Source organism: Manis pentadactyla, chromosome 1 (assembly GCF_030020395.1).
Source record: "Manis pentadactyla isolate mManPen7 chromosome 1, mManPen7.hap1, whole genome shotgun sequence".
Taxonomy (NCBI): Eukaryota; Metazoa; Chordata; class Mammalia; order Pholidota; family Manidae; genus Manis; species Manis pentadactyla.
The window spans coordinates 108,033,133-108,321,490 of record NC_080019.1 but is presented as its reverse complement, the minus strand read 5'-3'; the positions used below and the strand labels follow the sequence as shown (position 1 = coordinate 108,321,490).

At 37.9% G+C, this 288,358-nt stretch overlaps 1 protein-coding gene and 1 non-coding gene across 9 annotated transcripts; one reads left to right on the top strand and one right to left on the bottom strand.

Annotated features, from left to right (window-relative positions):
• Positions 1-49,101: 49,101 nt before the first annotated feature.
• TBL1XR1 (TBL1X/Y related 1) lies at positions 49,102-233,283 on the top strand. 8 transcript variants are annotated; one of them, XM_057500102.1, is made up of 18 exons: positions 49,312-49,446; positions 52,254-52,358; positions 140,587-140,654; positions 177,524-177,582; positions 191,996-192,098; positions 202,858-203,003; positions 205,063-205,285; positions 206,006-206,138; positions 206,490-206,631; positions 209,224-209,287; positions 209,375-209,472; positions 210,691-210,751; positions 220,386-220,507; positions 220,659-220,733; positions 224,096-224,223; positions 224,792-224,957; positions 227,600-227,701; positions 228,532-233,283. In XM_057500102.1, the coding sequence occupies exons 5-18, from the start codon at positions 192,041-192,043 to the stop codon at positions 228,556-228,558; spliced, it is 1,545 nt and encodes a 514-aa protein (XP_057356085.1). In that variant the 5' UTR covers positions 49,312-49,446; positions 52,254-52,358; positions 140,587-140,654; positions 177,524-177,582; positions 191,996-192,040; the 3' UTR covers positions 228,559-233,283. The 8 variants fall into 8 exon arrangements, with proteins under 8 accessions (XP_057356095.1, XP_057356090.1, XP_057356085.1 ...); XM_057500088.1 differs by lacking the exon at positions 177,524-177,582; XM_057500096.1 differs by lacking the exons at positions 52,254-52,358; positions 177,524-177,582 and having other exon boundaries at positions 49,373-49,446; positions 140,593-140,654.
• On the bottom strand, positions 108,550-108,656 carry LOC118932921 (U6 spliceosomal RNA). The gene has a single exon (XR_005032951.1). It is a non-coding gene; the product is annotated as a U6 spliceosomal RNA (small nuclear RNA).
• Positions 233,284-288,358: the final 55,075 nt, after the last annotated feature.

Below are 288,358 nucleotides of genomic sequence, written 5' to 3'. Positions count from 1 at the left end.
CACTTTAGATAAGATGGGTGATTTATCCAAAGTACATAGTCATCACAGAGCTGAACTTGAACCCAACTTTTGCCACATATACTTAGCAGTCTTTTTTCCTTGGGTTGAAGGATGAGTAAGAAGGCAAAGGTTACATTCGTTTGTAAACAGATGTTTGTTGATGTACTAGTTGTAGTATCCAAATAGGAAAAACTGACACCTCTAAACCCCTGACAGGCTTTCCCCAGGCGCCTGGCTTGCCACTGGCTACATCTGCTTTTGAATACCCAGCAGACCTTATGCCAGGTCACTCAACAGGACTTCCATTTGATCATAGTTACTTGATACTAAAATAACTCATGAAAGGGAGAAACTCAGGTAATTAACTAGTTGTTATTTTGTCCACACAATGACAAACAACCTTTGGGGCAGATTTTTGTCTTCGAGTTGAGTTGCTATATTCATGGAGATACCACAATATTTCCACTCCAGTTAAATCACAGCCTGCAACAAAGAAGCCAGCAGGCTTTAACAGCAGGAGGCAATATAAAAACACTAGGCTTCAAATGCGGCCTGCTGCCTGGGGCCCCGATGCTCTTTCCCAGCTAGTGATCCCTGCTTGTTGGTGTTGCTTCTGAAGCTAACATCCCAGAGCTCTAAGGACATTAGAAATCATTTAAGTGTGGTAGTTTTCAAACTTTGAAAACATGGTACTGAACACTTTATCGAAATGAAATTTAAATCAAAGCCCAGTGAGCAAAGCAGGTCCACATAGATTACTCTGGTTGACGAGGAGATTGTGATTAGCCTGAGGAGGCCCCTCCCAACAGCGCTCTCAATGTAGGGTCACCCATCATTTTGCCTGTGAGGTAAGAGGCCCTGAGAGCAAAATGACTAACGTAAAGGACAAGGAAGACCACTTACATAGTTCTGCTACTGTCTGAATATCTACAACCCTTATTTCAGCTGAACTTGCATTTCTGCTTGGATTCCAGTCTCCTCCCACATCCCTTCCCCAGTCCATGCACTCACAGCTGCCCTGCACACAGAACCTCTGAGGTCTGACTGTGCCACCCCTGTTTAGACATACTTGCCACATATTTCCCAAATGTGCTTGGATGCTGAATATAATTCTCTCTAGAGTCCAAGGAGAAAGGACTTTAAACCCATGTTAGGGGTCTCCTCAGGGACAAACTGCAGTTGCTAGCCTTGCTTCTGTCTTTTGAGGTCTTTAGAGAGACACCCCTTCACAATCCTCTGCTGTACAGAAAAGTACCCTCTGCCCACAGATTAATCTATATACCATAGAATTTTTCCCAACCACACCCACATTGCCCCCAACACACACACACACACACACACACACATACATACACACAATGACACACGCACATATATCAGGACAAGCAAAGGATAAACAACGACAACAGCACTGTGAGAATATCACCCACTCTGGGGGGCAGGGAACACAAGGAGAGTTTGGGGCAGCCTTCAGGACTCCATATCTTGTCTATTTCAGAGTCACTGGGCACGTGCAAGGTGAGCTATATCTCCATTCTTTCCCTACTCTTGCTTGTCTCTGGGTCACTTTTAAAACATACCCACATGCACAAACACACACACTACTTAACTGAAGACCACCATCATATCTAGCCATTCTTGCAACCAGCAGCAGCCATGTGACCACTGTTTCTGACCAATGGAATAAGAGAAAGTGACGTGCCATTTTCTCAATTTTGCCTTGAAAAGATGAGTATATGCTCCTAGATCTTTATTTCCTTCATCCTGGCTATGAGATGGCTAGAACAAACACAGGCATCTTAAACCCAGAGATGGACTTCTGCATAGAAAGAAAGAAGCATCTACTTTGTTTAAGTCCATGTATTTTGGGTACTACTTGTTACAGAAGCTAGGTGGACCCCTGACAAATACCATGCCCATCCTTATGGATGCCAAGTTCCTCGAAGGAGACATACCCAATGAGAGGCAGATCTGGGCCTTGGCCCCAGTGCTCCAACCCCAGCTTTCCTGGACCATCGTAAAGATGTCTTTGTCAGAACTTGGACACTTTTTATAACAGAGTAGATATATCATATTATCAATGTAACACTTTATTCCATGACCTTTCATAGTTTCCTTGTTTAGAATAGTTACTAATTTTGCTTCTGTTAAGATAATGCTGTCCAATGATGGTCAACATCTCTTCCATCTAACCAAGGAATTTAAAAGCATAACACATTTTCCAGCAGTAATTTGTTTCTTTTTAGTAGGTTCAGCAGGGAATTTACAGTCTGGAAACTTAAAGGCAAAAACTTATAGCTAACAAGAATAAGAGAGGCTTTACAAATAAGTGAAGGAAATGGAGGGGCCAGATAATGAGAGCTACATCCTACTGACCAGCGAATGTCACTCCTGCCCTTCATTCTTCTCCAACAGACCCGCTAAGACCACAGTGAATAAAAATGACCTTATCATTGCCAACAAAAACCCTCAGAGGCAGAAATGCAATTTTAAACTACCATTTCTCATCCTTACCAAGAAGAATAAATCATCATTTGACAACCCTACACTAACTCCTACACTCAAAGAATTGATATTACTAACACTGTTTTTGGATTTGCCTTAATAACTAATAATAGCAAACACATACAGCACTTACTGTGTACCAATACCACCCTACATGATTTTCACATGGTAACTCTTCTAATTCTTACAACTCTGTAAAGTAGGAACAATTGTTTTTCCCATTTTACAGACAAGGGAAACAAAGGGACAAATATATTTTACATGTTTGTTAATAGACTAAGTATATTTTAGTAGGTTTGAAAAATGCCACCTTTTAGGGATTTTTGTTGTTGATGAAATGCTGAATAACAGTTGTTGAAATGAGAACATTCACATTTTCACTCACCATTTTTCCCTCCCCACCTCAAAAATTATATTCTGAAACTAACCTGCTTCCTCAATGGGCAAAAAGAAATTATCCAACTATACTGAGCTTATACCTAAAAGATTATTCTCATCTTGATTACTGTTCTCCCATTCAAGAAAATGGTATTTTCACGCTTTGTAAACGCACATCCCAGTGTTGAGCATTTTCACCATGTTCTTCATCTATTATCACTCCACAGGTTTTTTTTCCCTTAGAACATTTGGTTTACTGCTATGTAAATGTCTACAAGAACTGGAATACTAATATTTATCTTTGTTTCAGAAAAAAAAATGAGTATTTCAATACTTTTCTTTCTAAATCTGCACTTAATGAGAATCAACAGTTAACAAAGAACCCACAAGATGTATATTGGATTTTGATCATTTTAGTTATGAGCCATTTCTTCCAATGGCATTAATTTAGAACTGCCTGTTTTCTTTGAGTAATTCCAAAGATTTCTGTAATTTTTTAGTGTCAAGATATATTACTGTGCTGTACTGCCATAGCTTTACAGTATCCAACTTTACCATGAAATGTTGGTGTGATTTTGTTGTTTTCCAATTCAAAGTTAGAGAGTTCAAATGGCTTTTCTTCTCTAAATAATACTAACATGTGCCCATGCTGTATGTGGCAAAAATTCATAATTTCCCATTTTTACCTTCCTCCATTTGGTACAGCCAAGTAATGGACTAAAAAACAAAACAAACTAAGCTTCTTAACAATATGCCCCTTCAGAGATAAGTGGCCATGTGTTCTGACCAGTGATACATTAAGTGGATATCACTGGGTGATCCTTTTAGGAAACCTCTTTAAAAACAGTATAGACTCAGCTGCCAAGTATTTTCCCTTGTCCTCCCTTGTCTTCCTTCCTGGAGAGCAGATGTGATGTCAGAGTGCTGCAGCGAGCTTGGACTCATGAGGCGACGAGCATCCACTAAGAGTGGCTGAATGCAAGCACAGAAGGAGCCTGGATTATACTGGTAGCAGGGAACCACCATACCAGCCCCATAACTCCAGATAGCACATAATGTGAAAAAAATTAAATTGTTCAAGCTTCTGTTCTTCTGGTGTCTGTTACTCACAGCCAAGGAGAATTTCTAACTTCCAAGTGATCTGATAAACAGTAGCAGAGAATATAAAGGTTTTCAACATCTTGAAGCTTAAAAATTGGGATAGGTCTACAAAGCATGGTTAAACATTCTGTTATACAGCCATTAGGTATTTTCAAATAATATTTGAAATCAAATCATCTGTTGTTGAATCAGATCAATCATTTGAAAATATGATCCAGTTATTAAGAAAGATAAAAATACCAATGCTACTCTTCCATCTCCATTTATTTCAGTAAAATAAATTTGGACATGAAAAAGAAGATAGACAGTACATTTTTTTTTCCTTTGAAGATTGACAGGAAGTACATTGAAAAGTTTGGGGTTTTTTAACATGAAGAAGTCATGTGCTCAAGAATATGCATACATACAATATTGTTCACATAAGCAAATGGACTTTAAGCCTTAACAATGGAAGCAATAGGAACCTCTAAATTTTAGAATTGAAAAAAGTATGAAAAGTATTAAAAACGTTCATATATATATATTTGTATGTGTATAAAACAATAGTGCTAACAGCTACTATTTAAAATGCACAATAATGGACCAAGTTCTGTTGTAGATCTTGGGAGTTGAGTTGGCAGGCCTGTTGACTAACCCCAAAATCTGGGTTTTATTTTTCTAAATCACTAATCAGAGCTTAAATATCCTATGTCTGAAGAAGAGAGGTATTCAGTGGATTCATTGATGTATTACTGAGTTTATTCTTCTCCTGTCCCATATCTCTGAGAAAGTCTCCATTTCCAATGCAAACACAAAGAGATTTGAAGAAGCATTTTATGTGATGAAAAATTCTCTCAATGATAGCTCCTAACCACAACTGTATTAGTTTTCTATTGGTGTATAACAAATTATCACACACTTAGTGATTTACACAAGACCATTTGTCACCTCACACTTTCAGGAGACCCAATGTCCAGTAGGTTATACTGGGTTACCTGCTCAGGGTCTCACAAGGTGAAAAATCAAAGTAGCAGTCAAGACACATTCTCATCTGGAGCTTGGGACCCTCTTCTGAGCTCACTCAAATTGTTGGGAAAATTCGGCTCTATGGGGTATGGGACTGAGGTCCCCATTTTCTTACTGGCTGTCAGTCAGGGGACTTCAGGTTTTAGCCATAAGTGCTCTTTTCTCACAACATGGCAGTTTGCTTGTCTTCAAGACTAGTAGAAAAAATTCTATTGATGCTTTACTTCCTTTAAAGAGCTCACTTGATTAAGTCAGGCCCAGTCAGGATAATCTTCCTTATGATCAACTCAAGGTCAATTAGTAACCTAATCATGGGAGAGATATCCCATCATAATCACTGTTCCCACCAACACTCCAATGGAGGGGATTTTAGAGGCATGTACACCAGGGGACAGAATCTTGGGGCCATCTGCATCCTTCCTACCACAACCATCTAGAGCATTTTGTTACTTGAAGTAGTTACAATGGTTACTTATAATTCACAGTTCTTAACAGAGGGGCAGTGCCTCTATTCTTATCTAATTATCTGGAAATATTGTCAGCACTGTTTTGAAATTAGGTGTTCAACACTTTAGGATAACTCTTCCTTCAAACTAGAATAAATACTGTTCCTCCTCATTCTTTTGTGCATATGCAGAAGGCAGAGTACTTTCAGACCTCCACCCTTATGGGTGGCTCCAGTTTTCTCCTCAAGCCAGCTCTGTCTTTGGTTCTGGAGCTGGCAACAGTAATGGTAATTTCTTATTAGGCTAGCTCTTGAGTATGGCTCTGGACTTCACTTATGGAAAGTTAGCTGTTTTCTCCAACCTTCCTATTGGTCTCCCGAGTTACCTATTTATTAAATCTGTTTCAGCTAAAACTAGCCAGGGTGAATTCTGTTATTTGCAAACAAGAATCTTGACCAATATAGTAATTAATGGCAGATGTGGTCATGGCAACAAGACCTTTCAGGAAATGAGAAAGTGTGGCTGTTTATCTGATGTGGTCCCGTTAAAAGGCAGTGAGATCCAGACCATGGCAGCAGTGGAGAGTGAGTCACTAAATCACTTGGTCATGTGGAATAAGGAGTGAATACTTCTAATTGTTATGAGAACAAAAAGACAGCATGATGGTTAATTTTATGTGTCAGCTTGGCTAGGCCATGGTGCCCAGATATTTGGTCAAGGTATACACCTAAACGTTATATGTATGTGCATACACACTCACACACTTCCTACTGATTCCACTTATCTGGAGAATGCTAATACAAGTGAACTTAAAGTTTGACTATAACCTGTATCAGGTTATGGGGATAGAATTATATATGCCCTAAAAATAATGCCTTATGTGGCCATAGGGTTGTTATAACTGAAAATATAACACAGTGCAATCCTGTTGAATTATATCAGCCAATTTGACAGTCCTATTGCTCCTCTTATGTGAAAATGAAAGTATTACTTAGGGAAGAGGAGTACCACTCCTCAGACGCCCAATAATTAGGCTGGGACACATGGGAGGAGTCTGATGACACACTATAGTCCGGACTCCCCGATTTCACTAAGCCTTCCCATGCCAGCTGAAGCGGCCCTTCCCGAGCTATGTGGTGAGGCTGTTTCTGCCTTTGTTAATTCCATGTAATGGCTGAGACAGAGGCAGTTACTTTGTAAGGGAAATCTTCTCATTCTCCTCCCTGAGGATCCTCATTGCTTACAGGCTTACAATTAGAAATTTCCAGAGGCTATTACAAAGTCAAATGAGGAAGGAGAAAGCTTATACACATGAATGTACACATGCATGCTCACACACAAGTAAGCAGGATTTTGTTAATTTATTAGATCAGTAAAAACCTGGGAAATATATGTGGGAATGGATTTTGAGCATGCTGGTGGTAGATAGAGATTCCAGTGTGGCAGGACAATGCTTCTCATCCCACATGCCTTTTTTGACACTCCTCCAAACAAAAGTTGAGGTTTTTGGTTCCTTCCCTTGAATTTAAGTGTGCTTGTGTCAAAGTTATGTGACTTTGGGGCTGGATCATAAAAAGCAGTAGAATCCACTTGTCTTCCTTTAGCATGTTCACCCTTAGAGTCTAGACGCCATACTTTGTGGAAGCCCAAGCAATATCACAAAGAGGCCACGTGCAGGGCTCCAAGCCTGTGGCCACAGCTGAGGGCCCTGGCAAAGGCTGACATTAATCACAGGCCAGGGGACTAAGCAAGCCTTCACTCAGCTCCCTACCGCACCCCAGCCTTCAAATATTTCCAGCTGAGGCCTCAGACATTGTGGAACAAAGAGAAAACTGTCCCCACTGTACCTTTTCTCAGAATCAAAAAACTTATTTGTGGCACTGATTTGGGGTAGCTTATTACATAGCATTAGTAACTGAGACAGTACTTAGACCAGTGAACATTAATTTAGATTGGTCTGATTTATCAATATGGGTGCACTTATAACAGATTCTGGAGTCAATATGCTAAGTCAAGTAGTTAGATTTTGAGGTTTTGCTCAATTAATTCACTGAAACCTGGATTCCATAGTGTTCATCCCTAAATGAAGATAGAAAAGAAATTGTCTATATTATGAAAAGGAATAAGTACAAAGATTTTGGGATAAATAAGAATATATAAACTATACATATAATTCGTAAACCACTCACACTTGTACAAATATACATACACACAGGCACACAAACCATGGCCCTCAAAAGAGCCCAGAAGAAAATCCTTTCATCACCATTGAAAAATACATGGGTGAGCAAAGAGCCAACACCTTTGAAAAGCGCTATCCCCTGTGGGCAAAGGACACAGCCATGGAAATGGGTCCACTGATAAGCAAATCTTTGGTTGACAGAAGTCTAGTAACCATTCTTAACTTCAAGATACAAGGTGGACATGGTTACGGCAATAAGAAATTGGGCCAGTGCAATAATCACATGGATCACAAGAAAGTGACCTTTGACAGTGCTAAATGATCATGGTATCCCCCTTGCAAAAATATAAGAACCACCCTCTAAGACCTTTTACGATATATAATAAACAAACAAGCAAACAAACCACAACAAAACAAGAAAATCCTGTAATTCTGAAGAACAAAGCCATAAAATGAGCTGGCATGATAAAGGCAAACCCAATGCCAATGCTCACCCCTGAGTCAGTTCACAGACCTGGATGCCTCAGCGAAAGAGGGAGCCCAGAAACCCTTGAGAAAAGACCCTGAGATGACATTCCATGGAAGTGATGTACAAACCTGCCTTCTGCCTTTCCCCAGATCTGAAGCCATTTTCAGGGAGGCTGTACACCATTAGAGAAAGCAAAGCACTTCTGGGGATCACTGAACAATGTCTCTGAGTGACAGTTAAATCAATGGGAGCCTGCTTTTACTGTGACCCACTGGTCAGAAGCTAATGCCAATGGGGTAAGTGGGTTTTGTGAAACTCATCAGTCCTGCAGTGGACCCAGTGCTTCCACAAAACCATTTCGTTGATATTTTCCCAGTTCTCAATAGAGTTTGAATAGAAATACTCAGCAACTGGCAAAATCCCCATATTGGCCCTTGAACCCTAGAATAAAAGCCTAAATTATGGCAGAAATGGCCAAATGCAAGGCCCTAGAGCAATCTTCCCTTCCAAAATGTTAAGTCAAAAACAGTACCAATACCTAGGATAATCATAAACCCTGGTGCTGCCATTACTTAAAAGATGCACAGTGGTGACTGGTATCACCTTATCTAAATTACCTACCTGGCCTTTGCAGAAGAGAGATGGGTTTTGCAGAATGACTTGGATTATTTTATATTTAATTGGTTTGTCACATCATAAGATGCTATCATTTGGTAGAGAAAATCTATCCAGCCCATGAATTATAGCTGGAATGTAGCTATTGATATCACCAATGCCTTTTTCTCTGTCCCAGTAAATAGAGGACACTAGGAGTCATTTGTTTTTACCTGACAGGGACAGATGAACACCTTCACTGGCTTCACTGCCTAAGAGCAATATGAACTCACTGACTGCACCCTAATTTAGTCCACAGAACCTCACAGTGGTCTATAAACTGATGACATTTCATTAATGCAACCCAGTGCACAGGAAGAGTATGTATCCTATATGTGTTCATAAAACACACACATCTCAGAGACAGAATGTATGAAAACTAGAGCAAAATTTCTAGACACCAGTGGTCTCAGACTTCTCAGAATATCTTCTCCAGAATGAGAAAAAAAAAATTGCATTGCACCCCATCACTAAGAAAGAGGAGCAATGCTTGCTCGGTCTTTTTGCATTTTGTAGACAATATAATGACATTTAGATATGGTTCTCCAGATAATTAACAGATCATTTGAAAGTCTTGCAACTGTGAGTGTGGCACAGAGCAATAAAAGATTCCCTAAAAAATCTAGACAACAGTGCATATCCTCAAATTTCAAAGTACAGTATCTTTTTCAGTAAGTAACTGTAACATTCTCATTTTGAGAACCCCTTGGCTTGCTATTGGTAGAGACTGAAGGTTTGAAAGTGGTACACTGTGTGACTATGGAAATTAAGCTGCCCACCATAAACTACATGTTATCTCATCTACTGACCTACAGTCATGTATTCTTTGCAGCAATCTCTCATCCCCAAGAAATCTCTTATATTTGAACAGGCTCAAGTAGGTCCTGGGAAGCCAGGTTGCAAGCAGGTGACTCATACTCTCTGGGCAATCTACTGCTGCCATGCTGTTATTCTCCTAACCACACCTCTATCCTCATTAAGAGGTTATGACCAGGAGACTGAGAAGAAAAATCTTTCCATTTACTGTCGGTTCCACTGGACATGCCAGTACTAACAGGCACCCTATAGGAAGCTCTGTGTGATGGAAAAATGCTTCTGGCCCACACTGCATAGTAGTTCTTCTTCATCCCTGTTAATGCAGTTCAATCACCCAACCTGCAGAAACGACCTGCTACATCATGACAAACCCTGTCAGGGATGACCTATCAGTGTAGGAAAATAAATATCCCCAATGGACAGAACTTCAAATAGTATGTCTCATGATCTATTTATCTGGAAAGGGAGATAAGCTAAAGGTCTACATTGATTTATGGGCAATAGCTGATAATTTCATTGGATAGTCAGGACTTGGGAGGAATAAGATTGGAGGATTGGTAATAAAGAAAATACAGCAAAGCTCAATCTGCACTTTTAGACTATTCTAGAATTTGAGAACATTTGTGTTCTGTGTGAATACACCAAAAAACTGATACTATATAGAAGGTTTTCAATAGATGATTGGATAAGATGACCTGCCGTGTGGATTTGTTAACCTCTTCCCACAGTTACCCAATAGTTACTGAATGGTCTCATGAAAAAAGTGATCATGGTTTCAGACAGAGTTTATGCATGGGCTTAACAAGTTAGATAGAGTCTTCTCCCCAGATGTCTGAGTATTACTTCTGCTGAGTGCCCAGTTTGAAAGCAACAGTGAGCAAAATGAGCCCTGCCATATGGTATCACACCCCCAGAGGAATAACCAGCCACCTGGGGGCAGGTTAATTACCTAAGTCCTCTTCCAACATGGTGAGTGTTAGAATCTATCCTCTCTGAAACCGATACATTCTAGAAATGGATTTGACTATCTTGTCTACCAAGCTACTGCCAACACCACCATCTGTGGACTTAACAGATGCTTCACTGACTGTCACTGTAATTCATATAACATTGCCTCTGAGCAAGGATCTTATTTTACAGCAAAATAATGAGAATTTTAGATTGTTGCATTTAGGCTGGATTAAGATTTCCACCAGCAGCAGTTGGCTTTATAAAGCAGTGAAATCACTTATTTAAGATTTAGTTTGGGTCCCTATTGGGAGATATCTTACAAAGTTGGGATGGAATTTTATAGAATAGAGTGTATGCTATAAAATAGCAACCAACACAGTGTTTTTTAAGCCATGGCCAGAACATATGAGCTTAGAAACCAAGGAGTAAAAACAGGAGTGGTTCTTCTCACTATACCCTTAATGGACCACTAACATAAATCTTACTTCACATCCTTGCCAACTTCAACTGCACTGGCTTCAGGATCTTAGGACTCAAGGAAGGAATACTCCCAACAGTGTCTCAAACCACCTGGCAAAGTAAACATGGGGATTACCATGTTGGCTGTGGGGCTGAGCGTTATTATAAAGGGATAATTCCTGCTGTGCAATGTGAACATAGAATATTTCTTTAACACATGGATTCCTATATGGTGCTCTTTAGTATTTCCATGCCAGTAGTAAATGTTAATGGAAAACTAGAGCAAGATAAAAGTAATATGGAAAGACTAGCTGTTGAAGAAAGTTATACACATTAACTGTGATCATTTGCAGAAAATGTAACTGATTTCTTGTTTTACCCTTGCTTTATTTAATATACAATTTACTTTATAATTTAGTCCACATATTAAAAATATCAAGACAGAATTGAGGAAACATAATCATCACTACATATATTAGACCTAGAAAAGATTATACTAAATGGAGAATCTTAGAGTCTCCTGTCTGGGGAAAGGATGAAGTTTTTTGTTTGTATGAGAGATTGTCACCTTATTAGGTGGGAATGTAATTTTTGTTGCTATTGGTTTGAGTGTAGAAAAAGGTATATAAGTCCAGATAAAGGGTGACATCTGTCTTTCATGACTGCTCAAAATATTATAAATAGTCTTGCTTTTGATTGTTTCCTGTTTTATAAATCTTATTTTCCCCAGGTGGAATTCCAAAAACTAATCCTAGACTCAGATTCTTAGACTCTTAGGCTCTTTTATAAGTAATGCAAGCCATTAGCTGGTTTCCTCCATGTGGGAATCCAAATAGGGTCTGCACAGGGAATAAATTATTGAAGGTGTGAATGGCACCAGAGATAGAGGTAGTGGTGGAGGCTTCCTCTCTAATCCAGAAATATGGTTTGAAGGCAATGGCAGTAGCTGTGGTAGCTTTCTCCTCAAGACAGATCTGTGGAATGTCTCAAAGTATTGTTCCTGGAAGTTTAATCTGTTTATCCAACTCTCCCAATGATCCTGTATAGGGGACCATGTAGTTTATCACTTGAACTAAGACACATTTGGGAATGAAAAGGGACGCTATTAATAATGTCAAGGATAAACTACTGTACTGAACAGATGGGATACATAGTGACTCCAATACTGTGATTTACTTGGTACATTTTGTTTCTTAAATTAGGCAGAAAAGACTATTTTTTACTGAGAACCCTAACCAAAATACCATTGGAATTTTATGATTATAAAATTAGGCAACAATATAAGTGGACCCTGTGTACTATATTGTACCTATAACACAGGAGAGAATATTCTATTCTACATATTTAAAAAGCAAATTCAGATTAATTAAAATTCATACATCAATACCAGTTGACTTAATGCAACCATATGCTTGTTGCCTAAACACCCATAGCTTACACTGATGTTATATGTAGGTAATGAAGTCTAGGGAATAGAAACAAACTATTTTCTAATGATGTTTTTATAAACAGTGACTCACTAACATACAAGTGAGTTGAAGTTATTAAATGTAACATTACTAAGGCAGAATATATACTTTAAGAAATCTTTAAGTTACTATCCATGTTAAAATTATCATCTAATTTCTGTTTAAGTTATTTTATGCTGTAGATATATAGCTATATGCATAAGATTCTATCCTATAAATGTAAGTATTTGTACTTTCATACTATTAACATCAGATAGCCAAGAAGGAATAAATATCAGCCTCATTCTTCACTCCAGTGTCTTCAATCAGTTTTACTGAACAGTTACTGGCACTTTACTTACTAATGCAGCAATTCATATGGGCACTAGTCTAGTAGCTGAGAATAGAACAATGAACAAAACAGATGTGGTTAGAGGACATGAGTCTGAGAGTCTCAAAAGGAAATGCAGTAGTCAAACTATAATACAAATAAATGAATGATAACAAGAAATACATATGATGCTCTGGGACCTAGGTTCTGTGGGAAGTCAGGGAAAATCTTTTCTGAGGAAGTGGTTTTTGAATGGACACCAGAAAATGACAAAACAATATCTAAGTGTGGGAGTTAGTGTGGATGAAGAGGCTGTTCCGGTCAGAGAGAAAAGCATGTTAGAAGGCTGTGAAGCGAAATGGGGCACAGATATCCATTCAAAGCACTGAAGGGAGATCTGTGCAGCTAGCGCTGAGCACAAGGAGAGGGGGACCAGAGGCAGCTGTCACAGCTCCGAGGCCCTGCAGACATAAACCGGAAGGGGCCCCTGCCCACGTCCTCTCCTCCATTCCAGGGAACTGGGTAGGTCAGTAACAACTTTAAGCAGAATACCAGGAACAGAAATCACATTCTGAGAGCATAACCAGTGCAGAAATTCTACCTGAAATTATAAAAAGCAGGGAGAGATGGAAAAGGAAAAAAGTCTTTGTGGGAAAGCCAGAAATTAGGAGTCCAGAGACCTAATCATCAACACCAGAGACAAAGATGACATTTAGGTAAAGATGGCTGACTGAACACAAAGATCTAACCGCCCTTCCTCTCCCAAATTCTTTAACCGACAACAAAAAAAAATTTTTTAAGCGTTCACTTATAAAGGATGATTGTGCTGAAAATCAAAATATTGTACCATCACCTAACCAGAAATTTGAGGAAAAACAAAGTGGGTGGAAAATTGAAGGGAAAGAAGAGCCAATAAAACAAAAACAAATGACAACCCCACCCAGCCTAAAACATAAACAGGAGAAAAGCACTTAAGTGAATTGATATTTTATAAGCAAAAATTGCTTATTATCACAATTACCATTGAAAGAGGCTTTATTTTCACTGTACTCTTTTGTATATTTAAAATGTCATGCATTATGCATGTATTACACTGGGAACAGTTTCAGGAGGCCAGGATCTGCAAGGAGGTTAGAACACCTGGAAAAACAGCCCTGGGCAATTGATCTCCAATTCATCCATTCTTACAGTAAGCACTCGGGAATGCGCGGGGCGGTCACGAGTTAGCCTGCATCTGCTGAGCATTAGAAACATAACCCAAGTCTCCAGAACAGTTGAAAGTGATCAAGGAGTAAAAAACTCTGATCAATGGCAAAAAGACCTCATAAAAACCCTTAAAAGGCCTGTCAACAGGTAGTGCTACAAGTGGCAAGACTCACTGTGGTAGATGACAGCTCGGTAAGTTTTCTGTCCAGCAGGGGATTTGGGGCCTCTTGCCTTGTAGAGCTGTCTGAATATAGCAACTTACACCTTTTCTACTTCTACTTAAGGAAATTGTATTATATACCTGAAACTTTGTTGTCTTCCTGTTAACACAATTGCCTTTATAAAAATTGCACAATTACCTATTTTTTAGAAAACTAGTACATGAAAATTATCCCTGAAAAGCTCTTGAGGAGAGGCCATATTGCATATAATCAAAACATCTCTTAGGCATCCAGCACATTGAAACAGAATAATATTTCTGTGGTTAAATACCTGCAAAAATGCTGGGCTTACACTTAGAAGCCACACTACAAGGGACAAAGCTATGTCTTTAATCATCATTGTCATACTAAATTAGTGAATGCTTTTACTAAAAGAGGTGCATGGGTGCCAGATATGGTGGAAAGAACAGTAGATTTACATCTCCCATCTGGGACTTGCTCATTGTGGAACCAAGCTGCTTGAATCAAATGACAGGCAAAATCGTCTACCCTATTTAAAATTTTGTTTTCCTTTATGCTTTTCCTACAGTGTAACTGAATTCTGGAAAAGAAAGTATGAATATAATATAACTTCACTGTAAGAATAGAGCTATTCCAGATATACTCTAAATTTTAAGGCAACAAAAAGTAAGAAGTAGAGTAGCTTTGGCACAATTTTCAGAGTAAATTCATTAAACTATTATCTTTGTATAAGCCACATGAATTAGTAAACATGGATGGATCACATAGGCATTACAGTTAGCAAAAAGCTAGATTTAAAAGACTACATAGTATATGATTCTATTTATATGAAGTACTAGAACATGGAAAACTAATCTATAGTGATAAATTTCAGTTCAATGGTGATAGAATCCGGACATGAATACTGCCTTTTGAATAAGCCCACCCACCAGCACAGAGAGACCTAGGTGTCATCTTACTTAGGCTACACGCATCTTCCAGAGGACACATCAGCAAGCCACAAGCCCACTTTTCCCCTGAGCCCTCTCCTCAAAGAGCCTGGAATAGCCCTGGCCATAAAAAGCCTCTTGACCTGTTAGAGACCCTCTTTTTCCTTTGTTCTGCTGGCCAGGACAGAGGGGTCCCTCTCAGGTTCAGTAATAAACCTAATTGAACTGTTGAGTTCACATCCCTTATCTTCTTTCAAATGGCTGCCTGATGTAAGGACAGTCGTGCGGGGGTGGGGGGGTGGGGAGGGTACTAATGGTACCAAAGCCCAAGGAGAATTTGAGGTGGTGAAAATGTTCTTTATCTCAACTGTAATAGTATATACTCAATACACACAATATATACATTTGTCAAAACCCACAGAAATACTTAAAATATGGCTATTTTGTTGTATGCACATTATACTTTTATAAAGTTAATTTTTTAAATAACTTTTCTAAGTGCAAAAAAAGTCTCTGAAATTAAAACTTCAATAGGTAGGATAAATGAGGAATAGATTCAGTCAAAGATACAATCAATGAGCTAAAAGGTCAAAAGTAAGTTTTCTTAGCACAAAGGATATGGCATTCTCAAGTATTATAGCATAGTTGGATATTTCAGATAATCAGAAAGTTCTAGCAGTCATCAACAGGAGTTCTATAAAGAGGAAATAGAAAGAATGGGGAATTTTCTAAAGGAAAACACAATTTCCCAGAGCTGAAGAAAGTCAAGGGGCTTCACATTATGAGTCCAACTGGCTGCAGAGAAAACAAGACAAACGGGTGGAAAATTGTAATACCAATACAAAAACTAATGAAATTTCAGCATTCTCAGGGAAAAAAAAAAACTAAAAGCTTTTACACACAAAACATGCTACAAAGAAACAAGGATTGACTAGAATCCAATTTTACATTGACAACACTGATTGTTAGAAGAGAACAGAGCAGTGTCTTTGGTATTCTGAGAAAAAGATAATTTATAGTCTAAAATTTTGAACCAAGTGAGACCAGCATTTACTTAATAGAGTAGAATAAACATATCTTCAGACATACAAGAGCTCAGAAAATTCATCCTCCTGAGATTGTTTTCTGAAATACTTCTGACCTTTCTACTTATTTCCATCTCCATTGGGTTCACTGCTGCTGAGTCTCTCTGCCTCTGGTCTTGCCCCATCCCAAACCTTCTTCACTTTGCAGCTGGGATGATGTTTTTAAAAGGCAAATCTCATGATCTCTTCCTTGGGTAAAACCTTTCACTGAGTTTCTTTTCCACACTCACCTCCAGCCACTCTCTTTTCCCTGCAGCTACTTCTGGTCTCCGAAGGGCCTTTCCTTCCCTCCCACTTCTCTCTGGGCTGTTGTCTCTGAGTCTCTAGAGTGAACACATTGCTTCCTGATTGTTTCTGCTGGGGAGCACACTTCCCCTGGCTCATTCCTCATCTTCCTCCAGGTTATTCTTACTCTTGATGCTCTTTCCTCAAAACTGCTCCATGGTCTCCCACCTCCACCCCTGCCCCTCCAGCAGATGAGCTTTGACTGCTTTGTTACTGGCTCTCCTAACACCTGTACTCTCACTTAAAATCATAGAAAATGTATTACACATCTATAACTATGTATGTGTATAATCATTTGTTAATGTCTTTTTCCCCATTAGACAGTAAGCTCTATAGCTGTAGTCTCATTTTACCTACAGCCCCATGGGTGAGGCTGCTGTCTGTTCCTAAGGTTTGCTCTCTACTTCTCTAGTGACAAGACAGATTTTCCAATCTCCCTTGGCTATGTGGCTAAGTTCTGGCTAATGGGGTGTGAGCACAGCTTGTGGGTTGTGCTCATGAAGGAAACAAGTTTATCTCACTTCCCCATTTCGCCTTCCTGCTTGTTAGTAAGCCGGCATAAATGTCACTGAGGGCAAAGCGTTAGGGAAGGGGATCGCCAAGGTGGAGCAAGTATCCCTGACTCTGAGGGGCCATCTCATACCAGTCCTGAAAAGATATTCTTGGACTGATACATGAAGGAAAAATGAAAAGCTCTCCAGAGGGGATTGCTGGACCCCAACCTCCCTCCTAAACAACGCTAATCCTTCCCCCAAAGAAAGAACTCTAGAACTGCCTCTCGTTTCACTTATGATTTCTCATATGCTTTTTCCTTTCACCCATGGGTAACATATTTTTTATACTCAATGGTCTATTTATGTAATCTTTCAATTTTTTATTATCCAGTTATCTAGACGCCCTCTGTAAGACCTGCTGCTTCAATGTGAATCAATCTTAAATTATAATGGGCAAGGAGGATGCAACTGCAAACTACCTTCTTAGGAGTTATATTAGGAGCCCTAAATGTGTCTTCACCTCAAGGAGAGAGAAGATATCCATGCCAGAACAAGCAAAAATCAACTCAGTATGGAAAGGTTTTACTGTATGTTCAAAGGCATTGGCAGGACGATCTCACACATAGATGTGGCAGTCAGTTGTGTGACTGAAAATATCTGTGGAGAATTGCAGTGGTCTCTTAATTGATCTACCTACTTCTACTATGAGCCCTTCTAATCAGTCTATCAAGCCAATCTTTCTAAAAAGAAAATCTGATCCTGTCACCTTTTCTGCCCAAAAGCCTTCACCGGCTTTCCACTGCTCTCAGGTGGAACATCAAAATCCTCAATGCAGCTCCCAAGCCTCGTTAGGATCCTCTGCCTGCTCCTCTGTCTCATGCCCACCTCTCCCTCACTGTCTGAGTGACAGCTACATTTGCCTTTCTTCAGTTGCCTCCAAAGTACCGGCTCTTCCCCCAGAAGAGCTTTCAGGTAGGTTGTTCCATCTGCTCAAAATAGTCTCCCCCTCTTGCACTTCCCTCTACTTATTTAACTCCTTCAAAAATGTCACATTTTTAGGCAAGCAAGCCTGTGTGAATCTTCAAACTTATTCACGTTCCCTATTCTATACAGTTATACTCATACTTTTTCATAGAATTTAGACAGTTGTAATTAATTAATCTCTTTGTAAGCACATTTGAATCAAGTATATCTCTTTTAATGGCCATAGGCTCATGAAAGCAAGGGCCTGTTTTGTCTCTTTTGCTATTTTGCACACCACTGTATCTCATGGATTATGGGGAATTGATTAAACATTGGTTGAGTAAAATGGATGAATGGGAGATTATCTGTAAGGTTAGGGTATAAGGTAGCCCTGCCCATCTTTCCTATCAGCCTGCTCCTGGGGCCTAGAATTCTCTCCATTGTTTTAATCTAATCTAACATGGATTAAGGGTTTCTGGAATTTGATTGTTGAGCCTGAAATATATGCTTATTAGGCTCTATTTCCATCTGTAACTACCAACTAGGAACAATGTGCAAGAGCAATGCCCCTGTGCAAATGTTAGGCAGGCCGCTACTGTGCACATACTGTTCTGAGGTGCAAACTCAAGTGCGGGAATGGAAAGGACAGGCTTATAGAAGGAGAGTCACGGTGGAGTGCTATTTTTGAGCTCAGATTTCCCAGCCCAGCTCTTAGGTTTTGAACTTGGACCCATTATTTATGAACTATATAACTCATGGGCAGTTTTCTGTCCTCTCTGTGCCTAATTTTCTCCACTGTAAAATGGAGCTAAATATGATTCACCTTGTAGGCTTTTGAGGATTCCATGAGTTGTTATTAGCAAAGTGCATTGGAGAGTTCCTGACAGAGGACAAGGGCTCTATGAGTGTTTGTAATAAAACATGTTACACTGGAGGTGCTATCCCCAGAGAGGTAAAACATATTACTAGTCACAACAATCAAGTATATAAACACATGCAACTCCAGAGGAGATAGATCAGGCCTACCCCCTTCTTCCACCCACAACACTTTGCTTTGGGTTAAGGTATTGTGCCACTTAGGCATTTCTTGTTATACACGGATCCTTCAGGAACTGAAAACAAGGAGATATTTTACCACAGCCAATCTTCTCAGCAAAGTCCAAGTGCAAGGCCTAGGATGACTCATTTAATAAACAGGGGTTGGAGAGAAGTTGTTAATTTAATCTAGCAAATATTTACTGAGAGTGGCAGAGACTAACTAGATGTTCCTGCTACCCAGGCTCCCCTCCTGGGCCCACTGCTCGCCTGCTGTTTCCCAGGCCCACACACCTAGGAAGGGAATGTGAAGAGCTCTTTCCAGCAGATTGGGAGCTGAGTAGAGGGTGGCACTTTCAGGCCACGGTAGTTCAAAAGAGGAGTTCCACTCTCTACCCTTTATCTGAGGATCAGCTGGGGGACTCTGACATCCTGCATGGGCAGAGCACCTCCCCTAATTCCAGTCTATGTTTCTCTTTGTTTTGTGAGTTTAAGTTGGCACATACAAATATGAATGGGGCTTCATTATGGAGAAGCTTGATGAATAACTTTATATTTAAAACTAGCTTTTTTACTGAAGCTATAGATTTATACTAGACTTTTATGTGAGCAAGAAATACTTTTATTTGTGTTAAATCACACAAAGATGTAAAGATTAATAAATCACTGAGACTTGGAAGCTATTTGTTATAGAGGTCAACCTACTCTTACACCCAGCCACTGAGCCAGGCCCTCTGATCAATTTATGTAACTGTTTCAACTGAGGTTTCCATGTCCATTGCAATCTGGACATGCAGTTCAAATCTCATATCCTTGCCTAAGATTGCTGTGATGTCTGTGAATTTGTATTCTTATGATCACCTCTGGCTCTGATCTCTTGGTTCTGTAGAATTAGAATTTACTCATGCCATTTCTTGAGAGCTTCCTTTATTCCCAAAAGCATCAACTAAACATGAAATGCAACCTCTACTCAATTTCCACCTCCCTCCCCCTGCAAATGCCATTCTCACAACACTTTTGTTACTTGGATGACGTCACCGAATATAGGGGCACAGTGAGACAGTGCAGCATTTACCTTATACCTCCAGAGAACTTCAAGGAGAACAGCACTCTTTTCTAAGTCCTTTAACCCTGCTCCACCCAATAAAACTTCAAGAGATTATCCTCAACCTCATTAGAATCTTTTTTTCTTCTTAACCCTCTGCCTTAGACTGCCCCTATTTTGAGAACATCAAATTTTTCTCCCTGTAATACATACTTCAGCAGTTTAATTTAATGAAATCCATTTCTATACCTTGACTCACTTCTAGGCCCATCTTTGCAATTCCAAACCCATTAAGGTCATTTTCAGTGCAAGAGGGCTCCCATGCTTCTGAATCCTTTTCACCAAGATGCAAAAAATACACAATTGCTCCTACAGGAGATTTACAGTCTCATGGAAAAGATAAGACAAATATACAATTATAAATCAGAGTTACTGTCCCATCTCACCAACCAGGCTACTCTTTCACATCCCACAGGATTCTGGGAGAAAGGAGTAAAGCTGGCATGGTTCCTCTCCACTCCATTCACTAACAACAAATCTCTGAGCTTTAGGGGAATTAAAAATTGTTTCCCCTTACAAAAGGGGAAGGACCTTTGGTCTACAGCTCTTTAACTTCATGACAGTCTTCTCTCTCCCCATGCAGAGAGAATTAAAACCTAACTGTCCATTCCAACCCCTCAAATAATAAATTGAGGCTATAAAGACAATTCCAATTCAAGGTTTCTTTTTGTTATGTGAACTTAAATTGGAGCCCTGGAGTTATTTTAATGATACTTCCTTTGCTGACCAGTATTATGAATGGTTTTATATTTAATACTAGCTTTGTTATTGAAGCTATAGATAAATGACTCTCAGTAGTAGTAACCTTTGGAGTTTCAGGTCTGGGATATTACATTTTAAGTAAAGTACAATGCAGAAAACAACTCAGCACCTGAAAAGTCTTCCAGAATAGTATGATTTCATCATATTACTAATTCTGGGCCAGTTTATTGAATCAGATGATATAAATTAGAGTTAGAGTACAGAAGAAAATGCTGTGCAATTATAATCATTTATTAAAAGGCTGATAATAGATAGAAAGCATTAATTCATTTTCATTGTTAAGTACCCACTGAAAATGCCGTCATATCATAGTAGTATGATATAGAGTCTATCATCACAGTATGATCTCTGAATAAAAGGCTCATATTTTTAATAGCATCTCATGGTTAAACATGTCTTAACTGATGAACTGAAATAATAAAGTTTTTTTCCACTTAAGATCATGTAGTTTTAGGCCTTAAAATCCTTGTTTTCTCTTTTGTTCTTTAAACATTAATAGATATAATCCTTATTTTATGATAGTCATAAAGCAAAGTTAAATACCATTACTATTTACTTTTAAAATATAACAGACTCTAAATTTCTTCTCTGACTCATTGGCTTTATTACTTTTACGTGGAAGATGTAAAGATTAATAAAAAACTGAGGTGAGTTACAAATATTTTTTCTGCACTTAAGAATGAAAAATGAAAATACTACACATGATTTCTAAGCCTTCTATCCTAGCTCCATTGAATTAGTATTCAGAAACAGCTCAAACAGATCTTAGATGAACCCTGTGTTCTAAATTATTATTGGTTGACTGACTGTACCTTTGAATCAGTATGTTTTACTCTCCCAGAAACAGCTAAATTTCAATAAACCTTTTATGTTAGCATGCTCCCCATAGAGACAGAGAGTTGGATCTACCAACTGTGTATATATTTTTCTAGCATCTATAAGACTATTTGAAATAAAATGATAGACTTTCAGAACTGCAAGTGACTTTGGACTCTTCAATTATAATCTAAACAGCCCACTTGCCATTTGTCAGATGGCATCTGTTTGAACAGTAAGATTTCAATCAGGCTTCGGAAAAGGATAAAATGTAGTTTTGCAAAACCAACATTTTAATAAATTGAACAATAGATAAGCTAGTAAGTACCCAGAAGTGAGATTATTTTATTTTACTGGTATTGCTTTTTTTTTGTTTTAATGATTCTAGAGCTTTGTTTGTTTAACTAAGTTAACCTCCCTTTGTTTCCCTTGTGTTATTGCACACAAACTACACCACTGCAGGGGACTCAGGAGGCGCAAGGGTCATGAGATGGGGAACAAAAAGGATAAAGGAGCTCCAGCAGGAGAGATGCCTTGAGAAGTGACATGATCTGTAGGATCCCAGCCTGCCGTGCTTTGGAAGTACTCCAGGAGTTTTTGAAAATGTAGATTTCTCAGTCTTCCCAAGAGATCTAAAGTCAATAGTTATAAGTCAAGACCCAGGAATATATATAGATTTCTCAGGTACTTCCGATTACCCATTGACCTGTTGCACCTCATTTTACTCCAGTCCCCAATATTAGAGCATCTGAAAATGGCTTTCACAAAATTGACTAGTAACCCCACTTGAGATTTTAATCTGAGTGCCCATATCTGAGTGCCAATTAATTATCTTAATTGGCAGCCAGAATTGAGATTGGAATGGATCCACAGCCCATGGATTCCCATACCTGTGTTCCTTTGATGTTACTTTGCTTGAGGAAGAAAACGAAGGGACCATGGGCTGAACAAAGAACAAAGAGCCTGGCTGCTCACTCTGCCTTTGATAGTACTGGCATCTAGTCTGTCAAATTTGATCTGGCAATTCTACCAGGATTAATTACAAATGTAGAAAATCAGAAACAACCTCATCAACCAGCAATAGGATATTTGATACATAAATTATAATACATTGCAATGGTATAAGGGAAAACATGTGGCCTTTAACAAAGATGATGCAGATGTATACATTGGACATGGAAATATATTCATAATACATACACATACACAGGAAAAACATCTGAAGGATGTACATCAAAATATTAACAGTGGTCTTCTCAGGGAGTGGTTTTCTCTCTCAGTGACAGTGAAATCATAGAAATTTTTTCAAGCTTGCTAATCATATTTCACATATTTTGACAACTATAACATATTGATTATAAGGAACACATACACACAATATACTCACATACAAATCCAGAGGTTTTATGGTTTGGAGGCAACATGTTATAGTTCAATGATTCTGCTGAACCAAAGTTCAGCTCCACAAGAGTAAAGATAATGAGAAGGTTGCAGGCTTTTTCCTTGACACACTTTTCTGTGGGGCTCTTTGTGCGTGTGTGTGTCCTGTAAAATTGAAATAAAATTATGCACAATGTATATATTTAATTGTGCATTTGTTGAAGGTCTGTATTTATGTGAAGACTCTTCCATAGTTCCTGTCGTATAAATGTTAGTGTTACAATAAATGAGAGTTTCCCTTTCCCTTAGGGATTTGGTTGGCGGTTTAGACAGGGCTAAATAATACAAATGTACAGCCATTTTTATAAGAGTAAAGGAGTGAGATTCTATAATTGACCTAATATTAGATCTACAGTTCCACCAAAGACCTTGCCTTCTTCTGTGTTTATTAATAATTTAGCTATAGTGGTGTACAAAGGAAGTGGTATGTATTTACAGAGAAAATATTGAAACCTCTGTTGAAGATAAGGTTATACAGTCTAGCAATAAAAATGTGTGCATGTGTAATATATTACTATCTTTTCCATGTTGACTGCAACTCTAGTAAGTCAAAGGTGGTTATTCTTCCACAAGACAGGGTTGTGACAGAAAGAGCATTTGCTGATTTCATGATTCTAATCTTGTCTCTGCTACTGACTTGTTCTGTGATCTTGGGTAACAGATAAATATTGAGTTGAGGGTTCAAAATAAATCTGATACCCTTTATAGAAGGCACTCCATTTAAATGTGTTATATATCTGCACAATTGTTAAGTATGTTATACGCAATATGTATCCATAAGCTAAATATACAAAGTTCTTATAATATATTCTTAAGCTAATCATTTCAGAGTCCATAAACTAGACTTAATCACTCTTTTATAGGCCATCTAAAAATAGATTATTATCTTTTGTTAAGTCAGATGCTCTGGAACATTAAATATTAAACATTAAAAATAGAGGGATGACAGCATAAGGTACTCTTCATAATCCTGGCTTCTTAACTGCCTTAGGACTTCTGCTCGTTTTCTAAGGCTGAGTGCACCATGCTGGGGTACAAGCGCAAGCGCTAGGCTGGGGACGTGATTTGGTGATGCTGGCTCCGTGTTTTGAGAGCACAGCTCTGTGCACCCTTAAGGCACCTGGATGTATTCTGGGCCCATGGTTCTAATCGTTAGAGTAACTAATATTTTTTGAGTGCTTATTGTCTGTCAAGCCCTCTGTTAAATGTTTAATGTGCATTAACCCTTTATTCTTAATTTTATTGATGAGGAAATGAGGCACTGAAAGGTTAATTAACTTGCCTAAGGTTAGACAGCTGGTGAGAGGCAGAGCTAGGATTCAAACTTAAGGCATCGGACTCTAGAACCACACCCTTAATGATTTCCCACACAGCCTCCTCTATGAGATTATCGCCAAGCTCCATGAGGAGAGAGGCCAGGTGTCTTGTATATTCTCATTATACTTGCTGGTTCTGGGTATATATTCAATAAATATACCTAAATAATGAATAAATGATATCAGTATTTCTTGAATCAGTTGCAAGATATTTTGCAACTGATTTGTTTCAAGTGACAAGGTACCAAAGTTTCAAACTGCCAACTTTAAGAAAATAAAATAGAGTAGAATCAAGGTTGATTGGGAAATTGTGTCATGTTTTACTCATTTGCTTTTTGATGTCAATAAACAAGGCCAAATACTTCAATGGCTTAAAATATAAGGACTTATTTCTCACTATATGTCCACTGTAGGCTGAGCACGTCAGTAGGGCAACTGTTCTCCATGTAGTTAACCTTAGTACACAGGCTGCTTCCATGTGGCCCTGCCACCCCAGGGCTGGGTGCAGAAAAGAAGCTGCAAGGTCCAGCAGAGCTTTACACCTCAGCCTGAAGTAAATGGCATGCCACTGCCACTCAGAAGCTATTGGCCGAACTAGTTCCACAACCCAGGTAACACATGAGATCTGAGAAGTGCAGTTTTCTGTGTACCCAGGAGAGAATTGGCTATAGGTGAGCCCAAAATCGTCTCCCACAGAAAGAAAGGAATGGGTATTTAGTAGGTCTAGCATTGCTTATAACATTTGAAAGGGCTGTTGAAATGTGTCAGCCTGACCAGTGTTGCCTTGGGGGTAGGGGTAGGAGAAAAGAAGTGGGGAGGTATACTTTGAAAGATGCAGGCAGTGTGTTATCATGTCTCATTTCTGCTCATGTGTTGGAGAACTTGGACACAGTTTGTCATCCACGCATACAGACTAAAGAAAATAAACTCACCATATACAAACAAAACATTTTCAAGGGGCTGAAGAGCTAAGTGTAAAAAGAAAATCTATAAAAGTATTTGCAAACATACAGGAGATTATCATTATTTCCTTAGGCTAGCCCATCTTAAGCAAGAAACAGTATGAAACCTATAGAGGAAAAATACTGATTTTTAACTACATGAAAATTAAAACTTCTTTTTGACAGAAGACATTGCAAACAAAGTTGAAAGAAAATTGAAAGAAAATAGATATATTGGGAGACCATATTTTCATAGCCTGTCCAACAGAAAAAAGAATTAACAATCAAAATACATAAGAAATCCTGAACATAAAAAGACCTCAAAAAGTAATACATAGAAGAAGAAATAGCAAGTGCCAATAAGTTTATGAAAAGATGCTCTACTTCAGTAATGATCAAGAATAAACAAATTAAAATAGCCATGAGATAATTTAACCCATCAGATTGGCAAAAATTTACATGATTAACGAGTCTTAGAAACATTGTCTAGAATTATAACTGCCTGTATAATGGTGGTGAGAAGGTAGATGGTGATACCTTGTGAAGACTTAGGCTATAGTTATTAAAATGCACGTTCCCTTCAGCCCAGCAATTCCACTTCTAGATTTTTCTACAACAGAAATTTGTATGTACACAAAAGTGGTGGGCAAGATGTTCATTAGAGCAGTATACACAGTATGAAAAATTGAAAACAAATGTTCAACAATATTAGATCATGAAATAAACTACAATGCATCTATGCCATAGACAGTTACATGCAGCAGTAAAAAATGAGCAGTGAGATGAAGATAATTAGAAACAACAGGAAAAATAAAAACAAAACTCCATAAGAAAAGGTATGATGTTAATAGTTTTAATGTGGCCATGGTTTTGAGGAATTGGTAGACTAGGTAGGGAGAATTCATATGCCTATTACCAGTGTTGTGACATTGGAATAGAAAAGGAAATACATCACATTGTTTACCTGTGCAGCAAACAATACTTAGTCATAACAATGTAAGTGCTATTTATTACTTCTCATCTTTTAGAATCAACCTACAAAGCATTAAAGACTTAATTAAGGTTATGAAAGATTCAAAAGTTACCAAAGAAAAAATGTTACCAACCATAACAGTGTTAAAATAAAGGAACATTTGCATCATCTGACTGGGGGAGGGGCTGGGAAGCACGATGCTAGCCAGTGTCAGTGTGCTAACATATTTATCTTTCTGAGAAAGGAGAAATACTATGAGGGGGACTGTGCTTGGTCTATGTTGTTTCAAAGTTTTGTAACATGAATGTTCTCATATGTTCTTTGTGTACTTAAACACAAATTTTTTGTTTCAATTTTTTAAGATAAAGAATAAGGGTAATTTTATGAAAGCCCTCAAAGACCTATTTAAATATCTAGAAACATCTGTGATATTTTTATCTAATTATCTGGAAAAATCTTCCTATTTTGCACTTACATAGAGTAAAATCATTCTTGAAATCCAACACATTTAAAAATATTTCCTAGGATATCCATATGAAGAATCCTAAGTATTCCTCGTTAATTGTCCATTCTGATCAATGTACGTTAAGTAACACATATGAAGTCCCTATGATATTAATACCAAATGCGAAAAATAGGGCAGAAACATCCCCCTAAGATGACTTCAAAAGCATCAAATTATCCCATATAATTATCTCTTAAGCCCAATTATATTATTTTCCTTACTGAAATGCCAGCTGTCTTAGGTCATAGATAAAAGTGGTGGCATTAAAAAAAAGAACTGATTTGATAGTCAACACCTACTTATCATCTAACAACACTTTGGTGTCTTCCAAGTTCTTGTGCTATGTTGCTTCTAATCTCAAGTTAAAATGAAGGGGAACGTTGAGGCATGAACATGTGCTAATGAGAGCTCAGAGCTCATTTCTACTCTGACTTACAGTGTGTTCCCTCTGTCTCTTCCCTGGTGAGCAGGATGATGTGGGAACATCCTTACACAAAGCATCAAAGAGCTTCTGCCTCCTAGATTCTGGAGGCTTCTAGACACCCTGCTGACTTCAGTCTTGAGCCGCAGGGGGTGAAATGACAAAGGCTGCCCGTGCCCATCAACAGAGGAAAAAAGTCAACTATGGCTGCTTTCTCTCTTCTGCCTTCCAAGTCTCTCACCAGCACACCTCTCACCAGCACACCTGACTGGGGGAAAGCAAGTTGTATCTGTAACCCTGCTGGCAAGCAAACATGAAAACCTGTTCCCAGGTTTCTAACCCGTGCAAAACAGGGGAGATGTAAGAGAAGAAAAGGGGCCAGAGACTATCTGATCCATTTGTGTATTGCCAAATCAATATGAGTAACCTCTTTGACTAGAAGAAGCATTGAATACGTATTGAGAAGACCCATTACTGATTGGAGAGAGTTGGAGAGGGGGAAAGAAAGGGAAAAAAAGCTAAACTAAAGATGAAATGGGCTAAATGGAGATCTGTGGTCCTTACCCAGGACAGCTGCAGCACGGAGGAAGTCCTTTGGGACCTCGATTGCTCGCTGATGTGATAGATAGGACTTCAATTGAGATTATGAGGCTATGGATTAGGATAAAAGTCTTGGGAACAGAGATAAAAGAGCACATGTGAGAGCCACAGTCCCTGGGTCCAGAAAGAGAGCCTAGTCCCAAGAATATTCTAGTGTCAGTAAGAGCACACCACCCGGCTGAGGTGTGCCTCCCCCCCGCCTCCAAGAGGAGCAGCCCCTCCCACTGTGAGAGCCTACCCACAACAACCTCACGGCCTCCCCGAATCATCCTTACTGAAGAAAGGTTCCTGGTTTGCGTCTGCATTTTCATCTCCTTTTCCAATTTCCTCAGAGTAGTTGCACTACTTATGGAAATGAGGTAGAATGAGCTGTGGAATTCCATCATATCCCCTCTCTCTCCCATTGCTTAAAGAACTTCAAAGCCTTTGTCTCAAATCCAACATTCCTATAACCAACTAAGGGCATGTTCTACTCCAGCCACACTGGAACACAGTTTCCATCAGGCTTGTTCTTACCACCTGTTCATTCATTCACGCACATGTTCTTTAGTCAACAAATATTTATTGAGTAGCTGTTTCAGGCCCTGCTGCAGATATATTTAAAAGTTAAAATAACAACAACAAAAATCCCTGCATCATGAAGCTTACCCTCTAGCTGGGCAAGGCAAACAGGAAGTAAAATACAGAGTATGTTAGAAGACAAGCATAGGGAAGAAAAATAGTGCAATACCCATCTTCATAGAATTCTTTTTTTGTTGCTGCCTTTCCAATCCCAGCCCACTTTTCAAGATCTGAAACAAATTTCCTTTGTACTCTGCCTTGCCTAACCCCTTCTGCCCACACCAACTCATCCTGTTCAATGCCTCTTACTATCTTCTCGTGCCTTTATGTCCTATTCACACACACAGCACTTCCCTTTTCTGCAAAGCATTGTAAGGGTGTGCTTACATATAAACATGGGAGCTTGAGAGTTTTTCTTTTAAATATTCAGTGAGATCACATGACTGCTGTAGCAAAATGATGTTTCATAGGAGTCTACATTGATGTATCTGAAGTAATAAAGTAAAACTTGGGAGAAAAAGATACAGTGATGTATATTGGAAATTGGGGGTTAGGCAATAAAAGGGAGAAGTGGAGTCAAGGCTGGATTGGGACAAATTTACAAGAGATGAAGAGGTGTTTGTAATGAAGCCAGGGAGAAGAGGAGAAGAAAGGGGACAGAAGGAATTTATCTGGAGTCGAACATTTTGAAAGGAATACTTAAGAAAAAGAATATAAAGACATAGAAAGGAAATAGGTGGAGCATCTGAAAGATCAACAATCTGTTAATATAACTCTGCTCATGATAATGTCCTAAGAAGCTGATAGTTATAACCAGATCAAGGCTAATCAGAGATATCCTTTGGACCAATAATCCTCAAATTTGTTTGATAAGAAAAATCCACTGCTGTGGTTTTTTTTTTTTTAATATAAATTCCTGGCTTATTCTGTAGACCAACTGAATTAGATTGTTCTGGAGAAATCCCCAGGAAAGTATACTTCTGTTTAATATGTATTCTAAGTGATTCTTTATATCTGGTAAGTTTAGAAAAAACAGCTTGTCAAAGCCTGTGGTAGTGGGGTATCTACACTACTTTCTGGTTGTCATTAGCTTTGAGAAGAACCGTAAATAACAATGGCCCAGGTCTAGGACAATGCTGGCAAAGCTGGTATGTGGTGGATGATGTTGGCTGGCTCACGAGAGCCATTCTCAGCTCCTTCGCCATTTTCACTTTATAATCTGGAAAAGCAAAATACTGGTTTTCCCAAGGATCTTTGCTGCTACGCATGTCCACATGACACAAAGTGGTTGATCAGATATGAACTGAGGTTTCCTGGGGGCTTCTGGGAGTGTTTTGTTTTCTCAGTATAAAAGACATGACTGGTAAGCACATCACACCTTCTTCCTGTCTAAAATCCAGGTACAGTGCCTCTCTAGTGACATCAGCCATTGTGAAGTTGAAAGGAACTAGTCCAAAGGACAAGTCAGGAAAGACAATGACCCTAATATTGTGGATCTGGATTGCTTGTTATGAAGAGAAGGAGGAGGAGGAAGCAAAGTTGTAGGAGAAGAAGGATAAGACTTCTATTTTTAAAAGCCATTTTTAAAATTGGTTTTATGTTACTTGCAGCTAAAAAAATGTCTACCAAATCAAAGGAAAAGTGGAATAAGCCCAGGCCTGAGATTAGAAAAGATCCTTCCTCTTTAAACATATGTATGTGTGAAAGAATGGGCCCACTTTCTCATTAGGGGTTGGAGGAGAGTGAGAACACAATGACATTGAACCTTAGAATTTGAGTCTGAGGGAAAGTTTTAGAAAGGGAATTAGAAGAGAGAAAGTTGATACTCAATGTAATGCCTGTGCTATCCTATTAATAGGATATTTGCCTTAACGGGATATATGTTGTAACTTCACTTTTCCTCAATAAAATGCAAAATTGGCACAAGCAAGTTCAGTTATCAGGGCATTCTCTGGAGGTCTCAAGGTGCTAAAAGCAAAGCATCTAATAAATTAGTAACTTGTTTTTCTGACAATTTCATCTCTCACAGGGTAAAGGAAATAACCAGATGAGCTGCTACTCTGTATTTAACTCTAACCAAAAACTGAGAAACGAGTTGTAAAATGGATCTTAAGTCTGAGGAGAGAGTGCCCAGGTCACCTTAGATTGTGTGATATCCAATGATATCAAATGTGCTTCCAGACACCAGGAAATAAGATTTTAGGAAGGTGAAGGGAAAGATAAGTCAGCTGCAAAGGCCTAAAACTCAAAAGGAAACATTATTTTGAAAGTCTTTCAAAAATGAAATTTTCAACTCAACATATACTTACTGATCATCAGTAACATGGGATAATCTGTACCAGGAGCCATAATTCTCACTCTCAAGTAACTCATAGTCTGTAGAGGGAGGAAAATGAGACAAGCACTCAGAGGCACAGCTACCATTTATTGAACATCTACTGTGAAAAACAATATGATTAATAATTTACATATATTTAAAATATTTACAAATCCTCTGAAGGTAGTTATTATCCTCAGTTAGCAAAGAAACTAAATGTTTAGATTGGTTAAGTAAATTGCTCAAAGCCATACAGCTCATGAGGAAATGAGCTCCAGCCCCACTTCTTTGCATTTATTGGATCAGCTTGATCCCAGGGGCCTAGCAAGGCAAAGGGAGCTTTGCTTTCTTCTGCTTTCCCCCATGTATATTCAAGAACACCAAGAATTCATTTGCATGGATTTAGCCCCTAAAATTAGCAGCTTTTAACAACTGACTACAAAGGTATAAAATTACTTCCATCTTTGAAACTGGAATATCTGCTAAACTTCTGGTAGGAGAATTCATTCCTTGAATAAAAGACTTACTGTTATCAGTCCTATATTTAAAATCTTTCTCCTGAACTGTCAGGAACTTCAGTAGATCAGCACTTAAAATACAACTGCTTAATGACAGAATCTGTACAAAAGACTTATCTTAGTGTTCTAAGAGAAGTTCTATATTCTTAAAAATAGATCAACTCTTTAACATTGAAAAATAACAGTTGTGCAATGTATTTAGAAACTAAAAATGTTAAGAAGTGGATAAATCATAAGAGTTTTACTTTATTAAATGGTTGGCTAAATAAAATTGAAGATTTGACTGATTACATATCAGTTTTGGCATTATATATGTATTTCAATTTGAATAAAGGAAGCTAAGCATTCACTTTCTTCTCCATAGCAGTTACCCTTGATTGAATTATTGGAAAATTAAATTTACATGCCACATTTATATTTTACTGGTATAAATCCAATTTTCTTATTTTAGTTAAAAATAATAAAGAATAAAGCCAATGAGGTCACTAGACATGAGCGATTTCGTAATTACACAGGTCTTCAGAGGTTCACTGACTTGTTAAGATGCCAGCACCACAAGGCAGTCACAGTGAAAGGACTGCTCTGAATGGAGGAGCCACATAACTGAGCACACCGCTTCCTGTGTGTTCCTGGATGGGGAAAATACCCAATAAACTGAATGTGAAGATTACATTGCAACAGTTTTGGGTGTACATGACACAAGCTTTCCTGAAACTTGGGCAAAAGTTGTCCATGCTTTTCTTTTAGTGGAAAAAATTGATTATCTTTAGAGATAACAAGTGTTGACAAGGATGTGGAGAAAAGGGAACCCCCTGTGCACTGTTGGTGGGAATGTAAATTGGTGCAGCTACTGTGGAAAACAGTATGGAGGTTTCTTAAAAAACTAAAAATAGAATACCATATGACCCAGTAATTGCAGTTCTGGGAATTTACCCAAAGAACACAAAATCACTAATTTGAAAAGAAATATGCACACCTATGTTTATTGTAGCATTATTTATAATAGCTAAGATATGGAAGCAACCCAAGTGTCTATCTGTAGATGAATGGATAAAGACGATGTGGAATATTACTCAGCCATACAAGGAGAATGAAATCTTGCCATTTGTGACAACATGAATGGACCTCGAGGGTATTTTGCTAAGTAAATATATAAGTCAGACAAAGACAAATACCGTATGATTTCACTTATATGTGGAATCTAAACAACAAAAGAGAAATAGACTCATAAACACTGGTGGTTGCCAGGGGAGGAAAGAAGGGGGTTGGGTGAAATAGGTGAAGGGGGAAAAAAATTAATGACACTGTTTGATACCTTCATTTGGATGGTTACATGAGTATATACACATGTAAAAATTCATTGAACTGTGCATAAAGATTTGTGCATTTTATTGTGTATATCTCAATTAAATAATTTAAAAAATGTGAACCAAAATAAATGACAAAAAACAACAGAAATAGACTCATAAACACAAAGAACAGACTGGTGGTTGTCAAGGGGAGGGGAGTGGGGGAATGGGTAAAATAGGTGAGGGGTATAAAGAGGTATAGACTTCCAATTATAAAATTAGTCACAGTGATTAAAGTACAGTATAGGGAATATAGTCAATAACAATGTATTATTTTTGTATATTAACAGATGGTACCCACACTTATCACGATGAGCATTTAGTAACATATATCATTGTCAAATCACTATGTTGTACGCCTGAAACCAATATAACATTATATATCAACTATATTCAATAAAACAAAACTAAAAAGATTATGTTTAGAAGCAAATAATACTGACATATGATCCATTTACATCTCTACATGCAGAGAAATTAGAGGAAATCACAAAGCACATTTAATCAGTTACTTGCTTCATACAGACACATACATATATAGATTATTCCAAAATCCTCATACTACCTATAGGGCTGCCATGTTGTTAGGCAAAGTCTGACATGAGTGGCATGACTGAAGGTTAACACCTAGCCTGCTCCCTCTTGTCCATGCCCTGCACCCTGATCCAATGCTGGCCCCAGAGGAAGAAGATGAATCCAGTTCTAACTGGTCCATCCAGGGGGGTAAAGAAGACCTCTGTGTGCTGGCTAAGGCCCTCAATGGTCCTGCTCTCTTGAAAGAGAAGAAAAAGGAGGTAGCCCAGAAAAAGACTTTCAGATGGGGGCAAGGGAATGAGTATATAAACTCGACTTCAGTTTGGCCCTTCTGAGCTCTGCAATCTGGACAGCACAGACCTGAGGCAGCAGAGTACAGGGCCATGTTGGCAGTGCTTCTCTAGAGGGTGTGGGATAGACCTACTCCTGCACATAAGCATGCACTTCTCAGCCAGAGGACATTTATATGATCCTGCTGGCTCTCAAGGAACATAACCTTATTTGTCTGCTGAAAATCTACCCTCAGATAGACCCCTGGCCAACAATAATCCACAGCTCTGATGGGAAAAACATTCAATAATTTTCTCTCTTCCCACCTCCTTATAATTTTTATTTTTATTAATTTTTTTATCCCTTGACCCTAATTACTCCTTCACCTAGAATCCCAGGGTGTTAGAAAGTGAAGAATCCTTTGAGATCAAACCCAGCAGCCTCTTACTTTCTGCATGACAGAAGTGAGGCCACATTGTGCTTTCTGCCCCACTTAATTCTTCTATTATCTGCTCACTTTTTGCATCATTCACAAGCTTCTGGAAGATATGAGCTAAAAAAATTTGCTCACTGCAAATCTTTATCTGCCTAGTCCCAAACCAAAACTAAGGAGTATGAGAAGTAAAGAAAACAAGAAACCTACATGCTTTGAAAATTTAAAGCACTATTGATGTTCCTGACATTATTTGTATCCCATACAAAACTTTGAAAATAGGGGCTATGTCTTTGAAAGTATTTTATAATGCACATGGACTCTAGCACAGTATCATGAAAGCCTAGGAATTTAATAAATGTTATTGGTTGATGATGAACTGGTCTCTCCCCTGTCCTACTGGCAGTGTCCCACATAATCACTGAAAACAGTTGAGAATCCATCCTGCTATTAAAGGCCTCCAGGGAGCAAGAATCTAAACCTTCTTCTATGACTCACTTCAGTGTCTAATAAGGCTTAACGTCTGCTGGAAGATTCTTCCTGAAAATGTGGCTTTTAGGGGAGTTGCATAGTAAGCACACCCCTAAGGCATCAGAGCCTGTCACTTGAATGACTATGAACTACCCTGGTTGGAGGGGGTTGGGGGGTGATGTCCAGGTGGGTTCTGGTGGGCAAGGTAGTCACATGGGGAAGGAAAAGAGGCATAAATTAGGTTTCTGTCCTGTGCAGGGGAAGTGGCATTGTTCACACTACTTAGGAGAACTGCTCAGTGTTAACAGGATTTGGGATGGTAAAAGTCAGGAAGTTGCAGAGTTGGGGAGGGCTCTATGATGGTAGAAGGCAAGTCTGCCATTACCTACCTAGCTTTTTACATCCCTCCCTGGATCTATCTGTCTATGAGGATGAAATTGCCATTACTGCTCCCCATTACTTTTCCATGGACATCAGTGTTAGTTTCTGTTAATAGAAAAGGAATCTGCATCCCCAGCCATGCTACAAGTGATCTGAATACTTCCTTTGCAGGTGTGTGCACATGTGCACACACTCACATGCAAACAAAAGGTTGCGTACAGAGTGACAGGAGGGGGATGAAGGAAGTTTTGGTAAGAACCCCACAACATCTCAGGCCAAAGCAGACTCAGGCAAGTGATCCAAATCAGGCTGAAAACCAAAGCTGATTCCCAAACACAGAGGACCTGACAATCCCATGAAAACCTTGGAGAGGAGGCAGGAGGGCAGAGTTGGAGGGAGAATAAGGACTGAAAGTGAGGGAGAGCAGGTCGGAGAAAGCAGGCCTGCTGAGATATCTGCCCTGCAAGGAGTGAAACAGGGCTCTGCCCCCAGGAAAGTGTGTTGGCAAGATCCAACTGAGCATATGTTTTAGCCTCATGCTTGGGATGCAGGTCTGAGTTTCCACATGCAGAGCTGGTAGAAGGGCAACAGGAATGCTGTGATCAGAGGGCCTCGGCAGAAGACAGGCAGGTTGGTGGCCTGGTGGCCTTACTGGAGACTTGGGATGAAATGCAACTAGATGGATAGATCTGAGGAGGCATTCAGATCAGGCACAACCAAGACAAGTTTTAAATCCTGTTGTGCCCTGACTGGAGGAGAGAACCAGGCCTGTGCCTGGCTAGAAGCTTGCTATGAGATCAGATAAGACTGGGGCACGCAAGGCCGGTAGAGGGTAATCGATACCTCCGTGACAACCGAGTGGTTAGTTAAGAGCATCTAGGTTTCAGTTTGGGTGAAATATGGTCCACTATGCTTTAGCCAGTCTTTCTCAGAGTCCCCCACAAACAGAGAAGGCAGTTGATTGGAGAAAAGTAGGAAGCAGTGGAATCAAAAACCTAGGATAACACAGGAAGCCCCAAGTGGTATGAAGAGCTTGGAGAGGAAGCGTGGGTGGAAGGGAGTGAGTCATAAACAGTGGTTTGTGAGTCTTCTAAGGACGGCCAGCCCCTTGGAACAGAACAAAGGCTCCACACACTTGTCCAGCCCTATTTCATATTATCCCACACAAGTCATTATATGCACAGTTCTGCAGGAACCTGGTGTTATGTTTCTCAGATCGTAAATGATTCATTTTATGAATGTGGAATTACAGGACCATGGTTAAAAAAACAATCTACACATGTAAGAAAAGAATCTCTAATCTCTAAACTCTTCCTCCTTCCCTCCCTCCCTCATGTGTATGTGTGTGTGTGTGTGTGTGTGTGTGTGTGTATCACTGGGATGTCTGGTCCAGAAGTCAGCAATGTCTTTAAAGCACAAGTTTGAGGAACTTCCTGGTCAAAAATTTGAATTCAAATCCCAAACTGTCCAGAGCCCTAAATACCATTCCTGCTTTTCTTGGCATTTTCCAATTTCTCTGGCACCTATCTGCGAAAAATAATGAAGTACTAGTTACTAAGCCTTTTAGTTATAGCAGGGCCCTTTGGACACTTTTGTTTGTATGTTATTATATACTTGTTTTATGTTAAATCAAGCTGGAGCAGCTCATTTAAGACATTTGCCAAACTCAAACCTGGTCTGTCCATGACAACACTGGGATTTCTATAACACTCTACTAGAACACACATTTCCTCTGTAAGTCAGGGAGATGTATATATATATATGTATGTGTGTGTGTGTGTGTGTGTGTGTGTGTGTGTATTATATATAAAAGCTGAGATATGCACTTGAGAAAACAATGCTTTACCGCATACTGATTCAGGCTTAAGCAATTGCTAGGGTGTGGGTATGGATCTTACTTATCACTAGTATTCTAATCTCACATTTTAAAGATTAGAGAAGAAGAAATCCTTTTCATATTTAGGATGTGTTTTATAATCTTCCTTTTAAAGCATACCTGAGGGTTTTAAAATCTTCCTTTTAAAGCATACCTATGTTACACTTAATGGTAGCACTTGTGTCCATTGTGGGCTGGGGGTGGGAGAGTCTGAGGAGTGTGCCCTAAATGCTCTAAATGCTCTGCCACAGCTCAAGGGGTCTTTAAAATTGCTCTTTTTCTAATATCCATAATATCTCTTTTTATGGTATAAAAACACCCCCCTTGCACACTACCCATGAACGAACTGACCCATCAGAACAATATAACATGTTTATCTACTAGGTTGTTTCTCATGTTTCTGTGAATTTACCAGATTGGACAGTTCAGCATCATGCTCAGGCATTGGTTAATATTGGGTGGGGGGGTCAATTTTGTAAGTAGTAAACTTATAAATAGAATTCTGAAAGACTACAAATGAAAAGTTGATCTGTTCCTGATTTATACAATAATGATAGATCACCTTGAATACTCACTCTGTGCCTCGTACATTAATGAATAAAATAAGCATAATCTTTGCCATCAAGAACTCATGGTCTAGTGGATGAGATAGGCTGTAAATCAAATAATCAGACAAATACACACAAAATGGCCACCAGGATAAGCACTGTGAAGGAGCAGAGATTGTTATGAAAAGACCATATGAATAACAAGGAGATTTGATCTTGTCCCAGGGGTCAAAAAAGTCTTCCCAAGAAAGTGATGCTTGAACTGAGACCTGGAGGAGGAGTGAAAGCATAGGGCTAATTATGGAGCAGGAGGGTATGCATGTTGGCAAGGGGAGAGGAGGGTGTCCCTGACAGGTGCTACCCAACTGCAAAGGCTTTGAGGTGGGAGGGTGCATGTGCTGACCTGGGAAAAGCTTAGTGTGGTTGTGACACCAAGTCCAGGGGCAAAGGGGCACATGCATATGGTGGCCTCAGAGGAATTTGGCCATTAGAGCTTTGTAAGCTACTTTGTGTGAACATTTTGAAGGAAAGCCAGAAAGGAAGCAGGGAGAGTAGTTAGGAAGTTATTGCAGATGAGAGATATTGCTGCTTGGTCTAAGTGCCAAATAAATATATATTAAATTACACACACACACACATATATATATATATATGTTATATATACATATATTTAATAAATTCATAGGATTTAAAGAGCTCTCTGAGATAAAATTTATTTCAAAACTTCCACTTATCATTTATCTAGACTACTCCAAGTAGGTTATAATTTCAAACTTCCACAGAACACGTTCCTAAAATTTATTATGGGGCAATTTGTTCCATGGTTCCTGTATTCTAGTTGGCCCACCTTGGTCAACACAGAACCCTTTTATCAGGAAGACTCACTGGGCTGCCCAGTGAAAGGGCAATGCAATGAGTTCAGGATGTGCTTCCTAGAGTTGCTTTTAAGCAAGGCCTAGGCAGGGCTTGTGGAACAGGTGAAAGTGTTTCCAAGACCTTTTGGCTCCAGCCAGAGGCCCCTGTCAGACCTCGAAGCTTCCCTGATGGGCATTTGCCCCTCCTCTTTCTTATTTTTTTCTTCCCAAACTTCATGTTCCTTTTTAAAAACTTGTCTGTCTTTTGCCGCATATCGATAACCTTCCCTTGTAATCCATTATTAGTAGTCTCTCTCATACATTAATTCATTTAAATATATTGGAAAGTTCTAATCATTACTTGGAAGGCATGGCTTCCTGTCAATTCCTAGGTTTAAAAAAAAAGTGTTTTATAAGTTCCCTCCTCTTCCCCACCTTTCTGCCTTAAACCAGTGCCTTTGTGTTATTTAAGAATAGCTTTAGTGATCAGCGGTTCAAGTTCAAGGTGGGGAGAGAAGACTGTTTTCTGTCTAGCTGTGAGACAGTTCAGGGCAGATGTTAGGACAATGAGCTGTTGCTCTAATAAAATATACACAAAGTTGCCTGTTTTTACAGCTGTTTTTGCATAGCTGAGCTCTTTAAAGGAGACATTATAGCTTAGAGTCAAGTTTATTAAAAGGTACAGTTTCTGCATGCTGAGGGCAGGCTCTCCCCAAAGGCATTGAAGCATTCCATTTTGGGGTGCTGAGAAAGAAAGGTTGCTACTTCATTTTCCCTGAAATAGAGTAATACTGAGTGTCATTGCTTGGCAATATTGTCTTAGGCATCAGTTCCCAAATGGAATGTGGCATGAAACCTAATTCTTGCAGAGTTGCTCATGTGCACAGCTGTGCATGCATAAAAATCCCCAGAGCAAACCTTTAGGTTGCCAAGAAGAGCTCGTCCTGAAGCACCCCAGTGGAACATAGCTCAGATTCCATGAAGCATCACCAGAATCAGAACTTTATGTCCTTTTCCTCAATAAAGTGCCTCTCCAACTTCTGGGGAGTGGGGGTCTAATTCAAGGTAAATGGTCAACATTGGAGAGGAGGGCAGGATCAAACTCAGGTAAAATGGTGAAGTTAACAGATTATTTCTTTAGAGCAGGAGGAGTTGGTAAACTGTAACAGCAGACCAAATCCAACCTCAGTCTGGGGCTGTGAATGGTTTATACATTTTTAAAGGATTGGAGGGGGAAAAAACAACAAAGAAGAATATGACCCACAAGCCTAAAATAATGACTATCTAGCCCTTCACAGTAGGAGTTTGTCCACCCAGCTTCAGACCCCCACCACTGCTCTTTAACTTCTCTGACTTCTCTGTAGAAAGAAGTCAGACCCAGTCTCCCTGTGTATTGACTATTAGAGCTAATCCTACCCAAAGGCAAACCGCTTGACCTGGCTGCCTTTTCCCAGCTGGAGGGGGTGCTGCTGTTCTGCTTTTTCCTCTGCTTCCCCCCCTGCATCCCTTCCCCTGGTTTCTATTTTGTGCTGAAGAATGGAGCTGCCCCTCCTAGGGCTGGGAGTGTAGGTTTCCCTCATTATCCCAAAGTAGTGTTCTAGGAAACCTTTCATAAACAAAATAGCTTAAAGAGAACAAGCTTTACCATTGATTTATATACAAAATTTTGTGAGCATTCCCAGACCCAAAAAATAACCTTTCTAGGCATTTTTGATACTTTAGGATACTCTTGCTAATGGATGCACAAAATACATCAAGATAAGGCACAGATACTCACAGAGCCAGCACAAAGCTGTGATGCTGAAATGCTGAGTGCGGCTCCCAGGGTAGGAGCTTTGACAATGCTCAGGATGTGCATTGCCTCTATACCAGATTGCTGTTTTTTCGGTAAAACTGAAAATCCTCTTCAGATTTTTATTGGCTAGGGAAAACAGGTACTAATGTAGGTCTTTCATAAAAACAAAGTGGCATGATGCAAACTTTTGAAGTGCAGGGGATCCCTGTACCCCCACTCTCAGTGCCTGAGGGCAAGAACTGCTGCCAGCCAGGATCTTCAGGAGACCCAGGATCTCATGTATCCTCTGCAGGAGTGGTGGAGAGGTCTGCTCCTTAAGTTAAGACACCTGTGGTCCTGAGCGAGTCCTCCCAGGACCTCCTAGCTCAGTTCAGGACCCGTAACTCCAGCTGCCAGTCCTTCAGCAATTCCTCAAGGCCAGGCTCAGATATGTTTGCTGTATGGAGCAGTGGTTAAGAGGATGAACTCAATCACCTAGATGAATATCCAACTCTCATTTATTAGCTAAAGAACCTTGGCAAGTCACTTAATCGGCCTGTGATTTGGTTTCCTTATCTGTGCACAGATGATAATAATAGTTCCTCACATCTTATAGCTATGGCAAGGATTCAGTGAGTTAATCTGCATTAAACTGCTTTGAATGAGGCCTAACACATGGTAAGTACTCAGTGAAGTGCTAGCTCTTACTACCATTTGATGTTCTGAGGTTGAGCTGTGTCACGGGCACCAGGTTCCCACTTCCTCAGGCTCTTGCTCAAAGTGATGTCGCCTCTCAAACTCAGGCCACCTCCAGAGGGTGGGCAAGACTCAAACAGGTAAAATGTGTTTAAGAGGCTTCCTATCTCCTTTATTCTTTATACTTTTATTATACAGAAAAATAATGATTAAGAATACCTTGCTTTTGTATGGCAGTTGTGATCTGCTTTCCCAAACATTTAATTAGATACATACAATGGCCCTGAGAAGTAGTAGGCACCCATAAATGTTGACTCAGTAAGAGATGGGCTGTGAGGCTGGGAGTTTGCAGAATGATTTGGTGTGGCTGATCAGCCAGAGGCCATGCAGAACTGGTTGATAAATATTTTGAATATCCACTTTGGAGCAATGTTAATGTAGTCCCTATTTTGTCATTGAGGAAGCTGAGATTCTAAACTGGTTAATGCCTCTTCAAGGATGCAGCAATGTGGGTAGAACTGCATCTGAAAGCCAGCCCTGTGGATGTTATACCTGTCACCAAATATGTATAAAATCAAGTGTGTTTTATTTAATTCTAATACTAACCTGGGTACTGGCATGTACAGCCTTCCCACTTTGTTGCTCTAGGACTATGGCAGTATTAGGAGGCTGTATAAGGGGAAGGAGCCCCTATGCCCTAGAGTTCTCTGCCATCTCTGCAGAGGCCCCTTTCCCCAAAGGACAAGTGGCTTACAAGGCTGTGGGAAGGAAGTGAGTGAGCACAGGGGACTTGCCACAGGACGTAGTTTCTTTTACCCTTTGCCCCTGGGTGAACAGTTTCCCCTGAGGGGAAGGGCGGCAACTGTTCAGCTCTGTCCTGTGGTTGGGTGTGATAAATTAAGGGGAAGGCAATATTAGGAAGCCCATTTGGCTGTATATCTAAGGTTTGATCTTCCAAAAATGAAGAATAAAAGACCACGAAACAAAATAAAACATTTTGCCAAGTACAAACACAATTTGCCAAATGAGTGTTCCACAGAATGCTAGCTTTACCAGATTTTGAAAAGTATGTCTTCTAAAAGGGTTTCAATGGGCTTATAAGATTTTCATAATGCAAGGTTTCCCAGTCCTTAATATGGTAACGAGCACTGCAAATCTCTAGAAGATTTAACATTGAGATTTCCCAAACTTCTTTAAGGTTACAAGATTTTACTTGCCAAAGCACAGGCTATGTGTACATGATGAGTGGAATACAGTTTGAGAAATCTGACTTAAGAAAATGATAGTAGCAAAAAACTAAAAAAAAAAAAAAAGGCTGTAATTTATCTAAGGGCATTTGGGGCATTATCATAAGGTGAAGTCTGCTCACTTTCCAGCAGGTATAACAAAGTTTGTGTGTGTGAATGTGTATGTATGTGTATGATTGCCACAGCCAGCCACAGACATGAAAGCATGCACAGTTAATTCTGTTATTTTTCTAATTCACAATTAATTTGTAGCCCCAACAGAGCAGAAAAAAATGAAAACATGAATAAAATGAAGTAGTATATAGATTGGTTGAATTCAGCTATGTGTGTCAGCAATCTAGCAGTAAAGATACAAATCCAAATCGTTAGGAAGAAGTAGGTGCATCTAGGATCTGCGAACATGAGCTATGACAAGGCCACCCGTTTGAAGGCATGAACTTGGGATTGCCATTGGCTGGCATGAAGGGAGAGGGGGGGGACGGCAGTCAGCATGTTTCATCAGCTATGAAAAATTCTTCCCTGATGGCTGCATGTCCAGCCAGAACCTCTCAGGACAAGCTACTAAGACCACAGGAAACCCATCCCAACTCATCGGGGCAAGTAGAATTGTTTATTTAAAGTGCAAGTTTCTTTTAGCCTCAGGAAAGCAGAAAGTTAAGGGATAAAGTAAACTCATAATGCTGTTGTTTTTAGTTTATATTTAGAAATAATCTGTGCATATTGTATTTGGTATTTTAAACATTTGTAATGTTTAAGATAATTTCACATTTTAGAATGCCTAACAGGTTATCCTTATGATGTCAATTTAAAACATCTACATGAGATCTACAATTGATTTAGACTTGTGATTTCAAGTGAAAAGGTATGAGAATTCTATTAAATCAGTAAACATTTTTGTAATGTTTAAAAAAACTTAAGAGTCATCATATCCTATAAGTAGTTTATCATATTTATGAGCATTACTTAACTACTTGGGATTCTTTTGTTTGTTGAGCAATGGAAGTATTTTTAAAAAGAAGATTGAATACATTAAATGTGTAAGTGCAGTTGAATAATTCAAGGAAATTTAATTAACAGAATTGTAAACATTCCCTTAAAAGGGAGAGTTAGATAATGGAGTTTGAAATTCAAAGCTTAAAGGAAAACTAGATTTTCAAATTTGTAATAAATGAAACTGAATTACTGCATATTGTCTTCTTTGCTCACACAACTTGTCTTCAAGAACAATCCATACCCAAATTGTGGTGGCAGGGGATGTGGTGGTTGGTGAGAGGTATGGAGTGGGACAAAGGTCTTCCTTGTGTAGCCAGTTGATAGACTAATAGTATCAAAGACTGAATTAAATTGATTGATTATAACCACATCTGCATTCAATAAACATTTTTAGAGATTCTGATCTAGGAAACCTGGGTCATATAAATGTGATTAAGATGTGGTTCCTCCCCTAAAGCAGTTTCTGCTTTTTTTTCCACTCTGCATTTCTGTGTTCTCATTCATTGCAGGACTTTACAGCAGACACTTGTATTTTCTTGCCTTAACCTGCTTAGTTTAACTCAATGGGAAAACAGACATTGCACTCAAACAGCCTCGAGTTCAAATCCTTGTTTTTGCCATTTGCAGAATGACCTTAGACAAGGTATTTGGTCTCATTACTTTTGTTTCTTTATGTCTCAAACTGAAATAATATTTTCTACCTCTTTAGGTTGCTGAGAAAATTAACATGAAAGACAACAAACATAAAACAAACATATAGTGCTTGGCAACAAGCTCAATAAATGGTAGCAATACTATCTATGGTTTCCGTCAATGTTTTTGCATGGATACAATGTCACCTTATGTCCCACTATGATATTTAGGCTTCTTTTTAGGCGTTTAGGCTTCTGATCCCATCAAAAGCAGAGGAGCATTGGTAATAAGAAAACACATTTGAGGCAGGAGACAATTGAAAGTAATAGAGCACTCTTGTTTACCTATACTCAGTCTCTAGTCAATAGTATCTAGGCCTGTGATTTCAAATATCATTACTGATGAGTCCCAAAGTTGTATTTCCAGCTCCAATGCCTTTTCTGAACACTAAATTTGTAAATCTAGCTGCCTATTTGACATCTGCATGGGGATGTCTGATAGTCACTGTGGGTAAAATTGCACTATTTCCAGAATCTCTTGCCTGGCCTTAGTGTATCTCCATATCAACAGGTAATTACAAGGGCTAGTGAGAGCTTATCTGGACCAGAGAGGTTGGGTGGAGCTCTTTTCTTCCGCAGAGGGGTGGAGAGAGACGTGGGATGACTGCTTGCAAGAAATAAGAGGTTTCTCCCACTTTATTTCTCCCTTTGACTGATTTTGGTTTCAGAGGTATTTTGCTCCAGGATCTTTCCCCCGGAGTTACAGTCACATTAAACTCCAAAACAAACTTGATTTTTCTGATAAACTTTATCCTCTTTCAGCCTTTCCATCTCAATAAATAGCAACTCCATTTTTCTACTTGTTTGAAATGTTTTCTCATTTTTCTAAAATCTTGGGATTATTTTTGACTCTTCTGTTCTAACATATCTCAAAATATATTTTGATTCTCACGTTTAGAACGCACACAGAGTGTAGCTTCCTTGGCCACTCCTGCCACTATCACCACGCTGCCATCCTCATTGGGATTTCTGCACCGGCCCCTTAGCTAGTTGTCCCTTTCCACTGTTGCACTATGGCAGGTAATCCACTGCATAGTAAAGTCGTCCTTTTAAAACAGAAGTCGGATCAAGTTACCTTGCTGCTCAAAACCTCCCAATGGCTTTCCATCTTATAAGAAGAATAAGGACCTTAAAATCCAGCCCCTGGCTCCCTCTCCTGCCACTCCTTGGCTTACTTCATGCCAGTCAGCTGGCATCATTTTTACTCCTAGAGCACAGTACACTTGCTTTTGCCTCTGTTCTTTTGAACTTGATTGTCCCTCTGCCAGGGATGCTGCTGCTTCTGGTGTTTGCACACTCAGCCCTCCCCCGTTTGCCACACTTCATTTAGTTTTCTGCTTACATGTCACCTTAAGTGAGCAGCCTTCTCTAAACTCCCTATTTAAATAGTATACACCCACAACCCTCTCTCCACCTTATTTTACTTAGGCTTGGTACCTGTCATTTACCTGACTTGATAGCAGCTTGGCGGGGTCATATGCCCAAGTTCTAGCCAATGAAGTAGGAGTGGAAGTCGTTAAATGCAATTGCAGGACCAGTCCTGAAAGAAAAGGCACAAGCCCTCTATTTCTCCTTTTTGGCCCAATGCCTAGAATTTGAATGTGATGGCAGGAGCTAGAAAAGCCATCATAGACCAACACATAGAAGATGTGTGTTGAGGTAGTAGAGTGATCTGGGTCCTTGATATCTTGTCAGTTCTAGAATGCTTACATTTGAATGGCCACATAAGAGAATAAACTTTTTTCTTGTTTACACCATTTTTATATGGCCTTTGTTATAGAAATCAAACTATAGCCTAATAAAGATAAGTTTTTTTGGAAGTCTGTCTGCCTTCCCAACCCCCACGTGACTCTGGACTAGAATGTAAATTCCATGACATAGGGGCTGTGCTAGGTTCACTGTAAACAGCTGCTTGAACAGTGCCTGGCACACTAGGCCTTCAATATGTCTGTTGAATGAATGAAAAGCAAAACCATCCACATAATGCAAGGCCTCCAGTGCTGCCCTGGGGAAGCATGTGGCTGGTCAGTACAAGTTAAGTGATAGGTGCAACAATATGCTCTGTGTGCAGCTGGTTTTCTGTTCTGACTGAATCACAAAGGCAGGGTACAACCTTCCATTTCTATTATCTGAGAGGCATAAATACTTGTGGGATGGTTGTGTGTTGCTTTTGTAATTTAAAGGTAGATCTGAAGGAAAGTTCACTGTTGCAATGAAATTGGGTCACATTCATGGAAAACTGTGACAAGGTTCATACTGATGAGGAAAGGTCACAAGTTGTAGGCTAAGTCCAGGTGGAGAAGTGGCTCTTATGTGCAGAGATCTTGAGATGTGTGGCCAAGATGTGCATCAGTTGGATGGCAAAAGCTGATAGCTGGAAGAACCACAGACAAATAGTTGCACAAACTGAGTCAAAATGAAACCGAAACATATCACTGGGTATCAGCAAGACACTTGGGGGTAAATGCTGTAGACATAAAGCCACTGAGTTCCTGGGTGAGTAAGAATATAAAAAGAGTTACAGTGCCAGGATAATATTTTTGGTGTCAAATATCTTTTTCATGCTATTAAGTTTGTTTTGAATATTTTAGTTACATAGATCAGCAAATATAAACATCTTAAAACATCATGATGACTTTAAAAATACATATAGTAATGAGATCCTGTAGGTCTAGGATAAAACCATCTTAATTTAAAATGTTCTCTTTCCTGAGTGATGGAAGTTGCAAAGGTGTAGGCTATTTTACTATATCACATCCCCTGGATGTATTATTACTGAAATAAATCAAGATATATTTAGTTATTTTATAATACATACGTAACTTCTGGTGACAGTTACTGGTATGAAGAGGTTTCTTTTTGTAATGAGCTTGAAAGTTCAAGAGAACTTTCTTAATTATGTGCCTCTTTGCTTTAAAATGTCTTAGTAACAGTAATTTCTCTTTTCTAGAAACATATTAACATTTATATTCAAAGCATAAGGACAGCTTTGAGATTAGGACAAAGCACTGAAAAGTAACAGTAGTTGCTTCTTTGTCCTTATCTCACTTTTGTGCCTAATTATTACTTGAATTTTGATAGGCCTCTGATCTTGTACACTGAATATACTGGAATCACTAGAGGGTGGGGTACATATATACATGTAACCTTTGTGTGAATGCTCATTTATCTATTTCATGTTGAAGCCACACTGTCATTTCAGATAGGTTCCAATCAAAGTGATCAAAATATGGTCTCATTTAAAACCACTTTGCCGGGAGAATCAAAGCTTCCATTTAGTGTTTTTTTTGTTCAAAGGTACTTCAATTCTTTATTCGGTGAGCATGGCAGGAGTGATGCATTTCACTGGAATTAGTTCATGGCACAGGCCCCCAACTTTGGTGATTTATCATGATATTCAAATGAAGTAATTTAGGTACAGAAAAACTTTATAAACTACAAAGATGTAAACAAAAGCATGGATTCTCATGGTAGTAATAATAACTTCTGTTTTTGAAAGGAGGCAGCTTGGTGTAGGGTATAAGAACTTCAGGCTACCCTGCGGCCTATGAACCTGAGGAAGGGTAGAGGATCCTCCCTTAAAGGGGAAGGGTAGAGGACTCTCCCTTAAAGGGGAAGGGTAGGGTCATTTTGAAGGAGGATACGCTGGGGGCCCCAGGTGTGGAGATGACTCTTTTAAGAGTCAGTGTAGTTGGGAAGTCTTCATTAACTGGCAGAGTAGTTGGATTTTAAAGTAGCTGCTGCCTTAAGACCCATGCATGGTGGCATAATGTGAAACTTCCAAAACAAGCTAGGCCAATAGATTTCCTTCCCTGGGTGGCTTAGATAATGAACCCTAATTGTAATGACATTTTACTTATTGAAGAGAGAATTATGTTTAGTGACATACCTGTGCCATTAATCAAAGCTTAAAAATATGTTTTAAAAAAGGAAGATACTGTACTCTCATCACTTCTGAAATAGTCTTTGCAAAGGTACTGGTTCTGCAGTAAATAAGCCTCAGCTTTAGAATCATACTGAAATGCAAAATTCACTTTCTTTGTGCTTGTTTCCTGTACACTCAGCAAGGTGTTTTGGAAACCTGCAGTTATCGAAATTCCCATCAGGTGACATTGTTTAATCTAACGTCCCCTCTTTCATATATGAAAATACCTTTAAGGACAAACCACTGAGATGCTCTGAAATCTTTTCTGCTGATTGGGAGGGAGTTTCCAATCTCCCTTCCCTCTGCGAGTTTTCCTGCCCCTCCCGCCCCACAACTGGTCAGGAAAGGCCTCTGGCTGCTCGCCGGCTCCACCCCCTCAAACCAGGGCTCACCAGGAGAAAGAGCCTTTGACCTTGGCTGAAAAAGCACCTGTCTAATCACAGCTTATTAGGCCACCCGGAGTCCAGATGTGTAAAAATTACTTTGGATGAACTTTTGTGTTTAAATTTAGGTCTCTGATTCTGAGAAAATATTATTTGCTTTAAAATAATGACTACACCTATTTTCAAATATTGTGATGAAAGTATGCAGACAGAACCCCTCACTTAAAAAGGCTGCAGAAAATGTTACTTTACTTTGAAGACAGCAGTAACTGAATATAACAAAAATGATTATTTCAGGTCAAATCTTAAAAGTTAAAAGTTATCTTTTAGATCTTAGGCTTATTTATACAAAGTTTTAAGAGGACCTCCTAACCCGTTTTCTGAGGGCCTTAAGATACACATTCGATTGAAAAACTGGGAGGCGCCTCTTTTTGAAAAGAATCCGCTACACTCCCTCAATCGTATAGTCACATTGTTACTCATCTAAGTTGTACTTTATAAACTGCCTCGATGTGCTAATGCAAAAACTACCCTAAGTGGATAAACTACTGTCGTTGTTGCCGTAGAGGTATATATTTAGCAAACATCTAGCTATATTATTCTATTTTTGTGTAATGAGTACTGATCAACCAAACCTTTCAAACAGACCCACCAGACGATAAATACCACCATATGTTTAACTCACAGTACATTTGGGCATAAACACTTCAATTACAGCTTTGTGTTTAGTATCAAAACCCTTTTCTTGTGTGCGTGTTTCCTCTACAGATCCCGTGCTCTGGATTATATTTTGAAAATCGCTTATTACAGATAAAGCACCTTTCCAGGTACGCTTCCACGAAGCATATGTATTTATGCACACAAAGGTGTGTGCAGCTCTTCTCACAAAACAAATGTCCATATGATGCCTGCGCCCCACTCCCAGCACAGGCCCACCGTGTGGGTGTGCCTGGAGGGCCGCGCTGCGCAGCCGGGGTGCCCACGGGGACCGCGGGAGAGTACACCCGCCTTTCCACGAAGCCCGGGGCGCGTGGCTCCCCGCCCCAACCGCGCCTCGGGTAGCGCGGCCAACACCCAGGCCCCCCCGCACCGGCCGTGCGCGGGGCTGGGGGCGGGGCGGTTATGGCCCGGCGGCGCCCCGGAGCGCCCGCGGGTCTTTATTTTTAAAGAACAGCGCCGCACAGGTCCAGCCTCAGCGCCTCTGGCGCTGGCGGGCGGGAGCTGGGCCGGCGGAGCACCCCCTACGCCGCCGCCTCCTCCCCCCGTCCGCGGCGCCCCTCCCCCGCCGGCCCCTCCCCCGCGCGCCCGCCCGGCGCAGGCCGCTCCGGTTTGTTTTGCTGCGCGGCCGCCGCTGCCGCTGCCGCCGCCGCCGCGGGCCTCGCGAGCTCATTTGTGCCTGGCTGGTCCCTATTCCTCTCTCCCCAGTGTTGAGTGTCTGAGCCGTTGGCTGCTCTGAACCGTTTGGCTCTTTCCCTTAGTAACAGCTTTTACCTTCTGCCTCAATTCCTCTCCCCGCTCGCGCCCTTCCCCCGCGCGCCGCCTCCCCCCGCCGCCGGCCGCGTGCGCCCCCGCCCCTCCCCCCGCGGCGGGAGCACCTCCGCTCGCCACCTGGGGACCCGCGCCGCGCTCCCCGCCCCCGCCCGACGGCGCCCATCCCCCGCGCCCTCCGCTCGCCGGGGTTATAATTGCCTCTCACCCCCCGGAGGGGTTATTTTGGGGGTGGTTGGAGGCGGCGGCGGCGGCGGCGGCGGCGAGGAGGGGAGTTTCCTTGTGCCTCCATTCCCGGGAGGGGGGAGCGGCGTCGGAGGCCACCGTTTCCAGGTAAGCTCTGGGGGCCGGACCGCGGGGTGGGGGCGGCCGCGGGCCGGGGCGGGGGTAGGGGGGCGCTGGCGGAGGCGGCTGGGGGCGCCGGGCCGCGGGGGGATGGGCGCAAGTGGAACATGCGTTTTTCGACTTGGCCCTTTGGGGAGCTGGGGCTTTGGTGGGGGAGGGGAAGGAAGGGAAGGCATTTAGGGTGTCCCAGCCCCCCTTTTTTCTCTCAGGCTTCTTTGAAATGCTCACGTGCCTGTCCACCCCCTACCCTTTCCTGGTCTCGGGGGATCCTCACCCTTATGTTCCCGAAATTGTGCACCTCGGCCTTCTCCCCCTCTTCCATCCTCCATGCATTTACACCCCTTTTTGTGTGTGTGTATGTGTGTGTATGTTGGGGGAGGCTTTCAGGAAAGAATTTGCAGCAAATTGAATCAAGGAGCCATCATGAGGCCGACTCCTTTATAGCCTATTTTTAGCAGAGAGGGATCTTTGCGGTGCATGGTATTTTGTTAAACCTAGGCAGCAGTGGCGGTGTGCTTCCCTCCGCGGGCGCCTCTCTGGCCCAGGCGCAGACCCCGGCCGGCGTGCTTGGGCTGCGGGCGGCTGTTGGGGCCCCGCGATCCGGGCGGGGGCACTGGTGGGGGAGGGGCGCGCGGTCGCGGGGCCGCAGTCCGAGGCGTGTTTACTTGTAACTTAGTGCCTTTTGTTGTCTTTAAGGAAGTATTTGGTAGAGCCTCTTTGAAGTTGGGTTCAGAAGTGTAGAATTGGCAAAGTTATTGCCAGCTTCCTGGTAAGTTTTGGGTGGCACAGAATCACATTATTTTCTGACATGTAAAGGCCACGTTGTGAGGGTGGTTTCTCGGTAACTTCCTCCTTGCAGCCGATGTCATTTTTCGAACAGAAGCAGATTTTTACTCAAGTGAAGTTATTAATCTTAAATGGCAGCTCGGGAGAAGCCGTGCATGTGTTAACATGTTCAGTATTTTTGGAAGTTCCCAATCTGCTGAAATAGGCATCCGTTTGCAGTGACAACCGAGATTAAATTTAGATTGTGAAAATGGTGAGTTTCATGTAGAATTTGGGTTGTAATGGCTCTTAAAAAAAACTCCTAAAAAAACAAATGCTCCTGCTGTTAGGTTATCTGGTAATAATATCTGAAATAATTTGGTGATTACAAAAGGCAAGTGTTGGAACCTCCTTTAAAAAAACGAGATTTTCTCAGGGTCTGGAGTTAAAACCGTGGACTGTGCAGGCCAGCACCTAGGAGAAGAGTTTTAGTACCTGTGTGGTTTACAGTTGACTTAGGGAAGTTTACTGTTGGCTTTCTTGTTTCAAACACAGACATCATGCTAATCTAAATAAGCTCGTTAATAAAATATAGTGGGTGAAATGATGGGTTATTTTTAGTCTGAATGGTTTACCCTCCCCCCATACAATTAACTAATCATCTTCCTCCCCCTTTTTTTCCTAAAGACTTCTTTATCAGATTGGGTAGTGTAAGGTCCTCCTGGTGTTTTCATCTACTTAGTTAAAACAAATTATAATAAATACACATGGTTACACATGAAGGATCCAGCGAGTGAATTTTTGGCTTTCCCAGAGTGGTTCATTTTCATTTTTGTCAAATACCATCCCCACTACATTGGAGTATTTTAGTAATCCTGACTTCCTGGGACTCTGTTCTCACTATCTTAAGTTTATAGTCTGGGGAAATAGGGCAGCTTTGTCTCCATGAAAACTGTTTGTTGGGTTGTATCATGGGAGTTCATGGCAGCAGGGTTCAGAAATTCTCATTGAGGGTTCTAGAAATAGCATTTACCTGTGGAGGAGGGGAGGCAGAAAGAAAGTATGTCTGAGAGTGGTTAGCATGTGATGTGTGTTTATATTTTCTGCTGTTAAGTGGAGGTTTTCCTGCGTATTTGGAATGTTTTTTTTTTCCAGATCTGCTATAAGCTTCATGTTGTATGTAATCACAACCATTAAATCCGTAAATAATGACTATTTTTTGCCATTTCAGTAGTTAGAACCAGACCTCTAGGGCAAAATACTAAACTGTATGGGGGATGAAAACAATATGTACTTGGAAAAAGTTTTCCTTACTGTTAAGGAACCTAAGGGATTTGTTGATGACTTAAAAACTGTTGCACAGCTCACCATAAGTTTGTAAGACGTTTTTCTTCCAACAAATAGCAGTTTTGGTTACTGAGATGGGAGGTACACGTGGTAAATGGAGTGCCCCTTGTGGAGGTTGTATTTTTGCATTGGTTGCTTCCAAAAAGTGTTAAAACATTTTAATGACTTTTACGTTTGTCTGGGAATCTTTTTGTTACCGTGTTCTTAACATTTATTTAAGGTTTATTATGCTCACCATAACACATGCCTATTAAGAGAAAAAGAAGTAACTTACTGTGTTCTGAGAGCTTTCAAGCTAACATGCAGATAGGGCAGAAGCTTAATATAAATCTAGGGGTTACTGATAAAAAGACGTGATTAATGGACCCTTTCAACATCCTGTTGAATAAATACATCTATAGCAATGAAATGTAAGTACAACCTTGTCAAATGAGTAACTGCTAAAGGAATCCTATAAGTTACTATAGGAATATTACTACAAGGAATTTATTTGACACATTTTGATGAAGTTAGTAGAAGTAATTTGTTGGGTTTATTCAATTCCTGTGTTACTTATATGTAAGGAATTAAGAGGAATGTGAATGGTAGGGGAGAGAGGTTGCACTGTCTGGGACTTTGTATGTTTCTAGTACATAAAATTTGACTACATAAAATTTGACTAATTTCATACATTACGTTTACAGAATAAGTCACTGAAATATAAAAGAAGAAAACAGCTACCATCAAGACATTTATACATCGGGACAGTCAGAAGGGCTAGGATCCTATGGCTGTGTAGTATGGAACTGGTAAGAATATGGTCCAGTTTGGAGGCAGCCATGGTGGTATCTCCTGCTCTGTCACCAACAGAAACTTGAGTTAAATGAAAAAAGCCCTGTGAGAGAGCTGACACTAGAGAGGTTTGTTATTCTCTGCTTCTGGGACTGGCCTCTGTAGAGTACAGTTAATTGCCCTGTTACCAAGAGCCAGAGAGAGGCGAGGGAGGCCGCTTTGGCTGTGCAAAGCTTTCTGTCACTTACACCACCTCAGGGTCGTCCTATGAGGTGGGTGGTACTGGGTTTTTTGTGGCTAATGAAACAGAGGTATAGAGAAGTTAGTTCACTTTTCCAAGGTCACAAAATGATCAAATGATAAACTAGCATTCAGAGGGAGGTCTTTCTTAGCCATGGTCCTTTTTAGATGACTGTGGCCATGCCAGTGCTTTCCAGCTGTTTTGTAAGTCTTGTCCATAGATACCCTTGGAAATACTAGTGTTTGTAATCGTTTACGACTGTATAGTTGGGCATTGCTACTAACTGGGTCAAGTGATTGCACGGCTAAATGAAATTCATAGGACTCAAATTTGTCATTGTGCTTAAACTCTCTAGAACTGTTTAATAAAATATGACCTTGTCAGCTGCTTGTATTTCCTTCCTTAAGATTGACTGTGAAGTAACCTCTCCAACTACTGCTAGCAGAAATAAGAAAATGTAGTTCCGTGCGTACAATTAAGAAGGAAAAGCAAATAATATGCCTAACTATCCTCAGAGTACACTCCTGAAAACTTGTATAGGAAACATCAATTAAGTCTTTTGGTGTAGCATAGTGATTTCACTAGGGATCCTTGAGTTGAACTCCCTGAGTTCAAATCTGGCCCCATCTCTTACAGCTGTGTGACCTGGGGCGTGGGGGTAACTCACTCTGTCTCAGTTTCCTTCTCTGTGTAATAGGGATGCCAGCTTCCAAGAATTGAGATAATTACAAGTGTAAGGTGCTGAGAACACTGCTTAACATAGAGCAGCATGGAAATGTCAGCTGGATTTGAGGTTTCTTTCTTTGTATTACATCTTTATTTGCTTATTTATTTCAGTGGGGGCATAGTGTCATAGAAAGTATTGGCAGTTTTATTTTCTCAGTTCCTGGGCTAAATATTTGAAATAAACTTAGCTCAATTTATTTATTCTTGAAGTTGTGATACAAGGCTTAACTTGAAGAACTAGATTGGATGTTTATTCAATCAGGTTCCATGGTGGGTGTAGGTATGGTGGGATGGTAGTGGTTTTGCATGGCTTTGTTCCTGTTCTGTCACCTGGGCTTGGACTTGAAAAAAAATTTGACACCATTTGAAATGTTTTCCAACTTTTTTTAATTAAAAAGGGCATTTCATTTTTCAAGGCTGTATCTAGCAGTACCTCAGATCTGTTTTTTAGATTGGAGTGATTAAGTAGGTTGTTGTTTTCTCCAGCTTTGACCTTTCATCTGTGTTCTTGTTCCATATTTTCAGCTGCTCTCAAGACAGTTCTGCTTGGAAGTTCTGTTCCTCTGAAATAACTGTGAGCCTTGTCTTATTTTCACTTCCTTTTTTAAGAAAATCATTTTTAATTCAGCAGTAGTGTTAACTACTAATAGAATCTGTGTATCAGTGCTTCACGGGTGCTTTGACAGGTTCTGTGGCAATCTGAGTGGCTGACAACCCTGGTTTTAACAGTGAGGAGAAACCAAGGCTCAGGTAGCAAGGGGTGCTTTAGGCCTAGGGGTCTGACTTGTAGGCTGGTTTTATTGACTGCCTGTCTACTGTCTTCTCAGTGAGTGAAATGAATGAATGAATGAGTGATTGGCTATAGGTCTGGGTTACTGCATTAATTTTCTAGTGGGTTGCTCCTAGCAGCCTTTTTTATCCATTCTATCTTGTGTAACTACTTGACAGTGTAATTTATTTAAAATCATGGTTTCGGTCATGTCCGTTCCCCTGCTGGAGAACCCATAATGGCTTCCCTTTGCTAACTGGATCAAGTACATATGCTTGGGTCTGGCTTTTAAGGCTCCGTTCTACCTGCTCAGCTTTATTTCCCACTCTTCCCAACTGGGATTCTTACCTGCCTATCAAATGCTACAGTTGTACCATATTCATTACTTGCCCTTCTTATAACCTAGTTTCAGCCCCACTTCTTGAAGCTTAATTCTGGCCATCCTGAGGATATTTCTTCTTGGAGATTCCAGTGCATTTAATGAATATCACAGACTCCACAGTTATTCATTGTTTCGTGGGCTCCTGTCATGTTGCCCCAGCTGCATGTTCCATTTCTTGAAGGAAAGGAAGGACCCTTTTCCATATCGTTTTTTAGCAGAATTCTTGATTTTTGTATCTTACCGTCTTCATGTTAAAATGGATTGTTTCTACAAGGGCCCATGTTAAAATAGCAATGACAGTCCTGTTCCACTATTGTTGCCATGTGGCAGAAGCTTCTTTTTTAATTAGGCCTTTAAGGTTTAGGTGTACTCTAGCATTTAACTGTTAATTTGAATTTTAGTGTTGCCAGTTTTGACAAGGAGGAAAAAAGAAGGTAGTCACAACTTGAAGTGAAATGAAAATCGATAGTTTTGTTCACTCAGTCCTGGAATAGTGGCCTCAGTATTGGTGAAAAACCTAGTCTAGTTGGGAATCATGTCATACTAAGTTGACTTTATTTGATTATATTGTAGCAGTTATAATGAAATTTAGGTTTTGGGCTTTTATTTTTTTAATTTCTCAGGTTTTTTTGCTCATTTTCTTGGTAGTGTGCCTAATAAGATAGTGTTTTTAGTTTTCAATATGTGTGGCAACATTCTGACCACATTGGAATCTCATTTGAGCCATTGCTATGGGAGTATTAACATTCAGTACAGAGTGTATCCATTACACTGTGTAAGTGGGTTTAATCTGCTAGGGGCCTGTCATAGTACCACCTCCCTGCAACAGGTTTTTATGGTAAGACTGTGCTGTGTTAATTCTAAAAAACCTGGGTAATTTGTTCTAAAGGCAACTAATTTGGTATTATATCCTTTTGAAAGTTTTAATATTTAGGGTTTTAAAACATAAGCTTTCAGCATGATTTCATTTCATTAAACAAAATGAGTTGGATGTTACCCTGCTTTCTGAGAGCTTAGATTCTTAACTCAGAATTAATACAATCAAATTATAAATGTTATGCTGAAATATCAGCAGTCAAATTTCAGTAAACATAGAGTATCCAGATTAAGGAAAATATTTATGTGAAGCGAATAGTTTGAGGAATGAGTGAGGAAGAATAGGATTGAAAACTTGAAGTAGGGAGTTTGCTACCTGTTTCCTCTAACTATTGAAAGTTTTTAGGAGGTAGAATTTAAAAAAACAGAAGATAACATGGGGAGCAAGGGTCAGAGATGGTCATTCCAGTCTGAATAGAATAATTATATGTATATAATTTTTTATATGTGTATCTTTACATACTTTGGACTCTCAAAACTTTTTTCTTTTTAAAGGAGATGTTTAAAATTTTTTATTCTATTAAAACAAAAACTGAAGAATTCTTACTTTTTAGGAGCTAGGTGTCAGTCTGCTCCTTGGTATCTTCTTTATTTTGTCTGAGATCAAAGGTGGTATTGGTGCTTTCCTTTTCTACTTTTTTTTCCGCTTTTGCGTTTTGTCCTGAAAAGCATGCTGAATGATAGGATGTTGTAATGAAGTAACCAGTAACTCGATTAAGTGGATGTTTGTGTTTTTGGTTTTATTACTACATCTACTTGAATCGTGGATAGCATTTTAACATGGATTCAGTATTAAGTAAAGGAATTTTTACTATTTTTTTTTTTGCAAAGCCATGGTTACATGGGTAAATTGTTTAGCTTCTAGAGATGTGTATTCAGAGGATCAGATGAAATGTTACCTAGAGTTTGTTCATTCAACTAATACTTAAATAGTTTCTATATTAAAATGCTAAGACTCTGTCATTTAATTCTATGTCATTTTTTGTTTGTTGGTGGAAGAACTGTGTAGTGTATTTGCTTAATTTAAATTTAAAGCATTTGAAGACAAAAAATCTATAGCCTAAGAGAAAAAGAGTCAGAAAGCACTTGTCATTAGCATAAGCAAGCGCCTTGCCTGAGAAGTTATAGTAACAGCATATTTTGTTGGTTATATTCAACTGCTAATACAACACAGTTTATGGATTAGGGAGAGGTGTTTTATGTTCTCCCTTGATTTGAATGAGCTAATTGGGTAGAGTGTATACTGATTCTGTTGTTCCATTTCTGTTTTTAGGCTATCAGATGTCATTAACTCACAGTGTAAGGCAATTAGGTCATCTACTTTGTGCTTCTGAAATAAAGTAATGGAAATACTGAATTTCCTTAATATCTCCCCCCTAATCTTCCTGTATAATTGTCCTTTTATGGGATAGAATTTATCATATGTGTGAAGCTATTTGTACTTTAGATGCTATTTGTAGCTGTAGTAATGTATTTTGGTACCTTTTTATATAAAAATGTAATATGCGATATACTTAAAAATTTCCCCCACTAAAATGGTGGGTTTTCTCTAAATCACCATTCTCTGATTTCCTTAGTAATTACCTCTCCCTAATCCATAAGCTGTGAGGGCATAGACTAGGGTTAGGAGTGCAGTCTGTTACTGTATCAGGGAAATGGTTTCCCAACTCTTGTGCAAAAACTGACAGGCCCTCACAGGGATTACTACTTTGACCTTGGACATCCTTATGTCCTGCCAGCAGAGGTCACTAGTTTTAACACCTGGTGAGATGTTTTGTGTGAATTGTTCCTTTACAGATTTGTTGAGATTTCATGTTTTTGACTCTCTTACCAGTATTTATAGTATCTTCTCAGAGAAGAAGTTTAAGTGAAGATACAGATCTTGTATCTTCTTAAGATAAAAGGAAAGGGGGAGAAAAGTAGAAGGGAGGGTACACACACGATGGGATGTGTGTGAATACATGTGTATGCTTGTTTTATTTGTTTAGGATAACTCCAGAAATATATACAAGGGATTAGTAATAATGGTTTTGGGGGTGCGGTTGGGATGAGGAGATCACGAGGTCAGGTGTCGGAGAAACATTTTCATGTATAGACTTTTGAACTGTTTGACTCTTACTATGTTACCATTTCAAAAAATTGATGGTGAAAAATCAAGGTGTCCATTTAAGAATTCTTAATCTATTTCAATTTGGGCAGTCAAAAGAAGATGGATAATTGAATTTCACCCATGCTTTTAGTTCTTAGCTAGAATGGTGTATATTTCTATGAATAGTTATTCAGATCTGTTGGCAAAGCTAAAGGCACTGAGTGTGATTAAAAAGTGTTTGTTCTGTTTCATGATTGTGGGTCATAAGACCAGTGGAAGTGTTTTGTGATAGTGAACTGGTGATTTTAGAGTCCTCTCCAAGGTTGTTAATTCAATGCAAACTTTAAAAGGAGATTTTGGTTGTATAGAAGTACATAGGGGTTGTATGATTTCAAAAGTACTGTTTTGCCAAGGGTTTAGAAATCAGGTGAAAATTGGGGTTCTCAGTAGTTCATTTCAATATTATGAGCTTTGGTATAATGGGATTTGTGGAACTATAGATACTGATATTGAATGAATCTTCCCATGACTTTTGAAGCATGTTTGTGTTACTGTCTCCAGGGAGACAGATACATTAGATTCTGATTCCATTTTTGGCTATGGTTGTTATCACTTATAATTGTTCATTGGCTGTTTAGTGTACCAGTAAAGGGTCTTGCCTTCTAGCTGTGTTCACCACTTTCAACTTAAGCTGAAACAACCTCAGAGAAAAGTAGCACCTATTTTTGTTCATTTACTTCTGCTTTGCTGTGACCTGACATTAGCCTTCCCTGAGAGCAGTGCCTTTCTCTTTGGCAGTAAAAGGACTAGGTAGGGTCTGATCTTTGACAGTAAAACCCTTAGTGTGGTGCAGAGCTCACTCAGCCTCTGGAACCAGGCATAATTGTGTAACCATTCCAGTTGGTTTCCAGTCTGGAAAATGGGAATAAAAAGTAATTAATACTTTCTTCATAGAGGAGTTGGGAAGATTGAAATACAAATGCATATAAAGGAGTTCTCATAGGGCCTGGCACATAGGAAGTACTCAATAAATGCTCGATCCTATTTTGTGCCTTTATTAGCTGCAGCCGCAACAGGTGTAGAGAGGCAGAAAAGTAGACACTCTTTCCGGGAAGTGTTCTGGCTTCCTGTGGCTACTGCAGAGAACGGGGTGGTTAGAATTCCAATTCAGAGGGCTTGCATATGGTATGGTGACTGATTTTTTGTTGCTCCCTCTAAAATGAGAATCTATTGTGGACCTTTGTTATGTTTCCAATACATATGTTTTACAGTGATATGTTATTTGAATCTAGTCACATCTTGAAGATGTTTCAAGAAAATGTTACCTTTCTTTGTTTTCTGGAATGGAATCTACTTTTTCCAGTCTCTGGGAGATCAACCACTGCTCTGGCTCTCCAATGGATTCTATTTGGATTGGTCAGTCATTTCAAATAGGTGTGTCACATTTTGTGCAAACTTTAGCTTGTACTCTTCACTAAGAAATTCATGTGATAAAACACAGGATATTTATATGTGCAAAATACTGAAGTTTTCAGGAAATAATACTTTAATACCCCGTGTACACTCATTTTCTATATTCTTTTATTTAAAAACATGAATTTACAGACCTCTAAACTGATTACTTCACAAGTACTAATGGTTTTATCATTCACTGGATTTTGAAAACACTGGCTGAAAATAGTGTAGAATTCTCAAAGCTTTTTGGATTTAGAATCTGTATGCAAAATTAGAAACTATCATTCTGAATACAGCATAGATAAGTCACATTTTTTGGTGCTGTTTTTAGGTAGTATTTTGAGGCTCTGCAAGGATTCTGAAGTTTTAATGCCTCAGTTTTGTAAGGTACACATTAAAAGTAAGATTCAAACAGGAATTTTGATTGCTAATGTGAGTGAAAGACTTTTTTAAGCGGTAATCTGCAAACATCTGGATTGAGAACCCTGAATACTTGTTGTAAAGAGCAGAATTGTTAACAATGAGTAACCATCATAGTAAGTTTCTTATATTGCATTAGAGAAGAAGTTGGCTATATTGTTTTATACTAGTTAAAAACTAACATTCCATAATTTCGTGCTGGCTCTGCAGATTAAGCTTTTTTTCTATGACAGTTTTAAATTGGTGTCCTGACCTGTGACCACTAGTCATCTATTTGTAGCACAGACCTCTCGTTGATTGAGAGTTATTTGTTGACTCCTGTCTCACTAGACAGGGCCTTCCTTGAGGACTGTTGTGTGAATCTGGTACAATTCCTGGCACAATATTTCAGTGATATTTTAAGACATATTTGTGCTTACAAATAAAAGTTCTAAAATTCATTGACAGATTTAAAGAGTTACCAAGGATAGTACATTTTGAAGATTAATATTTTAACTCTCCTCTGAATGTTTTTAAAACAGGTAAGTTACTATTAAATGGAAAGAACAGATAATTTCTTAGAAGATAGTGATTTTTTTTTACCCTTAGTCTGCAGGAGAGTCCTTTTGTTTAAGTAAGTAACTGTATCCCTGGGCACTCTGCTGCTTGAATGTGGGTATGTTTTCTAATTTGTTGCTTTTCTACTTGGTTTGTTCTCGTTTTTGGGTCATAACCCTTGTGAAGAGCTGGCTGCCTCATCTGGTCTCATTTGCCTTTCTTGCATTTTCTTCCAGATGAGTCATGTGTGTTTTGTTAGTAGACAACAATGGTTGGTTGGTTCTGACAAATCAACATAGAAATGACTTTCTACAAGTGAGAACTGGTAGTAACAGGAAAAGTGGCCCTTTTTTTTTTTAAGATTGTGTGTAATAGCATACTAATGATCTTTGTTAAAATTACAATAAATGCACATGGTATAATTTACATGAATGCATATATTGTCTTTTAGAATATATAGTAGAAACATTTATACATGCTGCTTTGGCATGCCACAAGATGCTTGGTGTCAGTTCCTTTCCCTTTTCTCTGTTGGTTTTCTATCACACCCTTTTTAGCCTGTGAAGGTCCCTCCACCATGACTTCTAGCCCTTGGCCACCTCGTAAACCCTGTCCTCTTCTGTCACCCCCACTCCCTGTTCACTATGCCCAACCCTACTGCTTGACATCCACTGAACAAGCTCGGTCCTGTCTCAGCGCCTTAATTTTTTTGTTCTCTGCCTCAGGCTTTGCCATGAGATTGTCAAATGGTCAATTCTTTCACGTCATTCAGATTTCATTTCCATTGGCACCACCTCAGAGGCCCCACTGGAATAGCTGCTCATACTTGGCCTGAATTTTCAGTTGCAGGACTCTATTATTTTCCCCAAAGCACTGAAATAGCCTTGATCATTGATGTTGTTTTTTAACTTATAAGTTAGACAATACATTTTTTTAGCAGTTTAGGTTTTACCTTGCTCTGTGTACTAAACATTTTGGAAATTGTACTAAAAGTAAATCTCTTGTGTACTATGAGGAAATGCTGTTCACATGAATTTTTAAATAGTAAAATGAGTTTCAAGTGTTGCCCATATCAACTACTAACCGAGACTGTGTATGTTAAATAAAAATACAGTAAAATGAGATACGTGAGTGGTGTAACAGGAGAAGAAGGTGTATACATATATATTAGGGCATATAGATGCCAAACTTGTCAGTCTTTTCTGGCAAAGTTTTGTTTATGTATAGCATATGGTTTGCAGGTTGAAGAATGATGAGGACGGACCAGAAAGGTAAGCAGGAATTATCATGAAATGACTTCTTTGCTTTATGGCAGAGTTGAACATTCTTCTGTGACTGGGACATTGTTCTGTGACTGGGAAGTAGTGCACTTTAAGCAGAACAGCAGATTACGTTTCAACCCTGGCTATACTACAGTGCATGAAGAATGATATGATGGTTTAGAAGCAAAAGGGGCTTATCTTTGGAATTTATCTTTAGAATTTAAACTCCATGAGAACAAGGATGGGCTGTCTCTTGTCACTCCAGGATCTAAAACAGGACTTGGGAGGTGTTCACTAGATATTTAAGTGAATTCTTTTCTCAGGAATAATTTGTGACCAGCTGACAGTCTTGAACTGGTTCATCCTTACAATTGAATACTGAAAATAATTCATTAAAAAGGTCAGCATTTAGGGAAGGGTTAGAAGAGGCTTTAGTCCATTGGTATTTACATTCGGAAGCCCAGGGACTTAATGTGAGTGCTATACACTTTTCTTGGAGGAACTACCTACAGGTGGTATGTGAATCAATCTGTAAAAGAACAAGTAAATGGAAAATTGATGAACCAGTTGGAAAATATGCTTGTGTAAATTATAAATGTTAGATCTAAGAGGTTAACTCTTCAGTTTTTTTAAAAACTAAAAACACTTATTCAGATATCTTTATTTCATTCAGATAACATGATGAGTGCTAGATAGCCCGCTTATGTTTCATACAGGTTCATGAGATTTTATAATTTGCTTTTAGTTATATTTACCTGTGATATACTCTGTCTTGATTAATAATGGCCAACTTCACAAAGTTGTTATATGAGTCAGAACTCTCTCAGTTGTAGGGACTACTATTTGATTTCATTTGAAAAATTTTTGAAAGACTAATGAATTTGGTTTGGAAAAGTGTCCACCATGGCCAGAGCCATATAAAAACTATGACTGCTCCCAAGTACCTGGTGGGACTGGGGTGAGAGCAGCGGGAATGACAGTTGAGTAAATAAAGGAGCTGCTGGGCAGACAGGCCTCTTGCCCTCATCTCCCACCTCAAAATGTGTGTCTTTTTATAGTTGGGAAGGTTGTGCCTTTAATCCATGATAGATTGTCACTTAAAATTCTCTTTGAACCAGAACTGGCACACATTTTGCTCTGTGGTTCCTCACCTTTTCAAATACAGATCATTTTTAAAATGAAAAATTGAGGTCCTTCATGTGATAGTGATTGTAATTTTATGTACTTCAGCTAATTTAACAGCTAATGGAAACTGGTATTTGAGGGCAGCTGTTAGAAAATTATCAACAAGTTTATTAGATATATTTAGGGGATTTTTAATCTCTGAGGAAGATAACTACCTTCATGCTAACCAGATACTTACGTAATTTTAGCCTGTAACAAAATTAACAAGTTACATATTCTGAACAGCTATTATTTTGGGTAATTTTATTCACTAAAATAAGAAAATGGTTAGCCATGTAGAAAAAGCCTTTTGTGACTCAAGATACTAATCCTTCTGGACTTCAGTTGCTTCATCTTTAAAACATTGGATTGGGCTTCTGATGTCTCTTCTGGATTTCTCTTTGACCTTATGATTGCACATATAATTTGAACATTAAATCAGTGTGCAGCCAAATTAAATGGGAAATATATATACTGATCTCTTCAGGTTGTTCATTATCTGAACTGATTATTCCTAAAGAAAGCATTTACATTTCTCTGACACCTTTTTGAACAGATTAGCCGAAGAAATAATATTTTTTGATATCTGAAGAAGAAACTTCTCATTTTCTCCATTAATCTCTTAAATTTAGGTGCATTGGTTACATCCTGTTTTACCAAAGAGAAAATTAAAAGAAGTAGCAACAAACATTTTTGAGAGTGATTTTTTTCTTTAATTCCCTTATTTTAATTTATGCTTGCTGAATTTCAAAGACAATACATTTTTTTAGCAGTTTAGGTTTTACCTTGCTCTGTGTACTAAACATTTTGGAAATTGTACTAAAAGTAAATCTCTTGTGTACTATGAGGAAATGCTGTTCACATGAATTTTTAAATAGTAAAATGAGTTTCAAGTGTTGCCCATATCAACTACTAACCGAGACTGTGTATGTTAAATAAAAATACAGTAAAATGAGATACGTGAGTGGTGTAACAGGAGAAGAAGGTGTATACATATATATTAGGGCATATAGATGCCAAACTTGTCAGTCTTTTCTGGCAAAGTTTTGTTTATGTATAGCATATGGTTTGCAGGTTGAAGAATGATGAGGACGGACCAGAAAGGTAAGCAGGAATTATCATGAAATGACTTCTTTGCTTTATGGCAGAGTTGAACATTCTTCTGTGACTGGGACATTGTTCTGTGACTGGGAAGTAGTGCACTTTAAGCAGAACAGCAGATTACGTTTCAACCCTGGCTATACTACAGTGCATGAAGAATGATATGATGGTTTAGAAGCAAAAGGGGCTTATCTTTGGATGGAAGGAAGTTGAGCTGTGGTAGAGTGATAGGTGAGAATGCCACCACGTAATTCCAAGAGTATTGCAAGTGTTTCTGGAAAAAAATACTTGGAAATTCAGGAGAGAACAGTTTTGAAAGGAGCTAAGCATACAGATTTTCTTCCCTCTGGCTTGCTGCTGCACCTTTTGTGGGCAGCTGAGGGTATATATTGGGGGTCTGTGGGGATGGGGAATTAATTTGAAACCCAAATAGCCAGTGGACAAAAAGTGAGGAGGGCAACACAAGGACGGGAAAATTGCTGCATGGGAATGAGGAATTCCCTTGTCATTATACTTAACAAAGGGATAATTAAATTACTTATGAGAACAGTCACAAGAAAAATAGTATGGTATAATATGACTAGTTTATGAAGTTTCTAGTGGGTATAGTTTCTATGGAGTTCTAGGCTAGTCACTATATTTTCAAAATGTTTCTAAAATTTCACATTAACATAAAAGTCATTAGAATATGATAGCATTAGAAAGTTAAACTGAATAAAGTACTGTATCATTAATTAAATTACATAAATACTGTTTATTAAAAATAATAAAATTTTAAAATAATTTTAGACTGGGAGAAGACTTGCAAAGATAATAGAAAATTCCTATGTACTCTTCACCCAGTTTCCCCAGTGTTAAAATCGTATATCCATGGTAGGTTTATCCAGTCTAGGAAATTAGCACTGATATAAAACAAAACTACAAACTTTATTTGGCTACCCCCAAGTTCTCCCACTAATGCCCTTTTCTGTTCAAAACGTTTCTAAAATTTCACATTAACATAAAAGTCATTAGAATCTGATAGCATTAGAAAGTTAAACTGAATAAAGTACTGTATCATTAATTAAATTACATAAATACTGTTTATTAAAAATAAATAGGGGCACATACCAATATTTACATACAGTAATACCATCAGTTATTACTGGTGATATTACCTTAAGGTTATGGTCATGTCTGGCAGGTTTCTTCACTATGAAATTACTGGTTTTCTGCTTTCCATACTCAATTCGTTGGGGGCTTCTTTTTACTGGAACTACAACAAAATTTTATTCTAATTTGGGAAGTAAGGTCATTATATGGATTTTGCAAAGTGTCAGTATTGGCTTGTAAGTGATTCTACAACAGATTTTTCTAAGGCTTCTAAACCACATTTACTCACTCAGCATACTTTTAAAAGCTGTTCATGTACCAGCTTTCTTAGACACTAGGGATTCAGGGACCAGTAAGACTGGCCATTGGTCCTAAGCACTCTAGATGGAAGGAAGATAAGAAAGATTTTTTTTCAAATGTATTTCATTGAATACTTATTATGTGCCAGGTACTGTGCTACAATCCAACAGGAAATGATAACTCGGATTGTAAGGATAGTGTTGGTTGCTTTTAGGGGCACATGGGAGGGGGTACTTAACCCAGTGTTGGGCCAGGTGGAGTGTGGAGCTAGATTAGATCTTAGCTAGATGGGGGTTTGAGTGGGGATGTAGGAGAAGGGTAGAGGGAAAGAAACCATTCTAAGAAGAGGAGTAGCAGTTAAAAGACTACTAGGGATAATAATATGAGTTAGATCTAAAAAACATCTTTGTGTGTAGGGGAGTGGCGGTGGGGATGGGAGGATGTAGTGGCAGGATCCAGATCATGAGGGTCTTGTGGTTGTTGAGCCAAGGCTTTGGAAAGTTGTAGGACCTTGTGAACGAGTTTTAATAGGATGGTAATATGATCAAATCATCCTGACAGCACCTTGGCGGGTATGTTGACTTCTAAGAGGCGGTGGCCATGGTAGGTGAGAAACGGAAGTCTTAACTAAGAACTGTGGTGGTGGTTCTCAGACGTGAATGTCAGTCACCTGGAGAGCTTGTTAAAGGCATGTTTTAATGTTGCTCAGCTCCACCCCCAGTTTTTGATTCAGTAGGTCTTGGATGGCATCTAAGAATTTGCATTTCTCCTGGGTTTCCAGGTCATATTGATACTGGTATTGCTGGTTTGGTGACCACACTTTGATATCCACTGGGCTGCTATAGAGAGAATGAAGAGAATTGGATACGTTGAAGGATCAGGAGGTAGTCATTGTGGATCTCTGTACCTCCTGATCTTTTTGTTCATTGCTTCTATACAACCTTGGTCTGAGTCTCTTTTATATCCTTCAGAGCTGCTGGTGCTTTTGACAAGTAAAGAAAGGATGGTGACTTGTTTTTAGAAACATTTACATGGATATGTAGGCAATTTATTCTGTATACAGTTGAACCTTGAACTACTTGGGGGTTAAAAGTGCTGAACCCTGGTCAGCTGAAAATCTGCATATAACTTTTGACTCCCTCTAAACTTTATTAATAACCTGCTGTTGACTTGACCAGAAGCCTTACCTATAACAAAGTTAGTTAATACATATTTTTTATGTTATATGTATTATATACTATATTCTTATATAGTATATATGTGTATGTGTGTGTGTGTGTGTGTATATATATATATATATAGTAAGATAGGGAAAATAAAATTTTTAAATAGTCACAAAAGTCTCAAAAATTTTTTCTAAAAATTATTGAAAATAATTGCCTATAGGTGGACCTTTACAGTTCAAGTCTATGTTGTTCAAGGGTCAACTGCGTTAGACTAACTGAAAATTTGAACTGTCAGTCCATTACTAGAAATCATTGGCATTTCTTTATTCAGCTCTAGTTATAATAGTAACTGGTTTTATTGCTTAGTATATATGTTGTGCATAGTTTCCAAAATGTTTTAATGTTGTAGAATTATTTGAGTAGTTTTTTATTCATATCTGCCCTGACCAAGGTTTTCTTAGCTTTGACTCGTAAAGTCATCTCCTGGAGCAATGTGACAAATGTGAATTTGATTTTTGTGTATCTATTAATCTGAACATACTAAAACTGTTTTTAGAAAAGTATGAATAGATGTAAAATTTAGAGATTTAGTTCTTGTTTTTCTTTGTGGCTGCAAGGTGTTATTATTTCCCTGTTATATTGATCATTATATAACACTAGATTTAGTCTTTAAAGAAATTAGTATCCACGAGATTCAGTCCTTACTGACATTTGAACTTACTGAAGTGATAAATCTCCACTTTTTTCTCTGTTGATTAATGAACAGTATTATCCAAGAAAATAATAAAATGTAAACACCATCACTGCATTAACAACTGAAATGGATTTTTCATTTTGTTAAAAAGACATATGTAATGTGTATGTATATAAACATATAGTCAAGTTTTAAGGATTCAAGAATCCTAAAATAGTAAGGGAAAGCAAATCTTATAGATGGTTAGAGGATAGTATGATAATGAACTACTTAGTTTAAGATGATTGACTGGTTATGGGGATAATTGGATCAGTAAGGCAAAGGCAAAGAGTGTAGGCAAAAACAAAAAACAAAAAAAAACAATTTTGCCTCCCATCCATATTTTTCTACTAGAGAAAAAGATTTCAGTAAAATGAATACTTCTAAGTTTTAAATTGCAAATCAAATAGTGGAGTTTATAGGTGTAATGGGTAAATGTAATTAAAAAATAATTGGATTTTATAATGTATGTCTAAATATTTGTAAAAGTATGTGTTGGTATTTTAGTATTAAATGTACACAGCTTTGTGGAAAGAGAAAACTTGAATATATTCATGTCCGTTCTCTCATGAACACCAAGTGAAGCAGTAACAGCTGATGTGAAATATGTTGTATTTGGAGCATTTAGAAACTGGTTTGTAATTATTTTTAAGTTTCTTCCACACCGATTCTTTTTCACGTGGAGTAGCAATATATGTCTTAAAACTTTCTGTAGCCTGGTGAACACTTTTAAATGTAATTTAAAAAAAGGGATGCATAATTTATTTTTAATCTACCTGTGACAGGAATCTGGTTTCCATTACAGGACATGTCTAATGTCTGATGTGTTTATATATTATGTCATCACATATAAGAATTTAGCTTAATTGTAAAGATATTGAAAGTTGTGGATTATTTTCCATTTTTTTATTTGAAAGTTAAAAGTAATAATTACAATACTTATGTAGTAAAGTTTTTGTCCCATAACAAATATTTAGATAGTAAAAGGAAGGCAGGCTTTAAGGTAAGTCAAATTATAATAGTTATCAACATGTATTTTTTAACCATTGTTAAAAGAAACTTAAAAAAAACCTCCAACATAAACATTTAAAACATATTTTAGAGTAAAAATACGTTTTACTCTGCAATGCTGTTAAGTATTTTAATCCATAAAAAAGTCAATAGTATGAAGGGGCACCATTGTCTTGTAGTTTGTAAAATACATGTAGTCCAACTCCAGAAGAGGTCAAGTAAGCTGAATTTAGTTGAGGGTAAAAACTAAAGTAACCTGAAATTAGGGCGTTCTGTGTCAAAGAAGGTGTCTAGGTTTTAACAGTTTTGGGGGCATTTGGGAGTCCTAGGAAGGAATACTCCTGTAGCAAACACTGTAGTAGTCCTAAACATGGACACAGTTGTAATGTCAAGTCATTGAGCCATAATTGACCAAGCCACGATGGATGATGAATTTTACTCAGCTCTGGAACAGGATTTTGAAATGTTATTTTAGTTATTTTAAGATATGTTGAGTATACACATGTAGAAGATTGTTTAGAGTTGACTATATAATCTATTTGTCTTTCTCTGTAGTCCGTTTGTTCCTAATAAATCTGGTTGAAGAAAAGCAATTCCTTTTCAGGAATATGTTGGAAATATATTTGAGGTGAGGAGAGAGATCTTTTTCAGGCTTGGGTAAAGTAAGGCTGAATATTTACTGTTCAATTATAATAGCTTAAATTCAGACTATTGACTTTTTAATGGATTAAAAATAAAGCAACAAAACAACTTTAATCCAGATTTAAGTAATTTTTTTGGGGGGAAGGGGGAATCTATGGTCATTATACATTTTGCACATATGAGTATATCTGTGTGTATGGCAAGTGATATATAGGAAGTGAAGCTGATAAAAATGATTTGCTTCAAAAAATGATTTGACTAGATTGTACATTCATATTGTTCGAAAATGAAAAGTATTCTTTCTCTTGATGTTCTCCCAATCCCCTAAGCCACCCAGTTACTTTCCTGGAAGTCACCAGTATTAGCAGTTTCCTATGTGTATTTCCAGAGAAATACTATATAAAAGCCAGTAAGTATATACTTCACACCCTTTCCCCAGTGTTGTTTTAAACACAAGTGATAGGATACTGGTCACTTGCTGTATCTTACCTTTTTTACTAATGTATTTTGGATATCATATTAGTGCAGGAAGAGCTTTGTTTTTCTTGTTTTATTGTGTGGATATACTATAATTTAACTGATTCCCCCAGTTGATGGATATTTAGGCTGCTTCAGTCTGTTGTTATTACAGTGTTGAAGTGAATAACCTTGATACATGTATCATTTCCTGTGCATGCAAGGATATCTGTATGATAAATTACTAGTGCTGAAACTGCTGGGTCAGAGGATAGGTATGTGCATTCCTAAGTGGGACAGCAACTGCAGACAAACTTCTCGGAGGCGGCCCCCGTTCACACTCCTGCTCCGGGTGCAAGTCTTTTTGCCCACATTCTTGCCAACAGAGTGTTACCAGATGTTTTGCTCTTCTCCAGTCTGATAAAGATGGTATTTTAGTATCTTTTTGGCTTCTTTTGAGTGAGGTTGAACATCTTTTTATATAAATGAGTCATTTGAGTGAACTTTGGACTCTTCCATTTTTTTTTTGTGGCATAATTTACATAAGGTAAAATACACACATTTAAAGTGTACAATTAAGTAATCTTTCAGGTGAGGTGTTAATTCCAACAAAATGGACAGATCTAAAGTATACAGTTTTGATAATTTGACAGCTTTTTATGCCACAGAACCAATCCCAGCCAAGATGTAGAGTGTCTCCATCCCCCAAAGGCAGTTCCTTCAGGTCCTCCCTTTTCATTCAGTTTTCCCTTTCTTCCCACTCAGGTAACCACTCTTCTGATTTCTCTTACCATAAATTACTTATGTCATGAATTTTTACAAGATGAGGAATCCCTATACCTTATATTCCATCTATTCCATTTCTTGTATACCAAAAAGGTGTAAATACTTCTGTCTGTCAAAAGACATATGCAGGAACACTCACTGCAGTTTTATTCAAGGTAGTACAAAGTTGAAAAACTGAAATGTTTCTCCATCTACAGCAAAATAAATAATAGCGTTATATTCATTTATGTAACAGTGAAAAATAAATGCCGTTTGACACAACATAGATGATGACTCACAGATTCACTAACTGAATCTACATTGGATACAGGTCGGTGCAGTGGTAACCTTTGGTGGGGGAGTTGATGCCTGGGAAGGGCTGGATGGCAGGAAATGTCCTGTTGTGTCTTTTTAACTTTAGCAGATACTGTCAGAGTTCCTCTAAGTCTTTATACCAATTTGCAGTTCCACTAGCATGTTTGAGAGTTCTAGTTGCTTTGTATTTTTGCTAACATTTAATATTTGTCAGTCTTTTCAGTTTTAGCCATTTTTGGCAGGAGTATTGTGCTTTCTCATAGTGATTATAATTTGAATTTCCTTGGTGACTGATGTGAGGGACTTTTCATATGCTTACTGTCAACTTGGTGATGAGTTTTAGAATGGTTTGTGGGAGTTTTTCATATATTGTGATATGTCTATTTTGATACTTATTTGCAAATATGTTTTTATTTATTTATTTATTTATTTATTTTTTTAAATTATTTTTTATTGAAGGGTAGTTGATGCACAGTATTACATTACATTAGTTTCAAGTGTACAACACAGTGATAAAACATTTATATACATAATTCTAGGTTCCAGCTATCACCCTACCAAGCTGTTACAGTATCTTGACTATATTCCTTATGCTATACATTACATCCCAGTTACTTATTTATTTTACCATTGGAAGTCTGTCCTTTTTTTTTTTTTTTTTTTGTGAGGGCATCTCTCATATTTATTGATCAAATGGTTGTTAACGACAATAAAATTTTGTATAGGGGAGTCAATGCTCAATACACAATCATTAATCCACCCCAAGCCTAATTTTCGTCAGTCTCCAATCTTCTGAGGCATAACAAACAAGTTCTTACATGGAGAACAAATTCTTACATAATGAATAAGTTACATAGTGAACAGTACAAGGGCAGTCATCACAGAAACTTTCGGTTTTGTTCATGCATTATGAACTCTAAACAGTCAGTTCAAATATGAATACTCATTGGGTTTTTATACTTGATTTATGTGTGGATACTACATTTCTCTCTTTATTATTATTATTTTTAATAAAATGCTGAAGTGGTAGGTAGATACAAGATAAAGGTAGAAAACATAGTTTAGTGTTGTAAGAGAGCAAATGTAGATGATCAGGTGTGTGCCTGTAGACTTTGTGTTAATCCAAGCTAGACCAGGGCAATAAAACATCCACATATGCAGAAGATTTCTCTCAGAACAGGGGGGGTGAGGTTCTAAGCCTCACCTCTGTTGATCCCCAATTTCTCACCTGATGGCCCCCCTGCGACTGTGCCTGTCTTAGGTTGTTCCTCCCTTGAGGAATCTTACCCGTCTCTGGCTAACCAGTCATCTTCCGGGGCCATACAGGGAAATGTGAAGTTGGTAAGTGAGAGAGAAGCCTTATTTTTTGAAAAGGTTAGCTTTTTACATCTTTGCATATTTATGCCCTGTGGCTTCTATGCCCAGCATTTGTCTTGAGGTATCTTTACCACTTGGAAGAATTATGATACTCGGTAAATTTGATACGAGGCACGAATTCTATTTAAGGGTTGTAATTAGGAAGGAAGAAGAAAAGCTGTAGAAGTAGCAGGCGGAAGAAAACATGGGAAGATTGATTATTTCTTTGGCATATCTTCTTGTAGAGTAACTTCAGCATGAATAGGTTTTAAGCTACTACTTAAATTGCGCACACACATTAACGTAATAGGAGTATAGTTACATAACCAAAGCATATCTGTAATTACCAGCCATCTCCAGTGAAACCAAGAAAACCAGTTAGGCACCTTAGGCATTTGTGAAAACTTATCTATGACATGGTGGATATTGTCCAACTGAACTTGAACAGTCTGAGAGAAATCAGACAAATTAAAACAACCCATTCCTGGGGACTGTTCACATGCCATATGTTCTTTTAACAGTAAATAGTCTGTAGTTGTAAGACTTTGGAGCGCTACAATTTGCACTTCTCCAAATTCTTGGTTGAGTTCCAACAGTATAGATCCAGTCAAATTTCTTGTTTTACTGTATGCACAGGCCAGTTTAGATATCTCCTTCCTCATTCCCATGGCAAGTCCAGGAACGGGTGGGATGAGTGCATCTACCGCTGTAGCAGTGCGTGGATCTTTGTTGGGGTTTTTTGATGATCATCTTCTGGCATGAGTCTTCCAGAGAGTGCAGATGTTGGAAGTTCTTTTTCATATCGTATCTTAGTTCATTTTTGGGGTAGCCCAATTAGGCTTTGATCCTCTGTGTAAACACAAACAGACCCTTTGCCTACACTTTTATATGCCCTTTATACCCTTGTGTAGAACTCGTTGGAGGTTACCACACAGGAACTGCCCTTTTTTTTTTTTTTTTTTCATCACTAATCTACACTTACATGACGAATATTATGCTTACTAGGCTCTCCCCTATACCAGGTCTCCCCTATAAACCCCTTTACAGTCATTGTCCATCAGCATAGCAAAATGTTGTAGAATCACTACTTGCCTTCTCTGTGTTGTACAGCCCTCCCTTTTCTCCTACCCCCCCTTGCATGTTAATCTTACTACCCCCCTACTTCTCCCCCCCTTATCCCTCCCTACCCACCCATCCTCCCCAGTCCCTTTCCCTTTGGTACCTGTTAGTCCATTGTTGAGTTCTGTGATTCTGGTGCTGTTTTGTTCCTTCAGTTTTTCCTTTGTTCTTATATTCCACAGAAAAGTGAAATCATTTGGTATTTCTCTTTCTCCACTTGGCTTGTTTCACTGAGCATAATACCCTCCAGCTCCATCCATGTTGCTGCAAATGATTGGATTTGCCCTTTTCTTATGGCTGAGTAGTATTCCATTGTGTATATGTACCACATCTTCTTTATCCATTCATCTATTGATGGACATTTAGGTTGCTTCCAATTCTTGGCTATTGTAAATAGTGCTGGAATAAACAAAGGGGTGCATCTGTCTTTCTCAAACTTGATTGCTGCGTTCTTAGGGTAAATTCCTAGGAGTGGAATTCCTGGGTCAAATGGTAAGTCTGTTTTGAGCATTTTGATGTACCTCCATACTGCTTTCCACAATGGTTGAACTAACTTACATTCCCACCAGCAGTGTAGGAGGGTTCCCCTTTCTCCACAGCCTCGCCAACATTTGTTGTTGTTTGTCTTTTGGATGGCAGCCATCCTTACTGGTGTGAGGTGATACCTCATTGTAGTTTTAATTTGCATTTCCCTGATAATTAGCGATGTGGAGCATCTTTTCATGTGTCTGTTGGCCATCTGTATTTCTTTTTTGGAGAACTGTGTGTTCAGTTCCTCTGCCCATTTTTTAATTGGGTTATTTGTTTTTTGTTTGTTGAGGCGTGTGAGCTCCTTATATATTCTGGACGTCAAGCCTTTATCGGATGTGTCATTTTCAAATATATTCTCCCATACTGTAGGGATCCTTCTTGTTCTATTGATGGTGTCTTTTGCTGTACAGAAGCTTTTCAGCTTAATATAGTCCCACTTACTCATTTTTGCTGTTGTTTTCCTTGCCCGGGGAGATATGTTCAAGAGGAGGTCACTCATGTTTATGTCTAAGAGGTTTTTGCCTATGTTTTCTTCCAAGAGTTTAATGGTTTCATGGCTTACATTCAGGTCTTTGATCCATTTTGAGTTTACTTTTGTATATGGGGTTAGACAATGGTCCAGTTTCATTCTCCTACATGTAGCTGTCCAGTTTTGCCAGCACCACCTGTTGAAGAGACTGTCATTTCGCCATTGTATGTCCATGGCTCCTTTATCAAATATTAATTGACCATATATGTGTGGGTTAATGTCTGGATTCTCTAGTCTGTTCCATTGGTCTGTGGCTCTGCTCTTGTGCCAGTACCAAATTGTCTTGATTACTATGGCTTTATAGTAGAGCTTGAAGTTGGGGAGTGAGATCCCCCCTACTTTATTCTTCTTTCTCAGGATTGCTTTGGCTATTCGGGGTCTTTTGTGTTTCCATATGAATTTTTGAATTATTTGTTCCAGTTCATTGAAGAATGTTGCTGGTAGTTTCATAGGGATTGCATCAAATCTGTATATTGCTTTGGGCAGGATGGCCATTTTGACGATATTAATTCTTCCTAGCCACGAGCATGGGATGAGTTTCCATCTGTTAGTGTCCCCTTTAATTTCTCTTAAGAGTGACTTGTAGTTTTCAGAGTATAAGTCTTTCACTTCTTTGGTTAGGTTTATTCCTAGGTATTTTATTTTTTTTGATGCAATTGTGAATGGAGTTGTTTTCCTGATTTCTCTTTCTGTTGGTTCATTGTTAGTATATAGGAAAGCCACAGATTTCTGTGTGTTGATTTTGTATCCTGCAACTTTGCTGTATTCCGATATCAGTTCTAGTAGTTTTGGGGTGGAGTCTTTAGGGTTTTTTATGTACAGTATCATGTCATCTGCAAATAGTGACAGTTTAACTTCTTCTTTACCAATCTGGATTCCTTGTATTTCTTTATTTTGTCTGATTGCCATGGCTAGTACCTCCAGTACTATGTTAAATAACAGTGGAGAGAGTGGGCATCCCTGTCTAGTTCCTGATCTCAGAGGAAATGCTTTCAGCTTCTCGCTGTTCAATATAATGTTGGCTGTGGGTTTATCATAGATGGCCTTTATTATGTTGAGGTACTTGCCCTCTATTCCCATTTTGCTGAGAGTTTTTAACATGAATCGATGTTGAACTTTGTCAAATGCTTTTTCAGCATCTATGGAGATGATCATGTGGTTTTTGTCTTTCTTTTTGTTGATGTGGTGGATGATGTTGATGGACTTTCGAATGTTGTACCATCCTTGCATCCCTGGGATGAATCCCACTTGGTCATGGTGTATGATCCTTTTGATGTATTTTTGAATTCGGTTTGCTAATATTTTGTTGCGTATTTTTGCATCTACGTTCATCAGGGATATTGGTCTGTAGTTTTCTTTTTTGGTGGGGTCTTTGCCTGGTTTTGGTATTAGGGTGATGTTAGCTTCATAGAATGAGTTTGGGAGTATCCCCTCCTCCTCTATTTTTTGGAAAACTCTAAGGAGAATGGGTATTATGTCTTCCCTGTATGTCTGATAAAATTCCGAGGTAAATCCATCTCGCCTGGGAGTTTTGTTCTTTGGTAGTTTTTTGATTACCGCTTCAATTTCGTTGCTGGTAATTGGTCTGTTTAGATTTTCTGTTTCTTCCTGCGTCAATCTTGGAAGGTTATATTTTTCTAGGAAGTTGTCCATTTCTCCTAGGTTTCCCAGCTTGTTAGCATATAGGTTTTCATAGTATTCTCCAATAATTCTTTGCATTTCTGTGGGGTCCGTCGTGATTTTTCCTTTCTCGTTTCTGATACTGTTGATTTGTGTTGACTCTCTTCTTCTTAATAAGTCTGGCTAGAGGCTTATCTATTTTGTTTATTCTCTCAAAGAACCAGCTCTTGGTTTCATTGATTTTTGCTATTGTTTTATTCTTCTCAATTTTATTTATTTCTTCTCTGATCTTTATTATGTCCCTCCTTCTGCTGACCTTAGGCCTCATCTGTTCTTCTTTTTCCAATTTCGATAATTGTGACATTAGACCATTCATTTGGGATTGCTCTTCCTTTTTTAAATATGCTTGGATTGCTATATACTTTCCTCTTAAGACTGCTTTTGCTGCGTCCCACAGAAGTTGGGGCTTAGTGTTGTTGTTGTCATTTGTTTCCATATATTGCTGGATCTCCATTTTGATTTGGTCATTGATCCATTGATTATTTAGGAGCGTGTTGTTAAGCCTCCATGTGTTCGTGAGCCTCTTTGCTTTCTTTGTACAGTTTATTTCTAGTTTTATGCCTTTGTGGTCTGAAAAGTTGGTTGGTAGGATTTCAATCTTTTGGAGTTTTCTGAGGCTCTTTTTGTGGCCTAGTATGTGGTCTATTCTGGAGAATGTTCCATGTGCACTTGAGAAGAATGTATATCCCGCTGCTTTTGGATGTAGAGTTCTATAGATGTCTATTAGGTCCATCTGCTCTACTGTGTTGTTCAGTGCTTCCGTGTCCTTACTTATTTTCTGCCCAGTGGATCTATCCTTTGGGGTGAGTGGTGTGTTGAAGTCTCCTAGAATGAATGCATTGCAGTCTGTATCCCCCTTTAGTTCTGTTAGTATTTGTTTCACATATGCTGGTGCTCCTGTGTTGGGTGCATATATATTTAGAATGGTTATATCCTCTTGTTTGACTGAGCCCTTTATCATTATGTAGTGTCCTTCTTTATCTCTTGTTACTTTCTTTGTTTTGAAGTCTATTTTGTCTGATATTAGTACTGCAACCCCTGCTTTCTTCTCACTGTTGTTTGCTTGAAATTTGTTTTTCCATCCCTTGACTTTTAGTCTGTACATGTCTTTGGGTTTGAGGTGAGTTTCTTGTAAGCAGCATATAGATGGGTCTTGCTTTTTTATCCATTCTGTTACTCTGTGTCTTTTGATTGGTGCATTCAACCCATTAACATTTAGGGTGACTATTGAAAGATATGTACTTATTGCCATTGCAGGCTTTAAATTTGTGGTTACCAAAGGTTCAAGGTTAGCCTCTTTAGTATCTTACTGCCTAACTTAGCTTGCTTATTGAGCTGTTATATACACTGTCTGGAGATTCTTTTCTTCTCTCCCTTCTTGTTCCTCCTCCTCGATTCTTCATATGTTGGGTGATTTGTGCTGTGCTCTTTCTAGGAGTGCTCCCATCTAGAGCAGTCCCTGTAAGATGTTCTGTAGTGGTGGTTTGTGGAAAGCAAATTCCCTCAGCTTTTGTTTGTGTGGGAATTGTTTAATCCCACCGTCATATTTGAATGATAGTCGTGCTGGATACAGTATCCTTGGTTCAAGGCCCTTCTGTTTCATTGTATTAAATATATCATGCCATTCTCTTCTGGCATGTAAAGTTTCTGTTGAGAAATCTGACGTTAGCCTGATGGGTTTCCCTTTATAGGTGACCTTTTTCTCTCTAGCTGCCTTTAACACTCTTTCCTTGTCCTTGATCTTTGCCATTTTAATTATTATGTGTCTTGGTGTTGTCCTTCTTGGATCCTTTCTGTTGGGGGTTCTGTGTATTTCCGTGGTCTGTTCGATTACTTCCTCCCCCAGTGTGGGGAAGTTTTCAGCAATGATTTCTTCTAAGATACTTTCCATGTCTTTTCCTCTCTCTTCTTCTTCTGGGACCCCTATAATACGGATATTTTTCCTTTTGGATTGGTCACACAGTTCTCTTAATATTGTTTCATTCCTGGAGATCCTTTTGTCTCTCTCTATGTCAGCTTCTATGCGTTCCTGTTCTCTGATTTCAATTCCATCAATGGCCTCTTGCATTCTATCCATTCTGCTTATAAACCCTTCCATAGTTTGTTTCATTTCTGCGATCTCCTTTCTGGCATCTGTGATCTCCTTCCGGACTTCATCCCATTTCTCTTGCGTTTTTCTCTGCATCTCTGTCAGCATGTTTATGATTCTTATTTTGAATTCTTTGTCAGGAAGACTGGTTAGGTCTGTCTCCTTCTCTGGTGTTGTCTCTGTGATCTTTGCCTGTAGCTTTGCCTTTTCATGGTGATAGGAATAGTCTGCAGAACTGGGACGAGTGACGGCTGGAAGGACTTCCTTTCTTGTTGGTTTGTGGCCCTCCTCTCCTGGGAGAACAGCGACCTCTAGTGGCTTGTGCTGTGCAGCTGCGTGCATACATGGTTTCTGCTTCCTGCCCGGCTGCTATGGAGTTAATCTCCGCTGTTGCTCTGGGCGTGGCCTGGCTCGGGCAGCTACTCCAAAATGGTGGAGTCGCGTTGGAGCAGGAGCGGCTGGGAGGCTATTTATCTCCGTAAGGGGCCTGCCTGCTCCCTGCAGCCCAGGGGTTAGGGTGCCCAGAGATCCCGGATTCCCTACCTCTGGATTAAGTGACCCGCCCTGCCCCTTTAAGACTTCCAAAAAGCACCCGCCAAAACAAAACAACGACCAAAAAAAGAAAAAAAAATTTTTTTTAATTAAAAAAAAAAAAAAGTTTTTAATAAAAAAAAAAAAAAAAAAGGGGGTGGTCGTTCGTTTTTCTTTATTCTCCAGTGCCAGCCTCAGGCCTCTGCTCACCGGTCTTTCTGCCCTGTTTCCCAGGTACTGGGGTCCCTATCCGTTTAAGACTTCCAAAAAGCGCTCGCCAAAACAAAACAGCAAAAAAGCCAAAAAAAAAAAAATGGTCGCGCGCTTTTCTTATGTCCTCTGTCGCCCAGCCTCCAGTGCCTGCTCACTGTTCTTGCTGCCCTGTTTCCCTAGTATTGGGGTCCCTATCCCTTTAAGACTTCCAAAAAGCGCTCGCCAAAACAAAACAGCAAAAAAGCAAAAAAAAAAAAAAATGGTCGCGCGCTTTTTTTATGCCCTCTGTCGCCCAGCCTCCAGTGCCTGCTCACTGTTCTTGCTGCCCTGTTTCCCTAGTATTGGGGTCCCTATCCCTTTAAGACTTCCAAAAAGCGCTTGCCAAAACAAAACAGCAAAAAAGCAAAAAAAAAAAAAAATGGTCGCGCGCTTTTTTTATGCCCTCTGTCGCCCAGCCTCCAGTGCCTGCTCACTGTTCTTGCTGCCCTGTTTTCCTAGTATCGAGCGCCCTGCACTCTGGCCCGGATGGCTGGGGCTGGGTGTTCGGCAGTCCTGGGCTCCGTCTCCCTCCCGCTCTGCCTGCTCTTCTCCCGCCGGGAGCTGGGGGGAGGGGCGCTCGGCTCCCGCGGGGCCGGGGCTTGTATCTTACCCCCTTCGCGAGGCGCTGGGTTCTCTCAGGTGCGGATGTGGTCTGGATATTGTCCTGTGTCCTCTGGTCTTTATTCTAGGAAGGGTTGTCTTTGTTATATTTTCATAGATATATGTTGTTTTGGGAGGAGATTTCCGCTGCTCTACTCACGCCGCCATCTTCCGCCCCTCAAATATGTTTTTTTTTACTGATTGTTATAAAATGTTTTTTACTGATTGTTTTGGCAAAAATCACAAGCAGATTTTAAAGAAAAAATTTTGTTCAAAGTTTACATTGTTTCCAAATTGCTTCTGATTTGTGTCGTATACTTTTGAAAGGCTTTCTTCATTTTGAGGTTACAATAATTTGATGAATCTAATGTGCTATCAAATGTGAGGTGTTTTTGTTACTTTGTGTGCTTCCATAAAATAGGAAAAAATGCTTTGTTGAACTAAGACCCCTTTTTATTCTTTTACTATTTTGAATCTTTATCTTACACTTCTAGATTGTTTTTTTCTATTATATATTACTCTTCCAGACAAATGAGAAGGAAAACACACATTAAATTTGTGAAATAGTTTCCCAGATTTTTCACATTTCGAATAGGACTCCCAAATCACTTGACTTAGTAGTGTGTTTCTCCAATGTCTTCTGTGAATGAAGTATAGGTAGGGGACTATTTCTTAAAGATTTTCAGAAAGAACTAGAAACTGTCGGTCCTGTGCTCTTAAGCCGATTTTTTTTTTTCACTCTCGCTTTAGGAATCTTGGTAAATATTTTTTGTTACTCAGCTCCTGCACCTCTTCCCCCTAGCTGTTTGTTCCATCGGTTTAAAAGAGTGACAGCTTTTGTTTCAGGGTTTTTCCCTTGAGTTGCTGGCCACCATTTGGCAAACATTGATGCTAGTTGCATATTTGCAAGCAAGGACAGAGATGACATGATGCCAGCTGGCCAACAGTAATTGTAAGACAAATCCTGATTTTACACTGTCCTACGGTTAATAAATACAGAATGAAATCAAAGAAATGCATTTTTTTCCTAGATCTGTTCGATTTTCCTGTTAAAGAAATCAGAATATTTGCCCTATTTAATAGCTGTAGGGTTTTTTTGTCTGTTTATATGTACATATATGTAAATACATGTACATATATTCAGTTCAGAGAAGGAAGAACCTTACTGTACACATTGCTGAACTGTCACTGCCTTCAGAATTCACCGCCTTGGCCAGTACTGCTTGAGGGATCGGTCTGTTGATGATAGTCATTTTACAATCAATCTTTTATTAAACAAGTAGAATTGTACCTGCTTATTGCTAAATTCAAAGTCTTTGACTTGCATTTTAATTAATTGAAAATGGAAGTAACCTAACCAGGTTCATAAGGTATATAAAATGTGACGTTGCCTACAGCTTGTAGAAATCTACTTTCTTCAGTAGGGCTTTGGGGAAAGGTATACTTAAAGGGCACATAGACTAGCTAAAATAACCACGTAACAAGTGAGAAAGGCAAGAACAAGCTTGAGTTATCTGAGGTAATAGGTAAAACAGAAATAACAAAGCTTAACTGAAAATACAACAAATGGAAAATTATGGTGTTAAACCAAATTTGAACAAACAAAAACAGAAAGCCTGGATGTTTTTTGTACATTTATGTATAAAAGATTGTTTAACTGGCTTTGATTGTTCAGTACATATACATAGAAAAAAATTTTTAAGCTTCTAGGATGTTGGAGACTTCGGACTTGTTTTTAATTTAGTACTCTTGAAGTTTAAGCTTGATGAAAAAGGGGAATTTACTGGAAAAGATCTCATGAAACTTAGTGCAGGCATATATCCTGAAATTGGGAACAGAATGGGAACTAGGGACTCAATGGAAACTGTTGTGGACATTATTTGATTTTTTTCTCTCTTCACACCAGATACTTCTTACCTGGTCTACAAATCAGCAAGAAGGCTTACAGCAGCTCTTTAATTTATATGTAATTTGTCTAAGCTCCTAGAGAAAAGCACTCGTTCCCTCCCTCATTTTTTTCTTTCTTTCTCAGATAAAGTAATGTACTCAGGGTCACATGTAAATCTGTCTCCCTAGCCATGCTCTTAACCACTAAATTTAAATTGGATTTAAACTATAAAATAGATTCATCAACTCACATGGTATAGTACCAGTGACCATGACCCATTGATCAAAGCTTTTTAAAATTTTAAACAGATAAACATGTTAAATTTTACTTTAACAAATGAAATGTCGGGTTTATATAACTAGTGTCTTTGAAACTCAGGAGCATAGCCAGCTCAGTTTGGGGCCAGCATAGCTTGTCTTAATAACAAGAGTGGTCATCATCAGTCCTCACCAAGCCCCGTGCACCAGGCGGCTGAGGCATTTGTCATTTGCTCAGAGAGGGCTTTCCTAGAAGCTGGTACTTTTTCTTAACATTTATCACTGATTATAATTATACATTTACTTGGGTGACCTTTTTTCTTCCTTTTCCCACTAGAATGTTAAGGACTGATATACTTTTGGTGCTTGGAAGAGGTCTTGTAAATGCTTATTTTAAGAAAGAAGAGAGTGGATATAAGAACTTAAGCTGCTGAAAATGTGATGTGAACTTTATTTCTTCGTGTTTTCAAGTAGTTATTTTGATCAGACTTGTCATTTATATGTGTGAATTATATATATTGACATATAGCTTTTCTTTTTAATCATGTAATTCTCATAACATTGAATGTGCTCTATTTTAAAATAGAGGGTCCTTATTTTTATAAAGTGGTGCTCTAAATTGTGCTGGAAGTGGTAATTTACTTACCATTTTTGAGGGACTCTTTTTAGCATTAGAGAACTGATATAATTTCAAGAAGCTTGTTCATTCAATTTTGTAAGTGAGCTATTTACTTTCCTCAGCGTCAGGAATCAGGCCCAGCATTTTAAAGCCATGATGGAAACGGATTTCTTCTTTTTTGCCTTTGAGAAAATCCAACTGAGTGCCACATAAAGTAAAACAAAACAAAACAAAACCTTCTCTCTACAGGAATTAAAAAAAAATTCTTTATGTTCTTTTTACATTTTAGGACAGGAGATCAAAAACTCTACTATGTTTTCTCTACATTGAGGCTTTTTGAAATGCTAATAATTTAAAGACCATTTAGTAGCTTTAGTTTTGGAGGTGGGAGATAGGTACCTTTTTTAGTGGCTTTGAAGTTTAAATGTGGCCTGTAGGATGAATGTCCCTGTTCTTGATTTTTATTGAATTGTGTGTAGAGGAACAGTATTCTACACACTACAGGGAAGTTAGGTTTCAGGTTAACTTTTTGGGTTTATATAACAAGGTTGTTAGTGGTCGCCCAATTTTCTCGAAGCTAGTGGTGCTTGACCAGAGTGTTTGAAGTGCCACAGATGATTTCTTAAATCACATCCACACACACAGGTCAGTCGGCTTCTTAGCTCCTCTTAGTTAGTGCTTCTGAACTGTCTCATAGAAGCAATGCCAGAGCAACATACGGGTTTCCAGCCTTAAATACATAACATGGAATTTAGGAATGTACCACTGCCAAGTGTGGCCTTACTCTAAATTCCCATATTTGAACTGGAATTTGTAACTGGTTTGTCTTTAGAAATAATGTTACAAAAACTGTTTAGTTTTCCAGTGGCAAATATTATTTCTCCTGTAGTCATATAGATTGTTCTAGTGAATATTCTCACAGGGGGAACTTAGGTGAAAAAGTTAAGTTGGAAAATTGAGCTTGTGAACAGACCTGTTGAAGCTTTTAGGAGAAAATTTAAAATAAAACAATACCTACTAAACATATTATTTATGACTCCTAAAACAAACTGTGTTGAGGTATGCTTTACATACAAGAAAATGTCCCCTTTGAAGAGTACACTTCACTGAGTTTTGATAAGTATGTATACCTGTACAAGAACAATTCAAGCCGAGGGTCATTTTCATTACAGAAGTTTCCTCGTTCCCACCTTCAGGCAGTCCCGCTCTTTACCCTCAGCCCTAGCAACAATTGAACTAACACTACAATTTAGTTTTTCTCCTATTAAAATTTCATGTAAAGGGAATTCCATTCCATTTTATGTTATGGTAGGTATAATAAAGGCCTCTCAAAGATGTCCAGACTTTAATCCCTGGAACCTGAAAATACTTTAGTTACATGGCAAAGATGGTTTTTTTGTAGAGGTGATTAAATTGAGGGTCTTGAGATGTGGAGAGTATCCTGGATTATACAGGTGGATCCAATCGAACCATTTCAGTCCTTAAAACCAGCCATGAAAGATGACTACTGAAGAATGGTCAGAGATGCAGTTTAGCAAAGCAGGCTTTGAAGTTGGAGGGAAGGAGCCATGTGCCATGTCATGGAACTTCCTCAATAAGGGGAAAGCTCAAAAAATGGATCTCTCCTGTAAGCCTCCAAAGAGGACATGGCCCAGCTCTTCTACCTTGATTTTAGCCCTGTGACAGCTTTGTCGGGCTTCTGACAATCAGAATTTGGGTTGATAAATTTGTGTTGTTTTAAGCTACTAAGTTTGTGGCAATTACAGCAGCAATAGAAAGTAATATACTATTTTTTTTTTTGTGCCTGGCCTTTGTTTTTCTTCTTTCATTTTAAAGATTAATCATGCTGTTGCCTATATCAGTTTCATTCCTTTTTATTAATACCATTCCATTGATGATATACAATACTTTTTTATCCATTCACCTATTGATGGAGTTTTGGATTGTTTCCAGTTTTGAGCTATCAGAAATAAAGCTACTGTGTGAATATTTGTGTACAGGGTATGTTTTCACTTCTTATCCAGGAGTGGGATCGCCAGGTCAAGTGGTAAGTGTATGTTTAATTTTATAAGAATAGCCAAACTGTTTTCCAAAGTAGTAGTACCAGTTTACATCCCACCATCAATTTTCCCACTTTGGCATTTTTAGGTTTGTTAATTATTCTCCTGCATGTGTAGTAGTCTCTTAATGTGTTTTAATTTTCATTTAGTTGGTTATCTTCATGTATCTTCTGTGAACTAAGTATTTTTGTTCATTATCTGATTTTGTATGCCTTCATTTAATTGTAGCTTTCTTTGTACGTTTTGGATACACATATTCTTTGTCAGAATTACATTTTTCAAGTACATGGATTTTTAGAACTTTTAAATTTGATCAAGTCTTGATTATACATTTTTTCTTTTATCATTTGTGCTGCTTATGTGTGAAGAAAATTTACCCTGTGTTTTCTTTTAGAAGTTTTAAGAGTTTTAGTCTTTACATTTAGGTCTGCGATCAAACATTAAATCACTTTGATTTTATTTTTGTGTATGGTGTGAGGTAAGTTCATTTTTTTTTCTCCTTGTGAATATCAAGTTATTTCAGTATCTTTTGTTGAAAGACTTTTATTTTCCCCAAGAATGACCTTAGCACCTTTGTCAAAAATCTTTTTTTTTTTTAGTGGGTAGATTTCTCAACGATCTTCTATGTATGTGATCAGATTGTTTGTGAATGAAGACAATTTATTCTTTTTGATCTGTATGCCTTCTATTTTTTGCTCTATTTCAACTGGCAAGGGCCTCCAGTACAGTGCTGCATAGGTGTGGGGGATGTAGGCCATTTTTTCCTTGTTCCCAGTTTCAGGGGTGAAGAATTCTGTCTTTCAGCATCCAGTGATGATAGCTGCAGGTTTTTCACATACTCTTTATTAGATTGGGAATGTTTTCTTCTATTCCTGGTTTGCTGCTAGTTGTTATTGTGAATTGATGTTGAATTTTGTCAGTTTTTTGCCACTTTGACTGAGATGATCACAGAGGTGCATTCTCTTTTATTTTGTTAATACTATGAATATATTGACTCATTTAACTTTTTCAAATGTTGAATCTTTGGTTACTTTCCAGACTCATGATGTGCTATCCTTTTTATATATTGTTGATTTGATTTCCTAATATTTTAGTAAGGATCTTTCCATCTATGTTCATGAGGGACATTGACTTAGAGTTTTGATTTTTTTGCTTCTGTCTTTGGTTTTAGTTTTGGAATAGTGTTAATTTCAGAAAATGAGTTGAAAAAGTTTGCCCCCTCTATTTTTTCAGCACATTTGTGTATGTAGGTTTGGTATTCTTTTCCTTAAATGTTTGATACAGTTCACTAGAAAAGTCATCTGGACCTAGAGTTTTCTTTCTGGGAAGGTTTTTAATGACATATTAAGTTTCTTTTATAGATATAGGGCAGTCCAGATTTTCTGTGTCTTTTTGAGTCATTTTGGTAATTTGTATCTGTCTTGCTAATGGGTTTCAGCCCTGGGCAAGTTCATTATGGATTCAAGGTGACCAAATAAATGACAGTAGAATGTTCTTGGGGTGAAAGGGTTATACCCAACTTTATTTCCATGGTGGCAGGTCAATCACTAAAATCCCGTTCACTCAGAGCGAGTCTGCATGCAGCAAGCTGGTCTCTGCCTCTGGGCCTCTCTGCCTGCACAGCTGTCTGTTTTTGTCCTCATCTCTGCTCTCTCGCAGCCATGCCACAATGTTGCCCAGAGCACTGTGCGTGGCTCTTTATATAGAGTCAGTAACGACGTATTGCCCACACGTGTGTAGTGAGCTAGCCGACCAGGGCCAGATGAGAACCCTGGCCTCAGGAATCTTCACTTTATCCACAGTATCTTTCATAATAATTTTTTTTCTTCTAGTTGTAGAATTTATTCATATCTCTATTCATTTAGTGAGTGTGGAATCTGTGGTTGTAGTAACTTTTTTATGTCTCAGGATTAGCAAGATGTGTCTTTTTCTTGATCAGTTTAAGGAGAAGTGTTTTAATTCATTGATTTTATTCAATGGAACACTTCACTGCTTTTTCTCTATTGTGTTGATTTCCACTTCATTTCCTTCCATTTAAGTTAAATTTGCTCTTCTTTTGCAAACTTCTTAAGCTTAACTGTGATATCAAACCCAGTTTTTTGTAATACAGAGTACTTTTGTGGTACACATTTCCTTTTAAGTGCTGTTTTAGCTGCACCCCACAATTTTTGGTAAGCTCTTTTTATTTTCATTTAATTAAAGATGATTTCTGATTTTCTTAGTGATTTTTTTCTTTGACCTGTTGGTCATTTTTATCCCTGTGTTTTCTGATTCCAAGTGTTTGAGGACTTAACATATGTCTTTCCTTTATGGTCAGAGAAAATACTCTGTGATTTACGTTTTAAGAGATTCATATCTATTTTATAGCTCTGCATGTGGTCTATTGTGGTGATGTTCTGTTTGTACTTTGTTTTTGTTGGGTGGTATTTTCTGTGTCAATTTGAGTCAGATTGGTTCAGATCTTCTATAGTCTTAGGATTTTTATGTTTAGTTTTGCCATTTACAAAGAAGACTGTTAATCTCCAACTCTAAATGTGATTTATCTGTTTCTCTTTTATGTCCAGTTTTCATACCATATGTTTCCAAGTTGTATTGTTAGTGCACACATTTAAGATTTTTATGTTTTTTTTTTGATGGATTAACCACTTTCCTACTGTGAAATGTTCCTCTTAGTTCTTGTCATTGAAGTACCTTGTCTGATATTACTGTAACCAGTATAGGTTCCTTGTGTCTAACTTTTGGTGTATGTTTTCCTATATTTATAGTTGAAGAGGGTTTCTTTTAAACTGTCTAGTTTTGTCTTTTAAAAAGAATCTTGGTTGTCAGTTTGCCTTTGAGTTGGATTTAGATCATTTACATTTAATGTAATTATTAATGTAGTTGATTTTAAGAATACTACACCTTCCTGTTTGTATCATCTTTTTTTTAAATTTAGGTATAGACAATAAAATGTACAGCTCAATACATTTTGACATGTGTATACTCTCATGTAACCATCACCCAGACCAAGATAACATTCTCACTAATATTTTTTTCTTTTCACCTATTTCATTCACCCCCCTCCCCCTCCAAATTCTCCAGTATGTTCTCTGTGTTTATGAATATTTCTGGTTTGTTTGTTTTTAGATTCCACATGTAAGTGAACTCATAAGGCATATTTGTTTTTGCCTGTCTTATTTCATTTGGCATAATAGTCTCTAGTTCCATTCATGTCACAAATTATAAGATTTCTTTTTTTTAATGGCTGAGTAGTAGTCTATTGTATATATGTATCTTCTTTATCCAATATCTATCAATGGACACTTAGGTTGCTTCCATATTTTGGCTGTTGAAAAGAACGCTCTGATAAACATAGGAGTCCATGTGTCTTTTTGAATTAGTGGTATTTGTTTTCTTTGGGTAAATTCCCAGAAGTGGAATTATTTTAACTTGACTTATTGTTGATTTAGTAATTTTTAGTATTTTCTTGTTTCCATTATGTTTTGTTTCATTATTGGCTTATTAGCCATACCACTTTGTTCACTGTTTTTTTTTTTTTTTTGTGGTTACCCCACTGCTTTTTATGTACTTTGCAGTCTATGTTCAAGTAAAATATAATACTCCACATATAATGTTACTTAATAGTCTGTTTCTATTTTTTGTACTATTTTTGCTGTACATTTTATTTCCACAGGTGTTATAAATTAAAGGATATATTATTTTTGTCTTGAACAATTAATTACCTTTTAGAGGAAGTTTAAAAATGAAAAGTTCTTTCTATTTGCATGTATTTTTACCATTTTTGTAATTTTTCACTCTTTTATAGATCAGAATTTTTGCCTGTTTTCTTTCTGCTTAAAAACTTCTTTTAACATTTCTGATTTCTGCTAGTCAGGTCTCTTGGTGAGGAGTTCTGTCAACTTTAGTTGTCTGATAAAGTCTTCATGTTATCTTCAATTTTGAAGAATATTTTCGCTGGATGTAGAATAATATGTTGCCTTTTTACTTGCACCCTTTAAAGAAGTCTTTCCATTATCTTCTTTCTCGCATTGTTTCTCATGGAAGTCTACAGTTTGTTCTTTGTCCCTTGGTATTAAATTTATTTACTTTTCTTTCTTCTGTGTGCTTTTATGATTTTTCTCTTTACCACTGCTTTTTCAGCAATTTGATTGTAGTGTGTATAGTTTTCTCTGTATAATTGTGTGATTTTTCTGTTTATTTTGCTTGGATTTATTTGAGCTTCTTGGACATGTGGATTTATACTGTAATAGAATTTCAAAAAAATGTAAGTTTTTCTTCTTTTCCACCTTTCTTCTGCAGCTTCGACTGATTACATTGTGTGTTTGACTGCTTGTTACACAGATTACTGTGACTTTTCTTATCTTCAGTTAAGCAAATAATCTTCTTTTAACAATCAGTTTAAATCTTAAGAATAGTTGTGGTTTCTGATGGATGCTGGATATTGTTGTTTTTTTCTCAAATTTAAAATATTTTGTATTGGCCTTGTGACTTCACTCTGGCACTCTAGGGTGACTCTGCCTAGTTGGGAACAGTGAGCCTGTAGCCATATTCAGAAATTTTGTAAAGGTCTTGAGATAATACTCATGTCTATTAGGGGCCTGTTATACAAGAATTTTATATTATTAAAGATGCTGCTCATTATACACCAGCATCCTTTTCAGGAGGACTTAGAATGGAAATGTCTGTGGTTTCAGGAACAGGAATTGATGTGCAGTCTGTTCTACTGTGGCTGTGAATCTTTGAATCTTTTAGTACATTTTAGATTCATTTTATTTCTTTGCTAGTAGAAAGCTGAATATTTTCTGTGTGGTAAAGTAGAATATACAACTTAACATACTAAGTTTTAAGTGTACAGTTCAATAACACACATTCAGTGTTGTGAACCATCACCGTTACCCATTTTCAGAATTTTTTCATTATCTCAAACAGAAACTCTGTACCCAGCCCCTTTCTGTCTCTAAAATTTGCCTATTCTAGGTAACTCCTATAAATGGAATCATAGAATATTGTTCCTTTGGTCTGGCATATTTCACCTAGTACAATGTCCTTATGGTTTATCTAAAATACTGTAGCATGTATCAGAATTTCATTTCTTGTTTTTTAAAAAAAATTTCCCCCAGTTGTGTTGAGATACAAACTACAGCATTGTGTAAGTTTAAGGTATACAACTAATGATCTGATATGTATACATACTGTGAAATCATTACTGTAATATGTTTAGTTAACATCTGTCACCTCACATTGGTATGCTTGTTTTTTCCTTGGGATGAGAACTTTGACTCTCTTTAACAGCTTTCAAATGTACAGTACAATACTGTTGTAGTCATTGTATGTTATATCCCTGGAACTTATTTATCTTATAACTGGAAGTTTATACACTGGACTGACAAAAATAATTTCATTTCTTTTGGTGGCTGAATAATACTCATTTGTGTGTATGTACCCCATTGTTATTCAGTCATTTGCTTGTGTAACCCTTCAGTGGTTTTCACCTATTGGTTCTTGTGATTATGCTTCTATGAACATTGGTACACAGCTGTCTATTCGAGTCCCTTCTTTTAATTCTTTTGTGTATATACCCAGAGTTGCTGGATCAAATGCTAAGCCTATATTTAATCATGTGAGTAACAGCCATACAATTTTCCACAGTGGCTGCACCATTTTATATTATCAGTATGCAAGGATTCCAGTTTATCTACTCATCAACACTTGTTATTTTTTCTTCTTTTTTTAACTCTATATGTTGGCTTTTACCACAATAAAAATATTTTCAAATTTACCATGTTAACCGTTTTTAGGTATATCTTTCAGTTTTAAGTATATTTACATGGTTGTGCAGCCAATCTTCAGAAATCTTTTCATCTTTATACCCGTTAAAACAGTTCCCTGTTTCCCCTTCCCTCCAGTCCCTGCTGTCTGCCTTTCCACTTTGTTTCTGTGAATACGGTACTCTAGGTACTTCACGGAAGTGTTGTCATATGGTCTTTGGCTTTTTGTGACTGGCTTCTTTCACTTAGCGTAATGTCCTCAAGGTTCATCTGTGTTATAGCATATGGCAGAATTTCCTTCCTTTTTAAGGTTGAATAATATTCCATTATTTGTGTAAATCATATTTTGTTTATCCTTTGATGGGCCTTAGGGTTGCTTCCACCTTTTGACTGTGGTGAATAATGCTGCTGTGAATATGGGGATGCAAGTATCTCTTTGATGAGATGTAAGTACCTGCTTCCAGTTTTTCTGGGTATATACTCAAAGGTGAAATTGCTGGATCATATATAATAATTCTACTTTTTATTTTTTGAAGAACCATCTTCCTGTTTTTCAAAGAGACTGCACCATTTTACTTACCAGCATGCACAAAGGTCCAGTTTCTCCACATCCTTGCCAGGCCTTACTGATTACTAGATAATGGCCATCCTAATGGATATGAGGTGATACTGTGGATTTGATTTTGCAATTTCCTAATGATTAGTAAGGTTGAACTTCTTCTAATATACTTGTTAGTCATTTGTTTATCTAATTTGGAGAAATGTCTGTTCAAGTCCTTTGCCCATTTAAAAATTAATTATTTGCTCTTTTGTTGAGTTATCGGAGCTATTTATATATTATGAATACTAATCTACTCTAAGATAAGATTTGCAAATATTCCCTATGTTGCCTTTTCACTGTAATTATGCAATTTGCAGAGATTTATTTTCTGTTTATTTGCTAATAGCAATCCTAATGGTGTGAGGGAGGATCTCACTCTGGCTCTATTTTGCAGTTCCCTGATGCCTGATGATGTTGAACATCTTTTTCTGTGTGTACTGAACATCTGTGTATCTTTAGAAAGCTTAAGATTATAACAGGTGTTTTTGTGCATTAGCTTTATTCCTACTTCCATTTACTTATCTGTTCTTACTTGTATTATGCATTACTTTTAATATCTTACTAATCTATTTATTCTTAAATACCCTTGTAAATTATTTTTGAGATGATACAGTTCTAGGTAAGATGAATTTGTGGTTGGTGAAGAATTACTCTGTACTGTATTAAATCTTAACATTGCCATTAATCAAATATGAGACACTGTACAGGATAGTTTACTTTCCTTTGGGTCCCTAAAAAGTAGTAATGATTCATGTTTTGGTTGCAAACCAGTCTTCAAGCTGTGTGGTTCTGCAATATAGTATCAGCTGAATAGGAATGTGTGGGTGACAATTGTGAAGAATTAGAGCTAAATGGACTTTTAGGAAGTCCATGTGGAAAAAAGAAAGAGCAGAGAGATGGAAGCAGTAATAGTTCAGTTAGGGTTAATCAAGAGCAAGGTAGATAGGGTAGTCAAACTCTGAAGAGACTGTATAAATGATGGCTAGAGGGATCTGCATTGAAAATACAGAAATATGTAGGACCCAGGGCCAGCATTGCCTGAGTAGGTGAGGGAAATAAATATGGATACAGTAGATTTCTGTGAAAGCTTAGAGTAAAATGGGATTCAAAGTAATCATTTGATTTTGGAGAAACCAAAGATATGAGGTTAGTGGTCTAGGAATGAGAAGTAAGATGCATAATCCAGAGTGAGTGTAGTGACTTAAAAGTCTTGTAGACTGGAAAGAAGGGTGACAGCTAGGAGCATCTTTTGGAGAAATTTTGCAGCTCAGCCAGCCAACATGAAATGAATAAGCTAACCAAATTTTTAATTTGCTGTAATTGTATTTATTCCTGAAATTTCCTCACACTACTATCCATATGATCAGCTTGGAATAAATTGTATGTAGCAATATTTAGGAAAAGGAGTACTGTATTGACTGGGAAAACTCCCTTTACTCTTAGGTGGTGAAAATTGCTGACATTTCACCAGAGCAGAGACAGGGCATAATATACCACAGGTGTTCTGGAGGACAGCTGATTTGACACACTCAGCCTATTTAACTTTATAATGGAAAACACCACTAACAGAATATCATGCAATTGATTTTAAATACTGCTTTTGCTACACACTGATAAAGTTAAGCTTTGTTGGGACATATATTCTTAAAAAATACTTCACAAGTAAAGATAGTGTAATCTGAAAATATGTGGCTTTATGAATCATAGAACTGGCTCTCTTCCCTGCTTTGACATTACATACCACGGTGACATTGGGCAAGTGACCCAACTTTCCCATCACCAAAGCTGTGTTATCTTTAAAATAAAGGAGTTGAACAGTATCTTTAATCACTATCATATCTGATTAAAGTGATCCTATGTTTGTTTGTTGATCATTATTATTAGCTTTTCTGAGCTGCCTTAGATATAAGTACATTGTATGTAACTTTATTTCCAGAAGAGACTGAATTTTAAGTTCTGAACAACCAACTTGCATTCCGGATCTTTAATCAATGGTGGTATTGTATAATATGGTGAGGTCAAAGCTCAGATTTTTCACAAGTCCCAATTTGTGTCCTAATTCTTAAATGAAGGTAAACTATAAAACTTTGTGGCTATTTCTCCTTATTTATGGGTACCATTCTCTGCTCTTTTCAGTCTGGGATTATGTCAAAGAATCCTAATTACTTATCTAATCCACCCCTATCCCCTCAAAACTCAATACCATTTATTTTAGGTAATTAGGTTGCCTTTATTGCACTCGAAGAGAGGCTTATGTATGGCTTATGTTTTTCCACACAGAAAAGTTATTGTGGGGGCTGGGGATAGAATACTATTTGGAATACTAACAACAAGTGGGAAAAATTTTTTAAAACATTATTAAACTACATGACAGAGAAAAACTGAATTTGAGTACTTCAAAAAAAGAAAATACTGTTTTGCTAGGTAACTCAGTTTTGTAGTTACTGAAAGAGGAAGAATCAGGGACTGGCCAGTTTTCAGTTTTAGTGACCTGGTGACTTAAGGGCTCCGGATTTTGGCATGCAGAGAAGGCACCCTGCTGCGAGCATTCCTAGCAGCTCCATGTTCCAGTTACTTAACTGTTGATTTTCCTCTTCTGTTTTTGGTTCATTTTGTGTGATTTTAAGGAATTGAGAGACTTCATCCTTTGCTAAAATGTCAGCCCCTTTGACACTACACTTAGTGCTCCTTTCCCAATTTCTTGAATCCTGTTCTCTCACCACCCCTATCCCCTCAAAACTCAGTACCATTTATTTTTTTAAAATCTGCCTTACTGCTGGCCTTTTTTCAATTTCTAGAGGTGATTCAATAGTCGAGTACATTTGGCTGTTGGTTACTAGCATGCTGAGTGTCCTGAAAATAGCCATTTTGACACTGACTTCTAGTTTAATTTTTTTTATCCTTGCAGTGGAAGCAGGTAGTTGAGAGAAAAACAGGACTTTTTGGTTTAACTTTTAATTATGGAGTGAATTGTATATTGCTGCATGCCTCATGTTCTTAAAGTAGGTAGTCAGGGATGATAGAAGCACATGTACACTGACTCAGAGTGGTTTACATTGGCATTTCCTCAGTTACTATAGAATAATTTAGAGCAGAGATTGACATACTGTTTCTGCAAAGGGTAAGATAGTAAACATTTTAGGCAACTACTCAAGACTGCTTGTCATGGGAAAGCAACCATAGACAATAAATATATAAATGAATGGACAATAAAATTTCACTTATGATAGTTACTGAAATTTGAAGGTCATACAGGTTTTACCTTCTTCCCTCTCCCCCAGCAATTTAAAAATGTAAAAACTATTCTTAGCTTGTGGACTGTGAAAAGCAGATTGGATTTGGCCCATGCACCATAGTTTGTCAATTTCTGTTTTTTTTCCTTAAATCTTTATTAATTATTGTTTTTTCCACATACATAGTAAAAATAAATACAAATTAAGTTCAGCTGAGCTAACTTGTGTTTAGAATGATGGTAAATTTGTTTCAGTTGCTGTCCTGCACTAAATTGTAGAACTACTATAGTATTAAATTAGAAAAATAAGTTTTCAAATATAAAAACTTGGTATTACCAGATTAGCCATGTTAAGCCTCAGTTTTCCTATATATAAATTGGGACTAATACCATTATTGTAAATTACAGTTCTTCATTATGAACAGCAACCCACCCTGGCCATTGTAAACCAAGTAAGGAATTATTAAAGAACATTTGGTAGTTCCCAGAGTCACTGGGGAGTCTAGAGATATGGTCATGAGTCCCAGCTTCTGAGAACATTTCCCAAAACCATACTGCAGAACTTGGCTTGAGAAAGCCTCTGACGTTGAGCACTAAATGCCAAGTACCTAGCCTGGTTAGAGATGCTACTCTGTGGGCTCTGGTCCTTTTTCAGTGATAGGAACTCTGTGTTGTAACCACTGGGAAGTGGCTAACATTGCCACCATCAAGAGTCACATGTGTCTGCTGCTTCGGGCATGAGCAAAAATGGGAGTTCTTCTGGTTGCTTACTTCCAAATCAGAATCTTTTGGAGGTTTTTATTGTAGAGATAGAATGATATGTTTTGTCCCTAGCTATAAAGGAGGTTGAGAATTTTTAAGTTCTAATTTATATATTAGAAATTACATTAATACATTAAGTGGTAGATCATGAGATGTAGAAATATCCACAAATTAAAATGTCTGTTCAGACTTTTAGTACTGATGTGTGTGATGGATATACAACAGTACTTGACTGTCCCCTCTAAGCATGTCTACTTCTTTTTGTGCTTAAACTTCAGACAGCTATAACAAGTGTTCACCTAAAAACTATAATTTATGACAGATGTGTGTTGTAAGTTGGCATATGAGTTGGTTATTGAGAATCTAATACTTAATCTCGCTTCAAAAAAAAGGTTATAAGTAATGGAAGTGTTTCCTAGGTAGCCACAATAAGGTTGTTTACGAAAGTCAGTGTTTCACGGAGGTAAGTTCCTTCATGATGGAAAGATCCTGAGTGTTGTCAACCTGCTACTAGGTGGCTGTTTGTACATTGTGAAATATGGTACTGTTTGGTGTGGAAGTGAGAGAGGGACTCAAGTTGCTTCTTGTAGATTGTATTAAAAAATACTTGCTTCCCCTCTTTACTGGACTTGCATCTATAGGTTGACAAGGTTTGTCCATGTTACTTGCTTCGGTCAGTGAAAGATGAGAAATGATACGTGTTATATCTAAGCAGAAGATTTAGGAGCCATTGCGTGAATTGATTTTTGCTTATTTGTCTTTGCTACAAAGAAAACAGTTGCCAAATAAAGGTGGTTTCTTTTGCCTGGATCCCAGAAGGAAGAAGGTACCTACCTGTAGCCTAAGTTAACCTAAATCAACATAATAAAAATGAGAAACACATCTTTGTTCTCATAAAACAGTAGTTCTCAAAGCAGTGTTTGTTGAACTCAAGACTGTTTCAGGATGACACTACTTTAAATAATAATACTAAGTGTCTTTTCCACCATGTTGATATTGCATTATGTTTCAAAAGTGATAGGGAAAAACTGCTCGGGCATTAGGAAAAATCAGTGCAGTTACTTCAAACTACCTTTCATCACCACATATAGTAAAAGAAAAAAGTTTTAAGAATGTCTTTGATGAAGCAGTAAAAGTTATTTTAAAAGATGTTGCTCATAAGCGTGCATCTTCTTACAAGTCTTGTGATGAAGCAGGAAGCATTCATGAAGTGCTACTGCGTGCTGATGTTATGGTTGCCACAGGGAAAGCACTTGTACTGTTACTGTGAGCTGAGCTACCCTTTTATGGAATACCATTTTCACCTGAAACAGTGATTCTCTAGAGTTATTCTGATATGCGCATTTGACAGACATTTTCTCAAATGAAGTGAGCATTTACTTCAAGGAAAACAACTGGTAGTATTTGTGTCAGTGATAAAATCTGAAAATTAGACTGTTGGAAAATTATCAGACAGTATCAGCTTAACAGCTTCCAGATACTTAGGGTGTTTCTGGTGATAGTAGTGAATGTAATTAAAAATGTTTTTGATGCTGTGTAATGAAATGCGAACGTTTGGGAGACCTACCTAACTTCGTGGACCAGTATTTATGATTGACTGATGAACTATGTTGTTACAAAGTTATGCATGGGTGAAAGATCCATTCATATTGCCACACCAATGGTTTTAAATGTAACAGTATGAGAAGTTCATTGATAGGGTTTAAAGTTCCACACTTCATTGAACCTTTAAGGTACTGTCACTTGTTGAATTTTGGTATAGAATCAAATAATATCTGTAGCTGTTTGAAAGAGCCATGAAATATTCCTCACTTTTCGGCTACATATCTGTGTGAGGTTGGATTTTCTTCTGTTCAGCCAAAACAACATATTACAATGGATTGGGTGCAGAAGCAGCTATGATAATCCAATATCTTCTATTAAGGTGGACCTTAAAGAGATTTATAAAAATTTACACTTTCCTTAGAATTTTATTTTGTTTTTTAGAAAATGTAGTATTTTTAAAATTAAAATTTTTACTTGCTTTAACATGTAATTGACTTATTATTTTTAAAAGAATATGCATTTACAGATTTTTCTTTTTAATTTCTAATATAGTAAAATACATCTAAAACTCATAAACAGAAGTTTGCTGAGATCCTCAGTTCTTTTAAGAATATAAAGGGGTCCCAAGCCCAAAGTGTTTAAGAGTCACTGTTGTAAACTATTAAGATTTTTAGGAATTATTTATTACCCCATCATAACCTAGAGAAAGATGGCACATTGACAGTGTAGCTAAGTCAGTTTTGTTGAGAAGTACAAATTGGTACAGTCAAAGCCTCTGTTTTATTGCTATGGCTGTTTTTTTTTTTGTGTGTGTGAGGGCATTGATGTTGCTGGGGAAGATGATCGCTGGCTTCCAATAAATGGATCCTCTTGTCTCCCATGACTCCACGTGATCATGGAAGTCTTCTCCACAGCTGGGGCTTTGGTGAGCTTTCACATGGGATGGAAGTATTTTCACACAATTCTGACAGGTCCTTCTGTCTATTTCTTCTTTAAATTATTCTCCGTATATGTTTCTCTTGAGGACCTGGCCTGGAAGTCTAGCCACATGGTCACTCCCCACTGAAGGACTGGTGTGAACCTTGCTCTGTTTCCCTTTCTTGACCCTGTGGACCATGAAAAACTGCCTCATAGGAAGGTTTCTATTCCTGACTTTCCTTAAGGGGTACTGCCGATGGCACAGTGTGGTTGAGAGAATTCATTCCTGGGTGATACTGTTGTGTAATGCAGCCATGGGTAATCCAGGTTCATATTTTTCTAGTCATAGAGAATCTCTAGCTAGTCATAGAGAATCTATGTAGTGATAGGTCTTGTTTGAGGAAGAAATAGCAGTGCATCAGGAGTAAGCATACCAAAAATGTGAGCCAGCTGCTCGTGCTTCACAGCCAGCCTTGGATTCTGTTGTGTATATACCATAACCATTTGATCATGAGTGTTTCTGTCACATCAGCTTAGATTTAGTGGATCAGATGATGATAATTCGTGGTGGGCTGCTGAGGTTTCATAGTTACCCGTGGCTAGATGCTCATTCTCTACCAGTGCAAAGTAAGAATTATTTTCAAAATAGAATCTTGGTTTGATAAAGAAGGTATGACTTTGTCCTAAAAACTCTTAGGGGTCTCTCATGGGATTTTCCTAGAAGGGTTTGCCAGCGGCTCCTTATGGCATTGATCTGTGGGCACTTTGAACACCACTGCAATCAGAGGAGTCATTATGGTGAAGTGGCAGAGCCACTTGTACTGCAGCCTGCTTTAGCTAGAGAATTTTCTCCTCCTCTGGGCCTTACTTAAAACTGCTGGATTTCAAATCACTCACTAAAGAGAGCAGTACACAGAAATTAGATATGTTGTTTCTGGTATTTAGAGAGATGCAGCACACCTTCTGCTTTCTTGTAGGAGGATAAGGAATGTGACTTGTTTTTCTTTTTGGAGCGTGTATCTTGACTTGCCAAATGCTACTAACTCCTAGAACTTGATAGTGGTGGCTGGACCCTATATTTTCTTGGGACTTATTTTTTGTTTAATAATACATGGCATACACGTATTATTAAAGCATCTAGAATACAGCTGTTTCCTCCTCATAGGTCCAAATGGCTTGATTTTATCAGTGTTGTGGACTAGTTTGATGACCAGTAGTGTAGTCAAAAATATATGAAGTTTTGGCACAAGTCCATTTATCAGGGAGTGGATCAATCCTCCCATCTTACAGTTATTTCCCATAAGAAATAATTAAGTTCATATGAAAGCTAGAAACTTGACTGACTTCAGGCAATATAGGGAATATGCACTGCTCTCCAAGCTAAATGAAAGCAAATTGCTTCTGGAGTTCTGTTAGAGATGGAGAAGCCATTTGTCAGAACTATAGCTGTATAGAAGGTACTTCATTAAAGAGATCAAATTTGGACTACCAGCTGTGCTTGTAGTCATTAAGCTTAAAATACTGTCATTTTCTAAGAACATTCATGTGTTCTGCATTAACTGAACAGTTGTATTAAATGAGTATCTGCTAGGGATTGCAGCCCTTGTGTCTTTGAATTCTTTGGTAATTCCCCTAGGAATGCGTTATTTTGATTGGAGAGAGAGTTCCAGTGTCTCCATCTGACTTTCCTGACCTAGTTCTACTCACTACTCTGTTACAGCATCAGTGTGGGATTTTGTCAGTTGGTTGTCAGCTGAGACTATCCTTTTTAGCTATAGTTTCAGCACCTGGGGAAATCACCATAAGGTGGGAAGATTGATCCACTCCCTGATAAATGGACTTGTGCCAAAACTTCATTTATTTTTGACTACTATAATCCCTCATTCTGACACATACATCACAGTGGTGCTCCTAGGTCCTGAGAGATTAGTTTAAGAGTTAGATTTTATAGTCCTAAAAAGGTCGGGGTGTTTCCCTTTTGCAAGTGCATGGTTACTCTGATAAGTGACTGTTGATCTTTTGTGGAAAGCCAAGAGGAAAATCACAGCACTTGTGATGTAATCAGAGAGCCTTGTTTGAAGGGCACTTTGCCTTACCTTCATTTTTGAGGCTCTGGATATGGGAACTGTGAGAGGTTCTGATTTTCTGTTTTGGTGGCTTATGACCTTTCAGTACTCTCTATATTCCATACCTAGAGTTGTTTATTGGTGTAGATAGGGATCAGCAAACTTCTGTAGGGGCTCACGTATTAAATATTTTAGGCTTTGTGTGCTATGCAGTTCCTGGAAAAACTACCCAGCACAGCCATTGTAGTGCTAAAGCATCAATAGACAGTACATAAATAAGTGGGCATGTCTGCATTCCCATAAAACTATTTACAAAAATAGTGGTCATGTGCAGGCTACAGGTTGTAGTTTCTGTAGCTCTGGTACGAATCACACAGGACTATGATGGAGTGTCCTAATATTAAGATTTCAGAGACTTTCTAAGATTTATACAGACAAACCAAGTTTGATAACCACTAGGTTCCTTTTTCTTTTACCTTGTTAGTACCACTTGATGTAATAATTAAGCAATCAACAAAATCAGATTATGCATATTGGTTTTGATAGTTCTAGAGCAGAGGCTGGCAAACTACAGCCTGCAGGCCAAATGTGGCCTGTACTTTTAAAAATTATTATTAAGGTATCATTCATATACACTCTTAAGGAGGATTCATATGAAAAACAATGTGGTTACTACATTCACCCATATTATCAAGTCCCCCCATACCCCATTGAAGTCATTGTCCATCAGTGTAGTATGATGCCACAGTCACTACTTGTCTTCTCTGTGCTACACTGTCTTCCCCATGACCCCATCCTACACCATGTGTACTAATCATAATACCCCTCAATCCTCTTCTCCCTCCCTCCCCACCCACCCTCCCACACCCCTCCCCTTTGGTACAGCTTGACCCTTCTTGCAGTCTGTGGGTTTGGTGCTGTTTTGTTCCTTCAGTTTCTGCACTTGTTTTTGTATGATTCACAAGATAAACATGTTTATTTAAGTAATTGAAAAAAAAAAGAATGTTAATCCATGGCAAGTGAAAATTAAATGAAATTCAGATTTTCCTGTATAAGGATTTATTAGAACATACCCATATTAATTTGTATATATATATAGTTCAAGGCTGCTCTCATTTCACAGCAGGTGGGCAGTTGTGACAAAGAACTTACGGCCTTAAAAAAAATTTACTGTCATAGAAAAAAGTTTGCTGATTCCTGCTTTATAGAGTGGAGAAAAATTCTTTTATGTCATACATAGTAACTGCCTTTTCTTTGTCAGGGCCTTGAATCAGTTTACACAGTGGATACGTCACTGTCTTTTTTTTTGAATGTTCCATCACTCTTAGAAGCAATAGTCCTGCTCTGTCATCCACGTAAACCAACTCATGACTTCCCAGCTTTCTGCTGTCTACACTAGGTCCTCAAAGCTTGTTTTCAGGTAGGCGGGCGCTTCATGACAAAGGACTGCATTGGTAGTTTAATTTTGTCATAGCCTGAAGAATTATCGGAGGCCCATCTTACATAACTGTGTCCTTACTGCATTTCGGACCCAACCAGATTCGATAACATTACCTTAAAGGTTTGCTCATCACCTTGGAATGATTGTAAGAATTCATGATACAAATAATAATATTTGTTAATATTTTACTGAGTTTTTACTTTCACACTTAATTGCTCAGTGTAGCACCTACCACATAAGTATCCAAAAAAGGTTAGTTGATATTATTTATTCTTTTATTTACAAATGAACTGTCCCCCCGAACCGACCTGCCCCAGTTCATGTACTATAAAAAGCTTAGCCATTAAAATTTTTAAATTCACAGTAAGGTTAATTTGGAGTGATTGACATACATTAATATATATATATTTTTGTCTATAATCCTTTTTTAAAAAACTTGTAGATGAATATAGTAGATTCTCATTTTTCACGGTAGTTACATTAGCAAAATTTCTGTGAACACTGATACAGCAAATAATGAACCATTGCTCCTTGGGGAAACACTAGCTTCCCACATTGTTTCTTTGAGCCTCTGGTCACATTTTTGTCAGCTAATCAATATAGACCGTGTTTTGTGTGCTTTTGTTTAAAGACACCTTACTTAATATATGTTGTTGATTCATTAACATTGCACTCATGGCCAACAGCATTGTAATTCCCACATGAATGAAGCCTATCTATTACACATTTTCTCCCTAAGGTACATCACAGCCTGCTTGTGCTTAGGAACACTAGACAGACTTTCAGCTCTATGCTTGCTGCTATTTTAAATAGGAAAATCAACAAAAATTACAGAAATACAAAAAATTTGGGACTAAATGAACCATGCAGAGGACATTTGTTTACAAGATGAGAGCTGAAACAAGGCAGAATATTGCCTTATATCCTGGGTGCATGTACAACTGTCAACTCAAATTTTTTGCTGTTCTGTACATGACTGAATATTGTAAAAGAACCACAAATATTAATTTGGGTGTTGCATATATATATCTTAGCAAGTAGGCAGATTTCATAAATATCAAATCCATAAATAATGAGGATTGACTGTATCTCCCCAGATGTCACAATTTATAACTTTTTTCTTTTATTCATGTTTTAACTTTTTTTCACTTGCTATTTAAACTTGTTTGTGTTAAAATACACAGAATAGTTTAGCAATCTCTAGAATTCTTTTCATCTTTATACCCATTAAACAATTCCCTATTTACCCCTCCCTCCAGTCCCTGGTGTCTACCCTTCCACTTTCTGTGAATACCGTACTCTAGATATTTCATGGAAGTGTCATCATATGGTCTTTGGCTTTTTGTTCCTAGTTTCTTTCACTTAGTGTAATGTTCTCAAGGTTTCCCCATCAGAATGTCCATCCTTTTTAAGGCTGAATAGTATCCCATTGTATGTATACACTACGTTTTGTTTATGCATTTGTCTTTCTGTAAGTCATATGGAATGTTCCCACCTTTTGGCTATTGAGAATAATGCTGCAGTGAACATGCATGGGTGTGTAAATATCTCTTCAAGAACCTGCCTTTTTTTCAACAACAATATATCTTTTATGTGTCATGAATACATATTGTAAAAAACAAGTGAACCATCTGTTTAGTGACCGGTAAAAGTATCAGTTTAACCTTATACCATTTACCAGAGACAGCTGTTATTAAAAGAGTTTGGTATCTTTTCAAATGTGTTTTTGTGCACAATTTAGGAACACACACACACACACATATAATATGTGAAAAATATTTAATATTTGCATATATAGTTTAATAGCAGTTGGAAGCATATGCATATTGTTCTGTATATTATGGATATTATTTCATGTAAATACATATATATTACATATCAATGCTGTCTAGTACTCTAATTTCTGTGTGTACCATACATTTTAAAAATGAAAACCAGTTTTAAATTTAAAAGTGGTGTATTCATGTGGTAGAAAAAGCTCCAAACAGTACAGAATGATGTGAAGAAAACTAAAAGTACTTTTCTCCCTTTATTCCCAGCCTCCTTCCCAGTCTCACTTCCTAAAGGAAGCACTGTTTGCTTGCTGTAGTAACTTTAAATAAATTCTGCCACGGACTTGTATCCCTTGATGAGTCAGCCATGAGGCACATCCCCTCTGGCACTTGCGAGGAGAGGAGTGCCCCTGCTCCTCGGCATGCTGCCCCTGTCCTTGCTGTTGGGTGTTCCCGGACGTCGGGTGGGGCCCGTTAGTGTTGGCGGTCAGCGTGTGTCTCTGCAGCATGTAGTTCTTTGTCCACTAGGCCTGTATCTTGAGTGGCGGTCTGGCGGGGTGGGTTCTGTGAGAGGGGCTGGGTGTGGACCAGCTGACGGGTCTCCTCCTGGGGAGGGTGGCTCAGGAGCCGTGCAGCGGCGCCCGTCCCGTCCGGAGAGCCGGGTCTTAAAGGACCGTAGGGCGCGGTGCTTTGGTGCGGTTCCCTGGGATGCTATTAAGAGTAAGAGATTGCCCTTTTCCCCTTTCCCCCTTTCATTGCTCTCCTTACCCTAGAGGTCTGATGTTCCATTCTTCTCTGCTATTCTCCCAGGCACGGCTACTCTCACAGGAAGCCTAACCCAGGCAGAAACACCTCCTTCATAGAGATGAGCTCTTTGGCTTTATCTTAAAGGCAGAAGCTGCCACCACCAGCCCTTTGTTCACTAAGTCGGAGGAGGCAGGGGTCATCTGTTCAGAATAAGGCAGTGCAGCGCTCTGATGAACTACTCTAATTAATTTCATCCTCCTCGTAGTTTTGATTATTTGATTATAACTTGGAGCCTCTCTACATGTCCTTGAAAAGACTTTGGTGACTTATATGTGTTGCTTCCTCTTACTTTCTTTAACTCAGTCTTTTTTTTCCCACCTGTTTGGACATTTCTGTAGAACGTAGTCATGCAGTGAAGTCTTTCCTTATTTTGTGACAGTGCTATCATTTCATTTTAATTTAAATCTTTTTCCTGCCATTTCAGTGGGACCTTTGGAAGGAGATTGATGTTTGTTCAGTCCTCTGCCTTGAACTGTAATTTGTTGCAGCTAATTTGTGACTGATTTTAAAAGGTAGATAAGTTCTGAAACACATCTCTTTCTCAATGTGCATGACTTCTTTTGTGCCTTAGAAGAATTTCTAAATCACCTTTTTTTCCTCTCAGTAACAAAAAACATTTTAATTATCAGTCTGTGCCATAATGCTCACTGCAGTTTCTGAGCTTTTAGCCTCTTGTAGAAGAAACATGTATAACCATAATGAGACTGCTGACCATCACCTTCTGAGTTCTGAGTGCCTTTTTTGTGTGTGTATAAAAGGTTATATGTATGAGCAAAGTCACCTTTTTTTAAGAGACAATATATATTGGAGGATATTTATTCAGTCACTAATGAAAATGGTCAGAAAACTGGTAAAATTGAGTTGTTACCTCTAGTGAAGTATAGCAAAGCAGGGAAACAGTTTTGATGATTTAGTAAAAGCCTGGGGAAAAAGAACGAAAGAATAGCCAGAACATTTTGTTCTTCGCATCTTATATGGTTATGCAGTGTGGATTTAGCATATACTTGTCTTGAGCAGGAAAAATATGGTACTCATGTCCCCAATACCTTTGCACTTAACACCAAGTAAACCTTCTTTTTATTTGTTTGCTTTTTGTTGTTTTTGTAATATCTTTAGGATGTTACTTAAAGGAGTTTACTACTCAAATGTTTTTAAACATCAGGCCTTTGATGAAAAACTGAGATGTGTCAGTGCATACAGCTGTAATAAAAACAATGCTTATGTCTCTGGCTTTCAGACTTCTTTGGTCTGTGGTCCATAGTGAGTTATACATTTATATTGCTGCCTTGTGCATGTATGGATAATACGGAAATGAGAATTTCATGGAACAGTATTTGCCTTTCCTCTGATGTACTCATATTGTCTTGACCTGCTACCTTTATTTCATGATCCACTGCTTGATGGTTACCTGCAGTTTGAAAACCCCCGGTTTAGATCCTGATCTGTTAAAAAAGTGGGAGGATAGAGAGGCTTAGGGGGTTCTAGCTAAGTGGCCTTGGGTAATTTCCTTGTTTGAGTCTGTTTTTGCATCTGCAAACTGGGAATAATAATATCTTGTTAGTTTGATTATGAGAATTAGAAATGAATGCAGACTGCCTAACAGTGTTAAGAAGGATGTAGATATTTAATTATTGGAAGATTTTAATTTTCATTGTTTTCACTGTATGCTGCCTGTCATACCAATTAGGCACTGAGATTTAAACATTTTTGCCTTTATGGAGTTAGGTAGCATTTTATTAGTACAGAGACATAGACATAACTGCTCTACAGGGTGAAAAAAGTGTTACCAGAATATATAGGAGGTATAGTAACCTAAGGGAGGAAGTTAGTGATGGGAAATTACAGGTGTGTGGTTTTTCTTTTTTTTTCTTTTTAAGTTTCAAGGAACAGAGCTTCTTCTCAAGTACCTCCAGCTAAATGGAGTTTTACTTCAAGGATATGTAAAGTGAGAAAAAACAGGAATAATTTTTAAACTGCAGAACTGGGTATTTTGAGGATTGCAGTACTGTTTTGGCCATAACTGACTTGTTTTTATTTGCTGACTTTGGGTAATTGGCACATCTTGTAGAATATAATAATTTTAGGGACTAAATACTTACGTTTCTTTTCCATAGCAGCACTAGGCTTCCAAGTACAGTGTTCTGCCATTATAACTCAGTTTTGTCTCCCACTAGATTAGGCACATCTCTGCTATATTATGTCTGCTGCAGTGTGACCTCTGCTGACCTCTATTGGCTTTTTAACTCCTAGTTTATTGATTTAAGCAACAGAAGTGGAATCTAGGTAACTGAAGCTAAAAGAGGATAGATATGTGGTAGCTCATTGAGGCAAATTAAAAAAGAATGAGATCAGGGTCATAAGAATCAATGACCTGGCTTGACAGTGGTTAGCAATTGGTTCCAAATACTTTAAGTCTTTTCTCTTTACATTCAGGTATCTAGGAGACTCTGATTTACCTGGTTTGAGTAATGTTTCCATCCTTTGGCCAGAGGAGGAAAGGACAGTCAAAACTGTACAGTAGAAGCTGGGGAGTTCCTCTGAAGCAAAATTAGAATGCCGCTAGCAGGGAGACTGGGTGCTGGCAGCCAGGAGCAGTTGGTGTCCAGTTGTGTGTGTGTGTGTGTGTGTGTGTGCAGTTGGTGTCCAGTTGTGTGTGTGTGTGTGTGTGTGTGTGTGTGTGTGTGCAGTTGGTGTCCAGTTGTGTGTGTGTGTGTGTGTGTGTGTGTGTGCAGTTGGTGTCCAGTTGTGTGTGTGTGTGTGTGTGTGTGTGTGTGTTTTATTCAAACTCCAGTTGTGTGTGTGTGTGTGTGTGTGTGCGTGTGTGTGTGTGTATTTTATTCAAACTCCAGAGTGTGTGTGTGTGTATTTTATTCAAACTCGGTGTCCAGTTGTGTGTGTGTGTGTGTGTGTGTGTGTGTGTTTTATTCAAACTCCAGTTGTGTGTGTGTGTGTGTGCGTGTGTGTGTGTGTATTTTATTCAAACTCCAGAGTGTGTGTGTGTGTATTTTATTCAAACTCCAGAGTGTGTGTGTGTGTGTATTTTATTCAAAGTCCAGAGAAGATAAGTCTGATTCTTAATTATTCTGTGTAGAATGTGTTTACTGGGCACACGTCTGGTTTAAAAAGTGAACACAACTTTGGAACAGTATGTGACTGGGGCTTAGGGCATGTATCTTAGAAGTAAGTGGTGTAAGAGGAGAGATAATAAGCAAAGACAGTGTTGTTCCAAGGATTTCAGATTCATTTATCTTAAGCTGTGGAATTATTTGATCATATTTCTTTGAGAGAGTACTCGGGAAGTGTTATAAAGGTTGGAGTGAGGGTGAAGGATTGTGTGAGCAGATGGAAGCAGCAAGGCCAGTAAGAAAGCTATTGGGTTACTTGAAATCAAGATTTATAGACCCTCTGTGATTTGGCCTCACCTACCCCTCCAATTTAATTGTCTCCCGTTTGTCCTTTGCTTACTACTCTCGCCGTACTTACCTTTTGCTTGAGTCAGACTCGTCCTTGCTCCGGAGCCTTTATACTTCCTTGGAATTCTCTAACCTTTGGTTGGCACTTGCTTGGATCCTTTTCATTTGTACCTCAGCACATATGTCCCTTCCCCCTTTCCTGGCTATATTCTCTAATCCTTTTGCCTCTATGACTTTTCACTATCAGATCATTCTTTTTTTTTTTTATTTCTTCATAGCATTTATTACAGTGGTACTTTTTTTGCCCTTGTTTCACTGATAGTGGCCATGGATAAGGATTTAATTGCTAAAGAAGACTCACAGGACCCCAAATGATAGTACTAATCTGATTTATTGCTGAAAAAGGGTGCAGCACAACCCCACTGAAGTAAGGTTATGGATGCAGCACTACCCCAGTTGTCTTGCAGCAGGGTACACCTGAAGAGGCTAAGCCTGAACTCCAGTTGTCCTCCCTCTGCAGGCTTATGCTGGACATGCTTTCTCTCTTAGATCAGGATCACCAATACGTGCAAGAAGCGCCTTGGAACCAGGGAGCCCACAGTGGAGTCCCACCTGGGACGACTTAAGTTCCTGCTGGCCACTGAGGCATATTTGTGCTGCCTAAGCAGCTCCGTTGGCACAGCCCACTGCGGGGAGGGAGGGACTCACCAAAATCAAGTGCAGACTATCAATCTCACTGTTAGCAGTGATGACAAGCTGTTACCAACAGCCCAAAGCTCATTGGACCTGTGGTTTTAAAGCAACATTCTTAATTAGTATGTTTTGTGCTTTTTACCAGTTGTCAATGGTACTTCTCTTGTTTCAAGACCAGGCCTGCCAGTTACTAACCCTCAGGGGGCTTTTTGTTTACATTGTTCGTTATCTCAGCTAGAATGTAAATGTCAGTAGAGCAGGAATCTTCTCTGAGTTGGAAGATCAATGATTTCCTTAATGTGTTTTAAGATCAGTGGATTCAACAGAGCAAAAGTATCCTTAACATTTAGGCTTTCCTTTCTTTTCTTTTCTTTTTTTTTTTTTTTTCCCACTTTCAGGTTTGGAAAGAGTGCACTTTACTCAGTGTTGGGGGTTGGGGTCAGGAGGCAGTGAGTGAGAAGAAGGAACCGGAGTCACAGCCAGTGCAGTTGTTTCTCAGCTTGTTGTTTGTTCCTTCAACTTTTCTTGACTCCTCTGTAAGGGTCTTTATAATTAGACAGATGAGGTGGTTGCTCTTTTTTTGTATGTTGCTATGTGTCTTTGAAACAGTTAGACATACAAAAAATTCTTTCTGAACTATCTCCCATAAAGAGAATTATAGTATTTACTTAAGTGGGTGAAGCACTAATACTTCTGAGTGTCTTTTATTCACCAAACATTGTGCTAATAAGTACAATTTTTTTTTTTTACACACATTATCGCTAATCCTTATGAGGATACTGCAAGGTGGGTAGTAGTATCCCTGTCTTAAAGAAATGTAGTGGGAGGCTCAGAAGTTAAGTATTATGCACAAGGCTGTCCTTAGGAATTACCTGGCAGGGAAAGATTTGGACCTGCGTCATTAGGGCTCCAAAACCAGTTCTCGCTGTACCACGTAGCAGAAGTAAATGATGGCAAGGACCTTACAGTGAATGCTAGCAAGCATAAGTTATTGACATACGGTGGAAATATAGGTGAGGAAAAATGTGAAGTTCTTATGGCTTACTCTCCTTATTAACCATAACTTTTGGTGTTCTGTCTTTTTCTCTGTTTCTTTCTGATGTGAAAGTATCTAGCTCGTGGCTACCCTTAAACTTTAGTAGGTGATATAAGACTTGAATACAGATAGTTAAATAGCCAATGTTAAAGTACATTTGGTCAAATACTAAACACAGATAAAAGAAGCCGGCAATCATTGCCTTATGGATGGGACAAGTGAGCACTTAGGTTCAATGAGTAAGCGGTTATTTCCACCTAAGGGGAACAGAAAAGGCTTCATGGATGTACTATGGCCAATCAGAAGGCTTGAAAACTATCTTATGGGCATGTTAATAGAACCAAGTACCAGTTGGGGCAAAGAACACTGGAAAATCTTGAAGATAAAAAAGCTTCTCTGATGTGTCTTAATTTTATTACATAACCCATGATTGGTAAATGATGTTTGATAAATGATCATCAGTTGGATCACTAATACTGTCAACTTTTGTTCCTGAAAAAAAACATTGTTATATGATTAAGTATTGTGTACTGTAGTTAGGTCTCAAAGTACGGTCCCTGTCAGCATCAACATCTCCTGGTAACTTGTTAAACATGCAAATCCTTGGTCCCACCCTAGACCTAGCAGTTGAGTAGGAAATCTTAGGGTCTTGACCCAGCATCTGTGCTTTAACAAGTCTTAACCCTGTTTTGAGAAGATTAGGAATTTACAGTCTATTATTACCTTTTGAAAAAAATCTGTATCAGCTTCACTGGATAGATGTTAATTTTTTTGTACACGATCTTTATCTAGAAGCTGTTAATGATTAATTGCCCATTCCATATGCTCTTCAACTTTTTGATTATAAAATTTTAGTTTGAAGGGTAATGTTTTTACTTGGAAATTTGAAGACCCAGAAATTGAAGAATTTAATGAGCTATTTTAATTCTCTGTTGATGGTAATTATAAAGAAAATTGCTACTGCATCTCCTTGGCACGTCAAGTCTGCTGGCTATTTTATTGCCACCTAGAATTGAAATGTGAGGTATTGTAGTCATTGGCTATAGGAAATGTGTCCTGATAGAGGTTTTCATTTTTATAAAATCTTTTAATGATACCTGTCAGTTTTACATTAAATTTTTAAAATTCTTCTTCTTTTTTTTAAAATATGGAACGCTTCACGAATTTGCGTGTCATCCTTGTGCAGGGGCCATGCTAATCTTCTCTGTATCATTCCAGTTTTAGTATATGTGCTGCCAAAGCGAGCACTAAATTTTTAAAATTCTTATAATTCACTTTTTTCTAGTGAAATTCTAATAATTGAGGGACTGCCAGACTTCCAAAATGGCCACAGTTTACATTGCCACCAGCAGTGTTTGACGGGTCCAATTTCTCCACATCCTCAACAACCATTATTAGTGTTGTCTTCTTGTTGATAGCCACCCTAGTGGGTGTGGAGTGGTATCCCATTGTGATTTTGATTTACATTTCTTTGGTGGCTGATGATTTAAAGGTATTGTGCTTATTGGTCCTTTGTATATCTTTTTTGGTGGAATATCAAAAAAGATATACAGATGGCCAAGAAACCATTACCTAATCCAGTCAGTTAGGTCTTCGTTACATTTTGAGTTAATTTTGTATGTGGTATGAGGTAGGGTCCAACTTCATTCTTTTGCCTGTGGATATCCAGTTGTCCTAGCACCCATTTGTTACAGTGACAGTCTTCTGTGAATTTTTATCTGTACTTTCTACATCTTATTGGCAGTTGGAGAGATTTTTACTGTCTGCTCCTACCTCATTGTCCAAAATTAGAATAAATTTACTAACTATTAAGGCAAAATGCTATGAAGAAAACACTCTGTTCCATTTTAGGAGTCATATTTTTAGAAGGACACGAAAAACTGGAGCAGGTTTTTTAATTGTTATGTCACAAATTTTTAAAATGGGAAATAGAACATTTGGGAATGAGAGACTGGCAGAAAGTCCTTCGAGTAGCTAAAAATTTTCATTCAAAGCAGTTAAGTTTATATTGTATTAGACAATATGTATGAATTTATACTCCAGAGGCCCTAAGAGAGGTTACAGGAAGGTACATTTGAATCCTAGGGAAGAAAGAACTTTGAAACAATTGGAGCAGTGTAATTTAGTAAAATGGACACTCTCACAAGGAATTGCTCCATCGCTGGAGGAGCTCAGGTAGAGGTTGAATGACGGCTCATTTTGTCATTAAATTACAGAATGGCTTTCTGTATGGAACAAATGTTCAAGGAGTTCCATTTTTGCAGATTCTAGTTTGCTTTCACATTTGTGAAGGGTTTTCTCTTCAAAGGTCTTCCTTTTCCATACTTCTGTCAAGTAGCAAAAAAGGGTGAGTGAAAATAAGACGTTATTTTCTTGAAGGATTACATGATAAAAGTACCGTCGTTTTTGATTAGCTAACATTAATGTGTTATCCTGAAAACTGGTCTCATCCACTTGAGCTAGTTCTTCTCTTTTTGGCTCCTCAAACCTTGTTGGGAAACAACAAACAGGGGTGAGGCACTGCAGCGAAAGTTGGGATAAGAACTAAAAATTAAAGAATTTGTCTAACATCAGATTTGTACATGGTTGTAGTTTGTAGATTGTGGAGTGAAGAAAACTTGCACAAGGTGCAGGAAAATGTAAATTGTGCTGTTGTAAGTGGAATTCCATTGTTTTCAGGAATATCAAAGTTTTACCATTCCTGACTGGGAATTATTCCCTTACTCTGTAAGTGATCTGTTAGAAGAGTATATATTGTTAAAAGGAGAAAATGTACTAATAAGTACTTAAAGGAACTAGACCACAATTTAAGTACCAGAATAATTTAAGGGTCTTTTAGCAATAAGACTCTCAAAGTGTATTGTTCAAAAAAGGAATTGGGAACATGAAGAAGTTGGATATCTTTATTTCTTTGTGAGGTTTTAGAGTGATCTTTAAAAAAAAGGGTAAAACTTTTGAGCTTAGCCTGTTCCATATTTTAAGTATACCATGTTTGCTTAATTTAGCTATTTTAAAGATAATTCCAAAATCTCACTTTGAGCATAGCTGGAGTCTTGGCTGGGAACAACTGGCTTCAAACAAAGGCCTTCTTTCTGTGATGTGTTTTATGTGTGTCTCTATGAGCAATTGCTGTAAACTAGTTAGAGTGAAGATGTTTTCATAAATAGTAACTTTTTAAGCCTTAAGTTTTTTTGTTAATGTGTGTCACCTTTTATGCTTAAGAAGGTAAAAATACTGTTCTTAGTACATATGAGTTTCCCCCTGAATTTAATATACATTAAAAAATAGAAGTTATTACAGTTTATCATTGAGATTTTCTTTTCCTTTGTGTGTTTGTGAATGGACTACCTAAAGATGCTACTGTTCAGAGGTCACTCTCAATAACCCTTCCAGAAGTTGGTAAAAGACTTCATTTCTCCTCTCAATAGATATGACATGTATGTACAATACAAGATAGAATGTGGGGGAAATAATTGCACAACATGATGTTTTCCTGTGGCTGATAACCTTACCACTTAAATTTAGAAAGGGATTCATTGAATTAAAAAGTACTCCAAATGCAACTACAGTTAGCTGTGTTGTCATTTAAAAAATGCTGTTGGAGTTGGAAGATAAATCACTGTTGATGCTAATTATTTGGTATTTGTGAATGAGCCTGAAAATACTATATCTGACCACACCAGTCCTTTCTGCACATATGTTATGATCTCTGCTTTGATTCACAGCTGTCATCATATCTAAAATGTCTGTTGCTATTTGCAACTGCCTTATTTAACTCTGTCTGTCAGCAGTGATTGATCCCAGGAACTCTCCTTTCCTCAAGCTTGACCATAATAGCTATGTGAACGCTAGCTCAGCAAAATTGAATTTCCAACAGTGTGGCTTCACTGTTGGTAAGTGTTTTAGGTTCTGACATTTCAGGTCAGAGATCTTGTCTTCAAGTGTGTAAGAGTACAAATTAGTATGTATAGAGCCAAATTTGACATCTGTGTTAGAAGTAGATCTCATGAAAGTATTAAGGGCTTTGGGTCAGTACTTTCCCGTCTTCAGAGAATGTGCTGAAATCTTTGATGCTATTCTTTCCATTCTGTCAGCTCACCTGTTCTATTATCCCAACCTGGAGTGATACTTTTACTTGAACTCCTATTTAATATTTGACACAGGCTTTACTGTCTTGTATATCAGTTCTGTGTCTTTATATATAGTCTTATTTTGGGGGAGAAAGAAATATTTGAATTGTTGTATACCTTGTAGCACCTAATAGAATGTATCTTATTGAACAGACACAATATTAGGGAATAAGCAAATTTGACAATTAGTCCTCAGAAGCAGAATTTTGTTGAATTATTAGTCACATTGTGTAGATATACTGTAATTTAAGTATACCTTCTGTTAATGGAATAAAACTTAGCTTATTTTTTTTCCTATTTATTTTTGTTAAAAGTAATCCTCATTCAAAAATGTTAGTTATTTGTGACAACATGGATGGACCTTAAGGGCTTTATGTTAAGTGAAATGAATTAGATAAACACAAATATCATATGATCTCACTTAAATGTTGAATATAAGAAACAAAACAAATGTAGCAACAAAATAAAACTCATGGGTTTGGAGAACAGAGTGGTAGTTGCCAGCAGGAGTGGAGTTGGGGGAGTGGGTGAAATGGGTGAAAGGGGTCGGAGCACAGAGCTCCAGCTGTGAAGTGAAGAGGTCCTGGGGATGTGGGTGGCAGCTCCTTACGGTGAGTAGACTTACTGCGCTCATCATTTCACAGTGTGTACGGGTGTCGAATTATTAAGTTGTACACTTGAAACTAATATTGTATGTCAAGTATACCTTAAAAAATTAGCAGCCCTTCTTCTTAGTCATTTTTATTGGCCAATGAGCAGATAGTCAAGAAAAATCCATTTAATGTATTAAAACAGCAGTCTTCCCATATTTAGACAGGACATTCGCATTTCATAGAGATATAGAAATATACATTTTGTATATGCTTATTTTTCTCATCTAGTGATAGGAAAAACTCTAATCCAAGTAAAGGTACACAAATATGGATGTCAAGCCCATTTCCCATTGCCTCTTTGAGTTTCAACTATATCTTCATAGCCCTAGTAAGTGAGCTCACACACCTACTGTGTGTAGTCTCTTTGGTGACACTGCTTAGGGTTGTAAGCAGAGCCTTTGGAAAACACTTAAGGTGCTGAAGACAACTGGCAGGCAGCTGTTAAGTTAAGCTGTGCTGAAGTTCTCAATGCTAATCACATTCTTTGGTTAGACGGAAGACGTTCACCATTAGCAGATCTGCCTTGTTGGTAATTTAGCTTATTAATACTATTTTAATTTTTCAACACACTCCATGATTTTGACTTCATATCAATAGAGATGGTGGGATTACCTAATTTCTTCATCTGTGGGTTTAGAGATGAGGGTATTTCTTGTAATTCCTTCAAGCCCTATCTCAGTGTAGATTTCTAGTGATGTATGACTCTTAATTAGTTGCAACTTCCATGGATCTTCAGATAAGAAAAATTTTTTAAAATCTAAAGGTATGTCAGATTTGAAGTTGGCTTTGCAAAAACAGGTTTGCCTTTCCTACATATCTTAAGAAACAGGCTCAGTTGAGTTTTGTGAGAGTTTTCATTTCCCGTGAGCCACAGAAAGACTAGCGTTTGAGTCAGTGATGAGTGAGTTTGAAGGGCTAGATTATAGCGTGGTCTTTGCCACTGGCTAGTTGTATGATTAGGGGTATGTTATTTAACCTGTCTGGACTGTATTTTCCAGCAGTATAAAATGACTGATGTATTACCATCATTCTTCAGGGAGGAGAAACATTACTGATAGGATGGAACAGTAAGGAAGGCTTTCAGCAGAAAGGACTTGATAATGATCTTGAAATTGGATAGGCACTGGATGGGAGGAGAAAGAAAGGGAAAGCCGTTAGAACAAGCACACTAAATTAAAGAAGGCATCGCTGGAAATAACACCCATTGTGTACCACAAGCTAAGGAGGAGTGCATGTTGGAAAGTAATCAGAAATTTACATTATTCTGAGCTATGTAAGTAGAGCTTTCTTTTATGGCATTTAGAGTTGGTGGAGAATAAAAAGTGGCCTTCATAGGATTCAAGATGGTAGCAGGAGAGGTCAGACAGAGAACTCCTCCCCAAACCACATATATTACGAAAATACAGTTAATACAATTAAACCTAAAAGAGCAACAGGGAAGAAGGCTGCACAGACTACATACACCTGGAGAACAGAGCAGACCTCATGAAACAGGGTAACATACCAAAGCCTTGATTCGGTGGGACCCAAGCCCTTCCCCAACCCCATCTCACTGGTGGGAGGAACAGAAACAGAGTGGGGAGGGGATGGAAGCCTAGGAATGCTGAACACCTAGCCCTGAAGGTCTGCTTTAGAGCACAAACCTGCATTGCATGGTGCTCTGGAGATTAGTGGGGTACAAAAGCTAAGACAGGTGGAATACTTGGAGAGACTGAGATTCCAGCAGTTTGTGGAGAACAGGGATCCACATCCGGCTGCTCTGGGACAAAGGAAAGGCAGGTGGTCTGAGAGGCTTCCTAGAAGTGAGAGGGCTGCTGAAGGGGCAGGGTCTGCATGGAGCTTACTGCACGGGAGAAGGGATAGGTGGACAAGGTTGTCTGGGCGTTCTCTGTCCAGCAGGTTGCGAACTTTCTGGAGCTTCAGGTGCTTTATCCCCCTGGCTGTCTGCTCAGCTCCGAGGCCCCCCACTGTGATACACAGTCTGCTGCACCTTCCTCCTGGCCTGCCGGTACTGGCTCGCAAACCGGCAGTCACTGTCCTGGCTTCAGGCCAGCCAGAGGGAGGCTCTGCCTACGGCAGCTACAAATGCAAAGCAGAGAGGCTTACACCTGTGTGCTGGCCCACTGGTTCTGACAGTAGAGACAGGCAGTACAGCTGGGAAGCAGGAAACAGCTCTTTCCTCCCCCCAGGCAACAGCGCTGCTCCCCTGTGAACCCTGACATCGCTCCAGTGGCTGAACAGCTCCAGAGACTAGAGCTTCTGGGCCCTAGAGGACGCTGAGTAGACAGCCAGGGGGATGAAGCGCCTGAAGCTCCTCAAAGTTCCCAACCTGCTGGACAGAGCATGCCCAGACAACCTTGTCCACCTATCCATTTCATACAAATACGAAACGTCAAAGGAAACTGGTTCAAACCAAAATGTCACAAACACCAGAAAAAGGGCCAAATGAAACTGAACTCACCAATCTTCCTGAAACAGAGTTCAAAATAAAAATCATGAACATGCCCATGGAGGTAGAGAAAAATATTCAAGAACACAGGGACAAATTTAGGATGGAGATTCAATCATTAAGAAATTCCGTATCTCAAATGAAACATACAATGGAGGAATTTAAAAGCAGATTAGATGTAGTAGAAGAGATGGTAAGTGGAATAGAAATTAGAGAAGAGAAATACAAAGAAGCTGAGGCACAGAGAGAAAAAAGGATCTCTAAGAATGAAAAAATATTGAGAGAACTGTGTGACCAACCCAAACAGAACAATATTTGCATTATAGGGGTACCAGAAGAAGAAGAAGAGAGAGAGAAAGCAATAGAAAGTCTCTTTGAGGAGGTAATTGCTGGAAACTTCCCCAATCTGGGGAAGGACATAGTCTCTTAGGCCATGGAGGTACACAGATCTCCCAACACAAGGGACCCAAGGAAGACAACACCAAGATGTATAGTAATTAAAATGGCAAAGATCAAGGATAAGGACAGACTATTAAAAGCAGCCAGAGAGAGAAATAAGATCACATACAAAGGAAAGCCCATCAGGCTATCATTAGACTTCTCAGGAGAAACCTTACAGGCCAGAAGGGAGTGGCATGATGTATTTAATGCAATGAAGCAGAAGGGCCTCGAACCAAGAATACTTTATCTTGCAAGATTATCATTTAAATTTGAAGGAGGGATTAAACAATTTCCAGAGAAGCAAAAGCTGAGAGAATTTACCTCCCACAAATCATCTCTACAGTCTATTTTGGAGGGACTGCTCTAGATGGAAGTGTTCCTAAGATTTAATAGCTGTCACCAGAGATAATAAAACCATAGTAAAGAAAGTAGAACAGCTAATTACTAAGCAAAATTAAATCAACTACACCCAAAGTCAATCAAGGGATAGACAGAGTACAGAATATGAAACATAATATATAAAGAATGGAGGAGGAGGAAAAAGGAGAAAAAAAGAACCTTTAGATTGTGTTTGTAATAGCATAGTGAGTGAGTTAAGTTAGACTCTTAGATAGTAAGGAAGTTACCCTTGAACCTTTGGTAAGCACAAATCTAAAGCCTGCAATGGCAGTAAATCTGTCAATAATCACCTTAAATGTAAATGATGTAAATGGTCCGAATGCAACAATCAAAAGACGTAGAGTCATTGAATAGATACAAAAACAAGGCTCATCTATATGATGCCTACAAGAGACTCACTTCAAACCCAGAGACATATACAGACTAAAAGTGAAGGAATGGAAAAAGATATTTCATGCAAATCATAGGGAGAAAAAAGCAGTAGTTTCAGTACTCATTTCAGACAAAATAGACTTAAAAACAAAGAAAAGTTATAAGAGACAAGGATATTACATAATGGTAAAAGGGGTCAGTCCAACAAGAGGATATAACCATTATAAATGTCTATTCACCTAACATAGGAGAACCTAATTATGTGAAACAAATACTAACAAAATAAAAGGTGAAAATAGAATGCAATGCATTCATTCTTGGATACTTCAACACTCCACTCACTCTGAAGGACAGATCAACCAGACAGAAAATAAGTAAGGAGACAGAGGCACTGAACATCGTATTAGAACAGATGGACCTAACAGACATCTACAGAACACTTAATCCAAAAGCAACAGGATACAGATTATTCTGAAGTGCACATGGAATATTTTCAAGAATGGATCATATACTAGGCCACAAAAAGAGCCTCAGTAAATTCAAAAAGATGAAATTGTACCAACCAGCTTCTCAGATCACAAAGGTATGAAACTAGAAATAAATTACACAAAGAAAATGAAAAATCCCACAAGCAAATGGAGGCTTCACAACATGCTCCTAAATCAAAGACCAAATAAAAACAGAGATCAAGCAGTAAATGGAGACAAATGACAACAATAATTCAACACCGCAAAATCTGTGGGATGCGGCAAAGTCTGTGCTAAGAGGGAAATATATTGCAATACAGGTGTACCTCAGGAAAGAACAATCCCATATGAACAGTCTAAACTCACAATTAATGAAATTAGAAAAAGAAGAAGAAATGAGGCCCAAAGTCAGCAGAAGGAGGGACATAATAAAGATTAGAGCAGAAATAAATAAAATGGAGAAGAATAAAAAAATAGAAAGACTCAATGAGAGCAGGAGCTGTTTCTTTGAGAAAATAAACTAAATAGATAAACCCCTAGCCAGACTTATCAAGAAAAAAGAGTGTCTAAACACATAAATAGAATCAGAAAATGAGAAAGGAAAAATCATTACGGACACCACAGAAATACAAAGAATTATTAAAGAATACTATGAAAAATTAGATAACAAACTGGATAACCTAGAAGAAATAGACAACTTTCTAGAAAAATGCAACCAGGCTGACCCAGGAAGAAACAGAAAATGTGAATGGACCAATTATCAGCAAGGAAATTGAATTGGTAATGGAAAAACTACCTAAGAATATAAACCCTTTACCAGATGGTTTCACTGCTGAATTTTATCAAACATTTAGTGAAGACCTAATACCAATCCTCCTGAAGAGGAGGGATTACTCCCAAACTCACTCTATGCGGCCAGCATCACTCTAATACCAAAACCAGGCAAAGACACCACAAAAAAAGAAAATTACAGACCAATATCCCTGATGAACATAGATGTAAAAATATTCAACCAAATATTAACAAACCAAATTCAAAAATACATCAAAAAGATCATCCATTATGATCATGTAGGGTTTATTCCAGGGATGCAAGGATGGTATAGTATTTGAAAATTAATCAACATCATCCACCAGGTCAACAAAAAGGACAAAAACCACATGATCATCTCCATAGACGCTGAAAAGCATTCAACAAAATTCAACATCCATTCATGATAAAAACTCTCAACAGAATGGGTATAGAGGGCAAATAACATAATAAAGGCCATATATATATATGACAAACCCACAGCCAACATTATACTTAACAGCGAGAAGCTGAAAGCTTTTCCTTTAAAATCGGGAACAAGACAAGGATGCCCACTCTCCCCACTTCTATTCAACATAGTACTGCAGGTCCTAGCCACGGCAGACAAATCAAAGAAATGCAAGGCATCCAGATCAGCAAGGAAGAAGTTAAACTGTTTCTGTTTGCAGATGACATGGTATTATACCTAAAAAAAACCCTTAAGAATCCACTCCAAACCTCTGGATCTAATATCTGCATTCAGCAAAATTGCAGGATACAAAATTAATACATGTAATCTGTTGCATTCCTATACACTAACGATCAACTAGCAGAAAGAGAAATCAGGAAAACAATTCCAATCACAATTGCATCACAAAGAATAAAATACCTAGTAATAAACCTAACCAAGGGAATGAAAGACATATACTATGAAAACTACAAGACACTCATGAGAGAAAAATAAAGAAGATACCAATAAATGGAAAAACATCCTGTGCTCATGGATACGAAGAATTAATATTGTCAAAACGGCCATCCTGCCTAAATCAATCTACTGATTCAATGCAATCTCTATCAAAATACCAACTGCATTCTTCAACGAACAAGAGCAAATGGTTCTAAAATTCATATGGAACCACAAAGGACCCCGAATAGCCAAAGCAATCCTGAGAAGGAAGAATAAAGCTGCTGGGATTATGCTCCCCAACTTCAAGTTCTACTACAAAGGTACAGTAATCAAGACAATTTGCTGCTGGCACAAGAACAGAACCAAAGAACAATGTAACAGACTAGATAGCCCATATATACACCCAAGTATATATGGTCAACTGATACATGATAAAGGAGCCATGGACATACAATGGGGAAATGAACCCGCTTTCATTCTCTTGCATATAGCTGTCCAGTTTTGGTTGGCAAAATTGGACAGCTATATGCAAGAGAATGAAACTAGATTACTGTCTAACCCCATACACAAAAGTAAACTCAAAATGGATCAAAGACCTGAATGTAAGTCATGAAACCATAAAACTCTTATAAGAAAACATAGGCAAAAGTCCCTTTTGAATATAAATGTGAGGAACATTTTCCTGGACGCATCTTCTTGGGCAAGCTAAACAAAATAAAAAATGACCAAATGGGACTACAGCATGCTAAAAAGCTTCTGTACATCAAAGGACACCACCAGCATAACAAAAAGGCATCCCACAGTATGGGAGAATATATTTGTAAATGACATATCTGACAAGGGGTTAACATCCAAAATATGTAAAGAACTCACATACCCCAACATCCAAAAGCAAATAACCATATTAAAAAATGGGTGAAGGATATAGACAGACACTTATCCAGAGAAGAAATTCAGATGGCCAACAGGTACATGAAAAAATGCTCCACATCACTAATTATCAGAGAAGTGCAAATTAAAACCACAATGAGATATATCACCTCACACCAGTTAGGATGGCCAACATAGAAATGACTAGGATCAACAAATGCTGGTGAAGATGTAGAGAAAGGGGAACCCTCCTACACTGGTGGTGTGAATGTAAACAAGTTCAACCATTGTGGAATGCAGTATGGAGGTGCCTTAAAAAACTAAAAATAGAAATACCATTTGACCCAGGAATTCCACTCCTAGGAATTTACCCTAAGAATGCAGGATCCCAGTTTCAAAAAGACATATGCACCCCTATGTTTATCACAACACTGTTTACAATAGCCAAGAAATGGAAGCAACCTAAGCATCCTTCAGTAGATGAATGGTTAAAGAAGAGTTGGTACATATACACAATGGAGTATTATTCAGCCATAAGAAGAAAATAAATCCTACCATTTGCAACAACATGGATGGAGCTAGAGGGTATTATGCTCAGTGAAATAAGCCAGGCAGAGAAAGACAAGTACCAAAAGATTTCACGCATCTGTGGAGCATTAGAACAAAGCAAAAACTGAAGGAACAAAACAGCAACAGACTCCAAGAACCCAAGAATGGACAAACAGTTGCCAAAGGGAAAAGGAATGTGGAGGGTGGGTGGGAAGGGAGGGATATGGGGAATAAGGGGCATTACGATTAGCACACATAACGTGGGGTGGGAGGCATGGGGAAGGCAGTATAGCACAGAGAAGACTAGTAATGACTCTGTAATATCTTACTACGCTGATCGACAGTGATTATAATGGGATATGTGGTGGGGAGTTTATTATAATGTGGGGAATCTAGTAACCACAGTGTTACTCATGTGATTGTGTATTAATGATACCAAAAGAAAAAAAAATGGCCCTCATAATTATTTAAATAAAGGTTGGTGAGGTACCTGTTAGACTATAACTCGATTCAGTTTTTGGAACACTTCGGTGGGTGATGGTTTTTGAATAGTTTGCTTAGGGAACTTGAGGGTTTCTCTTGGAGAGGAGGATACCTCAACTCTATTTTCCCTGATATTTGATGTAAGAAATGCCGACTTAGTGGAAGGAAAGAGCAACAACAATACTGCAGTAAGTACTGTTTATAACTAAAATGACCTTGAAGAAAATGGATGAGTTGAAATCTTACCAAATAAGATTTAAATTTTAGATTTAATTTTTAAATTTAGATATAATAGGCCTGTGATTCAGTATTTAGGCCTAAGGAATCTTTGGAATATTTCTGCATGTCAGTTCATTCTGGAGCTTTTGAAAACCCAGCCACTCAAGTTTTCGAATTGATCTTGGAGGAAAATAAATGGTTATAAAAGTATAAACTTAAAACAGTACACAAAATTGGTAGCCATTGCTGTTGCTTGGACGACTGGCATCTAGCACAGCAGTGGGCCACAGTGCACGAAATGACCACTGTCTATTCAGAGCAAACTTCTGCAGTCCTACCAGGTGGCAGTAACGACAGACACACAATGGATGATCCACTATTCCCTGTACATCTCTCTGCTTGAGGATTGATAACCTTTCTTTTGCCAGTCATTCATATCTCTTTACTTATCTATCTACAAACAAAATAAATGGAAGTCCTAACTATGAATGCAGCCATTCATATAAGAAATAAGAGATGGGATCATATTTCAAGTTGCTGTAGGATCTGGGAACAAACTTCATTGGATGGAGTAGGGGTATTCTTGATCCACAGAACTGCTGTGGTTTACATCTTTCAAAACCTGCCTATCCAGGTTTTTCTGAGCTGATGCTTTCAGTGGATCCTGTTTTCTGGAATTGCTTTCTGGTGTTTGCAGGCAATAAACCTGAATGGTTACAGTGCTCAAATACAAGTATCTCTTAGTTTTATAAAAGTTAGGCTGAGAAATTGAGATAATACAGTGCTCGTACGTGGAACTTGTTTTGTTTGTCCTCCCCTGCTGTAGTATAGTACAAGCTTAAAGAAGTTTTCTTTGGCTCTGTCTTCAGGATCTGAAACGATGCCTGGAATATGGTAGGCACTCAGTAAATAGTAATCAAATGAATGAAAAAAATCCTATTTCAAAACACATAGTTAAGCCTAATAATAAGAGAATTCACAAATGGATTCTTTTAAAGTTTTCCTAGTCTTTCTTATTACTCCTTTTCTCCTCCCTTTTTGTTTATGAGCTTTGCTTTGATTAGTAAAAGGCTGAGTATGACAAGTTACATGTTAATTTTGTCTAGGAATTTTAGTCATGCCTTTGGATAAAGATACCATGGCCAGATTTTTAGCCTTAATTGGAAAGGACACCTAACATCCTTTAAAGGCAGCAATTTAAAATCTTTTATACTAGTGATTATCTAAAATTTAAATCTTATTTGGTAAAAATCCCATACTCAAAAAGTTTCTACCTGAGAGTTACATTAAATCTTGTTAAATTACCAAAGATACCCAGCAATGGGGTGTTCAAAAGGCTGTATAGTTAATGTTTGTTATCTGTGTAAAGGAAGTTTATTTCCTGGCCCTGGGTGATCCAGAAAATGATTTATTTCAGTACTTTAAAAAAAAAAATACCATGGAAGTAATGAATGCAATAATAAAATTTAAAAAGTGGCTTCTTTGCTAGCCATACCCTTGGGAGTGACAATGTTAGGCACCGGTGTTTTGGTTCTTTTGATAGTCACCACTATATGTTTACTTATTATCTTTCTTAATCTATTGGCTTTAGACACAGTTCATTGTCTCCCTTCAACTTTTAAATAAAATGTTCTTGATTATGTCTTGGTGAAATATGTGTTCTTTGAATAATGCCTGGGCAGAAAAAATTGTTACAGATTGACAGAAAGAAAACATGAAAATTCAGTAAGAGGGAAAATTTGAGGAAATGTCCGGGGGGGCGGAAATCTTGTTTTTTGCTTTACTTGCACACACTATACTTCTGATCACCAATTATGTGGTAGCTGTTTGCATACAAGGCCATTCTCTGCAACATCAGCTGGGTGTTCTACAATTCAATTCAGTTTAACACTGTCTACCTGAAGTTAGCATTAGACTCCACAAGTTAAGGGGTCAGTCCCAGAAGACTTTAGATGCCTATTTTAAGACTCAGGTTATCACTTCTGACTGACTAGCTGCAAATTGGGGTTCCCATGATCCCCTCTGTGGGTTTAATAATTTGCTGGAATGGCTTAACAGAACTCAGGAAACCACTTATTTATATTTATTTGAAGTTTTATTACTAAAGGATATGACAGAGGGTACAGATGGATATTCAGGTGGAAGAGTTGAATGGGGCAGGAGGCACAGTGCCTTCATTGCCCCAGCTGGGCATACCATCCTCGCAGTACTTCACGTGCTCAGTGACCCAGAAGCTCTTTGAATCCCATACTTTTGATGACGGCTTCATCATGTAGCTATGATCAGTCACTGACTCAATTGCCAGTCCCTTTCCCTTTCCTGGAGGACAATGGGGATGGGATGAGACACTGAGAGTGATCTTATTAGAACAAAAGGCACTCCTGTCACCTAACAAATTCCAGGACTATAGGAGCTATATGTCAGAAATCAGGGTCAAAGACCAAATATTAGAACAGATGTTCCTTGTACTCTCATCAAGTAGGAAACTAAGAGTTTCAGGAGCTGTTTGCCAGGAACTTGGGTCAGAGGCTTATATTTACATTTCCTCCCCTATTATTTCATAGTAACAAATGGATCATGTTAGTAGTAGGGTCATTGTACGTACACTTTGAACAAAAGTCTGGTATTTCTTTGTGTCCTTGTATATTTAACCTCAGTCTAGGAATACATATCTGAGTAGAGTTGGTCTTCAGGAGATCCAACCTCTGGCAAGGCATTCTCCATTCAGAGAATTCTTTTGGGACTTGAGTTTGAAGCGATTCTAGCAGTTTATTTTTGCATGTGTAATATGGTCATAACTAGACTGTCCTTTTTCCCTGTACAATGTAAAGTCTATGGTCCTCAGATTGGCTCAGAATGAATAAATGAATGAATGTTCAAAAACATTTGAGAGATTCTGAACAGATCAAGTCATTTTGAAAGAACAGCCTTCCTGTGTTGTTCTGGAATGATACCAGTCTTTGGTGTGGCTTATGGGTAGTCATCACTTGAGCATTCTACAACTGTGTCCTGAATTTCTGGCTGAGAATATGAATAAATAGGTAAAAGAAGGAAGTAAAAATTTATATACTATTCAGAGATGTAAAGGCCATCGGTCCTCAACTCCTGGTTTCTAGCTGCTTACCACCACACACAGTATAAAAAACAGCAGATTGATGGGGTCAGAATGTTCAGTGGTTCTTGGTTGATGTTCACTTTACACAGTTCTCTTCAATACTGTGTCTCTTCCCCTTTGAATGAAATAGCCACTTTTCCTTTATGTTTCTTCCAATCAATGACATAGAAATAAAGTGGAATTTATCAAAGCTCCAAGTGGGATTTGCTGACTTCTTTCAAATTAGAAAATTAGTCACTGTACTAGTGGAATTTGAAGTTAGACTGCATCAAACTCATATAGAGCACATTAATTTGTCCAGGGTTGCAAACATCAGGGAGTTCTGAGAACTTACACAACCTATAAGGAACTTCCTGGAATAGGAAACTGCAAGCTGTTTCCTCTTAATGTTTTAAAATCATTTTGATGAATATCTAAAAGGGAAATAATTTTAAGCTACACAGATATTCAGTATTCTACATGACATTCAAAACCAAAATAAAGGTACTGTTTTTAATAGTGTGTAATTATGGAGAAGGCTTAATAGAAACCTTATTAAATTTATCCATTATGTACTATCACTGAAAGTGCCTTTCCTGGGAATTCAGTGTTGCAGTTTTAGGCAATGGTTTCATTACTTCTCAGCTACTATTTAAATGGAAGCCAAGGTGCAGGAATAATAATATTAGATTATCATTGATTGTGATAGTAATTAAAATTAGGCATTATTTCTTAGAGGCCAAAATCTTGACCTACTCCTGCTTCCCTGTCCAGTAATCCTCTTTTTTTCTATTTCATTTTATACTCAGTGTTTAATCCAGAAATGACATCCCATTTTCAGAATGCCAGTTAGTCTGTTTAAAGAGAAATTTGCATTTTTATTTTTTATAAAGTAAGTGGTGCATGCTTTCATGAAAAACAAAATTAAGCATTATAGACATTTAGATTGGGTATACTGATTGCTATTTTCATCAAATCTGTGATTCTGTTGAGGAACAGCTTAGTATGTCCCATTACAAGATCTAGTTAGATGATAGTGGCTACTATTAATTTCCTATTTTTATGTCTCAGGTACTATTACATGCTTAATATGCATTATTTTATTTAGTTCTCATAACAGCACCCCTCTGTGGGTAGATCGTGTAAACTCCTTGTCTTACATGTGATGAGGCAAGGTGAAGAGAGGATAAATAGCTTGCCTTATGTCTTATGCTCAGTAAGTGGTTATAGAGTCACAGTGTTCTTGCACTTCTATTTTAGTTGTATGTGTAGTTTCTTCTACCTTAATTCATAGAACTTGATAAAGAATGGATGGAACTATGGAATGGAAGGTAATTAAATATTTATTGAATAAGTGAATGCACTAATACAATTGAATAAGTGTGAGGACCTAGACATTTGTTTTTGACAGTTGTATTGTGTTTTGTAAGGTTTATGAATGAAATGGCCTGGCATAGGATTATTAAATGAATGTGGGAAGGATTAGGGAATTTGGTGTGGTTAAAGGAGAACAAGGACATAAAACATTCAAGATTATTAGGATAGGGAGAAACAAGAAATAAAAGTAATAGGTATGAGATACAGATGTTATTTTTTAGTAGTCATCAATAAGCCTAGAAGATTACAAAATGCTGAGAGCTTCCTTATAAAGTAAACATGTGAGGACTACTCATATTCCTTCAGATGTTATTTCTTCCAGTGGTTAGAATGCTGGTAGAGCAAATTTTTTTCTTTCTTGTCTGTCTTCAGAATCTTCGAGTTAGAAACTAATGGTGAAAGGAGACCCTGCCTGTCTTAAGCTGATTTGGAGTAGTCTGTACAGTTTTTGTCTATAGAACAGTGAAAGTATAACCGTATTACCCTTTCTCAGTGAACCTTTACCCTTTCTCAGTGAACCTAACTTCAGGCTGTTGATACTTCTTTATTTTTGCAGCTTTCTTTTGCCTTCTTGGTTCCTCTGCTCTGGCCTAAAGTAATCAATGGCATAAAAATCAAACCATGAACCCCTAAAGGAGCAAAAATTAGGAAAAAATGCGTTTGTTTTCAAATTGTATGTGCATTTTTAGCAGAGTAGCCCAGCATTAAAATGCTTTTAAAATGTTTTTACCTTGATGTGTGGTAGTTAAGGTGTTTGGGTAATACAGTATTTCAGAGCTAAATGTGGTTTTTAAATAACTGATCATAGTTTTTATTCCTTACATTTGAAACAAAAATTATACTTCCAGTATTATGAATTTTAGATATGGTTTGCATCAGACTAACATTTGTCTTCATTCTTCCTGAAATTGATTTTATGAGACAGTGAAAAACAATCCAACATTTCTATTGTTACTGATTTTTGTAGTACATGCCAATAAGGTCTTCATTTTAACCACTAACTCTTTCGTAAGAGGGTTACATTTTCCATGTTCTCATGCTTTGTTCTAGACATTTACAGAGCTGTATATATAAGGCATCTCTCAAAATAGATACCTTCTAGTGAATGAATGACTTATAAAATGAGTATCTGCAATGGTGGCAGAGCATAGGGAGGAGGTAGGTGATGTAAAATCTAGCCAGAGGATATAGCACATCCCAAATCAAGAAGGCTTGGGGGATTTGGGAAATAACACCCTAGAGATAGAAAGTAATGGTGTTTGGTGATTGATTAGTTATATAGGTGATGAGGGAGGAGAAAGAGCTATATTTCTAGCTTGGGTGACTGGGAGGATGAAGCCATACACAGAAGTAAAGAATACAGAAAGAGGAACAAGTTTGGGATCAAAATAAATTGAGTTTATACAAAGTAAGTTGAAATGCTCTGGGAATATCTGTGGGAAGAATGATGTCCGGTTGACTTCAGGTAACTGAAAATACTACTTTAAACAAATCAAATAAATGGGGAGGCAGGGAGTGCTTTTTCTTTTTTTTTTAAATTCTCTTGTTCTTAGGAATTCCATCAGGCTTATTGCTTTGGTTGGAAGTGGCTGCTGTTGCAGGAGGCATCATGTTAAGCAGGAGGAAGTGCCTGCATCTTACTCTTGTTTTCAGGAAAGCAAAAGTTTCCCTAGCCCCTTCTGGTACTGTGTTGTCCCCCCTCGTTCATTTCTGCTTAGGTCTTGTTAACCAGACTGTTCACATAGCTACCTTTAGCTGCAAGGAAGGGAGAAAAAGTGAGTATTTATCTGGATATGTCACTTTGAACCAAATTGGGCTTATGTTATCAAGGAGACATAAGGCAGCTAGTAGTTGTTGAATATGTTGCAAATGATAGCTAATTAAGCAGTAGCCCATCAAAGAAACACACTGTTGCCCCTTTCTCTTCAAAAAATTTAAGAAGCTGAATTTTCAGGTAATAAAGTGCTGCTCATTTACACGTTTTTGGGTACATGCATACTAAAAATAATTTGGGCTTTATACTTTACCATGGTTCTAGGAGAAGGAGACTGCGGAGTGTGGACAGTGGACAGGGCAGTAGGCAGTGTGGACATATTTAGGAAGAAGAATTTACAAAATGTAGTATTGGTATGGCTAACAAAGAAGACAGGGAGAAGACTTCCTGGCTTTTTGACTTGGGTGATGATTATTAAACAATAAGCACCACAGTGTTTGTTACAGGCATGTTGCACTGCAGTGCTTCTGTGTTTTCCAAGACTTTTTTGTAAGCTTCCAAAAGTAGGAGAATTAGGCAATGTAAGATTCCAGTTCTTTTAAGAATACAGATTATGTAAGTTAAATAAATTTAACTTCTCATCAGATGAAGTCCCTGATTTCTGTTCATACTAGGTTTTTAAACAAATTCATATAGTATTTCAAGAACTATCTAGTGAAATACTGGTATGAAATACTCTGGGTCAGAAGTATTTGGAAGCTGGGTAGGGCTGGGTGGCAAAAAAGATGGTTGGTGAAGTTAAACTGTCTGGTGGTGGGTGCCCACGATCCTTACTGTACTGACCCCGACCTACCTGTGGGGCTGAGAATATGGATATTGATCTTTTCCTCCTAAGTAAAGTCATACTTTCATTAAAAATTCTTTGTCATGTTGTAATAAGAAAACTCCTTAGAAACAAGAGGCTTTTGAAAGAAACTCAGGAGACTCAGAGAAGTGGGTAAGAATTTAACCTGGTGCTGATGTCTGCTTAACTCTGCATCTTATCAGCTGTTGATCTTGGTCGAGGAACTTCTTTGAGCCTCAGTTAACTTCTTTTTGAAATGGAGACGATAATACCTACTGTACAAGCTTGTTAGAAAATTTCAATGGTATTTGGTCTATAAACAATGCTGAGTTTAATACTCATTTTGTTACTTCTGGTAAGAATATTTAGCCCCTTGACCCCAATTTCTTTATTGAACCAAATTGCATTTACTTAACTTTAACCTTCATTTCATCAGAACAGATTTTCTGTACTATGTATAAGATATATTTTAGTTTGTTAGTTTGGTTTTATGTCTATGTTGCCTTATTTCTCAGGGTCAGGAGATAATTTCTTCTTTCCTTTGAGGGCCTGGTTTTCTGTGAGTCTAGTTGTTATTTCTTAAAAGGATCTCAGAGTTCAACCCAGTCAAACACAGCCCTTGCTTATAGCTGGTGAAGCACAGTACAGTAGAAGTTTCAATTTATAGTCCCAAGACCACTGACATCTTAAGAGGTAGAGTAAGGATGAGAACCCAGGTGTAAGGGAACAGCTCAACAGCCTTTTCTCCTTCTATGGCTAAATGACTTGGGTTTAATTTTTAGCTGTGTTTGATTTGAAATAAAAAGATGAAGTGTCCTCAACATTGTCATCCAGCATGGGGTATGGCAAAGAAGGTGCTGATTTGTGAACTGCATCTGGCACGGGAGTGAATACCTGATGGGAAGGTACGGTGCATTCTTAAAATTGAGTATGTCCCTTGATGGGATGGGTCTCTTGGAAGCTCTGCCCATGAGACTCTTAAAGATGATATTAGTTCCTCTGTGGGGCTTGAGGTTTCTAGGCCAAGGTAGCTGTGAATTCCTTGTACCTGAGCAGTCACAAGGTGGTGGAAGGAGAGGGTGGTGCAAAGCCAATAGCTCTTAGATTGCATGTTCTGCTGACATGTACGTCATGATACTATCCTGATAGCCATTCCTGTCTATATCCTTCTGAGTAAATTCAGTGGCCTACTTAGGTTTTGGGAGTTCATCTAGGCAAGTGTGAGTCATCAGAATTGTTGTTCAGCCTTGACGTGAGATCAAGAGGCTGGTGAACAGCACACATAACATTTTCATCCTCTTTGTGGGAAAGATACTTTCCTTGAAGTATTCTTTAAACAATTTCTGTCTTATTTCCCTTCTTAGGAGGAAGAGGTAAGATGTTGCTACATGCCACAAATCTTGCCTTTCCCCCCAGTCTCATTTAGTACTCATTGGAATCTAGAATCATGTTTTAGGTATGATAGTAGGCACAGTTTAGAGAGATAACCTTATTTTCTCCAGGAGTTTTATAATTGTCGACATTGAAAAAAGTTAAGCCAGTCTTTAGAGTTGAAGCTTTATCCATTTTCACAAAGCAGTCTTATGAGTCTCCTCTTTATGTTTACCCTACTGAAGATAATTAAACAGAGTGGGGGGTGGGGAAACAAGACTGGGTTCTTAGTATTTGAGAAAGTTTGCATCAACATTTGTGTTTTGTTATTTTTACCTAGTTAGGTATTTAAGGTGGTGATGGTAGTAGGTAAATCTGTGTAATATAATACTAGGCACAATGTAAGCATTTGCTGGATATTTAAAGAGTAAGTCTGTTTAAACTGTAGTAAAACTTAAGTGACCATACATTCCATTTCAGTGGCATTTTTCTGTTTTTCTCTATCCTCTGTCTTGAAAAAGTCTGAAGCTCTTTGATGTTAATTTCATAAGAATACTTATATGAAAAACAATTTGAACAGACACTGGGCAACAATTATAAACATTTCTCTGCTTTAGCATATCCTCTTTTGCATTTGATAACTTTTATGATGGCCTCATAATATTATAATGCTAAATATTTAAATAAACCTGTTATTTATAATGCCTAATATCTGTCCTAGAAATTATAGCTTTATAATACACAGGAGATGTAGGCAAGAAAAGATATTTCAGAGAAAAAAACTTTGTGAATATGGATGTTCTAGGCATAGCTTCCAACACTAAGTTGGCAACATCAGGATAAAGCACATCTTCGGATTTGAGTGCCTGCATTCAAAGCATAGAGCAGGCAGCAGCTTCCTGAGTATATTGCCAGCTCTTCAACTGAAATACAAACCATTTCTTACCATCCTACTGCAACCCTAGGGCACCACCTTCTTCCTTCCCCCACTAGTGAGACTCCTCACCCTACTCAGATTTTCTTTTTTCATAGTACTTACTACCTTCTACATAACACTTAATTGTAAATTATGCTGAATCTAAATTTTGCCAGGGTCCGGATCTTTATTTACTGATATACTTTAAAAAGTTTTGTTCCACTGTTGGTAAAGGGCTAACTTAATATTACAGCTTCTACTAGAGAGGCTAATGAAGCTTTTCTTTCCCTTCTTTCTCCCCTCCTCTTCTCTCCCCCCGCTCTTTTTTCTCCCCACAGTTTTTTTGTTGTTGTTGCTGAGTAAATCATGTAGTTAATAAAACAACAACAACAACAACACAACCCTACCATTGAATTTGGCTTAGAAACAAATATAGGCTTTAAATGACATTGCTTCCTGGCCTCCTGAAGGACAGTCTGGCTTTCTTCTCTGTATTTTTTTGAGGAACTATTGAATATATCACTAATGGAGAGAATTCATTTATTTTTGCAGATCCTTTGTTGTTGATAGAAATGTTAGGTTGCTTTGATATCAGAGAACTCAGAAAAGATAAAGTTGACATGTTGTTTAAAATGTAATTCTATCTATAGATAGTTTCACTGACTTGTTTTAAAAAATTACAAATACAACTTGTTTCCCTTCTATATTTGTGAATTATGATTTAGATGGTTAGAAAATGTGAAAACATCTTTTGCAATAACATTGTAGGCCACATTGTAGAAATTATTTTTTTATCCAGTTGTCCTTAATCACGTCAGAAAGCTAAGATGCAGGCTCATTTTTTCTATTTAAATTATGCATAACAACTCATTTCTTCTTACCCATTAGTTGATAAACATTAGCTGGAATTGGCAAAATTTATGGCCAGTGTTTTTTCTTGCTTCTATTTGCTCTACCTAAGAGGTTTCGTTTCCAGGACTAACTCTGTTTCTTCCATGTCTTTATTGTTTTTGTTTGTTTTAATACTTCTCATTGTTATTTTTATAATTTCATGGTAAGTCATAAACAGTTTTTCGCTTAGAACCTGAATTTTCTATCTGTCAATACTATGCTTCTTGTAACCCTGTGTGACTTCTTAAGCTGTATAAGCAGTTACAATAAACGTATTTGTGAGCGTCAGTTCTGTGTGACAACATCTTTGGGAATTTAATAGGATTGGTGCACTCTTGTTTTTATAGTGTTGATTTTTTATTTTTGTTTCTTTATAATATGCTGAATTCTGTGTCATACTTGCTGTCAACCTATCTGATACACTCTCTCTACAGAGTGTAGTACTACATAATAGCTTCATTTTTATAGATGAGGATGTGCTCAGGGATATAGGCTGTGATGTGAAAGAACTGAGTTTTCACCTTTGTTATTGCCCTTCTATCTCTACTGTCTTTTAAGTGTCTGAAGATGGCAAGGAAATAACTGAATTTTTAATACTCTCGCTTTTCTGATGGATCCCCATTTTTATATGTAATGTCACATTAGATACTGTGTTTGCATGCCTTAAAAAATTTCCTTCCAGTAGAATGGTTATAAAGTTTTAGTGGAGCATGCTTGAATAATTTTTACTTAGTCTGTTACTTTATTTGATTAAAAATAAAAATACCCTTATTTCTAATCTAGAAGTTTTATGCTCCATCCTGGATTGGTAGAATTTTGGGTGATCTTGGGAATTCCTAAGACTACGTTGCTTCAGGGCTGACGTAGTATTGCCTGTTTCCCCTTTTGTATGTGTGTGAATAAAGCTTTATTGGAAAGAGTAATACCCACTCATTTATGTATGTGGCTGCTTAGCTGTTTAATAACAGAGGTGAGTAGTTAGGACACAGACCATGTGGCCTGCAAAACCAAAAAATACTTTCTGGTCATAGTTTGTCAATCCCTAGACCATTGCATAGCAACGACTGAAAAGCAAGGTGGAAGAGCTGTAGTATTCATGTAGCCTCAGTAGTGCTTCATTATAACTTGGGTGGTGGTCAGGGAGAGGAGTAATGTTTTGCATTTGAAATACTTAAGAAAAGTGGTCTTTTTTTCATGACCTATGGGGCTAAAGGGTGAGGGAGAGAAAGAGAGAGACACTCTACATCTGTGTTTGTGTGTCCTAAGTAGATCAGGCAGAGAACATAGCTTATATTTGTGGGTTTAAATGTTTAATTTTAAATTTGGTGAGAAAGTTAAATTGAAAGGAGTTTGCCAAACCAACATCAGTGGAGAATTTGGCATTTTTTTAGAATTATGAATATATCACTTATTTTATACTTAGGATGAACTGTGTCAAAAGACAGGGTAGCCTTGATTTCTTTAAAAAAAGTTAATTTTGACAGCCATTTTGATAGAAACATGGCAATTAAGTAAACGATTTGTTTTAACTTACTGAAGGCAAAGCATTTGTTACTGTCTAGATTATACCAATTTTAAAAATACTAAGTCAAAGCAGCCATTTTTAAGTTTTTTCGTATGAAACTATGTGAGGAAATACTCTTATAAAGACACATGAGTGACTGTCAAATCTCTTAAGTTGTAGGTAGAAATAAAACATTTTAAAACTCTGAATCTAACAACTAATTTAATGTAAATATATTTTTTCTCTTTGTGTCCAAACTACTTTAGAATGACAGTTTTCATTTTAGTAGTTATCTACTGGCATGTTCTTATTTTAAAAAAAAAAAATTGAGCTTCTTGCTTTCTATTACAAAGTGAAGTTGAAGACAGTTCTGAAGTGGGAGAGGCTCTGCCATAGGGAGATAGATGGTCACGTGTGTACATTTTGTCACTGTGTGGGGCCACACTAGTCAGGACAACTGATGTTTGAGCACACTCCAATTCTATTATAATTTAGAAGTTTTAACAATAATCTTTTTTTTCAGTGGTTATGCTATTATATTAACTCATAGAAGACACACTATAACCGGCCTCTGCAGTCCCAGTAGCCTGCAGTGCAGCAGAGTACGTGTGGGCGGCCTTTGTCCCGTACTGGCGTGCAGTCAAGGGAGCAGGGGGCACTGATGCCCAGGTCGGGCTCTGTAGGCCAAGCTGTTCCCGTGGTTTGGAATGGAGCTGAGCCTCTCAAAAGAAAGGGCCCCTGTTTACTTACATATATTATTTAAAAATGATTGCATTTGAATCCTGCGGCAGGCACTGTTTAGCATTTCATACATATTAAGTTATTAAAAGTCTCATAACTTTGCAGATGAGAAAGCTGAGGCACTGGGAGGTTATTAGATCATCTAGCACACTGAATTTCAGAGCCAGGGAGTCAAGTCCAAACTGTGGCCTCACAGTTTAAGCTCTTCAGCTGCTGTCCTATGACATGACTTCTTTTTTTTCTAATTTGTTCTGCTGGCTTCTTAGGTCCACACAGGTGCCTCAGAGGCTACTGATGGCCCTGATACCATGCTTGAGTGCCCAATTGGAAGGACTTGGACAGGGCCCACTTGCAACCCCATGTCACATTCTATAAAAATAGCTTCCTTGCTGAATGGTGGATCCAGGTTCTGTTGGGCATTTTCATTAATCTGTATGACATTTTGCCATTATATTAAATAGGAAAAAAAAATACATTTCTGTGACTTCTATATACACTATAATTTTGTTACAAAAAGCTGAGTCTTATTTGGTCTTTATATATCTCTTTATGTAAATGTGTAGATATCAGCAATGCACCCTTTGTGCCTTTTTTTTTTTTTTTTTTTGTTTGATAACTCCTGTTTTGTGGTCTTTCCAAGGTGTCTTCAGTATTATTGTCCTTCCTTTTCTAATACATTTTGGGGAGAGAGGTTGAGTTTATCTTTTATTTCTTTTAGTTTTAAAATCAAATTAAGAAGGCTTTTAATTTGTTACTTCTGAGAACCATTCATGTTGTAATGCTAATATTTGAAAGAAGTGATCCCTCTGTGCCTCCCCCCACCTCCAATGCATTAATAATTAGAATCTGACTAGTGAAATTATCCATTCTGCTCTCTTCTGTCACCTAATGCAGTGGTTTTCAATCCCTTGTGGAATCACCTCGGGGAGCTTTTCAGTGCAGCTGTTGTGTGGGTTCCACCCTAGACCAACTGAATCTGAGTGCAGGACCCACTGTGTCACAGGTGGTTATAGTCTGGAAAGGAGTTTCTGTTTGACATGCAAAGACCCGACATCCCTGCCAGAGCTGTTCTCATTGCTGCTGGGAATGTACTGCTCAGCAGAATGATTTTTTTGTGTGTTGTCCTAGCCTAATTGGCTATTGAGGTTCTTGGTGTCTTGAACTAAATATTCAACCTTTGGGAAGAATGAGAAATTAATAAGATCTAGGAATTACGCTAGTTATTTATTTATTTTTTTCTTTTCTAATTTGTTAAGTCTCAGGGTACTCAACACCAGCCTGTGTGGTCGTAAGCAAATTTGGAGTAGGCAAACTTTGATTTTTCTTTTTCATCCTATTTTTTCTTAGATCCTTATGCTATTCCTACTATCTCCTGTCACTCCTCTACTACTTGTTTCTCTCTCCCAAACTATTAAAAAAAAAAAAAGGTTTAACCTTTACCAGATTTGAATTAAGAAAACAATGTCAGCTCTCTCATATTTCTCAGGCATTAGAAATTAAGTTACAACATTAATTTAGTAACAGCTTTTTGGAAGAGGAAAAGGAATTTGTTATAGTTACACTTTGTTGATGCACTCACTTTTTAAAAAAGTAACTGACAGTACTGTATACTTATACATTTGTATATCATTTTTCTAGTATCACAGTTAAAGTTTGAGTCTAAGCCTTTTCTCCTGTTTAGATTCTCTTTCATTTGAAAGCTAGTGAACTGGAAACTCAATGGCTAGATGTTAGTGCCTGAAAAATAAATTTGACTTTCAATAACACTTGAAACTGCCAAAATCAAACTTTAATTTTAAAAGCTCTGTGGCTTACACGTATATGGCCAATTAATATACGATAAAAGAGCCATGGACATACAATGGGGAAATGACAGCCTCTTTAACAACTGGTGTTGGCAAAACTGGACAGTTACATATAAGAGAATGAAACTGGATTATTGTCTAACCCCATACACAAAAGTAAACTTGAAATGGATCAAAGACCTGATGTAAGTCATGAAACCATAAAACTCTTAGAAGAAAACATACGCAAAAATTTCTTGAATATAAACATAAGCAACTTTTTCCTGAACACGTCTCCTTGGACAAGGAAAACAAAAGCAAAAATGAACATATGGGACTACATTGAACTAAAAAGCTTTTGTACAACAAAGCACACCAGCAGGACAAAAAGGCATCTACAGTATGGGAGAATATATTCATAAATGACACATCTGACATTCCAAAATATATAAAGAGCTCATATGTCTTAACATCCAGAAAGCAAATAACCCAATTAAAAAATGGGCAGAGGATGTGAGCAGACACTTCACCAAAGAAGAAATTCAGATGGCCAACAGGCACATGAAAAGATGCTCGACATTGCTAATTATCAGGGAAATGCAAATTAAAACCACAATGAAATACCACCTCACACCAGTTAGGATGGCCAACATAGAAAAGACAAGGAACAACAAATGCTGGCGAGGATGTGGAGAAAAGGGAACTCAACTACACTGCTGGTGGGAATGTAAGCTAGTTCAGCCATTGTGGAAAGCAGTATGGAGGTTTCTCAAAAAACTAAAAATAGAAATACCACTTGACCTGGGAATTCCACGAATTTACCCAAATAAAACAAGATCCCTGATTAAAAAGACATACACACCCCTATGTTTATTGCAGCACTATTTATAATAGCCAAGATACGGAAACAACCTAAGTGTCCATCAGTAGATGAATGGATAAAGAAGATGTCATACATATACACAATGGAATATTGTTCAGCCATAAGAAGAAAACAAATCCTACCATTTGCAACAACATGGGTGGAGCTCGAGGGTATTATGCTCTGTGAAATCAGCTAGGTGGAGAAAGAAAAGTACCAAATGATTCTACTCACTTATGGAGTATAACAACAAAGCAAAACTGAAGGAATAAAAACAGCAGCAGACTCAGACCCCCAAGAAGGGATTAGGTTACCAAAGGAGAGGGGGAGGGGGTGAGGATGGGAGGGATAAGGGGATTAGGGGGCATTATGATTAGCACATATAATGTAGGGAGGTCACAGGGAAGGCAGTATAGCACAGAGAAGACAAGTAGTGACTATAGCATCTTACTAAGCTGATGGACAGTGACTGCAGTGGGGTGTGTGAGGAGGACTTGTTAATATGGGTGAAAGTTGTAACCACAATGTTGATCATGTGAAACCTTTGTAAGATTGTGTATCAATGATACCTTAATTAAAAAACAACAAAAAAGCCTCTCTGGCTTAGTATAAGAGAGCTGTGGTTTTTATTGTCCTTAATTTCAATGCTTACTCTGACAGACAAATTTCAGGGTACTTCATAGCTTTTTGTCTTACTCCTGTACAGTAGTTTTCTTTTTTCCATAAATATAAAATTCAGCCACATGTGATGTTTCCAATGAAACTAACTCAACTGAAGTAAGACACCAGTGCATGTTTAATTATTCTTCATGTGAGTTTGTGGTCTAGAGTGTATCTTTTAGAAAATTGAGATCATAATACAAAATTTTGAATCCATTTTCTCTAAGTCACTTAAATAACAGGAAAGTGAAATTCATAGCCAGTGATGGCAAGCTGCGTTTGCTCTGACTGTTTTGCCTTTGAGTCTGATCACAGTATTAGGGATTCCTAAAGATAGCCCTGCTATTACAGGTCCTTCCCCATTTCCACTCACCTCATCTTCTGGCTGTCTAGTTATCTGTGCGCTTGATTCGGTGGGAGATGAGGATAGCCCAGGATATAATGCTTTAGAGGCTTTGATAAATGCATAGTATGTTATTAGAGATTGCCACATTGCAGAAGGCAAATGATAGTCTTTTTTTGTGTGAAATGGATCAGTGAAATTGAGAAGATTCTGTTGAAAATCTGCTTTACAAATCTATTCCCTTTTTAATTGTTCTAGTTGGAAGTAATGACTGTTTGTTATTGTACTTTCAATTATATACTAAGCAATTTAATTTGCACTTCATCTCTGACTTTACCTTTGCCCAGTTCTTTAATGCTAATCTTTCTAAGCAGAATGATTATTGTAGGATTGTTACTTTTTTCTCCTGTTTCTTCATATGATTTTCCCAAATTCTCCAATTTAAAAAATTAATTTGTAACTTCTATTTTTTAAGGATACAAGGTACACTTTATTGTTTGGCAGCTAGGTTCTAGATTAGATTATGTTGCTACTTTAAGTTAGAAGCAAATTTTTGTTCGGTTCATACCTTTTCCTAGGGAAAGGCCCCATAAGACATTAGCTTTTCAAAGAGATCTATAAACAAATAAATTTACTTCTAGAGACTGCAGGGTTGTATTTTTGAGTATCAGTCAAAATACATTGTTGTGCTGTATTATAGGATCTCTGTGTCTCAAAACAAATACTCATTATGGGTAGGTAGTAGATCTGAGAGAATGTCTGTTGAGTCAGCAGTGTCTGTTTCTGTGCTGAAAGCTAGTTCCAAAATTAATAGTTCATTTAATATAGGTAAAGTGTTCTAAAGTAAAGACTCTGAAAGCAAACATTTTTGTTTGGAAACAAAACCAAAACCCTCAAGCATTTATTTCATCACAAAAAGTAAAACGAATGGTTTTAGTTTATGTAGTACATAAAGTAGTTGATAGTTTTATGCTAATTTTTATAATGTGATTGATCACATGCTCTTTTTTTTAATGGCAAAAGATCAACCTTTATTATAGGCCACTTCCTGGAAGTGATACTAAAACTATTTGTTACAGCCAGGCTCTCCTAAGCATTTTTTAAATAAAAATAAGTTCTCTTACCAGTATGTGACTTGTTTGTGCTGTAATCCAGACTCTATTGTGTTTTATTTTCAAGTATGTATATCTCTTCCTACACACACAGATATTATAACATTTCATCAACATACATGTTTTACAAACTGCATATGTTCAATCTGCTGTCCTTAGTTCTGTGGTGGGCAAGCTTAACAAATCAGTCCCTTAAGTCTGACAGAGAAGGTGTGATAAAGAATAAGATGTTACACGGTTGTGGTAAGGGAGGTTCATATTTGTCTCTTCAGATAGTAGAGTGAATAGACAGGGAGGAAAGTGATTTGTACCGAACCTTGAAAGAAGAGATTGGCTAGGTGTGTGGGCAGAACCATAGTAGAAGGACACTGTGGCAGAGGAATGAGCAATGTCATGGCAGCACAGAGTGCAGAGAACAGAGGCAGGCGATGTGCTGTGTTGGGAGTAGAGGAAGCTGAGCAAGTGAGATTATAAAGGCAGGGTTAAAGGATACACATGCTTTTGTTTTTTGGACAACTTGAATTCCTGTAGCACACATACCTTTAATATACGTTCTGTCAGATTATTTTACATACACCTTAGGTTTTTTAATTCTTTTGTAGAATGTGTAACTATGTCCTTTAAAATTCAGGTACTTTATAAGATGAAGAATTAGGTGGTATGCTTTATATATGCTCTGCACAATGGTCAGCACATAGGTAAATGAGTTGACTGGGAAAACATCTAATACAGAAACCAAAATATGGCCCTGCGAATGTTTTTTGGAAATTCGTCACTTTTTCAGATCGTATGTGTAAATGGATGGATCTGTTGACACACTGTTTTCCATAGATTTATTTACCCTTTAAACCCCAGACTCACGTATTTAATGACTTAAATATTTATTAAATCACTTGTGGCCTTTTCCCTTTAGGAGCTATAGTCTAATGGGAAAATCCTAAATGAGTGAATAAAGAAAACAAAGGTGGAAAAAATGTCATTTGAGAAAACTGAGATTAGAACCAGCTGTGAGCATGATGAAAGACTCACTGCCCACAGAAGAGTAAGAGAAGAGAATGAGGGAGAGGAGATAGAAGGGTAGCACCTGAAACCATTGATTTCATATTTTCCAAATGTGTATGTGTCAGTTTGTGTGTGCTGTGTGTGTACACACCCCAGCAGTGAAAACAAGTATGCATTGGGGTACGGTGTTCTATTACTCTGTGTTCATTTAGGTTCAAAAATTAAATTTATTAATATTTAGTAGAGGGGTTCAAATTTGCCACTGCATTTGGCCCTGCCCTCAGTCCTGTTCCACAGGGAACGTAACAGTGTTCAGCAGAGTGGGAGCTCACAGAGCAGCAGAGGCAGCCCTGTTCTTCGTCCCATTTCTGGGAACTGACATGCATTTGAGTTTACCTACTGTAAGTTGACTTGTGTTTGAATATGTAGATTTATGGGTTATATTATACAGTTTTAACCACATCTCACAAAACAGACTAGTAACTTAAAGATTCCTACAAAGACACTGAATATAAGAATCCTGAAGAATAGGAATCAAGAAAATGATAGATCTGATACTTCAACTGCTAGACTGAGCTTTTACTTACCATGATATAATCATTTTAAAGGAAGACTGAAAATATTAGAGATTATCAAGATATGTGACATATAGGCATACATTCACTGTTGATACTAGTGAACCTTCATCTGAGGGTAAATTTTTCTTGAGATATTAGTTAATAGTGATATAAAACCATCATGATTAGGAAGACATTTAAAAGTTAATCTAGAATGTTGTAAACAAGATTGTGGCACTGTAAATGAATAAATTATTTATCTTTGTTCTTCGGTTTTATGTGTTTTTGAGTGTATGTAATTCAGTAGCACATGCTAATGATTTATAAAATGAATGTATGCCAAAACTTTTTTCTGCTAAGGGTGGTCTGCTGGTTTTGGGATAGCAAGTAGATATTAATAGCTCAAAAATTCATGAAAACTTTATTGTAAAATAATTGATGTTCATAACAGGTAACCCTGAGGTAAACAGAGCCTAACAGTAATCCACTTTTTTGTTTGGGCTCAGTCATGACGGTTTCCCCAGGGAGAAAATCTGCCCTTTACTTTGTGTCTCCTGCCAAAAAGCCCTGGGGCTCACCTCCCTTATCTGAAAGCACCAGAGGCTGGTGGTATCCTGCGCACTGTTATAACCAGCTGTATACTTCCAGTAAGAATGTGGTGTGTTTCATAAATGTTACTTTAATTCTTAGATCTCCTTATAACTTAACTACCTGAAAGTTGTATGGTAGCATTGAAGTTACTTAGAGTGGCCATGGAGTTGTCCATCAGCACAAATGAAAGTTCCAATCAGTTAAAGAAGAAATCAAAGGGGGAGAGTACTTCAAGGTATTAAATTTTTCTGTAGTTATTCCATGTATTTGCTTAATTATCTTTTTAGTGTTTACTGACTTACTCTTTGGTATGTGAGGGAAAGTTCCTTTGTTCCACTGAGGCATCCATCAGCTTGTGCTGTTCTAGAAAATTGTACTGTAGCACATCGTGGAACCTGCACTGGTCAGTGTTCTGCCTGAGGGCCACCACTCTAGCCCAGGTGTGTGGACAGAAAAAAACCTAGTATGTTTACACAAATGTTAATGGAAATAATGTGGTGTGATTTGGCAATTTATAAGACCAGGTAAACTGTAAATGAAAATTCTGATGAGACTAAAGTTTAATAATTTTGATTGAAATTATTTCAAAACCTATCATGTATATTTCTCTTTACTGTTAAACAATATATAGCATGTAAGTTTATGCCTTTTAAAAAAAATTTTATTAAATGTACATCACTCTGTTTCAACAGTCCCGCAGCCCCTCCCCCCATACTATTCTTTAGGCTCATGATCATAAATTGTGAACAAACGATACTGGATCCTAGTTCAGTAATAATTGCATGAGTTTAGTTGAATGAGAGTGAGTGCACCCTTTGTGCAAATTCATCTCTTTGAGTTTTATTTGGTTCATTGCATTAAACAATTAGGAATGTTGTAAAGATTCAGTGCCTGCCACATTTAAACATTCAAAACTTGTTCATGTTGTATATAAATATGAGTGTCTGGGGGAAGAAGGGTATTCACTGGTGGGAACCTTAAAGACATAAATAAGATATATTTCATATATGTAAAATTTGGTAATGGAAATCTTTTTAACTGAATTTGTTTTAGGGCATACTGAATATTTTATTTTCCTTTTTCTCAGCTTCAGCAACTGTGATTGGCGGTACCGGCTATTCAGTTGTACATCCCCACATCAATGCACTGCCAATGGTAAGAATTCTTCCCACTCCAAATGTCAGTGTTTTAATTGCTCTTTTTAACTCTTGGATTTTTAAGAATCTATTACAGTGAAAGTTTCTTACAGTTCAACAAAATACACATGTGTTCCCAGGACAAAGAAATATTTAAAAAATATGTATTAATTTAAGGTACTTAATGTAATTTTTGATTAGTTGAAGAAAAGTCAAACCCTTAGTTTGAAGATTTCTATTTTCTGTAGATTTTGTAAGCTCTTGGCTAGGGTTATCAGGATGAGAATTACTATATGGTGATGATCTTGTATTTTAACAAGTGGGCTATATTTTGTGAATAGAATTTTCTTGTTAAGTTATAGTGGCAGTAATAATAGCTCTTGTGGTTTCTCCATCATCTTAGGAAAATAGTCTGTTTCTGCATATTGCATTTATCTGAATACTTATAGTTAATGGACCGTTAAATGGCTAAAATTCTGTTTTTCATTTTATAATTTTAAGAATTTTCAGAAGAGCCATTCTTGCCTATTGAAAAAGTTCATTTACAAGCATTTCTCTGTAGAATGAAAATCTGTCATCTGTTAAACAGCAGGAAGACCACTGCATTCTGCAGAGTTGGGATTACCTCTTTACTACATGTATCTTAGATGACTTTTGGCAAGTACTCTTTTAAAATTAGATGACAGAATTGAACTAAATTTCTCAAGTTCCATCTGATTCTCCCTTACAAAAAGAAATTCCGTAACCTAAATGGTATTTGCTTTGTATTTTGGGGATCAGCAACTAGCAGGAGGATTTTGGTTTTTTTTTCCCCCAAGAATTCATTACTTTAGCAACAATATACCTTCTTTTTCAAAATGTTTTCTGTAGTGCATTATCAAAAGCTTTAATTATTTTTACTTAAATCTTTAATAAATAGTAAATCAGGTAGCTATAGAAACTGATGAAGGTTTATAGAATTTAGTGGTAAGTGGTAGATTCATCAGTCTGAAATGAAACTATAAAAAATTAACCAGGATAAGTGGGTGAGATAAGTTATCTGTGAAAATATTCCTAGGAAAGGATTCATTTTAAAGATGGGCTTGTCAGGATATTGGTAACAGGAAGATTTCCTCTAAGTATCTTCTGAATTCTCATTGGTGGAAAAAAGACCTCTCCACCCCTTTCTTCTTCTTCCCCCCACTTCTGCCTCCCTTTCCTCTCCCTTCTCTCTCTCTCTCTCTCTCTCTCTCTCCCTCCCTCCCCTCCACACCCCCTGTCTCTCTCAGCAGTTAACGGGGAATTTGGGGGAAAGTAAGGATTTTTTGTGTGTGGCTTTGCTTAGCCCACCAGGTGATGTGCATCTTCATTAATTCATCACACAGCTGCTGGTTCCTTTAGGGTCCTCGGGTGACTCATTAAACATCATCGCATCTGCCGTTTTCCTCAGGAGTACTACGGAGTCTCCCATGTAAGCAGCAGCCCTGTGGTAAATCAGCTTTGGCACTTGTTGAGTCTGCCCTTGGCTGTTTGTTTGAAGTTCACTTTTGAAACCTGTTGGTTTTCTTGGTGTTGGAGTCTTACTAGTTGTGCCCTGTCTCCCCTGAGAATCCCTTGCACAGATCTGTTGGATACTTGGGGTGCAGTGCTGGGCAGCTGGCTCTCTTTTCTAGGTACCTGTCCTCATGTGAATTCTTAATGTGCCATTCACCTGGACTGCATGGTGGTTTTTGTCTGTCTGTTTTTTGGAACATCTCATAAATTGTATTGTAAATCTGATTATCTCAAACACAATTGCCAATTTTGTTGAAAATCCCTGAAATCATTTTTAAGTCATGAACACAGAAATTTATGTTCATTTATGTTAGTGTTAGTTAGCCTAGGTACAAGTTATTTTAACTCTAATTGCACCTAATATCATGATGTACACTTATTTTCCTAAATAAATATTTCATACTGCTTTTTCTAATTATCTCATTGCATTAATAGAACTATTCAAAAGGTGTATATTTCTTTTTTAAAATTGATACAGTCTTTTTTTTAGTTTCAAGTAAACAAAGTAGTTCAACAGTTACCCATATTATTATATCCTCACCCCAACTAGTACAGCTACTATCTCTCAACGTAGGAAGATGTTACAGAATCATTGGCTATGTTCTCCATGCTGAACCCTGTGACCAACATACATTATGATTGAGAATTTTTGTGCCCCTTTATCCTCCTCCCCAATGGTAACCACCAGTCCCTTCTCATTGTCTATGAATTACTGCTGTTTTGTTCATTCTATTTTGCTTTGTATTTATATTCCACAAATAAGTGAAGTTGTATGGTTGTTTGTATTTCTCTGCCTGGCTTATTTCATTGAGCATAATAGACTCCAGATCCTTCCATGTTGTTGCAAATAGGCGGATTTCTTTTCTTTTCATGACTGAATAATATTCCATTTTGTATACATGCCACATCTTCTTTATACCTTCATCTATTGGTGGACACTTAGATTGCTTCTGTGTCTTGGCTATTGTAAATAATGCAGTGATAAACATAGGGGTGCATATATCCTTTTGAATCAGGGATTTTGTTGTCTTTGGGTAAGTTCCTATAAGTGGAATTCCTGGGTCACAGGGAATTTCTGTTTTTAGAGTTCTTTGAAGAACCTCCTTACTGCTTTACATAGTGGCTGTACCAATTGACATTCCCACCAATAGTGTAAGAGGGTTCCCATTCTCCACATTCTCGCCAACATTTGTTGTTATTTATCTTTTGGCTGTTGTCCATCCTAACTGATGTGAGGTAATAGCTCACTGTGGTTTTAATTTGTTTTTCTTTGATGATTAGCGATATGGAGCATCTTTTCATGTGCGTGTTGACCATCTGAATTTCTTTGGAGAAGTGTTGGTTCAGATCCTCTGCCCATTTTTTAATTGGGTTATTTGCTTTTTGTTTGTTGAGGTGCATGAGCTCTTTGTATATTTTGGATGTCAACCCTTTATTGGATCTGTCATTTATGAATATATTCCCCCATACTGTAGGATGCCTTTTTGTTCTATTGATGGTGTCCTTTGCTGTACAGAAGCTTTTCAGCTTGATAAAGTCCCACCTGTTCATTTTCTATTTGGTTTCCTTTGCCTGAGAAGATGTGTCAAGGAAAAATTTGCTCATGTTTATATTCAAGAGATTTTTTGCTATGTTTTCTTTTTAAGAGTTTTATAGGTTTCATGTCTCACATTCAGGCCTTTTGTCTATTTCATATTTACTTTTGTGTGTAAAGTTAGACAATAATCCAGTTTCATTCTCTTACATGTAGCTGTCCAGTTTGCCAACACCAGTTTTGAAGAGGCTGTCTTTTCCCCATTGTATATACATGGCTCCTTTATCATATATTAATTGGCCATATATGTGTGGATTTATATCTGGGCTCTCTATTCTGTTCCATTGATGTGTGGGTCTGTTCTTAATACCAGTACCGATTGTTTTGATTACTGTGGCTTTGTAGTAGTGCTTGAAGTCAGGGAGTGTAATCCCCCCAGCTTCATTCTTTCTCAGGTTTGCTTTGGCTATTCGGGGTCTTTTGTGTCTTCCATATGAATTTTAGAGCTATTTGTTTTAGTTCATTGAAAAGTGCTGTTGGAATTCTAATAGGAATTGAATCTGATGCATTGAATCTATAAATTGCTTTGTACAGGATGGTCATTTTCACAATCTGAATTCTTCCCATCCATGGACACATGATAGATTTCCACTTGCTTGTGTCTTCTTTAATTTCTCTCATGAGTGTCTTAGAGTTTTCAGAATATAGGTCTTCAACCTCTTTGGTTAGGTTTATTCCTAGATATTTTATTCTTTTTGATGCAATTATAGATGAAGTTGTTTTCCTGATTTCACTTTGTGTTAGTTCATTGTTAGTATATAAGAGTGCAACAGATTTCTGTGATTAATTTTATGCCCTGCGATGTTGCTGATTCCAGTTACTAGTTCTAATAGTATTTTGGTGGAATTTTAGGGTTTTCTATGTATAATATCATGTCATCTGCAAAGAGTGACATGTTTAAATTCTTCCTTATGAGTTTAGATTCTTTTTATTTCTTTGAGTTTGTGCTGTGGCTAGGACCTCAAGTACTGTGTTCAATAAAAATGGTGACAGTGGACATACTTGTCTTGTTCCTGATCTTAGAGAAAAAACTTTCAGCTTTTCATCGTGAAGTATGATGTTAACTGTGGGCTTGTCATATATGGCTTTTATTATGTTTGAGGTATGTACACTCAGGGCCCATTTTGTTGAAAGTTTTTATGATGGATACATGTTGAATTTTATCAAATGCTTTTTCAGCATCTATTAAGGTGATCCATATGTGGTTTTTATCCTTTTAATGTGGTCTATGATACTGATTGATTTACAGATATTACGCCAGTCTTGCATCCTTGGAATAAATCCCACATGGTCATGATGGATGATCCTTTTGATGTATTTTTTTAATTGAAATATCATTGACAGACACTCTTATGTTGGTTTCAATATACAACACAGTGGTCTAACAGTTACCCCTATTGTTGAATCCTCACCCACTCTGTTGTGCCTATATACTTTTTTAAATTAGAAATTCAGTTTCATTGCTGGTAATTGGTGTGTTCAGATTTTCTGTTCTCCCTGTGTCAGTCTTAGAAGGTTCTATTTTTCTAAGAATCTGTCTATTTCTTCTAGGTTGTCCAGTATAATTTTTCATAGTATTCTGTAATAATTCTTTGTATTTCTGTGGTATCTGTTCTGACTGTTCCTTCTTTGATTCTGATCTTGTTTGTGTACTCTCTCTTTTTTTCTTGGTAAGTCTGCCTAGGGGTTTATCTGTTTTATTTATTTTTTCAAAGAACCAGCTCTTAGTTTCATTTTTTCTTTTGTTTTACTCTCTGTATTATTATTTCTCCTCTGATCTTTATTATGTCCCTCCTTCTACTAACTTTGGTCTTCATTTGTTCTTCTTTTTCTAGTTATTTATTGTGAGTTTAGACTTTTTATTTGGGATTGTTCTAGTTTTTTGAGGTAGGCCTCTATTACTGTGTACATCACTCTTAGAACTTCCTTCCAGCATCCCATAGATTTTGGGTTGTTGAGTTTTGTTTTCATTTATTTCCAAGTATTGCTTTATTTCAGTCATTGATTCATTGATTATTTAGAAGTATGTGTTTAGCCTCAGTGTGTTTTCAGGCTTTTTGTTTTCTTTATGTAATTTATTTCTAGTTTCATATCATTATGGCCTGAGAAGCTGCTTGAAACAATTTCAGTCTTTTTAAATTTATTGAGGCTCTTTTTGTGGGCTAATATGATGTGATCTGTTCTGGAGAATGTATGTACACTTGAGAAAAATGTGTATCCTGCTGCCTTTGGGTGGAGTGTTCTGTAGATGTCTCTGTTAAATCCACCTGATATAATGTATTGTTCAGTGCCTCTGTTTCCTTACTTATTTTCTGTCTGGTTGATCTGTTAATGTGAGTGGTGTGTTAAAGTCTCCTACAGTGCATGTATTCTAATCTATTTCCCTCTTTAATTCTGCTAGTATTTGTTTTACATATGTAGGTGCTTCTATATTGGGTGAGTAGATATTTATAATGGTTATATCCTCTTGTTGGACTGACCCCTTCATCATCATGTAATGTTCTTTGTCTCTTGTTACTTTGTTTGTTTTGAAATCTGTTTTGTCTGATAGAAGTACTGCAACTCCTGCTTTTTTCTCCCTCTTATTTGCATGAAATACCTTTTTCCATCCCTTCACTTTTAGTCTGTATAGGGTTCTGATTTCTACATTCTTGTGAACACTTGTTATTTCTTTGGGTCATTTTTTTGGGATGTGGGGTCGGGTGAGCAATAGAGGGTATTCTAACGGATGTGAGGTGATGATAATTTTCTAAATATTAGAAAGTTATCTGTTTAATTTGTTTTTCTCATCTGCTCATAATAGGTTTTTACAGAAACCCCACAAAATGCATACATTATATTTGGTTGATATTTAAACTTTATAATTCTACCTTTTTATTATATTTTTTCCCATTTTATTTGTCCTATGAGATTTCCTCATTCAGTATTTCATTGATTGCATCCCTGTAGTAAATGCCTCTCATTCCTTTGTAATTTTTGTAAAATGGTAGATCTAAAAGCTTAATCTAATTTAGGTTTTACTTGCTTTAATTTGTGTGTGGGGTGGGTGGAGTTAGAATGGGAGAGTATTTCCTAAGGTGGTACTAAGTACCTACCCCATGAACAGTGTGTATTTTGTTCTCTCTCTCTCTCTGATACTAGGTGACAGCTGATGACCATTTCCTAGATCCATTATCTTCATGAGTGTGTACAAAATACCCTACCTGTATCAGTTTTATTGATTTATTATCTATAATGTTTCTATAATGAGAAACTTCCCTCATCTGATATTTGGTTACTCTGTGGCACAGTTTGCACAAGAAAGGCATACTAAATACTCGATTCTTTCTTTCATCTACCAATTTTCAAAGCAATGAGTTGTTTCCTGGAGTCCTTGAAAAGTAGACCAGTGATAATGTTTTTAAAAGTGTCTTTGTGACCTTGTGGATATATGTTTTTGATCTGTTTATTGCACTGTAGTTCTTATTCTTATTCTTATGGTTGCTCAGCTTGTCTTGGCCAAAGCAGCCTTTTTAAGTTGACATCTGAGTTGTTTTCACAGGACTCAGGTGACTCCTTTGCTTTCTGACAACTGGACGTTCTAAGTTCTTTTTGAACATCTTCTTCCTTAGTTCTTAAATCAGCTGTGACTTTGAGAAGTCCTGCTTCCCCTTAGTGAAAAGCAGTATTTTGAGCCACAGCCTAGTGCCATGGGTATTCATTGTTTTGGGTTAGGGGTATAGTAGATGTCTATGATGTTGCTGATAAAAAATAGTTTTTTTTTTCAAATTCAAGTTATTTATTTCATTTCAATAGTTCTGTATTTTCTCATGCTGAAAAATGTTTTCCTCATGGTATTTACATAAACTTCTTACTTTTATGTGTTTATATTGTGTAATATTAAATCATACACTAATTATAAATAAAATATAGATATTAAATATATGAAATGTAGAATACATAAATGAGATATAAGATGTAAATCTGTAAATATATAAAATAAACATAAGTTGTATACATAATATAATTTTGTATTTATAAATATATTCAATTTTAAGCCAGTGCTAAACATATGATTCCTGAAAACTGCTTTTTTTGGCCCATGTTCCATTGAGATTTACATTCAAAGAACTGTACTTTAAAGTACTTAAAGTAAATCCACTTGTATGACTTTTCCACCAACCTGATAACATAGGTCCGTATGTTGCATTTTACTCTGGTATGTAGGATTTAAAAATTTTGATTTGGTTTCATTGTACAATTATATATAAAGCATTATTTCAAAGTGAGCTAATTCTTATTTTCTTCCTCCCCTTGTCAATGACCAGGTTTAACTAGATTGCTGTTTTTAGAAATATGCACAGACCTATGTATATTTAACTTAGCATAATAGAGATTACCTTATGCAGTGTGTAGAGTTAGTCCTCATTCATTTTAACAGCTGTGTGGTCCATTTCATGGATGTACAGTAGGTGTTTCAAAAATGGGAGTTTTAGATGTAAGCATAAATTAGCATGTTATTTTTTTAGGCAATTGGCCAAATGCCTTCTGTAGGCATTATACTATCTTATATTCCTTCCAGCAGTGTATGAGGGCACCTGTTTTCCCACTTGCAGAGTGCAGTGTCAGGATTTTTGGAATATATGCAGTATATTTAATCTGATAGGTGAGAAATGGTATCTCACCATAGTTCCAATTTGCATTTTCTCATATGTTTTAGAACTGTATTTTTTTCTTTGAACTATTTTTTGAACTCTAGATTCTAAAGACAGAATCTTTGAAGAAAACCTTACCAACTTTATGGACTAGTTTTTTTGACCACCTATTTTATCTTGTTCTGGTTCTGTAGTCATCCCACAACTTTGAAAAAGTAATTTGGTTTAACAAGATGTTCCTGTTCAGAAAATAACCATGCTAACCAGTTGTTTCAGGTTTGATTTCCATCGAATCAAACCCTTGATTATAATAATTTTATTTGAAAGGTGAACCTGGAAAGTTGCTGTGGTGGGTGTAGGAAAGGAAGAAAAAGAAGATAGGGAGGCTAGTACAGGTGCCTTAAAGACCAAGTTTCTGTTGTGGGCAGATGGGGCTCAGATTAAATGGGGACCTCTGGGAGATAGTGTAGAACATGCCTCTGAGTCGTTCTACTCAGAGAACAAGGAGGCTGGGGTAATTTGTCCACCAGCTCCCATTCTGTATCGGTATAGTTAACGCTTTGGGGAGAGCAGGGCATTAGCTCTTTAGAGCAACTCAGCACTTCCTCACTGATCTAAGCTGTAGCCAGAGGTGGCCCTCAGGTTTGCCCTAAGAAGATGCCTAGCTCCTAAGGAAAAAGAGTGATAAGAGAATCTGGGCTGGGCACTGTCAGCCTTTGTTGCATCAGTGAATATTCTAGTCTGCTGGCAATTATATTTTTCTGTGTTAAGTAAATCATTCTCATTCATAAATTTGTCAAGTGTGTGTCATTGACATCTATTCTCCCAGAACTTGATATCTTAAGAGAACTGGTAAGTAGTAAATTTAAGTAAGTAAGGCATGGCTTGCTAGACCGAGGATAAGACCCTAAGTAAGGAGTTATGACCCTGCCGAGGTAGCTCCCAAGAAGCAGTGTGGTGCATATTGAGGAGCCAGTCGTGTGTTCCCTTTTACCGCCCACTTCTTAAACATATTGCCTATAGGTTCATTTACTCTATTCTTCCTCATTATTTATCATCTATCTTTCACTGTCATGTGATTTTTTAAAGCATTATTAAATGTGAAGAATGAATGGCATTACCATATAGATGACATTATGTGAAGTATTCATTTTCTTTTGGTTGAGAGTTTATGACTCTGAAAAAACTAATTTTCAAATCAGTATTAAAAGGGTTACATTGAAAAATTCACAGTCTTTAGGGTTGTTTCCTTAATGGATGGAGCTGAAAACAGCTACTGAATTTCTTTTAGAGGGTTCTGTGCTTCTGTGTATGTGTGAGAAATTTTGTTATATTTTATTAGAAACAAAACAAATGATAAACTCAAAACAGCACATACACATTGGAGTTGTATTTAACTGGCCACCAGTGTCCACCATTGGGTGATTGTTATGTGAAGTGAGGCAGATACAACTGTCTCAAATGGAACCCAAGTGAGTGTAGTATCATGTGAAAGGCGAAGAAAGTATGGATTCTTACACAGTATTTTATCCTTACATTGAATGTAATGGTAGAACCTGTTTTGATGAGTTGTTAATGTTTTTTAAAACTTGATCTTCTTGCTTCAAATAATTTTGTTGTCTTTTTTACAGGTTCTTATATAGGCATCATGCAACCAGAAATGAACTGTAGTGCTCATATCTTGGGCAACCCTGAACAGAGTGAGAGCAAGGGCTTTTATTTACATAGAGGGATGAATGTTTAATATAATGTTTAAAACAAAAGGTGTCATATCACTGATTTTTTTCAGACTTACGTTTTTACTGCTCCTCAAACTGTCCATACTATGTTAAGATAGTTTAATGCATTTGGGTTTAGGCTACATGGTGTAGTTAGTGTTATTACCAATATAATACAGCCATAAAGTTGACAGTACAGACCATTGCATATTTCATGGGTGTCTTGAAGCCATTTATTTTTCTTCTCTCATCAATCCATTCATCTTTCTGATGAACAATGCTGCTTTTTTGGTTATTTCCTTTTCTTCAAAGAGAAATTAGTATAGATACTAAAGTTTGGTATGTAAAAGACAGAAATTTCCAGTTTTAACGGGTACTTTGCTTGTTCACATTCTGTCCTTTTAAGCCAATTTCAGTTATTTCTTTGTTTTTCCTACTAGTCTGTTGAAAGGGATCCTTCACAATGCCTACTTTTCTCTCCTTCCCTGAGATTACTGTCTTCTGCTGTAAGGAGGATATTTTTTAAAAATACACCAACATTTTCTTACTATACTGTAATCTGTGTATATAGAGGACCACCTGATTTGAGATTCATTTCCAGTCAAATGTTTAATAGGATCATTTTTTAGTTTATTATAATGTGATACTTTGAAAAGTGATTTAGAGCATAAGGGTTTGTGAATTTGGAACAGATCAAAGAAATATTTTAAATGTGTAGGAGACATCAAAAGACATTTTGATGAGTTAAAAAAAATTTTCTTATTAATGAAAAAGTAATAAAAATCAGATGAAAAATGGAAGAATGAGGAATATTCGGTAATGGAGAGTTAGATACCTTTTTTAAAGGTTTCTGTAACTCTATGGAATTGTTAATATATCTGTTTTATAGGTGAGGAAACCATTATTCCTGGTTATAATCACCTAGATAATAAATTGTAGAGTCTGAATTCTAAACCAGGTCTTGTCTCCACAGTTCCACTTCTCTCCTGAGAATGTGTCAGTACCTCTCTTTTAATATGTAGAAGATAGGACCTATGGCATGATGGAACTGGAGTGGGACTCTGTTCTCAAAAAGATCAGTTGTTGCCCTTTATTTTGCTTGGGGACAATTAAGAAACAAAATTGTGAAGTCCATTAACAAAACTTACCCATTTAAAAAATACCTAAAGATTACCTTAGTTCTTTGCTATTTTCCTTCAAAGGAGGAATTTGGTATCTGGGTGAAATTTTAGAAACTAAATAAGTCATAGCAAAGCATCTGATTTAAATATTGTATATTTTTGAAGTATATTTTGTTTCCTTCTCTGTCTTCTAAATCACTTATTTGAAAAATGTATTTTGTTTTATAATGCCTTTTAATGATATTCCTTACATGATACTTCCTCCCCACAATTGTGCATAGGATAGAACGGAGGTGGCTTTCAAGCTTGCTAATTCATTTATTTTGAAATAATATAAAAGCCATTATCTACTTTTTTTTTAAATTGTAGGTTATACACTTGGGAATTTATTTCAGAAACCGGCCTTCTCTAATCTGTGCCCTGCCATTAACAAGGCAGATCTCATTACCACCACCAAAATATAGTTTATTTGTGTGTGTGAGTGTGCATGTGCATGTGTTTATATATATATTTATATATATAATAGATTACTTATTGAGACAGTTTGGCCCTTGTTTGGTGTCATGTGTCTCTCCTACCCCCTCCAATTGCCCTTCCAGTCCCACATCTACCTCTGCACTGCATAGTGTGGTAGTCACTAGTGCTGTATAGCTATTGAGCACTTGAAATACAACTAGTCATAATTGAGATGTGCTGTAAATATAAAAATGCATTTTAAAAACAAAATAATTTTTGATTTTAAAGTTTTATAAGAGGATAATAGTTGGATATATTGGATTAAATAAAGTAATACTGTGAGAATCAATAGCCACCTCTTATTAAATTTTTCATGTGATACTAGTAGGTAGTATTTTTTTAAAACCAGATTCCTTTGTCAATATGGTATTTAGTGGCTTTCCTCAAAATTAGTATCATTAAATTTGTTCAAATAAAGTTAAACAGTTTATCAGTGACATTATTCTGCCTGTGTACTAAGTTCTGAACTGCTTAGGATGTGGAAAAATGCAGAAATATAAATACACAATAAAAGTGAGGAGGCAAAACATATCTGCATAAAAATTTGATCACTTCAAAGTGGTATAGCAGAGACTCATTAAGATCATTTATAATACATAAATTCTGAGGGAATATATACATAATTAGAGGTATGATTCATGGGAGATGGAATCCCTGGAGTTATTTTGAATGAGTTTTTGAAAATGCTCTTAGAGGAAATCACTAGATTCTTTTCCATTCTTTCAATTGACCAATTGTCATTTCTGAAGTATGGCTTGGTTACATATTTTAGTGCATTGTATACATTTTTCAAAATAACGCTGTATGATTTTTATGTTGAAATTGTTAGCCATATTGAATGATTCGAATTTGTTTTAAAAATATATATATATTAGGAATTTGGTAATGGTATGTTAATGAGTTATTGGGTTAAGAAGCAGATGATCAGTTTTTCCAGAATTTTGTGGTTCTTCTATAAGGTTTTGAGAGACAAGTGTGTGCTATTAAAAACATTGACATAGAGGGACTACCACTGCTGGGATTAAAAAGTGAGGTTGGATAATTGGATTAAAGATGGTGGTGTGAGAGGTGAGACAGAGGCTTCCTCCTAAAACTTCATATAATACAAAAATTTAATTAATACAGTGAATCCTGAAAGTCCAACAGGAAAAAGGTCTGCACCAGACTGCATACACCTGGAGAAGGGAATAAACCTCACAGAACAGGATGACGTATCAAAGCCGTGGCCAGTGAGACCCAAGCCCTTCCCCTGCCCCAGCTCACCAGCGGGACGAAGAGAAACAGAGGGGGAGGGGATGGAAGTCTGGAACTGCTAAACACCTAGCTCTGGAGATCTGCTCTGGGAGCACAAACCTACATTACATGGTGCTCTTGTGATTAGGGGGGTTGGAAGACAGGCAGACTACCTGGAGAGACTGAGATTCCAGCTGCTTGTGGAAAATGGATCCATATTCGGCTGCTCTGGGACAAAAGAAAGGTGGGCAGTCTGAGAGACTTCCTAAGAGCGAGAGGGCTGCTAAAGGGGCAAGGATTGCCCAGAGCTTACTGCTCAGGTAACAGGTAGGGCAGGTAGACAAAATTGTCAGGGCTCGCTCTGCCCAGCAGGTTGGGAATTTACAGGAGCTTCAGGTGCTCCATTCCACTGGCTGGCTATGCAGCTCCAAGGCCCCCCACTGCTATATGCAACCTGCTGTGCCTTCTTTCCGGCCAGCCCACACCTGGTTTGCAAACCAGCAGTCCCTGCCCTGTCAGGCCAGCCAGAGGGAAGCCCCACCTATGGCAGCTACAAACGCAAAGCATAGAGGCTTACACCTGTGTGTTCGGCCCACTGGTTCTGGCAGTGCAGACAGGCATAGCAGCCAAAAAGCAGGAAACGGCTCTTTCACCACAACCCCCCCCAGGCACTAGCAGTGATCTCCTGCAACTCCCAGCATCACTCCAGGGGCTCAACAGATCCAGAGAGTAGAGTTTCTGGGCACTAGAGGGCACCAAATACAAATATGAATGTCAAAGGAACCTGGTTCAAAGCAAAATCCTACATATACCAGAAAAAGGGTCAAGTGAAACTAAATTCATCAATCTTCCTGAAAGAGGAAAGTATATTGCAATACTGACTTGCGTCAGGAAAGAAGAACAATCCCATATGAGCAGTCTAAACTCACAATTAACGAAACTAGGAAAAGAAGAACAAATGAAGCCCAGAGTCAGTAGAAGGAGGGACATAATAAAGATTAGAGCATAAATAAACAAAATCGAGAAGAATAAAACAATAGACAGAATCAGTGAAAACAAGAGCTAGTTCTTTGAGAAAATAAACAAAATAGATAAACCCCTAGCTAGATTTACCAAGAAAAAAAGAGAGTCTACACACATAATCAGAAATGAGAAAGGAAAAATCACAATGGACACCACAGAAATACAAAGAATTATTAGAGAATACTATGAAAAATTATATGCTAACAAACTGGATAACCTAGAAAAAATGGACGGCTTTCTAGAAAAATACAAGCTTCCAAGGCTGACTCAGAAAGAAACAGAAAATCTGAACAGACCAATTATCAGCAATGAAATTGAATCGGTAATCAAAAAACTACCCAAGAACAAAATGCCTGGACCAGGTGGCTTCACCGTCGAATTTTATCAAACATGTAGTGAAGACCTAATACCCATCCTCCTTAAAGTTTTCCAAAAAGTAGAAGAAGAGGGAATACTTCCAAACTCATTCTATGAGGCCCAGCATCACTCTAATACCAAAACCCGGCAGATACAATGCAAAAAAAATTACAGACCAATATCCCTGATGAACATAGATGCAAAAATACTCAACAAATATTAGCAAGCCGAATTCAGAAATATATCAAAAAAATCATCTACCATGATCAAGTAGGATTTATTCCAGGGATGGAAGGATGGTACAACATTCGAAGATCCATCAACATCATCCACCACATCAACAAAAAGGACAAAAACCACATGATCATCTCCATAGATACCAAAAAAGCATTTGACAGAATTCAACATCCATTCATGATAAAAGCTCTCAACAAAATGCGTATAGAGGGCAAGTAGGTACCTCAATATAATAAAGGCCATATGACAAACCCACAGCCAACATCATACTTAACGGCAAGAAGATGAAAGCCTTTCCTTTAAGATCGGAACCAAGACAAGGATGCCCACTCTCTCCACTTTTACTCAACATAGTTCTGGAGGTCCTAGCTGCAGCAATCAGACAACACAAAGAAATAAAAGGCATCCAGATTGGCAAGGAAGAAGTCAAACTGTCCCTGTTTGCCGATGACATGATATTGTACATAAAAAACCATGAAGAACTCTAAAACTACTAGATGTAATATCTGAATTCAGCAAAGTTGCAGGATACAAAATTAATACACACAAATCTGTTGCATTCCAATACATTAACAGTGAACTAGCACAAAGAGAAATCAGGAAAACAGTTCCATTCACAATTGCATCAAAAAGAACAAAATACCTAGGAATAAACCTAACCAAAGGAACTGAAAGACCTATACTTTGAAAAACTATAAGACACTCATGAGAGAAATTAAAGAAGATACCAATAAGTGGAAACACATCCTGTGCTCATGGGTAGGAAGAGTTAATATTTTCAAAGTGGCCATCCTGTCTAAAGCAATCTACAGATTCAGTGCAATCCCTATCAAAATTCCAACCGCATTCTTCAATGAACTAGAGCAAGTCATCCTAAAATTCATATGGAACCACAAAAGACCCCAAATAGCCAAAGCAATCCTGAGAAGGAAGAATAAAGCTGGGGGGATTATGCTCCCCAACTTCAAGCTCTGCTACAAAACCACAGTAATCAAGATAATTTGGTACTGGCACAAGAACAGACCCATAGACCAATGGAACAGACTAGAGAGTTCAGATATAAACCCATGCATGTATGGTCAATTAATATATGATAAAGGAGCCATGGATATACAATGGAGAAATGACAACCTCTTCCACAACTGGTGTTTGCGAAACATGCAAGAGAATGAAAGATTATTGTTTAACCCCATACACAAAAGTAAACTTAAAATATATCAAAGACCTGAATGTGAATGTAAGTCATGAAACCCTAAAACTCTTAGAAGACAAAATAGGCAAAAATCTCCTGAATATTAACAGGAGCAACTTGTTCCTGGACACATCTGCTCTAGCAAGGGAAACAAAAGCAAAAATGAACATATGGGACTACATCAAACTAAAAAGCTCCAGTACGGCAAAGGACACCATCAACAGAACAAAAAGGCATCCTACAGTGTGGGAGAATATATTTGTAAATGACATATCCGACGAGGGATTAATATCCAAAATATATAAAGAACTCACATGCCTCAACACTCAAAAAACAAAACAAATAACCCAATTAAAAAAAGTGGGCAGAGGATATGAAGAGACAATTCTCCAAGAAGAAATTCAGATGGCCAGCAGACACATGAAAAGATGCTGCATATCAGTAATCATCAGGGAAATGCAAATTAAAACCACAGTGAGATATCACCTCACACCAGTAAGGATGGTCAGCATTGAGAAGACTAAGAACAACAAATGCTAGCGAGGGTGCGAAGAAAGGGGAACTGTCCTACATTGCTGGTGGGAATGTAAGCTAGTTAAACCATCATGGAAAGCAAATATGGAGGTTCCTCAAAAAACTAAAAATAGAAATACGATTTCACCCAGGAATCCCACTCCTTGGAATTTACCCAAAGAATACAAGTTCTCAGGTTCAAGAAGACATATACACCCCATGTTTATAGCAGCACTATTTACAATAGCCAAGATATGAAAGTAACCTAAGTGTCCATCAGTAGATGAATGGATAAGAGGTGGTACATATACATAATGGAATACTATTTAGCCATAAGAAAGAAAGAAATCCTACCATTTTCAACAACATGGATGGAGCTGGAGGATATTATGCTCAGTGAAATATGCCAGGCAGAGGAGAAGTGCCAAATGATTTCCCTCATTTGTGGAGTATAACAACAAGCAAAACTAAAGGAACAAAACAGCAGGAGACTCATAGACTCCAAGAAGGGACTAGAGGTTACCAAAGGGGAGGATTGTGGGAGGGAGATGGGGATTGAGGGGTATTATGTTTAGTACACATGGTGTGAGGGGTCATGGGGATGACAATGTAGCACAGAGAAGGCAAATAGTGATCTGAGGCATCTTCCTACACTGATGGACAGTGACCGCAATGGCATATGGGTTGGGACTTTATAATATGGGTAAGTGTAGTAACCACATTGTTTTTTCATGTGAAACCTTTATAAGAGTGTATATTAATAATACCTTAATAAAAAATTAAAGAAAATACATTGACATAATAGCAGATTTTACATATAACCTTTGTAAAATACAAGTTCAAGTCTTATTCTTACTATTCTAATAGGCTATTTAAAAATATACTTATCAGAATAAATTACAATTGTGTAAGGGTGAGAGAAAAGTAAAATGTTAATATTGAAATATAAATCAGAATTATAAGAACTAAGATTTTTTACATGAATTTGATCATCTCAGTTTCTTTTTATTGGCAGTTTTTTCTTCCGCATTCCTGAAATGAGAATTTCCAACAAAACCATTATTAAATACATTTTAGAAAATAAAACACTATATGAAATTACTTGATGTTATGAGGGATTAGTATTTTTCTAATGAAAAAAAAATAGTAAAATTTGGGCTTATTTTTGGTCCTTTATCTTTTTTATCTCTCTAATTATTTTGCAGTGATAAAAAGCACTACTGTTTCTAGGTATTAAACTTTTTAAGGTCAAATGTGCCTCTCTGTTTTACCCAGTTCTAGCCATTTATATTGTTAAAGAATTCTGTATTATTGATACCTAAATGAGATATTTTGGTCTTCAAGCATATTACACTGTATGCTGATTTACATGAGTGTTGGAAATAATTAGAAATGTATATATGTTCTTCAGATAGAAATTTATTGAGGAACAATCCGGTAGGCTTCACATGACATAGCAACTAGGTATTTAAACCTAAAATTCTCCTACAACTACTAATCTTGGTACCAGTACCTTCCTGAAAGAGAATATTTTACCCAGGACAGTAATTCAGTCAGTCCTGAATTTTTGCAGGATTTGCATTACATTTGTATAATATTAGCTAGAAACAGTATGGCTTATACTACAAGAACATTTGGTTTTATTGCACTTCTGTGTATTTTTGCATTGCAGATACTGTGGTGTTTTTGTAAATTGAAGGTTTGTAATGACTCCATGTCAAAAAGTCCAAGAGATGCCAATTTTTCCAACAGCATTTGCTCATGTTTTGTCTCTGTGTTACATTTTGGTAAATTCTTGCAGTATTTCAACCTTTTTCATTATTGTTTGTTATATCTGTGGGTATGTATAATAGGTGTGTTCAGACTGCTCCAATGACTGGCCATTCTCCATCTCTTTCCCTCTCTTTAGGCCTCCCTATTCTGTGAGACATAAGCAATATTGAAAGTAAGCCATTTAATAATCCCACTGTGGGCTGTACTCATTCAATTGAAAGGAAAAGTGACATGGCAAAATCTAATCTAGAGCAAGGCCATGACTCTCTTCAGTTCTATGAAGGCCGAGAGAGGTACAGAGGCTGCTGAAGAAAAGTTGGAATCAAGTGCTGATGTAGAAGCTGTAACCAATTATCCTGAAGATATATTAAGATAATCACTGAAGGTGACTACACTGGAAAACATTTTCTGTGCAGATAAACAGCCTTACATGGGAAAAAGATGCCATCTAGGACTTTCATAGCTAGAGAGGAGAAGAAGTCCTTGCTTGGCTTCAGATCATCAGTGAAGAGGCCAACTCTCTTTTAGGAGCTAATGTAGGTGGTGACTTTCAGTTGAAGCCAGTGCTCATTTACCACTCCACAAATCCTAGGGCTCTTCAGGATGAAGGCTAAGTTTATTTCTGCTTGCGCTCTATAAATGGAGCAACAAAGTGGATAACAGATGGGTTTACCAAATATTTTAAGTATTGTTAAAGACCTCATGAATGACAGTTTAGGGGTTCAAGACTTTGGTGAAGGAAGTAACTGTAGATATAGTGGAAATAGCAAGAGAACTAGAATTAGGAGTAGAGGCTGAAGATGTGACTGAATTGTTGCAGTCTTATAGTAGAATTTTAAAATGAGGAGTCTCATCTTAATGGATGCACAAAAGAAAGTGGTTTCTTAAGATGGAATCTACTCCTGATTAAGATGCTATGAGGATTATTGCAATGACAACAAGAATTAGAACATTTCATAAGCTTAGTTGATAAAGTAGAGGCAGAGTTGGAGAGGACTGACTCCCAAATTTGAAAGTTCTGCCTTGGTTAAAATGCTGCTAAACAGCATCACATGCCTACAGAGACATTGTTCATGAAATGAAGAGTCAATTGATGTGGCAAAATTCATTGTCTCCCTTTTAAACATTGCCACAACCACCTCATCTTTCAGCAGCTACCACCCTGATTAGTCAGCAGCCATCAACATTGAGACAAGATCATCTGCCAGCAAAAAGATTATGACTCGCTGAAACCTCAGGTGATGGTTTAGCTTTCTTTTAGCAATGAAGTGTTTTTTAGTTAAGTTATGTACATTGTATTTTGTTTGTTTTTGGACATAGTGCCATTGCACACTTGGACTACAGGTATAGTGCAAACATAATTTATATGCCCTGGGAAATCAAAATTCACTTGACTCACTTTATTGTGATATTTGTTTTATTGTGGTGGTCTGGAACCTAACCCACAATATAGCTGAATTATGCTTGTACCTATACTTAGTAATAGTATTTTTGTTAGTAAATAAACTTACTGTTTAAGTGTCTCTGAAAAAGTCATGGGGGAGATAAGATACAATTGCTGAAAACAGCTCATGCTCAAAATAGAGCCTTAAAGTCTTCTCTGCATATCCATCTTGATTTCAGTTGTTTGCCATTAAGTGTAAGGTTATTTTAATCATCTCATTAGGATTGTAAATCAAAATACCCAAATTCAAATAGAAAATATATTCAGTGTAAAGGAAAATTTTGTTTCACAGATTTTTTTATCTTACAGACACATAGATATCACAACCATTGTAAGACTAGCCAAAACCAAATTTCATTACCATCAAGACCACTTTATTTTTGCCTTTGTTTCTGCCAACCAGAGAGAAATTTTATTAGTGATTCTGAATAACATATTAGGTAATATACTGCCAAGGTGAAATGTTCAAATGAATAATTAATGGAATTGTGTGTATGCCAAGTTATTTTATAATCGCTTTAAATAATTTGCATAAAACAAGCTTTAAGAAACAAGTTTCTTAAATTGAATTTTTCACTGTATCTTTACATTCTTTAAAGTAGAGTACATTTTTGATAGATTCTTGGTTGTGGCAATATGTTTATTGGTTTCATATCCCTGGAGTTTTAAGTAGGCCTGGTAAGAACTACATCAATGTTAGAAAAAATTAAGTACAATGTCAGCTGATCTATTAAATTAAAACTTACAATTCAATTTATTAGACTCTGGAGGATTAGATAGGACAGGGCAATTCATTATATTTAAGAAATTACAGTTAGAAAACTACCGTATTTTGAGGTACCAGAACCTTTCTATTGTTTGTTATGTCATGGTAGAAGAAGCTTGATTTCTTCCAGAATAGAAGAACACCGAGACTCTTCTTTTTTATGTTTCTGTGTGTCACTGGGGGAAAAAATAATTCGTTTCAATTATAGCCTTGTCAGAAGGAGAAGCCAGGTTCTATTTTGAGAGCTAACCAGAAAAAAATTATTACACATAGAGAAAATAGATTCATTAGCAAAGAAGGATATTACAAGCACAATTATTGTTTTATTGCATATTAAAATTAAATAATTGTTTAATTTACTCTAATCATTTTTCTTGTCATTTTACTCTGTGTTCAGTTACTTAGTTGGGGGCAGTTACGAGATACTTTATCACTTGAAGTAATTACTAGCCCCAAGGTGTTTCTGTATTCTTTTCTAGATTTATTTGGGCAATCTGGCTGGCTAAAGGTGATTAGGTTTTTTCAGGTCATTATTTGATCACTTATTACTAATCTAGTTTAGATGATAATGCTATTAAGTCTGGTATATCATAAAACCCCTTCTTTCCAGTTAAGTTTTAAAGTAATTGTTTTTCCCAGTTCAGACTTTTATGAAAAAATTTTCATCTCTGTCCCCATCTGATGTTTCCATTGTTAACAAACTTCACTGTTAACAAAAATCCTACATTTTATTACTTCCTAAATTCATCTGTAGAATCCCTCAGTGTTAAAGCCCAAGGAGCCCTTTCAGGTTATCTAATTAAGCACCCTTATTTTACACATGAGGAAACTGGGGCCTTGTACTAGAACAAGGTCTTCTCACTCATCAGGCAGGGCAGTGTAGTAGTGAATCCTGGACTGTTTGTCTGCGGGACTCAGCAACATCACATACAGGGGGAGCTTTTTTTGTTGTTCCCCAAATAGACACACAAAGTGATTTGCCACTCTCATCAGTTGCCGTTCATCATTCCTGACTGTTTTCCTCTTTTACCATACCAATTTTAATCCATATTGTACTGGGTTCACTCATGACTTTTTTATTTTGCTGCTACTTGGCATTTGGTCATTATTTTTAGTAGTTAGATTCATCGTAGGAAGGTTGCCTGTCTGTAGACACTGTAGCCCTACCTGGCACTGTATCAACAGTAGCTTAAAATTTGTATAATTTGTAGAGTCAAGTTTAAATGAAAAATATGAATTACTGGTAAGCATAAGAGTGCTTGTGAGTGCTTGTGATACAAGCACTAAGAGCAAATGTGATACAAGATACAAGAGCAGTAACAAAATGCCAGGAAATACTAGCCAACACTGTGGCATAATTTTAATAAAAATGGCTTATCCTGTGAACTCATGGATTTAAACATATTTGTGTTTTAGATTATTTGGTTATTTTCTCGATTGGTGCTCAAATTTTGGTACTCCCAGTTTTGGCTAGTGGGAGTCTCTTTTTCAAGTTTGTTCTTGTGCCTAAAGGACACTAGTAGCTTTATGTAGTTTTCTTGCATTGTGGCTTGACAAGATCCTATAAGCCTCTGTGGTTTACAGGGGTTACTCAAGGACTTTCAAGTTCTTGTAATAAGTTCATGGTTTATAGGTTTCTGTAAGACCAAAAGTGTCATTTCCATTCCCAGTTTCTTTTACTTATTTTCTTTAATTTTATAAAAAATTGCTCATCATTAATTTTGCTTTTGTAAGAGTAGGAAAAAACCAATTCGCTTAATGAAAGTTAATGTGCTTCTCTTATGTATGCTTTTTAGAAAAAATCTTTTGTTTCATGTCACTGAAGTAACCATGCTGTCAACCTTTAGAATCTTAAAAGAGTTTTAGATTAAGTTAAGCATCTTTGCTCAACTATGAATACTGGATAAATTTGCTGGATTGGACAGGATACCACCTCAGTCACACAGACAGACACTTTCCATCACTTACATACATTTATTGTCAAGATTTTGGAATTCTTTGACTTGTTATTAGCCATTTTAAAGTGTCCCTACCCACCTGCCAGTTCTCTGATTGTGTTCCAGCTGAACTAAATCAGAGATCTAGAATTAATATGTGGCAACAGTTCTTCTGAAAAGATATCTTTCAGGAGAAGGATTATAGATATTTTATTGTGATGAAGGCATAATTGTATATATAATAGTGCTTGGATTTATTATGCTGGATCATGACAGCTGTGTTTGATGACTTATGAAGGTTTCTAAAAATACTTGAATAGCTGCTACTGGCTGTTGGGTGATAGATGTAAAGTACAGACTGCCTTTTTAAATGCTTATAATTTGGTAATGGTTGAAAAAACAAATATGCCTAATTAAAGATACTATAATAACTGTGCTACTAGCACTTGGATTATAAATTAGTTTTCTGTGCATTCCTACCTTCCTGTGAGATTTGTAGGTTAATTTTATTTCTGTTTCACCGAACAAGAAACTGGGGCTCAGGGAAGTTAAAATGACTTGATTTAATGCTTTAATGTCAAAAACAGTAGCATTTGAAAGAGCTGTTGCCTAGAAATTCTGATTTAAAGTCCGATTCTTTTCTGATCTTTTTATTACTACCTAGTTTTGAGAGAGTTAAAAACACTGTGATGCTGGTGTTTGAGGAGACGACATGTAAAGAAGAAAATTTTGATATGTGTAGTTGAAATAAAGAGCTAAAAAAACAGGAATGTGGGAATTTGTGGGATGGTAGAATGGTACAGAGCTATTCATCTGAACGATAGAGTTCAAGGAAGGTGTGGTACAGCTAGATAGATGCTTTGACACTATAATGGGGAACTTCAATTCCTGGCTAAATGGTTTATAGTGAATGTTGAAGCTAATAGGTAGCAATGAATTAATATGATATAATCAGTTCTGTTTTGTGCCTTGGTGTCAAGAAGGTAATAGAAAGAAACCTAGGAAACTGAAGTAGTAATACAGTCTGTAGGTACTGTAGAAAGGAAGGCATGGATGAAAATGATGATCTTTGGAACATAGAGTCTAAAAGACTGTACATGAAAGCTGAGATAAGGTAAATCCAACATGATACTAAAGGTTAAAGTGCCATGAGTTATAAAATCAGTGATAGTTATGGCAAGAGGAAAAACAAATTTGGGGGTCTCAGATATAAATTGGCTTAGATGAGTTAGGAGATTCTGAAAAAACAAATAAGTATGTTCAGCTGAAATTGGACTGCTTGGTGTGGAGAAGATCAGGGGATGAGTTACAGAGTGGCATATGATGGGAAGGACAGTAGTTTTCTAATTCTTCAGTGCTTGAGATCCTTAGTTGGGGAAATGGAGTGAAGGTCAGAGGGCTAAAAAAGAAGTCAGCTTGTATACAGGGTAGAAAGAAAAATCAATGAAAACAGTAGGAGAGAGGACATAGTTAGGAAGCCAAGTGTTGGAAGTTTAAACATTGTTAATATTTTTCAGTCTTCTTAAATGCTGCAAAATGCTTCTTAAAAGTTGCAAGGGCTGGGCATCAAGGAGCCTGAAGACCCATTGGATTGGGAGGTAATCAGTAACTTTAGAGTTCAGAAGGTCAAAAGCCAAAACTTCAACAATCACAAAATATTTTTTCTTCTTTATACAGGTGCACATATTCTTTCACTTAAATGCATAAGTGTGATTATACACATTTTATCCACAAGAGTAAATTCCTTTACCACTCCCTTCCCATCAGTTTGTTCAAATGACTATAGCCCATGAATATTATAGAAGTACCACAATTTTATTTTGGTGCTCTCCTTATAATGGACATATACCTTTTTTTTTAAAAATTTTTGCCACTAAAAACAGTGTTCATAAAATAAAAATCCTTAGGAACTTGTGCTTTTATTTCTCTAGGTTGTAGGGTATATGTATTAGTGGAATTACATGGCACTGTAAATATTTGACCATTTTAACGAAAAATAAATGTGGCAAATTTTTCATTAAGTCTAATATTTTTATTGTTAGTAGAGATTGCCAGATTGTTTCCAAAAGGGCTTCTTAACATACCCACTTGCAGTATAGTGGAATAACTTTTCCCCTTGCCAGAAATGAGCATTCTAGATCTTTTAAATTTTTATCAATTTTAATGAGTGTAGTTTTACTCCTTGTTACTCTGATACATATTTCCATGGTAATTAGTAAATCTTCATGTGCTCACTTATATAGCTCTCTCTTCTTGTATAGTTTTTGAGTTTCTGGTCTTGGTTAAAAGTTTTATTTTTCTGTCTTTCTGATTGTATATGTAGCTTTGGTGTTTTGTTAAGATGTCTGTGTGAAGAATGTGTATATGTAAATGCATACACATTCACATTTTTTTGGTATCATTAATTTACAATTACATGAGGAACATTATGTTTACTAGGCTCCTCCCTTCACCAAGTCCCCCCAACAAACGCCATTACAGTCACTGTCCATCAGCATAGTAAGATGCTGTACTTGTCTTCTCTGTGCTGCACAGCCCTCCCCATGCCTCCCCCCACATTATACATGCTAATCGTAATACCCCCTTTCTCCCCCACCCCTGCTTATCCCTCCCTTCCCACCCATCCACCCTAGTCCCTTTCCCTTTGTTAACTGTTAGTCCATTCTTGGGTTCTGTGATTCTGCTGCTGTTTTGTTCCTTCAGTTTTTTCTTTGTTCTTATACTCCACATATGAGTGAAATCATTTGGTACTTGTCTTTCTCCGCCTGGCTTATTTCACTGAGCATAATACCCTCTAGCTCCATCCATGTTGTTGCAAATTGTAGGATTTGTTTTCTTCTTATGGCTGAATAATAGTCCATTGTGTATATGTTCCACATCTTTATCCATTCATCTACTGATGGACACTTAGGTTGCTTCCATTTCTTGGCTATTGTAAATAGTGCTGCGATAAACATAGGTGTGCATCTGTCTTTTTCAAACTGGGCTTCTGTATTCTTAGGGTAAATTCCTAGAAGTGGAATTGCTGGGTGAAATGGTATTTCTATTTTGAGCTTTTTGAGGAACCTCCATACTGCTTTCCACAATGGTTGAACTAGCTTACATTCCCACCAGCAGTGTAGGAGGGTACCCATTTCACCGCATCCTCTCCAGTGTTTGTTGTTCTTAGTCTTTTCTATGCTGGCCATCTTTACTGGTGTGAGGTGATATCTCATTGTGGTTTTTAATTTGCATTTCTCTGATGACTAGCGATGTGGAGCATCTTTTCATGTGTCTGTTGGCCATCTGAATTTTTTCTTTGGAGAACTATCTGTTCAACAACTCTGCCCATTTTTTAATTGGATTATTTGCTTTTTTGTTGAGGTGTGTGAGCTTTTTATATATTGTGGATGTCAACCCTTTATCGAATCTGTCATTTATGAATATATTCTCCCATACTATAGGATGCCTTTTTGTTCTATTGATGGTGTCTTTTGCTGTACAGAAGCTTTTGAGCTTGATATAGTCCTACTTGTTCATTTTTGCTTTTCTTTCCCTTGCCCGGGGAGATATGCTCATGAAGAAGTCATTCATGTTTATGTCCAAGAGATTTTTGCCTTGTTTTTTTCTAAGAGTTGTATGGTTTCATGACTTACATTCAGGTTTTTGATCCATTTCAAATTTACTTTTGTGTATGGGGCTAGACAATGATCCAGTTTCATTCTCTTACATGTAGCTGTCCAGTTTTGCCAGCACCATCTGTTGAAGAGGCTGTCATTTTCCCATTGTATGTCCATGGCTCCTTTATGGTATATTAATTGACCATATATGTTTGGGTGAATGTCTGGAGTCTCTATTCTGTTCCACTGGTCTGTGGGTCTGTTCTTTTGCCATTACCAAATTGTCTTGATTACTGTGGCTTTGTAGTAGAGCTTGAAGTTGGGGAGTGAGATTCCCCCCCCCCCCCACTTTATTCTTCCTTCTCAGGATTGCTTTGGCTATTCAGGGTCTTTGGTGTTTCCATATGAATTTTTGAACTATTTGTTCCAGTTCATTGAAGAATGCTGTTGGTAATTTGATAGGGATTGCATTGACTCTGTAGATTGCTTTGGGCAGGATGGCCATTTTGACGATATTAATTCTTCCTAGCCAAGAGCATGGGATGAGTTTCCATTTGTTAGTGACCTCTTTAATTTCTCTTAAGAGTGTCTTGTAATTTTCAGGGTATAGGTTTTTCACTTCTTTGGTTAGGTTTATTCCTAGGTATTTTATTCTTTTTGATGCAATTGTGAATGCAGTTGTTTTCCTGATTTCTCTTTCTATTAGTTCATTGTTAGTGTATAGGAAAGCCACAGATTTCTGTGTATTAATTTTGTACCTGCAACTTTGCTGAATTCCGATATTAGTTCTAGTAGTTTTGGAGTGGAGTCCTTAGGGTTTTTTATGTACAGTATCCTGTTATCTGCAAATAGTGACAGTTTGACTTCTTCCTTACCAATCTGGATTCCTTGTATTTCTTTGTTTTGTCTAGTTGCCGTGGCTAGGACCTCCAGTACTATGTTGAATAACAGTGGGGAGAGTGGACATCCCTGTCTTGTTCCCGATCTCAGAGGAAAAGCTTTCAGCTTCTCGCTGTTCAGTATGATGTTGGCTGTGGGTTTATCATATATGGCCTTTATTATGTTGCGGTACTTGCCCTTTATACCCATTTTGTTGAGAGTTTTTATCAAGAATGGATGTTGAATTTTGTTGAATGCTTTTTCAGTGTCTATGGAGATGATCATATAATTTTTGTTCTTCTTTTTGTTGACATGGTGGATGATGTTGATGGATTTTCGAATGTTGTACCATCTTTGCATCCCTGAGAAGAATCCCACTTGATCATGGTGTATGATCCTCTTGATGTATTTTTGAATTTGGTTTGCTAATATTTTGTTGAGTATTTTTGCATCAAGTTCATCAGGGATATTGGTCTGTAATTTTCTTTTTTGGTGGGGTCTTTGACTGGTTTTGGTATTAGGGTGATGTTGGCTTCATAGAATGAGTTTGGGAGTATTCCCTCCTCTTCTATTTTTTGGAAAACATTAAGGAGAATGGGTATTATGTCTTCTCTGTATGTCTGATAAAATTCGGTGGTAAATCCATCTGGCCCGCGGGTTTTGCTCTTGGGTAGTTTTTTGATTACTGCTTCAATTTCATTGCTGGTAAGTGGTTTGTTTAGATTTTCTGTTTCTTCCTTGGTCAGTCTTGGAAGGGTGTATTTTTCTAGGAAGTTGTCCATTTTTTCTAGTTTTTCCAGCTTGTTAACATATAGGTTTTCATAGTATTCTCTAATAATTCTTCGTATTTCTGTGGGGTCCGTCGTGACTTTTCCTTTCTCATTTCTGATTCTGTTGATGTGTGTTGATTCTTTTTCTCTTAATAAGTCTGGCTAGAGGCTTATCTATTTTGTTTATTTTCTCAAAGAACCAGCTCTTGGTTTCATTGATTTTTTTCTATTGTTTTATTCTTCTCAATTTTATTTATTTCTTCTCTGATCTTTATTATGTCCCTCCTTCTGCTGGCTTTAGGCCTTATTTGTTCTTCTTTTTCCAATTTTGGTAATTGTGATGTTAGACTATTCATTTGGGTTTGTTCTTCCTTCTTTAAATATGCCTGGATTGCTATATACTTTCCTCTTAAGACTGCTTTCGCTGCATCCCACAGAAGTTGGAGCTTTGTGTTGTTGTCATTTGTTTCCATATATTGCTTGATCTCTATTTTAATTTGGTCGTTGATCCATTGATTATTTAGGAGCATGTTGTTAAGCCTCCAGGTGTTTGTTAGCCTTTTTGCTTTCTTTGTACGATTTATTTCTAGTTTTTTACCTTTGTGGTCTGAGAAGTTGGCTGGTAGAATTTCAGTCTTCTTGAATTTACTGAGCCTCTCTTTGTGGCCTAGTATGTGGTCTATTCTGGAGAATGTTCCATGTGCACTTGAGAAGAATATGTATTCTGTTGGTTTTGGGTGTAGAGTTCTATAGATGTCTATTATGTCCATCTGTTCTAGTGTATTGTTCAGTGCCTCTGTGTCCTTACTTATTTTGTCTGGTGGATCTGTCCTTTGGAGTGAGTAGTGTGTTGAAGTCTTCTAAAATGAATGCATTGCATTCTATTTCCTCCTTTAATTCTGTTAGTATTTGTTTCACATATGTTGGTGCTCCTGTATTGGGTGCATATACATTTATAATGGTTATTTGCTCTTGTTGTACTGACCCCTTTAACATTATGTAATGCCCTTCTTTATCTTTTGTTACTTTCTTTGTTTCGAAGTCTATTTTGTCTGATACAAGTACTGCAACACCTGCTTTTTTCTCCCTGTTGTTTGCAGGAAATATCTTTTTCCATCCCTTGACTTTTAGTCTGTGCATGTCTTTGGGTTTGAGGTGAGTCTCTTGTAAGCAGTGTATAGATGCGTCTTGCTTTTTTATCCATTCTATTACTCTGTGTCTTTTGATTGGTGCATTAAGTTCATTATATTAATTTTATAAATTATTAAATTTAATAATTTACATTATTAAAAGATATGTACTTATTGCCATTGCCAGCTTTAGCTTTGTGGTTACCACAGGTTCAAGGTTAGCTTCTTTACTATCTTACTGTCTAACCTAATTCCCTTATTGAGCTGTTATAAACACAGTCTGATGATCGTTTATTTCTCTCCCTTCTTATTCCTCTTCCTCCATTCTTTTTATGTTAGGTGCTTTATTTTGTGCTCTTTTGTGTTTCCTTTGCTTTTGTGGGTAGTTGATTTTTTTTTTTCCTTTTGGTAGTATTTGGTTGGTCTGCTTTCTTTGCTGTGATTTTATTTTCTCTGGTGACATCTATTTAGCCTTAGGAGTGCTTCCATCTAGAGCAGTCCCTCTAGAATACCCTGTAGAGGTGGTTTGTGGGAGGCAAATTCCCTCAGCTTTTCCTTGTCTGGGAATTGTTTAATCACTTCTTCATATTTCAATGATAATCATGCTGGATACAGTATTCTTGGTTCAAGGCCCTTCTGTTGCATTGCATTAAATATATCATGCCATTCTCTTCTAGCCTGTTAGGTTTCTGTTGAGAAGTCTGATGATAGCCTGATGCATTTTCCTTTGTAGGTGACCTTTTTTCTCTCTCTGACTGCCTTTAATATTCTGTCCTTGTCCTTGATCTTTGCCATTTGAATTATTATGTGTCTTGGTATTGCCCTCCTTGGGTCCCTTCTGTTGGGAGTTTTGTGTGCTTCCATGGTCTGAGAGACTATTTCCTTCCTCAGTTTGGGGATGTTTTCAGCAATTGTTTCTTCAAATACATTTTCTGTCACTATTTTTCCTCTCTTCTTCTTATGGTACTCCTATAATACAGATATTGTTTTGTTTGGATTGGTCTCACAGTTCTCTGAATATTCTTTCATTCCTGGATATCCTTTTATCTCTCTGCATCAGCTTCTCTGTGTTCCTGTTCTCTGATTTCTGTTCCATTAACAGACTCTTGCACATCGTCCATTCTGCTTTAAGTCCTTCCAGAGATTGTTTTATTTCTGTATTCTCCCTTCCAACTTTTTCCATTAGCTCTTGCATTTTTCTCTGCAGCTCCGTCAGCATGGTTATGACCTTTATTTTGAATTCTTTTTCAGGAAGATTAGTTAAATCTATCTCCCCAGGTGGTTCCCTCTTAGGGGATGTCTGGGTTATTCCTGTCCGTATCAAATTCTTCTGCCTTTTCATGGCAATAGAGGTTGTCATAGGCCGTTGGCGCGTGTGTCAGCTGGGAGAAAAAGTCCCTTCCTGCTTTCCTGTCGCCTTCCCTTTCTGTGAGAATGGGGACCCCTAGCGGTTTGTGTTGGGCAGCTGTATGCTGACGGGGCCTCTGAGTCTGGCCCGGACAGCTGTGGAAGAGGCTCTGCACGGCTGCTGTCATTGTGGCTGGTCTTAGGCTGCTGCTCTGCTACGGAGGGGGAATGGGCAGGAGGCTGTTTATCGCCATGAGGGTCCTCAGAGCTGTGCTGCTGCCCAGGGCGTTAGGCGCCCAGAGTTCCCTGGGATTCCTAGCTGCTGGGCTTAGTGTGCAGGGATGCTTCCGTCCAGCTCTGAGTTTCCTGTCCCTTTAAGACTTTCTTAAAGCACTCACTCTTTTTTTTCCCCGGGGCACCAGCTGTGGGGACCCACTCGCAGGTTTTACTGTTCCGTTTCCCTAGTATCCAGCACACCACATACTGTGTTTCTGCGCTCCCGGTACGGATGACTAGGACTGGGTATTTAGCAGTCCTGGGCTCCCTCTCCCTCCCGGCTCCGACTCCTCTCCTCCCACTGGGGAGCTGGGGTAGGGGAAACGCTCAGTTCCCACCAGGCCACAGCTTGTATCTTACTCCCTTCATGATGCGCTGGGTTCTCGCAGGTGTAGATGTAGTCTGGCTATTGTCCTGTGTCTTCTGGTCTCTCTTTTAGGAATAGTTGTATTTGTTGTATTTTCAAAAATATATATGGTTTTGGGAGATTTCCACTGCCCTACTCACCTGCCATCTTTGCTCCTCCTCAAATTTTAAAATCCTAAATCTATCTGGGATTTATTGCCTGCAGTAAACATGTGGGCCCATGTTTACTTCCTTTTAGGTGGACAGTGACTTGTGGCAGCACGACTCCATCATGCTGTACTTTGCTCTTTATCTTTCAGTAGAATGTTATGTTTGGTTGCATTTTTGTTGCTTTTCTGTTAATTTTTTGTGAGTATTTGATAGAATTTTGCTCTCGCAAATGGAATATTTTCACATCTGTATTTATAGGTGCTTATTACTGGCGCAGAGAAAAACTCTTGTTTTTGCTAGCTACTATGTCAATTCCCTTACAAAGGGCTAGTAATTTTGCTAATGATATGGTAGTATGTCTAGGAGACCCAACAGCTTTCTGTGGTAGAGACATTCTTTCTTCTCTCAGTCTGTATCTGTATCTGTTTTTTTACTTTTTCTTTACAGAGTCAGTTCAAAATAATAGGGTGACTAAAAATAATGATTTTGAAATGAACAAGTCAAGAAAATTCTAATAAATTTTGCCAAAGAACAAAAACACTTGAGATTGAGAGGCTTTTGGTGAGATGGCCTTCTTGAGGGAAGTCAAAATTTTTGAAAATCAGGGATGAAAATTTCATAAGGAAATTAAAGACATAGTACAAATGATTGTGAAATGGCTCAGAGGGGCAAAATTATTTCATACAGCATTATGGCTTGGGGTTTACATCTTATAGTGTTTGGGAATTGGCAAGACTACTTGAGCTGAATGTCAAGATTGTAGTATTTGTTGAGATGTCTGATCAGTAGATTTGAATCAAAGTGGATGGAGAATAGATGTATTCCAGGAGGATAATGTTGGACTGGAGGATGCTCGTGACATGAGTACCTTGAGGTGATTGTGAAAAGCTGTTCAATCAGGAACTGAATAGATGATGGAAGGAGTTTACACTTCCAGGATAAGTACAGTAGTGAATAATAAAGATCGAGTGAAAAGGAGCATGTGTTTTGTGTTTTCTTTCACACTTACAGATTTAAAGACAGAAAATTTTGAGGTATGGGCATGATATAAGCTATGCTTTGTGTGATCTGAGGAACTTTTAAAAATACATGCTTGGGCTGTACCTGTGACTTGCTGAAATGTAATTAAGACTTTTGAGGGTTGTCATGAAGCTTTTCACATGACTTTGAAAAAACTGCCACAGGTGATTTTGATATATCACCCTGAGCAAGAACCACTGGTGGGCTAGAAACTGGTGTGTTAGCCTTTCACTTTGTTCCTATTCAGTGTTTGTACAAAAAGAAATGGAGATACAAGTTACTGAAATTGTGGAAGTAATGGAGATTAAACAGAATGATTGAGAAAGAGCACTGAGTTTTAGTTATCATTGAAGATTACTTTTTGGGTCTTTTTAAACACTAGTGACTAGTAAAATGAAAGCTTTCTTCATTTTTTTCAACAAATAATAATTGTCTTTTGAGAATTGGGCTTTATTCCAGGATTAGTACAGTAGTGAATAATAAAGTTCACATGTCTGCTGTCACATAGCTTGCATTTTTTAATGAATGTTAATAAATTGTCATTCCTAGAGTATTTTTAATTGAATCAACACCATTTGAAAAATCTCATCTCCTTCATTATACCATCTAGTATTGTTTGGTTAGAGTAGTGATCTATATAAATAAATAAATCAGTTTCTAAAATGAGTGCTTCCATTTGTTGCTGTTACTTCTTTGTGTGTGGTTGTTACATTACCATGAAGACTTCCTTTGGCACTAATAAAAGGAGGGACCAAAAAAAAGAGAGCAACTTAGCCCATTTCCACTATATTCATGGAAAAGGAACATTCTTTATAGTCTTAAGTTGCCACACAGTATGCTGCTTAAATACAGAACAGATGAAAGGGAAATAATTCCAGACTTCTACCCAAGGATTTTGAATAGACTAAAACCTTTCCTATGTTAGGTAACCTAGTGATATCTGACCAAGTGTGTCTTCTGAGGGCGATTTCCCCGGGCAAGCTCACTCTGAATTTGGTGAGACAGAATAACAACAGCGGACCAGGGTAAAAGGGTTTATACAAAGCTTTATTCTCACGGTGTCAGGTCCAGTGCTGGAGTCACGCCCCTGGGGCAGTCTGCATGTAGCAAGCCTGTCTCCATCTCTGCCTCAGGCAGAGCACTGGGTGGAGCTCTTTATACAGTAGCACCAACAATAATGGCTCATTGCCAGTGGGTGTGGAAGCTTTAGCAGGAGGCCAGTTACATCATCAAGTAGTTTAGGGTCAGGTGAGGATCCTGCCATAGGAACTTTCATTTTCCCTACACCAAGTTAACCAGAAACAGGGCTGGTGGTCCTTTGTTTCATCCTACTCTTCCTCTTCCAACCCAAATCTCTGTATAAGTTATGAAAATAATAACAGATGCTTTTTACCTGTCTTTGTTTTGCACTGTCTCCTTTCCCGTGGGTTGTTTTGCATAATGTTCATACCTTGAGTTTACAGCCATGCCTGCTTCCTAAGTCAGGTTTTAGCGAGAAAATATTGTATATTTACATGTAAATACTTTGAAGTTTCTATTAATTGGATAGCCTAGAACATAAGAGGATAAAAATCTCTTGTTCCCTTCAGCTCTAAAGCCTATGATTCCTATTATATATTATAGATTGTATCAGTTAATAGTTATATCAGAAGACAAAGAAAATTGTACTTTACTGATTTTTATTACACTTAATATAACTCGTATTTTGTGCTTTTAGGTAAGTAGAGTACCTATAAAATGCTGATACACCTGGTAGTAGACTAAAACACATGTGACTTGTGGAAGCAGTTTAAAAAAATTATATAACACTTCAAACCCTTATTTTTCTAATTATATATTATTATAACATTTTAATATGTAGTATTTTGATTTCAATAACTTATTATAACATTAGGTGTTTTTAGTTGAGGTTGAATGCTTTTGAGGTCAGTGGTCCAAATAGGAATTCCTATTTTTTGAAAGAATATTTCTTTTTACTTTATTTGCAGAGAGTTGTGCAAGAAAATTGTGTGCTGGAGGGGTAGGGGTTGGCTTTTTATTTATATAATTGAGATTTTTTTTTTAGAAGATGAAATACTGATCACTGTAAGGTAATCAAGGGATTTCAATATTACAATAAGAAAGCTTTACCAATAATTGCTTAATATTTTTGGAGTAAATCAAACTCGGTATAGACAGTATCTTCTTTTCTCCAGATGTCTTTGCTTCTCCAAGAAAAAGCTGAGGTTGAGAACAATGAGAAAAACTTAACTGTTCCTCCAAACGTTTTGTTTCTTTAAGACTTATTTATTGAGCACCTAGTATGCATTTGCATTATGTTGAAGGAAGAAAACAGTTCTAATGCCTGTACTTGAGAAACAATAAATTGACTAAACCTTTCCTATGTTAGGTAACCTAGTGATATCTGACCAAGTGTGTCTTCTGAGGGCAATTTTGATAGTACATGGAAGTGTCTGATGAAACTTAGATTTTGTCTAGATGAACTCATAGGGAGTCAGCTTACCTGGTGTTATTTACTTCCCATAGAAGATAGTCAAACCTGGGGTTTTATATTCAAATCAGGATCTGAATCTTCAGACTTAGTAAGGATTGGAAGAATAGGATACATGTTGAGTCATTGTATTGTCTCTACACTCACTACCCTCATCCTTAGCGATTCCCCTACCCTTCGCAGTGATTCAGAGAAAAGGTTAGGCTTTCCTGTGTTGCAGTGAAGACAAAAGGTCCAGAAAAGATAGACAAGCCTTATGATAAACTGGAAGAGGCAAAAGGAATGAATTTTTTTCTTTTGTCTCACAAATAACATTATCAGGTGGTTAATTTTAATCAGAATTGAGATAAGGTCTAACTATTGCTTTTGGTTGCTTAAATTTAAGTTCCTTAACACTTATTGGTAGAAGAATTGGGTTCATTTGTCCTGTCAAATTTCCCATATTCTGGATTTGGCTAATTGCATTTTTTATTACTAACATATTCCACTGTTGTAATTTCTGTTAAGTGGTGGGTAGAGTCTTAGTTAAATTTGTTTTCTTTTGATCCTACAGTCTTTTTCTTTTGCACCACACCATGAGGCATAAACCGTCTGGTTGTCTCACTTACAGTGATTGTTATATTGATTAGTGGGTTCAGTTATTGTCAGTTATTGTTAGCCTAATCCACCAATTATAGAGTTCCACATCAGATTTTTTCCTAGTGGGTTTAGTACCCACTCATGATTGTTGCCTAGATTGGTTATTTTCTTAGGGATAGAAAATGGTTATTTTCTAATGACAGCATTGTTTTTGCAGTGGTTGGCTGGAATTCTTTAAAGCAGGACTCTTCTAATCAAGTATTGGGATATTCTGAAATAGAACTTTTACAGTGAAGGCAGAGTATATGCCTGAATTATTTTTTAAAATTCTTTTATTTTAATTGAAATATAGCTGATACACATTTTTTTTCGGGTATACTGCATAGTGATTTGACAGTTACAGATATTGCTAAATGGTTACCATGATAAGTTTCCATCTGTCAACATAAAAAGTTACCACAATATTGACTATATTCCTTGTGGTGTCCTTTTCATTTCCTTGTGACTAATTTATCTTATAATTGTAATTTTGTACCTCTCTTTTTCCTTCACCTATTTCACCCTTTCACCCATCCCCATACTCCCCTCCCCTTTGGCAACCACCAGTTTATATTCTGTTTTTATGTGTCTATTTCTGTTTTCTTTGTTGGTTCATTTATTTTTTAGATTCTTCATGTAAGTGAAATGATACAGCACTTGCCTCTCTCTGTCTGACTTACTTCACTTAGCATAATACCCTCTAGATCCAGCCATGTTGTCATAAATGGCAAGGTTTCATTATTTTTTATGGCTGAGTAATATTCCATTGTGTGTGTGTATATATATATATATATGTATGACACCTCCTTTATACATTCATTTGTTGAAGACACTTAAATTGCTTCCATATCTTGGCTATTACAAACAATGGTGTAGTAAACATAGTAATACATATATCTTTTTGAATTAGTGATTTTATTTGGGTAAATTGCCAGAGTTGGAATTACTGGGTTGTATGGTCTTTCTGTCTTTAGTTTCTTCAGATACCTCCATACTGCCTTCCATAGTGGCTGCACCGGTTTGCATTCCCTCAGATGTGTCTAGGGGTTCCCTTTTTTCCACATCCTTAACAACACTCATTATTTTGTGTCTTCTTGATAGCAGCCATTTTGGCTGGTGTGTGGTGATTGCTCATTATTTGCATTTCTCTGATGATTAGTGATGTTGAGCATCTTTTCATGTGTCAATTGGCCATCCGTATGTTGTCTTTGGAGAAATATCTATTCAGGTCCTCTGCCCAATTTTTAAATTGGATTACCTTTTTGTTTTTGCTATTGAATTATGTGAGTTCTTTATATATATTGCATATCAGCCCCTTATTGGATATATGATTTGCAAATATCTTCTCCCTTTCAGTAGGCTGCCTTTTCATTTTATTGGTGTTATCCTTTACTGTGGAAAAGCTTTTTAGTTTGATATAGTTCTACTTGTTTATTTTAGCTTTGTTTCCCTTGCTGGGGGAGACAGACCAAGAAAAAATATTACTAATGCTGATGTTTTGAGAATTACTGCCTGTGTTTTTTCTAGGACTTTTATGGTTTTGGGTCTTAGATTTAGGTCTTTAATCCATTTCGAGTTTATTGTTTGTGTATGGTGTAAGACAGTGATCCAGTTTCATTCTTTTGCATGTAACTGTCCAGTTTTCTTAACACCATTTATTGAAGACACTGTCTTTTTCTTATTGTATATTCTTGCCTCCTTTGTCCTGCAGTAATTGAGCATATTTAAGCATGGGTTTATTTCTGAGCTCTATTCCTTTTCATTGATCTGTCTGTGTCTGTTTGTGCTAGTGCCATACTGTTTTTATTACTGGAGCTTTGCAGTATAGTTTGAAACCAGAGAGCATGATACCTCCAGCTTTGTTTCTTTCTCAAAACAGTTTTGGCTATTTATTGTCTTCTGTGATTCCATACAGATTTTAGGATTATTTGCACTAGTTTGAAAAAAAATATTGTTGGTATTTTTATAGGTAGAGCATTAAATCTGTAGATTGCTTTGGGCAGCATGGCCATTTTAACAATATTAATTCGTCCTATACATGAGCATGGGTATATTTCCATTTATTTATTTCATCTTCAATTTCTTTTACTCCTGTTTTATAGTTTTCAGAGTATAGGTCTTTCATCCCCTTGGTTAGATTTATTCCCAGTTTATATTCTTTTTAATGCAGTTGTAAATGGTTTTGTTTTCTTAATTTCTTTTTGTGCTAGTTCATTATGCATATATAGAAAAACAGCAGATTCTATATATTTTTTTTTATCCTGCAACTTTACTGAATTCATTTATTAATTCTAATAGTTCTTGGTGGAGTCTTTAGATTTTTTTATATATGTTATCACGTTACCTACAAGTAGTGACAGTTGTACTTCTTCCTTATCCATTTGGATATCTTTTATTTCTTTTTCTTGTCTGATTGCTATTGTGCTGAGTGTTTTAGTTATCAGTTTTTAGAATAATGAATTGGTGGTACCCTGGCAACCTGTCAAAGTGACCAGTGATTAAAGATTTTAGCTTTTTGAAGTCAGTTCCATCAAGTAATTTTGGAATAAAAAGTAAAATGGTCAAACTTATTTACCATAGAGAAAAGTTGTTCTCTAGGATAATGTTACGTATTTGTCCTCTTACTTCTTATAATGCCTCACATATTGCAGGACATCCTCCAGATGTAGGCAGCTTGAGGAGTACTATACCATGAGAAGAAGATGAAAAGGTTTTTACTGCTTCTGTATTTGTATGTTTTTGAAAAATTTGGTTTGTAATGAATCTAACATGATTTCTTATTTTACCTATATTTATAAAAACTCCAAATTAATGACACTAACAGAATTACTATAATAAGAAAGCAGTTTACAATTTCTTTGTGATTCTTTTTCATCTCCTATATCCCCAAGGGATATATGCAGTCAAAATACTGCTATAAATTAGTTTTCTTTATGATTACAAATAATTACACTGGTTTACAAAAATATTTCTTTTCCACATAGATAATGTGGGTTGACTGTGCCTGTGTTCTGTCTTCTCATTTGGGGATCTAAGCTCTTGGAGCATACCCCATGTAGGACATGCTCATTCTTGTAATAGAAGAATAGAGTAAGAGGTGACAGACACTTGTAATACCTCTTAAAGCTGTGATTGGACATGGTGTGTATCACATCTACTCAGTTTCCATTGGCCAGAGCATGTCCCATAGCCAAGGTCCAGGTTGTCCTATATTGCAGAAAAGAGTTACTAAATTCTGAGCAGTAATGCATTTGACCACATAAAGTTACTTACATTGATTGTTCTTATATATTGATGCCATCAGTTACCATTGTTACTCTTGTTTCGAATTTTGTTTTAGGGGGATTAACTGACAACCAAGCTAGAGAGAGAACTGAAATGAAGGTCATGGGAAAAGGCTTTTGTTCACCCTTGTTTATAAAGTATACTTTGTTAAATAACCCTGCCATCTATACTTGCGGAGGGGTAAAGTGATGGCATCCTTATTTACTAATCCTGGACTTTCTTAGCTTAATGATGTTAGTGGTTGAATTATATCTTCAAAATTCTTACTTTGAAGTCCAAAGTAATTTTTTGAAGTCAGATTGTAACCTTACATGGAAATAGGATCTTTATAGAGGTAATTAAGTTGAAATGAGGTCATTAGGGTTGGCCTTAATCCAGTATCACTGGTGTCCTTATAAAAAGAGGTAATTTGGATGCAGAGACAGGAAAACAGTGTGAAGAGCCACAGGTAGACATGGTGGGGTGGCTGGAGCAATGCACCCATAAGCCAGCAAAGCTGGGAGGCAGAGAACCAGAGCACATCCTTCCTTAGCACCTCAGAAAGAGTGTTGTTGCCTTGCAAACACCTTGGTTTTGGACCTGTGACTTTCAGAACTACGAGGCAATAAATTCCTGTTGTAAGGTTCCTGGTTGGTGTTACTTTGTTATGGCAGACTCCTTTGGTATTGTGAGACTCAGTTTCCATGAGGGTGGGTGTACGGGCCCTCCCCATAGCAGCAAAGAATTCTTGAATATAACAGGGTGTCTGAGAATCTGAGAATTCAGATAAATTCTGACACATCCTACCTAGAGGTAGCATCAAATTCCATGGTTTAAGGGATCAGTCCTGCAAGACTGTCCTGTGTTGTAATGTCCACCCTCTTTCTCCCTTCCCCCCACCTTCAGAGGCTAATCACAAGCACAGGTTATTGTGCTTCTTATTGACTGCCTACAAATTAAAGGTTCCCAAGCACCCCCTCCTCAGGTTTGATTAATGTCCTAGAGCAGCTCACAGAACTCAGGTAACTTTTCTAGATCACCAGTTCATTATAAAAGGCTTTAACTAAGGAACAGCCAGATAGGGATGCATAAAGCAAGGTGTGGGGAAAGGACTTTCTGAAGCCTTGAGTTTTTTATTAAGGCTTTTTTACATAGCTCTGATGAAATAAATGGCCGCTGGAGGTTGATTCAATCTCCAGCCCTCTCCCTTCCCCAGAGGTCTTGGGGTAGGTCTGAAAGTTCCAACTCTAATCAATCATAAGGTTGTTTCCTAGTAACCTGCTCCCATCCTTAGGTGAGACCCAAAAGTCACTTAATAACAGAACAAGAGTCACCTTTGTCACTCTCAGCACTTAGGAAATTCCAAGGGTTTTGGGAGTTGTGAGTCAGAAACTTGTGAAAGACCAGATCTATTTGAGAAGTATGTTTTGGTCATCTGAACGACCAAATACACATTTTTCTATATATTATAGTATCGTACAGAATGTTAATGGAAACTAAGAGTTATATAGAAAACTGATGGACAGTGCAGTTTGACAGTACCCTCGATTTGGCTTGATGTAAGAAATGCAGGTAATAACATAAGCTGTCACTGTAGGTTACTATAGGGTGGGAGGGAGGGACTTTATTGCCCTGCTAAAGAATTTTAGACTTTGTTAAAGGAGTATCTTGAAATAGAAGTTGGCCAGCCAAGGCAAGAGGAGATTAGATTGAGGGTAGTTAATTTTTTTTAACCTCTATTATTTGATAATGGAGTAGTCCAGCTGCTGAGGAGGTGCAGGAGGATGGGTGGGTGCTGTTTAAGAGTACCTTCAAGTCTGTTGTCCTTTCAAGCTCTGAAAAGATGCAGCATACTTGAGTTAGTTCTCTCTAAACTGTAATTCTACAGTAAAACACATAATGGTATTACAGTTGATTAGCAGGGGAGTTTTGAAAGATAGGTGTTACAGATTGAATTATGTCCCCCAAAAGGTATGTTGAAGTTGTAACCTTTGATACTTGTGAATGTGACCTTACTTGGTAATAAGTTCTTCACAGACTGTAATTAAGTTGAGATGAGGTCATTAGGGTGAGTCCTGTTTCAATATGACAGGTATCCTTATAAAGAAAGGAGAATTTGCTGCAGACAAGCACATGGGAGAATGCTGTGCGGAGACAGACACAGTGGGAAGATGACTATGTTGAGTTGGAAGCAGATATTGGAGTTAGGCCGCCACCAGCCGAGGAATATCTGGGGGCACAAAAGCTGGAGGAGACCAGGAAGAATCCTCTCAAAGCTTGGAGAAAATATGACCAACACCGTGATGTCATACTGCTAGCCTCTAGAGCTGAGATGAAAAACTTCTGTTGTTTTAAGCCACCTGGTTTGTGGTGCTTTGTTATGGCAGCTCTAGGAAACTGACAAAAAACAAATACAGATTTTGAAAGTTTTAAGTCATCACATTTTGCACAGATACCAGAACATTTTCAGTTCAGTAGAAAAGGGGTTCCCAAACTGTGCTGTGCATTATATTTATTTACCTGGTAATCTTTACGAAGTCCTCACGTCTGGCTGCTGATTTTCAAGATTTGAAAATCTTGCCCTGCCTCCCACCAAACTCATGCCTATCATGATTTTTTTTAAGTTGTATTTCATTCTTTTCCAGCTAGACATGTGATTTTATTTATCTTTATATATAATGAATTCTTTGTAAGGTTTTATGTCTATATTAAAACAAATTTTAAAAATTTCTGTCATGTGCATCTGCTTTTGAAGGTTGAGCTATATTTGTGTGATGTAAGTTGTAAGTAAATGAAAAACTGATTTATATTTGTACTGAAATAGACTCGCGTTTCATGAAGTTGTATTAGTGGTGTAATTATTCCAATCATTATCTACCATTGTCCTGCAAGATTGTTTTAGGAAATGACAATATGAAGGACATGGAAACATCCACTTTCTCAAACATTTCTTTTTAATGTTCAGGTCTCCCACTTAATAACACTTTTTTTTCACATTGTTAGATCACAAAGTGAGTGACAGCCAACACTTAGGAATATATTCTGGGATAGTAATTTCTCCATGAGAAATTTTAAATTAGGAAGTGTGGCTTTTTGTTTGGCCATGTGGTAGTCTAAAAATAAAGTAATAATACAGTAGTCTCTCCCTCACCCCCATTTTGCTTTCCATGATTTCAGTTACTGGTCCAGAAGTAAATGGTCCTTTTGATGAATTGTCAGGCCAGTAGTAACCTAGCGCTGCATAACAGAGCCCTGGTGTCATTCACGTCATCTGTGGGCATTTTCATCCAAACCATCATCATCATAAGGGGTTTTACAGCACAATAAGGTCTTTTGAGAGAGACTACATTCACATAACTTTTATTATACTGTTATAATTGTTCTATTTTATTGTTAATCCCTTACTGTGCCTAATTTATAAATTAAACTTTATCATAGGTATGTATAGTAAAAACGTAGTATAAGTGGTTCAGTACTATCTGTGGTTTCACGCATCCATTGGGGGTCTTGGAACATATCTCTTGAAGATAAGGGGGGACTACTGTATAAACCATCACATTTTAGATCATCTAGATGGTCATTTAGTCCTGTAGTTGACATTAGACATCAAACACTTCGGTATTGATAGATAAAACTTTTTTCATTTAAGAGATCAAGGACTGTGCCTACTTTTTTTACAAATACATATTTTGGTAACATAATAAAATAATACAAATCAACTCCTGGGACCAGTGTGTTACTTTTTTTTGGAAGGTACTTGCTTAATCTTTCTCAAATTTGAGAAACACTGAGGTAATGTTTAATTAGAAGTTGTATATTAAAATTTGTTGTAATATAAGTTCCTTGGAAAGCAGAACATTAAGCCATCATGATTCATTAACATTTTGGTTTATCAGATTCTTGAGCTTGTCATATACTTGGCTTTAAGGGATGACATGTGTTTGTTGGTGGTGAGGCTTACTTAGGGAGTTAGTATAGAAAACTATAGTGCAAGTACTGTTTGAGGAAGGCAGTGGGCTAAGTTGGTTTTAGAGTGTAGGGATTAGAGGTGAGGTCCAGGGGAAGGTGGAGGAAGTTGTCAAGGCAGAGAATTTAATTGGTAGAATAGTGCCAAGTAATGGTGTGTTTGGTAAGGGGACTCATCTGGGGAAAGGGCCGGTAGAGCCTAGGGAGAGCTGTGTCTGCTCAGTGGTTCTGCATCAGCCTATAGTTCCCCTCTGCTCTTTCTTTTGTGTCCTTAGAGTACAGAGGGGCAGGTATGGAAATTGTACCAGGTATATAACCTGGAAATCTGACTATAAAGAATTTGAATTTGTTGCTCAATGAGCCACCTACCTTCATTTCTTATGTGGGTGACATTGAGGGAATGTGTGACTCAGTTCTGTAGTGCCAGTGTCCTGCATTACTTGTTTGCTTGTGTGTGGTGAAGAAGGCTGCTGTTGCTTGTATGTTGAGTGTATTCTCTTTGAAATAAAGTCTGCAAGACAGAGACAAGCTTTTTTCAATTGGTGGGAAAGGGATTGCAACCCTTTGGGACCTTACTGCTTAATTTAAGTGATGAGGCTGGCCAGGCCTCCAGGAGAGTGTGAATCCACCCCACAAGAGAAAGAACCCTGTTGGAGGGGGAGTGCTTCACAGCCTCCACAGCTTTTCTGTAGCTTTTCATTGTAGTTTGGTAAGAAATGGGATGCAAGCAGGAATTTGGCTGTGAAGTCTCTTTTTCATGATTCTGTTCTTTATATTAATGGATTTCTGTATTGCAGTATTCAGTGCCTAGAATAGATGTATGTTAGCACTCAGTAAATATCTGTTCAGTGAATGCTAGAGAAACTAAATTTCAGTAAAAATAAATCAAGTAGGTATAACTAGAAAGAAGTCCATTAACAGAGTTGTAGTCTTGGAAAATGTATAGTTTTCACTCCATGTTTTGTGTTGTTTTGTTTTAGTAGATTCCATATGTTTTGTCAAAACCAAAACTTTTGAAGTACCAATTTTGAAATTAGATATAAATTTGCTGGATATCTAATGTGTATTCCAACATGAACACAACAGAAAACAAATGAAAGATTAGTAATGTTAAAATGTGAACACTACTGTAGATTAAGAAGTCTCTTTCCCTGAGGAAACCCTTATTGCCAAAAAGATTAGCACTGATATTGTCAAGGGGAATCAGTTTAATTTACATTAATGACTCCAAAGAACTTCTGTTTAGGTGGGTTATAAGTTACTGATATTTGCTACATCAGAAATTAAAACTGAAACTTTATATTACTAATGCATTTTAACATAACAATAATAAAACCATCCATACCATGTTAACACAAACAGCATGTCTTTCAAAAAATAAGTATTTTCCAAGACAAAAACATCTTCATAAGAAGAGTGGCATTGTTTTACATTTTTGCTTATCTCTGTTTAATAGAATATGGCTGTTTCTCACATCTTCTGCATTCATGTGTTAACATAAGTTGCTATAGTTGAAATGTGAAAAAATTATCTGGCATTACAAAAATATATAGTTGTTAAATTTTCAAATCAAAATAAAACTTTATCTTTCAGGCAAATTTAGAAATTCTTCTTTGATACTACACCAAATCTCAACAAGTGGATAGTTTCTTAAGGGTAGTTGTAAGATCTGAGATGGTATCATTGAGCTTTTTGCATTATTACACTATATTGCATCTGTGTGAGTCACTACAGAACTGATACACATTCCCTCGATGTTACCCCATAAGAAATGAAGGCAGGTGGCTCGCTGAGCAACAAATTCAAATTCTTTATAGTCAGATTTCCAGGTTATATACCTGGTACAATTTCCATACCTACCCCTCTACCCTTCAGTTTTTACATTAAAATCAACTGGTCTCTTGGCCTTTGAATGGATCATTTCCTCATGAGTAAATTTGTGCTGGTCATTGGGAAGATACATGTTCATGGAGTTATGCAGACCTCTCATATGTTCATTACACAGACAGCATCAGAGTAATTAACATGACCACTGATCTCATCAGAGAAATTTTTGAGTTTGGGGAAGCTCTCTAGCTCATTATGGCTGATAAATTTTCCAAATCCTAATTTTCCCTTAAAATCTTAAGTTTTTATCCTTGCCAACAAATATGATGAGTTGTTTTCTTTAAAACTGACAGTGTCACTTGATTTATTTGCATGAACATGTTTACCAAATTCCCATTCTGAAAAGCTATACTTGGTGAGTTATTCTTTGAAGTAAAAATGGTGTATTAAACATTTTTGCTGCTTTGTCAAGGGAGTTCTTCAATGAAGTTTTTTTGTTTTGAGTGCATAGTAATGAAGAATGTAATGACTGCTGATTCAGTAGGATATTACTGCCTGGTTTGCACTAAGGTGCGAGCAGTTTTGTCCACCATTGTTTTGTAACGTCAGTGTAAGTGTAAATGCCAATTCAGTGAAAAAGGCAAGTAATGTATTAGTAACACTACAGAAATAATTTTGACCTGAAAGCCTCTTAAAAAGTGTTGGGAACCCCAGGGTTCTACAGACCTCACTTCTAGACCTCCTTCTGTACTAACTACAAAATTGATGAGACTTTGCATGGACATGACAAAGATAACAGATCTGGGTTTAGTTTTGAGCATTTAGTACATCATTAGCAGTGAAGTACATTTACTAAGAAATGAAAAGAAGTATTCTTTAATAATGTACTGTTAGAAGACTGTCTTTGCAGTTAAAGAGTCTGCAGCCTATGGGTGGAGGACATTCACAGGATGGACACAGGATGTAATGATGCACTTGATTCGCTTTGACATGGGCTTTCTTGTTTGTTTTTTAAACAGAAAATCTTAGAGGACAGTACAGCCGACTGTTTTCTCTCATCCTGTGAAATTGACCTTTGAGACTTCCCTGGTGGATTTCTCTGATTTTTCAGTAAAACTTGAAACCTACCTCAATTCATGTCTATTATCAATTTCTACTCCATTTTCTTTTGCCTTTTGTATTCCAGATTTACAAATAGCTGGCTTATGTGTGTCCGTGTGTATATACACATGAGTGTATCGGTCTGTTGTCTGAGACTTAAACTTGGCTTCAGTCATCTTCACTTGATTTGAGCAAGTATTTCCCATTAGGATGAATGTTCATCTCTTCACACTTTTTCCCCATATTTAACACTTGATCTGTATTAATCATATGTGCACTATCAGAGCATTCTCACGTGCGTTTTTGCTGCTGCCTTTCCAAAAGAATTTACCAAGTATAACAATCCACTCACCCTTGTTTTGATTCGCTTAGGGATCAGTAATCTTAGTTTGGTCTGCTTAGGTTTTATTTTTTTTCTTTTTTTGCCTTGAGTAGCCAAGGAATACCTAAAGCCTTGTTCAATAAGCTGTTCCATAAGTACTGTTTCAGGTAATACTTATTTATAACTCTGAGTTCATTTTACCCAGTACCTGTTTCTCTGTTTTGCTGTACTAGCTCAGTTTAAGCAAAGTTTTCATCCATTCAGATTGTTGTCCTTTTGAAGTTTTAGTTGCATTGCAGTCTTTCAGGCCCCCGCAACATGTCTGCTCCAAAGCTAGAAAAATAAGTTCGTTTTAATTGAGAAAATGTTAACCTTTCTTATAGTGGTTCCCATTCAAATAGACACAGCTTTTCTTGCTGGTGAGGGAGGGGACTAGCTTCTTAATGTTTATTTTACTACCTGACGTTTGTTTCCAGACTTTCCTTTTCCAGACTGATGGGAGTTTGCATTAAGTCCTGTGACTACTGACTACTTAATAATTGAAAGGGATGTACCAGAAGTACGGCCTATCTTCTGTTCCCTTAGTGTTTTAGTTTTTTGTCCTCTTTCTTGTCAGTATACCTTGACTATAACTTAGTCATTCAAAATAGATTTACCAAGTCCATCCTTGAGTCATGTAGTTTTATGATCTTAAAGGGATCTTGGAAGACATCTGTGTAAACTACTGCTCCCTTTTTATATATTTGGGAAGTTGAAGTCCGTCATATCTATGGACTATGAGGCAGCTCATCAGAGACGTTTTGGGTATAAAAAGAATTGGGCTGTAGCTGATCTCAGTTGAACTTAAAGTTGACTTATCACCTAGTAGAGGCTAGTTTACTGTTTTCAGTCTAGAGAGCTTTGCTGAGACTCTTAAAATGGCTTAATTGGTATTCAGAGTTAGTATTCTCTGTTATCAAATCAACAGCAGATGTTCTGTAAAACACCACTCGTTGTTTGTAAGAACCACAAGGTATTGTGGGCTATAGAAAAATAGGTGATGGCTTGGATTTGACACACAGGCCATCATAGTTTGCAGACTCCTGGTAGAGGTCACAGTTAATTATTAAAGAAGCGGAAGAGGAAGGAGAAATTATCTCTTATGTAAATGTACACATTCACAGACAAACTCCTAGGAGAATTGTCCAAAAGATGCTCATCTGCCATAATTGGAAGATAAGAATCAGCCCCAGTGCATGCTAATTTTCCTTTATAAACCATCTTGTTCACCTTTTTTTCCTTTTAAGCTGCATTTGTTACTCTTGGGGGAGGGGATGTCTTCACTGGGACATTCACATTATTTGAAGATACTAATAAAAAATACAGAGCTAATGATTTACTTTAAGGAGGATACTTTCTTATTTTTAGTAGTGTGAATAAAAAGTTATTTCATGAAATTGGGTCTTTAAAAATAGTGTAAACTTAGCATTTATCCTGATGTTAAGAGTAGTTGAAGTTTTGTTTGTTTAAGGAAATACACTGCTGCTCTTCAGACTTAACTTTACAGGCAGCCACAAAAGACATCCTTAAAATGTTTGACAGAAAAATCATAGTTGTAGTTCATGGCTAATACACAGTATAGTAAATATGCTGTTCTTTGGCCATTAATGCTTTAAGAAATCAGCTGCATAATTTGGTTTTGTACTGGGTTTTGACTTTTTTGTTTTCAGTTTGGTTAGTATTGGATTAAAATAAGCTTAAGTACATATTTCATTTAGAGTTTGTGTTTCTTCTTGAGATTATCTGATTGTTTCTCAATCCTAGTGTTGCCCTTCACAGTTTACAATAGTAATTTGGTAAACATGATTTAGTTTAGGCAAATAGAATTTTGTATAGCCTTAGATTTAGCATTGTAAAAATGGGCAATGTACTTTCTATGCATTCTAAGCTATATTGCCAACCACTTGAGAGCAAAATTTTAAAATACACCTTTCTTCATTGCGTGGTATTTTATACACACAAAGTATTAATACCTAACATTCTAACTTTGGTAGAATTTTAATTATTTTTAATGAGGCAGGGAACTAAGGATAATGCAGTTTTTGCTGCTGCTCCTGAAAAGGAACCGTTGGGTGGGCAGAAGAATATTAAACGTTAATGTATCCTGTTGATCTTGTTGTCTTTGATAATTACAAGGCAGGATGGGTTCCTAAAGATAGAGGCAAATTTCCAAAAAGGTAAATCCTAGCAATTGTGAATTTAACACCAATAATTTTAAAGGTCTCTGGTGAATGATCGACATTTTTAAGAATCTGTGACGATGGTTATGTATCAGTTTGCTAGGGCTGCCACAACAAAATACCTCAGACTGGGTGGCATAAACAACAGACAAAAGTTTCATTTTCTCACATTTCTGTATTTTGGAAGCCCAAGATCAAGGTGCTGACAGGTTTGCTTTTTCCTAGGCTTCTCTCCCTAGCTTGCATATGCCCCCTTTGCGCTGTGTCCTTGCTTGATCTTTCCTGACTCCATATGTATCCCTGGTGTCTCTTCCTCCTCTGATAAGAACACCAATCATGTGGATAGGGACCACCCTAATGGCCTTGTTTTAACCTAATCACCTATTTAGAGACCTCAAAATCTGAGGTATTTGAGGTTAGGTCTTCAACGTAAAAATTCTAGAGGGTCACAATTTAGCTCATAAGTAGTAACCACCATGACCTTGCTAATGGATAAATGGATTTAATTTCTCTCCTCATTCTATTTTATTGCCCTCTACACACACACTTTGGCATTTTATTCGTTTCGATAGTGTGGTATTTTTCCAGTGTGTCTTGGTCTTAGCAAGACAGTTTGACAGTTTTTTTTGATAATTCAGTGGGTACCATGTCAGTGGTAGTTTACTTTGCTTCACAACATACTGAGAACTCACACTTAACAAACAAAATAATTTGGAACACATTGGAAGTGTTCAGTTAAAATTTTGACTGATTGAATAAATCAATCAGAAAAATGGTGCATTTCCCTCACCATGGGCTTTTGTTAATTGCATGACTGTTGTGGTGTTTACTTCTCACGTGTCACTACCCCACCCCTACAAATGCATCTACTCAGCATTTACTTGGATTGGTTTATCACCCTGAAATGATGACATAATTGGAAATCTAATATTCCTGTATGAGGGGGACAGAACCAGCTACCAGTTTCCCTGAGCCCCATCACTTATGAATTGTACTGACTACTTTTGAACGTTTTTGCGGGGATGTCCTGTTTTACGCGTAGTTCAACATAGGTAAAGTATGACTTCCCAGAGGGCTGTGCTTTCTAGGTACTTCATTTCTATTGGCAATTCTTCCGGCTTTCTAGTTTGGAAACAACTGGAAAAATGTGTGACTTTTTCCCCCTATTTTTTCCCCCTTTCTAAATATAGTCTGTCACCAACTTTAGTCATTTTCTTGGTTTAAAACATCTCTTGGGTTATTCCCCCTATTTATCTACTCTCTTTTGGTTGGAACTTACAAATCTCAAACTGGGCTAGGCAATAAAATTATTTTTTGACTTTAAAATTGAAAGTGGCAGGTTAGCTTCAGATAGTACTTGATCCAGTTGCTTAATAGATATTTGGTGTCATTAAGTACAGTTTTTCTTGTCTCTCTGTGTTCTGCTCTCCCTCTCTGCTTCTCTCATATCTCTGCTCCAGCATCAATGATGAGTAAATTTCATCCCGAGCTGATTCTCGTAGTATCCCTATTGCCTGCTTATAGAAAGGAGGATGTTGTCCTTCATGGAAACCAGCAAGTGTCTTCTACCATTGCACTTAGTAGGAGTGACTGAATTGGAGCAGGTGGGGGGAAGTAATAATAGGTGGGGTGAGGCATCAGCCCTAAACTGAAGGTATAATAGGCTGGTTGGGCTAAATAAGTAAGTGCCTTTCTTTCGGCCAGGAGTCCATGCCCTTTCAACCACAACAGTGACACAGGAGTAGTTCTCCAGATGGAAGGCAGGCGTGGTGATGTCCATTGTCAGGCAGTGGCAGCGGGCGCAGTGTGAGGCAAGTGGTAGTTCTCTTCCTCTTGCTAATTGCTGTTACTCTCTGACTCGGCTGCTGAGTTCCAGAGAAACCTGAGGCATCCTTTCTGCTTAAATGGCCTGCCAACACCGTATTGTCCCCCAACATAACAGTTGCCTTGGGCCCCTGTGGTTCATTAATGTTTATGTGGAAAAGTAACCCAAAATACATAAGGTTACATTGTTTGGCAGTTAGTTGACAATAATAAGACATTTCTTATTTTAATCAGAATTTTAGCAGCTTTTAATAAAGTTCTTTTTTCAATTTTTAAACAAATGGTTGTGGCTGGTATGTGTAGATTTATTTTAAGATACATTTTCCTTTTTGTTATAATCTTGATAATATTTTAAAATCTCTGCTAACTATAGCTAATTTTTTTGTGGGGGACCTTAAACATTTTTCTCATGTTAAAGCTGGAGGTGTCATAAATTTGTTCTGTCTTTTGGCTGGAGCCAATTTGTTGGTATTTATTAAAAATCAAAATAGCCATTTTTCTATTTTCTCTTGGGTCCAGTAATTTACTTGTAGGGATTTATCTTGATCCTGAGGAATATTCATAAATGTTCACCTACAAAAAATAGAAGAAAAACAACTTTGAGCATAAACATCTTCGAGCGGTTTTAAAATAAGGCAAATTTAGATTTTGAGCAGAACAAAAATTACAATAATCTATTAAGGAATAATAAGCTACCACTATACATTTTGGACTAAGTTATTTTTGTAAGATAAAGTAATTTTGATTATACATTTGATTTTGGATCATGCAGGAGATTTAAGGTCAGTCTTGAGTTAATGTTTTGGGAGGGTACCTTTTTTCTTTATATGAAGATAGTGTTACTCTTCTTTCATGATTTCTCATCTTAGTAAATGGAAGTACCACCCATCCAGATACCCTAAAAGAAACCTTTGAATCTCTACTTTTCTTCAACCCTGTGTCCACTCACCCTTGTGTTGACTTCGTAAGTATTTTGGAATCCCAGTACTTCCCTCTAGCTTCAGTGCCACAGTCCAGATTTTAGTCTCCTAGATGACTGCAACATCTTCCTAACTTTTCCCCTTATTCCAGCCATTTCCTGCCTGTCTATTTTACATAGCCAGGATGATCTTTTAAAAATGCAAATTTGGTCCTTCCCCTATCCTGCTTGAAACCTTTCAGTATATTAATTTCCTTTAAGTGTGTTTTCAGAGTCCCTCAGAATATGGTTTTTGTCTGTGTTTCAAGCCTTACTTCATGTTTTACTTCTCTTTCCTCACCCACCTCTTCCACTGACTGTTACTGCCCACTGGATTGCTTCCATTCCTGCCTTCCTTCCCCAGACACCCTCCTCCTCTTCCTCCTTCAGGCCTAAACACTAGTGGGACTTCAAGATGTGTTCCCAGACTGCTGAATTTGTTTAGGCCTTCCTCTGTGGGAGTCCATTAGAAAGTTGTGATTCTCCCTTTGTCTGTCTTTCTTGGATATAAGCTTGATGAGTGTTTAAATGTTCCTGTCACACAGTAGCTTACACAAGCGCTTGTTAATCTGCGACTTAAATATGCTGTTAACTGTGCACCATAGAGAGATCCGTGGTATGTTAGGACGATCACTGTAGGCCCATAACATCAGATTCTCCTTTATACTGAACAGAGAGGTCAGTACATCCTTTTTAAATAAGGGACCAGGAACAGTATTTGGGTGAAATCAGGCCCACTAACCTTTTTTTTATAAGGTCTACAAACTAAGAAAGGTTTATTTTTATCTTTAAGTACTTGAAAAGGAAAAGTACATTATGACACAGTAATAGCATGCAGTTGAAGTGTGAGTGTCCGGTTCTTTTGGCATGTGGCCACACTTACTTGTTCTTGTGCTGTTTGCTGCTTTGTGGCAGAGACTGTACAGCTGGCAAAACCAAGTGATATGTTTACTGTCTGGCTCTGCAGAAAAGTTTGCTGATGTTCTTATATCACTTCTGTAACATGAGAGTGGTTACCTATGATTGAGACATTTACATTATGTCTCAAGTTTCTTTCCCTCTGAATTCAGGGTTTAAAGTATGTACATTAAGAGATTATCATTTGAGTTTTGAAAACTGTATTCCAGCCTCTATGCTTTTATGCATACCCAGGGCTTTTTGAAACTTCAACATTGTAGATTAGATGCTGACAAAATAGCGATTTCACATCCTACCAAATGGTACAGTAGACAAAACCAGCATAAGTGTCTTGTCCTTCAGCTAATGGTCTATCATCAGTCTTTTCTTAAATAATCTGATTCTTAAAATTTACTATTTTTTACAGTTAAGGAGGAAAAAGGGAATGACTTTTTATGCTATTTGATATACTCATTAAACTATGATACTAAAGCCCTTTCATAAATTTTTAATCATTTTTGCCAGTATGTTACCCTGCAGAAAAATAGACCCAGCCATGTTCGGTTGTACAATCTATTAACAACTTTTGAAGGTAACTTTATTTGTTAGGGTTTATTGTTAGACAATATTAGAACCTTCATTTTACATCATTTAATAAAAGCAGGTGATTTTTACGACATTGTTTACATTTTGTTTAAAAATATTTTATTGAGAAAATACTTAATTAACTTTGTTTTATTTTTAGGGTTATATCCTGTGTTGTGACCTCATGGTTTAAGTGGGAATAAAGATGAGTATAAGCAGTGATGAGGTCAACTTCTTGGTATATAGATACTTGCAAGAGTCAGGTGAGTACTTTCGTAAAGTAAATAGGCCTCAAATTACTTTAATATTCTCAAAATAACCTTTTATGCATTTGAAATTTGTATCAGTCCAAACTGTTGAACTTTGTATGTTTATTTAATGTCTGGACTGCCATTTTTAAGCTATGTGTTATTGCATGGTTTAACTCTCTGACTCTTTCAAATATGTTGGAATCATGTCAGGCAAATACTTGTAACAAAAGATTTGGCTTTCACTTTTCAAAGACTGTTAATATAATTTTTTGTGAAGTGAGATTATTGCACATAGTTATTAATAGGATCATATAAACTCTCAGATACTGTCATTTGGATAATGTATATTCAGAATCCTTGAGTAATTGTTACTGATCCTAATTGTAGTCAGCATTGTAAAAGCTAAGTTAACCATATATATTCAGAGTGCTTTCGTAAGTATTATCCCAGTTGAATAGGTGTATCCTTGACCTGACTTCTTACTCATCTCTTGGGGGATGAGTAGTAAACATAAATTATTGAAAATCATTGTAATAAATATTAAGCCAATGATCATCCAAGTTTTCTAGATGGAGTGAAAGGTGTTGTCTTAAAACAAGGGAAACTACAAGGGAAAATGTGGGATGAATTAAGCAAAAAAAACGTATAAGTGAAACAGGGAAAACTTGGATTGGGAGGGGCATTGGATGGTGGAAAGTACTAGCTGCAATATTAAGTGCAGATTGTTAACATGCGAGGGAATCCTTTGATGGTTCAAAATATGCTGGAGAAGTTGAATTTTAGAAATTATATTTTTTTTTTTTTTTTTTTTTTTTTGGAGCGAAAGGGTTTATTACCCGGCTTGTTCTCCCAGAAGCAGGTCAAGCACTAACATCTCTACCTCCGCCCAGAGCACTGGGCCGAATTCTTTATATAGCGACTCAGTCAATAATAGCTTATTGCCTATGGGTGTGAAAGCAATTACCTAGAAACAGGCCAGTTACATCATCAAGTGGTTTAGGTTCAGTGAGGATCCTGGCCATAGGAACCCCAACTTTTCCCACATATTGACACTCAATAATGTCAAAAATGTGGAATTTTTCAGAATTTTAAAACTAATCTCTACCTCTACAACTTAAAGAGTGAATAAATTATTTTAAAATATATTCAAAAAATTATGTCCCAATACTTAATAGAGCAGCTTCTAGGCCTAAAATTCTAAATTTCTTTATTTTTAATTACGAATATCACACCTTATTTCTTCATGGACCAAATATTGTTCTGAATCAGTGGTCCCAAATGTATGGCCTCAGACTTTTCGAGGTCAAACCTGATTTCATAACAAATATTAAGATGTTATTTACCTCCCACTCTCATTCTTTCATGATAGCATGAGACTACCTAGCATGATAACATGATCTAAGAATTTGCAACAGATTGACTGCAAAAGCATCTTCCCTGAAGTCAGACACTACAGAATTTTTAAAACATGTAAAGCAATGCTGTGTTTCTCACTAAAGTTTTTCTTTCAGAAAATAGTTATTTTCCATAAAAATGTTAATTATGTTAACATGTAATGAGCTTTTTTTTTTTTTTTTTTTTTTTAGATAATTATTTTTTATTGAAGGGTAGTTGACACACAGTATTACATTACATTAGTTTCAGGTGTACAACACAGTGATTCAACATTTATATACATGATAATTCTAAGTACCAGCTATCACCATACCAAGTTGTTACAATATTTTGACTATATTCCTTATGCTATACATTACATCCCGGTTGCTTATTTATTTTACAATTGGAAGTGTGTACTTTTTCTTGGTTGTTAGAAATTATATTTTAAAGTTACTGGAGTGCTTTAGTATAAAGGTAAGACACAGTATTAACAATGAATTTTTGGTAGTCACATGTGAGGGAGGATGGAAGGAATAGAGTTGGACATTGAGCCCTCAGTTTTGGTTTTGAAACTACAGTTATTCTCATAGGGCTTAACTAGTTTATCTTTCTTATACAGGGAATGCAAACATGGCTTTAGATCTTAGATTTCACTGCTTGTTGAGATGCTCCCAGCTGTGCTTCAGTTCTGTGCCGTTCTCTTGGGTAGGGGTTTGGGTTTGCTATTGCCAAGCTCCACCATTGCTCCTCTGGCCTTGGGACAGCTGAGAAGATGATATCCAACAAAGGCGGGGAGGAAAAAGAGAGAACAAACTAACCAACATATGCAGAAACACTTCTTAGGAAGCTTTGAAAATAATAGATCTTAGATCTTGTTTTCTTTTTCAACTGGTAAACTGTTACTGAAGGCAGATCCAAAGAGGATATCTCTAGAATAGTTTGAGTAAGATAAAACGGTAAATGAAAGTAGAAAAAGTTAGTGACCTAGTGATTGTAACATATATAACATATATGCATATGTTTGGATATTGTTATCTAGTACTTTTGGCTAAAATGGAAAGAATTTGTTGGGTTAAAACAAACTTCTTTTTCTGCCTTTCAGTCTGACCACCATTTAAGCCAGAGTTTTGAGTCTTGGGCACTAAAATAAAAAGTGTTGTGAAGCACCAGTGGATGGGAAATACATTGCAATGACTTGTTAGGTATTGTAAAGGCAGCTATTTAGGTTGAACCATATGAACCTATACTGTTTCTGGAGATCAGAAACAATCAAATACCTCAGTGGCATCTTACGGTTCAGCCCATGCTGAAGTGAAATAGGGCAAATTGAAGTTAGCGATGTTAATGAACACTCAGATCTTGTTTCCAAACGGAAGTCCACAAATTGATGTTGTACAAAAAAATACAAGTAGAAGGGCAGTAAAATAATACTCTGGATTAACTTCTGAAAGAGTATCCAGCGATTAAATATTATCAAAAGTCTAAGTGCTTATGTTTTCAGAGAAAACCCTTCTAAATTCCATGTTTTAAGGTGTTCTATGTTGCAGTAAAAATAAAGCAAGAATTAAAAAAAAATTTCTAATGGTAGATTGCTATGCATCATATTAAGTCCTTTTTAATTGTGTTCTTAGTAACGCTTTGTGTGTTTTTTTAGAAAGCCTTATATTTTATAGTGTTCCGGTGATGAAGTGCAGTGTTAAGCCACATCTCTAAAAATGTGAACACCAGTTCTTTTATAAAATTTGTAACTTCCTCTTTACATTATGATTTATAGGCAGACTCAGCTGCTGACATTTCGACTTAACAGAAGTTTTTCTAGGAATGCAACTTGCCATAAATTTAAAACTGCCTATACACAGTTGTAAAGTTTGATCTTCTGACCACCTGCATCAGAATCACTTACAGAATTGCAGGTGGGGCCCAGAAATTTACAAATGTCCCCAGGTGATTTTTCATTGGCCTTTGTTAGTTGTAAGACAATTAGAATTTGACAGGAAAGTTGACAACAGGTATGCAGCATGTTCACAATATCTTGAAAAAAATTGTACTAATTTTTCAAGATAAAGTGGAAAGTATGAAAGTACACACTGAATTTGGAATGTGAGAATATCTTCTAAAAAGGGAGAAGCCACTAAAAGTGGTATATTTGTATTTCTAGGCAAAATTTTACAGGATGAGGCATGTTTATATCCTAAAGGATACCCTGAGACATTTACTTGAAATTACTTCCAGAAATGGGAAATGGGAAAGATTTTAAGAACTGAATAGTTGTGTGTTAACTTAAGACAGGTTTTAGAAAGCTCAGAACCTAACTCATCTCCAATAATACATAAAAATGTCCATTTTACAGTTGATTGTATTTTGGAATAACCTAGTCCAAGTAATGGCCTTCTCTGGGTTGTTTTGGGGTTTTATCATATTTATCACCATAACTTAAAGAAGATGCTATTAGGACTTGGTAACTACATATCTAAGAAATGTGGCTTGTTATTTGTAGGCCATAAATGTTTCTCTTAAATGATTTAAATCAATACAGAAGTAACTAGAATCCTAACATTGCTACTTTGTTTAAGGATACTGAATTGGATTAGGAGATAGGAAGAAAAGAAACAATCATGTCAAAGAATGTTTATGTGCACAGGTACTCAAAAGGGCGGAAACAGGTTAAATGATCAGTAAAATTTGTAAAGACTACCACAAAGGAAAATAAAAATTCCTCCTTGTTTGTCTCATTATCTAAAAGCTCCCAGTCAGAATGTCCAAAAACCACCTATGGACACTTTGTTCTGGTTTGGTAAATGTGTGATTTAGAAATAATATTTTCTGTCAGAACTTCTGATATTTGTCTTTTGTAACCAGTGTTTAATGCTGACTGGACTGTGATATGCATCTCCAGGGGGAATAAAATGACTTAAATTGTTTCAGTCTTAAATATTTATACTATGCGGTGAACATCCTGTTAGAACTATTATGAGCACTAGAAGATATTTTCTGAAAAATCCCTCTCCTCTCCCCAGATTGTATAACTAATCAAAGCTTTAGTTTCCTCATCTATAAATTTGTTGCTTGTTGAAAAGGGATTACATTGTGATATTCAGCCTCCAGTGTTTTATAGACTTATGTCTGAAATAAGCCATCCTCCCCTGCACATTAAAACTAATTAAGAGAAAAGTATATTTGTTGTACAATGTATTTATTAAGTGTTGTCACTTTCAAATTTTCTCAATTTTATTTCTGGGATGTTCACCGTAAGCAGACTACTTCGGTCATCACCTTTTTGCAGTTTTGTGAACTAGATATCCATACTGAACAAATATTTCCTGGGAAATAAATTAGTTATTTTTTTCTCTCTTGGTATGACTTGAAGATCTAGTGAATCTGACACTTAGTGCCATAAGTAACAATCAGTTTGATTCAGTATGTTCTCTTTAATTAGTGTTCACCCAAGGACATTAATAATTTGGTTACCCTAATAACTCATATTGAGCAGCCATATGCAGAATAAATACTAAGTGGCACAGGCTCAGTTGTATCTGAGAGAACCTGATACAGTGTTAAGTTTTGAAAACTAGGCTGTTTTGGACTTCTTCATCCCTCTCCCTCTCCTGTAGTTACTCAGCTATAGGTTTTTTTCCCCTCTTTCTCTGGAGGAATTATTCCTGGCATTTACTTGTGAACTTTGTGGGACCTGTTTTTCTTGTTGTTTTCTATAAGATGTAATTTTATTTTACTTAAATTGTGTATTTGGTTCGGGGGAGAGGTTTGATCCTAGATTTAACTGTCACTATTACATGTTCAAAAGCTCAATGACATTTTTATTTATCATGTACTTGAACACTGGACCCTGTGAAAACTAACATTTTATGATTGAAGACTAACTGGAAAATGCAGAAAATCCTTATAACTGAGTGATTCTGAATACTATTATTTTTTAAATCCTCATGTTCTTAGAACTGAGATTCATCTTGTTATATTGTCTCTGTTTATGAGAAGATAATGATAGATGTAGGCTTATAAGCATTTGGTTCATGGAAGATCATCTTGTCTCTCCTGTACCCCACTCTTTTGATACTGCTTCCTAACCTTTTCAAAGGGATAAGATAGTCTCTGAATATAGGGCTTGTTTGCATCACACCACTTTTTCTGAGATGGTGTCTGTTTCAAATACTGTATTTGTTTATAACATCACATGTCAAACACACACTCACACATACAATCTAGAAATCTAAACATCATAGTAGGCACAAACTGACCTGTTTAGGCTCTAACTAAAGAGCCAATTCACTCATTTTCTTTTTTATTTAATGATTTTGCATTAACCCCTACAATGGCTAATAAAATGTCACCAGATGACTGTGTAGTTCTATTGACTCAGATAAAGATAACTGTGCTAGATAAACATTACTTCCTATATATGCCCCTGCTGGTGCCATTTATAAACAGACTTTTTAACAGTAGACTGAATGGAATCAGGTTAAACTGGCTGTCAGTGATGTTCCTCTAACCATGTAGAACTGGAGTGAGGAGAGCTCAGGATCTGGTATGTCTGCCTTCAAATCTAGTATGTCTACCTTCAGTCGTTCTTTGAATTTTTAGAGTAAATGTTCAGCTACAAAAGTGCAAGTAGGTATGCACAATTTTACTTTATAGTCAAATAAAATATGCAGTAACACTGAATTGACACATAATAGTTACACATGACTAATTAACGATAAACTGGAAACAATTGTCAAATGCTAGTAAATTTTATGCTTCCAGATCGATTTTTCTCATCTTTCTCCAGTGTAGGCTGAATGACTATTTTTCACTGATAGAGGAATTTCCTATTACACATTCTTAGTGACATAGTTGCTAAAAAGACAAAGATCCTTTAATAGTTGCAAACAGAACCTGTTCAGTCTTAACAGTAATCTTTTTTGTTTTTTAGTGTGGGGAGGGATTAAGGAACATAAATTACTGATGATATTATAAATTTGCATAATTTTGGGGGAAAGCAATTTGGCAATCATGAAAAACTTCTTTTAAAATACTCATGTCCCCTTCCAACTTTTGAGGGAGCCTGTCCTAAGGAGAAAAAATATGTACATGGCAAAAGCCTATAATAAAGATATTTGAGGTGAGATTCTTTTTAAATAGTAGCTGCTAGGAAAGTCCAAATACTTAGCTGTGAGATGAATAACTTACTAGCTGAGAGTACATATATTGGCTGAATATGATAATAAAATTATTTCAGAAAATGCAGTTCATATAAGACGATCATAGTTATATATATATATATATGTATTTTAAGGGCAAAATTAGGGCACAGTTATATGGTTAATGTATTGTGCTGCAAGAAACCAATATATAAAGAAAAAAGGAATGCAAAAATATTAACAGTTGCATTTACATTTTGGTTATTATGATTTTTTTTCTTCTCTGCATTGTCCTTTGTATTTTTATAATGTTGGTCTAACCCTTCAATATCCAAGGTATTTCCTGTAACATTATCCCCCTACTTCTTTTTACCTTTTCTAAAATCTTTAAGTGTGGAGCTTTTTAGAGTAAACAAAAATCTGAGTCTGTAGGACAGAGTTGTAGATGGATTTAGGGGCAATGGAATATGTGGTGATGGGAGCAGGGGTATTATTTCCTCTGCTTTTCTGATCGGAAGCTTAAATAGGACCTTAGATAAACTAGATTTCCTTTCTAGTGTAGGGCACTGTGTTGTGATAATTAGTTGCCCTTTTTCTTGTTCAGAACCATGATGTTCAAGGCCTGTTTTCATGTTACTGTATTCTCTGTTTGTAAATTGTGCTGGCAGGCTCTGCAGGACTAACACCCATAGAGAACACAATCCCTATCATTGCAAAGGAAAGCACTTCTGAAGAAAGCAGTATGTAGAAAACAATTGTTTTGAGACCTCATCTCTTACGTGGGGAATGGTGGGCAGTCTCACGAGTAACCACATGCACAGTGCTGCCACTGTCTTTATCACTGAATTAATGGTGTATTCTGATTTATGTACTGAACTTTGTGGTTTTCGGCCTTCTTTCTTTCTGGAATCTTTTTCTATCTCCCAAATTTTAATCATGCTCATGATGTGTAGAGTACCTGATTACAGAGGTGATACTTCTATCAGATTTGCTCTGACCCCCTTGATAGAAGGGATGCTGTTTTAGGCAGTCAGGCCAGACTTGACTTTGTTTCATAGAATTAGGTTGGTCCCTTTTTGCCTTCTGCTGTGTAAATTGAAAGCTATTCCTGAAAAAGTGTTTCCTGCATATACATTTACAGGTAAATGGAAATAGTTTTTGGCATAACCCTGTTTCAGTGTTAAGTTGTTTTTCAAGGAAGCCTTAAAGTCAAACGCTTTTTCCAGATTCATAGATTTTCTGATGTGCCTAGATAATTTATAGTAGAATTGCATTCTGATTTAACAAATGTTTATTGAGCACTAGTTAAATTAGATAGATTTTCAGATTAAAAGATTACTAGACATGAACCCTTTCCTCAGGTGGCCCAGTCTAGTAGTCATACACATACCCACATAGTCACACAGGTGTTAACCATTCAGTGTGGGAAGTGTGATACCTATAAAAATTACAGAATTAGCAGAAAGGGAATGATAAACCCCAGGGCAGTGAAGGGAAGGACTTCACTTCCAATTCAGATAGGAGAAAAGAGTTTAGGGAGACCCCATGTACAAAGGCCTGTGTCAGTGTATTCAGGGTGGTAAATGTAATTGGCAGTCACTTGAATTTCATGTGCAATGGGAAGAAAGGTGGGGGTGGAATGGATTAGTTAAAAGTAACTGTGCCATAATTAAAGAGTTTTACCTTTTTATGAAGGCCAAAGGTCATTGCAAGTGCCCAAGTAAGACTTGGAGTGATATGATTAGTGTTTGTTTTACAAGTAGTACTCTAGCCATAGTGTGGCAACCGTACTAAACAGGGGAAAAGAGAAAAGGGCTTAGGGGAGTACTAATAGCCCAGGCACAGGATGGTGAGGACTAAACTCCAGGTTCCGGCAGAAAAGGAAAGCTGATGCTCATAGTAGAGGCCAGAGAGGTAGGATTGATAGGATTTGGCTAAATGGTGGAAATCAAGTGGCCAGCATGGCAATTAGGGTGACTTTAAGGTATAATGAAGTAAAGCCAGAAATATCTAAGGAGAAAGAAGTTTTAGGGAAGGGAAGAAGAAAAATAGTTTTGAGTATAATGATTTTAAGCTGCTATTTAATGCTATAGCTAATAATAAAAAGTTGTAACTAAATCCATCATTATTTAAGCAGGGAGTTTAAGAGTGGACATTCTTTAGGGTAAATATTAATGAGAAGTGCTAAAACAATGCTAATAACCACTTCAGGGTTGTTTTCTTGCTATTTGAGAACATTCTAAGTGCATGCACAATAATTTTAAATGGAGGATTTTGCTACAATTTATAAAGTCTATGAAAATCAAAACACTTTTGAAAACCTTGCTAATAGATGTCTTAATGTTTCATGCACTGCTGACACCACTTTCTAACACCCTGAGTTGAAACAGAACAATGATGCAGCCTTTTATTTTCTTAGAAGTAAACAGACGCTTACTTTGCCTTAACTTTATCCCTGACTATTCTGTTCACCAGGAGCTGTAGTGTGAAGTGGTTATGGCCATGGTCTCTGAATGAATTTGAATCCTGTTCTCTTAATGGCTGTTTTCTTACCCTCTAACTCAGATTATAAATAAATTTGCATTTGTATGCCTATTGTTGGCCCCTCCGTAAGTGGTATCAGATTGCCTTGATGTCCTACTTCTTAAATCTCTAAGCCACTTGGCTGTTTAGCTTTTTTTCCTATTTATGATTTAGTGCAGCATTTATTTAGGGAGGGGTATGTAATTGAAAACAGGAATTTCTGACCTCACTGTTTATGAATTTCCCTGTCATATCTCTCACCCTTTCTCCCCATTCTTTCCAGTCTTCATTCTCAGCCTTCCACCCTGGTGATATGGAATCTACTCATACTCAAGTAGTTGTGGGCTTCCTCATAGAGACAATGCACAATGGTGCTTTTTTCATTGGTGTGTTTCTTAGCCATCTCTGTGAGCTCAGATTAAGCTGAAAACTATAAATGTGTTTAATAGTTATCTTGCCTGTGGGCAAATCAAAGTCCTAAAGGTAACATCTTCTCCCTTGTTGTTATAGGAATAAAAGTTAGGTACCCAAAGAGGGAAGGAAAGAGGAGCCCTACGGAAGATCAACTTAGGTGCACTTTGTCTATTAACCAGTTAAAATACTCCTAGCCACATGCTATTCGTGAGCCCACGGTATTTCATTATAGACTGTTCATAAGTGCCATAGGAACCTAAGAGTGGAAGAATAAAATGAAAAAAAGACATGGACTGTAAGCACCAAGAAACTAGGATAGACAGGATAGACAACAGTTATTATATAGATTAAATCAGTTTAATCAAGACCCAGATAATTTCATACTCATTTACTTTATTTAGTAAAAGTTTTTTTTAACGTTCTAGAGTACTTGTATGTATAATTTAATTGTTTAAAATACAGCAGTTAAAATTACTATTTAATGATAAGCTCTGATAGATATTTTGGTAAAGAGAATACCTATCCTTGGGTCTGTTGTTTCTCTAGAAGTTTACTTTTGAATTTGAACTTGACTTTCATAAAAGAAACAATGCCAAGATAAAGAGATTTTGTTACGTGTTTTCGTTTTAAGTGTTTCAAATTGAAACTAAAGAGTTGCTGATAAAGACACACAATCTGGATTTTCCCTTGTTAACACTTCATTTCCTAATTCATTAAGATGTGGATTTACTAAATGGTGAAAAGTTTATGATTTTTTTAAAACACTTAACTCATACATACAATAGGATTTAAGCATAAAAATTATTTTTCATTATTAAATTGCAACTTTCATTCCTTAGTTTTAGTTTGCTTTTATCTCCTAAGCAGTTTTTTTTTAAAAACCTGAAAAATACTGAATTTATAAGGTATTTGACAGTTTGTATATAGAAATTTAAATATGCCACAGAAATATTAAATGGCTCCAGTTTATTTTGGCCTAAATTATCTTGAATGAAGCAGTTGACTCACAAGATTTCCAAATGCTTTTTTCCAACTTTGAAGTTTGATGCTATTTGTTAATAAAAAATATGTGCCATTACTTAATGTTATATACTAGAAATTTTAAATAGTATATATTATGTAATTAAAGTGAAAAGGAAATATGTAAAGGTTAACATGTATGGATCTTGATACTCCTTTTTTAAAAACATTTGACCTTAGCTAACAGTCTGGGAAATGTGGATAGAGTATGATTTTATATGATTTTAGAAGTCGTTCATTTGTGTCACATGGCATGTCGCCACTAAGAGAATAAATTCTTAAACCTTTTCTTTTGCTTTTAGGATTTTCTCATTCAGCGTTTACCTTTGGTATAGAAAGCCATATCAGTCAGTCTAACATAAATGGTGCCCTTGTCCCACCTGCTGCATTGATTTCTATCATCCAAAAAGGTCTACAGTATGTAGAGGCAGAAGTTAGTATTAATGAGGTAAGGAAGATTTATTTTCAAATACTTATTCTCACTCTTAAATCTGATCTCTGCTCATTCATTATCTGACTTCAGCCTCACCAGGTTAACAGCTGAAGGGTGTTACTCCTAATGTACAGTCAGGCTGCACAGGCAAGGCACGTTGGCTCCCAACTGTAAGGACCATGATCTGTAGCTTACTTCTCTTCATATGGTTTTCTAAGTAAACAGTAAGATATGTATATGCTGAGACCATAATTGATGGTCTGGAAATTTAGAAAATCTCACGTCATATGGTTATACCTGATTTTGGAAAATGGTTTATAATTAAAGCCATCTTGATATTACTACCTACCTAATTATGTAAGGTCCGTATATAGGTAGTTTAACTGAGGTGTCAGCTATGAACCAAACCCTGCCTACTGCCTGTTTTTGTAGATTGGAATGAAATTGTGCTTATTTGTTAATGTGTTAATGCTACATTGGCAGCATGAATAGTTGTGACAGAGACCTCATCATCTGCAAAGCCTAAAATATTTACTATCTGGTTGTTTATAGTAAAAGTTTGCCCAACCCTGGTCTAGCTTTAAATTTCTTTATATGGTTAGGGTTTGTGATATGTGGAGATTTTTGCCTTACTTTGATTTCAGATATTTATATTCTTAACCAAGTTCTCCTTTCCTTCGCAAGTTTTTTTAAAAACGAGCATCTGTGTTTTCTTTGTCAAAACTTATTACTATAATTATATAAGTGTATAAAATTGATTTCATTATTTTTGAGTTTCCTCATCTCTATAACTGAAAAATCTACTAACATTAAATTAAATGTGTCTGCATTGTCTTTTAGCACTTTCCCTCCCAAAGTATCCTTATTTGTGGAGGGTGATAAGAAGTTCCCACTAGTGGCCAGATGAAGTCTCATTTTGTGTGAAAAACTTTTGTAGATTTAACATAGTACTGTACAATGTATCTGTGTTGGTTTTAAGTACTTTTAAGTTACTTGTAAGTCAAAATATTTTCTCCTACTCCTCAAATACTCCATTACAGTTGACAATTCAGAAAGATAGGCTTTGGGTCTGTGACTCAGAGCACCCCGTCATACCACTGTAGCTGGTCAGTAATGCATGTTCACCAGCTTAAGCGAGCCAGGCTTCATATGTGCTTACTCCTAGATAATTTGTGGTGTTTCTGTTTCTGACTTGCTCTGTGTCTGTGTCTCTTCTTGTGCTTGCTGAGAGCTCTTTATTAATTCTGAATGTTCAATTACCAATGAGAAAAGCTTTGAAAAATCAGAGCAAAGCCCTAAAGTTAAAGGGCACTAGCCTTTGAACTGTGATGGTGCTTCTCAAATGGTAGCACACATAAGACTTCCCCAGAGAACGTGTTAAAGCATGGATTCCTGAGCCCTTCAGCAGTTTTGTTTCTCTCAATTTGAATATACATTTTTAACAAACTATCAGCTGATGTTGGTGCGGTTGGTCCTTGGATCCCACTTTGCATAGCACAGGTTCAGACCCCAGCTGCCATTGACTAGCTGTGTAGCTTCAGCAAGTCTTCATATGCTTGCATTTCAGCATTAGTAAAGTGAGATGATTGTATGGCATAATATCTGTAGTATATTTCTGTTTTAATACTTTAGTCAAATCACAAGAAACTTTTGAGTCCAGCAATGCTATTGTAAATTTTAGTTTTAAAGAAGTATTTTCTGTGTGGCACCACATCTCTTAACATTGTATGAACTCTTTCACAATGATCATTACTTTTGACATAGAATTTTGGAACCTAGTAACTGCTTTTATCATCTGGACCTACTTTTTATTATTCCTTTCAATATTTCAGCCTTATCTGTGCAATATTTAACTATGAATTAGAGAGAAGACAGATTTAAACAGCTGTTCGCAGTTGCTTCTTGAAATTCCCTTCTTCCCTCCTTGACGCCTTTCCTTCTTACATGCACTCAGAAAATTATCTAAAAGTGTTTTTTCTTGGAATGAAGATTTACATTTCTGCTGTTTATTTGTATGAAGAATATATTCTAAATGTATCCTCTGATTTTTCTTCTCACAATTTTCCAAATCCAGGATGGTACCTTGTTTGATGGGCGACCAATAGAGTCTCTGTCACTGATAGATGCCGTAATGCCTGATGTAGTGCAAACAAGACAACAAGCTTACAGAGATAAGCTTGCACAGCAGCAAGCAGCAGCTGCTGCAGCTGCCACAGCTGCCACCAACCAACAAGGGTCTGCAAAAAATGGAGAAAACACAGCAAATGGGGAGGAGAATGGAGCACATACTATAGCAAGTGAGCTAAGAATTTTTTAAATTTCCTTTTCAGAAGAAATATTTTGCTTTTGGAGTGTATCTCCTCTTCTAAGCTAAGACACCATCATCTGTTTCATTTATGGCAATTTATTCCCCGAATTTGTATCATACCAATCAGATTTTTATTCCTAAAGCTCCAAGAAGCTAGTTTTACTTGCATGGATTTTATTTATTTATTTAAATTTAGAAGCCATTTTTCTACTATTAAGTAAATTTTGTATCTGCATTTGATTTCTAAGTAAAATTTATAGTACTAGTCATTATCATATACAAGAGAGCTCTATGACGCATAGACTAAAGGCAACTCTTCCATTATATGAATGATATCAGCAACCCCTGCTGGCAGAAATTTAGAATAGTATTGGCATGGATTATATTTAATTCAAACCATTTTCTCATTTTAGCCATTTGTGGTTCTAATATTTTGCACTTCTCTAGCATTTCTCTACCCTCACTCCCCTCTAAACACACACTGACATACATCTTTTAAAAATAGTGTAGTCATGCTTAAGTAAACCTAGGAATTTATTTTCCATGTATTAAGTACCCTATAGTCATTTTCACCATTACCTGACATAGTGGAAAAAAAATCTTACACTGTATATTAAAAAGGAGGTATTTGCTGGTTAAGAATTCTTTTTTTCCTCCAGGAGGTTGTAATAGTGTGTAACGAGTTCTCTACTTGTTTCTTACATTGCAGATAATCATACTGATATGATGGAAGTGGACGGAGATGTTGAAATCCCTCCTAATAAAGCCGTTGTGTTACGGGGCCATGAATCTGAAGTTTTCATCTGTGCCTGGAACCCTGTTAGTGATCTGTTGGCATCAGGGTATGTTCTCAAAGTGAAACTACAATCGATTTTAAAAAACATCTTACTGAACTATGTCACATTTTATAAGTGCATTAGTAGCATTTTTAGGTTTTGTTGTCACTTGTTTGTGGTCACTTACCTCTATAAATCAATGTTTTCTGCACAAGTTGTCTTAGAAGTTTTAATTAAACAAACTGCTTCAGGGATGTTTGGGGCCCCCAAAATGGAGACTGAGAAAAATACCGGAAATTAAAATCCCTGAGAGTCAGATTTTTATTTGTCATTAATAGTATTTTGTAAATATGCTGCTTTGATTCTGGAATACTTGAAAAAATGATGAGGATTTAAAATACATTGCATACTTTATAGGTCTGGAGACTCGACAGCGAGAATATGGAATCTTAGCGAAAATAGCACTAGCGGCTCCACACAGTTGGTACTTAGACACTGTATACGAGAAGGAGGGCAGGATGTCCCGAGCAACAAGGACGTGACATCTCTGGACTGGAATGTGAGTACCACTGTGGGCCGTGCCGGAGGTAGTCACTAAGATACTTAACTTCTCTGAGCCTCAGACTGATGGCAGAGTTTGTCCGTTTGTTTGGATATTTTTTCATTTCATTAATAGGAACAACAAACTAGGAGTCCCCACCTGAAATGTGGTGTTAAAAACAAAGACTAGCCCTCAAGCAGTCAGATAAAGGTTCAGCTTCCAGCTCTTCACTTATCTAGCAGCAGAACCTTTGTAAAACTGGTGGCTGGCCACTTTTTACTTCATTTTCCTAGTAGAAGTGTGATGACGTGACCTACATAAATGAGGCAATAGACAAAAACCAGTAAGAGGCTGAGTGCTTAACTATTAAGTTTTTTTGCTAGGAGATAAGAGAAATCTATATAATAAAAACATGTTCCCTCTCATTTTTCTGTGAACTGATGAAAGCTTCATTGCCAACTGCCTTTTAGGGACCATTAGACTCAACTACTTCTAGGCCTTACTCTAGCTGTAGGAGTCTTATGAGTTCTCTAATTCTGTGAGAACTTAAGTACTCTGTGCCTCACCAGAAAGTATGATTTTGTTGTTGATAAAGCTCACTCATTCAGTTTCAAATACATGATTAACAGCTTAGTTTGTTTCCATTCCCATGATTAATTTGTAAAAAATTAGAGTTTTTTAAGTTCCTGTATCTTTTCCTTTATTCCATGTTGCCTTTTTCCTTCCCTGTAATCTTGCATCCATTTTTCACTTGCACCATTCTAAGAAGCCTTAGACTATTTCAGTGTTACCAAGGATTGTAGAGGTAGGTTGTCTTTTCCTCATCAAGTAAACATCCTTTCCTCCTCTGGCCTCTGTTAACAGTTTTTTGTGGGGATTTCCAAAGGATCTTCCAAATTTCATTCCAAGGAATGAAATCTATCTTTAAAAGTGATTACTCCAGCTAAAGCTATCATTTTCTATGAAATTCTTCCAGAATTCATAACTAGGTTTTTTTTGTCGTTCTTTTCCAAAATTTCAAGCAATTTATTTACCCTTCTACTCCTGTAAACTTGACAGATATGAAAATGAAAAGAAATTTAGCACATCAAAGTATTATTTGGTTGTACGGTCAGGATTAAGAATTATCTTCTTAATAATGGGGACTTATTACATATAAGTCAAAGGCCTTATAGCCTTTTTTATACTATTTGGCTTAGAGACTATGTTAATTTAATGAGTTTTACAGTTTACACTGGAAAGGATGTTTAACAAATGTTGGTTTGTTCAGCTTGGTGATTCTGAACTGCAAGTTACAGTTTTACAAAGTGTGGACTTTTCAAAAATTATTCATTATAAACTTGGATCTTCCACTAAAGAGGGGAAATATTATCCTTAATTAATGCTTCTTGTCCATGACTAAAAGCAAGAGCCTATGAGATACCTGATTTTTAAAATACTCTTCTCCTACTTTAATGTAAAGTCCAGGAATTCAAACATTCAGGACTCTTAGTTTAAAGGGAACTTCCCATTGTACAGCCTGGAAATAAGCTTTTGTGTTGGCTTCAGCATGGCTCCTCCTTCCTCAGAGCCACAGGGATTTATTTCCAAAGCCTGACAGAACTGGGCCAACAACCTCCAGAATGAGCATTTGTTTGTCACTTACCTGTACAGCTGGATGGCTTGAGAGGTCTGAAAAAGGCAATCTTGTTTTCCATGCCCCTACCAAAAATCATCAAGAAAGTAATAAGACAGGATTTCATTCTCTGTCTCCAGTAATATTTACTTATCCCAGTAGTCCTGTTCATGCACTCTGTAACTTGCACTTCCATAGAAAGTTCCATCTGTCCTTCCGTTGTACCATTCATCAAGGCAAGGCAAGGCACAGCAAGGGAATAAGATCAGAGAAATTGGGATGGATTTCTCCATGTGGTAAAGTACTTCCAGGCAGTTGTACTCACTTCATTAACTATAAAGTCAGCGTGTATGCTTTTCTGGCTCTTTGCCTTGTGTTGGTTTTTATCAGTAAGGATTTCATATTGGGAAAGAATTAAAAAAGGAAAAGAAATATTCACGATATTGAAGAATTGGATCATTTCAAACAGCAGTACTGTTTGGATCATATACACACATACATGCATGCACACACACACACACATTGTTTAGAAAGTAAAAGATTATAGGGAGAACCATGTAAAAACTTGGAATCATAGTGAAATATTTTGAAAGATTATGCTTTTTACTTCTATTAAATCATTAAAAGATTATTATTTTGAAGCCCTTCCCAATGCCTCTACCCCCATCTTTAGTCATGTGCATCTGTAAGAATACAGCAGACCTTAGCATGCATAGGGTGATAATGATCCTGCTCCAGAGGATTTCTTACCATTCTTCAGATTTGGATATAAGGCAAAATGCTTTACTGACTAAATGCTGTTAAAACACGATCTTCACAGCACTGAAGGGCGTTTCATAGGCCTTTGATGGCATTCCAAATTAGGCAGAACTGAAAAGCTTTGAAACTGAATGTCAAGGATCTGCTATACCTAGGGTTTAAATATAAAATATTCTAACAACAGTTAAATGCCCTGTCTGGATGATGTAACTGAAAGAAATGTGTTTCTCTGACAGAGTGAAGGTACACTTCTAGCAACTGGTTCATATGATGGGTTTGCCAGAATATGGACTAAAGATGGTAAATGAAGCATTTTTCCTTTCATTTGTTGTTGACCCAAGTCACAAAGCTTGAAGTAATTTTAATGTTATTCTTTTTGAATAATAGGTAACCTTGCTAGCACCTTGGGGCAGCATAAAGGCCCTATATTTGCATTAAAATGGAATAAGAAAGGAAACTTCATCTTAAGTGCTGGAGTAGACAAGGTAAAAAGAACATAAAACTAAGTTGTGTAAAAGTTAATATGGTATATAGCACGCAATTGAAAGTAATATTTTTTTCCCTGATCACATAAATGATAAAAATTTATATTTGGGAAATTTGAGTATGAATTTATGGCAGTAGTAAAAATATATTCTTAGATTTTCTATCAGCTCATTCCTGAATCTGCTTATTTCAGAATGCCTTTTCTTCTTTATCTGTGTGACACTCCTCATTTTTACTGGAATTTGAGCCATAATGAATGTCATACCTTGCATGCTCTTTGGTTCCCTTCTGCAGTTGCTAGTTGATCTCATCAGTGAGTAAGGCTCTGGAAGGATTCCATGAGAGATCTTAAAGCAGTCCTAATGGGCTGAACTCCTGGTGCTTTATTGAAAGTGTAAGAAATGCAGGATCTTTTCAGCTTTTTTTCACCTAACTAAGCTGGTAAATATGAGCAGGTTAAAAATAGGACCTTCTTTCTCCTTAGTCTTCTTAGGTCACCCGCTTTTCCACACCTTCCAATATTAATACAGATTTAAGGTGATCTTATCCAGGAAAGTACATGCTTATGATTACCTAAGTGTGATAAAAAAAAAAGTAGAAAAAAGGGAAGAAAAGTGGAGGAGGCCAGAAATGGGAGGGAAAAACCCTGGTAATAGTTACTGCTACGGTATAATTCTTTGCATCCCCTAAATTATAAAATCAGGGATGAGAGAGTATAAAATGGAGTTGTAAATATATCCATTTGGATTTATATGTCATACTTTGATGTAGTATGAGATATTCTTTTAAATATTACCAAAGTCAAGTTGCCTTTATATGTAAATGTGAGCTTTAAACATATAATATTAAGAATTAGCTGATTACTTTTTATTAACCAAGGTTTGCCTCTTAATAGTTAAACAGCTGTAAGAATCTTACATTAAGGACACTATTGCAATGGAGTTTCTTAAGCAATCTAATATAATGTCTGGTACTTTGTAGCCAACCAGTAATTGTTATTTGAAGTAAGTTGACTAATGAAAAAACACCAGGGAAAAATTAAACTGTTAATAGTTGTCTCCCCTGCTGGCCCCCCTCCCGAAAACAGATAAAGTGACTGTTAAAATGTGAATCTGTTCTGACATTTCTATTGCTTTAATGCAGGTGGGCAACTAATTTATGTGTCTAGGGTAAACTCCTTTAACCTCTTAGCAATGTATTTTTCTTTTTCCTCTCAGACTACAATTATTTGGGATGCGCACACGGGTGAAGCCAAGCAGCAGTTTCCTTTTCATTCAGGTAAATCTTCACAGTTTACATGAGAACCAGAGCTGCCTTTTATTTCTCTAATTAAGCCTTTAAGAGCATATGCTTTAAAAGCATATAAAATTTAAGGTCTTAAAATATCAAATATCAGTCTTGTTACTAGTCCTTTGCGGAGTTGATGTTCCATGACTTTTAGATAGTTAATTACCAGAAGATCATCAAATGTTTTCTGTGAAATGTACCATAAAAAAGCATTTGCAGCCTGATAAGAATATAGATTTTTGAATCAGGAGGTGTAGGTTTGAATGTCAATTCCAGGCCACTTAACAAGCTTTAAGACTGAGCAAGTCATTTAACCTTTCTGAGCCTCATTTTCTGTCTGTAAATGGGATGATAATAATAGTAATACCTATTTCTTCTGAGGATAAAATGAAATAATGTATATGAAAATACTGTATAAATCTCTATAAATTTAGGTATTGCTGTCATTTCTCATTCTGGATGGATGTTTTTAAACCAGTTCTCCCATGTACAAGAAATGAAACATAGGCTTTCCCAGTGTTGTTGGCACTTCAGTGCTTTAGATGGATTTCTCTTTTCAGGAATAATTTGATACTTAAAACCAGTAAAACTAACCCTCAAAATACTGTGCTCCTTCTGCCTGGTGATAGCCATGCACCAGGGCATACAGCCTGGTCATCACAGATGGCTGGACTTTGCTACCTGCACTCCCTTGCAGCCTAGAGCCCTCATGCCTACTTCCAGGGAGTTTCCAGTGACAGTAATTGACATTAAACTGAAACAAGACGGCTAACAACTGTTAGAACAGCGGTTTCAGTACTACCTGTTTAACTGCTGCTTTCAAAATTGTGTTGTGTTTGGGAAGAATTTTGATTGGGAGGCTGACTAAGGTAACTGGTTATTTTCAAATCTTTGGCACACCTTTTCACAAAAAGCTAAGTTATAGAGCATTCACCTGTAAATGAAATTTACAGCTTCTGGCATCTTGTTTTTTTTCTCTTTATTTAGTGTGACTAAAGCTAAATGAAGTACAAAATTATTTTTCTGTAGTATCTGGGTAGCATAATTTTGCAAACAATTAAAAAGTTCAGCATGACTGAAGCTTACCACGCTGATAGGCATGTACACATCAGCTTTTGTTTACCTGTTTTACTTCTTTTCATCTTTGCTTCTAATCCTCACCCAGATAGAATTCTCTGCCTGTTCTACCTAAAAGTTTCTCCTACTTCCTAGGAGAGATGGGAAACTGGAATATGTGTGTGGAACTGTTAATAGGCTACCACTGAACTCATTAATCATGTTTGTACTTAGGGATGTTGCTCTTTGTTTGCATAACCCCTTTTAGTCCTTACTGAAGTCTTTTTACAAGTAAATAAGCTTTTTACCCAGTGTTTTTTCTTACCATTATTTTTGCTTTTTTTAAACAGCTTTGTTGAGGTATAATTGACATAAAATGAACTATGCATATGTAAATTACACGATTTGATAGATTTTGACATATGTATATGCCATTGAAACCATCACCACACACACACTGAAAACAATGAATGTATCTGTTACCTTCCGAAGTTTCCTTTTGTCCAGTTGTGATCTCTCCCCTCCATCCCTCGACAACCACTGATACTCTTTATGTCACCAGAAGTTAGTTTACATTATATAAATAGAATCACATAATACATATTCTTTTTTGGTCTGGCTTTTTTCACTGTACCTAATTATTTTTTCATTCCTTTCCATTGATGACTAATATTCCATTATGTGGAGATATCACAGTTTGTTTATCCATTCCCCTTTAAAGCAAATTTGGGTTGTTTCCATTTGGGGGCTATTATAAATAAAACTGCTGTCGACATTCATGTATGTCTTTATATGGACTTGTGATTTCATTTCTTCTGTGCACATATCTAGGAATAGAATGGCTAGATCATATGGTAGGTACGTTTAACTTGTTAAAAACTGCCACACTGTTTTCCAAAGTGGTTTATGTTCTCAGCAGCAATGGGTAGTCCATTTGTTCCATATCCTTGCCAACACTTGGTTATGTGGTCATGTTTTTAATTGTAGCCACTCTGGTGAGTGTGTAGTAATATCTCACTGTGGTGTTAGTTTGCGTCTCTTAACTACCAACAGTGGTACTGCATCTTGTCTTTTGCCTATTCACCATCTGTAGATCTTCTTTGATAAAGTGTCTTTTCAAACCTTTGGACCTTGTATTGAGTTTCGTTCTCTTGAGTTTTGCGGATTCTTTATATATTCTGGAGAAGTCCTTTATGAAGCGTTTATATATACTGTCTTACAGATACAGTCTGTGGCTTGTCTGCACTGTTGACAGTAACCGTTGAAGATCAGAATTATTAATGTTGGAGTCCATAATTTATTCTTTTACACTTTTAATATCAGTCTAATTTGATCTTTTTCTTGATGTGAAAGTTGAGGTCATTGATTTGAGTCCTTTATGCTTTTCCAGTATAAACACTTAGCGCTATAAATCTACCTTTAACTACTACTTAATGCCATCCCACTATTTTTTATGTTATGTTTTCATTTAGTTCAGAATACTTTAATTTTGATTTCCTATTGGACCCCTTGGTTATTTGGAAATGTATTGATTTCTGAGTATTTGGGAATTTTCCAGTGATCTTTGTAGTACTGATTCTTAATTTAATTCCACTGTTCCTATAAATACCATTTAGGTTAAGTTTTTGCTAATGTACAACTGTTTTATAGCCTTTCTGAAATATCTGACTGCTCATACCATCTACTGAAAGAAGGGATATTGACATTACCAACAGTAATTAGAAACAGTTTGTTTCTTTTGATGCTGTCAGTTTTTGTTTCCTGTATTTGAAACAATGTTAATAGGGGCATGAACATAAGGAATATTGTATCCTCATGTTGAATTGACCACTTTATCATTTTGTTGGTGACCTTATTTTTCCTATTTAATTTTCTGTGCTCTGAAATCTATTTTGTCTGATTTTAATTTAGCTTTTCCAGTTTTCTCTTGATTAGTGTTGACATGGTATAGATTTTTTCATTCTTTTACTTTCAATCTATTTATCTCTTTTATATTGGAAGTATATTTTATGTGGGCAGCAAATATTGCTTGTTCAGTCAATATCAAACTATCTAATAATGCCAATATTTAGGCCATTTACATTTAATGTGATCATTGATATGGTTATATTTAAATTAATCCTACTTTTCCTTTGTTCTGCCTCCATTTGGATTAATTGAGTATTTTTATGGTTACCTTTTGTTTTACTTCTTTGGTGGTTTGTTAAATGCAAGTCATTTATTTTAATGGTTGCGCTAGGATTTGTAGTGCACATCTTTAACTTACCACCATCAACTTTCAAGTACCCTTTTATTTTAAAAGGATTAAATAATAAAATAATTTTTACCCATGTAAGTTACAGTTTCCAATGTTCTTGATTCCTTTGCATAGATTTGTTTCCAACTGTTATCGTTTATTTTTTGCCTGAACTACTTTAACGTTTCTTACAGTGCAGACCTGATGATGATTAATTCTTTTAACTTTTGTGTATCTGAATGAATACTTCGCCTTCATCTTTGACAGGTATTTTCGTTGTATATAGAATTTGGGGGTTAGCAGAGTTATTTTTTTTGTACTTCAAGGCAAAGTACGTTGCTCTTTTGTCTTTTTGTATTTTCAGTTTGAAATTCTACCATTTTCATCATTATTATTCTGTACATAATTTATTTTCTCTGACTGCTTTTATCATTTTCTCCTTATTAATTTTTAACAATTTGAATATGTTGTACCTCGATAAAATTTTCTTCGTGTTTCTTGTCCTTGGAGCTTCTTGGATCTCTAGTGGTTCCATTTTCTTCAAATTTGGAAAGTTTTGGACCATTACTTTTTCGAATGCCCCTCCACCCCTTTTTTTTAAAACATATTTTGATCCCATGTTTATTAGTCTGCTTAATGTCCCTCAATTCACTGGTGCTCTGTCTTTTTGTTTTTTGTTTTCTTCAGTCTTCCCTTACCCCATCCCCCACCATTTAAAAAAGTTTTGGATCATTTCTATGCTGTTTTCAAGTACATAAATCTTAACAATATTTAATCTGCAGCTTACCCCATCCAGTGCTATTTTTCCTCTCACATGTATCAGTTTTCATATCTAAAAATTTGATTTAGGTATTTCTTTACATCTTCCATGTCTCTACCTAACCATTTGAATATACGGTATACAGTTGCTAGTGCTTTAATCCCTTTGCTAATTGTGACATCTATATCTATTCTAGGTCTGTTTTCATGGTTTGACTTTTCCTTTTTGGTCATACTTCCCTGTATCTTTGAATGTCTTGTTATGATTAGAAGTGAGACATTGTGAATTTTACCTTTTTGGTTGCTAGATATTTTTGTATTCTTATAAGTATTTGTGAACTTTGTTCTAGGACACATTTAAATTACTTGGAAATGGTTTGATCCTTTTGGGTCTTGCTTGTAACATGTGTTACATGCAGTGCAAGGCTGATTAGTCCCAGTACTGTGGCAAGAACCTTAAGTGCACTCTACCCAGTGTTCCTGAATCACGAGGTTTTTCTGGTCTGACTGGGGGATGTAAACACTATTCCAGCCTTGAGTGCCAGGCATTGTTTCTTTTAATCGTTTTGAGTGGTTCTTTCTTAGGTCTCAGTATCTTCACGTACTTGTGCTGATTAGGACTCGGCTGTGTATGAAATAAGATCCACTGCAGATCTTTAGAATTCTCTGTCTGCCTAGCTCTCTCCTTCCCAGTAATCTGTTTCTAGACGCCTTGGTCTCTCCAGATTCTTAGCTTTGTCTCTTCAATTTGAATTTTACTGATTTCTGCTTAAAGAGATTCCTTTTCCCTTTGCCAAGACATGGACACTGTTTTCCCAGATTGTTGTTTGGTTTCCCTTCTCTCAGGAACACTGTCCTCTATTGCCTTATGTGTAGTGTCTTGAATTGTTATTTCATATATTTTATATGTTTTTTGGCTATTTTGGGCAAGAGGTAACTTTATCCCTATTATTCCATTACTAGACTTCCAGAAATGGAAGTCTACCATGCTTTTTAAGTTACCATATTTTCATTCCTGTACTATCTTTTCTCCCATATGTACTTTTCCGTAAAGCATAAATCATGATGATAATTAAAATGAGTTAACACTTAATATCTATTAAGATGGCAATAAAGAAAAACAATGTTCATAAGGATGTGGAGAAATTAGAATCTTATAACTTTTGCTAGTAGGTATGTAAAGTACCTACTAGCTGTGGAAAACAATTGACAGACCCCCCTCCAAAAAAAAAAAAAATCAAACAGTTACCATATGACCCACCAGTTCTAGGTATATGTCCAAAAGAATTGAAATCTAGGGACTAAACTGATTCCTGTGCATCAGTGTTCAGAGCAGTATTATTCACAACAGCCCAAAGTTGGAAACAACCCATTGTCCATCAATAGATAAATGGATGAGCAAAATGTGAACTGTACATACAGAGGATTATTATTCAGCTATAGAAGGGAATGAGGTTCTGACATGTGCTACAGCAGCAATGAATCTTGTATACATTATGCTAAATGAAATAAACCAGACACGAAAGGACAAATAGTATTCTACTTATGAAATATCTAGAATAGGCAAAGTGGTAAAAACAAAGTTAAGATTAGAGGTTACCAGAGGCTGGAGGGATGGGGAAATGGGAGTTACTGCTAATGGCTACAGAGTTTCTGCTTGAAATAATGGAAATATTTTGGAAATAGTGGTGGTGGTTGCACAACAAAAATTAATAATATACCCAAAACCATTTAATTATACACCTTAAATGGGTGAGTTATATCTTAATAAAGCTGTTTATGAAATAAGCAAATGAATTTATAAATGCCTCTCTCCCCTTCATAGGTTTGTTAATTACCTTCTTAAATTATGAAAGATGCACAGGTTAACAAAAACAAATCAGAACTGGAGGACACAGAAATTTGAATCTTAGCTCTAGTATTTTAAAAGATTATATTTCCCTGAGCAAATTAATGAACTTTTCTTAGCCTCTTATCTTATATAAAATGAGACCAGTAATAACAAACACACCTCTCACATATCACCTATATTAAAAAACATGCTATATTAGAGATGTATTTCTAGCCTGAAGAACCTGTATTGCCTAGACTCAATTTACTTTAGAAATAAATAAGAAGTAAGGAGTATGTGTACTGAGATTATACCAGTCTGTAACCATTGTATCTTAGGAGCCATGCATATCACAGAAGACATAGTCATAGAACTGTTGCAGGGTTTCCAGCTTCCCCCAGTTACTGTTACCTGGTTATATGGTTTCTGTTTGCTCTGAATCTAATGGTGTGTTTGTTTAAATGTTATTTCTTATTTTCTCAGCCTCCTGTATAGTATTTTACAGACAACTCTGTCCAGATTAGTACCTGGCTGCATAATGAAAGTTACTCAGCTTTTTTCATAGCACTTTTATTATACCTTTAATTGCCTTCTAAATTAATTAGATTTTTCAGGCCTTTCTCTCCCACTTCTTAACACTACAACAATTATTTACCAAAGAAACACTTTGTTAAAATTGTTTTTGAAATGATATCTTAAGTAATAATATTTAATGTCAAAATGAAAGTGTAGTAGTAACTGAATTAGATTCCAGGCATAAAAACAGAATCTAAACCAGGTAATCCAAGAAAGGGAATGTAATATAAGAGGGTAGTCACAGAAGTGTTAGAATAGTGAAAAACAGAGGACTGCGCGGTGACCCAGAGCACGCCTATGGGAAACCTAAGACTGCAGGAAACAGAGCCCGGCTTGCCCGTGGGAACTGGACCCTTAGAGGAGAGGCTGCCTGGCAAGCACAGGCACCACGGAGCAACCACAGCCGCTGCCAGAGACCCAGCCTGAAAGAGTGATTAGAACAAACTTGTCTGTCCTCTCTCTCCTGACCTTGGGCTCTTGACAGTGTCTTCCACTGTACAAACCCATCCGGTAACCAGCTGGCACAGAAGCTGGGATATGTAATTCGCAAGTGTCAGTCCACCGGATGTAGAACGTAGAGGGCAGGGTGTGGTAAGGCATGGACCTGAGCGCAAGGTGACGCATGAACAGGACAGTCATCTACTGTGCTCTGAGAAGTGATGATGCACACAAACAGCAGCAGAGTTCTCACGGTGCTGGATGAAGGTTGGCTTGTATTTTTGTTTACTGGTTGATTTAAGTTGGAGTCTTTGAGAAGCAGACCTTAAGCCCAACATTTCAGAGAAATGGCTTGTTGAGGAAACCCTCCCAGGAGAAGCAAGTGAGGAATTGAGGAAAGCAGAATGGGAAAGAGGGAAGGGCCAAGGAAGGGAGCATTTCCTGATGAAGATGGCTCAGTCCCAGCATGATCCAGACAGGGCTCTGAAGGGCTTATTACACCTCAGTTTTTCCAGTCTTGAAAAAGGATGTTAGGTTTTCTAAGAGGCACCCCCACTGCAGCCATCACATGCCACCAGCCCCCTTGGGGAGTACATTGACAGCATCAGAGCAGGTGAGTTCTCAGGAGGCTTGGCCCTGGGAGCCCTTAGCTACAAAGCACTCAGAAGCTGGGTATTGGACACACTGCACAGGCAAAGAAGGTCTGCGAGGGAGGGGAGAGGACAGAAGCTGCCTAAATTCCTGCAGCCTCATGACCATAGTTAGAAATACAGCCTGCAGTTAACTCTCTTGGTAGCTCTAAAATTATGGAACACTTGGTTATTTTTTTAGTCTGGTGGGAATTCTCATAATTTGAAAATTTTGTACAAAAGGTGGAATTTATGTTAATATTTTCATGTATATACCACTGTGTTTTTCATAAGGCTGCTTGGGGAGAGGATAAAATAGGATCCTTATCCTACCTCCCCCATAGTAAGTTTCTGTTAAACATTTCTTTTTCCACCTTGTATTTGCTTTACTGACTCAGTCCAGCTAGTGTCCTGACGCCTGGTTTTTCATTGTAGAAATACCCCAAAAACTAGTCCTTCTGTAATATCTAGTCATATATTACTACCATTAGCTTTCTTGAGCTACACTGAGGATTTTAGATTTTTGCTTGATTTGTCCTCAGCCAGTTAATGAAATTAGTTCCACTGTTGCTTGTCATCCTTTGTCTTTTTTTAATGTCTTGTTATAGTTTTGAAAGTCCTGATTAAATTTCCTTCAAGTCATAAATATTTTAATTTTTTCATTCTCTTTCTTTTTGCTGTTCCTTCCATAGTTGCAAGCTCTCACACATGACATACTCCTTGGCTTATCAGTCTGACAGTGCTCAAAACACTTATTTATAATATGTTTAGTCTCAATATAGCCAGTTACTATTATATTTACAGTATGCTTAGTGAGGGAGAGGCTTTGTTTTTTTCCTTCCCAGAGACTCCAGTTCTAACCTCCTTTATTAAATGCTTTATATCTCTAGTGAGGATACAGCTTAACTTTAGTCTTCCTGCTTTTCTTCTTGTCTCTTCTTTTTGCTCCCCATGGTAAACTTATTCTGTAAAGGGCCAAAAATTAACTTTTTTAGGCTTTGTAAGCCACAGAGTCAGGTCTGTCCTTGTAGTGCAAAAGCAACCGTAGCTAATACTGAATTTGGCTGGGTTTTGATACAGTTTTATAAGGACACTAAAATTTGAATCTGATACAATTTTCACATTTACAGGTATTATTTTGGTCATGTATGTCTTGACACACACACACAATTCAATTGAGTTTCTTGGCTAATGGGCTATTCTTTGCCTACCTCTGCTCTAAGTCCAGTGTTCTGGGTGTGTTTCTACTGCCTAACCTAATTATTTGCTGTCATTACCTTAATCTACACTGCTAAATATAGAGTGCCTTTGTATCTTGCAGCAGGGGGAAATGAAAGAATCTTTAATCATATCAGAGCTAAAAATAAGTATTAAGTGCCAGTCATATTTTGGGTCTCTGAAGTTTTAAATTCAGTGATAGATTTTAAGAGATACTTGGCAAGGATCACTTAGAAGGAAATATATTTGGGAATCATTTGCAATATTCCATTTATCAGTTGAGTAGATAATGGAATTGATACTTATTCAGTATAACGTTTATCTAACTGGTAATTTAATCAAAGTACTTTCCATACCCATCAAGGCATGTATTTTCACAGTATCTCTGTGTACTAAGCATAAAGGTTTTATTCCATTATTATAGATGAGAAAAATAGCAAGAGAGATTAAGTGACTTGCTTAAGGTCCATTAGATAGGGAGTGGCAGAACCAAGGCTGCTTGTCTGTTGAACACTCACAGAATTTTAGAAATAAAAGGAAGTATAGCATCATGGTTAATTTTACCATTTTACAAATGAGAAATCATAATCCTAGTGATTAACAGATCACGCTTCCTAGGAATCCTAAACTGATACCAAATCAGTGTACTACTCTCTGTCAGGCTGTGTCTCATATAGACACAAGTAAACTGAAATTTATTAACGTTTGTGATACCTAGATACTATACGTTTTTAAAAATTCTATTTATATCTTAGAAAGTGTAAAGTAAAATGACTAAGTTCCTATTAACATGCTTAATGATCAATCATGTTTTAAAAACTAAAGTGCCTACATTTCAGTCCATGTGGAATGAATACAAACCTAGCCTTTTTTCCCTTTCAGCACCAGCACTGGATGTTGATTGGCAGAGCAACAACACCTTTGCTTCTTGTAGTACAGATATGTGCATTCATGTCTGTAAATTAGGACAAGACAGACCTATTAAAACATTCCAGGGACACACGGTGAGAAACCTCCCTCTCCCGCTCCCCCATCTTTAAAGGTATTATGGTGAATAAGTAATGTTTCTGAGTAGTTTTGAAGTATGTATGTTTAATATCCAAAGAGCAACCCAATCTATCAAATGAAAATGTGAATATTTACTGTTATTTTTAGAATGAAGTAAATGCTATCAAATGGGACCCAACTGGCAATCTCCTGGCCTCCTGTTCTGATGACATGACTTTGAAGGTATTTCGGATAGTGAAGAGAAATGAGGTGGATGTGCCATTTTAATGCTCTGGCCATTTTAATATCATTTAGAACATCTCTCTTACAGTTCAGAACTGTATGAGGACTTACTTTTTAATGGTTAATCACTGTTTTTATATTTTCTTTTTTGAGGCATTACAAATGTTTGAATGTAACAAATTCTACTCAATATAGCTAAAATAATGTAAATTCTATATAAAAGGATGGCCATGTGATGGGAATTAAGATACTCAGAAATGTGCTGTTATAAATTGTCTTTGCTGTTAGAAAGCCATGTGTTGGTACAATTAGTTTGCACAAGTAAAATCTGACTAATAAGTAACAAAAGATCTTTGTACCATTTGTGGATTTGACTGGAATGAATTGTATTAACTTGCTTTTTCTGTAATGTGAATGCTTGTCCTTACCTTGCTGGGAAACTGATGTATAGCAGAGAATAGCCTAGTTGGTGAGTGAGCCTGCTTGACATGCCAGCATCCACATCTCAATTTGAATTTATATTCTTCTTCTGTGACTTACAGCAAAACCAGCACCTTGCACCTACACACATTACATACCACAGTTAAAGAAAATGAGCATTTTGAGATAAAGAATGACCTAATGCTAAGCCTCAAAATTACGAACCTTTTAAGGCCTTTCCTCAGTCTATTAAAAATAATTTTATCCTTAACTTTGCAATGCCAGTGCCCTTACAGATGTCATCATGAGGAAAAACTGCTTTTCCTCCTCTTATGAACAGACTAAATGTAACCCGGTACAAAGGTAACCTGGTATTTTTTTTTGTTTTTGTTTTTCATTAACTATGTGTTTTTAGTTAGACAGACAGATAGTTTTTCCCAAGTCTGGGCTCCCCTGCAAAAAAACACTGCTAGTAAAAATGTTTTCTTAATGTTTTTGACTCTGAGTTTACTTTGCATGAATGTTCATTACACTCATAAAAATGAAAAACCTTCTGGAATAGAGTATGGCACATATGAGGAAAGGAAAGAAGGCCAGAGGCTAGATAGAGTCTAGTATCATGTCATGGCTTGAGTTGCAGCTAGAGAGATAAGTTTGAATCAGAAAGTGTTAGAGAGCTTTTCTTTGTTCTAAGGAACAGTAAAAGGTCCTAGAATTCTATAGCAGAAACTCAAGGTAGTGGAGCCATTTCTCAGACTAGGGAGCAGCGGGTGAGTGAGGAGACCAAGTCAACCTTGAACTCCTTTGAGTCATGGAAGTGCAGGAGGTGCTAGGTGGGTCTGATGCTCAGAGGAGAACTCTAAGCTTGCCATAAAATGTGGGAATTCTCTACAGATAGGTGGCCATTCAAAGGCATGGGCTTGGGCAAAACGATGTAGGAAGAGCATTTAAGTAAGAAGAGAAGGAAACCTTTAAAAAGAAAAGTCTTAATCTCCGACAATTACCAGCTCAAGAGGAATGAGTTTCCAAAGGGAAACTCACAAGGAATTGACCCAAGTGGAAAGTGAGCGTGTAGAGAATAATTTCAAGGGAGATGATGGATAGGAGTGGTCAACAGTGCTAATGCTATTGAAAGGTCAAATGACATAAGGTTTGGAAATAAACCTTTTGGGTTTATTTACATGGAGTTATACATACCTAACATACAGAAACATGATTTTGTTTTGTTACCTGTCAAGTATCACAGAAATGTGAAGTCCAGCTAATTTTTGTTCCTTTATATACAGTTGGGTTTGGTATTTGAGTTTGGCAAGATTTCCCCCATGTCTTTAGTGAATGGCTTTTGCCAGAAGTACTCTGTGTAGTTTTCACTTAATTTTTGCTCAAAAATAATAAAACTCTATGTATGTATATAGGCATGTTTTCCACTGTAGAAAGGCCTATTCTCTATTCATCATTTTAACTTTAATTATTGCTTTGTTGCTTTTCATGGTTTGTACTGTACTAATCATTAAAAAGAATTTTATTTCATTATGGTAAGAATGCTTAACATGAGATCTACTTCGTTAACAGATTTCTAAGTGTACAACACGGTGTTATCTATAGGCACAATGTTGTATCTGTAGAACTGATATTTTATACTCATTGATTAGCAATGCTTCCTCTCCCTCCCCTCCCCCAGTGCTTGGTAACCATTATTCTTTTCTTTGCTTCTGTGAGTTTGATTCTTAGATAACCTCACATAAATGGAATCACATGCCTTATTTATCCATAAGAGTCATCCAGGTTTTCACAAATTACAAGTTTCCTTCTTTTTTAAGACTCAGTAATAATCCATTTTATGTATACACCACATTTTCTTATCCATTCATCTTTTGATGGATACTTAGGTTATTTACATATCTTGGCTTTTGTGAATAATGCTGCAATGAACAAAGGAGTGCAGATACCTCATGAAGATCCTGATTTCAGTTCTTCTGGATAAATACAAGTGTAACTACTGGATCATATGGTAGTCCTAGTGAGAAACCTTCATACTGCTTTTCATATCAGCTATACTAATTTTGCATTCCCATAACAGTGTAACAAGAGTTCCGATTTCTCCACATCCTTGACAACATTTATTGTCTTTATTTTATAATGGCCATCCTAATAGGTATGAATCATTACAGTTTTGATTTGCATTGCCCTGATTAGTGACATTGAGCATCTTTTCTTATACCTGTTAGCTGTTTGTATATCATCTTTGGAGAAACATCTATTCAAGTTCTTTGCCCTTTTTTAAAACTGGGTTTGGGGGTTTTTGCTATCGACTTGAAGGAGTTCTTATATATTTAGAAATTAACCCCTTATCAGATACATGGTTTACATATATCTTCTCCCATTGTGTAGGTTCCCTTTTTACTTTTTGGTTGTTTCTTTTGCTGAAAAGAACTTTCTAATTTTATGTGGTCCCACTTGGCTTTTTTGTTTTTTATTGCCTTTGTTTTGGTGTCATACATGAATCGCATTATCCGTAAGTGGCTTATCTCTTTTCCTGTCTCCATTGCAAAAAATTTCCTAATTCTTATTCTAAGAGGAATCTGTGTACATCTGTACATCTTTCATTTAAGGGACAACATAAAAATTAATGTTTTTAAGTTTTAGGATCATTAATAAAGGAACTTACTGAATGTTGAAGTTTGTACTATTTGAAACTATCAAAGTAATCCTAAAACTACAGTTGATTCAGTCCTGAGTCAGTATTTGGAAGAACTTACAGCTAATTTGTCATTTTTAAAAGAGAGATAAATATTAAATTTATTCTACTACATTTTAATTAACTTGCAAATATTCCCTTGATCTCTGTAATCATTGTTCTGATTACCACTTATACTGTAGACTGGCAGGGTAGTATTTTACCAGTTGTGTGGGAAAACAATTAATTTTTCTTTTTTGCTTAGATATGGAGTATGAAACAAGACAATTGTGTCCACGATTTGCAAGCACATAATAAAGAAATTTATACTATCAAATGGAGTCCAACAGGGCCAGGGACAAATAATCCAAATGCCAATCTTATGTTAGCAAGGTAATACTTCTGTTTTACTCTTCTTTTTATTAGTCTTCTACAAATAAAACTTAAAATAAATACAGCAGAAAATTAGGAAAGATTCCATGAAATGGGAATGTATCCTGCAAGGAATATTTTCTTTAATAGAAACTTAAATGCAAAGTTTCATTATTATTTCAGGTCATAATAGATTTTTATATGTGAAGATAGCCAATATTTACTGATATATTAATTAAAGCCCAAGTAATTGAGGCATAGTGCAGTAAAATTTCTTTCATATTTAGGAAAAAAGTTAAAAATATAGTGAATACAATTCAAAACCATAGATCAATATAAGGGAATTATTTAAAGAGCAGAAGAACACAGTGAATTAGCTCATGTATGTTTTCCAATTCAGGGACTTTGAGATGCCTTTAAGCTGCCTTTTCTCCAAATAGCTTTTTTTCCAGAACACTTCCTAATAGCCAGTCTGCTTATCCTAAGGAATTTGTGGCTAGTTAACTAGGAATGGCTGAATATTGTAGACTTGGGGTGGGGCTGAGAGTATTTCATCACTCATAAGACCTTTGTTTTCCTCCTTTATCAGTGCATCCTTTGATTCTACTGTCAGACTGTGGGATGTAGACCGAGGAATTTGCATCCACACTTTAACAAAACACCAAGAGCCTGTGTACAGTGTAGCTTTCAGTCCTGATGGCAGGTATCTGGCCAGTGGTTCTTTTGACAAATGTGTGCACATCTGGAACACACAGGTATGTCTGGGTTATTTAAATAGTCAAATGTACTCTTATATTTAGTAAGAAGCATTTGCCTGTACAGATATTCTGCTTTTTGGTTGTCATTCCTTTTGTAACATAAATTCAATTCTTAGTTTTTAAATGAGTACTTTTTTTGGAATCTATACCCAAGTAAGGATCGAACCAATTGAAGTTCCATTTTCATAATACAGAGCAGAACTTAGAAATAAATTTAGATTACTTTATTTTGGTTCAACAGTTTGCATACATAAAATTAAAAATAATTTAAGATGCATTTTTGTGGATAAATGATAAAATTTATTTATTTTGTAAAGAACTGTCTTTGGGCTATATATGAGTAGTTAAAAAAAAGTACTAAAGGACCAGATTTTATGACTAAACACAGTAATTTATCAAAAGCAAACTTAAAACTGTGCTAATTTTTTAGAGACAATGGTAAGAGATCCTTTCCTGAAAGTGGAAGAAACAGCTTTAATTTTTGTTTTAATTTTATCTTCTCATGTTATAGTTTTTGTGTTCCATGTACTGATTCTTTTACTAGCAGTCACTGGGTCCCCCCACTGCTTCAATGATCAGATCTTTGCTGGTGGTTTATACACATAGTTGTAAATTATTTTGGGGTTCTGGCTTTTTTGTGTAGCTGACCATCATAAATGGTTATAGACTATTTTGCATAGATAATCATTTTTAAGTATTATTTTTGATAAAGTGATACATTGAAATGCTCCCTCAAAAAATCCAAAAACAGTAAAAAATATACTGAGAAGTCTTGCTCCCATTCCTTTCTTGGTCCTCTACAGGTAACTATTTTTCTTAGTTTCTGTTTCATTCCCCTTCAGATTTTTTTGTGAATAAAAATACTATGTTTCTTTCATTTTGTATTCCCACTGTTTTATTTTTCATTTATATTTTTAACTCCCTTGGAATTAGTTTATATATGTGGTGTGAGATAAAGATCTAATTTTGTCTTCCTATATGGATAGCCAGCTGTCTTAGCACTGTTACTATCCTTTCATCTGTTTTGTGATGCCACTTCTTTTGTATACCAAGTTCTCGTGTAGCTTATTCATAGATTCTCTTGTGTTTCATTTGTATATACCTTTTAATTAAATATTGTAACTTTGCAAATCCCTTTCACTTTGTTCCTTCAGTAAAGTTTGAAAATTTCTTTATGAAGACCTGTTTTCTTATTTATTCTGAGGTGCTATAAAATACCATTTTACTTTTTTTAAGTTTGAAAATAATAAAATGCATCTAGTGAGTTTTTAATGCAGGAGAAAGTTATTCTTTTGTCATATATTCAGTTAGTTTTTTTCTTTCATTACCTAGATATGTTACTAAGCATTTGACAATTACTGAAGTCTGCTATGGACTTATGTGCAGATTTGAGTAGATGCTAATATCTGTTGGCCTTTATTAGTGACCTAGCTCCAGCTTGTTGACCATGCTATTTTGGTTTAGTTATAGCCTGACTCAACTTAGAAATTAGTAGGTGCTTTTGAAAGTAAGTTTTGGTTTTTTTAAATAAACCTGAAGTTGATGGTCCTGAAGATTTTACTTTCCATTAGCAGTTTTTAGATTTTGTGGGTACCACACTCCTTTCTCTCCTAATTAACCATAGAATTATACTCAAGAACCACTACACGCACACATTCTCATTAATGTCTTAAATTGTGAGGGATTTTAGGCAGGGGTGGGGAAATGCAGTTGCGCCTCCCTAATATGACCCCTGGAGCAGTGTTGCACAGTATTACCAGGCTGACGTTGAAGGGGAAGCGGTCTTCTAGCTTAGTGATGACAAGGTGCATGTAATGCTGCTGTGTTGTTTTCCGGCAGACCTGCTACCTCTGGTCTGACCTTTAAGGTCACCATAAAGTTGAGAGGTATTTTCTGGTTTGTCGAGGCAGAACACCAGAAGCCTATTTTTCATGGTTTTCCAATTTCTCATAACAGAACCTATGACCTTCGCCCTGTTTAACCACTACTTTCCTAAGAGAACATGTTTCTGTACTGAGTTTTAATTATTCAGTGGCAGCTGAATGATTTTGGTTTTCATTGCATAATAAAATAATTTAGTTATACTGTGATTTAGCTCAGTTGATGATGAAATTGTTTGATTTCCTGGTATTTTTCTTTTTGTTAATTATAACATTTTTCCAGAATAATGTACTCTCTTTTTAGCTTATTTTATAACCCCCTAGCTTAGGAGCTTCTCAGTAATCTGGAGTAACTAGCAGACTTAGAGCACTGGAATTTTCTTCCTTAGTTTATAAGGATGCTTTGTCAGAGAAATTCTAACTTAATTTTCTTTCTCTACATGTTCGCCAAACTCATACATCTTTCAACACAACAAAATTTATTTCAAGTCATACATTGAATGCTTACTTCTAGTCATCATTAGATTCCTTAGCTAAGAATGGTTATTGGTACTAGAGAAACTGTATGTGTAGTATGTGTGTATTCTGGCGAGAGCAGGTTATCATCATATCACATTTCTGGTTTTTTAGAGCTTGTATTTATTTTGGAGTTGAAGCCGGATCCTAGTCTCTGAAATAAAGCCATATAATATTTTACCTTAATATTTGGATTTATTGTATATGTTACTGTTTTTAAGAATCCGTTTTTCATTTTTTTAGACAGGTGCTCTAGTTCACAGCTATAGGGGAACAGGTGGAATTTTTGAAGTTTGCTGGAATGCAGCAGGGGACAAAGTGGGAGCCAGTGCATCAGATGGTTCAGTAAGTGTAATGATGTGTTTTCCAAGTGGTGGGTGTATGGGTGTTTGTTGGTGGGGGCAGCCGTGTATAAGCGTAGTAAATAAATGAGGCTAATTATTGTGATAGTGACTGCACGGTATTGAGCTTTTTTAATGTAAGCTATATACTTCTCTTGTTCATTTCATTCCAATAATGAAGTAAACATAATTCAGTCTATCTGCCAAAAAATATCTTCACAATCAAGAAATGGAGAGTTGTTTTTCACATAGACCGTGTGAGAGATTGGAACTTCTAATGCCTGTTCTACGTGCTCTTCCTGCAGAAGAGTGTTGATGGCCCAGGAAGGGGAAGTAGAGGCATTCTACTCCTGCACTGAGAAATGTGTGGTATTGAGAGACTTTCAGGATGAGGTTGGCCAGCTCTTTACAGAAATACTAGTTATTGTTTCCAAAGCTCCAACAGCAAAAGAAAGATGGAAAGGGTATAGCCATTAGCTCTTTACTGAAGCTATGGCTTAATATAATCTGCAGTATCTTGCATTAAGGTTCAAGAGATAGGAAATGGTCTATGTTGAGCATATTTTTCTTACTTTTTAATTAATAGAGAGTAAATCTTGGAAATTTTATCCATGGTTCTTCCTCTGTAGTATCAGCCTATGGTGGTTTCTGCCATCTGCTTTTTGATTGATCTGATTTCTGTTGGGTAAGTGCCAATTGCCATAATTACTGTTGCTCTACCAGTTTAGTGAAAACTTGGAGGTAAGAAATAGATTCCAAACTGTACTCTAGAAAAGTTAAATTAAAAATGTGCAATGAAATTCGTAACACATTGGTTATTTTAATTTCTTACAGGTTTGTGTATTAGACCTTCGGAAATAGCGCTACTAGTTGGAAGCCATGGACCGACTATGAATGTGTACATAGCCAAAATGACTGTCCCTGACCCATGTACTGCTATAGTCCCACTTGAACCATGGCCAGTCCACTACAGCCAAATCTAAAAGAAATATATACATTGTGTATAAACAAAATTGCACCCTGAAGATCAACAGAATTTTGTTACAGCTTGTGAATTCTGTTCACCAAGTGCTGGAATCTAATCTGCTGTGCCCCTAAAATAGCATTTAGAAGTTTTGGATATAAAAAACAGAAGAGAGAAAGAACTATGCGTTATAAAAGCAGCCCATACATGTACCAGTTTTTGGATACTAATGACAGCCTTGTTTCTCCCTTTGAATCAGCAGACACCATGGATTATATTCTTTTTCCCTTCAGTAGTTGAGCAGTTTGTATGTACAGAGAAAATGGACTTATAAAAACTTGCAGCAGTAGTTTGTTCTTGCTTTTAAACTTTGTTTTTGGTTTAGTTTATGGATGCATGAAGTAAGGGAGTGAGTCAGTTTCTTGTTTATATTTTTTTCACCTTTTAAACAAAAAATTCTTAAAAATATTTTAATGAATTCTTTTGAAGAGATAGATGTTTGGTACATTTTATGGCTCCCAGAGCATATATTCAGTTGGTGCATGTTGTGGAAGGGGGAATTGGAAATTAAATGAAAATATATGACTTTGGTCATGTCAATTTGTAAGACACATCAGTAAAAGGGTATTATGCTCTGTTTTCTGTTATGCTTTTTTTTGTGATGTGGCTGAAATGCAATAGTTTCTTTTTTGGGGACATATTTCTGCCAATTAAAGAATAGAAGAAGGGCACAAATATCTTTTTTGAATACCATAGAGAAGATGCATAAAAAAAAATCTTCAGATGTTTTTGTAGCCATAACTGAATTATGGTTAAAATGTGCACTATTGTGAAAAGGAGCAAAGTAGGTTTGGGTTTTTTGTTTGTTTGTTTGTTTGTTTTGCTTTGTTTTTTAAGAGATTTAAATGTTTCTGGATAAGGATTAGCTTCTCAAAGTATCCATCATTCTGTGTAGAAGCTTAACTATGTAATGTAACCAAACTCCAGTATTAAAAATCTCTCGTTTTTTTTCTTTATACAAAGCAAGATAACGGCATATAACACTGCCATTACATGGCAAAATGTTTGCTACCTTAGTTTAAAAACAATCTTTAAAACAAAAAGACTTGCTTCAAGGTGTTTTTAAATAGCTGTGATTCAGAATTTAGAAAGACAAAATGAATTGCACTAACCGCCCTGCTGCTCCGACTCTGCATATGTGGTACTTGGGACTACGTTTTCTCAACTATACATAGATTCAAGCTGCTATTTTTTTTCCGAGTAATCACTACTATATCATGTCTTTTACTCTGTTAATAATACCAAGTATTTCTTAATGATAGAGGTATCAGATCAGACCTCCTCTTGTGCTCAAGCAGCTAGAAGCTAAAATACACAGAATTTACAAATGATAGCATGGGGCTATGTTTATGTGTGTGTGATTAACAGGGTTTGCCATGATTAATCCAGAAGTGTCAATTTTGATGAGAATAATCAAATTTATATCTCAAAGAATTTAATTAAGGAATTGCTTATTATTAAGCGTAGCAAATTTATAACACTATTTCCATCACTAATTATTTTGAGGCCTTTACTACTAAAATTTTAACCTGTGTTTTAAGTTTAAGTAGAAACTGATTTAACCCAAGAAATGCAGCTTTGATTTTCAGCATTTGTTATTTTGCTTTTTTTACAAAATAGCATTGATTGAAGCAAGTCTTAGTTTCACTAAGGTAGGGTAGCATTTGCTATTGGTAAAGAGAATAAATACACTTAATTCCACAACACATTGCTCTATATACCCCAGTTGTTCTTAGTGGGGAATATGATACTGTAATAATATTTTTTAGAATTGACATCCAGAGAGGCAGTCATTCATGATGGTTTTGTGCCAGCTGTTTTTAGGGTTTTGGATCACATTATAGATACTTAGAACTATTACCCTGTGTCTTATGTAGGAAACCTAATACGCTGAGTATCTGGCACTTGAAATCCTGCTTTTATTGCTGGAGGTCCACATCTGTGGTTGACCTCTGTTGTTGTTTTAAAAATAAATAAATAAAAAATTTAAAATCTGTGCAATAATTTTTAAATGTGCTCCCAGGAATAGACACAAATGTTTTGAGTATGTTTAAGCTGCATTTTCCTTTAGCGATGCATTTGTCAATTGCACTGAATTTAAATCTGAAAGTCAGAGGTGATTATTGATAGTACTTTTTGTATTTTGATATGGACAGTTTATTCATTGCATACAGTTATTGACTTTTTTCCCCAGCTGTTTAAAAATAGTCAAGAAGTTCGGCAGTATAGCTGCCAAAATAGACAGCTACATTTTTATGGTATTGTCGTCTTTTGTTGTTTTTTTTTTTAATCTTTAGCTATTTTACTTAAGCATAATAGCCACAATAGCCACAATAGGACATATAAAAGATTATAAATACAGAGCTTTATTATCCTGAAGTCTTGGGTCTTTTAAATGTAAACTCTATCCAAACGGTGTCCATTTTGTAGGCGTGGGTACTTCATGAGCATGAAGTTGCTGACTTTTGCTGCTGTTCTCAGTGTCATCATTGCCTGCTGATGTGCCACGATGCTGCTCCAGTAGACAGAGTAAGATGGCCTCCAGTTTGAGCAGTAACATGATTGTAAGAGACCAAGTTTCATAGCCTGTAAAGTTCTTTATTTGAGGTTGTTGCTCATTTTTCCTTCTGTCCTTTTTCTGAGAACTTACTCCTGAATATCAGCTGATTCCAATAGATTTCTATGGTATTCATTATATGTCATTGTTGTATAAGCTACTGTAAGAAACTTACCATAAGGAAAAATAGAAAGGAAAACTTGAATGAATAGAATATTCATTGGTTAAAATAGAGTAAAGAAAAAAGAGCAGCTGTCACTCTTAAATATCAAAAAGGAATATCTTTTTTTCTTTTCCACATAGGAAATCCTGTAAATTCTTATGTTTGTTCCAATCCCTGTTTCCTGTCATTGATTCGAGTACCATCATTGACTTTCAAATGGCATAAAAGTGGTAACCTTTAATTTCCTAATAGGTCTTAGAGTGTATTGAATTCTTTTAGGTAATTGTTCTCAGTATATTTTAAGATTAAACACCTTTTACAGATACTGAAAGTGCCTCCTTTTGTGGTGTAAAAAACAAATTATGGTGCAAAAAGTAATCATTAGATTGAATTACATGAAGGTTTTTTGCTTTTTGACATATAAAAATGTCAAGAGAAAGGCCAAAGATTTGTACTTTTTCACTTAGCTTATAAAGCACTCCTTTTTTCCTTAAACTTCTTTCTGTCAAATTAGATTTAATGAGAGAGTACTATTTTTAAGGAGCTATCTGTTTATGTAGAAAGATTTTGTTGGAGTGATGTAAAGTACTATTGAGTAGAGACCTGAGGAGGAGTATGCATTTTTGCTATTTAAAGGAATCACAAATGACTGGCCTTTTGTGGGCAAAAATGTTGGTTTACTAGGTAAACAAGAAAAATAAATCTCAAATGCAGTGCTGTTTGCTCTTTCTAAAACAGTTTTCATTTTCTAAGCACACTGTACATCGGTATAGAACCTGCGCTCTAACATGCTAAGGATGGTACTTGGAGTTGGTGAATTACTGTTGACAGTTTCCACAGAAATTTTATTTCAGTGGACCAACATTGTGGCATGGCAGCAAATGCCAACATTGTGGGGAATAGCAGCAAATCTACAAGAGACCCTGGTTGATTTTTTGTTTTATTTTAGTTTTTTTCCTTCTGAATCAGCAGGGATGGAAGGAGGTTAGAGAAGTTAGGAATTACTCCTTCCTGTAGTAGCTCTGAAGCATCACATTCAATATCAATTTTTTGTAAACATGATTCTAGTTAAATGTAGAAGAGAGAAAAAAGAGGAAGTGTTCACTTTTTTAATACACTGATTTAGAAATTCGATGTCTTTTATCAGTAGTTCTGAAATACTAATAGCATTCTTTATTTCTGCCTTTACGTTGACAGTGTTGAAGCAGGGTGAATAGGGCATATGTTTTTTTCTTCCTAGTAATCTGTTCCATGTTTTCTTTGGAGTTTCTGGATGAGTTCGAAAAAACATTCTGCATGTTGTTTCTAGTCTGATGTATTTACCCATCTCATTAAAAACAAAAAACACAGACTACATTTTGTAGCTCTGTAATCCCTAAATACAGAAGTAATTTTCTTCTTTCCTGACTTTGACATTGTAGCTATATTGTTCTAATTTTGATTTTACAAATCCTTTGGGTCTAATTCTGTGAGCCTACCTATAGCACTGGATTAAAATGTCTGCATCATTTCTTTAGTTATCCAGTTAACTTTAAAACTGTTGTAAAAGTGTAAACCAGCCCATGACAGTTTTTTGTACATGTTAAAGAACTTTATTGTTCAGTTTTCACGATTATTGTGTAAGGAAGACTGATATAGATGTTCTATGCTGTCCTGGACCATGTTAATTACACTTACGATGTATTTTGGTTCCACATCACAATGATTTTGTCCCTGATGACCCTTATCCTTTTAGGCACATTTTCTGTTGTTGTTGGAGTTTCCCGTTCATTGTATTGCTTTGACAACTGTAATTTGAATCAGATCTGAAAGAGGTCCAGAATAAAATATATTTTGATATTATGTTGGCTGTGTAAATATATAAAACCTTTGATATCTATGTAGTTTGTATAGACCGTTTACTAGTCAAGTAAAGAGAGAGGGATGCTATTCCCTGTTTACATTTAATTGCATTTACTCCTCCGATGTGCTATTGTAGAATGAACTTTCTTGCTCTAAGTTAGCTTTCATAACATAAAACATGTCTGTTCTTTCCCATGCTCATGTTACCAATAACAACTGCCATTAGACCCCAAACCACTGATTTTCATAAATATATTGTTTTCCAAGATATATACTTTAAGCCCATAGATTAAATTACAAATTTTACTATTTTATTACTTCCTGCAGGAGATAAGATTTTTAAATGAAGGGGTTATTTACTATTTTTATTAAAGAATAATAGAGCATTTAATCAGCTAAAGAATAACAATTACTTTTGAATTATTTTGAAAAATCAGTATTCTATCTAAAGGACATTGTTTCACATAAACTAGAAGAGACCACAGATTCATTTGCTTATTAGCATGCAGTTGAGCACAAAACAATGTATATGTTGCTGAAGATTTTTTTAGGGCACAATGCTCAACTTCCTTAATGATATTTTTTTCTTCATATAAACCTATTATAATTTAGGAACTTTCTTCCTTAGCTAGTTGCTTATGTTGCTAACAAACCTTACAACCTATGAGGAGAGATACTGGGCATCTTCCAGTTTTAATTAATCCCAACTCCTTTACAGTTAGGAACTTTTTAAAAGAATTATTGAGCATATTTTTTGTTTTCTTTTGTCCTTTAAAATCTTACATTCTCCAGGTCTTCTACCTTTCCCTTCCATATCCTTAAGCAGAAACTAATAGAGGCATAGACTTGTCATGTTGTATTAAATGATAAGCTACCGCAGTTGCTAGAACTTGCTGACAGCCTTTCATTTTAAAAGGGTTAACTTTTGTTGCATGGCATAGATTCATAATATTCTACATTTTGCACTTTTTCAAAAAGTGGTGGACTACTAAGGGTTATAATCTATATAAGCTTGTGGTAAAACAAATCAATTTGAGTAGCCATATAGAAAGTGTTATTTTTAATTTCATAATCCTTATACTTTACAGTGGATCACATTTCTTACCTATTATAATACATAGTAAAGTTTACTTTTCCCCAATATATTCATTTGCAAAATGCAGTGGAGGAAAAGACACTATGGATAGTAGTTCTAAAAGACAGTAGTTCTTTTCTCTGCTGTACCAAAGCCCTCTGTCAACAATGAAATGTTAACCCTATGCTACTTTTTCTGCATGTTTCTTCATAAATGTCATATCTCAATGCTTATTTGTCCTAACTTGTAATATTTTTGTATTAAATTTTTTAGGAGTTCCTTGTAATTTCTTTATAATTTAAAATATATTAAACACAAAGTGTTTAGTAAAGTACAGAAGACAATTATTAATGTTTCTTGGTTGTTGGGTTTGTATGATCAATTGTGCAAACGATTCACATTTTTTTAAGAATTAGGACCACTGGGGTGGAATCTACACAGAAAAGATGCCACAATTCTATTTAAAGAAGAAAAAAACAAATTAGGATGTTATACTAATCCAGTATCAGAATAGGCTGTGTTAGAGAGACTACCAGAAGTATTGAAAACCTAGGTTGGAGGCCTACAGGGCAGGACTATTGTGAGGAATTCAGGCATTGGATGGATACCACAAAAGCAAACTCTTGCATTAAAAATGCAGTCAGGCCCTTGCATTAAAAAGTGAGATCAGACATTCAAAACCAGTGGCTTCCAGAATCTCACACATCATTAGGGGATTTTGAAAAGTACACAGTGTCAGGTCCTGTCCATGTAAGCTTTTATTGACTTAATTTACGTACACTGTTGACCAGGGTAATATCTGGCACTCCATCTGGTCTACCTGAGGAGCAGTATACCTCAGTAGAGGACAGGAATGGCTAAAGCTAGCAGAAATGGAGATTTGAACATTTGGCAAGGATGTCATAATGAAGGCCTGGAGTCATCAAATAATTCAAATTAAGTTTAGTATGACATAAAAATGTAGATATATAGATGTTTTAACTATTTCCAATGAAGAGATTGAAATATTTTAGTATATGGAATAAACTTGTTTGAAGTTAAACCAATGTGGTATTGAAGTAAATGATGTCTTACGATAATACTAATTAGAGGTAAGTAAGTTTTACGTTTTAAACGGTGTTGGTTAACTTTTGAGCCCATTAAAGCTATTTTTAAAGTAAAATGCCTGGTCCTACCCTTAACTTACTGGCTGACACAATGGCACCAGGTATGTGTGCACTTTTTCATAAGTTCATGTTTATATGCCATAGTGACAGGTAATGGGGGGCAGGGGAGGGAGGGGTGTAATTGGCATATTGTATATTTATAATAAAGCACATGCTTGTAAAGAAACAAAAAATTCCCGTTTTTAGACTCTCAACTGATTGCTCAGTGTAACCACTGTTATCACCTTGGTATGGTCTTTCCAAACATTTTAAAACACTTTTTTTAAAAAAGAAAAACAAATGGAATTTTAATATTGATTTCAGGAACTCACTTTTTCACTGAAGTCATCAGGGACATTTGAGTGTAGGTACTTCCTTGTACTGGAGATAGGTTACATCTCCATACACCAGAGGGGTTGAAGACCATGAATCCGGCCTGACTCTCAGTGAATCCTGACACTCTACTGGCTGGCTGCTGTCCTGGTTTTCTGATCTGTAAATAGCACCTACCTCAGATTGGTTATGAGAATTAAAATTGTTAACGTATCTAAAGCTCTTACAGAATAGTGTCTGGCTATGTAAAGCACACTGCGTGCTGCCATTATTTTTTATTTTTAATGGTTGATTATATTTAAGAATTAGGACCACTGAATCATAGTTCAACCAGCCCCCTATCATATATTTACCTTTTCAGTGTTTCCTATTACAAACAATGGTTCAATAAATTATGTGTAGGACAAATTTAATGGTTGCTTCTGATACACACCCCTGGTCAGTAGGTACTTTCAAAGAAGCAATCAAATTCACTACCCATCCATTTTCTGGCATTAACTGAGTTTGTCGTTTCAGAATGAGTCATTTAGGAATTTGAAGAAGGGAAACTTCTTGGGAAAAGTGTTTTGTATATTTACTCAATGGGCATACACGAACAGGAGAATAATTGAGACCAATAAAACAAAATTTATTTAAACCTATGTTACTAGTAATTAAATGTTAATGGTATGACTAACATTTTTGTTAAAAAACGTTCCTGGCACTGAGCACAGTATTTAGGTTAAATCCAATTATAAACTTAATGGAACTACCAGAATATTTAATGTCATATACTAATACTGCTGGAAGCTAAATTCCTAGTCTTATGTGCTAGAATAACAGACATTCACTTTTTCTAGGATTTTTTTTTAAAGGTCGTTGTTACTCATTTTACTATCTCAAGTCTTGGGTGTCCTTTTTATTACTCTAGCAAATGTTTGTTGACCAACATGTCCCAGGAAGTGTGCTTACCACTGGATATAAAATAGCAGGAAAAAAATAAGCTCTGTGCTTGTGTAGTGGAAAGGAAGATAGTTCATTAAATGCTGTTAATAGGGAATTAGGTTGAAGCATCTGAAGTTGTGGTTTTTCTAAAGAAAAAGCTGCTAAATACTGACAATTTTGAAAGGTTCCACATAATTCAAGGGTATTTATAAATGGCAAGAGGTATCTAACATTTGGGGGTGTTAGCCCCTTAAATCACCTGGTTGTATATATCCTAGGACAACCTGTGTGGCCCTTTCTGATCCACTTTGCACCTGTAACTGTCAGGCTTCCAGTGGTTGCTAGTATAATTTTAAATAATATGTTTTTACACCTCCATTTATTAACTTTAAAGTGTCCATTGATTTTTTACCATCAACAGCAGACATGCAAGCACTTCATCCCTCCTTCAAGAGGTTGGTTATGATTTTTACTTGTTGAAGATAGGCATAATTTTGCCATTCCAACCAGAATTCATAACTGAAACTTGTTCCAGTCACTGTGCATCTCTCCTCAAACCTCACCCCTGCCAGGTTTCCAAAGGCAGCTACGTACAAGAAACCGTATGAGTCAAATTACCTCTTCCATCAATAGCTACATAAGCTACGCCCATCACCCAGTTCAGTTCTCGAGAGGCTAGTAGAGTTTGTGGTTTAGGGCTTTGCTACTCAAAAGTGTAACCCATTGGTCTCACCTGAAAATTCATCTCTGGTCCCATCCCAGGACCTAATGAGTCAGAAGATGCAATTTAATAAGATCCCCCAGGGATGACATAGGCTCATGAAAGTTTGAAAACTATGTATGGTCCAAGTCAAAATTGAGACCCTCCAACCACTTCACCCATCTCCACACCTATCCTGGATTTTTGGGACTAGCAATGTATTTGAGACACCAAACAGTTGCTGGTCATGGTAGGGGTAGAGGGAAGGAGGAAGAGGTTCCCAAAAGGGACTCTAACACAGCTTACTGATGAAGACTCGGAGTAGTAAAATACTAGGATATTAAAAGGTTCTTGTCAAACATTAATCCTGCCCAATTTAATAGTGCCAAATTACCTCAGGCTCTGACCGATCAACTGGGTGACTGTGGGCAAGATACCCTCTCTGCTTGTGTCCTTATCTGTAAACGAGAATAACAATTACCTGCCTCAGGTTGTAAGGATTAAATGAGATGATGCGTATAGTTTTCAGCTCTGCCCAGCACGTACTAAGGCATGAGAAACAGTATAACCATTACTGTTCCCTGGTGGTGATGCTGGAGGATGGCAGGAGCAGGGGTTCCCATCGCTGCGTGTTGACATTTATGTAATTTATAATGTCTTCTGTAACCACAGCTGTTAATGCTCAGTTTTATATTGCAGTGGCTTCTTCATTCCCGAGTTCTTTATTTGGATCCATCCTTTAATTGGGTGGATTTCATCTTCAGATAGGGTGAGTTCGTTCTAACTTCCTTGAATCCTTGCATATTTGAAACTTGGGTTGCACCATTTTATACAAAAACGGTGGAGTGTATTATCCTTACGTCACATTTTCTCATTTCTCACTTGATCAGTATTAAAGTGTAGTCTACTCCCAGTGGGAAAATAAGTGGCATTTCACCCAATACCTACTAAGCTAGATGTGCAGTCAGATCCACAATCTGCATCTTCTCCAGTCCCCAGAGGTTTGTGCTGCACACGAACACTAGGGAACCAGTGTGGCCTCCTTCAGGACATTTTATACCTGGATTCCCAAGGAGTCTTTGTCCTTGAAATTCAGTAGCGCCTCAGGATATGCCTAGGTATTGATCACTTCGGAATCTGTCCTAGAACACGGCAAAGCCTAGTGAACAGTCGCCACTCGCACGTTTTCCTTTTCACATGCTGAGTATATCTTTTCCTTTGCATGGTATTTTGAGAAGCCTTGCTGCAGGCACAGCTGCAGTTGGTGACCACAGTTGTCCAGGGGCCCTGTCTACATCACTGATGTTTCTTCATTAGTGCTCAACAGGCCTGGTAGTTGCAGTTGGTGATCAAGATTAGCAGAGTCAAGGAGCACTTAACAGTCCACATGCGTGAGAATTAGCACTCCAAGCACTCCCGGGGCCTGGGGCCCTCGGGATGTACCTGGGACAGGTGTGAGGAACATGCATGTCGGGGTTCAGGTTTCTGGTGTCTGGAAGGAATGAGCGCGGCCTCCCTTAAAGGCAAGGGTAACTGGCCGAAGTGTGCTCGGTGTGTAGGCTTACCAGGAGAGGTTAGGGAGCTGGTGCCGGGGGAGGGCCCGTCGGATGGGCTACAGAGTTACCGGAGCAGATGTGGAATCCCCTAGAGGCTAAATGGCAGGGGACAGAGTGTTCTGATGAGCAATTATGAAATTAAGTGGCTGAGGATGCTTTGTCTCCTACATTAAATTTCCTTCTCATCTAGCCAGACTGAAAGAAATATATGTGCCTCCTGGAAGGTTTCTTCTCTTGTTCATGTAATTTTCTCTTCCTGGAATACCTTCTCCTCTACCTCGTTTGCCTTATTCTTAATTGTTAGATTGCCAAGCCGAGTGCTTCTGGGAGAAGAAGAGTGACCCACCTACTCCCCTTCTGCCTCTGCCTCTGCCTCTATCCCAGGTAGGGGCTTCTGCCGTCTTCTCAGTGACCTTTGCAGAGCTCTGCTCATAGAACTACTTCCCATTCTGTTCTTACTAGACTGAGTTCCTGAAGGGCAAGCCTATCTATTGTACTCTCCCTGGATCCCCAGCATGTAGAACAGTGCCTGGAAAATAGTAGCTCTTTATTTTGAGGTGTCAGCGAGAGTAGGAGGGCACTCCTGGAGAGTGAATTGCAAAACAGACGTTGACATACCGCCGTGAAGAAAGCACCACCTTTTTCGTATAGATGTGAGCCTGATCAAGTTGCTTCATATCGGAACATCAATTTCTTACTTGTAAGAAAGATCTGTATATCTTGTGTTCAAGGACGTTTTATTGTTTTAAAGATTAGCAGTCACATAAATCCCTTAGCATAGTGACTGGCATAAATGAGGCTTTCATACATGGCATGATTATTGTTACTATTTTTACTGTTACAAACATGCCAGAGAAAACATTTGTTTGACAGGATAATTTGTCAAAAATAATTGGTTGTAATTAGATTAACAAAGCACCACTATTATGGACATGGATGTGGAAGTAGTTTATTGAAAAACTGTCACTTAAAATAGTATTTTTTTTATAACGGGCCATCTTAAAATATGTAATGGCTTTTTGCATACAACCTAGTTGGATGATAATGACATGTGTGTCTGTGTAATCAATTCCCTTGTGTTACTTTATCTGTATTTCTTTATATCTTGCCCTTAGTCTCTACTATACATTTTTGCATTGTCAAGCATTGGAAAATGCACTTTTAAAAGCAGCTCTGTGCCAGACATCCATTTTGTGATCTATTATTTATAGAAAAACATCAGAAACTGCATCAATATTAAGAACCAAGGTTGTAAAGGCATAGTGTTTCACATTTCACTTTCTTTGGGCTTCTATTTCAATTATCTCACTTAGACTTCAATTTTGAAACATTAATCAAGGTCAAAATGCTACTCTGTGTGTGTTTGGCCAGCTTTGCCTTTCAGGCATAGACCTTTTGTTCTATGTAACTTTTTACCCCTTGTGGTGGTAATATGTGTTCATTTTAGAAAATTTTAAAGTAAAAAAAAATGCTGGGGCATGTGTGTTCATAAAGGGAAAATCACAGGTTAAATTTTCACTAGCTTGAAACAGAATTCCTAGGTACTGCTAAATACAGATGTTACACCATTTCAGTGAGGAATAGGGCATCCTGCTGATGTACACGGAACATGGAGCATGAGTAAGAAAGAGAAAATTGTTATTTTAAGTTACTGAGATTTGGAGTTCTTATTGTAGCATACACACCTCCACCCCAATGTCTGACCCACCTGGGCATTCTCTCTTATGTGGCCTCTGTTAACTACATAATATTCTAGACACTTTACTATGCATTTAAAAGCAGAAACCAATAAATTTGGAATTATGCTGTACTTGTATTTATGTTACTTGATTTTATTTCACTTAACGTATTAAAGCATCTTTCTATGTCACTCTAAAAACAGCTTTACTGAGCTCTGACACCAATACCTATTTAATTCAAGAGTACATATTTAAATTGTCCAAGTTATGTATTTTGACCTATATATACACCCATATGTAATTGACCCATGTATACACTGTGTAAATACACTTACCAAATGAACCTATTAACTTTGAAAATTTCCTCTGGCCCCTTGGAAATCCCTCTGTCTTAGTCCTCCCTATCCTGCCCCCACCATTCTCAGACAAATCCCTGATTTGTTTACTGTCACTCTAAACTGGTTTACATATTCTAGAATTTTATAAAAATGAAATCACTGTACTGTTTCTGGTGGAGGGGAGCAGTCTTGTTTCCTTCACTCAGCATAATTACTTGGAGATTCACCCATGTTTGTCTTTGTTCCTCAGTAGGTAAGGTTTTTTTTTTGTTACCCCCTCTAGCTTCTTCCAGGATATTTTCATTATCTTTAATTTTCTGTTGCTTGAAAATTATATGCATAGGTGTTCGGTTTTTTTGCCTTTATCCTGCTTCATGTGCGCTGAGCTTCCTGGATCTGTGGTTTGGTGTCTGACACTAATTTGTAGGGAATCTCAGTCATTATTGTTTCCAATATTTCCTCTGTCCCTTTCTCCTCCTTCTGGTATTCCCATTACATATATGTTACACTTTTTCATTGTTGTCCCACAGTCTTTGAATATTTTGTCCTTTTCTCCCCATTCCCCCAGTCTTTGTTCTCTTTGCTTTTCAGTTTTAGAGATTTCTATGGACACATCCTCAGCTAAGAGGTTCTTTCCTCAGGCATGTCCAGTCTACTAATAAGCCTATCAAGGGCATTCTTCATTTCTGTTAGCGTTCTTCATCTCCAGCATTCCTTTTTAGTTCTTTTTTGAATTTCTTTAATCTCTGCTTACATTGTCCATCTGTTCCTGCATGATGTTTATTTTATCTGTTAGAGCCCTTAGGATATTAATCATGGTTGTTTGAAATTTTTAGTCTGATAGTTCCAACACCCCAGTCACGTCTGTGATGCTTGCTATAACTCTTCAAGTTGTGTTTTTTGCCTTTGTTTGTAATTTTTTTTTCTTGATAGCAAGATTTGATGTACTGGGTAAAAGGAGTTGCTGTAAACAGGCCTTAGTGATGTGGTGGTGGGTGGGGGAGGGGAAGTGTTCTATAGACTGAGTAGGTCAGCCTTTTATTGAGCCTGTGCCTCTGGACTGTGAACTTCACATGGGGTTTTGTTTTTTCCTCCATTAGTGGGATGGGATGGCTGGAACTGACTGGTGTTGGGGACTTCCCTTCCCCCAAATCAGTTACACTCTGGTGAGACTCCAGCAGGTTTGGCTCTGATTAACTAGTTTTTCCTGAGGGTGAGCCTTGTTAAGAAGAACAGAATGCACTGACATATTTCCAAATAGTTTCTCCCTCCTTCTGCCAGAAGTGCTCTGAAGGAGTTTGGTTCCATGTCGCAGGGAAGTCAGATGAAGTGAGATGTGAAACCGAAGTTAAGAAAGCAAAGCAAGTTTTATTATGCTCTGTAATAGATAAGTCCGGACCTAGTGTGTGACAGGCCCCGAATATTCATGGAGAGTTCCTTTTTTGGGGTTTGCAAGGGTCTTTTAGTAAGGGTAGTGTTATGCAAACAAGTGTTGATTGATGGGCTGGCAATGATGTAAGCCAGTTTTTACTGAGCATGCTCTTTCCCAGAATTCTCTCTGAGTACCCACCAACAGGGCTAAATCACAGTGCTGATTAATCTTAATGACTTTATAATGAGGAAAGGTCACTTGAGGACATGCTGGAGCATGCCCAGTTGGACTCCAGCTTGTGGACTGTCTCTGTGGTTCTACCCCTGCTGGGGATTTTCTCACTAGTGGAAGCTGCCAATAGGCCTGACCTCTCTGGTCAACCTGATCTCTCCTCCTGTTTAACTCTGGCTTCCTGCCTAACAAAAGCATGAGGGAATTTTCCCCTGATTGTTATTGTGAGAACCTACTTGAGTCCCTGCAGGTAAAGGTGTGGAGCCCCATTACTGGGTCTCCCTGGACTTTTTAATACAGCCTTATCCTCACTGACCCTCCAGGAATTTGTCAATTACACTTCTGGTTTTCCTGTCCCAGCTCTGGACCCTATGGCTGTTCATGCTTTTGAGCTGCTTTTATAAGCCATGACTCATAGTTCCACTATCTGTCTCTTGATCTTGGAGGCAGAGATTGTCCTGTGTTCTCATGTCTCTTATGGATGCAAGGAGAGTAGCTGAATTTTTCAGTCTGTTTAGCTTGTTAGGACAGAGCAGTAATTTCCAAGTTCCTTACCTATAGGACTGGAAACCACAAGTTTTATCTTCCACTTTTAAAGAATCCTTTATTTTCATTGGGCCTCCTATAATAACCCAAAGTAATCTCTTTGTTTTAAGGTCAACTGATAAGCAACTTTATTTCCTCTTTGCTGTGTAGCATACTGTACTTACAGGTTCTGGGCATTTGGATGTGGACTTCTTTTGGGATGTCATTATTCTGTCTACTACACCTCACTATAATGCATCTTTAAAAAATTATTTTAAAGAAGATAATAGAGGGTTATAAAACTCTCCTCCTACTGCTAAGCAGTTATTGCTCTTGCTGGATATTTAGAAATACTAAACTATGTCTACCCTTTCCTGTCATTCCAGTGGGTGGCTAGCTCTGTGCCCGTTACCTCAGGGCAATCATATGGCAGGGCAGAAAGCAAATTATTATCCAAGTCTCTCTGAGTATTGTTACTCAAAAGCTCAAATCCATGAAGAACTTAGTGGGTTTTTGGATATAGCAAAATGTTACAAAGAAAACTGGAGGGGGAGAGACATTCTCTAAGCTTCACAGGTAGGGGGTGCTGGGGAGTACTTGGAGAGAGAGAGAGAGAGAGAGAGAGACTAAAAGAATAAAAGGCCTCTCTGAGTTCCTAAAGCTGAGAAGACCATTTCCTGCTTTCAGACAGCATTACTATGTAGTCCACAAAGTTCTGAGGGGAACAGCACTAAATTGTGTCTAAGCAAATGGGGCCTGTGCAGCCACGCAAAAGATGTCCATGTCCCAGAAGAGCCTAGAAGGAGCACAAAATTGCCAGTTCTAAAGAGGTCATAAATTTAGGTAAAATGTGCTAATCTCTTGCACTAATGAAACCTTGTCTGAAAAATGCCTCCTTTGCTTTGTCCTATCCAAAGGCCCTAGGACTGTGGTGCCACCCAGCAGAGGAGGGTGGTGGGAACTTCATAAAGCACTAGTGTATTTTTCTCACTGGCCTTGTGGAATGGGGTAGACTGGAGAGTAGCTCGGGGTCAGAAGTTAAGTTTCTAGAAAAAATAAAATAAAATTCTATTTCTTTAACATTTTGTTGAATGGTATTCATGACTGGTGCTTTGTAATTAATTTACCTGAAAGTCATTTATTCACATGGAGTTCACAAAGTAAACAGTTCCGTGTTCAACTGTGTTGAGGAAGGGTAAGCATAAGAGTTGTTTTTTATGTATATTTCTCTTGGCAATCTTCTGACAGATGAAATTTAACAATCTTCAACTGCAGAATATAATAAAAGTCCAAAGGTAAATTATACTTTATCCATCAGTTGTTTTTGACACACTTTAGGTAAATAATTGTAGTCAGAAAGATCCAGGGAGGTTTTAATCTCAACCTGCTTAAAAAGTTTCCCTCTAAAGTCCAATATTGTTATTTGGTAACATTTTTACAAATTCCTTACTTTCCTTCAAAAGAAATTCTCTAAAATTGCTTCTTGACAGGTAATGACAGCATTTTAGGCGAATAGCCTGAAATGGCATTGCTTCATTTACAATACTGTGTTCCAAAAGGAAATTAGAGCTCTTTAAGAATGAAGATTTTGTCTTCAATACTCAAATTTAACTGGGGAAAAATAGGAAACATCTCAGTGAATTTGAGCAGAAAGATCTGAGAACCCGAGTGCCGTCATCGCGCTACACTGAGGCAGTTAGCTGGCGGTGACGGCACTCCCTGGAGGCACATGCTTCCACATGAAACATTTGGATGCCATGTTCATTATAAATATCAAACTGATGACTGTAAAAGCAGCCATTGTAAAACCACAAGCTCCTCCCTAGCAGGGGCCATTTTTTTCATTTTATATTTCCAGAACCTACCATGTAAGTGTTCTGAATGAATGACCATCTGACTGGATGAACTGGATTTATTTATTTTCTATTGCTTATATATAGCACAGTACTCACACATCTTTTTAGGGTGAATGAAGGAAAGAACAAATAACTAAATGAACTAAACGTGGCAACCCATGATTAGTTAGGAAGGTCTGGTGTTTGCTTCACAAAAGTAAAGACCACTGGATGATCAACACAGCTGTTCACACCTGCACCAACCAGGGTCCTTAGCTGGGCCAACTCTTGACCTGTTAACTGTGCCCTGGTCTTTGAATAGTGTAGAGGAAAAGCATCTGGGTTTGAGTCCGCTGACCTTTATGCATTTCATCTAAACTCTCAAACTGCTTCCTCATTTGAGACATGAGAACCACAATGCAGATTTCACAGGGTTGCTCTGGGGGTTTAAAGTCATGTAAACTTGTGACACTCTGCAGATGTTAAATATTGTTATTTGTCAGGATAAGAAATATTCTGGGATTATGGCAGTGTTTACCCTTTGAGAAACAAATGTATGAAATTGCCTTATGGTTTTGCTCTTGAAACTAATGCCTAGTAAGTTTGAATCAGTTGATTTACTCACTACATTATACTTTCTAGGGCTTATTCTCATGCAAATTCAATAGAACTTTGTGTTTCTATAAATCCAAAGTGTCTTATTGTCAGTCTGCCTTTATTGCCCTTAGGTATCATCACTTATTTAAAGTTACTCTGCCAACTTCTGAAAAACTTTGATAATGGAGAAAAAATGAATCATGGTTTATCAAGATTGGGTAACTTAATTGGTTATGGGTCTTCAAACCAGTCTCCATTAGTAGTGTCTCTGTGCATTTATTAAGATGATGAGAACAGTAAATTACAAAATAATGGCAATACATTAAGGATGAAACTAAGACTACATTTTGCATGAATATTTGATATTACAAACCTAAATGAAATGTCAAGACTAAGTTTAAAGAAGAGTTAATGTTGAAAATTTTCAAGTGTTTCAGTGAAAGGGTTAAGATGACATGTTATGTTATAATGATCTTGGCCCAAGAGTTTTTGAGTTTGGAAGGAATACAGAGGTAACCTTTAACTCTAACTGCTGTGTTGTTATTGTTTTTTTAACAGATGGAAAGACTGAGACCAAAAGAGGTTACATGAAGGTGGTCCAAAGTTTACCAGGTGAAATCAAATATTTAACAGCTGTTAACTGGGGCAATGGACAGGGCAAAACATGAACTCCAGAGAGCAGGGTCTAGACCTGTGGTATATATATATGCTCATGTTTTGTTACTTCCTAAGCTGAGTCAGTAAAAAAAAAGATACACATACTAACATTTGGTTTCCCATTAATGATTTACTGAGAGCCTGTGGTGTAGTGGAAATCTGGCTTTACTTTTTTTTTTTGTCCTTTAATCTGTTAGTGGAAATAAAAAAAAAATGTTTATCGCCTATCTAGTGATCACAAGGTATATACCAAATCACTTAGAAAAGAATAACTAATGTATGCACAAATGTCATTTTTCCATAAGCATACCCTACTTTCAAGGGTGCTCAAATGCTGGGCCATGTGTCCATGACCCTAAGTGAACTAACACATGTGAGGCCTCTAAATGTTTGGGCTTGTGATGAGTTAATGTGGTGGCAGTGGTGGTGACAGCTGTCTGAGATCCTTCTCCCCATACCCTACAGCTTCCCATTTTGGGGACACTGCTAGCATTTCCTCTCCCTGGACTCACCTCAAAAACATCTGTACAATGGTGATTAATTTTAGTGATAATTCAGTGACCACAAAGATGAAGAAGATCAGTCTGAGATGAATGATGATACGGAAGACCTAATTAAAAAAGATACTGATTTTGATCCTTTGGCTGCAATACACTCAAAATTTTTTGTTCTCTCTCCCTTTCACTTTTACCAGAGTGTTTGTCCAGAGCAGAAATTCCTGTACTGCCCCCTTGGGGCACTGGGGAAAATGTAGGGTGTCGTCGCAGGGACTGGTGACACTGCTCGGTGGCACTAACATCTCACAATGTGCCAGGAAGTTCTCTGCAGGGAGGAGCCACAGGTGTGGGGCAGGCGTACTTGTGCGTGCATACATCTTCCCTGGAAGACACTACTTGTCTTCTCTGTGCTACCCTGTGTAGTAACAGTCCTGAATCAAAAGCCTGGGACTTCAGTTTTCTACTTTTCTGAGATATCATGCTTCAGTGCCCAGAGCATTTCTGCAGTTACCTCTGGTTTTGAAATGTAGTTTGACTTCCTAACCTTCAGCAAGACACTTAATTTCTGGAATGCTTTGTTTTCCCCCATTTATAAAGTTGGGATAATAGTTCTGACCTTTCAGGGCTGTTGTAAGGATGAAATGGCATGACGTATCTAGGAGATGCTTAGCGCACACGGCAGCAGCTTGATGAATGGTGGTTTTCTTTTTCTTGTGAGGAGAGGTGTGCTGCTGTCCTGCTCACATGCCTGTTCCAGAGAAAGAGAGAGGTGTGAGCCACTTGCGTCTGTGGAACTGCAGACACACTAAGTCAGAGTTCCTCCTGGGTCTCCTGGGCCCTTCCGCAGCAGCCCGACTGAAATCCCACTGGTTGTGGGAGGGAAGTCGGGCAGCACCAAGCCTTCATAACCCGAGGCAGTTCCCCTGGGAGGTATGATGCAACTTGAGAGGGACCCTCTCCCCAGTCTGGGGGCAGTGTTATAACACCTGCGGAGTTCCTAGGCTTCCCTTTGGGGGCTGCCAGTGTCCACCCCGTGGGAGTGAGGTTAGGGACCAGAGCAAGGGGATGGGGTGGGGGTGGGCAGCAAGGATGTGCACAGGCCGAGCTGGGGGTCAGTGCGGAGCCAGGCTGTAGACTATCCACAGTCCTGGCCAAGGTGGGGTGTGGCCCCTGTTCTGAAAGACCCCTGAAATCTGGACTAGCAGAAACAGAGCCCTTCTCTGGCCTCAGAAAATATCCACATTCCTCCAAATGGCTTTTAATTGCCTTGTGGGCACCAGGCCTGAGGCCACATCTCCAGTGTCACCACCTCCCATATCGATTACACTTCAGCCACAGTGAAAGAATCTCTGTCCTTTATCCCAAGGCTTGTTCTTTGGTCCTTTGACCCCACTTCTGCCTCCAACTCTCTTTCAGGTCGTATCTGACATCATTTTCTCAGGAAAGCCACACCCGTCTCTGGCTGTCCCTCCCATGTGCAGTCATTGTGAAGTACCTAATCAACCTAATAATTGTTTAGCTCCCATTTATGTAGTGAATATGCATATTAATCCCCCAACGAAGGAAAAGTTTAACTTCAAAATTTTCCAGACCTTTCCTCCACAGCCCTTCCCCACTCCAGGCTTAAGTACATTTCCACGATCCAAAGCATGAGGAGCGGTGGGTGGGGTGAAGGTCACGGACCGTGCCAGCCTTTGTACTTTGTGCCCACCAGTTTGTCTTGAGAACCTTATTATCCCTGCCTGCATGGCGCCTCCAGATCAAGCTTCTCCCTGCTGCTCACATGTTCTCCAGGGACATAGGAATCTTGCAAATCAAGGCTGGATTTGGTCTTCCTGGCCTTGACATTCCATACCACTACTCCCTCCCTGCCAACATCTCTGGGGAGCAGGGCAGGGGCTCAGCTCCCACCCCCAAAGAACTTCTTTCCTGGTTCTTTTCCCCTCAAGGCCCGGAGAGTCCACTGTGATCTAGAGGCAGAGTCCTAGGTCCCCTCCTGTCTCGTTTTTTCTTAATTAAAAAAAAATTTTTATTAAGCTAACATTGACATACACTCTTACAAAGATTTCACATGAAAAACATTGTGGTTATCAAAGTCATCCGTATTATCAAGTCCCCCCCACATCGCATTGCAGTCACTGTCCATCAGCGTAGTAAGATGCCCAGAGTCACTACTTATCTTCTTTGTGCTACACTGTCTTCCCAGTGATCCCCCACACCACATGTGCCAATCATGCACTTCAATCTCCTTTCCCTCCTACCCCACCCACCCTCCCCACCCCTCCCCTTTGGTAATTGCTAGTCCCTTCTTGGAGTCTGTGAGTCTGCTGCTGTTTTGTTCCTTCAATTTTGCTTCATTGTTATACTCCACAAATGAGGGAAATTATTTGGTACTTGTCTTTCTCCGCCTGGCTTATTTCACTGAGCATAATACCTTCCAGCTCCATCCATGTTGCTGCAAATGGTAGGATTTGTTTTCTTCTTATGGCTGAATAATGTTCCATTGTGAATATGTATCACATCTTCTTTATCCATTCATCTACTGATGGACACTTAGGTTGCTTACATATCTTGGCTATTGTAAATAGTGCTGCAATAAACATAGGGGTGTATATGTCTTTTTGAATCTGAGATGTTGCTTTCTTCAGATAAATTCCTGGGAGCGGAATTTCTGGGTCAAATGGTATTTCTATTTTTAGTATTTTGAGGAACCTCCATATTGCTTTCCACAATGGTTGAACTAATTTATATTCCCACCAGCAGGGTGGGTGGTTCTCCTTTCTCCACATCCATGCCAGCATTTGTTATGCCTTGTCTTTTGGATGTTGGCCATCCTAACTGGTGTGAGGTGGTATCTCATTGTGGTTTTAATTTGCATTCCCCTGATGAGTAGCAAAGTGAAGCATCTTTTCATGTGCCTGTTGGCCATCTGAATTTCTTCTTTGGAGAAGTGTCTGTTTGTATCCTCTGCCCATTTTTTAATTGGGCTATTTGCTTTTTGGGTGTTGAGGTGTGTGAAATCTTTATATATTTTTTATGTTAACCCCTTATCAGATATGTCATTTACGAATGTATTCTCCCATACTGTAAGATGCTTTTTTGTTCTACTAATAGTGTCCTTTGTTGTACAGAAGCTTTTTAGTTTAATGTAGTCCCATTTGTTCATTTTTGCTTTTGTTTCCCTTGCCCAAAATGTGTTCAGGAAAAAGTTACTCATGTTTATATTCGATAGATTTTTGCCTATGTTTTTTTCTACGAGTTTTATGGTTTCATGACTTACATTCAGTCTTTGATTCATTTCAAGTTTACTTTTGTGTATGGAGTTAAACAATAATCCTCTTTCATTCTCTTACATATAGCTCTCCAGTTTTGCCAACACCAGTTGTTGAAGAGGCTGTCATTTCCCCATTGTATATCCATGGCTCCGTTTTTGTATATTAATTGACCATATACCGTTGGGTTTATATCTGGGCTCTCTAGTCTGTTCCATTGTTCTATGGGTCTGTTCTTGTGCCAGTACCAAATTGTCTTGATTACTGTGGCTTTTTAGTAGAGCTTGAAGTTGGGGAGCATAATCCCCCCAGCTTTATTCTTCCTTCTCAGGATTGCTTTGGCTATTCGGGGTTTTAGGTGGTTCCATATGAATTTTGGAACTATTTACTCTAGTTCATTGAAGAATGCCATTGCTATTTTGATAGAGATTGCATTGAATCTGTAGATTGCTTTAGGCAGAAAGGCCATTTTGACAATATTAATTGTTCCTGTCCATGAACATGGGATGTATTTCTATTTATTGGTGTCTTCTTTCATTTTTCTTATTAGTGTCTTGTAGTTTTCAGGGTATAGGTCTTTCACCTACTTGGTTAGGTTTTTTCCTGGGTATTTTATTCTTTTGATGCAACTGTAAATGGAATTGTTTTCCTGACTTCTCTTTCTGCTGGTTCATTGTAAGTACATAGGAATGCAACAGATTTCTGTGTATTGGTTTTGTATCCTGCAAGTTTGCTAAATTCAGTTATTAGTTCTAGTAGTTTTAGGGTGGATTGTTTAGGGTTTTTTATGTACAATATCATGTCATCTACGAACAGTAACAATTTAACTTCCTTAACCATCTGGATGCATTTTATTTCTTTGTGTTGTCTGATTGCTGTGTCTAGGACCTCCACAACTATGTTCAATGAAAGAGGGACAGCGGGCATCCTTGTCTTGTTCCTGATCTTAGAGGAAAAATTTTCAGCTTTTCACTGTTAAGTAGGATGTTGGCTGTTGGTTTGTCACATACAGCCTTTGTTATGTTGAGGTACTTGCCTCTATACCCATTTTGTTGAGTTTTTATCATGAATGGATGTTGAATTTTGTTGAATGCTTTTTCAGCATTTATGGAAATGATCCTGTGATTTTTGCCCCTCTTTTTTTTGATGTGGTGGATGATGTTGATGGATTTTCAAATACTGTACCATCCTTGCATCTTCCAGCACAGGCTTTTTAAGCTTGGACTTTCTTTTCTTCCTTTTACTTCCTCTCCAAATTCTCTAAGGGCTTAAGCCTTTTGGAAAACAAGAATCCTTCCCTGAGGCAATGAGTGCACAGCTGACTGCTTATTTGAAGATTGAGTGTAGAGAAAGAAAAAAACGAGAAAAGTCCCTTAATGTCCCCAAACATGACTCAGTCATAGCTGTCATGCATTCTCTTCTGAGCATGGGGACACACCACTAACCTAAGGAAATACGGAGTTAAAACACACCCCACATTTAGCTAAATCCTAGAACTTACCACATGATGTTATAATTATTCCATTCCTTTTCCTCCAGCATTTATTTTGGGGATGCTCATGTCCCTTGTTACCTTCTCCAAGTTCCTTTAGATGTCCCCTACCAGACTACTATTTGGGCAAAGCATTTACCCACACTGAAGTAGTAAAAGCAATGAAGTAGAGGGAAGCAACTAAAACTGTTCCTTCTTCCTGTCACTTACCTCACCTTTTCTGTGAAAGATGCCCCCATTGCAAATCAAGATATGGAAGAATTTCAACTTTCATTAGAGAAAAATGGGTGTTTTTTCCCACAAATTCTGTGTTTTCATATAATTATTTTAATGTTTTCCAAAAAGAAGAAAATAAACATCAATAAATATGTGCATTTAAAAGTAGATTTTATTTCTTCTTAAATTACACATTTTGTTGTTTTCAGTTATCAAGTTCAATATTGCAGCATATAAGGTTCTTCGATTTTTTTTTTTTAGAAAATGTAATAACCACTCAACATACTTCATTTGTCTGTTCATTCACTCAGTCTCGCTCTAGCAGCTGTCTGAGGCAGAGCACTTCCTTGGGAGGCAATTGTATCATGTTCATGTGCATATTAATGAAACTCTCCAACTTTCCTATTCTAACTTGAACACTTTGCTGCCACTTCTGCTGATTATGGCCTTGATAATTGCCGCAGTGAATCCGTATTTAGTAGAAACAAAACATATTGATGACAAACATGTTTCCTATGAAAAGCCAGGAAGATAGATCTGAATTCAGATTGTGCAGTAAAAAAAAGTATGGAAGCAGAATGGATAGACAAGATGCCAATAGGCAGCACCTCAGAAAAACGATGAGGACAGCCTCAAATCTGAGGGGAGAGGCAGTGTCCGGCCTCATTATTGTAAAAGGCTAGCTAGAACATAGATTTTTCAGGGCATGCTTCTGTGGAGGTGAGTATCAAATCATGTAGTTCCCTGGAGGCGGCAGAGCAGAACCTGGGAGGTAGAGCAGCTGGTGGGCAGCACTTGCTGCCGGCAGGGCAGTCACTCCTCCGGCTTGTGCCCAGTCCTGTCTGGTCAGAGGCCTGAACCAGTAATTCAAGGCCATGGGTTTTCTCTTTATAAAGGCCAGGTGGCTGACTTAGTCTGTTCAGGCTGCTATAACCCAAATACCACAGACTGGAGGCTTAAACAACAAATGCTTACTCTCACAGTTTGGGAAGCTGGAAAATCCAAGATCAAGATGCCGGCAGATCCAGTGTCTAGTGGTTCATACACAGCTGTCTTCTCACGGTCCTCACATGGTGGAAGCAGCAAGAACATTTGCTATGGTCTCTCTTTTAAGGGCACTGATCTCATTCATGACCCCAGCATGACTAGACCCCTGAAACTCCACCCTCAGGACCCCATCGCTTCCCAAGGTCCCTGACTCCTATTACCATGGCACTGGAGGTCAGGCTTCCACATAGGGATTCGGGGTCCCTAACATTCAGCACTGGGCTTACAGTTTAAAACCATATTCTGTTTCTACATACAGTGCACCTAATCTCAGATAAATCTTCTGCACAAGTAGGTGCTCTGCTCAAGTGAAGCCTCTAGGACTACACTGAGAGAGAAGGGACATGTAGGCTAACTCCTAATTATCTTCGAAGTCCTACCTGAAAAGTTACTTATGTGGGAGGCCAAATAATGGCTCTCCTTTTGGGGATATACATGGCTTACCTGTCGGAACCTGTGGGAATGTTACTTTATGCAACAAAAACTGACCTTTGCAGATGTGATTAAGTTAATGGTACTGAAATAGGGAGATTATCTAGAATTATCCAGCTGGGTGCAAAATGCCATCACACTATCCTATTATAAGGTGTGGGAGACTTGATTCAGACCAAAGAGGGGAGGCGGTATGACTGGAAGGACGGAATGTTGTGAAGCCAGGGACTGCCGGCAGCTACTGGAAGTTGAAAGAGCTAAGGAAGGGGGTCTTCCCTAGAGCCTCTGGGGGAGTGTAGTTCTGCTGACATCTAGGTGTCAGCTCAGTGAAACTGATTTCAGATTTCTGGCCTCCAGACTGGAAGAAGATAAATTTCAGTTGTTTTAACCACCCACTTTGTAGTCATTTGTTATAGTGCCAATAGGAAGCTAATCCACTCCCTTCCGTCTGCTGTTCTGACCTCTCAGTTCGGGGTGGAGAGCTGCCTGTATGTCTGGAAGCGCCCTGGGCTTGCTGTGTCGTGGCCGTAATGGCCCTGCTTAGGAATCACTTTGTCGGGGTGCTTGGCCAGCTGGATGCGAGCTCTGTCTACATAGGGACCATGCTTGTCTTACTCATTTTTGTAGCCCCAGAGCCTACCATTGTGCTTGGCGCTTGGTAGGTACTTATTAAATAATTGAGAATTTTAAATTTGTTGACATCATATTACTTTCACTTCCAATATTTAAAAATCAGCATAGTTTCCAGATGGTATATATGGGTCTTGTCTTAATGGTAAAGGGCCAAATTCCTGAGTCCCAAAAGAAAGTTGAGACTTAAAAAATAAAAAAAACCTTCCTTTGGAAATTAGCCTGTTTACAGAAGAGCTGATTTTTGGGAAATAAATGTTTTATAGTACAAAATTCTGAAATTATTGATAGTTCAGAACATGTACCCTAAAATATGGCACTAGGCATTTGAATATTTTAAGCTGAAGGAATATGAGAAACAGCAGGTATTGGAAAGACTGTCCAACCTCCCCTTTCTCCCCCTGAGCAGGTAAGAAGTCCCTTGTGGGAGCCGTGCCCTCCATCTACCTGCAGGGAAGGGATGTGCTATTTCCTAAGACTGAAGGACACCCAGACGGATCCCGGTGACCAGGCCTCTCAGCTTCCCCTGCTTACTACCCTTGCTCACATCCTTGTCCTGTCACATTTCCCCATGACTTTCCACTTTTCAGCAGACCTAGTGTAAAAACGTTTAGGGTAACTGCTTCTTCAGGTCTTCATTCCCTCATCACATAAACTTATATTAAATAAATTCGTACTTTTCTCTGGTTAATCTGTCTTCGCTTAGCCCAGCAAGAACCTAGGAAGGAAGAAGGGAAAAGAACATATTTTCTCTCCTACAGTGTAAAGAAGTAAACCTCTCAGTTTGTGTGGTAAAGCTGTATACACACCAGTATCATTTGAGGTCCCTTATGTTTGGGTTTCTAACCAGTCTCTCTGTCTCATTCCACATTCCATGTACCATCACCAAACTTGATAGAGATGCAGTCACTCCAAAGTTCAGCCCTGTCTGCTTTCCTAGCCGCATCTGTCATAGCTCACAGAGATCAACTTCACTGTGAACTAAAGCAGTGACCTAAGGTAGCTTCCTTACCCCCTGGGGGCACTGCACGAGGTTGTGTTTGTGTTACTGCTCCTGGTCTTTCACGGGTTTCTTTTCTCTACTGTCATAGCAGTTTCTTCCTGTCTCTGCTTACCCATAACCCTTATCCTTCAAGGACCTGAGCAAATGGCACTTCTTTGAAGCTTCCCCACTCCAGTGTTGAATGGTTCATCAGAAATCTGATAGTGTTTAGCTTTATCATGTATTGGTATTTCACAAAATGATGAGAATCTCTTCATGTGTGAATTCCATGTCTTCTCATCTGGCATAGAGGTGGAGGTAGAATGTTTGTTCTATTACGTTGCCTAAAATAGATGTTCAGTAAATATTGTATGGTAAGTTAATGACATGCAGCAACTAGAACAACCTGAGATTATTTACTGAGGGCTCAAGAGCTAAATAAAGCATGTTTTATGGTGGTATTGTTTGATTAAAATGTTGAGTAGTTAGTTGATCTCACAGGATGCTGCAGCCACATTCTGAGTCAATGAAATTTCTTTACTTAAAGACTTTTTTCCCCGAGTCTGACATTGGGTTTATTTAATAAAATGATTTTGTAACAAAACGACATAATGTACAATAAAATAGCTGAGACTTTGGGAAATGTGCCAACGTCAGGCTGTTCTTATTTCTGTCTTGGTGCCCTAGGGTCTGGACTGCACCCTGTGGAGGCCACTGCAAGGAGTGGATGTCGTCACTCTCAGTCATCGAGGGGCAGGGGGACCCCTGAGACTGAGAGGTGGGCGCCCGAGAGGGAAGGACTTCCTTACTCCCTGGGACAGGAGTGAGTCGTACCCAAATTCCCAGGTCTGGAGAAGCATCAGGTTCTAGGAGCAGGACTGTACTCTTCCTGGCCATCTGGAGGCATGCTGACGACAAAAACCAGAGCAAACGTCTGCTTTTTTAGCAGCAATGACACTATCGCCCAGGTAGATGGCAGTCAGTTTTGAACACAGCCAGTACCTATGGTCGCAGGGAAATCTTCTGGTCACAGGAAGATGAATTTAATTTTTGGCTTTTATAGTAATGGTAAGAGTAACTGGGGATGAGAATACATAGTTATGAGGACTTTGGGGACATGGGAGAGGCCTGGGGAGTGACCAGGCTTTCTGCCAGTCTGAGTATGCCTGCTCTTAAAGCTGAGAACGAATTTGTTTACCCTGCACTGGTAAAGAAGGGTGTTCTGATCAAGACGGTTGGTAGGGTCGGACAGCTGTCCTACAGGGTCTTTGTCAGCTTTCCTAACTTGTTCCTCTGGGGCCAGGAGCCACATGATGCCCCTGGGCTTCCTCTCCCTCTCCCAATACCCACACAGCATTCATTTGGTGGCCACCTGATGGAATTCCAGCCAGTAGGACTAGGTATAGACTCGTGACTAATTTTTGGCAAATAGGAAATGAACTGAAGTGGTAAGTAGAATTGCTCTGTACTTCTATGTACTAATATTTCACTAAAACAAGCTGCTATTCTTGGACTTTGTTTTCCCTGCTCCATAGGATGGATATATTGATGTAGTGCTGGCCCAACGGCAGTCACAGGGAGCAATATGCCCCTGGACATATTGGGACAAGGTGGGAAGGGCTTGAGCTTCTGAGTGAGCTCCCGAGTGAGCTCCCAAAGACTTACACTGCCAGCAGGGATCTGCCAAGCTGTTTTGTGAGAGAGAAATAGAAGTCAGTCTTTTTGAAGTCACTTATTTTTTGGTGCCTTTTTTTTTGCAATGCCATTCTTACTCTAACTAATACAGATATTAGACTTAGTCATGACAAAATCTTAAATATATGGCATTGCCCTAGATATTAGTGGGCCATGAAAAAAATAGAATCTGCAGATACTGGAAAGCTGATGACCTTTCTAATGTCAAGGCAACATTTGGTAAAATTGTCCTCTGCAATGACTTGGAAGACAGACTCCATGTCTATTTGCTCAATAGTTTTAGAAAAAGCTGTTGGAAAGAACTAGAATATTTGTATGTTGGCTTCTCTTTGCTGCTTTTCACAGGTTATTATAAGAAATAAGCCCAGGCAAGAACTGGCCAATTTGCAGGAATAGCTGGACTATAATAGGACCTCACCAGGTCTGACTCCTACAAAGGCAGAAGACAAGGTGTTATCTAGGGGGTTCTTCCAAGCCCTCCCATTAACAGATTCTCAACCAAAGGATGTTAGATGTAGCAACAAAGATCAGATGAAGTCTCTTGTGTTAGGCCTCAAGGGAATTGTAATTTAAACTGGGAGTGAGTACTGGCTACACTCTGAAGCCAGGAAAGAAGGCAAGGTTAAGAAATAATGCCGAGTGAGGAATTTTGAATGGTTCCTGACACATTACATCAGATCAGAATTTTAAAAACCCAGAAACCTACCATGTATTTCAGCAAATTTTAGTGCTGGGCCATGGTTGTTCAATCCTAATGCAATCCTAAGGGTCCTAAAACCGTGCTAGTTGGAAGCAGACTAAAAAAGAAGTGGGCATTCTTGAAGGGGGCCTCAAGAAAGAAATGTCCCCAAACTCAGATGTGGCCCTGGGAGACATCGGAAAAGAAAGAACGAGCCAGAGGCAAAGCCATGGGCTCGGAAAGCAAGCGTCACTCCCCTGCCAGGGCAAGGCCTTTTATAATTACTGCCCAGTAAAATTCTGTTATTGCCAAGGACCAGTGACTACTGTATATTTCGATTCTTCTCCTTTGTGAGAAGCAATGTCTATTACGCTTATCCCCTCTTATCGCCATAGTTCACTGAAGGTGTTGTGGGTGCAGGGATGGGTATAGGGCACAGGAAGGGGCTGGGGAAGGACATGAGCTGGGAACTTGTCTACTAGGAGGCACAGCCAGGTCTGGTGGGAGAGATGGCACAGTGCCCAGATATTGTGGAAGTCAAGTTGGCTGCAGTAGCTGAGTGGGACCTTGACTCTTCCTTAGGGGAGGGATGTGGTGTTTGTGTGAAGGACAAGGGCATATGTAGATAATTGAGTGGTCAGAAGGGTGGGCTTTGGGAATGCTGCTTTCTAGCTAGATATAGACTCTTGACTAATTTTTGGCAAATAGAAAATGAACTGAAATGGTATGCACAACTTTAAGATCATTTGCAACTTAAAGGCAGGCACATTTCCCTGGATTTGTATCCCATAGGCTATAGCATGGATGTCAAGGCAACCTAGCTGTAACTGTGTGGAGGAGGACAATACTTTGGGGTAAAGGTGAACTTTAGAAAGAACCTGTGTCCTTGACCTGTAACAGCTTTTCCAGCTCATATTGTACTTACTCTTGAGAGAAAACTTCTGTCTTATTTAAGTCAATGTGTTTGGGGACTCTTAGTTATAGTAGCTTAATCTTTATCCCAGCTAATCATGTTGGCTTCATATGTATATGTTTATTGAGTGAACACAGGAAAATATTCTGGATTAAATATGAGTTTTACTAAAGACTTAAAATGTCTAGATTGCTTATGATATGGGTACTTTTCTCACTGTTTACCTGAATGGCATTGCTACAGAGGAAAGAAAATAAGTATTAGCTCATTTGGGCTGCTATAACAGAATACCACTATAACAAAACTGGGGGGCTTATAAACAAGAGATATTTGTTTCTGATAGTTCTGGAGGCTAAAGGCTGAGATCAGGGTGCCAGGATGGTGGGGTGAGGGCTGTCTTCTGGGACGCAGACTTGTTTCTTCACATGGCAGGGGGGCTAGGGAGCTCTGTTGGCCTTCTTTCCTAAGGGCACTAGTCCCATTCATGAGGGCAGAGGATTCACCTCCCTATATAATCTCCTTGGGAATTAGGTTTCCAGCACATTCAGACTGCAGCAGTTGGTGATGATTCTTGAACTTGACTCAGACAGCCCATTTTGGGGAGTATTAGGACAAAGCAGAATGCTGAAGAGATAAGCCTTCTTAGTTCTCGCCATTGTTCCCCCATCTGGCTCCATCAGTTTCTGGCTGGATTGTCATTCCAGCTCTCACAATCTTGCCTTTTCTTCTCAGAGATCTTGATTTAGCTCTGAGTGGCTCCTCCTACGAATCAAGTAATCTGCAGACATAGTGCAGGTCAACGTGAGACCCCCCCCTCTAGACCCCCAGGCGCTCCAAAATGTGTCAGATGAGTGACAAGACATAACTTAGCATCTGCTTATGCTCGCTCTCTGGGTGAGATCCTCTCACAAGCGTCTTCCTCTGGGAGCTGCACACTTACAGTATGGTGATATTCATAAACTCATCTCTAACAGAAAATCATGAGGTTACAGTCTCAAAATATTTCCTTATTTACAATTCTGAGCCCACCATGCTACCCTTATTGGCAATGAGGTTTCCTGATGAAGGAATTAGAGGGAAGTAGGTGGGCTTAGTGCGGGGAATCTACCAAACGCCTCCCAGGTTTGCTTCTCCTTTTTCTCAGAGTGCCTCCAGTTCTTTATGCTTCCCTTTGCTCTGAAGTATGAGAAGAGGACATTAATTAGTCTCCACTGGATGGGAGTCTCTTTGAGCAGGTGATGACTGTGACCAGGAAGAAATACCAGGCCCACCTCAGATCACTTTTCTGTAGGTGACTATCACTTAATAATCCTTTCCCTGGGTGTGTAAGAAAATTATTAAGTATCTAAAAGTTTCTCACTGTGTTTCTAGTTGTTTTAATTTTCTAACAACCCTGGGTGATCTTAAGGGCTTTGAAAGACGATTTCAGTGATCAGATTCCAAAAGACTGACTTGAAATTTAGAGTATTCATGTCACCTTGGATTTTCCCCTGGGTAGATTTTTAGGAGAGGGCTATTTTGGAATTAAACCAGACTCCTGTTCTTTCCAGTGCACTGGGTTTAGTTTACTATTTTACTCATGTTCTCCCAACACTCCTCATACTTCCTGTCTTTCACTTTCATCACTCCTGTTTGGGGACAAGTATTTAAGAGGTCCCAACTCCTCATGTGTTCAAGTGAACATCTCCCTCTGACTTTTCTTTTTTCCTTTTCAAATAAATACATGACCTGTATAATCATTTGGTATTTTGCTCATATATTTGGGTGATATAATTTAATTTTTCATGCTCAAATGCAAATAAGCATTACCCAATAATAAATAGTGGTAGTTGTACTTGAATCAAAAGCTTTGATAATTATACAATCTTTAAATTAATTAATGAGCCAAAGACAGCTAAATATTAGCATTTAAAAGATCTCTACAGCATTAACTACTAATGAGTTCATTTAGATCCATCATGCAACCCATTTTGGAAAGCATAGACCATATTTAATCATATTCAATCAGATCTAATATTGAAATTATGAACACAAGGCATTGTTGAGTGTGAAATTACCATAGAATTTTAATTGTTAAACACATTTCTTGTTGGTTCTCCTAGATGAATAATAATTTGACAAGGAAGTAGGTGATCTGTGCACAGTGGGCCATTTACTGAAAAATAAGGAATTCTAAGGTGTCCTGATTCAAGATAAATCATTCACCTACAAATTGAAAATTTATTTGCCTCATGGGCTTTAGAGGTTCTACTGACCTCAGGCAAGAAGGAGGCACTCTGACTTATTTTTCCCTTCTAGGGGAGGAAATTTTTTCCCTTCTATCCTTCTAGGTTCTTTGGCTGGTCTAATAATGAAGTCAACATGGAACAGATTAACAGGAGAGAAACAAATTTAATTTTCTAGTACAGGAGCCCATAAAAATATGAGACTCAAAGCAGGCAGCTTTCATATCTTTTAGGCAAGGAAATAATAAATTTGTGAAGAATTGACAAGATAAAAGTGTTTGGTCTTGGGTAGTAAGTCAGTAAAGCAGTAACAAGGTTTGTTTAAACAGCCTTCTGGCCCCAAATTCCCTATGTCTGCTGATAGGGATGCCTTCTACCCTCCTGGTACAGGAAGGGCACCTTTCACACGGGAGATTTATTTCTAGCTTTCAGGGGAAGAAAAGAAGCTCAGAGTGTCCGTGGCTGTTTCTTAAGTAATTCAAAATCTGTCAAGGTGGCATATTTTGGGGTGGCATATTCTGCTTCCCTTTACTCTCTAGATTGTAATTTTTTACTTCTGAAAGAACATAGAAAATTTTAGAAATGTGTAATTCAACAATTTACATTATAAAAACCTTTATAATTGAAATATAATAGTAATAATACAGAATACTCCCCACCATCCACTGGCTTCCTTTCAGTTATTACCCCAGGCTTTTCCTGATTTTTGCAAGTCTCCAAAAATAGATAACAGCTACATTGAATCCTAATAATGTGCAATTACTATATCTTACACATTTTATCTGCACTACTCTGTTTAACTCTTACATGGAAGAGGAAACAGGTTCAGAGAGGTGACCTGCTTACAGACACTCAGCTGGTAGTAGGAGGAGCCACAGAATAGGCAGGCTCTGACTCCTAATCATAGACTCCACAGCCAGGAGAAGAGGTGCTCCTCAGGGAAGGCTCTAGAAAAATCTGAGAGTAGATAATGGATCACAGATCATCTTCGGAGTCACACACAGACTTGCCTTTAATAAAACTGGCATCCCCTTGGATGGTGAGGACTCACTGCCACTGACATGTGTCGCAGGGACCTTTCCCAGTGGCACTAAGAGCCTTTTGAAAAATAAGCAGAAGCTAAAAAGCAATCAGTTTTCTGGTGTTTCAGTGTTAGAATATTCTTTTCACTTCTACCTAATATCGACATGTGATGGTACACAGGAGAGCAGGGGGCCAAAATCTTCCCCAGCATTCACAATTAAAATGTTAATGGACAATTAAGAGTGCATGCTGGCTGTTCTCACTGACTACTCCTCTGGAAGAAGAAAAGCTTGTTTCCCAGACCTTTAGCATAAATCCCTCCATAAAGTAGGATCCTGGTGTTGGTAGCTGTTCTGTGAGCAGTGGGTGACAGTGGTGCGTGGGAGCTATGCCAGGGTTGTTATCTGTTTTGAAGGTGTGCAGGCCCAGGGTTTTCACAAGCATTTGAAGTATTGGGTTGTTACAACAAATACCAATGAAGGATACAGCCCCTCTAGGGAACCAGTGGATTTTTGAAAAGGTGGCTTTATGCCTGTGTACTGAATGTTAGGTTGCCTCAAAATGACAATTTATTTATCAGTGAGAAAAGCAAATTAATTCTGTAGTAAAGGGGAGTTTACTTTGTCACCCAGGCAGAAAGAAACTGGAAATATCAAACTATAAATTTGTCAAGCGTTTTTATGTCTTTTATATACCTTATTCTGCTTCCCAAAGTATTGGCCACTATTTGACCTCTGCCAAATGATTCTACCAATTCAGGGAACATTTATATTTTCCAATTCTATCCCATCTCTTTCTCAACCCTCAAGTACTCTATTTGGTGGATTCCATAACAAATCTAAATTAATTAGAATTACTTTACTAGAGATATTAAAGTAGGTTAAATTAAAAATTCAGTTCCTCCGTTGTACTAACCACATTATCAAATGTTCACATGTGGCTAGTGGATACGGTGTGAGATAGCTCAGATATGGAATAGATCCATTACCTCAGCATCACTGGACAGCCTTGCCTCCTTCATCCTGATGGCCACTGGGGGAAGAAGTGTGGAGGAGGCACACACTCTTCTCAAAGTCTTGGCCTAGAAATGGCACCCATCCCCTCGTTTCATATTTCATTGGTGGAAATTAGTCTTTTGGACTTCAGTGCAGTGGAACCCAGTTGGGCTGCTATACTAAAAATACCATAGTACTTTTATGGGCTTAAATAACAAACATTTACTTCTCACAGTTCTGGAAGCTGAGAAGTCCAGGATCAGGGGGCTGGCTGATGCTGAGTCTGGTGAGAACCTACTTCCATGTTTGTAGACAGCTGTATTCTCACTGAGTCCTCACATGATAGAAGGGGTGACAGAGCTCTCTGGATCTCTTTTTAAGGACACTGACTGCATTCATGAGAGCTCCATCCCCATGACCTAAACACCTCCTGAAGGCCTGCATCTCTAAATACCATCACAGTGGGGATTAGGTTTCCACATATAATTTGCGGAATTGCGGAATATAATTGTGAAATCTTTCATCTATAGCACCCAGGTAGCTATAGTTCTACACTATGGACAAAAAGGACTGAATTTTAGCAGGCAGCTAGCCATTTCCATCACACTAGACAAATTTAATAATGCAAACATGGCCTAGAGGAAAAGCCTTTGGAAATAGACTCAGATACAAGTCTTGCTTCGATATACTGTTCAACATTGGCCAAGTCAGATACTCTGACTCAGCTTCCTTATTTTTTAAAAGATAACAACGGTCATACCTAATTCCTAGGGCCTTCATCAGGATTAAATATTGAGATATATATAATGCAGAAATCCAGATATGCTTTAAGTTCAAATATATACACACACAGTATGTATATAACAGTTGTGGAATGGATTGTGTCATTATCCCAGTTCTTCATCACTGCCTGCAGCCTTGCCTTCTGCCATGTGACTTGGAGTATGAATCTGGGTTGACCTCGTGATTGTTTTGACCAATAAGATGAAGAGAAAGTGCCATTGTGCCAGTTGTAAGCCTAAGCCTTAAGAAACCTTGTGGGTTTCTGCTACCACAATGAGAAAATGTGCTTGGGGTAGCTGGTCCCAGGAGGAGGTTGATGGCCACATGGAAGGTGGTAGCAGTTGACCCCCCTTAGACCATCCAACCCTCAGCACATACATGATCTAAATAAATACTTACTATTGTATGGCAGTGAGGTATTGTTGCTTGTTGGGCACCATTATGATAGTGATAGCAAACAAACAACTAGTTTGTTCATCTATATTCACTTGAAAAACTTTTAACATTTTAATTAATATAATCCATCTAAAATAGTAGAAGTTAGTCAATAAAAAGTTTGACCAGCTTTAAAAAAATGTTTATATTTTTGGTTGCCTGGTACATTTTATATGGTTACTCAAAAAAGGAGGGCCTAAAAGATGTCGTAAATAGCAATAACAAATTGGATGAGATTGAACAACAAAGAAAGAAAGAATTATGTGATTAAGACTTTTAAGTAAAGGGACAGATAGTAAATATTTTTGACTTTGCAACTTCTCAGCTTTGCCTTTGTACTGTGAAAGCAGCCATAGGCAATATGTAAACAAATGAGTATAACTCTATTCCAATAAAACTTTATTTACAAAAACAGTCAGTAGGCCAGATACGGCTTACCAGCCATAGTTTGTGGACTCCTGCTCTTAGGCATACTAATTACTGGTATGGAGGTAAAAACACTTAGATTCATGACTTATTCCATATACTATAAAAAAAGTATGAAAATTACAAAAAGAATACAAAATTATAAGACTTGAAAAAGGATTCTTGTCCTGGTTGTAAAGGACAATAAGATTAGAGCTATTTTTGGATTGAATGAGATCATCTAATTTAAGTCTTTAGCCTAATGTTCAGCCCATAGGGCATGCTCTAGAACTGTGAATTATCAATGTGAGGACAATATAAAAATATTACAAACAAGGCTGATAGGCTTAATTATATAAATATAAAAAACCCTTAAATCTCTACTCAGTAAAAATCAATTAAACTAAGATGGAAAATCATATAAAACAATGTATAAGCTCTGTAAATACATCTTGCTACTTCTGCTTTACCAGTCTGGGGTATTAGTGAGGCCACATCTCACTATCAAGGAATTCTTTCTTTCATTCTTTGAGTCCTTTCAAGTGCTTATTCAGTCTAAGATATCAGTCTTCAGTATATCAGCTTCTTGGAAAAAAACTGAAAAATCTAATCAGTCTCCAAGAAGCCTTGATGTTGCTACTATAGAAAGTCATGTGAGGCACTGGGAATTCTGCTAGTTGCTTCTTAACACATGATGTCTGATGTGTCGGGCTCCTCCAGGTTGATGGCACCAGAGCTTGCACAAGCTCCCTTTGTACTGGCTACTGTCCATGCTGTTGCCAACACTGTTGTGGGGAGGGGAAGCATCAGGAGGCATCTGGGAGTACTGCCCTCTCCAGTCTGTATCCTGAGACCATATTCTTTTCATTATCTCCTTATCATTCCCAAAGTCTTTTTGAAGCATGCCACACCCCCATTCACACTTTCACCATTTTTCTGGCCCTATAGTTTGCTGCTCATACTCAAGGGTCCTGTCAGTCATTTTTCAACAGTCTGACTTATGTTGTCTTCATAAGGTCTGTGCTGTTTAGAGTTATGCCATTGTGATGGTTAATTTTATGTGTCAACTTGACTAGGCTAAGGGATGCCCAGATATCTAGTGAAACATTATTTCTGGGTGTGTCTGTGAAGGTGTTTCCAGAAGAGGTTAGCATTGAATTTAGTGGACTGAGTAAAGAAGATTACCCTCACCAGTGTTGGCAGGCATCATCCTATCTGCTGAGGATCCAAATAGAACAAAAAGAGGAAAGGTGAATTGTCTTTGTGGGGAAAATGGAAGTTCCTATGGCCAGGATCCTCACCTGACCCTAAACTACTTGATGATGTAATTGGCCTACTGCTAGGCTATTGCTTCTACATGTGTAGGCAATAAGCTATTACTGACTGAGTCTCTATAGAAAGAGTCTGCCCAGTCTGGGCAGAGGCAGAGACAGGCTGGATTATGGACCTGAAGACTGCTGGATGCAGACATGATTCTAGTGCTTGGCCTACCCCTGGGTGAATAAAGGCAGGTATAAACCCCTTTACCCCAAGAATGTCCTACTGTCATTTCTCAGTCTCACTGAATCCATAGTAAACTTACCTGGGCTGAAACCCTCAGGCAAGGCACTCTTTCACCTTGAGCTGGGATATCCATCTTTTTCTGCCCTTAGCCAGTGGAGCTCCTGGTTCTTGGGCCTTCAGACTCTGGGACTTACCCTATACCCTTCTCCTGGACAGTGAGTGACTCTGTTGGGTCTCCTTGCTTCTCAGCACTACTGATTTTGGGCTAAATCACACCATGGGCTTTCCTGGTTCTACAGCTTCCAGGCCACAGATGGTATAGATCATGGGATTCTTAGCCTCCATAACTGTGTGAACCAATTTTTAAAATAAGTCTCCTCATATATATATAACCATATAACCAGTCTCCTACTGGTTCTCTGGAGAATTCTAATAGAGTATATATAGTCACATTACTACATAAATAGTATGAATTAAATATAAATAATATGTAAAGTGAATGGAAATCTATACAGATAATATTTGAAATCCACTGAACAAATAATTAAATACAACTTCTAAATCTTTTCTCTTCCCTGAGGATAGAATATAGTTTCTAGCCCTTTGTGGGGAAGTTGGGGTTCCTATGGCCAGGATCCTCATTGAACTTAAACCACCTGATGCTGTAACTAGCCTGTTGCTAGGCTACCGCTTCCACACCCATAGGCAATAAGCTATTATTGCGCTATATAGAGAGCTGGCCCAGTGCTCTGGGCGGAGGCAGAGGCACTAGTGCTCGACCTATGGCCGGCCGGGAGAACAAGCCAGTAATAAACCCTTTCAGCCCAAAGAATGTTCTGTCATTTCTTAGGTCACAGTGAATCCATAGCAAATTTCCAGGGACTGAAACTCACTGGCCAGACACCTCTCCTCTTTCATTCAGCTCTCTTTCTTTCTTTGTGGCTTCTCAGTGCTGAGGAGCTTGGGAGAAAGAAATGAGCTGGTATTTTTGCCAAAAAAAGAGCTTTGGAAACAACAAATGTCACAGGCTTATAGCCAAAGATTGGTTAGTAGTTAAAAACCTTAGACTAAAATGTTCATTTTTTAAAAGACGTTTAAGTCACAGTCCTAATAAAACCTCAGAAAAATAATATATGATATTTGATATTTATCAAATGGACCATAAACAGATTGCAGGATATGACTCTCAAAAACTGTACAAGGTGATAATTGTAGTCAGTGGTTTTAAGAAATAATTTTTTTTCTGAATGTCACTAGTAATAAATTTTCTTTGTATGAAAGTAGAAAATACAAATAAGTGGAAGGTTAAGAGTCTGGACTCTGAAGCCAGACAAACTGAGTTAAATCCCAGCCCTGCCACTTACCAGTGTGGCCTTGTCTAAGTATTTTAACCTCTCTAAACCTCAGGTTCCACATTTGAAAAGAGGGAAAATAATGGTGTTCTCTGAGGGGGTTTCGGTGAATCTTAAATGAGGCCATGCTTGTAAAGTGCTTAACATGCAGAGTGAACATTCAATTAATGTCAGTTATCATTTTTATTACCCATAATACCCCCACTTAGAGATTGCTGCTGTTAACATTTTGATGTATAAGAGGTTCTAATTATCTGAATATTTATTATCTGAGTCACAGCAGTTACAAAGTTGTTAGAATATAGCATCCTAAAAATTTTCACTAATTAACTGACCAATTATAAAATGTCTGCTCCTAGGCATTCCTCCCTGCTTAATCCTGTGTCCCATCACCCCTTGTGTCAACACCCATGTTCCAGTGCAAAACAATGCAAACTGAAGGGTTGCACTGTGACTCTTACAAAAGGTAAGGAATTTCCTGCAGGCAATGTTGGGGACTCACTTGGAGAAATGAGTATCTGGCACAGTGAGGCCAGTCAGCAATTGAAGAACAGAAAATCATCCATGATGGTGGCGTCTGAGGCCCTTTTAAAAGAGAATGATTTGCATATCAAAGGACCAAGAGAGGGTCTTCAAAGAATTGACAAAGCCCTCAAATATTTGTGCAGAAGACTCTTCATCCTTACTTTTTTAGATGGGAGTTACTTTGCTAGATGCTTTTACTAGACAGACTCTGTCCTGTAGTTGCATGTTGCTTCAGTCATGACCATCAAATGTTCTCTGACAAAAAACCTCTAAGTATTGATTTAGGAGAAACCGAGAGCTACAGTGACACTCTTTCGTTCTCCCCTTATCCCTGCAGGGGATTGAGGGGGTGGGACTTATCTAACAAAGAGGATTGTGGACTGCAGAAACATAATCTATTTTTTAAAAAGATCAGATACCTTTGCCTTTGTTTTCCAATCTTTAGAGAGTTTTTGGTAGCAGAGTTCTATGTTTTCCATGGTAGAGCCCACTGAAAAGCTGATGACAGTTAATTGTGTTCCTCTTAGAAAAAAAAACACTTGTATCAACCATGAAAATTTTCATACAATTTGGAGGTCCAATAAAATCCATTTATAGATCACAGATTAAGAAACTATGTTTTAACTGTTATATTTCAATATCTGGAAGTATTTATGCATTCCTAAACTTAGACTTGAGTGAGCTTTAATTCAATAAATACATTTAGAACATTAGAAATATTGGACATAGCTGCTGAGTGACAGCTAGACCTAGTGAACAACCCAAAAATGTCATTTTCAGAAGGCATTAGGAACCAGCCTATAATGTGGGAGGTAAGGGTTGGGGCCAGCAAAAGTCTACAGACATCTGGGGATCAGGATATGGCAGAGTGTATGGCTACGAAACACAGATTAGAGAAAAAGGAAGGCACTTGACTTGAGTCAAGGACTTCTTTCACCTTCTCATTCAGGGCCAGACTGATCTCAGGCTTATAAGATGAACTAGCCTTGCCAGTCAACCTCCTCAGCCATCAGCTGAGTCTAGGCACCGAGTGGTATCTGCAGCTGACATGGGCTTCTACCTTGTTAACTGTACTTGACAAAGTTCTTAACTTTGTAAAGAAAATAATAGCTGAGAATGAGTGAATTTACATCATGAAAAGAAAAGGCTGTTTACTTTAACAGCACACCCACACCCATGTACATATACACAGAATTTAAATGAATTTACAGGTGTGGCTGCTGGTGCTTGTGTTCCTCATGGATTCCTCACAAGGATATTGTGGAAGTCGTCAGCCAGGCGCATGACTTATTTCTGCACAAATTCTGGAAGTTATAGCTGTCCTTACTATAAATTCACTGTGCAAAACACTTGATGTAAAAAGAATTCTCCTTAGTCCTGCTCTGGCCAGTGGGGTCCCATAGGCCATCAGAGCTTTTAGCAGGGAAATGATTGCTGGTTACCTAGAAAGATCCTTCTCTGTGGCTTTATGCCTCCTTCCTCTTTCTCACTAGCCATTATTGACATTTTTCTGCTCCTTTCCACTGTAGCAGCAAGAGTTAAAAGGATTCAGCTTGCTGCCTTGCCAGAAGTTTGCTGTTTAGCTATTTAATCTTCAATAAAAATGGATCCCACCTGCAGATTAACACAGATGCACCTGGCTTGGCTGAAATAGGAAGAGAGGAGCTGGGAGACAAAACCAAAATAACATTAGAAGCCAATGTGAGACAGTACATGACCAAATGCTCAATTATGTGATAATTTAATAAGAGCAGGATCCAGTGGGAAGCTTTATGATGAAGGGAGATTTGAGTGTTGTTTTGAAGTCTAGGGGATATTCACCTAAATTTGAAGGACAGGTTGAACGTGGGAAAGAGAATGGAGTGTGGAGGGTTCATATGTTTCCTAGGAAGGCAATGTGATGCAGTACAAAGAATGTGGGGCTTAGAATTCATTCACTGTACAAATATTTACTGAGAACCTGTGAACTGTAGGCACTGTTCTAAGTCTAGGCTCAGAGTGTTGAACCAAAGTCCCTGGCCCTCAGAGCATATACATCGATGAGAAGACTTGCACTTGAGCCTGGCTCTGCAAATGATTATCTCGTTCACATGGAAAAAACCTACTCAGCCTCTTTGAGTCTGTGAGTCCTTGTCTCCATACCTGAATTCTACTAAATCTTTCATAATCTGGGTAGAAGCAGAATAAGCAGATAATGTAGCTGAAATATTTAATAAGCTATAAAATTTGATGCCAATTTTAGTTGCCATTCCAACTAGTAAGTGACAGGTTATATGATTTTTATCGGTTTTGGAGTTCTTGCTTTTTAAACATGAATTCTTGGAAGAAGAGAAAGCTGCCACCTGGCAGGTGAAGGATCCAGTAAGATGCTTTGGATAAAGTGAAGGTTCCTATGCCAGTATCCTCAACTGGACCTAAAGTACTTGATGATGTAACTGGCCTGCTGCTAGATTCCTGCTCCCACACTCTACGCAATAAGCAGTTATTGACTGAGTCACTGTACAAAGTGCTCTGCCCAGTGCTCTGGGCAGAGGCAGAGAAGGAGGTTCACAGACCTGCAGTCTGTTGGATGCGGATGTAATTCTAGTGTTCAACTGTCTTGCCAGTGGGTTTCAGCCCAGGCAAGTTTGCTATGGATTCAATGTGACCAAAGAAATTGACAGCAAAATGTTCTGGGGTGAAAGGGTCGTACGCAACTTTATTTCCAGGTGGCAGGTCAGTCACTAGAATCCCATTCACTCAGGGCGAGTCTGCATGCAGCAAGCCAGTCTCTGCCTCTGGGCCCCTCTGTCCTCACAACCATCCTGCACAGCCATCCTCTGGGCTTCTGTCCTCAGCACTGCCACCACTCCAGCCTCTGCTCTGCTCTCCTGCAGCCTTGCAGCCTTGCCACCATTTTATACCCAGAGCACAGGGTGGAGCTATTTATATAGAGTCAGCAGCCATGTATTGCCCACAGGTGTGCAGTGAGCGAGTCAGCCAGGGCCAGGTGAGAATTCTGGCCACAGGAACTCTCATTTTATCCACACTCCATCCCTCCAGGATTCTCTCCTCTCAATCTATGTGCCCTTAGTCCTCTGCAATGGTCCCTATGCAAGGAAGCTCGAACATTGTTCTCCAGCCTCCCCAGCAAAAAGTCTTGCAGACACACAGGCTGGACTCGTGGCTCTGTCTCTGACCTCTGCCTCTTGGGTCTTAATGGCTGGAACTGCTGCTCTGATTTCACCTGTTGCCATAGCTCCAGTAAGATCTTATTTGGCTTCCCATCTAATTTCCTTCCACTTACTCCTGCCCATATTAAATCAACCCACATCTGGGTCCTTGTAACCTTTATGGGGCCCCTTAAATTCTTCTTGTGAGTCACCTCACATTTTGTAATCGCTGCCTCAAGGCAGGCTGCACTGTGAGGGAAGACAGCTTTCCCATCTCTGATCCTGACAGAACAATTCCATCCGCCCCTAAGTCCCACAGCCACAGGCTCAGCCTGAGTATAGGGGCGGACGATAGAGTGCTCCACGACCCAGGGAGGGGGCTGCTCCTCTCCTTGGGGAACTTTCAGTGCTGGGTCTTTATTTTCTTTACAACCACTGGGTGTGCTTTTAATACAGAAGGGGCCAGTGCCTATGGCACCACCCCTTCATTCTTCCCCAGCTCCTCCATTTCTGGGGCTAATGCACCTTTCTCTCCACTCCCCCAAGTGCCTCCTCTATTACAGTGCCTCGCAACAATGCCAGCTCAGTCTTCAGAAGGTCTCTTACCTTCAGTCAATGCTTCGCAGCTGATGTTCTCATGCCACCTCTGCCTGTGCTTCCCTCAGGAATTCATCTTTTTCCTTGATGCCCTCTTCCTCCTTCAGAACACCTGGCAGTGCTGCCGTCTTGTCTCCAATGGCACCTTGCTGCTGGCTCCCTTGTGCTGCCTCCTCTCATATCAATGCCATTTCTTACTTCAGGGAATCCAAAGAAGTTTGCAGCTTGCCTTCTCGTGCCATCATTTCTTGGGTCCCTTCTGTTGACCTTTTTAATACTGTGAGAAGCAGCCAACCCACAGTCTCTGCTGCCTCACGGCGTGGATAAAATGAGAGTTCCTGTGGCCAGGATTCTCACCTGGCTGTGGTTGACTAGCTCACTGCACACCTGTGGGCACTACATGGCTGTTGACTCTATAAAAAGAGCTCCGCCCAGTGCTCTGGGCATGACATGGTGGCAGGGCTGCAAGGCGGCAGAGTAGAGGCTGGACTGGTGGAAGCGCCGAGGACAGAGGCCCAGAGGATGGCTATGTGGGACAACAGTGCAGAGAGGCCCGGAGGACGGCTGTGCAGGACGACTGTGCGGACAGAGGAGCCCAGAGGATGGCTGTGCGGAACAGGGGAGCCCAGAGGATGGCTGTGTGGACAGAGGGGCCCAGAGGCAGAGACTGGCTTGCTGCATGTGGACTCCCTCTGAGTGAACGGGATTCTAGTGACTGACCTGCCACCTGGAAATAAAGTTGGGTATAACCCTTTCACCCCAAGAACGTTTGCTGTCAATTTCTTTGGTCACACTGAATCCATAGCGAACTTGCCTGGGGCTGAAACCCATTGGCAAGACACTTGGGCACTCAAAGGATTTTGTCAAAGGATCTGCTTACTTTACCAAGGGCCAGCCCAACTGCCTCAGGTATCACCTCCACTTGCCTCCAGTCCTGGGGTGGGGCCCAGTCCTCTAGGAGGCAAGCCACCTCAGACCACATACCCATTGGGGGACAATCCACTGTCTCCCCATTCACAGGGGCAGCCCGCTGAAGCACCCCTCCCATAAGGGCAGCCTGTCTCTTCCCTTGGTCAACAATGAACCATGCCGACTTTCGCCAATTGTCTTGCCAATGGGTTTCAGCCCCGGGGCAAGTTTACTATGGATTCAATGTGACCAAAGAAATTGACAGCAAAACGTTTTTGGGGTGAAAGGGTTATACCCAACTTTATTTTCAGGTGGCAGGTCAGTCACTAGCATCTCATTCACTCAGAGCGAGTCTGCATGCAGCAAGCCAGTCTCTGCCTCTGGTCCCCTCGGTCCTCAGCACTGCCACCACTCCAGCCTCTGCTCTACTCTCCTGCAGCCTTGCAGCCCTGCCACCATGTCGTGCCCAGAGCACTGGGTGGAGCTCTTTATATAGAGTCAACAGCCATGTATTGCCCACAGGTGTGCAGTGAGCTAGTCAGCCAGGGCCAGGTGAGAATTCTGGCCACAGGAACACTCATTTTATTCACATCTATGGCTGGGATAACAAGCCAGGTAATAAACCCTTTTAACTCAGGAATGTTCCATTGTCATTCCTCGGTCTCATTCAATCCAGAGTGAATTTGCCTGGGGCTGAAACCCACTGGCAAGACAGATGCCATCACCTGCCTCTCTTCTACCTGGAAGTCTGGTCCAAGATTATAGCTTTGGCTCTCGGTGAATAAGAGAGGATGTGAATAAAGTAATGGTTCCTATGGCCAGGATCCTCTCCTGGCCCTGGTTGGCTAGCTCACTACACATGGGTGGGCAATATCTCACTATTAACTCTATATAAAAAGCGCCACCCAGTGCTCTGAGTGATGCAGTGGCAGCGCTGCAAGGCTGCAGGAGAGCACAGCAGAAGCTGGAGTGGTGGTAGCACTGAGGACAGAGACTGAGACGGCTGTGGGGGCAGAGAGGCCCAAAGGCAGAGACTGGCTTGCTGCATGCACACTTGCTCTGAGTGAATGGGATTCTAGTGATTGACCTGCCACCATGGAAATAAAGTTGGATAAAAACCCTTTCACCCCAAGAATGTTCCATTGTCATTTCTTTGGTCTCATTGAATCCATCGTGAACTTGTCTGGGGCTGAAACCCATTGGCAAGATGATGAGTAAAATGAAAGGCACTGAGTGGCTCAAAACAGAGTGACTGGATGTGATGACCAACACACTACAGAGGAGACAGCTATCTGTACCAGATTATGTGGGAGATAAACCTCAGGAGAGAGATGTCACTCAACAGCGGGTTTAAGGGTCTGGTTCACTATGAGTTCATGAATGAGGTTGAAAACAATGTGTTTTTAGAAAGTCCGTCATTAATAGAGCTGTTTCTTGAAGCCCACAGTGTTTGGGAGCAACTGCAAATACTGTATCTCTTCCAAAGAGATTAGGCTTGAAAGCCATGGATTTCTTTCCTTTATGTCTTTAAAAATTTCTATATGGTTTATTGGTTGTAGTGACTTAAATACCTTCATCAAGCAGCAATTAAGTTCATGGGACTGAGCCATGTGCCTCTGTGGGAGGTAATTATAAAAGCTGGATTAATTTGCCATTGAATTATTTATATAAGCATAAATATTGCAGAGGCAGTTAAACCTCAGGTATTTCTTACGGTGTGGATAAATCAATTTACGTTGTGTTCCTCCAGTTCATTTCAGAGGAAATGTTTGACAGGAAATAGAAAGCTTCGTCAAGAGGCAAAAATACCCTAAGAACCCATCCCTCCATTAATTTTCTTTGCTCTCTAAACATACGCAGTAAAGTAATTTTATGTGTTATTGTAATTCTTTCCAACTGCCAGAAATAGTAAGTCAAAAGACATTGAGAGTTCTCTCTTGTCAATACCAGGAAGTCAATCTTCTGTCTATTCTGCTATGATTTAGCACAGTGAGAATCAACTGATTTCACAGATATTAACTTTATCGAATATACAAACGGAAGTGTTATAGGGAAAATAATTTTTCTGTGAACAGCAGAGATAACTTAGCAATCAGGAAATGCAATCTCCTTTTGGTCTCAAAACTCACTCAAAGGCTGGATCGTGCCTGGAATCCATCCCCTTTATCCCCCCGAAAAGCAGTGATTTACAGAAATGAAACCTGCGGGATACATATTATGCAAACGCTCTGGGGAAGTGAATCATAGCACATCCAAACTAAAATTGATGGAGCTGCAGTGAAAATTAAGTTATTAAATTTGTGGTGAAGGGGAAAATGCAAAAGATAACACTTTTATAGTATCTCATATATAAAACAAATCAGCATTTCTGAAGAAGTCATTACTGGCAGCCATTGCCTCATCTGTCCTTCTTACCCCATCATATACTTCCAGCCTCTGTCCTAACTACTAGCCTTCTCTTGTCATGCTAGTCAAGATTTCAAGATCCTTTATTTTTCACTCCAGCTCTAGATTCAGAGATGTATCTTATATGTTTTTTCTTATATACAAGGCCACCAAAACCAGTTCAGAGCCCTCATTCAAAGTCTGCCAGGTGATATTCTTCAGAAGAGCTGAACATTTCACAAATCGAAGTCATCTTTTTCTAGCTCTTTCTTATAGTGGATACATTAAGGCATCCTAAGCAGAGAAGTTAAGGCATTACCAAACTTTTTTTGAAATTAAGGATTATTAAAGCACATTACAATGAAGCTACAGTTAAGGTAGGGGCTTCTTTTGATTCAACAATGAAAATAATTTTTGATTCACACTGGTGCTTAAAGGCACATCATTGGTGAGCAATAAATGATGCATGACAAATTTCAAGGTACTAGGCTGCATTGTGTGGGGGATTCAATAAAAGGAATAAGGTGTAGAGGAGGCAAGCTCAAAGAGTATACTTTCATCCAAGACTATGGGAAGCCAAAACTCAAGGTCTTACCCACCTCTGGTCCATACTCTACAACATAGAGAGTGATTTTGTTGAATGCAAATCTCATCATAGCATTTCTTGGCTTAAGACACATTTTCGTCTTCCCCCATTCTTGGTATAAGGGACAAAACTCTTAATATGGACTGACAAGGTCCTGCTTGGTCTGGTCCCTGCCTGCCTCTCCAGATTCATCTGTGTGCTACAGACATGCAGCCACCTTTCTTAAAAACACAGCTGTTCATGGGGTATTGCACACTCTATTTCCTCTGCCTAGATATCCCTTCTCCTTACCAGAGCATTGACTCCTACCCATTATTCAGGTCTCAGTACAGACTTCATTTCTTCAGGAAAACCTTCTTAGAGTTTTGCTGTGTAGTTTTCTGTAGATTGCTTTCATTCCTCATTGGCCAAGCTTTCTGAATATAGGACATGTTTGAAATACAAACAGATAAGAGGTTTAGAGACAGACCTCTCCATACGCATCCTGGGAAGGAAAGCCCTCTCCTTCCCCTCTCTGGAGGCATTTGCTTACATTCCAGAGTAGTAATTATGTTTCCCCCTCTTCTCTGGAGGAAATTAATTTACATCAACTTCTTACATTAATCTCTTTCTCTCCAGAGGGGTACATAGGTAGCTGGGCAGCCTTATAAGAGTCAGTTTCCTAAAATTCAAGGTTCCTCACCTGTGGTGCACCTTACTGCAGGAACAGGTGACATCTGTCCCTAGTCCTGTTGCCTTGTGGAGATTGGAGTTGGGAGAAGCTATACATGATACCACACTGGTTGTTGTGTTTGGACTGAGTAACACTATCCACGTCTCTGACCCAGAAGTCTTGTCTTGTGTCTTCTGTCATTAGATGTATATAAAGCTGGCAGACTATCTTGTTACAAATTTCAGACCCTTCCCAGTTTCTGATGTAACACAGGACTGGTCAAATCCCCCTATCCTAGCACCTTATGTCATGTATTTATGGTGTATATCACTATCAATTTTACACTTGTTCATTGATTATTGGATTAATGTTTATTTCTCCCTGTAGGAAGCATGTTTAGTGATTTTTTTCTCTTGTATATCTTGCCCCTGAAAGAGTACGATCATTCAGTAGGTACTCAAGTATTCTTGTTTGGGCAGAGAGAGTAGAAGATGATGAAAGACTCATGGAGAAGGAAACATTCAATATGGGCAGCACATAGATAGTTGGAGACACAGGATGTGCCAGCTCCTTGGGGCTTGGTTGGAGAGCATGTGTGTGGGGTCATAATGGGAAAGGAGTCATTTTCCTGGCAAATGTCACTCTATTTCTGAGTGTAATCAAGTGTAGAAAATTCTGAAGGCTAGTGGAAATGAGAGACTGATGTGTTTGTAGAGACTTAATTTCAGTAAGGCCAAGTAGAATCAAGAAGGAAAGGACTTACATGTGCCTAGAGCTTAGGTTCTTATGTATTTTTTAACATGCTTATGAGGAAGTGGATTTGTATCTTACAGAATTTTTTTTTCCCTTTAGGGTAGAAGGAAAAAGGAAAAGATGTTAGCTGAAGTATTCTTTGTTGGTTTGAGTTGCTAAGTTCAATTTACTATTGATTAATTCCAAGGTATTTTCAGACCAGGAAGAGCAAGATAAATATTGGGGCCTGAAACAAAACAAAATAGCTAACAATGAATGACAACACTAACTAGTTTGGGAAGGAAAGGGGGAGATTGGGGATGATTCTGCTGACTGTAGGCTTTCCTAGTGACAGCCCGTTTCACAGATAAGGGGAGCTGCATGCTCCCCTGGGCACCTGAGGCAGCTATGCAATAACTCCAGGTACAAAATTCAGTGTGTAGATTGAGCTTACTTTGAACATTTCTGACTAAATTAGGAATGCTTATGTGTTTTCTTTCTTTGTTCCCCGTGTAATTAAAAAATAGAATTGGGAATTAGTAAGTTATCTCCCAGGAATTCTTTTAAGGAAAGAGTGTAAGTATATGAAACCCTGTCTCAAAAATCTACAAGCAAATCTCTTCTCAGGGATCATCTTCAGCAATGTTATATACAAAAATTATTTTTAATGGGACTGTCATGAATAAACTTCTATCCTTTTAAATATTTTAGGGCCCTCATTGATTCTTGAGTTCTTCTGGATTTGGCTGTACTATCATAATACTGCTTGTCCTTTTAGTAAACGGCCACAGATAGCTGTTCCTCCTGAAAGTAATGCATAGAGCTGACTCTGTAACTTTTCAGCTTCTTGCCTCAGTTTCTGTTGCTATGGGTGTGCCTGGCTTGACTACCAGTGTTTTCTTCCTACTCTTCTGTTGTCTTTGACCCATGGACGACAAGCCCAGGTGAGAGAAGCTGGCTCACGCTGTGCGTAAAGTAAGCGTGGGGTGCCTGCAATGACGGCCCTGGAAGGACCGGCCGGTCGGACCAGGCTTGGCGGCACAGAACAAACAAATCCATGACTACATGGGCTTCAACAAGGTGGGTGTTTGTGTCTCGCATAACATGCATCTGAAAGTAGGTAATTCAGGGCTAGCATGGGGGAGGGGAGGCTTTTATTTTTCAAAGGTGGCTGTATCAGTATCTTCGGCTCCTCTTAAATTATGGCCTTGCTGTTCTGTCTCCTCCTCCCTGAGAGGTGTATGGATCCCTCTCCCTGAGTCCCGGCAGGACTGATTGCCTCAGCCAACAGAGAGCAGCAGAAGGGACCCCAGGTGGCTTCCCCGGGCTCGGTTGCCAAAGGGCTACACAGCCTCTGCTTGCTCCTGCTGCCACGCCGTGAGGAAGGCCAGGCCACACGGGGAAGCCCCGGGGAGGAGTCCTGGCCCCTGGCTGCGGTGGAGATTCTGGCGCCTGTTAGCATGCACCTCACATGAGTGAGTGAGGACGTCTGCAAGACGACTGCAGCCCCACGGGGAAGCCATGGGCAGGAGCTGCCTCACTAAGCCTAATCAGCCTTCTAGAACCATGAGAAATAATCATGGTAAATAACTGCTGTTGCTTTATACCACTAAATTTTTGGTGATGTGTTACTCATAAATATGATTACAATAGGGACTCAAGAAAGTCATTAGTGACACAGGCTCCTTCCAGCTCTCTGCTCTGTCATCTCCAGACGTAACTCTCATCCTCTTGTTTTAAGTTGCTGCTAGAGCTCCAGTCACCACATCTGCAGTCCAGGCAGCGGGATGGAGGCATGGACGAGCAGTGCACTGCCTCCCTTTCAGAGAACATTAATGGGAGTTCCATACAGTATTTCTGTGTTTCAGTGGCCAGGGTTTAGTCACACGGTCACTCTTAGCAGCAGGGGAGTCTGAAAAAGTGCATCTTTTATTTTGGGTTTTAATGCACCCAGTTAACAATTGGGTTGTTTGAGGAGTAAGAGCAGAATGGCTGTTAGATTCAACAACTGCTAATTTTCAGGGCTTCCTCCTGAGCCACATGTATGAACTTTAAAGCATGGAAGCTGGCACTATTTTGCTATATCCCCGATATCTTTGTTTGATAGTTAGGACTTCTTACTTTCAGTGTAACTGGGAAGTCAGTGTGCTTATTTTGGTGTATCTGCACCACTATGGTAAGCAGATAGGCAATGCCTGACAAGGATCCTCCAATCTTCCTATTAAAATGCCACAAATAATCACAGTAAGTTGGCACTGAAGCTATCAATTGAGGAGAAAACAAATATAGTTGAATCCAAATAGACTGTATTTTTCCTGCAACATGGTTGGGATTAGATTTTGAGTCATTCTTCACATATTCCACCACTGAACTGGAATATTATAGAGAGAAGAGGAGACTTTGGTGAGAGCCAGTTATCACCCTTAACTCTGGACTCTGAGTTCACCCCTGTCAATGTACCCAAGTAACTGATTTTCATATGCATAGAGATCATCTTCTGAACCAGCAATTTCTGTTCCATGTCCTGCAAAACTTCCATCCTGCCCCCTCAACCAAAATTCCTCTCCCAACATCTGCTAAGAAGTTCATGTGCAGACTACAACTTCCAGGAGAGCTGGTAGGAGAACACAGAGGATGCGTCATAGGGAGCTGCATCCCAGGACACCCCCCGTACTTTAGGGAAGGCCCTCCTGGAAAGGCAGAGCTGGGAAAAGGAAGAACGTCCAGAACAGAGCAAGCTGGACAGGGTCAGCCTGGCTCATTATGAACAGCTCTCCACCGAAGGACTCAGACATCCCAGCCAATAGCCTGTGGGACCCACAGCTGGGCAGGAGGCTGAGCACACTAACCTCTCCAGGTATATGGATCATCTAAAGGGAAGTACCTAGTCACTAAATGGTCAGGGAGGGGACGAGGGAGCCTCTCCCCAACCCTCAACTCTGTGTGCAAGGGGAAAGCTCATTTCATTCAGAGACAGTAAACTAAGTTCCCCTAAACTCAGAGGGAAAAAATTCACACACACACACACCTTACAAAACTGACAACAAATATTTGTTTTTTTTAAAGAGCAAAGACAAAAAAAAAAGCCTTATGGGAGTATCTCAAGGCCATTAAAGATTCTGTCTAAGCCGTTGCTCTCTCACAGGTACACCTCCAGGCCTCTGTGATGAGAACCCAGACACTCATCATGAGAACGCAGACACACTGCAACATTTTCAGTCATCAAATATGCAGTTACATTCTCCATGTTCTATTTACTAAAGCAGAGGAGCAGACATTTAAAAAAAAATGGTTTTCCATAATTGGAATTAGTTTTCATTTCACAGACATTGTACACTTCTGGTTCATTTGCTAGTGTAACTTAGCCCCCCACCAGCAAGCAACCCAGACAATGCCAGTTCAAATAGAAAACACTGAATATTTGCTTTTGGGTGACCTGGAAACAGAATAATGTAAAATGAAAAAAGAAATAACTGCTCCATAGTCTCCACTTGTAGCCTTATAATCATCTATCTTTCTATCTGTTTATCCATTTGATGTTATTATGTGTACTACTTTTTCTCCTCTTTTTCCTTCATATTTATGGAGCTCCAAATTTATACACGCTTACTGCTCTCAGTTTACAGTTAAATATGCTTCTCTTTATATTTTTTGTATTTCTATTTTTTTAAATTGAAGTATAGTTGATATATGATCTTACATTGGTTTCAAGTATACAACACAGTGACTCAACAGTTAGACACATTAAATCCTCACCCCCTCTAACGCAGTTATTATCTGTCAACATAGGAAAATGTTCCAGAACCATTGGCTATATTCCTCATGCTCTACTACTATCCCTGTGACCAACTTATATTATGATTGAGATTTTTGTTCCCCTTTATCCTCCTCACCTTCCCTATCCACCCACCCCAATCCCTCCCCCTTGGTAACCACCAGTCCCTTCTTGGTGTCTGTGAGTCTACTGCTGTTTTGTTCATTCTGTTTTGTTTTTAGATTCCACAAATAAGTGAAATCATGTTATTTGTCTTTCTCCACCTGGTTTATTTCATTGAGCATAATACCCTATAGATCCATCCATGTTGATGCAAATGGCAGGATTTCTTTCTTTTTTATGGCTGAATAATATCCCATCATGTATATGTACTACATCTTCTTTATCCATTCAAATGTTGATGGGCACTTAGGTTGCTTCCATAGCTTCTATGTGCACTACTTTTTAACATGGATCAATGGAGAATAACTGCAATAGAACCTGCTGCCTTGCTGTTCACTTTTTATGACATTCAAATGTATGGTTATGGGCTAAATCTTCATGTTCCCCCAAAATTCATATATTGATTTCCTAACATTGGAGGTCATTAACATGGCATTTGGGGGTGGGGCCTTTGGGAGGTAATTATGGCTGAAAAAGGTCACCATGGTGGTGCCTCATGATGGGATCCATGGCCCTATAAGATGAAGAAAGAGTGACCTCTCTTCCTGCCGCCTGAGGGCATAGTGAGAGGGCGACCACCTCTGAGCCAGGAAGACAGCTCTCAGAAACAGAATTGGCCGACACCTTGAGGCTGGAGTTCCAGCCTCCAGGACTGTGAGAAAAGAAATTTCTCTTGTTAAGCCATCCAATCTATGGTATTTTGTCACCACAGCCCAACTTAATGAATACTTCTATTAAATAATGGTGACAAGGAAGACGGTGATGGTGGTAGCTAGTGTTTGGATTCTCACCGTTTGCTGGACATTGTCTTAGATGGTTTACGTGCTGAAGTGCTCTAACCCCACAACAACATTATGAGTTAGGAGTACTTAATTGATCCCATTTGATAGATAAGAAGAATTTAAGTCTTTGAACCAAGGCCCTATAGTCAGGATGCAGTACAGCTGGGACTTGAACATATGACTATGACATCAAAGACCATGTCCTTCTCCAGTACTGGGGAGAGTACTTCAGTTCTGGAAATTCTCACTTATTAATCATAGCTACTGTGCATATTATACTTCTATCTGTTTCTCACATCATTCCTAGGAGTAGTGTCATTGACCTTGGCCTCAGATAAAGGTATCCATGGGTCCCATCTAGTGCTCTTTCCTCTAAGCCTAGTTGACCATTTCACTATCATAGTGGATGCTGTTCATGCCTACTCTGTCCTCTCTGTTCTCACCATGTCATTGTAGATTAACTGCATTTATTGTCAGAACACATATCACCAGCTGAAGGCTTTTACTGGCTCCCTGAGCCAGTCTGCCCTCATGCCAAGCAGGCCTGAATTGCCAGGTATTAACATTCTCTTGCTTAACCCATGGCAACCATCAACCTGGGATTGATGGGAGCTGGTGTATAAGTGTCCTCCTGCCCTCATCTGAGTATGTAGCTCTGGCAGTAAAAGGGTTCCCCTCCTGGAACAAATTCCCTTATGAATCTGGTGAAACCGAAGTAAGGCAAGGGTGGGAGAAACCACTTTTATTGCTCACAGCTTACTTGAATTCCCTAGCCAGGCCCGGCTTGTCCACTCCCTCTGGCTGCAGCGCACATTCTCTTCTTCTCCGCAAGCCCCTTCCAGGAGGAATGTCATGGAAGGGCCATGGTGACTGACTGGCATCAGACCAATTAGGTACCAGAACAGAGGGAAAGAGAGAATGGCCATTTTCTCTCCACTCCTTGCCCCGATGGACCATGAGGCCCTGGGGTGGTAAACACCTGTTGATATGGACTAAGGCTAGGTGGGAGATTCCAGATAGTCTGCCATTTACCCCACAGGGCGGCACAATTCTGAAGTGTATGTTTTTCACAGGCTCCCAGATCTCCCTCCTTTAAATGGGGTCAAGCTCCAACTGCTGTAGGGGTAACTCAGTTGTGGACACATCCTTTATTGTCTGCCTTCTCTTCCCTGCCTCATGTCCCCACTCAAGTACTGCTGCTTTCCTTTACCTATCAAACAAAGTACTTGTGCTTGAGTTTGTCTCAAGTTTTGCTGCTGGAGGAACCTGAACTAAGAAGTAAGTCAGCACTGTTCTGTGACAGTCATTATCTGCCACATCAGGTCTCCATTATTTTATTTCCTCTCCCAACCACATTGTACATGGGGTGAATGTACAGTTTTTCCTTCATGACACCTAGACTCCTGTGTATTTGAGATTCAAGGGGGATATAGTAGAGAGACTGACCAGCCTGTTCCACAGGCTACTGTTGGAGCCTTCAGGCCTACACTGGGCTCACGATGCAGATTCTCAACGGGCTGTTAGTTATGGTGACTCCTGCAGCCCTTCTGCTGTGTCACTCATCCTGACTCCTGACCACGTGTGTCTCGAGCTGCCTGAAGGTCGCTTTGAGCTCAGGTTTGGTCATTCTAAGCAGTGGCTGTCTTGAAAGCAGGAGCCAGCTCACCCTGATTTTGGATTTCCCCAGGGGCTGTTTGGAAGCTTAAATATTGTTTTTGATTTATAAAGTATTCCATGCATGATATATGCTTTCCCTTTAATATCTGTCATATCTTGGATAGTTGTTTATTATGTAAAGAAAAGTTCATTTGAACTTGTTTAATTCCAATTTTGTGTTAGGACTATATTCAGACTAAAGTTCATCTTTGCACTACTTATTAAGAAAAAAGAGGGTCTGTTTGACATCAATAGGCTTGTCTTTTTTATTATTTTATTCTCTGTCTTTTATTATTTAAACTACTCTTTCACATACATTTATAAGGTAAGCAGAAGCAAATGGAGACTTGGCTTTGTTACAATAATTACAAACCTTTCTTATCTAGTTACTAAGCAAGAACTTTTACCAGGTGACATTGGTGTTTGAGTGAATAAGTAAGGAATGTTCATTCACTAGCTTCATTACTATAGATCAAAGGGGAACAGAATATACCACCCTGAAATATACCTCTTTGGATAAGGATTATATTAGGCTAATTATTTTTTAATGAAACAGCAGACACAGGTGAAGCTCTGAGAACCGAGTAGAAGTTAGCCTTTTGTAGGAGCCGTGTGCATGTATTAGGGGGATCTCTCTTTGTAAGGGTGTCCCTCCCTGTACAAGGAAGAGGGGAAGGACTCAGTCTCTAGAAGTTCTTGTGCACAGAGGGGCCATCAACAAACCTCCACAACAACCTTCCCCTTGTCTGCTTGCCCAGTGACCTCTGATAACTGGCTCCCTGCCTCCCCAACATCTTTGGTCTTTAGCTGAAGATGGTATTTAGGTGACAGCCTGAGCCATGTCAGAAAGTTACTCAGTTTTCTCGAGTCTCTCCCATGTATATAGGATGTATACATGCTATTAAAGTTCTGTTTGTTTCTCTCCTGTTAATCTGTCTTTTCATTACAGGGAAGTCTCAGCCAAGAACCTAAAAGGATAGAGGGAAAATTATTTTCCCATCCCCACAGGTTGATATCAGTGTCAGGATGACCATTTTTGGTAGACAGATATTTTTTGCCTATGGAAATATATCAGTTAGCCACATAACTCCTTATTTTGCTGTTCTGCATCTGGATTTTTAAAATTGCTACTTTAAGTTTTCTAATATTTTCTCAAAATATACTGTGTATTTCCCTTCAGATGTGAATATGTATCTTTAAGGTTTTCTGGCACCAATACTATTGCTTTATTTTAGCTTCCTATTTTTATGTCTATTTCTTATGCATAATTTTTATGCATAATTCTTGCCATACTGGCCAGATTATAATTTTGGAGAGAGAAAGAACAATAAGGATAAAATGCCTTGAATTTGCACTGGATGGACTGGAATTTCAATCTCTTCACTCTCAACAGCCTTGGGGGGTGTGTGTGTGTGCGTGTGCACATGCACTCCCATGTGTGTATTTTAGTAAAAAGGAAAATGCAGCATTAGACTTCACATCTTAATGTATTATAAAATATCTCATTTTCCTTTCTTCTTCTCTGATTGTTCTTCCTTTTCCTTGTTTGCTACGTATGATTCCAAAGAGATGAGAAATTTAATTTACTTGAGCATTTGTGTTGCTCACTGTCAGTCTGAAAAACAAATGCCAATAGACCTTATTGGTTTGTATCATCAAACATACAGCGATTCTCTCTCACACACACACACGTAAATTTTAGAGTAACCAAATTGCCACATGTCTTTGGCATAGCTGCCTCGTCAGAAACCAGCTGAGGCTTCTGATACAGGACTCAGTCTGTCCATGCTCCCAGCTGTACTGACCAGCTGGCATGTGGCCGCATGCAGGCACAGAGGTACTCTCAGTCAGTCCCACAAGCATGCATTCCGCCCAGAAATAGAACTAGAGGGCCAATTTCTCCCTCTACACTGTCAGCAGAAATGTCCTTTCAAAATGGCCTAGGATGATTTTTGTAAGTGTGAAGGAGATCTATTAATTAGCATAACTTATTTAATAGCCTTATTTAAAGTTGGGAGAACCCAGTGATTTTTAATTGAAAATATTGCTTGTAGATTGCTATGAGATTTAATAATGTTATGCCTGTCTTAAAATTCCGTTACCCAGGATTAAACCAAAGAGCTTTTGTGAGCCACTTGTATTTCTCGCTGGCCACCTGCGCACTTGATTCTGAATTAGTGCTATCCCGGTCCAAGGCAGTGCCTCTGTTCACACCTCTAGCGTGGGGCATCCCTTCTCGTTTATGTCTTAAAGCGAGGGATGGTAAACTGGCTGGGAATCAAGAGGTAATCAGGAGATATATATAATCCAGAGATAAATATTTGAATTACATTTCTACCACAAGGGTTTGCATGACCTCTGATTTAAGTAGGCTTGGGGTTTGATGGTAAGCCCTGAAAATTGCCATGTCATTCATCACTACATCCCCTAAGAGACCCAGGATCTCCAGGAGTTATCATTTCTTTAAAATTCACAAGCAAACAAAACAAAATAGACTCCAGGCCCACCCCACTTACAGTTGGGAAAGCTAGGATCTCCCTGAGGCAGGGGTCGGGGACAAAACTGTTCCTGGCACAGCTTCCCTTGGTTTCCTGCTTCCGACTCACACTATTTGCTGCCCTGTGCCTGACCTCCTGGACTATTTATTGCCTTCTGTTTTTTCATCAACTCCATATATGGAAGGCAATTTTGCCTTTAATTTTCTTCCAATTTTCTCTTATCCAAGATAGTGTGTCTAATAGACTTTTCCTGAAAATCTGAAGGGTGTGTGTGTGTGTGTGCATGTGTGTGTGTGTGTTGTGGGCTGAATCGTGCCTCCCCTCAACTCACATGTTGAAGTCCTGAACTCTGTTACCTTAGAAGGTGAGTGTATTTGAAGATTGGGTTTTTAAAGAGGTAATTAAGTTTAAATGAGAAGCTTGGGGTGGGCCCTAGTCTACATGCATGATGTCTTTCAAGAGGAGATCAGGACACAAGCACATACAGAAATAAGTCCATGTGAACACACAGGCCAAGGTGGTCATCTGCCAGCCGAGGAGGCCTCAGGGAACCCAGCCCCGCCGACACCCTCATCCTGGACATCGTGTCTCTACACTTTGAGAAAATATATTTATGTTGTTTCCGCTGTCCAGGCTGTGGTAGTTTGTTCTGGCAGCCCTAGGGAACTCCTGGGGGGCATGTATCAGAACAGAGCACTGCACCCAAAGCGCTTGCAAAGGACCAGAATCCTCTTTGCCTTAACCTCGCCCTGGCTTCCTTCTCCACCGGAGGTTTCTCACGGCCACCTCTTCTTATGGTCTTTTTTTTTCATCCTCTCAGTGCCTTTATTTCTTCTTTTACTCCTTATCTCTCCCTAATTCTACTTTTAAGGAGGAGGAATGCTGAAACTTGTCAAGGAGAAAGGGGATTCTTGGGGGAGCTTGGCTGGGCGGGGCTCAGGGACCTGTGGCCCTGCTTCCTGGCTGTGGGGTCGGGGGCAGGGGGCTGATGGTCTCCCTTCATCACTGTCTTTATCTGTGAACTGGGGATAGTGTTGGCACTCACCAGAATCGTTTTGATGATTAAATGAAATAGGGCACAAGCGCTTAGCAGAGCACTGAATCCGACAAATACGAGCTGTCATTATGCCACCATCCAGCCAAGTGGTACCTTAGTGGATGGAGAAAAAGGATAATAAATTGACGCAGGTGCCCAACCAGACTGTGAGTAAACACTAAACAAGGTCATGTTTCCTTTGATATACACGTGGGCCAGGCAGACCCTTCTTTTTTAATTAGTTCATCTCTTCTTTCATGAGCTCCTTGGGGGCCTCTTCAGGGACGTCAGGTTCTTTGATGGCCTGACAGCACCAAGTGGGCCAAAGGGACCGCAGAGCAGCAACCTTGTTTGCCTGTAGTACAGAGCTCAAGGTGTCCTTTTAGCTCTCGGGAGGTCCCGCCTGACTCACAGGACAGAAGAACAGGAAGGTGTTTGGGGCAGAAATCTTAGTTAATAATAAATGATGTCAATGATGTCTGTCTGTGTGTGTGTGCCTATTTTCTGGGAACCTGGTGTGGTTGTAATGGCAGAATAAGATTCAAGAATACAGAGATTTGACCCTTGTCACTTTACCACAACTGATAGTTTTGTTTGTTATTGGGGTATAAATAGAAGCCGCCTGTGCTAACTAAACTGCTGGCAGTGGCTCATTGCAAGTAGACCAACCAACAACACTGGTACCCCCATAGTTGGGGAAGAGCCCCCTTTATAAATCAGAAATGGTGAGTGAAACTAACTGTAAGAAGCCAACAGCCAGAGTGTCCCCAAAGGTGTGCCATGCCAGAGAGATGGTGCCTTAGGCACCCAGGGATAGAAGATCCCCAGTTGACACCAGTCTGTGGCCACTAGGGGTGGAAGTCATGCAGCCATGAGAGTATATTCCAGCCACGAGTCTTGTTTCATCTCCTCTGAAAGCTTTCCCTCTTATGTGCAGTTAATAAAGGGCATTGAGGATAAAGCACCATGCAGGTCTTGACTTTTTGTCTAATGTGAATCCTTACAATTTCTCATACAGAGCTTTTAGGGGGTAGTTATTAATTACACACATTATGGATTATACAATCAATATGCCTGAATTCCTCTAAATTATCCCATAATTTGATCACAGAGTAACTCAGTTAACAAGGCAGAAATAACTTTTAAATGATGTTTAATTACCACCCTAACCACCAGATGTCAGTTTTTAAATGCAGGTCACAGATCAAAAGGCATTTTTTACAATTGTAGGGGAGGGAGCAGTGGCCGGTGAAGGAGGTTCAGCAGCCAAGGTACATGACTGCCTGGGGAGTGTATGTGGGAACAGAACCGAGTGGTAGGAGCTCACTTCCACCTGGACAGTGCTGACTGGGTGACGGGGTTTGTGTGTGTCTGTGCTATCCTATGACAGTCACACCACAGGGGGACATCGAGAGTGTGTGCCTGGGCCCCAGCAACCACACAAGAGCACCAGGTCTATGCTGAGCAGACCTGACTACCCTGCGGCAGGGCAGTTTTGTAGGTGGCAGGGTGGGGCGGGAGGTCAAGGAGGCGTCCCTCTCCCCTGCTCAGCAGTACCATCACACACAGTAGCAAGCACCCCAGGGACTGCATGACTTTTCAGTGCAGACCTCAATCCAGCCTTCGTATAGAAGCCCTAAAGCTGCCTCTGTGTTATCATTTCTCACATATGTCCGGATATTAACATTTCAGTGGCTAACAAGTGGTTCCATCTTTTTCATTGTCATAATTCGATTTAGTAAGTGAATAATATATAATTTGAAACTCTGCATCCTTCTCTAACCAAAGATGGCCCTCTCTGTGGGATCGATAAAGCTATTTTCACTTGTATGAAAGAGGATGCAGCCTTGCTATAAACGTTTTTGTTTTCCTACATTGGCCCTCTGGTGTGAATCAGCACCCAGCCTGATGCTCAGGCTGGGGGAGTGTGGCCGAAAGCCGCCGCCTTGCCATGAGTGGAGACTGTGGGACAAGCATGTGTTCTTTGAAGCTGCAGGGACTTGTGTTGCAATCACAGATTTACTACTTGTTTTTTTACTTTGGGCAAAATAAGTTGAGGGTAAAATTTGGATTATACCTCTTCCC

What these genes read in the sequence shown, in the direction of transcription:
- TBL1XR1 (XM_057500088.1), top strand. Translation starts at nt 192,041, where the DNA reads ATGAGTATAAGCAGTGATGAGGTCAACTTCTTGGTATATAGATACTTG. An exon ending in TAGATACTTGCAAGAGTCAG is followed by an intron (nt 192,099 to 202,857) that starts GTGAGTACTTTC and finishes TTTTGCTTTTAG; the next exon opens with GATTTTCTCATTCAGCGTTT. An exon ending in TGCACATCTGGAACACACAG is followed by an intron (nt 224,958 to 227,599) that starts GTATGTCTGGGT and finishes TCATTTTTTTAG; the next exon opens with ACAGGTGCTCTAGTTCACAG.